The sequence below is a fragment of the Xenopus laevis genome, chromosome 1L (genome assembly GCF_017654675.1).
Source record: "Xenopus laevis strain J_2021 chromosome 1L, Xenopus_laevis_v10.1, whole genome shotgun sequence".
In the NCBI taxonomy this organism is placed as follows: domain Eukaryota; kingdom Metazoa; phylum Chordata; class Amphibia; order Anura; family Pipidae; genus Xenopus; species Xenopus laevis.
The window spans coordinates 42469858-42758215 of record NC_054371.1 but is presented as its reverse complement, the minus strand read 5'-3'; the positions used below and the strand labels follow the sequence as shown (position 1 = coordinate 42758215).

Here is a 288358-nt window from a genome sequence, read left to right as displayed (position 1 = left end):
ATACAGAAAATTACACAGTACTATTATATAGTCTTCACAGCTGTGCTAGCCTTGGCCCTAATCTATTGTTATGATAGAAGTAGCTCTGTAATTGTGGTGCCAAAGCTGCTTTAAAGAATGGTTGGTTGACTGACTTGATTAATATTACGCTGCTAATCTGGAAAGACATTGTATAAAAAGGATGTAATTTCAGTGTGATGTGTCTCGTACAAATGTAAGATGAAGTATCCTGCCATGACACTTTATGGTGACGCGAGACACCCTGATGCCAGCAGCGCCCAAGCATGATGACATGTTTGTATTTCCCTAACAACCAAAGCATCAATATGAAAAACATTTAATGAGCACGGAAATTCTACTTTCCGTTCCTGCCTGTAATCCATTCTGGTTAATGTACAATAAATGCCATGCCTCTCAATAGGTTGGCATCATCTGTGACCTTCACATACAGTTGCAAAGTCTAATAATATAATTGACATGAACTGTGTTGTGCTACAACATTCTGTATAACAGGCTGCACTTATTCATCTGAAAAAATAGAATAAGACAGAGAGGGGGTTAAAGGATAGTTTTTCCGAAAGGTTTGTTTTTGATTCTATTAGTTCACTTACACTTTAAAACAGCAAGGACAGCAGAAGAATAAAATAGACTTCACTGAAGAATCTGGCTCCCATGCCCCCTTCTTCATTGAAAAAAGCTATGCACCACATCAATAACATTGGCATCATCTAGGCATAGCTACCATACAAGGTGAACCAGAAAAAGTACCAGAAAAAAAAAGCAAGTAAATATGGGATATAAAACTGATGCTTCCATATCGCCGTGGCGCTTCAGTTGACAATTAACATTCTTTTATGCTTAGGGACAGGATACCTTATAAAACTAGTAAAAAAATATTTTGGCTGCCATGGCTAGTAAGAGTTTAAGAGACAGGTAATGGGAGCAGGAGCTAGATTTATCATGACTGATTAGCAGTTAGAAACTTATTGCTGATTGGTTGCTATGAGCAACTGCACTTGTGCTATTTAGAACCTATGTTTGTATATGTGCCTTCCTGCCTTTTATGTAGACAGGCAGCACTTAGCAACTGCAGCAACCTCAAAGGTGGTCACCCCTGTGTATGAGAATCTACCAATGGGTTGCCCGAGTGATATCTAAAAATCAGGCGAGTTTAAAAATACCTTTAGACAAGGACCCTAGCTGAGTTAATCTAACTGGGAACAGAGAAATGACTGAATCCTTTATAAAATCAGATGGAAACATAATTTTGATTATTATAAGCTCAGTAATGAAATTGTATTGTTGGCAAAAAAAACAAACCCTACACACTTACACACTTAGCCCTGCCCTACTCCTCGTTCCAGGTGCCGACAACACTTTTCATACGTATTATTTAAAGCAATAAATTAAACTCACACAACCCTACATCCCCAGCCATTATCTTTGAAATAGCACCAAAGGTGCACTTGTTCCTGCAGTAGAAGAGCTAAATTTGGGGCATTGCCAGGTGCAAATGTTTGTTGGCACCAGCCAAGGAAGGGTAGACGCTGGAATCTAATTCAAGGATTTCACTTCTGTAAGGCAGTTGATACAATTGTAGGAAAGTCTCTTAAAAGGCCAGTGGTATTGCTGGCTGTGTTACATTACCTACTATATAATATACAGGTACAATATATATCTTGGGCATATGCATCAGGCAATCTATATATATATTATATATATATATATATATATATATATATATATATATATATATATATATATATATATATATATATATATATATATATAAATATATAATATATATATATATCACTGCTGTACATAAGAAACATAGCTGTTGTGCTACATCATCCCTTGGGTTGCCACCTTTGCTGATGGCTAAACCCAAACATAGGAGGGCTTCCTATATATAAATCTTTTTTTCCCTATTGATAACATTGGGATCAACCATCATTTTTACAGGCCAGGCTGGTAAAATACCAGCCAGGTGGCATCCCTAGGCAGAGCAGATCACATCGGGGGTGAGGTAGTGATGTAAGAACAGGCATGATGACATCAGAGGTGGGCACAATAATGTTGGTGGAGTTATGACATCAGGGCAAGGTCATTGCATCACTTACTGTAGATGCAACTGGCTGGATTTCTATACAATGTTTTAAAGTGTTGATGGCCAGTCCAGGTGGTAACCCTATATTCTGCTTGATGATTAAGCCCAATCCTTTAATTACAGGTGTGTGATCTATCATACAGAAATCAGTTATCCAGAAAGCTCTGAAATATAGCAATGCTAATTTAGAAAAAAACAATCGTATTTTTAATCGATTTGCTTTTTTTTTGTATTTGTAATAATAAAGGTATGTTAGTATTTAAATGCTTTTCATGTACAGTATTGGCCAGATTATTGTTCGGGGTTTCATAAGGCAGAAAGTTCCGAGCCAAACAAAAACCGAAATGTTCAGGTGGCAACCCTAATTATCCCAGGGCAGGCAACTGTATTATTCTTAGCAGCCCCTGGAAGAGTTGAAAGATAACTGGTCTATTGAGTGAAGCAAACAAGACAGAACAGAAAGATAGTACAGTAGAAGGTCAGGCTTCTGGGGGTGAGTCCAGCAAGTGCCTTTTATACTGCCAAATAGGATACCAGATCAGGTGAAAAACCAGAATGGGGATCAGTTTTGAAGCAGCTAGTGATGTATTGGCAGTGCCCCAGTCTGGTAACCTTAACCTGACCCAATACCCATAGCAACTCAATGTGAGGGCGCCTATAGGGTGCGCGTATTAATCTTACCTGATAGTGGAGCTCCCCTGTCACAGGCAATTCACAGCGTTGTGCCCATGTTGCATCACTCCGCCGCACAGACTGGCATGTGCCCCCTCCATATCAGCAGCCTGTGCGAGGCGGAGAGACAAGGACTAGTTACTGAGGGGTCGGGCAGGGCACATTGACCAGGGATGTTGCTGCCGAGCCAGTGTGAGGGAGAAGCGCAGCTCCCAGAAGCATCATCTTGGGAGATGGAGCGAGACACGGGCTGCCGGGGAGGGGGCTGGGACTGATGCTCATGTGACCTCGCTTCTCTTTTCCTGCCTTGTGCTCATATGCCTGCGAGGCGCGTGTAAATGGGAGTCGATGGGACATTAACAGTCACCGAGCTGCTCCGACCCAGTTCTGTGGTGTCTCCTGCCCAAACCTTTTTACTCCGCCGCTGCTGCTGCTTCGCACAAATCCTGAGGGAAAAGGGAAAGGCCTGTGGGACTGGAGCTGCCACTATTATTACTGTCCCCTGTCTAATCCATTATCTCTGCCTCTCAGTCACCTCAGCTGCAAAATGTTAAGAGGGAAAACATGAGGGTTGCCAAGTCTAATTCTCAAAACCAGCCAAAGTCAGCTACAAAACCAACCCAAAACTAGCCAAGAGGCACAAAAGTAGCCCAAAAATAGCACAATATGTGCAGTGAAAAAATAAATGAATTTATATGGAAATATACCTTTTTCAAATTTTTCCATGAAGCAAAACAGGACAGATTCGCCCGTCACCAGGGCCGTAACTACAGAGGGGGGCCCAGCGCCGATTCTGGGGCTGCTACCGCCTGAGGCAGCAGCCCAGATGCCGCCCCCCTCCTCTCCCGCTCCGCGCTTAAAAATTAGCGTCGGAGCGGGTTTTAGGGGGCAGTATCGCTAGTGCATTGAGTGCAATAGCGCTCTATGCACTAGCGGAGCCGAATTTCCGGGTTAAAACCCGGAAGTTTGGCTCTTAAAGTTACGGCTTTTTGCCGCCCCTTGTAACTGGCCGCTCGCTGGTAAAACAGTTCCACCTGTAGATATTTTGGTGACCAGCAGATTTTTGCCCCAAAATTGTCTGAAATTGAGGAAAGTCACTGGAGAATGGGACACTGGGATACAGAGCACAAAATCCGGTAACCCCCGACTTCTGCACAAGTCAGTCCCGTTGCATGCTGGGTATTGTAGTCTTACATTAAACTTGGCAGTCTGCAAATTGTTAAAAAATGACATTACCCAACATGCACAGGGAGACGCGTGCTTGGCACATTAGGGCAAGAAAAATAAACATTAGGGAAAGAAGAACAAACTAACCAAAGGCCCAAAAAGTAGCCCAAATCTGTACCTTGGCTAGTTTGTACTTTCAAAACCCATCTGGGCTTTAAATTAGTAGCCCAATTCGGCTGGAAAACCGCCAACCTGGTAACTCTGATGAGCACCCACTGTGGGCTTTGCTTTATATTGGGAGCTACGACCAAGCTTCTAGAGCTTCACAGTGACTTTTGCATCATTTTCTTTGATTTAGAGTGAAAACATAGAAGAACAGACTTGGGGATTGAGGTCTAAATCACCTCAACATATAAAAGACATTTTGTTACCTGTTTAGTTTGGGAAACCATAGGTCTTCCCAGCACACAGAGAAAGCTTCCCCTTTAAATACAGTGTGACGGCCCGTAGATGGTTTGAAAAGCCAGTCTGTCTGTCAGGCCAGTGATATAATTGTAGTAATATATCTTATTTATGAGGTATGGTAGGATAAATTCAATGTTGTGTATAATTCTTCTAGAACACATAATAGATCTAGTGCCAGTTACATATATAATACCCCAAAACATGAAGGAAAATGGAGTGCCAATTCCGTGTAAAATATCCTAGACCACATGACTGGATAAAAAATTCCATTTATAATATCATTGTCCTGGGTGTTGGTTAGCTTAGCCTTGCAGGGGCATAGCTTTTCCAAGCAAGGCTTTATTCAAATCTGCCTGTGGACGGGAAAGAAAAATTTGCGGCCATGCGCACATCAATACAGTATGTTTCCTTCGATTGGTTAGGGTGAACAATCCTAACCAATATCGTTGCAGTATGTCGAGGCAGAAGAGAAGTCAAGAGGAGCCACGTCTCCCAATCCCTTGAAGGCACTTTCATTGGAAGTACTGCTCAGTATTGGACACTGATTGTGAAATCACTTTCGCATTTACATATATATTTGATTCAGTTATTCTAAGCTAACCTGACTGGCTTGTCTTTGTGTGTGGGGTCCCAACTCCCAAGCACTGCTCAGACCGGATGTCTTCTATCAACATGCAAAATGCTTTTGGGGCCAGTGACTTTCAGGAGTATGTGAAGAGGTTCATCAGCTGCCCATGAAGTGATTGGACCTTCTAGAAAGTGAATAGAATGCAAGTGTGCTGTCGTATCTGTGTAGTTTGTCTCTTGTGCTATATGCTTGCTTAAGGGCAGAGATACGCAAAGATTCGGGGAGATTTAGTCGCCCATCGATTTAATCGCCTCTTCTTCGGGTGACTAATTTCCCCGAACTACCTTCCCACCAGCTAGAATCTAAATCGCCGACAGGATGGCACTCGGAACGCTTCGTTTTCTGAAGTTGCCTCACGAGGAAACTTCGGGCGACTTCAGAAAACGAAGCGTTCGGAGTGCCATCCCGCCGACAATTTAGGTGCTAGTCGGCGGGAAGGCTTTTTGGGGAGATAGTCTCCCTGAATCTTTGTGTGTCTCTGCCCTTAAAGGGCATGTAAAGGCAAAAAAATAAAATCCAATTTTTACTTTCTTTAATGAAAAGAAACCTATCTCCATTATACTTTAATTAAAAATGTGTACGGTTTTTATAAGAAACCTGACTGTATGCAGTGAAATTCTCCCTTCATTTACTGCTGTGGATAGGAATTGTCAGATGGTCCCTAACTGCTGAGCAGGGAAACAATCATACTTATGAACAGCAGGGGGAGCCCCCGCCTTACTTCCCAGCATGCAGAACTCAAGCAGCTTTGTTTATGACGATCCCTAAGCAGCCCAGACCACACTGAGCATGTGCACAGTCTTAGTCTTGCAAAGATGTTTAACAAAGTTACAAGATGGTGACCCCCTGTAGCCAACTTTGAAAGCATAAATCATTTGTTTGATTAGGCTTGTGGTGCAGTAAGTTCATGTTTATATTTAGTATACAAAATACAGCATTTCTAGCCTTATTCTATTTTAGACTTTACATGCCATTTAAGGACAAGGAAAGGTGAAATCATAGGGCTGCCATAAATAATGCACCCCACAGTGATTATATTCACTTACCTGATACCCTGAAACTGCTTCCCCAGGGAGACCAGCCCAGGGCATCAGGTAAGTGAATATAACTAAATGTTGGCACCCCCAACCCAGTAATTTACATTACTGTTATTTACAGTTCCCTATATATTTCCTCTGCTGAAGCCTGTCCTATTTTTACTCTCACTGTGCTGGCTCACAGACACTTCCCAGCACAGCATCTCATCTGTCGATCTGCCTAATAAATACAGTGGGATCCTGTCTCCAAGGCTGCACAGCACCACCTTCTACGACTCAGCTAACATGCAACTCTTCTTTATGATAGGCATTGGGAATTATGCATATTGTATAAATGGTTCTCTATTTTATTGCATTCCTCTTACATGACAAATCCTCTATTGCAGCATGGGCTTCATTGGAGCTAAAATAGTAAATACAGGTATGGGACCTGTTATTTAGAAAGGACCTAGGTTTTTCCAGATAAGGATTTTTCCGTAATTTGGATCTCCATAACGTAATTCAAATAGTTACATTTCCTAAAAAAATTATTCAAATATTTATTAAACCTAATAGGATGGTCTTGCCACCAATAAGAATGAATATGATATCTTAGTTAGGCTCGAATACAAAGTACCATTTTATTATTAAAGAGGAAAATGAAATCATTTTTAATTATCTGATTATCATCTCTGGAGGATGGCCTTCCCACAATTCTGAGCTTTCTGGATAACAGGTTTCCGGCTAACGGATCCCATACCTGTACTGAGGTTCATTTTTCCACAGTTTCTTCTGAAAGTGAGCAGCTGACTGAAGAATCAGTCCATGACTGATTCAATGCAAATGAAAAAAATGTTGGTTCTGCATAAATAATGCAAAAGAATAATCGGTTAAAGTACAAAGATAATAGCATTGTAAGCAGAGAGCCAGAAGGAGATGAGGAGCAAATCAAAGACCAGCCATCTGCTCACATTGGCCAGGAGGAGAAATAAGCAATTCTTTGCGTAGAGAGAAACACGATACTAATAACTCGTATGTTAAGTCAAATTAATTGTTTTCATTTTTGTTGTGGTCCTTTAGTATAGTTTTGACGGGGAATGGGCTCTTAAATTGATATAGCAAACAAATATCTAATTAAGAGGTGCTGTACGAGTCTATTTTTTTTTTTTTAAATCAAATCCAGTAGAAATGAGTTTTTCATTGGTATTTACTTCCCAGTAAACAGGTCCCTCTGCTAAGCAGTAAATTAAGTTGTCTGTCTACAGATCCGTAGCTACTGCATTTGCACTAAGCAGCTGTTTCAAAATGCCATTTTTCTTTTGGTATTACCAGTGGGTAACTATGGCTAAATGCATGATGTTTTCATAAAGGCACCAGATAGGTGAGGAACAATTAAAGGGATTGTTCACCTTGGAGTAAACATTTAGTATGATGTAGAGAGTGATTTTCTGAGACAATTTGCAATTACTTTTCATTTTTTATTATTTGTGGTTTTTGAGTTATTTAGTTTTTTATTCAGAAGCTCTTTAGTTTGAAGTTTCAGCAATATGGTTGCTAGGGTCCACATTACCCTAGCAACCATGCATTGGTTTGAATAAGAGACGGGAATATGAATAGGAGAGGTCTGAATAGAATGATGAGTAAGAAAAAGTAGCAATAACAATAAATGTGTAGACTTGCAGAGCATTTGTTTTTGGATGGGGTCAGTGAACCCCAACTTGAAAGCTGGTAACATACAGAAAGAAAAAGGCAAATAATTCACAAACTATAAAAAAAGAACAAATGAAGACCATTTGAAAAGTTGCTTAGAATTGGACATTCTATATCGTACTAAAGGTTAATTTAAAGGTGAACCATCCCTTTAAAGGCATATACATGTCTTAAAGGAGAAGGAAAGCTACAGAGGCATTTTATTGGCAATAGATTAGCTGCAATAGTGCAACTTAGAATGCTATATTTATTCTGTAGAATGTTGTACCATACCTGAGTAAAAAGCTCTAAAAGCTCTCTATGTATTTAGGATAGCAGCTGCAGTATTAGCTTGGTGTGACATCACTTCCTGCTTGAGTCTCTCCCTGCTCAATTATAGCTCTGGGCTTATATTACAGCAGAGAAGGGGGGGAGAGGAGCAAACTGAGCATGCTCACGCCAAGGAGGTTTAAGCTGAAGGCAGGAAGTCTGATACAGAAGTCCATGTGTACACAAAAGAAGGAAAGAAATGCAGTGTTTCTTTTGACAGGGGACTCAGAAAAACACTACTTTGAGGGTTTACTGGTATATTTGTGTGGACCTTTCTGATAAGGCTTATTTACTTTTAACCTTTCCTTCTCCTTTAAGAATGTTTTGGCATATATAGATATTGAGGCAAGTGGATATCCAGAAACAATGCATCCAGGAACTACATAAGCTAGACTCACAAAGGGAAAAGTTTTGTCCGCCCATGGAGGCATATTTATTATGAGGTGAAAAAAAACAGTAGAATAATTTGCCAGGCATTGCCATGTTAGAAATGGAGTAATTTATTTAAAAAAAAATTTCTTTGAGCAATTGCTGCCGGAATTTACTTACAAAGGTCTGAAAATAACGGCGGCAAATCTGGCATTCACATGGCGTAAAATATCACACACCTTGATAAATTCGCCATTTATTTTACACAGCTTTTTACACAGTTTTTTCAGCAAATTTCATTTTACACAGCATAATAAATAGGCCCTATAATGTAAAGGGAGCTCTTGGTGCCAAATTAAAGCCTATGCACTTTATATAAAACTATACCCCCCCCAGAATGAATACTTAACCAAGTGATAGTTTATATCATGTTAAATGGACTATTGAAGAATCTTACCCAACTAGAATAAATAGATATATGTATATATAGATATATATATATATATATATATATATATATATATATATATATATATATATATATATATATATATATATATATATATATATATACTTGTACTTGTACTTCTTTTATCTTGAGACACCATTTTGTAATAACCTTTATGCTGCCGCAGAGATCACCTTACCAGAAATACTGCAGCTGTAACTGTAACAAAGAAGAAGTGCATATTAGCTCATGTGACCTGATATGCATGTTTTGTTTGGTTTGTTTGTGTGCACTGTGAGTCATACCATCCCAGGGGGCGGCCATTAGTACTTAAAATGACAATTTTGTATTTAGGATTACCCAATGGCACATACTGCTAGAAAAGGATAGTTTTAAAAAAAAAATGGTTTATTTCGACGGAGAAGGGTTTTTACATATGAGCTGTTTTATGCAATATATTTTATAGACACCTACATTGTTTGGGGGTTTAGTTTTCATTTAATTAAGGCACCCCAAACATTTATTTTACTGCATTTTTTTGCTAGTACTTTTTAATTCAATTTTACAGTGTGTCTAACTTTCCTTTTTGGTACCACACTGAAATATGACACAGTTCCAAGTCTTATGCGAACATACTTGTCATTTTGAACAAGGAAGCCTGGGTGAAGGGATTTGGTTTCAGCATGTATGCAATTGGAAATAAACCAGAAATATAATTTACTAGGAAAGCTTAAGTCGTATGGGAAAAAGTTTGTGCGAGACATTATTGTAATTAGCTGTTGTACTTTATTAGTGTTTCCTTTACATGGACAGCACATGCAATGTACATCTTTAGCACAAACTTGTTGAAAATATTTTCGTCCTATTTTTTTCAATTATAAACGCTAATGAATTATTATTTTTTACCTTTATCACCTCCCCACAACTCCACTATAATGAGCATTGTTTGTTTAAATATAGATAAGGAGCTCTGTGTAAACAAACCTTTATCTTTTCCCAGGGACAATTTATCCCAATGTGTGCTCAGGCATGTCTGTGACAAATTTTTCTTCGATGACAAAAAACATTTTGGTGATTCATGATGAATGCTCTCCAGTGTCAATCTTTGAGATAAAAAGGAGCTTATTGAACAAAGGGTTCTCAGTAAACTGGTTATTTAATAAACGACCTTCTTTTCCTCCCCCAGTTGCACTTAAGAAGAACCACAGGAAGTTGGACTGAGAAAAAGGTTTCAATTTCAGTGCTCGTCTTGTTCAGTGTACAAAATAACAGAAGCCATATTTCTTAATTAATGGGTAGGTGTTTTAAATTACTACATTTTGTAAGGTAATTTGGAATGAGAGAGGTAGTGTTTTTTACATTTTTCTATTTTCTGTATATGCACTGCTATTATGTGCTATAATTACTAAATGCCATTTGCAAATAACATTTCAAGTGGGCAGCTCTTAACCCAGTGCTTGTTCCAATACTGTTTTATTAGTTGCATTTAGTACTTCAAGATCAGGGGGTAAAAGCCATCATAGCTCAGAACATTTACAAATTGAACAATTGTTATATTTGGCCTCCATCCAGCAACAAAAATTCCTTCTCCGTTGTGAGAATGGCACAAATATCTGATGGTCCAGTAGAAGGTTCTGACTAATAGAATCCCCAGAGATGACACATTCATATGTTACTCATCACTCTGACATGACCTTCATCCCCAAGACTTGGAAACCAAAGATAAATGTTGTTTAATCAGTCCAAATGGAGAAGCATCCAAATATTTATTGTTCCATGACTGCATTTTGTCTAGACACAGATTACTGTTCAGTTTTCACTAAATGAAGATAGTGATCTCACTGGCTGGGAATAACACAATTTCAGTGGATGTAGTAGTTTTAACAACATTGTATAACTCATAACTGCTCTTCTTTGTCATAATAATGTCACCCCTAATATTTTAGGCAACAACATAAATATAAATAATCTAAATATAAATAATAATCTGGACTTTCATCTCCTTTGCATAATTACAGCCCACGGGTAGTGCACGACTGAAAGTGTAGCTTTAGAAATTTAGTTCCATGTAGCCAAGGTGCAACTTCCAGGCTCCTTACTCCAAGGCTTGAACTAGGGGGGGGGGGGGGCAGGAGAGGCCAGTGCCTAAGACACAATGGTGGGGGGAGGGCACTAGGTATTACATGCTTTAGCAATGTATATGGGCAAATGTTGAAACGTGCAGAATGAACTGTGAAAAATAGACCAAATATAGAGCAGAGATTCGGCAGGATTTTGAACCAAATCTGAATGTTAATTTCCCTAATCAAATTTGACCAAAATCAACAAACTTGCGACACAAGCTGTGAACACATATTTATTGCTGTCAGTTGTCCAGAGCTATAAAGAAGAACTAAAGTTTAATAAAGAAGTAGGCTTGAAATGCTGCACGTTATGTTGTGGGCTTCTGTACCAGCCCATGGCAGCTGCCTTGTAGCTCCCCATCTTCTTTTCTGCTGATTCACAACATTCCTTGTGTTGTTGTCACTTATCAGAGGTTAGACTTAAAATGAATATATAGAATTAATAACTGACTGCCTTCATGAAAATGAATAGCTGGCCTACATGGAAATAGACGTTGGAAGGAATAGTAACAAGACCTTGAAAGGGTCACCATTGCCCTTTAGCAAAGCCACAACATCATCACCTTGTAAAATTTTCTTACCCAGCCTTCCCTTTTCCCAGCTCTTCCAACCTCAATTCAGCTCCACTAATCCAACACATATTTTAAGAATGTCCTCAGCTGTGCTGCATTTCCATGTCTATATCTAGAGCACAGCAGATCAATAGAGCACGCTACAATATGCAAATAGAAATAACAAGATCTATAGGGAATATATAACACATCAGTATAGAACCAGAAAGCTGCTACATTGCACATGACATCTGACAAAGCATTACTGATGCTATCAGCCAAAAGAACTGAACATTGACAACATCTCAAATCACCAAACAGTAGCTTACAGTAATCAATATCAGTTGTCCTCTTGCGGGAAATAATTATAGATTTTCAAGTGTCTGGAAGATGCATTGTTACAACATTATAATATACTGTCTATGTTTTTTGGTGAACACAAATGTTTCTGTGCACCTAACTGTTAATTCAAGTCACTAGAAAGGTATTTAGGTAGATCTTTATTGTAAAAAGCAGACTTGAGTCACATAGATGCAATGAACCATTGAAGAAGCTTTTTTGTTGTAGCAGACATGAGACACATAGATGCAATCAACCAAGAAAGGATTTTTTTTTGTAGAAAACATAATACACATAGATACGATGAACCAAGTATATTGGTAATACTGGCCCTGGCCTTGGTTGGTATATATTACTAACTAGGTTTAGGGATCCAGTATTCAGTTCGGGATTTGGCCAGGATTCGGCCTTTTTCAGTAGGATTCGGCAGAATCCTTGTGCCTGGCGAACTGAAGCTTAATTTACAAATTAGGGGCGAGAAGGGAAATCACTTGACTTTTTGTAACAAAACAAGAAAATAAAAAAAATGTTTCCACTTTTTCCTTTCTGCCCCTAAATTGCATATGCAAATTATAATTTTGTTCGGTATTCAGCCAAATCTTTCAGGAAGGATTCGAGGATTCGGAACTCCTTGTTAGCTTCCCAAACTGGGCCAGCTTCATAAGTCTGTCCTGTCATTAGATGTTCATTAAGAGGAAGTTTCTCTTTCTCAACTTCCCTATATATGTTCTTTGGGCCTGAAAAGTTCTAGGAAAACTTAGGGGTTGTTGCCACTTGCTGGACAATCCAAACATTGCATTAACTATTTGCATTTCTGTATTTCATATCCTTACAGGATTAAAAGAGAAATAAATCTTAACTAAAGATGTAGCCTAGAAATGTTGTACATCATGTTTTGGGCTTCTATACCAGCCCAAAGCAACCACAGCTATTTAGCAGGGAAGATATGTGCCTCAAAAGATGCCCAGTAGCTCCTCATCTTCTTTTCTGCTGATTCACTGCACATGCTCTGTACGGCTGTCACTTACTGAGCTTAGGGACCGACTCAAAATATACAGTACACGTAGAATATAAATGTCAGTATATAAGGCTGATTAGTAATTAATACAGATAATTACTACAGAAACCAGTGCAACTAGCACTAGAATTTAATAATCAGACCTGTAGCATCAACTTGTATTACAGACCAACCTCATTTTCTGCTTGATAATTAGTGACAACCCCTACAATTAGCTTCTCAACAGCTGCTCAGAGCCCACTGAGCATGTGAGTGTTGCAGACACTTTCCAAGATGGTGACCCCCTGTGACAAGTTTGAAGTCCTGGATCATTGCTGCTGCTATTGAGAAGCTGAAACTTTAGGCTGGTGCATTAAGTTCATAATATAAAATATGGCATTTTTTCCCTTATTCATTTTTAGGATTTAGTTTTAAGTATGTGTGCTCAGCAGGACTGCAGTTAGAGAAGAGGAAGCTCCTAGCAATGGAAAAAGATTGGAACCTCCATATGAGTGGGTGGAAAATTACATAAATCTTGAGTGACTAAGCTGGAACCTTATACTTATTTTTAAACTAAAACGTCCATGATCATCACATATGGGAACCCAAGCAAACCAGAGATCTACTGAATGGGATATCAGGGACCAAGTGGTTTACTATGAAGAAGCTTTTTGACATCACATTGATCTAGTAATGACTGGGCACTGAATGATAGCTTGGCGCAAGCAACATAGTACAAAAGAGATCATTAATGCACATGTCATTGTAACCATATCACAGCATATTCATATATTACAACCAGGGATTATCAGGAAAGATCCACCTACCGCGGATTAATAAACATTTTTGTACATTTTTAAATATTGAGTAAATATTTCAAGAGGTCCCCATCATTTTTTGGTACAGTTGAATGAATTAGCTTTTGTCAAAACAAGGAACGTGTGCTGCCAGTTCTGCTGAACATTTTAATTAAAAAAAATCATTTTATTCACTAGAGGTAAAGAAAGTGTATTGCTAGTTTAAAAGAATTAAGGAATTTGTGATCTTGTTCCCAGTAAAATACATTGTCCTTGGCAACATTATAATATTTCCTTTATAAATTCATATCTCACATGGAATGTCTGGATTTAGCTCTCCAGACAGTAAATGACTCTTCCTTTTTTAATGTCTGTGGGCGATCTATCAAGATGAACAAATCACTAATCTGACAGAAAGCAGCAGCTTGATTCATCCGCCTTTGGGTGTTCTTTTAATAGAAATGTTGGATGCTATCTTTAGGTATCTTTAATATGCAGTGGAAGTAACAGCCCAAAGTCTGTGTGCATATATATATATATATATATGCATAATGTTATTGTGGGAAGGAAACAAAAGCCACAGGAACTTGTCTCTAAAATGATTTCTAGAGCCGAGACTAGTAGAGCGTGTTCCAGTGGAGCGGCTCACAGAGCAAATTGAGGAGCTCATATTAGTAAATTTAAATACATTAATCATTAAGGGGTATATTTATCAAAGAGTGAAGTTAATAGTGAAGTTCCGCCACTAGAGTGAAATTCCGCCACTTTCCATTCATTTCTATGGCATTTTTAAAGGCGTTTTTATCAAAGGGTGAACTTTCACTTTCACCCATTGATAAATATGCCTTTCAATATCCCATAGAAATGAATTGTGAGCTGCGGAATTTCACTCTAGTGGCGGAACTTCACTCTTTGATAAATTTACCCCATAATGTCAACAGCTGTATTTAAATCTAAACAAGTTCTCCTAACCTTTTCCAAAAGCTAAACTTGCAGGAGACAATTCTTTATAGATAGTGAATAATGCCCCCTCTACTGTAAAATATAAGGATATTATAAATCAGTGAGGAGTTCCTTGACCATCCAAAGACACAATGCTTTTTGTGTATGTCAAGGAACGCATAGACTACTTCTGATATCCTCATATTTTACAACAGGTGTACCTTATTTACCCATAGGACCCAGATTTAGGGGGCAATTTTTAAAAAGTCAAATTAAGATTTCTAACATTTTTCAAGCGGTTTGAATTTTATCCAGAAGTTTATGTGACTTTCCAATTTTTAAAAATGTATTTCTCTTTCAAGAGGTGTACCAGTTGCAATTTATTTTCATTACAAAATCGGGAAAGGGAATTAATTTCAGAAACTGAGACCACAAGCCTGATGATGATGTTGCTCCTACTACACATGCAGAAAAAAAATGAACGAATCACCTGAAAAAATACTTTATACTAAAAGAGTAAAACCACTCTACAAACTGTGATTCCTTTCCTCTCACTACTCCACTCCAAATGTGCTAAAGAGCCAATTTGATCTAATATAGAACGAATATGCTCTCACCAATACATTTAGTGTTTTTGCAGCTCTTTACTTATCAGGCAAGCTATCCTCTGGCACGCTGTACTGACTGGTATTTCATGGCTCTCTGTCTGCTAGAAAGGAAAAATGGCTCTAAAGCTTTAAGGCAGCAGAACATTGTGTTTTTCATCTGTAATATTTCTATTTAGAGGGCAGCAGTTTCATAACCACCGGTGCTTTCTTCAGCCAAGGTCTTTCTTTTGCCTTGCATTAGTGCAACTGCATTTTATGTGTCTAACCTAGTGGGCAAGAATTTTTGTATTAGCTTTTACTTATAATGCATTCACTAAACAAGAGGAAATAATAATATTTGCATATAGACGTGCATGCTTTACTGATGTCCAGCACAGGAACTAAAGAATGATTGACAGGCAAGCAATTACAGATGGCAAGAATTAACATTGACGTCTTTATTCATGGTACTGTGTCTTCCTGACAACAAATGCATATTGATGTCTTTGTTCTGTTTCAATGGAACTGCCTTTCTTATTGGGCAAAAGAGCAGTGTAATAATTATTGCTGGCATTCAAACATGATCTAATGCTGCTTGAGGATTTTCACATTGTAAGGCAATGTGGAGCTAAATTACTCAAGAAAGCTGGAAGTACTGCCAACTATATTAGGTATTTTCCTTGCCTAATGGCAGAAATGGTGCTACTAGTATTTGCAGTCATTTAAACTGAGAGCGTGATTCATTATATAGATCCTCCACTTTTCATCCCCATGGTAGATAATGTTCCTAGAAATTATTAGGTTGTTACCTCATCTGATCCCCATATTGCTGCAAACTAGCCAGTCAGTGGATTTAGTCTTTTCCCATCATAGACTCACATATTTTTCATAGTCAATACCCAAACTGTACCCCTAAGCAACAATGTTATGGAAAATACAGTTGTGGTTAAAGGTATTAAAGTCATTGATGCTATGTAATGTGTTTACTTCAATACTAAAGAAAAGGTTCATAGAGATATTGGAAAGGATTGTTTTCTAAGTTTACTGGCATGAATATAGAGGCATAAACTATGGGAGAGGGTGGCCTGGTAATGATGGTACCAATGGCTCCTTATGTATGTATGAAGGAAGACACAGGCCCAGATTTCTACTTTGGCAGCCCATAGGCCAGAGGGTCCTCATAACAACACAATCCCCCCTCGCGAGTGTGCATGCATAGGCAGGTTCCTGCTGGAGCACAGAGGATTAGGTGTGCATAAGATTTAAAGAGATGACCAGAAAAAATTAGAATGCACTGGGCAGCATGCTGTCCCTAAAATCTTGCTGCCCTAGGCCCAGACTTTTGTGGTCTTCCCACAAATCCAGGCCTGGGGAGACAGAATTTTATTTTGCTTCAGGCTTTGGCCAAATGAGATGTTCACCATTTGAGCTCATATTTCTTAAGAAGAGGATAGCTAGATAGATAGATAGATAGATAGATAGATCGATCGATCGATCGATAATAGATAGATAGATAGATAGATAGATCGATAGATAATACATAGATAGATAGATAGATAGATAGATAGATAGATAGATAGATAGATAGATAGATAATAGATAGATAGATAGATAGATAATAGATAGATAGATAGATGATTGATAGATGATAGATAGATAGATCGATCGATCGATCGATAGATAGATAGATTATAGATAGAGAGATAGATGATAGATAGATAGATAGATAGATAGATAGATAGAAAGATAGATTGATAATAGATAGATAGATAGATAGATAGATAGATAGATAGATAGAGGAACATTTGTTATAATAAAACATTAAAGTAAATTTAAAAAATCAAATCGTTATTATGAACACTTCCAGCTGATTAAAATTACGGTTTTGACATTTTTGAAGGATTCATCTGTAAAAAGTTATAGCAGATGACATATCTGATGGTGGGCCCTCGTGCTGGTGGACCCTGGGTCAATATCGTTTTTCTCCATTTATTAAAAACCCTGGCCTTTCTTCTTTTTTCAAGCGCCCCCCCCCAAATAGTATCTTTGCGTGGATTTTGAGCCCCCTTCTCCCCAGATTAGCATTAGACTGCATCTTTAAATACTTGGGTTTAATTATAAATACATTAGCTTCAAAAAAGAACAAGATGCTTATTTTCCTCTGTGTTCTAGAAGCTCGTTTTGCCACTATGGCAACAGTTAAAACAATCAGAGCACTCAGACTCGGATGCTGATGTGATAGGCACATTCTATCCTAAAGACTAACTAAAGGCAAGAAGACAAACATGAGCACATTTATATGCTTCTGCAAATGACTCGCCAGGAATGCCTTATCATAACAGAAATACAGGCTGTTGGGTTCCCCGCTGCATATTTCTCCATGTGAGCATTGTGAAGTTTGTCAGACAAGGGTTTCCCAAGTGGTTTTGCTGCAGGTTAATCATGTTGATATAGCTAACTGTTGCCATTCTGAGAACAGGAACAGGCAATCAGAATGTGCGCACTGTTCTTGTCTTTGATTGCGAGTTGAATGCGGAGAAGAAATAATTGAAATAGGAAATAATTGGAGCTGGTAACTGATTAGTTTCTTGCTTCTTATTGTTATGCGTCGTCAGACAGGATTCCAAAAGAAAGAAATCAACACAGGTAAAAAAAAAATGTTAACATTCTGCAGTATCTGAGCAGCTTCAATATAAACATATCTTACTGATTCCATATGTATTCACATAAGGAAGATAGCTTTCTGATATCATCATTATTGCGTAGGGCAAGTATATATGGTAAAACCATAACAAAGTTCCACTGACCAAAGGGTTATTAAAATGTTTCCCCTTCTTTATTGTGGACTCTCTCTCACCCTTAATCACCTAGCACTGCCTGCTTCAGACTGGCAAGTTGCAGGGCAGTGACAAGCCTCTTATTTATCCTAAGCACTTTCACCCTCCTCCATAGAATGAAGTCCAAAGAGACCAAATTTTGGGTTTCCCTCTTTTTATAGACTGGGCCCTGGGAATAACCATAAATCACCTGTTCCAATAGGGATGCCTCCCTCCCAAAGGGCATGTGAACACTAAGGTAAGAATCAAAGAAGGGGAATGGATTAACACTTAATCCCCCAACCCAAGCGTTGCTATGAAGATGAAAGTTACTGCTTACACCTGCTGGTATCATGCTCCATGGGTCCAAGTCCAATCATCCAAGTCTTCTGCCGATATCGGTCGGCTCTTTTTCCACCATACACGCAACGAATATCGGACGAAAATTAGTTTCGTACGATATTATCTGTGCGTCTATGGCCACCTTAACATGGCCAATGACAGTAAAATACGATTGAAATATTTTTCCTTTGTTTATTAAAGGGGTTATTCACCTTTAAAAGTGCCATTTTTATTTCGGTATTACCTGTGGGTAACTATGGCTAAATGCATGATGTTTTCATAAAGGCACCAGATAGGTGGGGAACAATTAAAGGGGTTCTTCCCCTTGGAGTTAATTTTTTGTATGATGTAGATAGTGATATTGTGAGACAATTTGCAATTGGTTTTCATTTTTTATTATTTGTGGTTTTTGAGTTATTCCACTTTTTATTCAGCAGCTCTCCAGATTGCAGTTTCAGCAGTCTGGTTGCTAGGGTCCAAATGACCCTAGCAACCATGCATTGATATGAATAAGAGACTGGAATATGAATAGAAGATGGGCTTAATAGAAACAAAAGTAATAAAAAGTAGCAAGGACAATACATTTGTAGCCTTACAGAGCATTTGTTTTTTAGATGGGTTCAGTGACCCCCATTTGAAAGCTGGAAAGTGTCAGAAGAGGAAGGCATATAACTAAAAAAAACTATAAAAATAAAAAAAATAATGAAGACTAATTGAAAGTTGCTTAGAATTAGCCATTCTATAACATACTAAAAGTTAACTTAAAAGTGAACCAACCACTTTTGGTACGTTATAGAATGGCCAACTCTAAGAAACTTTTCAATTGGTTGTCATTATTTATAGTTTTAAATTATTTGCCTTCTTCTTCTGACACTTTCCAGCTTTCAAATGGGGGACACTGACCCCATCTAAACAAACAAATGCTCTGTAAAGATACAAATATATTGTTTTTGTTACTTTTTATTACTTGTCTTTCTATTTAGGCCATCTCCTATACATATTCCAGTCTTTTATTCAAATAAATGCATGGTTGTTAGGAAAAGACTGTAGAAAGTGCAAACCGGAGAGCTGTTGAATAAAAAGCTAAATAACTCCAAAACCACAAATAATAAAAATGTAATTGCAAATTGTCTCAGAATATCACTCTCTACGTGATACTAAAAGTTTACTCAAAGATGAGAATCCCCTTTATAAAGGGGTACAACACTTTTAAGTTAACTTTTTTAGTATGTTCCAGAGTGACTTTTTCCTAGCAATGTTTCAATTGGTCTACATTTTTTAATTTTCTATAAATATTAAATAATTGTTATTTTTTATTAATTATCTTTGTTTTCAGGCCTCTCCTATTCATCTTCCAGTCTCTTATTCAAATAACTACCTGGTTGCTAGGGTAATTTGGACAATAGCAACTAGATAGCTGCTGATATTCTGGAGATCTACTGAAGAAAGAAACCTTAAAAAATCTTTAAAAAATCACAAATAAACAAAGACCAATTGCAAATTGTCTCAGAACATTACTCTCCACATCTTACTAAAAGTTTATTTTAACAACCCTGTTATAGATAACTTTTAGAAGCCTTGAAACTACCACATACTCTGCAACTGGTATTAAGTACTTGACCAATTATTACATGGTCGGGATCAGCATCAGCAATAGCCCTAGACATACCACTATTTTAATATTTATGGTAGGGATGCACCGAATCCAGGATTCGGTTCTGAATTCGGCCAGGATTCGGCCTTTTTCAGCAGGATTTGGATTCGGCCGAATCCTTCTGCCAAACCGAATATGAATCCTAATTGCATATGCCAATTAGGGGAGGGGAGGAAAATTCCGTGATTTTTTGTCAGAAAACAAGGCAGTAAAAAATGTTTTCCCCTTCCCACCCCTAATTTACATATGCAAATTAGGGTTGGGATTCGGACGAATCTTTTGTGAAGAATTCGGGGGTTCGACCGAATCCAAAATAGTGGATTTGGTGCATCCCTAATTTATGGGCTCCTATTTGTCAAGGCCAGAACCATAAGATTAATGATGATCACATGGCACCAATATATAAAGAGGGAACAAGCTCACAGTCAGTAAACTATTGACTTTAAACCTTACTTTTTGTACCAGGGCCAATTCTTTATTGATATTTAAAGAGAATTCAGAAATATCATGATAGACAATATATTGAATACTGGGAAGCATTATGTAGACTCCTTTTGTGCTAGCAGTCTTCACTGCTCGTTCTTACTGCAAGTGTCTGCATGTTTTGAAAAAATACTGAAACTATTACTTGGAACTCACCATTAATAAGAAGAATTGCATTTTTTGTAAAAGGGATTACACAAATTTTCCATCTGCCATTTCACTCATGAATGGCTCTTCACAATCTATTAGCGTGATGTTTGCCTTACGGCACCACAAGGCAAGCACATTTGCAGTCCACATATTCTGCTGTTATCACTCTTTCTTCTGCCTATGTATCATTGTTTATTCCTTTGTATGCTCATTTGCTGTAATTCATATATATTTTATCTAGAATATATATATTTTTCAAGGAGATGGTAAAGATGATATATAGAGCCATATTTTTCAAACATCACACTGGAACAGGAGGTAGGAAGGACTGTATAACATGTAGAGCAACTATACAAAAGTGCATTAAACTAGTTTTTATGCAATAATTTTTAATGAATGAGGTTTTTTATAACTGCAAGGAAATTTGCACAAACGCAACTGTGCTTTTGGATGTAAATGACACCTATATGAAATTAGTCACACCTGCACGCAATACACATGAGACACCTACACACAATAGAATAAGTGGATACCTCAGAATTAAAGCTCAACAAAGAAGTATTTTAGATATGTTGCACCATATGATTTTGGCTTCTACACAGAGCAGTAAAGATGCATTCCTGTAAAGATGCCCCCACATTCTGCACATTGAGAATACGTGCCCTGAGCTACTATCTGTTACCTATAGTGTAGGGACTTGAGCAGCCTGGAGCACTCTGAGCAAATCCATTGACACTGGAACAAATATGGCCTAACAATATTAGTAGATGGGGAACTGCTCTGTGTTATGTTTTGGGCAGCCAAGGATGAGTAGAGTATATCAGTGCTTTATTAGCAAAGTCATGCAGGCATTACACAACAGTAAGCTTTCACTTTTAAGCTGACTGGAAGTATGCACAGTAACTCATGTAGACAGTGACACCTGCAGGCCATTTGTATAAACACCACACTCTGGACATTTTTGAAGACATATAACCTTATTGTTCTATGACTATTAAACTACTGGGGTCAGGTCTGAACTAGGATTCAAAAAAGGCTCTGACATTTCAATTACACAAAAGCCCAAGCAGCCCCCCACCAGCCCAATAAAAAGTAACTGTCTATGTCATCTTACGGCGTACCTTCTAGCATTTGTCAGAATCCACAGATTGCCAGTCTGCCAGAGTGGGGTGTTACATTATATAAAATACAGAATGTGTAGTCATAACCTTTTGTGGGCTTTAGTTGTAGTTTAAAATAACTAGGGAAACAAAATAATATTACCAGTTGGTAAACTGGAGACCTCCTGTAGAGGTATGTGTCATGACGTAAATGTTGCTCCAGATGAGACTTGTAATTCTCAGGGGGTGAGCCCTCACAACGGTGTGGAGGCAGGGTGTAATACACTGTGATCGGTGTTATTAATAAAGAACAATAATGAACTGATTTATTAAGAACTGATCCACATGTGAGAATAGAGCAACGATCAGAGAATATTCATTGAGCAGTCAGTACATACTCGCAAATGAAGGTCAATCCCTCTTGACAGAAGGGTGCATGTAGGGCCGCCATCAGGGGGGCACAGGGGGTACAAGTGTTCCGGGCCTGAAGGGGGGCCCGACAGTGCTGCACTTTTCAAAAGAGCGGGCCCCCCTTGTGCACTATGCACTATGAATGGGGAATGCATTTATCGTTCCCTTACATACATATGGTTACATTTACAATAATTTAGCCCTCAGACCTTTTGTAAGGTCAGGAGAAGTGTCAACTGGAGCCCAGGTCCTTAAATTTAACGGAAAGCAACACTCTCCAAAACTACAGCTAAATGCCCAATTTTGAGTCACTGGAAAAAACACAACACATAACAAATGATCAGATGTTTCTACCCCATGTTAACATCCAGATCTTCTGTATCACAAATCATTTGGCACATTGAGTCCTACTTTACATAAACCAATATCCAATTAGCTGAAAGTTGTGTCAGTTATTCCTCTAAAAGGAATATGATTGATGTTTCAGGTGATTTATTTCTACAGTGTTAATTTATCATCCATAACAGACGGAGGCAGGGGGGGTTGCATACCTTAAATTAGCAGCGAATTAATTGCATTTCACACTCAGCTTTTAGCTTTCATAGAAGCTATTGCAGTATTTTACTTTAATGAAAATGACTGTATATCAAGTACTTTCTGGTCTAAAATCAAGGTTGGATTAATTTGTTTGAAAATACAGGTACAGGATCTGTTATCCAGAATGCTAGTGAGCTGGAGTTTTCCAGATAAGTGGTCTTTCCGTAATTTTGATCTCTATCTTTTAAACATTAATTAAACCCAACAGGCTTGGGTTTTGTCTCCAATAAGTATTAATTATATCTTAGTTTGGATCAAATACAATGTAATGTTATATTATAAAATTATAATTATTTGATTAAAATGGAGTCTGTGGGAGATGGCCTTCCTGTAATTTGGATCTTTCTGGATAACAGGTTTCTAGATAACAGATCCCATATCTGTATTGCATTGTGCTGCATATAATAACCACTGTCTTCCAAAATAGATTGTGTTCTATCTATTGCTCATTGGTCCATTCAAAGTAAATTCCAGGCTTCCTGGATTTGTTTTGGGGGTTTATTCAGGGTAATTACATACATTCTCATCTACGGCTCCAGTTTTATGGTTTTGTTTCTTTATGTTTTTTATGCTTTCCCAAATTTTGCTTTTCGGGTTTATTCGGGGTAATTACATACATTCTCATCTACGGCTTCAGTTTTATGGTTTTGTTTCTTCATGTTTTTTATGCTTTCCCAAATTTTGCTTTTCTTTTCCACAGTCCCTTGGAAGACGTAAAAGAGGGGTTCTACTGTAACTTGCTCATTCATACATCAATGTGCCCAGGAGTTAAACATGAATAGCTAAAAAAAACAGACACTTTGTTTCTGCCTGTTGTTTCACATACTGAGCAATTAATTTGGCTTATGGGTCAGATTAGTAGAGGACAAGTGATCCATTGAAAGCATAGCAGTATGGAGCTCTGGAGGAAAGTACTCTGAGCAAGGATATTATTTAGGAGGTAGCATGCCAACCCCAGATGAAAAGTTAGTGATTTTAGAGTGTGTCTGAGAAATTGTGACATCCCCATGATTTTCATGACTTTCCTTTTTGCTTAGTGATTACCAAGCAGCACACCACCACAGTGGGTAAATCACCTTATCGGGCTTGTGCTTTATTTAGAATACACTGGGACAGTTCTGTACCATTTCCCACATGGCTCTGTGTGCCATAGAACATGGAATAGTTACAGATCCCCAGTGCAAGCTACTGAAATGCAAAAATAGAAACTAATAACTGATAAAAAGTGTGCATGAGCACTGTGTTTAGGGTGCCTGAAGTAAAAGATGGCAGTTATGTGAATGATTACATCGTCATTGTAAAGCAATTCATAATATGTCAACTGTAAATGCTAAAATTAATAAATAAGCAGTTTTTTTGCTTTTCATTTTTTAGTTTGTTACATTTTTTAACCACTAGATGGCACAGAAATACCAGCAGAGGAAAAGTTAGCAATTTAAGAAATTGTGACATGAGCACACTTTCTGCACCACTAGATGGCACAGATATACTAGCCCATTTATTGAAACCAAAGCATGCTCACTCTAAGGGAGCCTATTTTTATCAAAACTGTAAAATTTAGTCTTCTACTTAAAATAGCTCCAATGTGTTGCATTTTGTTATTCTTTATGAATAGTCATATTTTTGTAATGTTAGGGTTTCTATATGTCTTCCCCTTTTCAACTGCTTGCCGCAGAGTGCTTACAGTTTGTCTTGGAATGCTAAAATGCTCAGCTTGTCACTGTTTTTGCCACAGTATTTGTTGTTTGTTGCCAATTGTTATCAGAAACAAGCAGGTCCTTTTACTTCGCTTGCAATTCCCCCATGTACACAGTGGTGTCTGCGTTCTTTCACCCCCATGAAATCATGCATTATTTAGAGGAGCAATTTAGGAGCAATACCAGCGGGCACTGGGTGAAAAGTTGATTACAGCTAAGACTGCAGCAAGACCCTGGACAAAAGTATTTATTTAATGAGCACTAAGTGTTGGGGGATTATTTTGCTTCCCTTAAGCTGGCCATAGACGCAAAGATCCAATCGCACGGATCCTCAATTCGTACAAAATTCGGATCGTATGTGGAGAGTCCCTACATTTTTCGTCCTACGGAGATCAGTTGTTTGGTCAATTGGCAAGATTTCTGTCGGCTGCCGATAATTTCTCTGCATGTATTGCTGAACAGAAGATTTTCAGTGGGAGACTGTCACCAGCTTTCTGGACATAACTTTCGTACGATTGCTGTCAGGGGCAGAACATCGGCTGATCTGTTCTTTTACTACTTTATTTGATCTGAGTGGTTAGTGGCAGGCCGGCGATGGGAAAGTCCGATCGTTCGAGGATTCGAATGATCAGATATTTGCATCTATGGCCAACTTTACACTTGCTTTCAAGGTTATTGTAAATGGTCCCACTAGACCAATGATCCCCAACCAGAGGCTCATGAGCAACATGTTGCTCACCAACAGTGACTTCAAAACAGGTGGTTATTTTTTAATTATTGGCTTGGAGGCACATTTTGGTTGCATACAAACCAGGTGTACTGCCAAACAGAGCCTCCTGTAGGCTGCCAGTCCACACAGGGGCTGCCAAATAGCCAATCACAGCTCTTATTTGGTATTACTATGGACTTTTTTTAATGTTTGTGTTGCGCCCCAACTCTTTTAACATTACATTACATATGGGTAAAAAAGGTTGGGGACCCCCACACTAGACGAGTCTATAGTGTCTATAGCTGTGATCCCCAACCAGTAGCTCGTGAGCAACATGTTGCTCTCAACCCCTTGGATGTTGCTCCCTGTGGGCTCAAAGCAGATGCTTATTTTTGAATTTGAGGCTTGGAGACAAGTTTTGGTTGCATAAAAACCAGATGTACTGCCAAACAGAGCCTCAATGTAGGTTGACAATCCACATAGGGGCTAGTAAATAGCCAATCACAACCCTAATTTGGCACCCCAGAAACATTTTTCATGCTAGTGTTGCTCCCCAACTCCTTTTACTTCTGAATGATGCTCACAGGTTCTAAAAGTTGGGGATATAGCGTGAGTTAATGTGGCCATGCATGGTTATACTATGGTTTGGCCCAGACATCAGGGCTCCTCGGGAAGCAGTTTCACATGGGGCACATCTCCCTTCAGATCTATTTCACACATCAGTAGGACAAACAGATCGGTGCAATTTAGCCCCCTTCATGTATGATGATTACTTTTTTTGGTGGGAGTTCATCATTTAATTTATAGGGGTTTACTACTTCATAAGTTAAATAGTGAACCCCCACCAAAAAAGTATATAGTATAAATAGTTATGAGTTATAGTTAGAATTATGAATAATTAAAGGAGAAAGAAAGTTGTGTTGCACTTGGGGGTGCAAAATGTGAGGCACCCCCAATTGATTGTATTTACTTACCTGAAACCTTGGGCCAGTGCTCCTATCAGCAGAAAACTGCACTGGCCCGGGTTTCTTCCAGTGAGCACCACGGAGTGATCCTCATCCAGCTTCTTTCTTCAAATTTCCTGGGGCAGACGCATGCGCAATAGAATGAAGTCAACTTTTTTTTTTTAGTTAAAGTTTGGCTTGTCGCTCTACTGCGCATGCGCAGCCATGCGAAGAAAGAGGAAGACGGAAGAGGATTGCTCCGTTTTCTGCTGATAGGAGCACCAGCCTGGGGTTTCAGGTAAGTAAATACAATCACATGGGGGTGCATAACATTTGGGCTCAGCGGGAAGATAATTGGGCTCTGCGTACAAAGCTTTTTTCATAAACATGCAATATATTGTGGCTACTTATCAGTCCCACAGGGCCCCCTATAGTTCATGGGCTCCCCAGCAATTGCAGGGTGGTTTGTTTCCTCTAAAGCTATAGTTGCTTTTCACTAAAATTATTTGAGTTGCCATCTTAGTATACAATGAGCATACAAATTTACATGGCTGCTCTAAAATGACCACCCTGTATTCATATGTTGTGTCTTAAGACCCCCTAAGTGAAAGGACCCATGAAATCATATATTTTTGGAAAGTATACATTCTGCCAAATCACCAATGGGTACATATTTCTTTCTACTTAAAAGTTATTTTAGTATTTTTTATGAAATACAAAATGTGCCATTCTGCACAGTTTGTAACATGATTTCCTACATTGTGCAATATTATTTTAAATGTAGATTTTTTCATTATATGCAAATTCGCTTAAGCTTACTTTGCCCAATATTAGTTGATAAGTTGATGGACAGGCAAGCCACTATGACCATTGCATGCCCCTTTATAAAACACTTTACTATTCTTCTACTGTATTATTAAGACTGGACAGCTTTAAATCAAACCTGAAACATATTTAGCCATTCCTGACAATCTGCTGATTGGTGTATCTCACATAATGTTCTCCAATCAAAAAGCATCGGTAACAGAGAACTGACTGCTAGTATTACATGCATTATGACCATGTCATGCCAAACATTGCTTGGGCAAAGCAAAAATTATTTGAGTGCCACACCAGAAGTGTGCTGTGTAACAGTCTGTGTAAAATGCAGCCACCAGATTAATTGTGCATCAAAATCACAGATAAGATCTTTAATAATTAGACAAAAAAACTTTCAAATTTTTTTTTTATGAGAAAATATTAAATTATGGAAAAAAATAAAGCATACTGTAAATACTCAGGTATTGATTTTAGAACTGGTTCCTTTGCTAAATGTACCTGAATTCATTCTTTATTTCCTTATTTTTATGAACTGTTTTTGAGGTTTAAGGGGTCCAGCAGAAAATATACAAACAGGCATTAATTTGATTATAAACCCAAAGAATGGGATCTATTTGGTCATTCGTTTAGATATATATATTTATTAAAGGTGACTGTAATAACAATATCTACAAGAGATGTGCTCTTAAGTTATGAGTTACAGTTTGTATTCATTCCATGTATTTGTTGTCAGCAGAGAGATTACTTAAGGATTCTGACTTTACATAATAAGAAAACTGTGAAATGCTCAGAAAAAATGGTATAAAAGCAATTTCTATAAGCACATGCATTTTATGTAACAATATGTTACATAAAATTGCTCTCTGAATACCAACCGCAGTATATTATGTAAACCTGTAGGAATATAATATATGAATATTGCTATAGACAGTAACAATTTATTGGACCTTTGGGGGGCTATTGCGGGCTCTATGTACTTGAAATTTAAAAACTACAAATCTGTTGGGACAGAAGCTGCATTTAATGAATATAAACACTGTAATAAATGTTGTAAATCAGCAATCCGGAAGGCAAAAAAAAGAAAATGAAGAGTGCATTGCAGCGGAGGCTAAGACTAACCCCAAGAAGTTTTTTAAATATATTAATAGTAAAAAGATGCAGGTTGAGAGTGTTGCTCCATTAAATAATGGTACCAGTATGGTTGTAGCAGATACAGAAAAGGCAAATGTGCTAAATCAGTTCTTTTCTTCAGTGTATACAATAGAGGAGTCTGAATTCCCAGGCTTACTTCATAGCTGCACTAATGACTCAGCTCAATCTAGTCAGTGGCTGACTCAGGATATGATCCATAAAGCTTTAATAAAAATTAATGTAAACAAGGCTCCAGGGCCTGTTGGCATACACCCTGAGTTCTAAGAGAGCTTAGTTCAGTTTTAAGCAAGCCCCTATTTCTGATTTTCTCAGATTCACTTTTATCTGGTATGGTACCTATGGATTGAAGAAAAGCTGATGTCATTCAAATATTTAAAAAGGGATTACGATCTCAGCCTGGCAATTATAGGCCAGTAAGTTTGACATTCGTGGTGGGAAAATTATTTGAAGGCTTGTTAAGGGATCTCATTTAACATGTTTTCCTAGTGAATTGCTTTATGAGCAGCAATCAGCATGGCTTTATAAAGGATATACACAAGGGGGGTTGTGGGAGCACCCATATTGCTAAGTAAAAATATATAGAAGTATAAGGGAAGTGCTACTGGCATATCCAAATGGGTCAGTGCACATTCCCTGGGCCCCTGTCTAAGTAATTCAGTAGAAATGCAAATGCATGTGTTAACAAAGACAGGGGTTTTTAGTTGCAAAGTTATGATCATAAAGTTGAAAAGCCACCATACCACGTCAAGGTAAACCCCATATGGCGGTCCCTAACTTGTTTACCTCCCAGTCATAGTATTGAGGATCCTGTGTCTCTCTGCATAATAGCATTAGTAAAGTAAAAAGTAAAAGTCTGCTGAACCTTGGTTTCTGGAGGGCTAAATCCTCCCCCGCTGCTGAATTGCAGCTTTTAAGAGAGAGTGATTGCCCAAACCAACGCCCATTTTTGACAAAAATGTATAAATATGGTGCAGTTAAAAGCATAGGGCCACTATTAATTAATAGGGGTGGGTATGGGGGGTGCTACAAGCCACAAGAAGCTTAGCCAAAGCTACAGGCTGTAAAAGCAAATACACAAGGGGGGTTGTGGGAGCACCCGTATTGCTAAGTAAAAATATATAGAAGTATAAGGGAAGTGCTACTGGCATATCCAAATGGGTCAGTGCACATTCCCTGGGCCCCTGTCTAAGTAATTCAGTAGAAATGCAAATGCATGTGTTAACAAAGACAGGGGTTTTTAGTTGCAAAGTTATGATCATAAAGTTGAAAAGCCACCATACCACGTCAAGGTAAACCCCATATGGCGGTCCCTAACTTGTTTACCTACCAGTCATAGTATTGAGGATCCTGTGTCTCTCTGCATAATAGCATTAGTAAAGTAAAAAGTAAAAGTCTGCTGAACCTTGGTTTCTGGAGGGCTAAATCCTCCCCCGCTGCTGAATTGCAGCTTTTAAGAGAGAGTGATTGCCCAAACCAACGCCCATTTTTGACAAAAATGTATAAATATGGTGCAGTTAAAAGCATAGGGCCACTATTAATTAATAGGGGTGGGTATGGGGGGTGCTACAAGCCACAAGAAGCTTAGCCAAAGCTACAGGCTGTAAAAGCAAATACACAAGGGGGGTTGTGGGAGCACCCGCAGTGTCGGACTGGCCCACCAGGATACCTGGAAAAGTCCTGGTGGGCCAAGGTGTCAGTGGGCCCTTATGCTGCTAGACATGTGGCCTATTTAATGGCCATTCCCTATTTCTATGAGAACAAAGTGGCTAAAGAGATGGAATAATAGATTATAGTCCTATAGTATGTAAAGAAAAGAGACTAGGAGAATAGAGGTTGAGTGAGGAGAGGAATAATAATACTACTAAGAGTGGGCCCCTGTTCTAAGATTAATTGGTGGGCCCCTGGTGTCCCAGTCCGACACTGAGCACCCGTATTGCTAAGTAAAAATATATAGAAGTATAAGGGAAGTGCTACTGGCATATCCAAATGGGTCAGTGCACATTCCCTGGGCCCCTGTCTAAGTAATTCAGTAGAAATGCAAATGCATGTGTTAACAAAGACAGGGGTTTTTAGCTGCAAAGTTATGATCATAAAGTTGAAAAGCCACCATACCACGTCAAGGTAAACCCCATATGGCGGTCCCTAACTTGTTTACCTCCCAGTCATAGTATTGAGGATCCTGTGTCTCTCTGCATAATAGCATTAGTAAAGTAAAAAGTAAAAGTCTGCTGAACCTTGGTTTCTGGAGGGCTAAATCCTCCCCCGCTGCTGAATTGCAGCTTTTAAGAGAGAGTGATTGCCCAAACCAACGCCCATTTTTGACAAAAATGTATAAATATGGTGCAGTTAAAAGCATAGGGCCACTATTAATTAATAGGGGTGGGTATGGGGGGGTGCTACAAGCCACAAGAAGCTTAGCCAAAGCTACAGGCTGTAAAAGCAAATACACAAGGGGGGTTGTGGTGGCTTTTCAACTTTATGATCATAACTTTGCAACTAAAAACCCCTGTCTTTGTTAACACATGCATTTGCATATCTACTGAATTACTTAGACAGGGGCCCAGGGAATGTGCACTGACCCATTTGGATATGCCAGTAGCACTTCCCTTATACTTATATATATTTTTACTTAGCAATGCGGGTGCTCCCACAACCCCCCTTGTGTATTTGCTTTTACAGCCTGTAGCTTTGGCTAAGCTTCTTGTGGCTTGTAGCACCCCCCATACCCACCCCTATTAATTAATAGTGGCCCTATGCTTTTAACTGCACCATATTTATACATTTTTGTCAAAAATGGGCGTTGGTTTGGGCAATCTCTCTCTCTTAAAAGCTGCAATTCAGCAGCGGGGGAGGATTTAGCCCTCCAGAAACCAAGGTTCAGCAGACTTTTACTTTTTACTTTACTATTGCTATTATGCAGAGAGACACAGGATCCTCAATACTATGACTGGTAGGTAAACAAGTTAGGGACCGCCATATGGGGTTTACCTTGACGTAAAAGGTATGGTGGCTTTTCAACTTTATGATCATAACTTTGCAACTAAAAACCCCTGTCTTTGTTAACACATGCATTTGCATATCTACTGAATTACTTAGACAGGGGCCCAGGGAATGTGCACTGACCCATTTGGATATGCCAGTAGCACTTCCCTTATACTTATATATATTTTTACTTAGCAATGCGGGTGCTCCCACAACCCCCCTTGTGTATTTGCTTTATAAAGGATAGGTCATGTCAGACAAATCTGATTGCATTGCTTTTTATGATGAGGTAAGTAAGATGCTGGACAGTGGGCGGGTAGTAGATGTGATCTATTTTGATTTTGCCAAAGCATTTGATACTGTGCCTCACAAAGGACTGCTTTCTAAACTAAGCTCTGTTGGGCTTAATTAAGCCTTTGCACATGGATAGGAAACTGGCTACAGGATCGGGTACAGAGGGTGATGTTAATGGTACATTCTCTACTTGGAGTAAGGTTCTTAGTGGGTTCCCTCAGTGCTCGTATTGGGTCCACTTTTATTTAACTTGTTCATTAATGACTTAGGGGAGGGTGTAATGTATCAGTGTTTGCAGATGACACAAAACTATCCAGCCCAATAAATTCCATCCAGGATGTGGCATCCTTGCAACACGATCTTGACAAACTGGCAATCTGGGCAGCTAAGTGGCAAATGAGATTCAATGTTGATAAATGTAAAGTCATGCACCTGAGATGTAAAAATATCCAAGCCACTTATACCCTTAATGGGACTGCACTAGGCAAATCCATTATGGAAAAGGACCTTGGAGTCCTTGTAGATGATAAACTTTGCTGTAGCAAGCAATGCCAGTCGGCAGCATCAAGGGCAAATAAGGTCTTGAGCTGTATTAAAAGGGGCATAGATTCACGGGAGGAGGGGGTCATTCTTCCACTTTATAGAGCACTGGTAAGGCCCCATTTTAAATATGTCGTACAGTTTTGGTCCCCATCACTCAAACAGGACATTATTGAATTAGAGAGGGTACAGAGAAGGGCAACTAAGCTGCTAAAAGGTATGGAAAATCTTAGCTATTTGGAAAGACTGGCCAAATTGGGGATGTTCACGCTGGAGAAGAGGGTGATATGATAACTATGTATAAATATATAATAATCTCTCTAATGCTTTATTTACCAGTAGGTATTTCCATTTGACACGGTCACCCATTTTGATTAGAAGAAAAGAGGTTCCGCCTAAATATTCGGAAGGGTTGTGAGGATGTGGAATTCTCTCCCTGAACCAGTTGTACAGGCTGATACATTAGATAGCTTTAAGAGGTTGGATTGCTATTTAGCAAGTGAGGGAATACAGGGTTATGGGAGATAGCTCATAGTACAAGCTGATCCAGGGACTAGTCTGATTGCCATTTTGGAGTCAGGAAGGAATTTTTTCCCCCTCTGAGGCAAATTGGAGAGGCTTCAGATGGGTTTTTTTTGCATTCCTCTCGATCAACTGGCAGTTAAAAAAAGTAAAAAGGTTGAACTTGATGGATGTGTTTCTTTTTCAACTTACTACGAACTTACTATGTATTACAGTCAACTACGTACTATTTATAAATGCCAGGGCTTATTTTGACTCCCAGTCCAGACCTGCTAGAAAAATCAGAGACCAGCCACCCACTTCAGGACCCAAAATTCCAATTTTATTAATCAGAATGTGTCTTTTCTATTGCAGAGACCGTGCAATATATCGCGCTCTTTGCACTAGTGATGCGGCCTCCCCTCAACAACTTTGTAAGTTGTACATGGTAACAATTGTTAGCTCTCATTTACTTCATTCAACTTCAATTCAAAAGACTTCTGGCTTCAATCAATCCTTTAATTGGGTAATGCCTTTAATCCATTTTAGCTGCTAAAATTGTTCTGCAGATTCTCAGCTGTCAAGAGCAACAATGTAAGAGAGAGAACAAATACAGCACAAGGGAAAAAATATATTTGGGCTAGTAAGTGACTTATCAAAGAATGATTAAACCAGAAATATTGCTTTAATGTTTAATTGCTTTAAGAAGTGTAAGTTCTCTGTGTAGGGGCCCTAATGAATGCCATAGGCATCTGTACATGTTCTACTGAAAAACAGTGTACCTTTGATGAGTTTGTTCACAAGAATATTAATGGGAGAAGCCATTTATAAATGTGCTACAGAATTGATTCTCAGCCTGCATATACGTGGAGACTGAGAATCTGCTGCTCTGCTGGCATCCACTGACTTTGTGTGTTTGCACCCAGAGGCATTGTTTTGGCCTGGGTGCATACAGCAAAGAGCAGATTTTGGCTTGAAAATGCATACTCAAAAGCTGCAACAGGAGGTCAAAAATCCCTTTCAAGTAGGCAGCAAGCAGCAGGTCCGGACTGAGAATTAAAATAGGCCCTGGCATTTCAGGTACACAGAGGCCAAATTAGCCCACATAAAGGCCCAAACAGCTCTCACTAGCCCACTAAATACTGACTTTCTATGGGACCTTATAGCAGCCCCTCTGGCATTTGCCAGAACCCACAGATTGCCAGTCCGGGCCTGGCAAGCAGCAGTTTTAAGACGATACATGTAGTTAGTGGCTTCTAAAATCACAGGATCCTCTCGTGAATCCTCTAACTCCAGTCTGAGAATAGCGCCAACTGTTTCAACAATAAATTGAAAGCTCTGCACCAGCAATGTATTGAGAGTGCATTGCTATCCCCACCAAAAAAAATCTCAGTGGGGCCTAGCACACATCGCTGCCCCTGTGCACGAGGAAACTTCGGGCGACTTTGGAAAACGAAGTGCCGCATGTGCTTTAGCGCAGGTGACTTTTATTATAGCGGATGGGAAGACACGCGAAGGCAGTTTGGGGAGATTGTCGCCCAGAAGAAGAGGCGATTAGTCACCAGGCGACTAAATCTCCTAGAATCTGCTCATGTGGACTAACCCTAATACTATAGAGCAGTGATCCCCCACCAGTGGCTCGCGAGCATCATGTTCCTCATCAACCCTTTGAATGCTGCTCCCAGTGGCCTCAAAGCAGGTGCTTATTTTTGAATTCCAGGCTTGGGCAGGTTTTATAACTAGGTGTACTGCCAAACGGAGACACCACTGCCAAACGGAGACACCACTGCTCTGCAAATGCTTGTATGGGAAAACAATCTGAAAGATGAAATAAGAAAGGATAAATACAAACTGTCTCCTTTTGTAGCAAAATGGTATCCAGTTATCTTTTACAAACCTCAGCCTTAAATTGGTCATCACGATCAAAATCCATGAGGAAACCAGATGATCTGCTCAGTGTGCCATTACCTTTAAACTGGTCATACAAACCCATCAAATCTCATTACCATGATGTGTATGCTGGACCATAGATTCAGACCAATATCAATGTACTGTGGAGGTTAGTAGGTTTGGGGATTAAGCAAGTTTATAAATGTAATCTACTAATGCCCCATGTTGGCCAGTTCATGGTACATTGGAAGATAAGGAAGTGAAAATAAACTGCAGCTCCTTTTGAGCAACAAATCACTCCACAATCGGAACAATGAGAAAGTGGCGATACAATGTTTTATATAGGAAAATATGGAGAAATTGCCAGAAAGCAGAACCTTATGCTGCAAACAGTTTAAGTGTGCCACTATAAAAAAAACATGGAATAAACAGCAGAAATCTGAAACGTATGCTGCAAAAAATGTAAGTGTGCCACTATAGGAAAATATGGAAAAAAAACTCCAGGATGCAGAAATTTATGTTCCAATTTATTAAGTGTGCCACTAGATTTGACTACTGGAAATTTGTGAATCTATGTATAAAGGCAATCACACATTGGGCAATTCTAATGGACCAATAATCATATTATTATTTTACCCAAATTATACATATTAGCTCTAAAAATCTCTATAAGGCTACAAATGTATTGTTATTGTTACTTTTTATTACTGATACTTCCATTCAGGCCCTCTCCTATTCATATTCTAGTCCCTTATTCAAATCAATGCATGGTTGCTAGGGTAATTTGAACCCTAGTTACCAGATTGCTTAAAATGCAAATTAAAGAGCTGCCGAATAAAAGGCTAAATAACTCAAAAACCTTCAATAATAAAAAAATGAAAACCAAATGCAAATAGTCTCAGAATATAACTCTCTACATCATACTAAAAGTTATCTCAACCCCTTTAAGTATAAAACCACAAAAAACTCTGATACAAAACTTCTCCATCTAAAAACTGGAAAGGTCATGTAGATGTCAATGGATCTGTCTATTTCTATGGATTTTTAGATTTTCTTGGGGAGGGGGTTGTAATCGCACAAAATATTCATACAGAAATGAGAATTTGAAAGTTTTCATATTTTTATTCAGGTTTGTTCCATGTTTTTATTAGCTTATGCTTTTTATACTTAGATATTTTAATAAAAAATTATATATTCGTGCTTTTTTCAAATGTGGGATTAGTTGTGGTTGAAAAAACATTTAAGGGTGGTGGCACATGCTTAGATTAGGGGAGATTAGCCACCAGTGATTTATCTCCCCGATATGCCTAAAATTTGAGCAACAAATCACTTAGGGCCTCTTTATCAAAATTTTTTTGGGGTGGTGGCACATGCAGCAATTCAGGGAGATAAGTTGACTAGCGACAAATCTCCTCTTTTCAGGTGACTAATCTCCCTGAAATCCCTTCCCGCCAGCTAGAATGTGAATTACCGGTGGGATGGCACTCGGATCACTTCATTTTCTGAAGTTGCCACACAAGGAAACTTCGGGCGACATCGGAAAGCAGAATCGGTCCGAGTGCCATCCCACCGGCCATTTACTTTCTAGCTGGCGGGAAGGCATTTCAGGGAGATTAGTTGCCCGAAGAAAAGATTTTCCGCTGGGCGACTAATCTCCCTGAATCCCTACGTGTGCCACCGCCCTAAAAATGCGCAAATTTTGATAAAGAGGCCCCAAGTGATTGGTTGCTCAAATGATTTCAAATTCAGTGGGCAGCAGAGCAAACACTCAGAATCACTCCCCATGTATTTTTTTCTGGGGGGGGTCACCTTCAGTCACGAATCAGACAATCACCAGAATACACAGTACTCAGCATTGTGATAATCATCTGACCCACAAGTACAAGTGATTCTCATAGAATGTAAGTGGAGGGTGACTGAGGGTTTTTATCACTGCCCTCTGAACTGGAAATCTTGGGAGGCGGTTGTAGAGGTACCAGAAAAGGAATAACAATGCTTGCCAAAGCCTCACATAACAACTCCTTTCACAGTATCACAACCTACGACCTCCTCCCTCCCACTGTTATGAAACTTGCTCAGCAGTGCGTTTTGTAACCTTCCACAGCCGCCCCAACCAATGAGAAGTGTTCCCTGTGCTCATGTGACCTACTCGACTCGCGCAGCGGCTGAGTTTATGTAACAGGGAGAGGGGTAGACGGCTGTCCTTGTTGGAATGCTGGCTTTGTAGTATAGAGATTTGAGGTTCGGGGGTGGCTGCTCCAGGACCATGTCATCCCCCGCTGTGCGAGATGGGATACCGTGGCTCAGGGAACTGCTGGACTCTCAGTCGCCGTCCAACCCGCGGCCCAGGCAGCTCGGAGCGTTGTTGGAGTACCTAGTGCAGAAGTACAGCTCCTGGGCAGCGGAGGGTGCCTCCAGTAATGATGAGGAATGCGGCTTCTCTCTGAGTTGTCCGGGCTGCGGAGGGATACTCAGGGAGCCAGTGAGCACTGAGTGCGGTCACACTTACTGCCGCTGCTGCTTGAGGGGAGAGCCCAGAAGCCGATGCCGGCTGTGCCGGGAGGATATGGGCCGAGCTCCACGTAGGACCTGTGTGTTGCTTCAGCAGCTGGCGGACAAATTCCCACACCTGCTGGCGGCTAAAAGTGACCGGGATGAGGGGATGTGTCAGCTGTTGGGAGCCGGGGAGTACGCGGAGGCTCTGCGCACAGTCAACAGCTTTATGGAGACAGGTAAGTCATTGGGCGAGGCTTTTCACTAATACAGACATGGGGCCTGCGATTGACGGACTGACTGACTGACAGGTGCCTCACAATCACACTAACCCATTCACTGCCAGCGCTCCTCTAAAGCTTTGCTCAGTCTACTCTTGTCATTCCCACAACCTTGGCCCAGACTAAAGTCCAGTTAGGAGAGAATTAGGGGAAGTGCCCCGTTTGACGATATGGGGAGAGGGGCTGAACATTTGCTGTGTTATATACTGTTGGGACACTGACAAATGGTACATCTTAAAGGAGGAGAAACAAACCCAAAAGTTAAAAACCCTACCCCCCTACCCTACATAGACCCTCCCCCCAGCCTAACTGTTACCCCTGGCAAATGCCCCTAACGTTTTACTTACCCCTCCGTGCAGATTCAGGCATTGGAGTTCACATGCGCCATCTTCAGCCGATTCGGTAATCTTCGGAATGAGACGGACTCTTCGGCAATTGTCGTCAGTTTCGGCGCATCCGCAATTGTCGTGAGACTGAAAATTGCTCCAATTGCGCATGCGCCGGCGCACTGGTCTCATTCCAAAAGATTTCCCAAGAGAACAAGATGGCTGCCGTGAACTCCGCTGAACAGAATCTGCACGGAGGGGTAAGTAAAAACTTAGGGGCATTTGCCCGGGGTAACACTTAGGCTGGGGGAGGAGGGAGGGGGTCTATGTAAGGTAGGGGTTTTTTAACTTTTGGTTTTGCTTCACCTTTAAAGGAGTAAGTAATTTCACTGGCACACAGGTCTTAGTTACAAGCAGGGACAACCCTTGCTGTATTTTATTTGTGTGATGCAACGTTTCGGGGTGATCCCCTTTGTCACGCACCGGGCAATATACGATTTGGAGAGCCGGGGTGTGCAAACTGGTAACTATACCTGTTTCTATCACCTTTAAAGGAGACATTTTGTGTAAAAAATAAGAACGTACCAGTGCATTATACTCATTTAGATATAGAAGAATTGTGCTTAAAAAAGTAGTGTTTCTGGCTGATTTATTGAATATTTCTGCAAAAACCCTAATAATCCCTCCCTTCTCTTCCATTTCCTGCTCCCTGAATTCCCAGGCTGTGCAGGGGAGCCGGCGGCTCTCAGCTCACTGCACTGTAGAACAGGAACCAATCAGCAGCTAGCAGGAACTGAAGCCTGTCTGTGCTTGTGTGACTGCAGGGCTGTGATTGGCTGTCCCCTACTGTGTTTCTGGCAGGGACCGTTAGGACACACACACCCCTCATTTGAAACTGAGACCAGTGAACATCTATAGGGAGCGCTAATAAAGGGGCTATTTTTAAGGATAATGTTAATTTTTAGCACAATGTAAAAGCAACACCATATATTACGTATAACTGCCTACAAAATTAGGGTTTTTTAATTTATCCTATATGCCTCCTTTAAAGGAGGTGGCTTGACCTGAAAACTCTGGAACCACTGGTCTCATGCAGTTTAGACAATGAATTTAAGGATCCGCGTCCCCAGAGATTGGGAACCGCTGCTGTATATTTTCTGTCAGCTGAGGCTGCCGGTAGCCGCGGGAGTTGTAGTTGAACAATAGTATATGTTCAGAGGTATACTGGGATTGGTGGCTTAATAATATCTGGCCCTCAGTTGACTATAATTGGTGTAGTACTTGCTGAAAAAAACCCCATATTAAATAATGAATAAAAATGGAACCCTTCACTCAAGATTCACTTTATCTGCAGCTGGGCCCAATACCTTCCATAATAGTGGAAGTGACATCAGAGAGGGAGAATACATGTATCCTTATCAAAGTTCATTGATTTCGCTACAGGGTTGCATTTCCCAACTTATCTCTATATATAAGTCAATAAGTCTGCACTCTAGGGTTGCAGCAGGTCCGTACAAAGATGTTTCCTATTTTGCCCACGCAGAAAACTAGTAGAACAGTTGCAATATCCTATAAATATGAAATTATTTAAGCATGAGATCAGAGTGGACTTCAGTGCAGAAGGTTAGGAATTTTTACTCTTGAATGAAAGCCTAAGGTCTATTGACACACAGGGATTGCTGCGGATCTGTCGAGGGAAATTGCAGTATTCAGAACAAGTAGAATTGCCTGTGATCACTTTCTGTTCTTATCAGAAAGAAGCTGGGGGATTATGGTTACACACGTCAGTGATGCAGGAATTGTGAGGGTTGAGAAGGGATTTTACAACCTGAGCCTGAGCTGCCCTGTCAAGTGTCATCAGAGAGGGGCAGGCTCTGGGCAGTACTTTCCTCACTGATGTAATAAGGGATTTGGGGGGGCTCTGTGCTGTATTGTGTTTAACTGGCACCCGAGTATGCATACCAATGTTTCAGCCCAAACCCAACTGACCTGGGACAAGTCCACGTGCCACAAGTACAAGAGAACAGTTGTTTCTGACCGGCTACCTTTTTCCTATTGGCAATTATTGGATGCTTTGGTCATTATCCATGCTTGATTCTTTGGCCCTGAGATAACATTAGACCCCAGAACAACGATCCCCCAACCAGTGGCTCGCGAGCAACATGTTGCTGGCCGACCCATTTTAAGTTGCTCCCAGGGACCTTTAAAGGGGTTGTTTGCCTTCCAAACATTTTTTTTTCAGTTCATTTGTTTTCAGATTGTTCCCCAGAAATAAAGACTTTTTTTCAATTAGTTTCCATTATTTATTTTTTTACTGTTTTTCCAAAATCTAAGTTTAAAGTTGAATGTTCCTGTCTCTGGTGTTTGAGTCTGGCAGCTCAGTAATTCAGGAGCAGACTTTAAACCAAGGGGGTCCCAAAAGGTAGATCGGGATCTACAAGTAGAGACCTTTAGATGGTGATCAGTAGATCTCAAGACACTGCCAAAAACAGCTTGTCTAAATCACCCTCCTGTTTCATGCTTTTCATTCAGATATTTATGTTAAGATTACATAAGAAATTTTTTATTAAATATAGCAATATAAATTCTCTCATAAATCAATATAATATTCAAGTAATATTTTCCTTGGTACAGAATGCTAACTGCTTTTATGGATGTAGATCATAATGGGACAACATCACTAAAAGTAGACCCCACATTAGTAAAGGATAGGCACTATTGCTCTTAACTGTTACAATTTTGCAACATTGAGTTGATACATTTCTCAGCAGCATCTCTGGAGTATTAACAACTATTGTATCAGTTTCTAACAACTGCCTGTAATGAAACCCAGGGATTCTGCTCAGCAGGGACAAAGATAAGAAATGTATCAACTAAATGTATCAATTTAGAACAGTTTACAGTGTCGGCGACCTCCACTCACAGAGCTGCTTTAGAAGGTGAAAAATGACACTTTGCACTTCAATATTAGAAAAACTGTGACACATAGAAAGTAATTGGAAAAAGTCGTTGTGTCTGTTGATCTATCTGAAACCAACTAGTTGTTTGAAGGTGAACAACCCCTTTAAAGCACATTTACATAGTGAAGGATTAGAAGGAAAAAAACTTAAAATTTCGAAGTTTTTTTTTGGCTACTTCGACCATCGAATTGGCTACTTCAACTACGACTTCGAATCAAACGATTCGAACTGAAAATCGTTAGACCATTCGAAAGTCGAAGTACTGTCTCTTTAAAAATAACTTCGACCACCTACTTCGCCACCTAAAACCTACCGAGCACCAATGTTAGCCTATGGGGAAGGTTAATTAACCCTCGATATTCGATCCATAGTAAATGTGCCCCTAGGGGTGGGAAATGAAGAAGTAGGAAATTTTTTTTATTTTTTATTTCCTTGTTTAGTAAGGAAAAGTCACGTGATTTCCTTTCTCGGCCCTAATTTACATATGCAAATTAGGATTCAGTTCGGCCAGGCTCAAAGATTCAGCCAGATCCTGCTGATAAAGGCCGAATCCTGAACCGAATCCTGGTTTCAGTGCATCCCTGTTAAAGACCATGTACTTTACCAAACAGAACCTCTTGCATGCTGCCAATCCACAGGGTGCTGTTAAATAGCCAATCACAGTCATTCTTTAGCACTTCTTGTCAGCTGCCAAACTCTTTTTACTTTTCAATATGGCTCACTGGTAAAAAAAAAAAATGTTTAGGGACCCCCGCCCTAAAACAAGGCTCCTGAGAAATGTTGCTTTGCTTGAAATACATGAAATGCTTGATACAACATGCAAGTTAACAGGGATCTTTATTTTTAGCAACAGCAGCACTAGAATTTGCTAACGAATGCACTTTAGGAACACCCATATTGCAGCACATAAAAACACTACTGATGTTGCATTTACATGAATGTATCGTCCGTCATATACACTTGTTGCTTTGTATCCACGGGCATCTGATTAAAATCTTCTGTTGCAAAATACACTGATTTTCCTTCTATTATCTCCCATTGTCAGTAGGTGACCATAGTTGTATTTAGAATGTTGGCAGTCCTGTTTCCGACAGGCTAAATGAACAGGGTTTGTAAGATTTTAGTAGAATTGTATTTGTTTATACTACAGTCTTATTTAAAGGGGACCTGTCACTCAAACAAATTATTCAAAATCCTATCATATTAGTCAAGTAAAATGAACTCTAATTACACAATATAAATTATTTGAATCTTGTTTCCATCAGTCTGCGAATTCATAATTATAACAAGCAGGCAGAAGCCATTTTGTGGACACTGTTATTAAGACAAGTTTTGCATCATCTCCGAATCTTGTTTGTGCACCAGAATGGGGGACCCAATGTCCATCCCCATGCCCTGGCTACACAATTAAACGGTGAAGAGAATGGGGGAATGTGTGGAGAGCAGTGACATCTAGGAAGTGCTGAATGGAAAGTGAAAGTAATTGCCTGCCCTGTTATTATGCCTAACGCATAGAGAAGGGGCAGACAATATTTGATTGACAGCTGAGATGTTTAAATGAGCTTACAACAGCTATGAATGCTTTAATAAAAAATAGAAATTGGATTTCATGTTTAATGTAATTATACATATTTTTGTGTCTGGGTGCACAGGTCCACTTTAATCAAAGGGCTAAGCCCCTTTCTCCCTCAGAGCAGCAGTTCTGTCTTGCTTTACGGCTGAGACTTCGTAACAGAGAATACATAGCACAATGGTTTACTTGTTGCAGGAGTCCTACACAGACTTTTCATTATTGATATAAGGAAGCTCAACAAGGCAAAGGAATCCATTTACTCAGTTCTCAAATCTGTGTGATACTGGAATTATTTAGTAATCTCTGTTTATTATTATTCAGAAATGTATAAAAATAATATAGAAACATTTCATATGGGATGTTTGTTGCATGTTTTAACGACTCTATAGCTTAAAACAGGGATCTGCAGAATGTAGCTGTTGCTGAACTATTTAAAGGGGTTGTTTTAGTATGAGGTAGAAAGAGATATTCTGAGACAATTTGCAATTTGTGGTTTTTGAGTTATTTAGCTTTTTATGCAACAGCTCTCCAGTTTGCAATTTCAGCAATCTGGTTTGAATGAGAGACTGCAATATGAAAGGGAGAGAGGTCTGAATAGAATGATGAGTAATAAAAAAAAAAATAGCAATAACAATACATTTGTAGCCTTACAGAGCATTTGTTTTTAGGTGGGGTCAATGACCCCCATTTGAAAGCTTGAAAGAGTCATAAAAAGAAGGCAAATAATTCAGACACTATACAAAATATAATCATGAAGATCAATTGAAAAGTTGCTTTGAATTAACCATTATATAACATACTAAAAGTTAACTGAACCGAAAATTTTAAACACCTAGCATGGGGTGTTCCATAAAGCTTCACACATTTTTATTATTTTTTATTTTGAATGACGATTAAGGCCTTAGTCTGTAAAGCCTCTTCAGGGGTGCTAATTTTTTAGGAACCCCCAGTGTATCTGTCACCCCAGGCTGGAGCTCCTCTTCTTTAAAACCTGCCTCAGTGTGGGGTAGCTGTCTGCAAGGCACCCTTCCTAAAAAACACACAAGAATGCCCCACAGCACTGAACCTGTATTACTAGGAGGCTTACGTGCTTTCAATAGTTATTCTCCTATACAGCCTTTCCCTTTAAACAAAATTTGTGTTACACAAGTGAGTATTACAGATAGGAGCAACACAACCATTGGGAGAAAAAGGGCTTGTAGTCCAAGATGGTTGCCCAGTGCCTGACGTGTATGCAGGCTGGATTGTTCTCATGCCGGAAAGAATCCCCATTTAAGTCACATGAGTCCTGGTTATGAAACCTTGCATTTCTGATGTCATCTCTTATACAACGGCAGCTTAAAGGGGAGTGGAAGGGAGGAGGCTTTCAGAGCACTTCAGGTCATTTACTGTGTGCAGAGAGCTACAGCTTTAGAACCCTGTTCCACATATTCACATGGTAGGATACATTCAAAGGGCAAAGCTGTGGCTCTGTTTAACTACATTGTAACATCCATAAATATTTGTACATTGGAGGTACAGCACAGTTGTTTGTACGATGGCACACACTAGGGGGCCGATTCACTAACTTCGTGTGAAGGATTCGAAGTAAAAAAACTTCGAATTTCAAAGTTTTTTTTGGGCTACTTCGACCTTCGACTACAACTTCGAATCGAAGGATTGAACTAAAAATCGTTCGACTATTCGACCATTCGATAGTGGAAGTACTGTCTCTTTAAAAAAAACTTCGACCCCCTAGTTCGCCATCTAAAAGCTACCGAAGTCAATGTTAGCCTATGGGGAAGGTCCCCATAGGCTTGCCTAACTTTTTTTGATCGAAGGATATTCCTTCGATCGTTGGATTAAAATCCTTCGAATCGTTCGATTCGAAGGATTTAATCGTTCGATCGAAGGAATAATCCTTCGATCGTATGATCGCACTATTTGCGCTAAATCCTTCGACTTTGATATTCGAAGTCGAAGGATTTCAATTCCCAGTTGAATATCGAGGGTTAATTAACCCTCGATTTTCGACCCTTAGTGAATCAGCCCCTAGGTATATGTGCACAAATCTCGAAAAATTCAAGTTTTTTTCACTAGAGGTAAAAAAAAAAAATCAAGATTTATTTTATCCCGATGCTGCAAGAAGCACTTTTTATTTTCTGTTTCCAGCTGTTTCAAAGATTTTAGTCTGCTCTATACGGTTATACAGCTCATTCCTTATGGCTCACCGCACAGCTTTACAATACAAAGGGGAAAGTGAAAGCAATATGCAGAGAGAACACAACTGCCAGCAGCTTTGATAGAGAGGGCAGTTTTGGACAATTTACGAGGTGGTCTTCTGTTTTGCCTTAAATCTGTGTTGCAGATTAGACATGTAAGTGTTGCATTTAGACATCACTGGAAAAATATCTTGGGTGGAGTTAATATAAAAGTCATACAGCTTAAATCAAGTATAATAAATTGTTGCAACCGATTGTAGCTGTTGTAACCAGAAAATGCTGCCTTCTCATTGGCTACCATAGCTGGTAAACGTTTTCAATTCTAACGCAACTGTTTTAGGTTACCTTTATTTGTAACTATTTCATTTTCCTCTTACAGATCCAGATGATTTGATGCTACATGTTTACAGAGCCGACTCGTATGCTGGCATATGTGAATTTGGGAAAGCTCACGAGGATCTGGACTTTGTCCTTTCTATGCAAAACAACTGGCCAGAGGTGATTATAGACAGTTTCTAGAAACCTTTATAATTAACATGCTGCTGTAGATATTCATGCTCCTCGAGTATCTGGTGTAAACATGTCTAACCCCTTGGCTTCTGCCTATGTTTAGATTTAGAAAGAAGGGGGTGCAAACAGGACAAACATTACTATTATTTTTATTGCAAACTTCAACCGTAAAGGTTCCTAATGCTTACTTACAACCTTCCTCATTAAAGGAAAAAGAAAGTCAAATAATCATTGTATGAGTAGGCACCCCCCCAGTGAATACTTCAGACCCTGGTTCCTGTGCTCCTCTTTACTAAAAAAAAACAAACTCTATACTAGTGAATGTTGCACCACTATCTTGCCTCCCACAGTTACTGTGCACAAGCACAGTAGAGTAAAAGCCAAACTGTTTTGTTTTTGTTTATCGTATTAATGTTTACTTCCTAGGTGTATTATAAGAAAGCCAAAATACTTCAGGACAGCGGACATATGTATGAATCGCTGACTTTTTATCTTAAAACCCTGGCTCTAGATGAAACGTACGAACCAGCTAGATCTGAGGTTGAAAAGGTAAGAGTGTGTTCCATAACTTTTTTTAAAAAGCATGAGTTTTATTGCGTATTGTTAGGCTTCTTCTATTTACATGCAGCCTGGAATAGCATTTTCCATTATTGACAGCTGCTTGTTTTTTCCTATTCACGTGAAGCCTTTCCACATATCAGTAGTACTCAGCAGTGCATTTTTCAGGTTATTGATCTGGTTTTACTTTCCCCCTAATGACTGTTTGCTTTAATAATTCATGTTGTGCTGTGCTCCATGCATCTTCATTCTCTTTGGATTCCTAGACTTTGCCAGGGACAGAGTGGAATTAGGAGCTATGGAACCCTTGTACCTAGTCTAAGGGGCACATTTACTTAGCTCGAGTGAATGAATAGAATAAAAAATACTTAGAATTTCGAACGTTTTTTTTGGCTACTTCGACCATCGAATTGGCTACTTCGACCTTCGACTACGACTTCCAATCGAACAATTCGAACTAAAAATCGTTCGACTATTCGACCATTCGATAGTCGAAGTACTGTCTCTTTAAAAAAAACTTCGACCCCCTACTTCGCCAACTAAAACCTACTGAGCATCAATGTTAGCCTATGGGGAAGGTCCCCATAGGCTTTCCTAGGTTTTTTTGATCGAAGGAAAATAGATCATACAAATGAAGGAAATGCAGTAAATCCTTCGACTTCAATATTACTTTGACTTTCGATTTTACTTCGGTCGAATATTGAGGGTTAATTAACCCCTCGATATTCGACCCTAAGTATATAATATGATCCTTAATAAACCCATGCTTACTTTATCAGTATATATTAATACTTCTTAGCTTTGAGGTTTCTTGTTTCATTTGTTTTTAATTACAAATCTGACCTGCTCCACAGATTCTCTGTGACTTCCTGTCTCCTGCTCAAGACTCAGTAGAAGGTATCCTGAAGGATTTGGAAAGAACATCCTTACCAAACAGTCAACTGAAGCCTTTTGTGCTGGGCGCTGATAAAGAAGATGTTGATTATGGTTTACCAAGTTTGGATGAGGTAATTATAAAGTTAATAACACGTACATAGCCAGTGTGTATTTTTGCACCAATATCCGCTATGTATGTCTGCACAGAGACCTGTCAATGCACATAAAGGAAGAAGCAAAGGGGAGCTGATAGAGAAGATGCCATTGTTTTAATTAGTGTTACAGCATAAAGCTGGTGTTCTGCCTTGACCAGCCTAATGCTCATTAAAGGGATTCTGTCATGATTTTTATGGTGTCCATTTTATTCATAAATTACACTGTTTACACTGCAAATAATTCACTCTACCATATCAAATTTCATTCCTGACCCAACAAGTGTATTTTTTTAGTTGTACTATTGGTGTGTAAGGCGCCATCTCAGGTCATTTTGCCTGGTCATGTGCTTTCAGAAAGAGCAAGCATTTTAGGATGGAACTGCTTTCTGGCAGGCTGTTGTTTCTCCTACTCAATGTAACTGTATGTGTCGCAGTGGGGCCTGGCTTTTACTATTGAGTGTTGTTCTTAGATCTACCAGGGAGCTGTTATCTTGTGTTACAGAGCAGTTATCTGGTTACCTTCCCATTGTTTTGTTGTTAGGCTGCTGGGGGGGGCAGAGGGAGGCGATATCACTCCAACTTGCAGTACAGCAGTAAAGAGTGACTGAAGTTTATCAGAGCACAAGTCACATGACTGGGGGCTCCAAGGAAACTTGACAATATGTCTAGCCCCATGTCAGATTTCAAAATTAAATATAAAAAAAATCTGTTTGCTCTTTTGAGAAATGGATTTCAGAGCAGAATTATGCTGGAGCAGCACTATTAACTGATGCGTTTTGAATTTCTTTTTTTTTTGGTCCCATGACCGTATCTTGGTTCCTTTAGCACCACACTCTGTCCTAGGTAAGCACACATGCATAGAACTTATATGCGCCATACATGTGCCTCACCCCAGGAAATGGCAAATTATGACCACCCTGGAGAACATGGAAAAGGGAAGTACTGGTTACAATGTACAATGCATAATAATGTAATGGAAAGACTTATTCTAATTGGGAGCGTTATAACTGTTTCACTTAAGAGACTGTGTTACACTCGAGTCCAAAGCTGTAGAAGATAACCAATAACTGGTATTTATTCACAGCATGAAGAGGTGCCAGAAACTGTAAAGGATTTTAGCAGAAGCAGCATCCGCAGAACATCTTCTGCACATACGATTCACTCCGAGCCTCACGCTGCAGATGAACGCTTAAAAAGGGTGACCTCTGAACCTCTACTAAGGAGCCAGGAAACAGGAGTGCTACTGAAAAGGAAATTCTCCCGTTCTGAGCAAGATGCAAGTGGATGTGAGGATGTGAGGAAAAAGCACATAAAGCAGGGAGGTATGTTAACTTACTCTGCAATAAATGAAAAATATTTATTGACAAGAAAAAGCTTTCACTAAATTTGCTATGGTTGTAGGACTTGGAATGTACCACAGTCTTTAATCAGCCAGTTTTGAGAATATCTAGGACCGCTGTGCTCTTCATTATCAGTATGAGTCAGGAGGGCAGGGATCGACAAATTTACATTTTTGTGCCAATCATTCCTTATCATCCTTGTTTTTGGCTAAATTCTGTAGGTTTTATAATCTTTGCTATATTTTCTTTGTATGTCTTTCTAGAATCCTCACAACTAGAACTCGATGGAAAATCTATTTCAGATGGCCTTGTTGATGTGGTTGACCTTGAATGTTCCCTATGTATGAGGTTAGTAACATGTTAATAACATTTAATAGAAAGCAAATCAAGCAAAATTAAGTGTTCAGCCAAGGTTCAAATATGTTTTCATCCCAAAACCTCATCCTAAGAGACCTTCAAGCTGGGCTTTCAGGGGTATCTAGGAGAGCAAATAGTAATTCTCCCCACATCTCAACCTAACTGGCATTCAGGCATGGCCCTTCTGCTATTGCACCAACCCAACAGTTTAGGAAGCCCTGCTAGAGTATATTGCTCTCCTTAACTGAATTCTGTCATGCAGGCAAATGTCTCTCCACGCAGTCTCTCAAATCTTCAGTTTATAAAGCACTAAATTCCTGTTAAAACTCTCTCTCTTTCTGTGCTTCCTTCTTTAACATTTAGAACGATCGATCAGTCTGAGCGGTAAATCTACAGCCTGCATGCAAAGTAATATTCTATACTAAACCTAGTCAACAAGTTATGCTTAACTTTGCTGTTTGTATTTTTCAGACTGTTCTATGAACCAGTGACCACACCATGTGGGCATACATTTTGCAAGAAGTGCTTAGAACGATGTTTAGATCATACTCCACATTGTCCCTTATGCAAAGAGAGCTTAACCGAGGTGAGTTCTAACAATTCTAAATCCCGATTTATGTTTATACACCTGCTGGTTTTACAGTCATGAGTTTGGTCTTATTTTGTTTTGTTTTTTTAGTTCTTGGCAAAAAGAAGCTACAACGTGACTCACCTCTTGGAATATCTGATTAAAACGCATCTCCCCGAAGAGCTCGCGGAAAGGAAGAGGTTTCATGAAGAGGAAACTGCTGAGTTCTCAAAGTAATTACACTGCCGTGTAAAGTCTTTGTGTTAGTAGCAGCATGTGTTTAGTGATGTCGTCAGTGTTAATGGGTGCTTAGTGATGTCACTTGTTCTATATGAACTTGTGTATTATAAAAATAAAAGTGTACCTGAACTCTGAATACTTTATATAATCTTATGAAAACCTTGGTGACTTCTATAGATTATAGTTAAAGTTTATTCCTTATAGCAATGGAAGTGTTTGTATCTATCAGAAAGACTTTTTTTGATTTGTCATATATTACCTTCTCTAACAACTGTCTTTATTTTTCAGCTTAACAAAGAATGTGCCAATTTTTGTCTGTACAATGGCTTACCCTACTGTGCCTTGTCCTCTTCACGTGTTTGAGCCTCGGTATCGATTGATGATCCGAAGATGTATGGAAACTGGTACAAAACAATTTGGGATGTGCATAAGTGACCCAGAAAAAAGGTAATCACATAGAAATAGGATTTCAGTGTTTTTATGATAGAAGAGCTTTGGAGAAGCCGCACACCACACAGACCCAAAGATTCTTATCCTTGTGCCCAGCGATAGAGGAATCTGCCACCTCACAACAAGGGTAAGAAGAATTTCACTGGCACACAGGAGTTGCGATAGCAGGGCAAGCCCTTGCAATTTTATCATGCAATTGTGCAACGTTTTGGGGACACGCCCCTTTGTCAAGCATGACAAAGGGGCGTGTCACAGAAACATTGCACAATTGCATAATAAAATTGCAAGGGCTTGCCCTGCTATAGCAACTCCTGTGTGCCAGTGAAATTCTTCTTACCAGTGTTTGGGATCAGTTATCCAGAAACCCATTATCCAGAAAGCTCCGTATTATGGAAAGGCCATCTCCCGTAGACTCTATTTTATCCAAATTTTTTAAAATGATCTCTTTCTCTGTAATAATAAAACAGTGTCTTGTACTTGATCCAATCTAAGATATAATTAATCCTTATTGGAAGCAAAACCAGCCTATTGGGGTTATTTAACGTTTAAAAGGCTTCCTAGTGGATAGAAGGTATGTAGATCCAAAATACGGAAAGATACATTATCCGGAAAACCCCAGGTCCCGAGCATTCTGAATAACCGGTCTCATACCTGTACAGACAAAAAATAGTTTTTGCAATTTTGTGTTTCGATTGCTTTATTAAAACTGAATAATTGTGGAAACAATTAAAATGATCTGCATATATAGAGTTTACAAGTATTGTATAGAGAACGTTCCTAGTCTAATCATTGACAGAGTTGCTGTTATCATAGCTTAAATGAAGGTTTAACTGCAGATAACACACACCCCAACTGCTTGATTTTTTTTGGCTGTCCTGATCTATTTTATAGCTATATTAACACACTTTCTCCAGTGCAGAAATATTGTTTGTTCTTTCCTTTCAGTTTTGCAGACTATGGTTGTATGTTGCAAATAAGAAATGTTCACTTCCTGCCTGATGGTCGTTCTGTGGTGGATACAGTCGGTGGAAAGCGATTTCGGGTCTTGAATAGGGGAATGAGAGATGGTTATAGTACTGCAGACATTGAGTACTTGTCAGATATTCCGGTATGTATAGGGCAGATTTAATTCCATAGCTGCAATGTAATTTAGCATAGAGCCTCCATTCACTATGTCGGTAAATGAGATAGTCCTTTATTATAGAGCAGGGGTGTCCAAAAGGTACAGTTTAGCCCATAAATCTTTGGACAGAGACAACTTTTTGCTAATTTTGGTTCTGTACATTACCACAAGGAATTTTAAATAAAACAACTCAGATAAAGTTGAACTGCAAACTTTCAGCTTTAACTCAGTGGGTTGAACAAAAAAGCCTTTTTTTAACACGATCACTTAATTTCAGGGGCTCACAAGTAATTGGACAATTGAATCCAAGGATATTTCATGGGCAGGTGTGGGCAATTCGTTCTATCATTGTTAATGAAGCAGATAAAAGTCCTGGAGTTGATATGAGTTGGTGATCAGTAGATCTCAAGACACTGTCAACAAACGGCTTGTCTAAATCACCCTCCTGTTTCTATTTTTATGTTAAGGTTACATTAGAAATATATGTCTAAATATAACAATATACATTTTCTCATAAATCATTATTTAAGCAATATTTTCCATGGAACAGAATGCTAACAATGCTTTTAAGGATATAGATCATAAAGGGACAACACTACTAAAAGTAGACCTTGCATTAGTAAGTATGGGCACTTCTGTTATAGAGTGTTTTTTTTCAGGGATGTCGGCATACATAGACACCTTAGGGAATTTTGTTTCTACTAGGGATGCACCGAATCCAGGATTCGGCCAGGATTCTGCCTTTTTCAACAGAAAATTAGGGGCTGCGAGGGAAATTACGTGACTTTTTGTCACAAAACAAGGAAGTAAAAAATGTTTTCCCCTTACCACCCCTAATTTGCATATGCAAATTAAGGTTCGGATTAGGTTTGGTATTCAGTGGAATCTTTCGCAAAGGATTCGAGGGTTCGCTGAATCCAAAAAAGTGGATTTGGTGCATCCCTAGTTTCTACTGACCATTACTTTACAAGTGAGCTTACCTAGACAACTGCACACATAGCTGTTACTTGTACAGTGTAATGAATCTCTTTGGATGTCCTAATTCTGCATTTTGTGGAGTTGAATGAGATTAGGATCACATTAAAGTAGCAACTATGTATTTAGGTGCTTTATTACATATCTAAATATGGGATCTCTGTCTTCCTAAGGTTCATCAGGAAGAATTTCAGCAACTCAAGGAGCTCCATGATGCTGTGCACGCACAAGCCTGCCGCTGGTTTCAGAATTTGCGCACCAGGTTCCGCAGTCAGATATTGCATCACTTTGGAGCAATGCCAGAAACAGAGCAGAATATACAGGTAACGTTCAGCCTGACATGGTCTGTGAAAGTTATTTGTGGTACAAGATTAGTGGTTCATTGTGTCTGAAATAAACAGCGAGGTCATGTTTTTTTTTTTTTATTTGTGGCATTCGTTTATGTAATGGCACCAACAGTCAGTTGCAACAATGTGAATTGTTTGTTATACCTGTTTTGGGATTCAGTTAATACCTACAATCTGTGCAAGACAATTATACATACTTAAAGGGGAACTATCGCGAAAATGAAAATTTAATATGAGCTTGAGCATACTGAAATAAGAAACGTTCTAAATACAATCATTTGGAGCTGTTTCTGAAATAATCAAGTTCATCTTCACTATTCCTCTCTCATCATCTGTTTCTCTTCATTCTGTCTTCGTTCAGGAGTTGGGTATCGATATTCATTGGCAGTTAGATCTAATATATCTTATAGGGGGGCTCCTTTTGCCTAGAAGATGTATTAGAGCTCACTCTATTAAAATCAGCAGACATCATGTCTCTCTACATGCAGGATTTGTGCAAAAGGCAATTCTTTTTTTAAATTTGGTTTGTACTGGAATCAGTTATTTGAGTGAGCTCTAATTCATCTGCTAGGAAAGGGAGCCCCCCTATAAGATATATTGGATCTTCCTGTCAATGATTATCTGACACTACTGAATGAAGACAGAATGAGGAGAACAGATGCTGAGAAAGGAATAGTGAACATATAACTTGATTCTTTCAGAAATGGCACAACATTTTTAATTATATTTAGAAAGTTTCTTATTTCAGTATGATGAAGCGTATTTTAAATTTTCATTTTCGCGATAGTTCCTTTTTAAACATATGGTAAAGGGTTGACTGACATAGAATTCCATAACACAGATATCTGTGAACTGCAACTTTTGTCTGTCCCATATCCTGTATGACCTGTGTTTCACTTTCATTTGTAGGCAGCTCCAAATGGACCAGCTTGGTGCTGGTGGCTTCTTGCAGTTTTACCTGTAGATCCCAGGTATCAGCTGTCAGTACTATCGATGATGTCACTAAAAGATCGCCTGTTGAAAATGCAGCACATCCTCACCTGCTTTTCTAGAGAGCAGCCCAAATGACTAGCCGTCTGGAGCGCCCTTAAAACGTATCCAGCCCTGACTGTGATCACAGCTGTGCTTTTCGCTCTCTTTGCTCATTTAATCTTGGTTTAAATTCCATTCCTATTGGATTTATGTATCTCATAAGTAACAGAATGTTTAATGCAGACTTATTGGATGGCTTGTGTGTTACAGTAAACACATTGCACATGTAGAAAATTGTTTTTTTTTTTGTTTTTTTTATAGTAAATTTGATTTCTTTTGAATTTAAAGCTTCCAAGGTGTATACCGTTTGGCTGCATTTGTAGATGCTAAATCACTTCCACAAAGGTATACATTTTTCCATGAGGAAGTTCAAGCAAATTAATAATTTATTAATAGTGCTGTGCTTTATTTTTAATGTAGTGACTGAAACGATTACTTTCTGCTCTAAAAGCTATGTCCACACATTGTGGGGTCGATTTGACCGTTACGTGTTAAATTTATGTGCCTTTGGAGAACAGAGATGGCAGACGCCTGTGTGCTATTGGCTATAGATCTTGGCAGATTCAAATTTGGCAGCCTCAGTATAGCGAAAGTAATCTGCCGAGGACTTGCAGATTTAAAACTGGCAATTTAAGCCATTTAATTTGAACACCTGACAACTACTGACCTCAGACTTTTGAACCTTTGCATGCATATACCAATAAGCAGTTTCCTCTAGAGGTGTGGGTGCATATTCTAGTGTCTATATCTGTGATTTGAATTGAAGTTCCCCATGATTCAAGGGGGTATGTTTATCAAAAAGTGAAGTTAGACATCACCACAGTCCTCTAGAGTGAAATTCCGCCACTCTCCATTCATTTCTGTGAGATTTTTAAAAGAGTATTTATCATTGGGTGAAAGTAAAAGTTCATCCTTTGATAAATACACCTTTCAGAATCCCATAGAAATGAATGGGGAGTGGCAGAATCTCACTCTAGAGGACCGTGGTGATGTCTAACTTCACTTTTTGATAAATATACCCCAAGGCTCCCTTCCTACATTCTGACTGCCCTTTTAAACTTTTAGTGAGCCCTACTTTGTATCCAATTAGTCCGTTCTGAGGCTACTTGGATATCTTATTTTTTTTAAACCAGATATCAGTGAGTATCAGGTCTTGACTGAGAATCAAAATAGGCCCTGGCATTTCAGGTATACAGAGGCCCAATCAGCTCCCCACAGAGGTCCAAACAGCCCCCACCAGCCCACTAAATAGTGACTTTCTATGGCACCTTATAGCAGCCCCTATGGCATTTGCCAGAACTCATAGATTTCGAGGCCTGATGAGTATTATAATATATAACTCTGTTGTAGGGTATCATAGGGTGATCCGTCCATATTAAATTACCTACTGCGTTTCTTTTTCATCAAGAAAAGTGTAATTAGTATGACTCGACTGTAGAATAAGGGGGTCACGGCCAGTTCATTTTTTAGAAGAGGAGCCTTGGTCTTTAGTAATGATTGTAGTTGCTTTATAATTTGGCCGCCCTCCAGAGAATTCCGGTTTCTTCTCCTTTTAAAAATGCATTTGAAAAAAGCATTTGATTCTTTATATTAGGGATGCACTGAATCCACTATTTTGGATTAGGCTGAACCCCCGAATCCTCCGTGAAAGATTCGGCCTAATACTGAACTGAATCCTAATTTGCATATGCATTTTTACTTCCTTGTTTTGTGACAAAAATCACAAGATTTCCCTCCCCCCACCCCTAATTTGCATATTCAAATTCAGATTAGGTTCGGCCAGGCAGAAGGATTCGGCCGAATCGGAATCCTGGCCAAATCCGGAACCAAATCCTGGATTCGGTGCATCCCTAATTTATATTAATACTTACCTCCTTTGCCCACAATGCAGTGAGCACAGGATCATTTTAGGTTTAATTGTGTGTTCCCCAAATGCCTGAATGTTAAACAGTGGGAAGGATTTGTGTTACCCACCTATAAGCCTGAGATGCCCATAATCATATAATAATAAAAAGTGCTTGTGCTGGGAATCCTTTCACTGATATCATAGAGCCAATCTTTTTATGACCCTGTTTGTGTATAATAAAATGTATTTGCTAGATTTGACTGCACACAAATTGCTGTAAGCCTTTATCCATTGCCGTGTGAGAAGAAAGCATTGCAGCGGGCAAGTTGAAAAAAAAAAAAAAAAAGACAACTCAATATCCCGATCCTCTGAATGCTACTGTGAAACATTTTATATGTAACCTGTACATAACGATGTAAATCTTGTAAAATGCAAAAGTAATTTAAGTCATGCACTAAAGGTTTTATATTTTATTTTATACAAGTAAACTATTAAAGGAAAAAAAATGCAATGGTGTGGAAAGCCTGTTGCGGGGGGGGGGGGCAACATGCGGAGTCTTGTTAGTGAAATTAAAGGAGAAGGAAAGGCTAAAATTAAGTAAGCTTTATCAGAAAGGTCTATATAAATACACCAGTAAACCCTCAAAGTAATGCTGCTCTGAGTCCTCTGTCAAAAAAACAAAACAAAGCTTTCCTATTGTGTAAACATGGGCTTCTGTATCAGACCGCTTAAACCTCCATGGCTAGGGCTTGAGCATGCTCAGTTTGCTCCTCCTCCCCTCCCTGCTGTAATCTGAGCCCAGAGCTATGCATGAGCAGGGAGAGACTCGGGCAGGAAATTGTCACACCAAGCTAAAATGGCAGCTGCTATCCTAAACAAACGGAGAGCTTCTATAGCTGTTTACTCGGGTATGGTAAAGTATTCTGCAGAATAAATATAGTGTTATAGATTGCACTATTGTGGCTAATCTATTTTCAATAAACTGTTTTGGTAGCTTTCTTTCTCCTTTAAGTATATATTATGTAAGGGTGAAAGGTGCATTTCAAGAAAAACAGACATCACCGACCCTAACCTGCACCCGCATCATCTCACTCTCTACAATACTTGTGTGTGTGCCTCTGCTTTTAAGACAGGGATCCTTCATGAGTCGAATAATAACGAAAATACATCTGTGGTGTTAGGGTCTCCAAAGAGTATAAAGGGAATTCTCCACACGGGAAGTGGCCCTGGTGCACCACCCTGAGCCCTCAGCACGGGGGACGGACAAACCGACGAAACCAATATGGAGCAGGCACTCAATAAGGCAGTCCACAGCCTGGAAATAATAAACAATTGAGTGCCTGCTCCATATTGGTTTCGTCGATCCTTCATGAGTGTACTAACATGGCACCCCAACCATAACCCCCCGCAATGGTAGGCCAAATCTCAAGCCAATCCATATATGCAAGAAAAATGGGTTATCTCCAGGTACCACCCTAGCCTCTTCGTCCAACCAGTGTAACTAATGTGCCATGAAGAAAAAACCGAGTCTATATCTGTGGTAACCGGTACAGACTCCATTTTTTCTTCTTGGCACAAATTTCAACCCAAACACGCCCATGGGTCACCGTGGGTTTTGGATCAAGCTGCAACATAATTAAAATTTACTTATACCTGCTGTGAATAACATAAAATGGCAGTGTAAGAATACAGCTATGGGACAAATACCAAATGAATTACTCTGAGGCCTCTTCTAAGCACTTTTGAAATTTACATATATTTATTTTATAATTCACAAAAGCCACGAATATCTTGTAAATGATATCCTTATAAACGGTGAGTTCTGATGTCATCAGTTATAAATGGTGAGTTCTGATGTCCGTTCTCTCACATGACTCACTGAAACTTTTGTATTATAATAAATAAAGTACCCCCTGTTGCAAAATATGAGGATATTATCATGTTACCTCGGAGTTCCATGACCTGTATAAAAACACTCGGCCACGACCATTATATGGTCATGAAACTCCTCAGTAAGTTATAATATCCTTATAATTTACAAGAGGGGGTACTTTATTCACTATATATTCTAGTGTTCAGGATATCTGTTTTTACTCTGCTAATATGAGATTGAAACTGTGATACCTGCCAGTCACTTTGACCCACCGGCTACAGTGGAATGAAAATGAATTTCCTTATAACAAGGAACGATGCTGCCGTGCTTAGTACAAAGCAGAGTAACCTCACAAGACAAAGGAAATTCATTTCTCAGCTTGCTGTAGCCACTTGGCCAAAATGAACAGCAGGTGGCAATGCTTGACGGATTTGTGGCTTTTCATTTCCTTTAAATCTAAAACCTGTTGTGACACTTACAAGCAGCAAAACTATTTACCTAATTTCCCCTAGGTCTCTCCTGGTGATAGTTGCCCGGTGCTGGCTGGAGGGGTCGGCGCCTCTCCCAGAAATATCAGCAAAGAAGATTAGCCAAACAACACAGGCTGGTGTAGCGGGGATCTCCCCTGCACGTTTATTTCGTCAAGTGATGTAACGTTTCGGGGGCGTGCCCCTTCATCAGACATGTGGTGACACTTACAAGGTCACTCTACCCACTGCCTCTGATCCCCTGCAAATATGCTATGGTACAGCTAACTAGCCAGGCTCTGGTACAGCTAACTAGCCAGGCTGGTAAACAGAGTCAAAGAATGTAGCTGTACAAGCAACTTTTAACAGCTATGGGTGAAGCAGAAACCCTCAAGCTGTAGCAGCCTTTAGATATATCAAAACACTCTCAGCACACACTGCTTCACCCCAAGAAATCTAGAACTAAACTCCTATAACACAGACAGTGATTCCCTGGCCTGGGACACTAAGCAGTCCGACTTCAGTTTGTATCTGTTGTGGTTTTTGAATGAGAAATGTTATGCTAATGTGCAGTTTGGAATTGAAGCGGTTTCTCACGTCACCCACCTGGTTTTAATAGCAGACTAGGGATAAATAAAAGGGGGGGGGGTGGAGTCTCAAAATAGTGGAAGCCATGGTTTTTGTTTTATTTCCAGGCCATCACCCCAGAGCAACCACAAAGCACTGTAAATGTCAGGTTGAAGGCAGGTACAAAAGCAAAATATTCATAAATCACAATAAAAACTCAAATAATCTACAGTAGAGCACGATATTCTGAAAGGTATTTTAGTGCCTTTAAAATACCTTTTCATATAGTCTCCCCAGCTGTTGTCGAACTACAACTCGCAGCATTCCCAGGCAGCCAGACTACAGCTGAACATTATGGGTTGGACAGATGAGAAGGTTTCCAGACTGGTATTTAGCCACACAATGTAAGGTTCCCTGACCTGGGTGCAGGGCCGCTATCACTGGGGCACAGGGGGTGCGAGTGTCCCGGGCCAGAAGGGGGGCCTGGCAGTGCTGAACTCTTAAAAGAGCTGGGCCTCCCTTGACAGTGCCAAAGCCTCCTTCCGAAGTCCTGAATGCGTAACTGCTGAAAAGCCGAAGTCCCGAAGCGGCGAAAAGACCTGAAGTCAAGAAAACAGATGAAATTGAAGTCCTGAAAAGACCCAAAGTCACGAAAACAGTTGAACACCCATGTGTGTGTGGTTTTTTTTAACCAATGTATTATTTTAATACTGTATAGGCCCCTGCCACCAATGTTTTATTAAAAAAAATATTCTCTGTGTGTATTTCTGCGTGTGTTGGTGTGTAGGTCAGTGTTTCTGCATACCTCCCAACTGTCCCTTTTTCGGAGGGACATTCCCTCTTTTGACAGCTCAACCCGCAGTCCCTCGTTTGTACTGGAAAGTCCCTCTTTTCTCTGCACTGGACAGCCAGAAAAAGAAACAAAGTTTCTCACTTAATTGGCTTTTAGCAGAGAGCCCAGAACACCTAACAGGTGCAAATAAGATACTTTGTAACAATTTTGAGACACAAAAACACAGTTTATATAAGGAGAAATATTTTCAAACTTTCATAACCTGCCAAATTTTGTAAAATGAACATGGTAATTAGGGAGTGTGGCCACAGAAAGGGGTGTGGTCAAAAAATTGCTGCGCTACATGCGTACAAATATTTTTTGTCTCTCTTTTTACTTCCAAAATGTTGGGAGGTATGTTTCTGTTGTCTGTCTGTGTGTGTAGTATTACAAAATTCAGTGTATATATCGCTGTGGTGATCAATCTGGAGACCTTGGTGCAAAGCTCAGTTCCAGTGATGCATGCAATGGATAAAAGCAGATGGCACACCCTCTGGTAATGCTGCTAAATATTTGCGATTTATGGAGATCTCCACGTTACGTTTCGGAGGTACAACCTCCTTTCTCAAGTGCTCTCCACTTAAAAAAGGAGTTTGTACCTCCGAAACGATACATGTCAAATATTTAGCAGGATTACCAGAGGGTGTGCCATGTGCGTGTGTGTGTGTACATCCGGATACCCGAACATGTGCTTCCAGCTTGTAATTCCATCTCTGAACACTGGGCGGCGCCTCGGTGTAGAAGTGACGAGCCATATTAAACTGATACCCACACAGAGGATTTCGTTTATGGGTACCTCGCAGCCCTTGCTCCGTCACCTCCTTTCCATAACATTACCGCCTTCTTTGTGTTCCGTAACCCGGTTCCTTCCCCCCACTCCCCTCTCCCTCCAGCCCAGGGAGGAGCCTGACACTTTACCATTTAAATCTCTCCGCAGCCCCCCCCTCCTCCTCAGGAAGTGGTAGATCTCTGGGCCCCACGTGTTAGTCCCTGTGGCCGCTTGTGATGGAGTTTGAGGAGCTGGGGATACGCGAGGAGTGCGGGGTGTTCGGCTGTATAGCGGCGGGGAGATGGCCGACCCAGTTAGACGTGCCTCATGTCATCACCCTGGGGCTGGTTGGACTGCAGCACAGGTAAGTCATATAACACTCAATGAATGGGCAGCTGGCATGTGCAAGAGCTGCTGGACTGCAGGAGGATGCTGGGATATGTAGTCCGGTGGTAGCCAGCATGAATGCAGATGGACATAAGAGCAGGAGGCAGTAGAATTGTTGGTGGATTATAAATGTACATGTGCTGCCTGATGTACCTACAAATTGTTTGTCCATGATCTGAGCTTCTCCAAATGTGGTCCCGGCCTGGCAGACATCAGCTGCAGGTTTGGAGCCGTATTGTATACGATCCCTGATGTACCTAATTAGTGATGTACCTAATTATTGAGGTAAGGGGCTGCCAGGCACTGGGCAGGTGCAGTTACTCTTGCCATTGTGGCATCTGCTGCAGAAGTTTTATTCTAGTTCTTACCATATGAGGAGAAGGGGGACCATGATTTATTGGCACATGATGCCTGGCAGATACTGTTTGTAGCTCTGACTCCTTTGCTAATGTATACAAACAGTGGCTTAACTACATATTACTGCACCCCACAGCAAATTATTTTTCAGGCGCCCCAAAATATTTAGAGGTTGACGTTCTTTATTGAAATTGTATATGAATTAGGGCCTCATGGGGTCCCTATACCTCCTGGGCCCCCTGCAGCTGCAGGGTCTGATTCCTCTGTAGTTACACCCCTGTATACAAAGTAGTAAAAGTTGTGCGTGTGCTTAAACCACCTTGTAAGAACTTGTCAAGTGTGTGCAGAGCAGTCTGGAACCCTTGCCAGAGCTTACATAGACATACAGGATAAGTACTGATGCATCACCTCTTGGTTGCAAAGCAGTCCTGGTTGTCTGACCTCATAAATTAATTGTTTCACTTTTGCAGCCAATAGGTGCTGCAGCTGTATTTTTTTCAGTTTGATAATGTATAGGGATGGCTCTGTGTTCCTTTGACAAGGGATCCCTACTAGTTCCGGGAATGGCTGGCAAGAATGTTGGTAAGTGGAGCTGAGCAGAAGTTGCCACAGGTTGAATATCCATTACTGAGTACTGGCCTGAAATGCCCCCACACTGTATGTCTTCAACCAGCCCCCGCTCTGTCCTACTCAAGTTGCAAGTGGAACAATAACCCGTGTTCCTTATTGGTCACATGTGGCCTTAAAACCCCTAATTCAGTTGTTACCCAGCCTGACTAGCCACTTACTATCTACTTCTTCCTCCTCCTGGCTAGTGTGTGTAATATTGTGTGCATTTTTATTTTCCATTACTAACCATACACCTAGAGAGGGTACTGATATTTTATCCAAATATGTCTCTACTGAACCGCACAGGTTGGGAAGCTTTCTCTACATGCTGTCTCAGCTGATTTCATTGGAAGCATAAGCACTAGGAGAGCTATGGCATTTGCAGCAGCCAACTCATTGTAACTTCTTGGCACATTTATTTGCAAGTAAAGTCGTTAGTACTGAAAGGGTTAAAATCTTTACATCCGTAGATTCATCTTGACCGTGTCCAGTTAATTACAGTGTGGCACCATAAATCATCTGGCTATGTTTAGGAACAAGAGCTGACACATAAGGTGGCCTTGAGGTTAGGGAATGTGCCTGGGCAAGCAGTTCTGTGTCATTGGGCCCTTCCCTGGGCAAATACTTTGCAGTGGTGGCCTTAGTGGACATTGTAGGTCTTAATCTTGTAATGGCCAAATACAACCCTCTTGTGCCAGGCTGTGACCCAACTGCCTTTTTACAACTGCCAAGACCAAAATATTTTAATACAGTGAGTCCTCAAGTTCCATACACCCGACTTCAGGCCTGGACTGGGAGTCAAAATAGGCCCTGCCATTCCAAGTACACAGAGGCCCAAAGAGCCCCCTACCAGCCCACTATATGGTAACTTTCTATGGAACCATAGAGCAGCCCCTCTGGTATTTGCCAGAACCCACAGATTGCCAGTCCGGGCCTGCCCGACTTACATACAACTCACACTTGCATACAGAGGCTATTACAGTAATGTACTGTGGTTTGCTTGGCCTTTATTAGCATTTAGCTTCAATAAACCACCTGCCCCAATCCCCTCTGGTGTGTGTTGTCTACTGCAGAGCACAGAAAGGTACAAATAAATATTCACAGAAAAGTAAAAATAAATACTATGTTAAGACAAACGGCTGTCTAAGTTGCAGTTAATAAGTAAATATATATGTTTCAACTTAAAGGGGAACTATCACAAAAATGGAAATTTAACAAAAGCTTCCTCATACAAAAGTAAGAAACTTTCTAAAGACAATCAATTAAAAATTCTGCATTGTTTCTGAAATAATCAAGTTTATAATCACTATTCCTCTCTCAGCATCTGTTTTTCTTCATTCTGTCTTCATGCAGCAGTTGGGTGTCCGATGTATGATCCAATATATCTTATAGGGAGAGGCTTCCTTTCCTAGCAGATTGCGCACTAACAAAATAACTGCCTTTTGCACAAATTCTGCAAGTAGAAAGAGCTAGTGAGCTCTAATACATATAGTAGCCAAAATGAGCCCCCCTATAATATATATTCATCTGACACCCAACTCCTGAATGAAGACCGAATGAAGAGTAACAGATGCTGAGAGAGGAATAGTGAAGATAAACTTGATTCTATTGTTAGCGAGCAAACTATCATTGTAGTTACTGTGTCCCTAGAGCTAAAGCAGCCCTGTTACCCTTTGGGGGGTGGTAGTTTGTATTCCATTGTGTAACTTATTCTTGCTTACTGCACACTGGCTCTCTGCATAGGTGTCGCTGATTGCAGTGTAGATTGCTACACTCTGCTGTGCCAACATCACTTGTTTCACCACATTGTGCTGAACATTGCACCCGCTACTCAGTCTAGGCCTCTGCCATGTCTGATTTAGTCTGGCCTGAAGCCACTGCTACACAAATTCAGGATCAGGCAATGGGGGAAGCATTGTATAAACAACAGAATAATATAATGTCAATGAGAGGCGTTGGACCTCTATCCCAAAGGCTGATCTAGTGGAATTCTTTATGGACAATGTTGGGTATCTGTGAATAATGCGTCTGGTAGTGGGATTTAATCTGGTATTTTCTGTTACAGGGGACAAGAGAGTGCTGGCATTGTAACAAGTGATGGGAGCTCGGTGCCGACTTATAGAATGCACAAGGTACAGATATTATGTTTGCTCCTTTTGGTATCTGTGTGGTTAGTTTTCCATTCCTGTTCTAAGACTTCCCTAAGAAATCCTATGTATGTGGCTACAGTGCTGCGAAAGTTACATCTGATAACCTCATGTGCCCAAGGTCTTCAAAATGTCTCTCCTGCTTCAAGGGGCTCTCCACCCAAAAACCGTTATTGCATATGTGCTTACTTAAGTTCCCATTATGGGGCATCATAACCTGTGTCACACATGCCCAGCAATGTTTTCAGAATGTTGTCTGGATAAATAAAATGACTTATGTCTGCCCCCTGCAGACAGGACCACAGAGTGCTTTGCCCCATGGATCTTGTGGCAGAGGTATCATTCTTGGGGTGGGAGAGGGGTCTCAGAATTGAATTTACCTTAACAGGTAAAATGTAACTAGTGCAAAGTTTGTGTTTATTGTTAAAATCCACAGAAACCAGGCAACCATGATGCACACTGTTGCTATGATTTTCTGCCCCTGCAGCAAACTTTGCACCTATTGCATGACCCTGATAGTGTGTGTTGTGTGTCAATAGAAATAGGGGTTAGGGAATTTGTTTATCTCCAACATTGGGACAATACTGTGTCCTTTCTATGTCAGGAGTAGGGGGAGCAGCACTGATCAACAAGGGTTGCAGTCACTGTTGACTGTAGGAAATCTATTGCACTTCATGCGGAAAAGAAAAAATGTCCAGAACGGGGAATCCAGTAGCAACAGCTGGCTTGCCTCCGTCTAAATCAAGTTCTCTATAAATACAGGGAATGACCTACCCCCTTATTGTAACATATAAAGATATTAGAAATCACAAAGTAGTTCCGTGAGCATATGAAAGTCATGATTTAGTGTGTCAAGTGAAATAAATGGTGTCTAAGCACCAATTATAATTAATGTCATTGCTTATTACTATTTATAAAGATTGAGTTCATAGGAGGTTCATGAATATATAGAGTCCCTGGCCTGGAGCAAAGGTGCAAGTGTGAAATAACTGGACTGATCTCACATAATGCAGTTTTGTCATGGACTGGTTGTTGAGTAAATGTGACATTATAAATGGGGTGATACAAAGACTGAGCACTATATTAGGCTCTCTAAACTGCACCAGCTCGGGCAAAATATGTACACTAAAACAAATGCTTAGTGGTTTGAAGACATGGGAAAACAGTCAAGGGCTCTTCCAATAAACTGCACCAAATAGTCTTGATTGTGTAGTTTTGAGGAATTGTGTAGCAACCAATGAAATTGTACGGTCTAATAATCTCCCTTTCTGGTGCCCATCCTTATAAAAGGCCTTTATGGAGAGGAAATGTAAACCCTTGTAAACAAAGTAAAATAAAATTGCTCAGTTTATCACATAATTCATTTTGTGAGAAAAGAAACAGCTTGCAATGTTGGTCTGCTTAGATCTGACCAGATAAATATCAGATGACTCTATTCTGCTCACCGAGTCTCCAACTTAATTTCTAAGCAGAGCAACAATGCTTTTCTCACAAAATCAATTTTCAGCCGATTGGAGCTAATCGACCAATATGAACAGCAGAAGGCATTGTTGTTTGTAAATGTCAAAAGTGCTCAGAAGATTTTACATTTGTTTTGTGGCTTTTATTTCCTTTAATGATACATGGCTTTCAGTTTTTGATCTAAGCTGTGAATTGTGCAAACTGGTGTTGTGCAAGAGCATCATTTCTTAATTTTGATTTTAGGGCATGGGCCTGGTGAACCATGTGTTCAGCGAAGACAGTCTGAAGAAACTGCACGTGAGTAATCTTGGCATTGGCCACACCAGATATTCCACCAGTGGGAATTCTGCCTTAGAAAACTGCCAGCCCTTTGTGGTCGAGACGTTACATGGAAAGATTGCTGTGGCGCATAATGGGGAGCTTGTCAATGCTGCTCAGCTCAAGCGAAAGGTAAATACCACCATCTACTGCAACCCTTAAAAATGATAAGGGTTATATTTTGTATAGCTTTTCAACATGTTCCACAGCTCTTTTATATAGATTCTACATCATACACATCAGTCACTGTTCCAATGAAGTTTACAATCCAAGATCCAAACTCCAGAAACATCCATGCTGTATGTTTCTGGAGTTTGAAAGGAAACTGAAATACCCAGAGGGAACCATATGCAGGAACAGAGAGCATTGCATTTATGTAATAAATTACTTGTCACAGCAAATCAGTACATTTAATGGTCACCTGTTGAAAAAGCAACCTTCTTACTGGATGCTATGTGTTATTGCACCTGGGCAAACGGCTGACCTTTTATTACATATAGAAGATAGATTCTTTGCAAATAATGCCCTGGTCAGGACCACAGTGCAGCGAGGCAGCAATACTAGGCAGTAGTGATGTGCGGGTCGAGTTTTTTCCAACCCGCACCCACCCGATATCGGACGTCCCACCCGAGCCCGACTTCCGGGTTCTTTTCATAGACCCGTGCCGATCCGCCCCACCGATGACATCACAAAAGGGGTGGGGCGAGGAGGCGTGTGGCTATAAATCCGGAAGTCAGAAGCCGGCAGTGAGCCGCCGGCCAGTTAATACTCAAAATGAAAAACATACCCTGTGTGTCAGTGGAGGCTAATATTTATTGTGCAGATTTGAAGCAACACAGGTAAGTGGTTCATTTCAGTTATTGGATTCAGCCAATAAAATGGTGCTCAGTGGACCTGAATCCAGACCCTCTTGTTTTGATATCTTAAAGCACTAAAGGCGGTACAAAATACAATTTAAGATGATGCAAATATTTTTATTGATTCTGTGGATTCAAATCCTCTGGGTTTGATATATCCCTATTTGTGTTTTTTTTTTGTTTATTTCCTATTAAAGCCTCTCCTTAGATATCTTGAGCTGTTATTCATACAATTGTCTGGTTGTTGGGGTTTGTGCCTTTTAGTAGCAAGGTAAAATGCTGAACTGGAATAACTCCGACTGCCATACTAAACTGTCATTTTTAGGTTAAATTTCACTTTAAGGATTTTTTTATTTTCCTCTCTGAAAGGGTTCCAATGTTCAGTTTGATCTACAGACCTTGAAACTCCAGCAAACAGTGTTCTAGGCTATAACCTTCATGAGTTAATCACAGTGTGATGTTTGATAAAAGCCAGTGAGAATATAAATATTTTGTAATTAAATAAATTGTGCTTTGGATTAATCGGCAGTGACCGCACATTCTGAGCAAAATCACAGGCTTTGGTGCTCATCACAGCCAAGTCTGAATCAGCGAGTGATTCTTTCCCAGCAGAAATGTTGTTTGAAGGGGAGAATAAAAAAAGTAACCTTTGTCATTTTGTATTGTATCAACTCTGCTTGTTGTCTATGGAGACTTTATGGCCTCTAAGGGTATGTTGCAACTATTTACCAAACAACAATAAAAGCATTCCTATACTTTACCATTTATAACCGCCGTTTCTTACTTTGTCAGAAGTTTCTGTGATGTATGTTCTGTGATTGTAATTATATTCTAATTTAGCTTTTACATCTCTGCTACAAGCTTGGAACCCTTTTTCCTCTGAAATAGCAACTGCAGAGGGGGATTCTTTTATGTTGGGGTGCAAAATTCTCTGTATAAACAGTTCATATATTTTCTTTCCTGCCCAAATGCTTGTGGGCTTTTTAAAGGGATGGCTCCCCTTTCAGTTAACTTTTAGTATGTTCGAGAGTGGCTAATTCTAACCAACATTTCAATGGCCTTCACTTTTTTTCTTTTTTTATATAGTTTTTAAATTTATTTGCTGCCGTCTAACTCATTTCACATGGGGGGGGGTCACTGACCCCTCCTAAAATACAAATGCTCTTTAATGTATTGTTATTGCTACTTTCTATTACTCCTCTTTCTATTCAGGCCCTCTCCTATTCATATTCTAGGCTCTTCAATTCATTTACATTTAAATCGAGGCATTGCTAGAGTCCAGATTGCCCTAGAAACCAGATTGCTGAAATTGGGAGAGCTGCTGAACAAAAAACAGAAAAATCATAAAAAATGAAGACCAAAAGTACATAGCCTCAGAGTATCGCTCTCTACATCATACTAAAAGTTAATTTATGGGTGAACAACCCCTTTAATTCAAGCAAATGTAGCAGATTCGAGACCTAGGCAGAACATGTGTGAAATCGGACTGTAGGTGGTGGTACATATGCAGAAGCATAAGAGCTGAGAACTACAGTTCAGTTGTAACATTGTAATAAAGGAGTGAACCTTTATCAATAATAATACTTGTATTAATTAAAATAAATATATTAATACAAATATACAGGATCAATGGTTAAACCTTTTGATATATTGCTTGTGAGCAATAAGTAAAGGTTGAATTTAAAAACGTTTACTTAACTTCATATGATGGTAATTACAAGAATAGCAAGTTGTGCATCAAATCAGCACAAATCGGGGAGCCCAACAACCTGGTTCATCACCCTCAGGTTCCCGATAATCAAACGATGATCCAAATCCTTGCACCCACTCATGGGTCCGAGGCGAAGCTCCCATTCAAAAGTAAAAGGTGTCCTTTATACTAATCGGCTACAGAGATCTTTAACCCCAAATGCTGACCTAAGCAACATTGTTAGCTTATTGTCCTGAAAGATCAGCAAGACTCAGTTTGTTACTTAATCTGAGTCTTGTCTGGCTGCTGTCTGTTTATTTATGCTTAAAGATATCTGCTGGGTAACCATACCTGTGTTTACTATGGCATGTTTACCCAGCAATATATGAGGAAAAAAGAACACCATACTTCTTATCTTTACAATAGCTCTCTTAAATGTGCTGAATTTACTTCACTGACTAAAGCTAAACAAGTCTCGGATCAGAAATATATGTTGTAAATCATTAAATTAGAAAATACCCACTACACTACAAACATTTACTATAAACATATATACTTTATAACGGTCTTACTTAATGGGAAATTTTTTGTAATAATCCGGGTACCCTTTTCTATTCTCTAGTCTCTCTTCATCTGCTGTGTCTGTCGGGAGTTGGTTATTTGATTGAATACATTATCTAGGCAAGGGGATTGCACACCAGTCTGAGCAAACATTTAATTAGAATCTGACTCCAATTCCCTACATGTAGAGAGACATATTGCGGAGAAATGGATAGTGAACCTTAACAATCATTTCAGATTCGGTACAGAACTGATATTTACAATGTTCGTAGTCCTAATGATATAAAGTTAATTTTTTGCTCTAGTTCACCTTTAAGGGTTCCATAAGGAGGAGAATGGTGGCCTGGCATAAGGAATTGAACATGAAAATTAGATGGTAAATATCTAGACCACTAGAATGTATAGCTACCTTCATCCAATGATTTTCCACATTTTTTTAACACAAACCCCTATTCTGCAGGTTGGTGTGCAACACAGTATTTCATTGAGGTAGTCAGGTCTGTAATAAAGGCAAAGTAGCATAAGAGTTTGGTACATTGTTTCAGTGCCAGCATACGTCCCTGATACAGACTGACGGGACGTATGCAAGATTATGAGTCATGTAGGGGGAGGACTTGATTACTGACATAGATTAAACCTTTCTGTAGTGTCTGTACTGTTATGAAATGTAAGAATATATTAAAAATAATTGGGTCATTTCCTGTAATGAGTTTGGGGCTGCACGGAGAGCTCTACCTAACATTTCTATAATGCTGTTTTTAGTAGGGTTCACTTAACCATCACTTAGTCTCAGGACATGAATATTTTAAGTTCTTTTAACATTAACACTTTTGTTCTTTTGAATACAGTAGAGCTAATGCTGTAGATTGAGATAGAGGCAAGAAACCACATCTCTGTAAAGTAAAATGGAAACTGCCTGTCACTGCTGCTATAGGGCAGTTCCCCACCTTGAGCAAGTGGAAACCACCAATCCCAGCAGTGACAGGCAGTTTTCCTTTATACTCTATGGAGAGAGGGATTTATACACAAGCGGTAATATATTGAAGGAGAAGATGCAACGTCTGTCCTTGGCTTGGATCTGAATGGGAAAAGTGCAGTGTTTCTGAGGTAATCACGCGAGCATTTGTATTTTAGCTGTAATCATTTTTGGAAACATTTGAGTTAGGTCTAGGAAAAATCCGTATTGTGATTACAGAGCCTCCTTGATATGTTTCTAATACATTCTTTTTTAAAGAGAACTCTTAGAGATATTGCCATTGGTGCTGTGATTTTTTTATTATTATTATTATTATTATTATAATCTGCCGTTGCCTGAGAAATGTCATAGATCAGTGGTTTGGGGATGACATTTCTTTTCATCGTGCTGCCCCAAACCCAACTCGGACCTGACCTATATATATTTAAACAGTGGATATATCTGTATCTGCTATTGACAGAGAAGGATAAGCAGGCTCTGTTTTCAATAGCGGTTACATAGAACTCTTGGGAAAGTTGCTTAGAATTTAAATTTGTTTGAAGGAGACCCATAGTGTGATCTGCTGTATCCCTGTCTCTTGTGCTTCCACTTCTATAATGGAAATATTAAGAGATTAATATAAAAGGATATTCCTATTACAAGTATATGAGATCCGTTATCCAGAAGCCAGTTAATCAGAAAACTTCGAATTACAGGAAGGCTGACTCCATTTTATCCTAATAAAACATTTTTTTTTAATGATTTACTTTTTTCTTTGTAGTCCTAAAACAGTAGATTGTACTTTATCCCAACTAAGATATAATTAATCCTTATTGAAAGCAAAACCAGCCAATTGGATTTATTTAATGTTTACATGATTTTCTAATAGACTTAAGGTCTGAAGATCCAAATTATGGAAAGTTTCCTTATCCGGAAAACCGTTCCCATACCTGTGTAGGACTTCTTCTCTTCCTAATATGGTCTCCACTTTTACAGTTCTTCCCACCAGCAAGTGTAAAGCTGGCCATAGACACAATGATTTTCGGACAGTGCGTGGTGTTGTGACACTTTCCATGGCAATCGGCCATTTAGTTAATCGGACAGGTTAAGAATTTTGATATCGTCTACTGGTAATATCTCTGCTTGTATTGCCTATCTGACAATATCAGTGGGTGATTGTCGGAGAGAGGGATTTATACACAAGCGGTAATATATTTGTCGGACATATCTTTTGTACACGAGGAAACTTCGCGCGACTTTGGAAAACGAATCACCGCGTGTGCTTGGCACCGCCGATTTTTCATTTTAGCCAGCGCAAGAGTGAGGGAAGGCGTTCGGGGAGATTGGCCACCCAAAGACGAGGCAATTAGTCGCCAGGCAACTAAATCTCCCTGAAAAGCCCAGTGTGACCTTTACCCTAAATGCATAATTGTAACAGAGTCTGCACCTGAATTACTTGGCTGCCAGACTCAAACACCAGAGACACCAACATTCAACTTTAAACTTAGATTTTTGAAAAAATAATGGAAAGTAATTGAAATAAGTCTATTTCTGGGGAACAATCTGAAAACTGAAAAAAGTGTTTGGCAGGTGAACATCCCCTTTAATGGCCCGAGCATTGTGTGATTTGTTCTCTTTACTACTTTTTGTACATCTGAATGGTTAGTGGTAGGTCGGGAGATTGCAACGTCTGATCATTTCTCAGACATAAGGATTTATCTGCACGTCTATGGGCAGCTATAGTGACTGGGATGAGGCATCTATTTTTTTTCTTAAGAATCCCTACACCACCTCCTCAAGGGGGCAAGAGCGAGCGTGCTAAGGGTTTGCTGGAGGTGTGGCTAAGAAATGAATAGGCAAACATCGGGGGACCATCAATATAACCGTGAATATGTGCATAGCCTTTAGGGCAAAGACACGCTGCTATTTCGGGAGATTAGTCGCCCAGCGACAAATCGATTCTTCTTCAGGCAACTAGTCTCCCCGAACTGCCTTCCTGGCAGCTACACTGAAAATCACCTCCGGGATGGCACTCGGCACGCTTCGTTTTCTGAAGTTGCCTCACGGGGAAACTATGGGCGACTTCGGAAAGCCGAAGCAATCAGAGTGCCATCCCGCCAGTGATTTAGATTCTGATTGGCAGGAAGGCTTTTCGGGGAGATGGGTGACTAATCTCCCTAAATAGCAGCGTGTGTGTCTGCCCCTAGAGCACGTAAAATTGTGAAGCAAGTCCATTCCTTTGTTCTGGCCGGTGTGTGGTGGGTGGGCTCAGTAATGTACAGTATATACAAAGCACATAAGCTTTCAGACACATGGTAGGATACCTGTTGCTGTAGCAGCGCTTCTGTTTTAAGATCTCTAAACATAATCATGTGCTTCTCTTACAGGTCATGCGGCACGGCGTGGGCCTCTCCACCAGTTCAGACAGTGAGCTCATCACACAGCTTCTGGCCTTCACTCCTCCAATGGAAGAAGATCACACTGCCAACTGGATAGCACGGTACTGCTTACATTTTTATTCTCTACAAACCAAGATCATACCCAGTAGTGTTGTATGTATATAAACAAAACTCTATAACACAGTTGTTTGTATATAAGCATCTTTACTTGTGCATTATTCTAGTATTATCATTTTATATGTAAAGGATATCTAAACCTTAAAAATAAATGTAAATGTACTCTGGGCGCTTTTCTAAGTGCTTCTTTCTTTCTCTTTCGTTCTTTCTCTTTTTCGTGCTTTTTCTTTCTTTCTTTCTTCCTTTCTTTTTCTCTTTCTTTTTTCTTTCCTTCCTTCTGAGCTGTATAACTTGGCACTGCCCATACGTTGATTTAGTGCATGGACCTATTGCTCTGAGAGGTTACACTTAGAGGCCCGATTCTATTCACCTTCTACTTTAATTTTCACCACTACCTGGTTGCTATCATAAATTGGACTCTAGCAACCAGATGGCTATTGTAATTCCAAACACTGGCACTAAATAATTAAAAAAAAAAAAAATTAATTGAAGAAAAAAATTAAACACCAAATGCAGATTTTAATGGTAAATCATCTCTTTACTGACTGTAACAAGTAATAACAATTTGTAAATATTTCAAGTGACCATAATACTTAAAACTACGGACCTTCTGGTTTCAGCATAAGAAACTTAATGAACGAGACCCCAACATCTTACTCCCTGCTTGTCATGCATAACGACGTTGTATACGCCATACGGGATCCTTATGGGAACCGGCCTCTCTGCATCGGGCGTCTCATCCCTGTCAATAATGAAGGCAAAGGTAAGTGTGCCATGAGGCAGATTTATCAAAGGTCCTCTGCTTGATCTCAAATACAAATTTATGCTTTTTTTTTTTTTTTTTTTTTTTAACAAAAGCATTTTGTTCATATTTTACTTCCATTTCTGTATCCCTGTCTCTTGTGCTTCCGAGGCAGAGCTATTTTATCTATAGAGTGCACAAATTCTCTAGGGGTAAGAAGGCATTAGAGGCAGACAGGGAAGTGGTATTATACTTGTGGTTATTAAGATGCTTTTCATTATTGGGCAAAGTATTCCAAAATTCCACCCAGTAACATTCCCTTATAGACTTGGACGGAACCTGTGACATTGGGCAGCAAACTAAGCAAAAACAAAGTGGAAGAAGGGGTAGAGTGTATATATAGATCTTTATACTGCTCTATTCCTACCCACTGCTTTCTTTTTCCCTCTATACTTGCCATTCCCTTGAATAATGTTCTTTCACAGCATCTTGTTTTCATTGAAACAATCCATGTTGTCTATTTTTGTTATTTTAGTTTCTCCCCCATCCAATTCCCATAATATAATCTAATCACATAAACATGACCAGCAGTTCTGTTCTCTCCAGCAATGACCAGGTTCCATTTAGGGCTGTGTGCCAGTTACTAATCTCCGTTCTGGGGCTTTGTTTGTTTAATAATGGAGTGTTATGGCTGGGCATAGCCTTTTGGCACGGCCAACCCCACTGTGTCTGGGTGATTTCATTTTGTTTTTCCAAACTTGTATCCCATTAAAGGACCAGTAAGAAGTAAAAAATAAAGGGCTGATAATGAGTGGCTTTGAAAAATGATTTTGTTCAGCTAACTGATGTGAAGCTATTAAAGCTGGATTAAAATAGCAGAGACAGCCTAAAGTGACCGGGCCCTATTGTAGGGCTTGTGGAGATATTTTCAGAGATGATCCTGTGAAATGTCATGTCATGGAGTTTCACCAAGGATGCTGCACTCAAGCTTGCCCATGGGGCTTGCAGCTTCCCAATTAAGTGCAGAGACACGCTCAGCTTCGGGGAGATTTAGTCGTCCGGCGATAAATCGCCTCTTCTTCAGAGCGACTAATCTCCCCGAACTGCCTTCCGCCGGCTAGAATCTAAATCACCGGAGGGATGGCACTCGGAGCGCTTTGTTTTCCAAAGTCACCCTCATGAGGCAACTTCGGAAAACGAAGTGCACCGGTTGCCATCCCAACGGCGATTCTAGCCGGCGGGAGGCAATTCGGGGAGATTAGTCGCCCGAAGAAAAGGAGATTTGTCACTGGACTACTCTCCCTGAATCTGAGCATGTGTCTCTGCCCTAAGGCTGATGTACCTCTGGGCTGGTAGTGATTCATGGATAAAATGGGAAGCTTCTGCATAGGTTCTCTCTAGCATCTACCTGATCTGAGAGCCCGGTTGAGACTTTTGGGGTTAGATTCTGTACTTACTACTGCACATTAATTGATTTGCATGGTGGCTCATTTTCTTTTGTCTGGATAAACTGTGGGACCTTTACAATGTAGATGAGCTTATCTCATTATGCTCACAAGAGGGGCTATTACTACCCGAGTTTTACTAGAATTATCCTTCCTTTATAAAGTGCTGACATATTTGGTTTAACATGCATTGAGAATCCTTGTTTGTCTTTTGTTTTAGGAAAGCGCTTGGCAGAGACTGAGGGCTGGGTGGTGTCCTCCGAATCCTGCAGCTTTTTATCTATTGGTGCTGAGTAAGTGATTTATTTAGATTTCTGACCAAGACAAGTACTGGCCAAAATAGAATATCCCTGTGCCTTGTGTTGCTTACAACCATATAAATAATTACAGTATGGAATTCCACAATACCCATACTATGTAGATGGGGTAAGCACCCAATTTACTTGCAATATCTGTCTTATTGTGTCTGAGGAATTAGCGTTGTGCTCCTGTTGCAGGATGAATTACTTGTGTAATCTGCAGTGCTAGTCCGTTTTTGCACTTGATTGTGTTTATATGGAGAATAGAATTGTCCCTTCCAATGTACAGGAAAAACTTCAGGCCTCTGATCTGTGTGCAAATTTATAACCAATGCATATGCAGAGATGGAGCAGTCGTAACTCTTGACTACAGCTATTTTAAAAAGCTAGGAGTGAGCTGAGGTTGCCAACTGATTGTTTCAATAAAAGCAGCACATCCTCTTTTAGCCCCTAATGGAGTTCTCTTGCATTTGGAATCTGTTCTGTTAAATGGACAGTTTCCATCAGCCTACATATGCAAAAATGGATGACCAGGTCATTGGCCTCAATATAGAATTAACCGGATTGGTGCATGCAGTGGCCATGTTACGGTTTTGCAAAAAATCAAATGGCTGGATCTGATGGTGTGCAGCTAACTTTTAAGCACCTTCAGTGGTTAAACCTAATTCTAAGCAGCCCCGTGAAGTCTTTGGGGCCACTCGGCATCAACATCTGGATTTAGACAACAATAATAATAATAATAATGCATAGAAGAGCAAATAGATTTGGCTTAGATCCTCCCAATCTGTCCGCAGGAAAGCAAAAGTGAAGTAATAGAATTGTATAGTGCTGATGTAGAGAGGGAAACGTAGAGCAGTGGAATAGGTAATAAGGGTATGAGATCAGTTATCCAGAAACCTGTTAGCCTTTCCATAATTCTGAATTTTCTGGATGTCTCCCGTAGACTCTATTTTATCCAAATTTTTAAAAATGATTTCCTTTTTCTCTGTAATAATAAAACAGCAGCTTGTACTTGATCCCAACTAAGACATAATTAATCCTTATTGGAAGCAGAACTAGTCTATTAGGTTTATTTAATGTTTATATGATTATCCAAATTACAGAAAGATCCCATTATCTGGAAAACCCCAGGTCCCAAGCATTCTGGATAACTGGTCCCATACCTGTACTGAACATTTTAAATCCTTGAGGCTTGTTTCCACCCAGACATATGCCGGAGCTGTGTTCATAATGGCATGTATATATTTTTGCAGGTATTATCGGGAAGTCCTACCAGGAGAAATAGTAAAGATTTCACGGGATGGAGTTCAGACGCTGGATATTGTGCCGAGAACGAATGGAGACCCATCTGCCTTTTGCATCTTTGAATATGTTTATTTTGCCCGACCTGATTCAATATTTGAAGGTCAGTCAGTATATAACAGAATCTTCACATTATCTCTGCATGAGGCATTGGGATTACTGATGTTCCTTTTTTTTTTTCCTGAGCTGTTTTATACCCATGCTTAGTTTCTCTATGATACTGCAATTTAATCCTATGCATGCCAGATTGTTGTTGATCATGCTGCACCATGGGGCTCATTTATAAACATTGGGCAAAATTACCCCTGGGCAGCAACCCATGGCAACCAATCAAATGTTTGCAAAAAAAAACCCTCATTGGTTATGTGTTACTGGCCATATGCAAATTTTACCAGTGTTTATAAATGATCACAAATATTTAATATGTCGTTTGATCTGGCCACATGGGCAAATTCGGGGAGATTAGATGCCAGGCCACAAATCTCCCCGATCTGCCTTCCTCCTAAAATAAAAATCACCGGGGGCATGCACTAGGAGCACTTCGTTTTCTGAAGTCGCTCGAAGTTTCCTCGTGAAGCAATTACGGGCGACTTCGGAAAACGAAGCCCTCGGAGTGCCTGCCCCCAGGCGATTTTCATTTTAGGTGAAAGGCAGATCTTGGAGATTAGTCGCAGTGAAGAAGGAGATTTGTCACCTGGCGACTAATCTGCCCGTGTGGCCAGACCCTAAATGTGTAAACTTCAAGACAGATGAAAGAGAGCACTATGGTTCTGTTGTGCTGAGGCTGTAGATTTAGTGGTGGGTGGCATTAAAAATGGTAAAACAGGTTTGGTTAACCAGCAGCGGGTGGCAGTTCTTGTTTTAGACACCAATCAGTGAGCCTGTCCCCTTATTGATTCCACAGGGCAGATGGTTTACTCGGTGAGACGGAGATGTGGGCAGCAGCTGGCTATAGAAGCTCCAGTAGAAGCCGATCTGGTCAGCACTGTGCCAGAATCTGCAACCCCCGCAGCGTTAGGCTACGCAGAGAAGGTATCTCACTCTGTTGGTACATGTCGTTTTGGGAAGGCTCTTCATGCCTATGATCTTGCTCCTTTGAAACTTTCCATGCAATGGATAAATGGTCTTTATTGGTTCTCTTTGCAGTGTGGTCTTCAGTATGTGGAAGTATTGTGTAAGAATCGCTACGTAGGGCGAACGTTTATTCAGCCCAACATGAGGTTACGGCAGCTGGGAGTGGCCAAGAAATTCGGAGTCCTTTCGGATAACTTTGTTGGCAAACGAGTGGTTCTGATTGATGATTCTATTGTAAGAGGCAATACTATCTCCCCTATCATAAAGCTGCTCAGGGACTCCGGAGCCAAAGAGGTGAGTCGTCCTTTCATTTTACATGTCGCTTTTGGCAGAAATATTGTTTCATGTTCACCAGCCCCCACCAGGTGCCATCTCCTTATGGTCCAGCCAAAATCCTCCAAGGGGCACAAACATTCAACGTTCAACTCATGGATAACAGATATTCAGTTTAAAGGGGTGGTTCACCTTTTAAGTTATCTTTAATGTTATAGAACAGTCAATTCTAAGCATCTTTTCAATTTGTCTTCATAATTTTTTTTTTTTTTTTTTTTCATTATTTGCCTTCTTCTGACTTTTATCTAAAAAAAACACATGCTCTGCATTGTTATTGCTAATTACTTTTTATTTTTAATCTTCTGTTCAGGCCCTCTCCTATTCAAATCAGTGGATGGTTGCTAGGCTAATTTGGACCCTAGCAACTGGATTGCTGGAAATGCAAACTGGAGAGCTGCTGATTAAAAACACAAATTTAAAACAATTGCAGATCGTCTCAATGTTAATTTAATGGTCAACAACCCCTTAAAAATGAAAACAAATTGCATATAGTCTCAGAATCTCACTCTCTACATCAGTGATCCCTAACCAGTAGCTCATGAGCAACATGCTCCAACCCAGTAGCCTGCAAGCAGGTGTCTAGTTTGGAATTCCTGGCTTGGAGGCAAGTTTTGGTTACATAAAAACAGGTGTACTGCTACATAGAGCCTCTTGTAGGCTGCCATTCTATATAGCCAATCACAGCCTTTATTTGGCACCCCAGGAACTTTTTGCATGCCTGTGTTGCTCCCCAACTTTTTTTTTTTTTTTTTTTTTTTTAATGTGGCTCACGGGTAAAAAAGTTTGTGGACCCCTGCTCTACATCATACTGAAAGTTAATTTAAAGGTCAACAACACCTTTAATTGCTTATAGTGTAAGGCCATAGGTGAGGAAAATAATTTAAAATTTTGTTTTTTTTCAGGTCCACATAAGAGTAGCATCACCACCTATAAAATACCCTTGTTATATGGGAATAAACATTCCTACGAAAGAGGAGCTGATCGCAAACAAACCCGAGTTCAACGACTTGGCTGGTTATATTGGTAAGCAAATGTTCAGTTATCAATATATGGGGCGATGGCTTCAGTATTCTGATTCCTGTGCTGTTTTGCACATTCACATTTGTCTAAACGATCTTATTATATTGCTCAAGGTGCGGACAGTGTTGTTTACCTCTCTGTGGAGGGACTTACGTCGGCAGTGCGGGAGGGTATCAAGGCCTTCAAGGACGAGCAGAATGGAATAAATGGCAAAACAAGGTCATCGTCTCAGGGTCACTGCACGGCCTGTTTGACTGGAGAATATCCAGTGAAGTTGGAGTGGTGAGGCCCATTCTTTTAGCCTCGATAGGTCACAGATTCACTGTTGGACCTTTGATGGACAGCTGCTACCCAAACTGCAACTCGACCTCGTACGAATGTCTTTCGTGTTTTCCTATGCCCCTCTGGACGGCAGCTTTTTCTGATTTGGATGGTTAAGGACGACTTGTTTACAAATGAGACGTGTATATTATGTACTAGCGTTTTTTTTGTTTTTCTCTATCGCGCTTTATTTTGTGCCAGAGCAACTTTGTGTAAATGGTCAATTGTATTTCTTAACTACGTGTAAGTGGCAGATAAGTAAACGGCATTTTTTTTTTTTTTTTAACAAATGGTTGGTACAAGAAATAGTACAGGGTGGTCTGATAACCACAAAAATGAACTTTATCAAGATTGACTTGCTCTATATTAAAGGCAAAGCAAGCCATCTTTCCAGATCAAGGTTTAGATTCTCTTTAGCTGCCTAATGTAGAAGGTAACACATTCTGCATCACAGTACAATAAATGGGTACGGATCACATACAAACACCACGGGTATAAGAAAAAAACAAGTGTTACATTTATTCTAGTTAATCAAAATGAGGGAAACAATTGTTATTTTAAGCAGCAGGTCTGATTACTGAGTCAGATTAACATTCCCTGTTTAAAGGAACAGTTAAAGGGATACTGTCATGGGGGAAAAAAATTTTTTCAAAATGAATCAGTTAATAGTGCTGCTCCAGCAGAATTCTGCACTGAAATCCATTTCTCAAAAGAGCAAACAGATTTTTTTATATTCAATTTTGAAATCTGACATGGGGCTAGACATATTGTCAATTTCCCAGCTGCCCCCAGTCATGTGACTTGTGCTCTGATAAACTTCAATCACTCTTTACTGCAAGTTGTAGTGATATCACCCCCTCCCTTTCCCCCCAGCAGCCAAACAAAAGAACAATGGGAAGGTAACCAGATAGCAGCTCCCTAACACAAGATAACAGCTGCCTGGCAGATCTAAGAACAACACTCAATAGTAAAATCCCATGTCCCACTGAGACACATTCAGTTACATTGAGAAGGTAAAACAGCAGCCTGCCAGAAAGCATTTCTCTCTTAAAGTGCAGGCACAAGTCACATGACCAGGGGCAGCTGGGAAACTGACAAAATGTCTAGCCCCATGTCAGATTTCAAAATTGAATATAAAAAAAATTGTTTGCTCTTTTGAGAAATGGATTTCAGTGCAGAATTCTGCTGGAGCAGCACTATTAACTGATTCATTTTGAAAAAAGTTTTTTTCCTATGACAGTATCCCTTTCAGTATAAAAATAAAAACTGGGTAAATAGATAGGCTGTGCAAAATAAAACATGTTTCTAACATAGTTAGTTAGCCAAAAATGTAATGTATAAAGGCTGGAGTGCCTGGATGTCTAACATAACAGCCAGAACACTACTTCCTGCTTGTCAGCTCTTTAACTCTGAGTTAGTCAGTTACTTGAAGGGGGGGGGTGCGTGAGACATAACAGTTAGTGCAATTGATCCACAGCATTCAGCTCAGATTCAAACACAACATATGATCCATGTGACCCCCTTCAAGTCAAATATTACCCAAAGCCACCCATAAAGAGTAATGTGGTGGACTGATCACTCAGTACAAGTTGAACTGGAATCTAACTGCACACAAATCGACAAGACTAAAAGGGGTAGTTGCTTTTGTTATAAAAGGCAGATTCTAAGTTTTAATTGGTCTTAAATGATTTGCCTTCTTCTGACTCTTCCAAATGAATGTCACTGACCCCAGCAGCCAAAAACGGATGCTCTATGAAGCTACAATTTAATTGTTACTTTTTTTTTTAGGTCCTCCTTAAATATTCCAGTCCCTCATTTAAACTACCTGGTTGCTAAGGTAATAAGGACCCTAGCAACCAAATAAGTGCTGAAATTCTAAACTGGAGAACTGCTTAACAAAAAGCTAAATTAAAAAAAAATATATAGTCTCAGAATATCACTCTACATAACTTAGTTTAAAGGAGAAGGAAAGGTAAAAATAAACTTCAGCTCTAAGTGTTGCCAATGAACAGAACATATCTTTAACAGCAAACATTCCCTCATTAGTTTCTTCCCCAATATAAGGGCTGCAATCTATTTAAAAAGAAAGTTTAAACGTATGTAAAATCATACCCAGTTTGCAGTCCGAAAATCACTCAGAATAGGGCACACGCATGCACAATAGTTATCAGCAGTGCCCTGCACATGCGCACTAGAATCTGTTCTCTGGTAGAGATGATGTTGCGGTCATGTGATGGAGCCGTACGTCATCACTGACCTCTCTGCCCCCGCCTCATTCGTTCTACCTCCAATCAGGATCCTGCTTCTTAGGACACTCAGTGAATCTTTGAAGCTCCTGCGCTCGCTCTGGTTTTAATTTACAGCTTGTCAGCGAGCGAGCGCAGGAGCTGAGGAGCTAAGCTGTAATTCAAAGATAAAAAGCAATCCAGCTAACGGGTATGTCTGACTGAGGTCTGCAGTGATTAATTATAAAAAAAAAATTAAAAGACGCAAACTTTTATTGTTAACTGTAAAGCTCTGGGCGCATGCGCAGGGCGTAAGTGATGCACCATTTTGAAAATGGCGGCGCCAAACTTTACACCACGGCAAAACTTCAAGACACTGGTGCCCAAAACTATTATAAAATGACAGTTTTCATTGCGGCGTTTCAGGAGGGGGCCTGATGATGCTCAAAATGGAGTAGGTTATATTTTTTTAATGGTAATAGATGACATATCTGTGAGCAATACATGCACTGGGTGCTACCCAAGATTTTATACCTGCTATAAACCCACGTGAATATCTCTCCCTCTGCTGAGGGAGAGACCTAACACTGCGTCCAAGGTAATTCCCTTTTTAAGCATTACAACACAAGGAACCACCAATTGCTAGGAATGGCGAGAGCTTTGGACTCCTTCAGTCTAACTCTTATTGAGCAGTATGCAGTCACAATTGTTTTGCAAGACTTTAAAAGAAATTCATTCATTATGCCTATTTAAGTACATTGGGACTGAAGGCTTTATTTCTGCTGCTGTTACTGCTCCATACGGCCATGAGCAGGTCACAGCTTAGCCCACCTGGTGCATAATAAGCAGAGTATCCAGAACACCCTGGAATAGATTTAGCAGAATAAGAAAACTGATCCCCTTTAACAGTCAGCAGATGCAGTGTAAGGGAAGCAAGTATTGTTACGTCCCAGCACTGAAAGCCATTCCTATAGCAAATAATAAAGTGGGGTGATAGACAACACTAGGTGAAGTGGTGAGATTGGGAGTAGAGTCCTGCAGCAGGTTGGGTATCCGTGGGTTGCCACCTGGCCGGTAAAAATGATGGTTGATCCCAATGTTATTAATAGGAAAAAAATATAAAGGAAGGCCAGTATTTTTTTTTCCACAAAAGGTGGCAACCATAGCTGCAATAAAAGAAGGCACCCTGTGGAATTAGGGGAGGATTTTCAGGTGTGGGTCTATCCACGGGTTGGGTTGAGGGTCTCATCTAAATTTCTTATCTTATGTAATAGTCTATTTTACTCCTTTTAAAGTTTTACAAAACTTGTTTCTGTCCCTGCCCACTTTTGATGACGACACTTCCAGTTTGCAGCACCATCACTTCCTGTTTGATTGTGGTCGGCGGGTTGTGGATAAGATAGTTGCGGGGTTGGGTAGCGAATCAAAGTGGGTAAATATGAGGGGGTCAGGGTCTTAGAAATTGGTTCCGCACAGGACTCTAACCAGGAGTTCAGCGATACTCTGGCACCTCTGGATAGTTCTAGCTATCTGTATGACATACTGTGCAGTTACATCAGGCAATAGCCTTTTTACAGGTTGATAAGCAAGGAAAGTAAAAAAGAAACCAGAAATTGTGAAAGAGAACCGAGTGCTTTATTGGAATGTTAAATGAGAGATCAGATGCTGCACTCCCTCAGCTTCATGTCCGCTTGCTTGAGAGATATCCAGGTGTTCAGGGTGCAGGAGCGGAGCTTGCACCACACTAGGTGGTTGTTTAAGCCAAAGATTTGAGCAGCAAACTGAGCTGCAGCTTCTGGTGAGAGAACGGTGGAACATCCAAGCCCTGAACACAAAATTTGGACATTTTAGTATAAATACAACAAAACATTTTATCTAAGGCAAACCGAGAAGGGATACTTCAGACTATGGGGTATATTTATCAAAGAATGAAGTTAGAGATCGCCACAGTCCTCTAAAATGAAATTCCGCGACTCTCCATTTCTATGGGATTTTTTAAGAGAGTATTTCTCAATGGGTGAAAGTTCATCCTTTGATAAATACGCCTTTCAAAATCCCATAGAAATGAATGAAGAGTGGTGGAATTTCACTGTGGCGATCTCTAACTTCACTCTGATATATATACCCCAATGTGTTAATTTATCAATTAATTTTTCAAATAGGCTAAACCCCAAAATCTTTTGCGAATTATTAGGCCGAATACCGAACCGAATCCTAATTTGCATATGCAAATTAGGAGGGGAATTATATTTATTTCCTTGCTTTTTGACCAAAAGTCAGGCGATTTCCCTCCCGCCTCTAATTTGCATATGCAAATTAGGGTTCGGCTGGGGAGAAGGATTTGGCCGATTCCTGGATTCGGTGCATCCCTAATTCCAAATATGAAAGATGTATTACCACTGGGCATTCGGAGGGACGACCACACATCCTGTGCACCCCAATCTGCAGTGAGAGGGGGGCAGTTGATCACGGGATAAGCAGTGTTTCCAGACATGACCGGTCCCAAACCGTTGCTTCTGCCAGCCACTGCTATGAAGACTGTAGGAATGCCATCACCTATCATAAAGAAAAACAAATGGTGGATGATCAGTTATTAAAAAGTAACAGCATCAGAGAAAGTAGATAAAACTTGGCATTTCTGAGAATATAATCAGCTCTTGATCCAGAACGGCACCATTCATTGTTATGAAGTATACTGGTTAACATATAATTACATTTCTCAGTACAACGTAAAACGGAGTTACACTATTCCCTGCCACAAGATTTATATAAACAATTCCCACAACATCACTATTTGATGAACCATATCAGTAGTTTCCCAAAGAAATGTTAAGCATCAACAATATGAACATGAAATATTATAAAAGACGCACCATCGTACTCAGACTTGATACGCAGGGTTTCATCCGGGCCTTTGTGTGCAGAAGTCACTCTCAGCTCACAGGGAATGCCATAGTTTGCACAGGATTTCTTTATCTTTTCGCAGTGTGCCAGGTCAGAAATGGATCCCATCAGCACCACCACCCTACCTTGGCTGTTTGACTTCAGCAGGAGCTGGGGAGGAAAAGTTAAAAAAAAAACTGTTACTTTGCTGGATCAAATGATTACGGTTGCTGAACAAAGTCAGTAGGTTTAGTTATAATGACATTCATATCAGAGCCAAGTACAGGTATGGGACCTGTTATCCAGAATGTTCAGGACCTGGAGTTTCTGGATAACAGATCTTTCTGTAATTTGGATCTTCATACCTTAAGGGCTCTTACATGCGGGCATTGTTTGTGCGGTCCCCTGCGTTGCGCTTTCTTCAGCCGCAGTGGAGCGCAGGAGTAGACGCACTGAATTACTGTCAATGGAGCTGTACTCACACAGATGTATATATGCGCCAAACCCGGGTAAAATGCAACATGCTGCATCCCAGCCTGCGTTTGGCACTTACATGCGTCTGCGTGAGTACAGCCCCATTGACAGTAATTCAGTGCGTCTACTCCTGCGTTCCCCTGCGGCTGAACGGAAGAAAGTGCAACGTAGGGGAGCGCAGGTAAAAACGCTCGCCTGTAAGAGCCCTTAAGGTGGCCATACACAGGCAGATAAAGCTGCCAATATCAGTCGTTTAGACCAATTTGACAGCTTATCTGCCTGTGTATGGGGGCTTCCAACAGGTCTTCCCGATCGAAATCTGCCCACAATATCTATTGGGAAGGTTTGATTTTTACTCCACCGCCCCGTCGGAGCCCCTTAGCGTATCGAAATCCGATCGTTCAACCACACAGCCGAACATTCGGATTACCCCCGATATAGCCATGCCGTTAGTGGCATATCAGGGAAAGATCCGCTCGTTTGGCAATGTCGCCAAACGAGCGGATCTTTGAGTCTATGGCCAGCTTTAGTCTACTAGAAAATCATGTAAACATGAAATAAACCCAATAGGCTGGTTTTGCTTCCTATAAGGATTAATTATATCTTGGTTTAGATCAAGTACCAGCTACTGTTTTATTATTACTGAGAAAAAGAAAATCATTTTTAAAAATTTCGATTATTTGGATAAAATCGAGTCTGAAAGACAGCCTTTCTGTAATCCGGAGCTTTCTAGATAACAGATCCCATACCTATAACACTGAATCTGTGCCGTTAACATTGGCCTGTGTTGGGTGTGCACGATCTTACTCATACTCAGCTGACAGGCAGCAGCAGCTTTAGTTCCAGCTTGGTGGGCAAAGAATGTCTAATTAGAATTTGGTCACAAATGATTAGGCTGAAGGCACACAGGCTTTTTCTCTGCTGCCAGAAGCAATATTCAAACTAGTCCTGCTGCTTTCCACTTAATGTAACATTTGATTGCCTGCAAATCAACAGAACTGCCAGTTCTCAGGTCAGATACATCCAGCAAAACCTTTTCAGGTCAGCTGGTGCGGTTAGGCAGTTTGTAGAGGTTCCCAAGCTGTGATGCTAGCACCAAGATGTAATATATCGCAACCAAGTAATAGGCTAAGGGACAGATCATTTTTTAGAGTATTAACCTAGAATATTGGCTGCCTTTTACTGACAATGTATATTTAAAAACAGCAGTTCACTTAAAGGAGAAGGAAAGCTAACAAAGCAATTTATTGCCATTAGATTAGCCACAATAGTGCAAGCTACAACACTTTTATATTTTTTTTTTTTTTTTTTTTTTTAAGGGCTGTGGTTGTCTTGGGCTGGTACAGAAGCCCAAAACATAATGTACAACATTTCTAGCCTACTTAGTTAAGCTTTATTTCTGTAGTAACAATATAACTGTTAAGCTTCTGACAAAATAGATTTTAAAATCTATCTATGTAGAATTTACTATGCAATTCTTGAGAAAATGTAAGAGTTGCCCCTAACACTATTTCCTAATTTCAACTCTGTGCAGCGGAGATCCGTGTTGGTTTGGCAGAGCAAATAGATTTCACATATATAGAGCCTGACTGAGAGGGAACAAGATGTTCTGTGTGCTGGAGCTGTGACACAGAGAGCACATGACTCAGTTGGCAATTACTCAAGCACAGGCCGCGTCTGATTTGATGCACAAGCAGAAAACTTGCAGATCTCCTAGATTATTGTAGTTTTACATTCAGTTAGAAAGTGCCGTTTAGCCACAGGATGCACATTATTATTTATCATATTAAATATTATATCATATTACAAAATTATAATTCTTTATATCTTACCTCTACTCTGTCTGCCACCCACTCAAAGTTTCTCTTCACCATCTGCAGAGCTTCAGGTGTCACCTCCTTTAGTTCCCGATATGTCTGTGGGAAAGATAGTCAAACCCCGTCATTGGGTGGTTATAAAACGAAAAAGCCTCACCAGTCTAAAAATATGTTGTGTTATTCTGGTTTAAAAAGGCTGTATACCACTTTTACAACAGGAGTGCAATGAATGAGGCTTTTGCCAAACATTTTTACCTATTGTGTTATTTCTTGAGCTAATCAGAGCAAATTAAGTAACTCCATGTTTGGTCCTTGCGAGGTAAGATCATTTAATTACCAATATAAAACTCCCTTTCTTTCACCCCTTTCTTACCCCTTTGTTGTTACTGTTTTGTTAGCAGGAGTCCATTATGCACAGGAATGATCTGTGCTCTGCAAATTCTCTACATCACAAGGACCAAACATGGTGTAGCTTTTAAAGGGTACCTGTCACCCAAAGAAATTATTCCTCCACCAGAGTTTTATTATAGTTTTTTTAATTATTTGCCTTCTTCTGACTCTTTTCACCTTTCAAATGGGGGTCACTGACCCTCACCTAAAAAAAACACAACAAAAAACCAAAAACAAAAGCTCTGCAAGGCTACACGTTTATTTTTATTGCTACTTTTTATTATTCATATTTGTTTTCAGGCCCTCTCCTTTTCACATTTCATTCACGTATTTAAATCAATGCATGGTTGCTAGGGTAATTTGGACCCTAGCAATCAGATAGCTGAAATTCCAAACTGGAGAGCAGCTGAATAAATAACCAAAAACAACAAATAATAAAAAATGAAAACCAATTGCTATCGGTGTCAGAATATCATTCTCTATAACATACAAAAGTCAATTTAAAGGTGTATAACCCCTTTAAGGTATGGAGATCCAAATTACAGAAAGATCCACTATCTCAAAAAACAAGGAACTACTTATTGCAACACTGGGCAACTTTGCCATGGGCAGTAACCCATGGCAAACAATCAGATTGTAGCATTCATTGTTCTACTTGCAGCTGCCTTCAAAAAGCTACTTACTGATTGGTTGTTGATTGTTATTATACTTTTATTACAGACACTGATAAATTCCATGGCTGTATTAAGGTGGTGGCAGACGGGGAGATTAGTTGCCCAGCTACAAATCTTCACTACTGCGGGCAACTAATCTCCCAAAAATGCCTTCCCCTCACAAGGAAACTTCGGGTGACTTTGGAAATACAAGCGATTTGTATTCTTGCCGGCAGGAAGGCATTTTGGGGAAATTAGTCGCCCGCAGAAGTGAATATGTCGCTGGGCAACTAATCACCCTGTCTGCCACCCCCCTAATGGAGCTTTATTGAAAATGGGTTTCTAGATAATAGATCCCATACGTACACCCGTAATGTCACAATCATATTTATCATAACAGACTTCTGCAATAACATGGGTTATTTAAAACACACAGAGAAATAACCAGAGACTTACTTGCTTATCTTTCTGTTGAGATTTGTCCCCAGCCGGCCACAGGCGCCAAGAGTCATTATCAATAACATCAGCGAGGACAATCTCCTTCTTTGTAACATCCACACCAAACTCAATCTGATGCAAAAACATAACATGTCAGACAAAGCCTTAATAAAGCTGCGAGACATTAGCAGTCAGGAGGAGTCTCCCTGTAGAAGTAAATTGCACTCTGTACACAGCAGCCAGTTCAGTATATCTGTACCTTCATGTCTACTAGTGTGCACTCCTGAGTCATCCAAGCCTTCTCTAGAATCTCAAAGATGGCCGCTGTGGAGTGAGTCATGATATCCACCTCAGCCTGACCAATCACAAGCCCTGCACAGCTGAGTTTTGCCGAGATCAGTTGTTCCTCAGACCACTGAGGATCATGGTTGGCATCATCCTTTAAAAAAAAAAAAAAAAAAAAGAAGTGGATTTCTTTCGATAAGTGCATAGAAAATTTAATGCAGACATTAATTCCACACAGTAACGTTGGCATCTTATTACACAGGGATTCTTTACCTTAAAAAAGGTCTCGACTTTAGGGGGGAGGAATTTGTAGCCTTCCTTAACACCAGGATTTCTCTTCAAGAATGAGCCCGTGGCGATTCTGCGGCACACCCACTCAATGGGAATCATCTCGCAGTGAGTAGCAATGAAAGCCGCGTCGCTGCACTTCCGCACAAACGCCGTTTTGATCCCTATGTGGTTCAACAGACACAAACAGATCGAATGGATAACTCGAAGAATCACAAGCAGTGACATACACTAAGGCATAGGCTGATGGTTGTTGACTATTAAAGAGGTGGTTTCTACTTTAAGAAAACTTTTAGTATGTTCTAGAATGGTAAGCAACTTTTCAATTGGCCTTTAACTGACCCAAGCTGCACAGGCTTTCTTATGTTACTGTTCTCAATGCTACGGGCAGGCAGTTGTTACTGGGATGAAATTTGAAGATGTTAAAGCAGACATTCAGTGTAAAAAATAAGAATGTACCAGCGCATTATACTCATTTAGATATAGAAGAATTGTGCTTAAAAAAGTAGCATTTCAGTCTGATTATTGAATATTTCTGCAAAAACCCCAATAATCCCTCCCTTCTCTTCCACTTCCTGCTCCCTGAATTTCCAGGCTTTGCCGGCTGCTCTCAGCTCACTGCAATGTAGGACAGGAACCAATCAGCAGCTAGCAGGACCTGATAGGGAACTGAAGCCTGTCTGTGCTTGTGTGACTGCAGGACTGTGATTGGCTGTCCAATTCCTACTGTGCTCTAGCAGGGACACGCCCATCCCTCATTTGAAACAGACTAGTGAATATCTATAGGCAGCTATAATAAACCGGGGTATTTTTAAAGAGAATATTAATTTTTAGCACCTTGTAAAAGCAACACTATATATAACTTATAATTGCATACAAAATTAGGGTTTTTTCACTTATCGTATATGTCTCCTTTAAGCTGCTCACGGAGGGGCTCAATAGCAGAGTATTCAACCAATCATACCAACAATGAGTCACATATCAAACAATATGAGATTTAAATGGGCGGTTTAACCTTTATGGTAACTTTTATTATGTTATAGAATTCTAAGCAACTTTTCAATTGGCCTTCATTTTTTATAGTTTTTGAATTACTTTTCTTCTTCTGACTCTTTCCAGCTTTCAAATGGGGATCACTGACCCCATTTAAATACAAATGCTCTGCAAGGCTACAAATGTATGTTATTGCTACTTTTTTTACTTGTCTTTCTATTCAGAGCCTCTCCTTTTCATATTCCAGTCTTATTCAAATTGTTGCATGGTTGCTAGAGTATGTTGGACCCCAGCAACCAGACTGCTGAAATTGCAAACTGGAGAGCTACTTAAAAAGCGAAATAACTCAAAAACCACCAATAATAAAATGTGAAAACCAAGTGCCTCAGAATATCATGCTCTACGTCACACTAAAAGTTAATTTAAAGGTGAACAACCCCTTTAAGTATGAACCCAATCCAGGATTTCGTCTGGAATTTCGTCAAGGATTCAGCCTTTTTCAACATGATTCAGCCGAATCTAAGTTCCTGGACAAAGCGTATCCTTTTTAGGGATGCACTGAATCAAGGATTCAGTCTTTTTCAGCATGATTTGGCCGAATCCCAATATGCATATGCAAATTGGGGTCGTGGAGGGAAATCCCGTGACTTTTTGTCACAAAACAAGGAAGTTAAAAAAAAAAAAAACATTTCTTTTTAACCCTTCTTTGCTCCAATTTGCATATGCAAATAGGCATTTCATTTTGTACAATCCTTCATGAAAGATCCTAAAATAGTGAATGATAGTTCCCTTCATCTGAAGCCTTGTGTGTGCTCCAATTGCAGGATTTACTGGATAGCTATTTGTATTTAATATTTGAGGCACAGACAATTAACATTACTGAAGGTAACGAACTATAAAAAAAGGAATAATTTTACTCAGGCAGTAACCTGTGTCAACCAGTTAGCAGTTATACCTTTTTGGGATGTTTATACAGTGGATAATGTACCCCCTACTGTAACATATAAGGATATTATAAGTCCCCAAGGATTCCATGACCATATATACAGGTCATAGAACTCAGAGACACTCACCAGCCTCCTGCAGCAGTTTGAAGACGCAGCTAGTAGTCTTGTTGGAAATAGAGGCTTTCCCTTCCATGTGATCTTTCCGTACTGCATCGCCGGCAGTAATCAGGTCTTTGGACTTCATCAGTACGCAGCCAGGGTGCTCGGGCAGTTCGTACACTTCTTTCGTTTTCCCTTCATTTAATTTCTTGCCCAGCTTCAGTTCTTTAAAGGCAAAGAAATTACAGTAAATGAATATCAATGGCTATATCTCAAAAGAACTAGCACCTGCCCTAGCCATGGCATCCAACATGGCAGCTCCTGCCAGTATAAGAAATGTATCAACTCTTACAGTAAATGAATATCAATGGCTATATCTCAAAAGAACTAGCACCTGCCCTAGCCATGGCATCCAACATGGCAGCTCCTGCCAGTATAAGAAATGTATCAACTCTTTAAGGGGTTAGGTAATAAAAGGCACTCAGTTTGCCTAGGAGCAGTAACCCATAGCAACCAACAAGTAGATTTTACTGGTCACCTGTTTAAAAGCAAACTTCTGATTGGTTGCTAGGGGTTACTGCACCTGGGTTAAACAAATTCCCCATGCTCCAATAGGCTGTGAATTAAAGCAAAGGGATTTAAAGGGGAAGGAAACCTAGTCGGCGCACACCCCCCACCCGTTTGTTGCCCACCCTCCCAGGAGCTGCAATCCAACTCGCCTAATTGTAATTCTTATTGTACTTTTAAAAAAAGTTCCAAAACCTTAGGCCAGGGGTGTCTAAACTTTTTGCAACGAGGGCCAGATATATGGTGTTGCTTTTACATGGTGCTAAAAATGAATATTATCTTTATTGGAGCTCCCTAAAGATGTTCACTGGTCCCTGTCTGTGTTTCAAATGAGGGTGGATGTGCCCCTGCCAGAAGCACATTAGGAGGGGGACAGCCAATCACAGCCCTGCAGTCACACAAGCACAGACAGGCTTCAGTTCCCTATCAGGTCCTGCTAGCTGTTGATTGGTTCCTGTTCTACACTGCAGTGAGCCGAGTGCCGCCGGCTCACCTGCACAGCCTGGGAATTTAGGGAGCAGGAAGTGGAAGAGAAGGGAGGGATTATTAGGGTTTTTGCAGAAATATTTTAGTAAATCAGCCTGAAACACTACTTTTTTAAAGCACAATTCTTCTATAGCTAAAGGAGTATAACGCACTGGTACATTCTTATTTTTTACACTAAGGGGCATATTTATCAAGGGTCAAATTTTGAATTGAAAAAGACCAACCAAAATTGAATCAAAGTTTTCAACCGAATTCTAATCGTACGAATCGAAGGAATAGCGCATTCGATCGAGTTTTTCCCGAAATTGGATTTTTCAAAGTCCACCAATTGACTCCAAATACGTTCTAGGAGGTCCCCCATAGGCTAAAACAGCAATTCGGCAGCTTTTAGATGGTGAATGGTCAAATTTTTAAAGAGACAGCACATGATCATTTTCGAATTTGGACTATTCCCTGCCTAGTCGAAGTACACAAAAAAATAGCTCGAAATTTGATTTTTTTTATATTTCTTTTGAAAATTCACATTCCTCGACCTTTGATAAATCTCCCCCTAAATGTCTCCTTTAAAGCAGTTCATTCAGATGCAGACTGTAGTGATTTCTGTGCAGCTATGCATATAAATAAACAGCACCACATGGGAAAACAAGTTTCAGGGACACCAGACTGCTCTAACACGTGGGATATGATGACACACAAATGACAAGTTCTGGGGCACCGGCGTTTATGAATTAATAGAGTAGAGTGGGCGCAGCCAGCACAAAGCACTGATTTCTGGTTACTGAGCTCGCACAAATACTTCCACCGTCCGACTGGAACAATCGGTACAAATGTATAGAGTGACCCTAAAACGTTAGCTATATTCCTAATTGCAGCCCCATCCTATTGCCAAACTGCACTCACACTGCCAGACCCATGCCTGACCCACTGGCACCACGTGTTCAGCCTCCTCGGCCCGCCCATCATGGCCCACTCCGTAGGGGAGTACGGTAATCCGGATACTCACCTGCGTAAGACTCCATTTCAGCGATGCAACCGGGACCCTAAGGGAAAATACAGAAATAGAAATGAGGCGGAGTTAAACCAGAGGACGATACCATATACACAAACAGACAGAACTACATAGGAGACTGAAGCCCCCCTTTCAGAACACCGGGTCGGGATGCCCGGCAACACCACGTGGTTCCCTATCTAATTCTCTCAGCCTGAAGTACCTACGGCGAGGAATTCCCTGAGCACAACGAGGGAGATCTAGAGAGATGAACACTGGCGCTCAGAGAGATGCCAAAGAGGAAGAGCTTAGCGGACACGCCTACATCGGGGCACCAATCACTGCGCTCCTTACGCAAGACTCATTTACATACCGCTATAGGAAACGCTGCAACACAGGTGGGCCGAGGCGGAAAGAAGGAGCCAGCCCCAGCAGCTGCCCCAGTCCGACACATTTTAGCTCCAGTCCAGACGGCAGACGAGCTGCTGCTGAGCGCACAAAGGACAGCTTATTAAAGGGGCCGCTCAGCTTTAAAATAACTTGTAGTGTGACGTAGAGAGAGTGATATTCTGAGACAATTTGCACTTTTCTTTTTTATTATTTGTGGTTTTGAAGTTATTTAGCTTTTTATTCAGCAGCTCTCCAGTTTGCAATTTCAGTAGTCTGGTTGCTAGGGTCCAAATTACCCTAGCAACCATGCATTGATATGAATATGAGACTGGAATATAAATAGAAGTATAGAAACATAAAGAACTAGAAAAAAAATCAGCAATAACAATACATTTGTAGCCTAAGGGTAGAGGCACATAATGCTATTTGGGGGACAGACAAATTGTCTCTTCTTTTGGCGACTTATCTCCCCGCAAAGCCTTCCCACTGGCTAAAATCGCAGATGCGATGGCACTTGGAGCGCTTCGTTTTACAACGAATTTCCTCGTGAGTCATTGCGGGGACATTAGTCGCTTGAAGAAGAGGCGATTTGTCCCCCAAATAATATTGTGAGCCTCTACACTTATAGGGCCTTTGGTTTGTAGATGGGGTCAGTGACTCCCCCATTTGAAAAGCTGGAAAGAGTCAGAAAGAAAAAATATAAAAGTTTATAATCAGGGTCGGACTGGGGGGGGGCCCACCGGGACTGCTGTCCAAGGCCCCCCTCTGGCCCCCCGCCCCCTACTGTGACGCGCTGGTTCAGCTTGAATTCTTCATGGAGCCGCTGGGCAGACATGCGCAACGGCGTTCCTTTGCGCGCATGGAGAGGGGGTCTTGCCCATGAGGGGCCGTGTCCACCGGGTTTTTCCCTGTGTCCCGCCGGGCCAGTCCGACACTGGCTGTAATATACTAAAAGTAAGGTGAACCACCCCCTTTAAGTGTTATAACTGTTTTATTCATTAAAAGGGTTATTCACCTTTGAGATAACTTTTAGTATGATGCAGAGAGTGATATTCTGTGATAATTTGCAACTGGTGTTCATTATTTATTTTTTATGGTTTTTGAGTTATTTAGCTTTTTTATTCAGCAGCTCCTCAATTTGCATCTAAACCAATCTGGTAACTAGGGTCCAAATTAGCTTAGCAACCATGCATTGATTTTAATAAGAGACTGGATTATAAAAGGGCTGAATAGAAGGATCAGTAATGAAAAGTAACAATAACAATACATTTGTAGCCTTACAGAGCATTTGTTTTGTAGAAGGGAGCAGGTCCGGACCAGTGTCGGACTGGGACACCAGGGGCCCACCAAAAAACCTTAGACCAGGGGCCCACTAGAAGTTTTTAGACCAGGGGCCCACCCTCAGAACTATTTTCTTCCTCTCCTCACTCGACCTCTATTCTCCTAGTCTCTTTTCTTTACTTACTATAATCTATTATTCCACCTATTTAGCCCCTTTGTTCTTATAGAAATAGGGAATGGCCATGAAATAGGCCAAAAGTTAAGCAGTATGAGGGCCCACTGACACCTTGGCCCACCGGGACTTTTCCTGGTATCCCTGTGGGCCAGTCCGACACTGGTCTGGACTGAGAATTAAAATAGGCCCTGGCATTTCAGGTACACAGAGGCCCAAGCAGCCCCCACCAGCCCACTAAATACTGACTTTCTATGGCACCTTATAGCAGCCCCTCTGGCATTTGCCAGAACCCACAGATTGCCAGTCCGGGCCTGCCCGACTTACATACATACAACTCACACTTGCATACAGAGGCTATTACAGTAATGTACAGAGGCTATTACAGTAATGTACTGTGGTTTGCTTGGCCTTTATTAGCATTTAGCTTCAATAAACCACCTGCCCCAATCCCCTCTGGTGTGTGTTGTCTACTGCAGAGCACAGAAAGGTACAAATAAATATTCACAGAAAAGTAAAAATAAATACTATGTTAAGACAAACGGCTGTCTAAGTTGCAGTTAATAAGTAAATATATATGTTTCAACTTAAAGGGGAACTATCACAAATGGAAATTTAATGAGAGTCAGTGACACTCATTTGAAAGCTGCAAAGAGTCAGAAGAAAAAGGCAAATAACCATAAAACTATAAAAAATAAAAACCAATTGAAAAGTTGCTTAGAATTGGCCGTTCTATAACATAATAAAAGTTACCTTAAAGGTGAACCACCCCTTTAAGTATATTTAGCATCGTGTGTATTTTTTGGGATTGTTTGTCGGGAGACTTTTTGTTTAGTAAAGTAGTACGTGTGTTATAATAAGCCATAGGTGTGGGTGTTTATTTCCTTGACGTTTTAATGCAATTTCTGAACTTAATAGTGCCTTTAGCGCTACATATATAAAATGAAGACCAACTGAAAAGTTGCTAAAAATAGGACATTCTATAACATACTGAAAAATATTTCGAAGGTAAACTATCCCTTTTACAACAATAAGCTTTTTTAGATTGGAACATGTAAAACTGCTTTATGCAGCTCTCCTCCCCTCAAAATTGTGCTGGTATGCCTCATATATATCACCTACTGCAGTTCTAAAATAGAGCCGTATGTATGTCCACGTGTTGATTTTGCATTTGTCTTGTTAGTGTGAGCAGACTGGGCACTGGGAAATTCCTACTATATGAAACACTGACTGGTGGATTTCCTTTTCTATACTTTATTCCAGAGGTTCCCACACAGATTGCTAGCTGGCATCTCTTTTCAGTTTCAGCCATGATGAAATCCAAGCTAGGGTTGCCACCTTCTGTCCTGTGGAACTCCGAGCAGGGGGCTGAGCCGCAACATAATGGCGATGGGTCCGTGCTTTGCCGGGCCAGGCTGCCTAGGGCGCCTGCCCGCGTTGGCCCGGCACTGCCCAGACAGCCCTTCAAAAAACAGTGTCAAAAGTGGAGAGGTAGCAACCCTAATCCAATCACTTTTAACTGAAAAAACTATTTTTTTTTTTTTTGCTTTGTTGGCAGGAGTTTCAAATCAGTATTTGCTTCAGAGATCCCAGATGCTGGTATTTGCTAGAACTGTCAGGGGGTTATTTTCTTTATTTTGATTTTTTCTGGTCGAGGTTTTTTGGGCAAAAACTCGAATTTTTAGATGTTTCTTATACCCAGAAGCTGCTAAAAGTCAGAATCTGAAAATCCACCATCTCAAGCCAGTCGAGGTCATGTATAAGTCAATGTCCCTTTTACAATTTGAAGATATCTTGATCTGCATTGGGTTTTGTCCGATAATGTAAAAAATTTGGGGTTTTCAGCGATAACCAGAAAAAATGTAGCAATTCAGGCTCTAAGTCCAAAAAATTGTACGATTTGGGTTTCTGTTTGATTTTATCGAATTTTATGCTGACCTGCTGTAGGTGTGTCTGCTAGCTCTTCCTCTTTGGCATCTCTCCTGGGCACTAGTGTGTATCTCTCTAGATCTCTCACACAGCAGATTTTGGCCCCGTGTGGCCCTAGCCTTAGGCAGAACTATTTCTAGATGCACCAATGGCAATGCTCAGGTTAGTAAACAATGTCCACTCTTTCTTGATGTCCAAACCCTAGTATCACAGCAGGAACCTGTTGTACTGTTTGTTCTTATCTAGAGACACATTAATTATGTGGGAAAACAAAGAAGGATATTCAACAGAGCTACAGATTTCCATTAAATATAAACATTTTTGTTATTTTATGTAGAATAAAAATGTACAAATCCAAGGACGACACAGCTACATGTCTTTTTGTTAGAAACAGTATAGTGGCTTAAATACACAGATCATTCTTACCTGGGAACTGAAATACTGAAGCCCTGGCTGAGAACTCTTCAGATCTTCCTCCCAAATGCCAACGCTCCTTTGGCCACCCCCAGGATTTGGCAGATGCCTTGTTGGCAGATGTTTATCGGCCCTTACAGTAAACTCAGAAGCAAATACATCAGATTTGTTTTTCCACTTGGGTCCAGAAATATAAACTTTATCTGGAACTGGAGATTCTGTATAGGGCAGAGGGACACAATATTTAGCTGTACAGGGCTTTCTACTGTCTCTTTAACAATGTGGCACTTAATCTCTGTATATCTGTACTTATTTATTATAATGTAGTCCTTGTGTGTACACTATAAAGTTGTACAGCGCTGCATATCGTAGTAGTGCTATAGAAATATAGTTAGACTTGCATTCTTCATTTTTAGGCAGCAGGTGTGTTTCCTACAAATATATTTTCTTTAGTGGAACATTACAGTTTCATTTTTAAAAACATTTGAAGCTAGGATCCCGGATAGAAATATAAAACCTTACCACTGTCAACGTTTGGGTATGGGTGCTCATGCCCCAGACTTCAGCAAAGGGGAGTCAAATAAGAAAATTGTAATTTAAGGCAAACATTAATCTGGAACATCCCAAAGTAGAATCCAGGAGCCCGAAGTTTGAAAAGTACAAAAAAGTTTTTATTTTACATTATGTATAAAAGAGACACTTAATCATAGACTACACTTAAGCCTAGGATTAAAGGAGAACTAAACCCTCCATTGTGATAAGTCCCTATTGGCCCCCCTCCGCTGCCCCCCCACACAGTCTTACCCCTGAATTCTTTCCCCTCTTGAAATAGTGACTGCACGTGCAGAGTGAGCACAGCGGAGCTCACAGGCGCCATCTTGTTCTCTTTGGTAATCTTCATGAAGTGAGCAGCGTATTGGCACATGTGCAGTTGGAGCAATCTACTGGTTTGCTACAACTGCGCATGCGATGAAAGAGACGGAAATTGCCGAAGGGGAGAAAGAAGACACGAAGGCATGATTATCGAAGAGAAGGGGAAAGAATTCAGGGGTAAGACTGTGCAGTGGGGACTTATCACAATGGGGGGGTTTAGTTCTCCTTTAAGTGTCTCTTGATGACATGAAAGGCTTTTATATACACAATAACACAGCACAGCTAAAAGCATCTGCACATTGTGACACACTGACACATGTATCTTCTTTGATAAAACTGTCAATTCATTAAAAACTTTCCTGACTCGGTGTTCTCCCCAGACAAAAAAAATGCTGGAGCCAAGCAGGTAAACCATTGTGACTATCAGGAAAGTTTTGATAAATGGGGAAATCATCAAACTGCTGGGAATCCTCAGTTGGTTATTTGATAAATCTGCCCTTTGATTAGTGGTTTTGTTCCCTCACTCCTTTTGTAAAAATGGGGGTATGAGGAGGTATACCCGTCTGATTTATTTCTGATGTATTCTACACTGAACATAATTTACCAACATCATCTGTTTATTCAAGGCTGGGACAGAAAGGCATTCCATATAATTGAAAACCCCACCTGTTAGAAAGGCTTTTCTCTTCTTTCCTGAGGTGGCAATTTTGTAATCAATGGCAAGCATCATGTGGTCTTCTTTATCTGACAAAGAAATTATTTTTCAGAAACTGATTCAGAAAAAAATCATGAAAATTGTACAAAAATTCAAATCAAAAAATTTTCCGCCCAAAACGACAAAGGGGCCCATTTACTTAGCTCGAGTGAAGGAATAGAGGCAAAAAACTTCGAATTTCAAATAGTTTTTTTGGCTACTTTAACCATCGAATGGGCTTCTTCGACCTTCGACTTTGATTCAAGCGATTCAAACTAAAAATCGTTCGACTATTCGATAGTCGAAGTACTACCTCTTTAAAAAATACTTCAACCCCCTAGTTCGCCTCCTAAAACCTACTGAGGCCAATGTTAGCCTATGGGGAAGGTCCCCATAGGCTTCCTAACAATTTTCTGATCGAAGGATAATCCTTCGATCGATGGATTAAATTGTTCGATTGAACGATTATTCCTTCGATCGTTCGATCGTAGGAATAACGCTAAATCCTTCGACTTTAATATTCGAAGTCGAAGGATTTCAATTCGGTAGTCAAATATCGAGGGTTAATTAACCCTCGATATTCGACCATAAGTAAATTTGCCCCAAAATGTTTGTACTATTTCACAAAACCCAGCACAGATTAGGATATCTTCGGGACTTCTCCCATTGACTTATATACAAGCTTGGCATGTCTGAGATGCCAGATATTCGGATTGTGACTTTTTCCATCCTCGGGTTATAATAAATCCCTAAAAATTTTAGTTTTTTTTTCTATATATATATATTTATTTAATCACATGTAAAATACAATTGAAAAGAAAATTATGTATATATATATATATATATATATATATATATATATATATATATATATATATATATATATATATATATGTATATATATATATATATATATATATATAATTTTCTTTTCAATTGTATTTTACATGTGATTAAATTACAGGAGTTAGAGTGGTAATGGACTACAGTAATTTATCCTCATGTTTTAAACAGTTAATGAAAATCACATTTTAAACAACAAAATATATATGTTGAATATATGACATACAATAACATGATATATTTATATAAACGTGCAGCAAAAGACAACACTAAGATACAGTCAAATAATAGTTTGCCCTGCAATTACCTACAAGGAATGGACCTTACAGAACCCTCTGCTGTGTACAAATGGTATTGCAAAAGGTGTCTCACCCCTGCCTAGCCTTTACACTAAGGGACTGATTTACTAAAACCCAAATGTAGCTATTTTTTTTCTTCTGAAAACAAAGTCACCCTAACTCTCTTTCATGAATTGAACCCATTTATCAATAATTTTTCTTGAAAAAGTCATTGATGGTCAATTCATATCATGCGATTGACGCACCAAAAACTCTGTTTTATCGAATTTTCACTGTGAAAACTTTACTTTTTTGGATTATCAGACGAATACCCTAAATTTTTCAGATTATCCAGTGCAGATCACGATGTCAAGAAACAACTTCAGCAACATCTGCTATTGACTTCTACACGACCTCGACAGGTTTGAGATGGAGTATTTTCTGATTCAGATTTTTAGCAGCTTTGTGATATGTTTAATCTCTAATAATTTGAGGTATTTTTCCACTAAAAAAATTGAGTTTCAGTTTTCCCCCTAAAAAGGTTTAATAAATGGGCCCCATAGACCATATTTTCTGTTACAGTAGAACCCCCATTTTACATCCCCTGATTTTAAATTTTCCCACATTTTACATTGTTGTAAAATATATTATGCATAATACATTTCCCAGATTTTACATTTTCCTGGATTTTACACCATTTTCTTCTGGTCCCCTGAAAAATGTAAAATGGAGGTTCTACTATTTCAAACACTGCTCTGCATCTGGGAGTAATCCTGTTTTGTCATGATATTAAAAGCTCTGCTTAAAATAATATGCCATTTACCTAGCCAAATATTTGTATTGTGAGCTCTGTTCTTGTAAAAGTGGATCAAAGCCAAAAAAGGAACTGAGTACTGAGCAATTTAGAGACCATTTTAGACTACTAATACCATGTTTTCAGCTTTACAGCCCTCTGAAGATCAGAGTAGAAACAACCAAGTCTAAAGCCCACTTAACCCTAACCTAGCTTTATCCTGACTAAAGTCAAGAATTATGAAATGTTTTTCACTTACCAGTCCTATTTACAGTCAGGTCCATAAATATTTGGAAAGACAATTTTTTTTCTAATTTTGGTTCTGTACATTACCACAATGAATTTTACAACTCAGATGCAGTTGAACTGCAGACTTTCAGCTTTAATTCAGTGGGTTGAACAAAAAGATTGCATAAAAATGTGAGGAACTAAAGCCTTTTTTTAACACAATCACTTCATTTCAGGGGCTCAAATGTAACTGGACAAATTAAAAAACTGAAAATAAAATGTTGATTTCTAATACTTGGTTGAAAACCCTTTGCTGGCAATGACAGCCTGAAGTCTTGAACTCATGGACATCACCAGATTCTGGGTTTCCTCCTTTTTAATGCTCTGCCAGGTCTTTACTGCAGCGGCTTTCAGTTGCTGTTTGTTTGTGGGCATTTCTGTCCGAAGTTTAGTCTTCAACAAGTGAAATGAGCTCAATTGGGTTCAGATCAGGTGACTGACTTGGCCATTCAAGAATATTCCACTTCTTTGCTTTAATAAACTCCTGGGTTGCTTTAGCTGTATGTTTTGGGTCATAATGAAATTGCCTCCCAATCAATTTGACTGCATTTAGCTGGATTTGAGCAGACAGTGTCTCTGAACACCTCACAATCCATGCGGCTGCTTCTGTCCAGTGTCACATGATGGATAAACACTAGTGTCCCAGTGCCACTGGCAGCCATGCACACCCAAGCCACCACACTGCCTCCGCCATGTTTTATAGAGATGTGGTATGCTTTGGATCATGAGCTGTTCCACGCCTTCTCCATACTTTTTTTCTTGCCATCATTCTGGTAGAGGTTGATCTTGGTTTCATCTGTCCAAAGAATGTTTTTCCAGAACTGTGCTGGCTCTTTTAGATGTTTTTTTAGCAAAGTCCAATCCAGCCTTTCTATTCTTGATGCTAATGAGTGGCTTGTACCTTGCAGTGCACTCTCTGTATTTACTTTCATGCAGTCTTCTCTTTATGGTAGACTTGGATATTGTTACACCTACCTTTTATCTGCTTCATTAATAATGACATAACAAAGGAATTGCCCACACCTGCCCATGAAATAGCCTTTGAGTCAATTGTCCAATTACTTTTGAGCCCCTGAAATTAAGTGATTGTTTTAAAAAAAGGATTCATTTTTATGCAATCTTTTTGTTCAACCCACTGAATTAAAACTGAAAGTTTGCAGTTCAACTGCATTTGAGTTGTTTCATTTAAAATTCATTGTGGTAATGTACAGAACCAAAATTAGAAAAAAAATTTGTCTGTCCAAATATTTATGGACCTAACTGTATTTCAGTCTTCGCTGCTTGAATCCCACCTACTTCTGAGATGGTAGTTAGAAAGTTATATAATGAGCACTAGATAGAAAACATTTCTTTCAGGTGTAAATTTAAAATATGTAGATATATAAATTCCTATAAACTGCTGTCTAAGGGGCCCATTTACTAACAATCCAACTTCGTTTTTTCCACAAAAGTCTAAAAATTTCGCTTTTTTTAAAAAAAAAAAGTTCTAAAAATGTAAGAATTATGAAGTGTAAAAACCACTTATATAAAACTTTGCCAAGTTAAAGTTGCAGAGGTCCTATAGAAGATAATTTGAGCTGATTTGATGCTATTGGACCATTTTAAATTAATTCTGACTTTTAGAAGTTTTTGGATTTTTTTGAGGTTTTAGAGGTATTCTAGTTCATGGTTCAGGCGTTTTTCCTTTTTTTATTCTGATCTTTTAATAAATGTCATGCCATTCATAGTTATAGAGAAAGTGAGTTTAATTGTGGTTTCAAAAACCTCTAAAACCACTAAAACCCGACCTTTGATAAATAGGCCCCCACGTGTTTGAATGAAGACAAGGTAGAGCATACAAGGCTGCATTTATCATCCTGTTTACTACACACTACAGTATATACATTACAGAATAACTGAGATTCCTTCCCAGGACACAAAGGAAGAAGAGATCTGTTCATGTGAGTTTGTATTATCATGTTAGGACACACACATACAGTACATTAGTAATTTATAGACTAATTTTAAATGAATGATGTTTTTGCCTTACCTGTAATTGTAACTTCCTGTTTTATGTTGGCATCATCCTCTTTGCTTTCTTTAGGTAATTCAATGTCATCATCTAGTAAAGCACAAGCAAAAGTAAAAATACTTATATTTCATCACCTGGCTCCATTCTTTATCACATTTTGTATGCTTTAACAAGGCATTAAGGGGCACAAAAAACTTCTGTTTGGGGTCCCACACCTCCCAACAAATTTAAAAAATGGAATGCGGAACAAAATGTTTTTTGACCATTCCCATTTTATGGCCACACCCTCTAAGTAATACGTCCATTTTACAAAAATTTGGCAGGTTATTAAAGTTTGAACACATTTCTGGGAGTTTTAGTGCAATGTTTTATATGTTATAACAGTTCTGCTAATGAAAGTGAATTGCCCTTTAAACTACCAGTCACAATTCTCACAAGAGAACTGCTTATCTTAAATTGTTACAAAACTATTAAAGTGCAGCTGCTAAGTGTTCTGGGCTCTCTAATTAAAGAGAAACTTTGTATCTTTTTCAAACTGTTCATTGCAGGAGACCAAACAGAAAGTTGGAAAATTTTAGTAAGAATCCCGGGACTGTGGGCTGAGCTGTCAAAATCGGGACTGTGCCGCAGAAAACGGGACAATTGGGAGGTATGGGGTCCAAATGAAAAACTGACACAAGGTGCAAAGCCCAGTGTCAGTGGTTGCAGGCCGGTCCTGCCATTACTACTTGCTATAAGGTAGGCAGTAAGTACAGGGCCCTGTTGCAACCATCACTCTCTAACTATGGGGCAAATTCACTAAGCGCCGAAGCGCCGAACGCTAGCGTTAATTCGCTAGCGTTTGGCATTTTCGTTACTGCGCAAATTCACTAATGAATGCTGGCGTAGTTTCGCTAGTGTTACTTCGCACCCTTACGCCAGGCGAATTTTCGCTAGCGACGTAACTACGCAAATTCACTAACTTGCGCAGTGTACTGAACGCTACCTTTTACGCTAGACTTCCTTCGCCACCTCAGACCTGGCGAAGCGCAATAGAGTAGATAGGGATTGTTTAAAAAAAAGTCCCAAAAAACGCTGGCGTGTTTTCTACATTATGGGTGATAGGCTGAAAAAGATCGAAAAAATTTTTGGGGCTCCCCTCCTTCCCCCCTACATTTCCCGACTCATGGCAACTTACCTAGACAGTGGGCACATGTGTAGGGCAAATTAAATTTTTATTTGATGATTTGAAGGTTTTCTTGGCATTTGTAGTGCTGATACGTATTCCTCCACTGAAATTTGAATTTTGCGCCGTATGCAAATTAGCCGTCGCTAGCGTAACTTCGCTTTACATAGCGAATCAACGCTAGCGCAACTTCGCAACCTTATGCTACCCCTGTGAGCAACTTCGGATTTTAGTGAATTTGCTGAGCACTGGCGAAACTATGCCTGGCGAAGTGCGGCGAAGTGCGGCGAAGTTGCACCTGGCGCAACTTCGCATCTTAGTGAATTTGCCCCTGTGTGTCTGAATGTCACACAGTTGAGGGGGCCTACGAGGAGGGGAGGGGAGGGGAATGCCTACGTTCCTAATCCCACCCATCATGAATAGTGATGGGTGAATCTCTCCAAAAGTCAATGAAGTCAATGGGCGTCAAAATAATTTTTATACGCACAACTATTTTGGCCAAATGCATTAAAGTCAATGGGCGTCCGAATAATTTTGAAATTCTTTTTTGTCGCTGCAGATTTTTAACCTGTCCATAATTTGAAAGATGCTTTCACCTAACTACAGTTTTCTGATCTCTCCACAATTGTTACATGGGATTTAGAACTAAACTACAAAGCTGGCCACTTCAGGTATGTTTTTAGGGGTGCTTTGGGTCATTGTCCAGCTGGAAGACCCATGACCTGTATCAGAGTATAATACCTGCTAATAATCTTTGTGACTAAATCATTTTACAGTGAAATAAATAAGAGAGGTCATAATAATTATAACAATAAAACAGACTAAAACATGGTTTTAGTTCTTGATGAATGAATTACCAAGTTCTGGGTGTAGGATGGGCACATTACCTGCAAGAGGCTCATGGTTAGCGCATTCATTCAACATAAGTGAAGTCTGCTGGTCACCAGTTTCTGACTGAATTGATGGCTCTGAACATTTGCTTTGTAGGATATTATGCAGTTCATGAAAGAATTTTGTAGTCTTTCTCTTGAATCCAGAGTCCATGGCTTTCTTTGCCACAATGTAGTCATGCTTTAGATTTTTGTACTTGGTTCTGCACTGTCTCCAGCCTCGGTCTATACCCTGTTTCTGAAGAAGACTTGCTATGTGCTCAAATATTTGCCTGTTCCTCACCACACCTTCCAGCTGCTTGCGGATGCTTTCTTCAGACCAAATAGTTATCAACGCTTGGGTTTCCTCAGTTGTCCAGTGCTTGCCCACTTCATTACCTGCTGGTGTCCTTTGTAGCTCTACTGCAGCATAGGAAATATTTATGTGTTAGAACAAGTATGTCTTTTTTTAAGACAAAGATCAGGTCATGTCATTCAAAGTCTATAGCATATGTATATATTCAGCCATGTGAATACAGATAATATAACACACATTGTGATAAATGCTCTTATTCCTTTATTCTTGTACAAATATAATTAGCTTGTAGTTATCTGGAAGCAGTTTGTATGTTCCCACCATGCTTCCCCTCAGTGGTGCATCTGGGCCTGCTGCAGCAGATCTGCTGCCATCTCCCTCCTTAAAGGAGAAGGAAAGGTTAAAATTAAGTAACCCTTATCAGAAAGGTCCATCTAAATATACCAGTAAACCCCCAAAGTAATGCTGCTCTGAGTCCCCTGTCAAAAGAAACAGCACATTTCTTTCCTTCTATTGTGTACTCATGGGCTTCTGTATCAGACTTCCTGTTTTCAGCTTAAACCTCATTGCCCTGGGCGTGAGCATGCTCAGTTTGCTCCTATAACCCCACCCCCTCCCTTCTCTACTGTAATCTGAGCCCAGAGCAGGGAGAGACTCAGGCAGGAAGTGATGTCACACCATGTTAATACTGCAGCTCCTATCCTAAACAAACAGAGAGTTTCTAGAGCTTTTTACTCAGGTATGGTAAAACATTCTACAGAATAAATATAGCATTCTAGCTTGCACTATTGCAGCTAATCTATTGGCAATAAAATGACTCTGTAGCTTTCCTTCTCCTTTAAGGTGGCCATACATGGAGAGATCCCCTCGTTTGGCAATGTCGCCAAACGAGCGGATCTCCCTCCGATATGCCCACCTTGAGGTGGGCAATATCGGGCTGATCCGATCGTGGACCCTAGGGCCCAACGATCGGATCCTAGCGAACGCGAACGGGCGGTCAGATCACGGGACCGCATCAACGAACAGATGCGGCAGCGATCTGACGGGATTTTTAGTCCCATCCGATCGAGAAGGCCAGATCTCGATCGGGGAAGCCCGTCGGGGGCCCCCATACACGGGCCAATAAGCTGCCGACTCGGTCTGTCGGCAGCTTTTATCGGCCCGTGTATGGCTACCTTTACTCCTTGGGGTAGATTTATCAAAGAGTGAGGTTAGAGATCTCCACAGTGCGCAGAATGAAATACCACCTCTCTCCATTCATTTCTATGGGATTTTTAAAGGCATATTTATCAAAGTGTGATAGTGAAAAGTTCACCATTTGATAAATACGCCTTCAAAAATCATATAGAAAGAGAGAGGCGGTATTTCACTCTGCGGACTGTGAAGATCTCTAACTTCACTCTTTGATATATCTACCTCCTTCTATTTTATTACACCCCTGAGTCATAGGGCACAGACCTAATGCCAATGCCCAAAATATCAGGGCTCAAAAGCAAATTTCTTCCAACAGTTGCTGGGGATTCCTCTCAGTTCAGGAATTCTGTTGCCAAATTGTTGATTTCTCAACATCAAAAAATGAAAGTGCTTTAAAGTATTAAAAGTATAATGCAGTGTTGCCCTGCACTGGTAAAGTTGGTGTGTTTGCTTCAGAAACACTACTATTGTTTATATAAATAAGCTGCTGTGTAGCAATGGGGGCAGCCATTCAAAGAAGAAAAGGCTCAGGTTATACAGCAGATAGCAGATAAGCTCTGTACAACATAAATTATAATGGTGTTATCTGTTATCCACTATTTAACCTCTGCCATATAGACTTTTTTCAGTTTCCACCACTGCTACTCAACAGCTTGTTTATATGAACTATAGTAGTGTTTCTGAAGCAAACAGATCAGTTTTACCAGTGCAGGGCAACAGTACATGATATTTTCTTTACTTTAATTTTTTTTTACTTTTAATTTTTTGGTGTTACTGTTACTTTAACAAAGAAGTAGGCTACAAATGCAAGGCCACCACAGCCCTTTAGCAGAAAAGATCCATGCCTCCACAATACCAGCAGTAATTCCCCATCTTGTTTTTAACTTATTCTTAGCACATGCTCTGGGCTGCTGTCAGTTACCAGAGCTTAGGTACTGATTAACTATATACTGCATATATATAGCGTATATATATTTATACATAGAAAACAAATACAAGAGGTCCTCGCCAGTATATCTATCTATCTCTCTCTCTATCTCTCTATCTATCTATATAACATATATAAAAGTAATTTGTTGAAATTCTCGTTACATGGCAGTTTAAAAACCAGCCTGATTTGCATCAGAAATTAATAATCAGCCCTGTAGCATCAGCTTTTATGGCAAGGCAAACCTCATTTTCTATTTGATGATTTGCAACAACCCATAACCATAGCTAATCAACAGCTGCTCAAAGCACACTGAACATGTGTGTGTCACTGACACTCCTAATAAAATCCAAAATAGTGACCCCCTGGGTTAATCCAAAGGTCTGGCTCATTACTTTTATAGAGATGCTGAGACAATAGGCTTTTGCATTGAATTCAGTATATTAAATATAGCATTTCTATTCATATTTGTTTTTAGGATTTAATTCTCTTTTAATGATGTCCTGTTGCATACTGATGTAAAGGACATCTAAGGGGTTGGTGTTGGTCTATATCTGTGCCACGGTGTCTCATATTTCAGCAGCCCTGTCACATTCAGCAATTGGGTCACGATTGCCTGAACCAAGAATAAAGACTTTTTGGATGGGTGTTGAGGCTGCATTATCTTTTCCAAGTGACAACTGAGCACAGTACCTAAGTCATGTTTCTGGGCAGACATGTGCCATTCTTCTGCGTCCACTTTAAGGTCCTCTTCATGATGTAACATTTTAGTGATAACATCTAGCAAGTAAAATAAAAAGCAGTATTTAGTGATACCTGGAATGAAGAAGCTACATTACTGAGAACTGACTGGTGAGCATATCATTAAAGCAAATTTAAAAGAATCAAGGCTATTAAGCATGTTTTAACACAAAAATCACCCCGAGCTAGAAAAGCTTATCCATAAATATTGAAAAAGTATCATCTGAGGTTTCTGATCTCTTTCCTGAGCAGGGCAACATCAGAACAGTTTTCTCTTTTCATTCTGAATGTAAATGGAAAAAGTGCTTAGTAGAGCAATTTTTTTTCCAGTTACTGATATCTGATGGACATTGAACAGGGGTATGATAGATTGCATAATAATATTTAGTGGAGCAGAATTTAAGTTTTTTTGCCTTTGAAAACAGTGGAATGTGCAAAGAGATGAAATGATCATTGTTACCTGCTGAGCCAATCTGTGAAGTAGAATGGGCACATGGAGCTTGTTTCAGGTTACTATGTAGAGCTTTTTTAAGACCAAAAGGTTTGCTGGACAAGATAGAATCCAGCTCACAGAAGTATTTCATACGTTTACTGTCATTGCCACATTCTTGAGCTTTCTTTACCACAACATATTCATGTTTGAGGTTTTTATACTTTGTCCTACATTGCCTCCAGTCTCGGTCTATGCCTGCTTCCTTGAGCAGCTTGGCAATGTGTTCAAATATCTTCTGGTTCCTCACGGTGCCTTTCAGTTGCCGGCAGATGTTCCTATCTGACCAGATATTTATCAAGGCATTGATCTCTCTGGATGTCCAGTGTTTGCCTCCTTCATTAGACACTGGTGGAATTATTAGTGGATCCTCTTTAATGTGGTTAGGACTCTGTTTAACAAATAGTTCTGTAAAGGAGATGAAGATAAAAAAAGGTACCAGAGAGGCTATATAAATCAAAAGCTACAGTTGGATCTGGCGTTACAAATTTACATTACTAGAAGTTTGTAATTCTCAGTCTTCTCTGCCCAGTTACACCCCCAGCCAACCAATGTACTCCTTCGATTAACACCAATCTCCACTAGGGTTGCCACCTTTTAGTTCTGGGCCTATCCGCCGGTGGCATGGAAAGTGGGGTTAGTCCATCCAGGGGCGGAGTTTTGGGGGGCGGGGTTGTGGCGTTTCGGAGGCAGAGTCACGAAGTTTCGATACCGGTTTGGCCAGGAAAGGACTGCATCAATTGGATTAGGTGAGTAGGGGAGCTGAGAAGAGGTGTATATGAGGCGGAACAGGGGCAGATTTGAGGCAGGCCAGGGATGGAATAGAAATACACTGGCACTCAAGGCAAGTGAAATGCAGGGTTACCCCTTGCTATATATTTTTAGGCCAGGCCAGGGTTGGAACAATAGGGATTACAAATTTACCAGCTAATACATTGACGGTAAATTTGTAATACCGGCCTCGGTCTTGGCTGGTATTTTACCGGCAAAAAACTAGAGGCCATTACATTTCTCAGTGCATTAACTTATCTAAACTAATCTGAAGAACAGTATTACATTGCAAAATACATATTTTATTTCTTACATTTCAAAATGTTTTTTTTCTGCCTACACCTTAAATTAAATTCTCGTATTCATTTCCAATAAGAATAGTTTGTTCAAATGCCAGTCATTTCATAGCAGCCTGTACATTCCTGTTTCACCACTCGTGGCACTCACATTAAATCACTTTGTGCCTAACCCGTATTGTTTGTGCCCCCAGTCGAAGGGTAGTTCATTGCTTATAGGCAAAACAAGATCTTTTACCTTTCGTCCCTGCTGAATCCAGATGCTTCATATGTTCCAAACTGTCAAGGTCGTTCTCATCCTTTACTATTACCTCAGATCCCAGGATTGAATCCAGCTCATTATAAAAACGCATTTTAGCATCATCTTCAATGGCGTGGCCACATTTTATTGCCCTGTATTCATATTTGAGATTTTTGTACTTTGCACGGCATTGCTTCCAGTCCCGGCTCACACCTAACTGCTGCATTCTCTTAGCTATGTACAAAAACAGACCTTTATTTCTCAAGGTCCCATGAAGTTGCTTTCTAATGTTTTTCTCTGACCAAATGCTTATCAGAGCACGGACCTCATCCTCAGTCCAGTATCTCCCTGCTCCTCTCTCCATGGTGAAAGTGACCTGGAAACGATTCACTATTCCTGAGCACACGGTTCAGTTTCCAGGGAAACCAGTCGGCTGGCGTTCAGTGAACGTGTGGAGACAAAAATCATTTGGTTAACTGACTCAAGCTGCCTTTTGCATAGAAATATCACCACAGCTGAAAAAGCAGGTTCTGCAGAAGCTTCCAAATAAAGCAGCTCCCGGGGGTCACATGATCAGTCAGTGCTGTGCTTCTGTGAGAGAAAATGGCTTCTTTCCACACAACACAGTTAACAGATAATATCCCTGACACTGGCAGAAGTGCTTTATTTCCTAATGACAACAAGCAAACCCACTTTTAGGACAGTAGAGGCTGGGATGTTATGCATTCAGATTGAAATATTGCAGTAGTAAGTACATTTTCTAATAACATTAAAATTACAGCAAAACCCCCATTTTACGTTTTTCAGGGGACCAGGAAAAAATTATGTGATATCCGGGAAAATTTTAAATCAGGGAAATGTGTTAAAGTAACTTTTTATTCAAGTACTGAAAGGATATAATCACAGGAGTCTGTTTTACTTTGAGATACAATATTTACTGTGTTAATAACAAGGGTTAAGCATTGCAGTGTTAATGTTACACTATGGGGGCATGTGCAAGTCTCTCTGTCAGTCACATACACCACCTAAAGCAAGAAGTGATTGGTGCAGGACTGGATAAGGGGCAGACTCATTGGAATTGACCATTTACAGGCAGAACCATCACAAAATATACACCTGGTTAGTATTTTAAACCTCTATTTCACAAATAATAACATTCATAGATGAAAAAAAGCAGTTTTTGGGAACATCAGAACACAAGTTTGATGTTAAATCCGGGAAAACATTACTTAAAGGAAAATTATACCCCCAAACAATGTAGGTCTGTATAAAAAGATATTGCATAAAACAGCTCATATGTAAAACCCTGCTTCATGTAAATAAACCATTTTCATAATAATATACCTTTCTAGTAGTATGTGCCATTGGGTAATAATACAGACATACCAACAAACTATACTTGCTAGGTCACAAGAGCCAATTAACAGACAGAGTTTTGTCTCATGCTTCAACACTTCTTCTTGTTACATTTAGAGCTGCAGTATTTCTGGTCAGGTGATCTCTGAGGCAGCACACAGACCATCACAAAATGGCAACTTAAGGCAAGAGATGTAAAAGGGCAAGATTTACTTAAACATATAGACCAGTTTGGTAAGATTCTTGGAAGGCGCAAAGTTTCACTCGCAGTCCATTTCACTCGCAGACTCACTCGCCGAGCTCGCATGCTCTCGTCGGGCTCTGCTTCATGCTGCTGCAGGCGAAGAGGAGGACTGCGAGTAAAACTTTGCGCCTTCCATCCCCACATTTCGCGATCGGGGGTCTCCGCAGCTTCCTGCATTCAGTAGTAGGGTCTCAGAGTGTAGACAGGAGCGTGTGAGCTCGGTCCCGGGTCACACCATGCAAAGTGCAGGATCAAGAGCAAAGAGAGCGGGACGCCTGCAGAGCCGACCTTTCCCTCAGTGTGAGCACTCCTCCGTGGTGTTAGGGGACACAGCGCAGAAGGAAGGCAAAGCTGGGGGACAAGCCAAATGTGCCGCTTCTCCTCTCACTAACTGGGTGTCCTCCCCTGGGAGCAAACGGTGCGCCTGGCTCTCCGGATCATGGCTATTCAAACAGCAATGAGTGCGGGGCCCTAGAAGACTCGCCGTTCCATTTTGCCCTTCAGCTTGTCACCCCCACACTGGCAGCACTGCGGTGGCTAGCTGGCACGCAGGCATCTCTTGCAGAACGTGTGCCCACACAGGAGGGTGACAGGGTCCAGCTGCAGCAGCAAGAGCCGGCACATGGGGAACGAGAAGACTTCAGTACGCGTCGCTGAATGAGGGGCAGCTGAGCACTGTGGAGGAGCAGTGCGAGTCTCTCTACTTTTCTCTGATGCACCGTGCAATGCTCCCCACTAGCACCCTCAGCTCCTCGGGACGAAGCTGGCTCAGCATGGCTGCTCTTGTCTAAGAGTGCAGGCATCTGTCACCCCGCCAGCTAGTGCCAATGCGTCCCCTTTGCACAGCTGCTCTTCCAGCTCAGAGCCGTAAATCTCAGCTGTCAGTTCAAAATTACCCACCCTGTAAGTGTCCTCTGCCACCCCCAGCATCTCCGAGAAATGTCCTGGGGGGGGCACTGGCAAAGGCTCTGTCTGGTCTGGGGTATGCTGCTGCACGGGTTCCACAAGAGCTGCTTGATTATTGCTTGCGTCTTGCCTGTCCCGAGCCGCAGCAAGCATGACAAAGAGCTGCATGAGGCTCTGGAGCCGCGGGTTGCCGACAGTATGTATGACTTTCTGTGGCTTTTCACCTGGGACAAAAGCGTATCTCTTCTAATTGGGCTAAAATAACCGTCACCCTAAAGAATTTTTCCAAATTCACTCTCCAACCCACCGTTGGAGAAGATAAATTTATTTGTTCCAGAGCCCGCTGACACTATAAACAATCATCCAGATATGGAACTCCCATAATACCTTCCAAACGTAGCACTGCACCTATGGACACCCTGGCAAAAACTCTAAAGACAAATTGAACATGTTTTGAATTGGGCATATTTGAGCGCCTGACCAATTGGGGCAGTTATAATGAAAACCATATTGTGATCTGAAAACATCTTAAGGCTTGAGATCAAATAGTTATAAAACGGTTTCCAAATTTCGAATCAGTGACTGATTTTGAAACTATGAAAGCAATTATGCAATAGGTTCTTTTTAACCCTTAATGTGAAGGCACCTCTTCTATGACTCATAGGAATTCCAAAATAGCATTTTCCAAAAAAATAAAAAAAACACTGGACGTTTTACTCCTGAGACTTTAAAGAAAGCCAGAACTTGGTAGACAAAATAATTCTAATCCTTTTCTAAAGTGCCTATTTCTGTTCATTACTAAAGTATGACAAGCTTTCTCTAACTCCCAGTCTAGCACCATACCTCAGGGTTTATAGGATTGAGACCTTCCCTAGGAATAGTTTAATCACTGCTTGATTGTAACCTAAAGCTCAGGGTTTATTTGGCCTTTCTTCCCTTTGTCTGGACCGAGATGGAGATCTACTGTGAAAAACCAAGTTCTTCTATCTTGGCTTTTGGCAGTTTATTTTGTAGAGCATTCTTTCCACAATCCTTGAACAGTTTCTCTATTAGACCATCTACTTGCTTACCAAATGGATGTCCTGGTTTTAATTCTATGTAACAGATATGTAAAATCAGAGGCCCATGACTTTAGCCAGTTAGCTCTTCTGGCTGTAATAGATAGACCCATGATTATAGATGGTAATCCAAATATCAGTTTAATGATATCTCTAAAGAGATTTTAGTTGGCCCTCTCTGGGCCTTTTACCCTCTCTGTAGTCAGCTCCAGTTGCAACAGTCACAGTCTCAATCCCTTTAAAGTTAGGCTGAGGTGACAACTGCTTTGTGCTGCACTGCTCGTTCTAAGCAGGCACTTCTCAAAGCTGCTTCCATTTTTCCAAAAAAAAAAAAAAAAGCACTGCCACATACACCTTTGTAGGTTCTTCACATGGTTTAAGTAACTGATCAGATGTTTATCAAGTGCAAAGTAAAAGCTTCAGAATTCTGTTCTCATAAAGTCCCACTATTTGAGAAGACATTTCCACCACAATTTTAATGCACTAATTCAAAGCCTCGTCATATTCAGATGGGGACAAACCTAAGAAATCTATCTCCATTATACTTTAAAAAATGTGTACCGTTTTTATAATAAACCTGACTGCAGTGAAATTCCCCCTTCGGTTTACTTGCTCTGACAGCTTCAGATAGGAAACTTCAGACAGTCCCTAACTGCTCTGCAGGGTAATGCTCATACTTTCAAACAGCAGGGGGGAGCCCCCCACATTACTTCCCTGACCTCGAGCAGCTTTGTTTCCCTATAAAGCAGCCTGGCGACTGTGTAGAGATTTGTATCCACAGAACCAGTGCAGTCTGCATATTCTGATTATTCATCAGTCTTGCTGTATCGGCTTCTATGGCAGATATTATTTGACTTGTGCCATTTTGATAATTTATGATGATCCCTAAGCTTAACCTCCCAACTGAAGCCCAGACCACATTGAGCATGTGCATGGTCTTGCAAAGAAGTTTAACAAAGTTACAAGATGATGACCCCCTGCGGCCAACTTTGAAAACATAAATCATTTGTTTTATTAGGCTTCTGGTGCAGTTAATTCATGTTAATGTTTAGTATACAAAGTACAACATTTCTAGCATTATTCTATTTTAGACTTTAGTTCCCCTTTAAGGACCTTCTTTAGATTTTTCAGTTGTCATTCTAACCCTGAACTGTCCATCGCTTATGGAAAATAGCTTTAAGAATTCTCCTTGCCAAATTGCTCATCGAAGGGATTAAGTATTATGCAGAATACTAATGGCACCTCTTAACACAAATTTATCCATCCCACTAGGAAAGGAAGAAACAGCAGAGGATAAGGGTTTTAAGAGAAAGGTGTTGATTCATTGGCTTTAGGTCCTAGGAAGTACCCAGCTGGCTGGAATGAGAGACAGCTTTTTAATGGGACAGTATATTCCCCTTTTCAAAATTAGTTCAATGAATAGGGCCTTTACTAAACATACCTTTTGCCTATTGCTTTAATTAAGGAATATATTTTTTCTGCACTAAACAGGGCAAAATCTACTTCCTGATTCTTACAAGCACAACCAAAATAAATCATCACTGAGAAGCCTCTGTATAAACAAACCCTCAGCTGTGACCTTTTACCCTTTGAGATAAGTAGCAGCTCATTAAACAGAGGGCTTCTCAGTAGGGATGGGCGAATTTGACCCGTTTCGTTTTGGCCAAAATTTGCCGCCGGCGAAATGACGCCGACGCCCATTAAAGTCTATGGGCGTCAAAAAAATTGTGTCACGCGGCAACATTTTTTTGACGCGCGTCTTTTTATTTTGATGCACAACAGCATACAAGTCTATGGGCGTCATTTTTTCGGCGAAACAAGACGAAAAAATTCGCCCATCCCTACTTCTCAGTGGACTGGTGATTTGTTTTGATTTTTTTTTTTTTGCTTGTACAAACAGGAAGTAGAATGTGCCTTTACATTAAATTTTAAGATATCACCCTGTCTAATGTAAGATGTAACAAAAAAAATACACATTTCATTATAAACAAAAGGCAAAAAGTATGTTTAACACAAGCCCTGGACATCTTGAAGAAGGAAGTATGTGTCACCTTTAAAGAACAAGGAAAGTTAAACTAAAGAAGTAGCTAAAAATGTTGTACATTACGTTTTTGGGTTCTGTACCAGCCCAAGGCAACCACAGCCATTTAGCAGTAAAGATCTGTGTCTTTGAAGATGCCCCAGTAGCTCCCTATCTTCTTTTCTGCTGATTCACTGCACATGCTCTGGGCGGCTGTCATTTACTGAGCTTAGGGACCCACTCACAATATACAGTACACATAGAATAGAAATGTCACAATATAAGGCTGATTAGTAATTAATACAGATAATTACTACATGGCAACACAGAAACCAGTGCAATTAGCATCAGAATTTAATAATCAGCCCTGTAGCATCAGTTTATATTACAGACAAACCTAATTTTCTGCTTGATAATTAGCGACGACCCCTAAGATTAGCTTCTCAACAGCTGCTCAGAGCCCACTGAGCATGTGAGTGTCGCAGACAAGATGGTGACCCCCTGTGACAAGTTTGAAGTCCTGGATCATTGCTGCTATTGACAAGCTGAAACTTTAGGCTGGTGCAATAAGTTCACTATATAAAATATGGCATTTTTAGCCCTATTAATTTTTAGGGTTTAGTTCTCCTTTAAAAGTTAACTTTTAGTATGTTATCGAAGTCAAAAACCATAAAGAATAATCACTCTTTACATCATATTAAAAGTTAACTCAAAGGTGAACATCCCCTTTAAGGTTCATTGTCTAGCATACAGTATTTTAGACAAGATGTAGAAGAAGAAAAAAATTCCTTGAAGAACTGCAGTTTGTCCCTATATGTTTATATTGTCATGATAAATGAAAGTAACACTTGTTTTGCAAAGCTGAACGTTTATTGAGGTAGACATTGGATGCAACCAAATTAGTGAATAAAGGGGTGCTTTATTCTATGCCTGTTATGGGTTTACTGGAAATGTTTAAACTGTTTATAAGCAAGAAAATTGGACTGCTATTCTTTGTAAGGTGAATATATTTTCCCTTTGAAGATGTAAGCTCCAGTGAGTTAGAAGATATTACAAAGTGGATTTTCTTAGCTTCACATCTGCCTGCTTGAGAGAAATCCATGAGTTCAGAGTGCAGGCTCGTAGCTTGGACCATACCATGTGACTGTTTATTCCAAAAATGCGAGCGGCAAACTGAGCTGCTGCTTCTGGTGACAACACAGTGGAACATCCAAGGCCTGGAAACAAAAACACGTTGACATACCCCAACCAGGATTCATCTTTCTACTATCTAGGCTTACCCCTAATTAGTGCCATTTATCTAGAAGTTACATGAATACTTCATTCCTAGAATGTTCTTTATTTTATAGGTACAGAAGCCATGCTAACAGTGTTAGAACAGCTGAAACACATTCTATTATTATTACATGGATCTGTTTGGGCACCGCCTAGTATTGCGTGTCACTGACAATAAGGGATTTTGCATATTTTGCATTTTAATCATAGCTCCTTGATGTAGTGATCAGAATTGTAGCCAACTGCTTAGGGCAGGGGCACACGGGCAGATTCGGGGAGATTTAGCCGGCTGGCTACTAATAGCCTCTTCTTCGGGGCGATAATCTCCGGAACTGCCTTCCCCCTGCTATAATGGAAAAACTCCAGCGCAATGGCTTCGATTTCCGAAGTCGCCCGAAGTTTCCGCATTTCGCATTCTACCAGGCGGAAGCCGTTCGGGGAGATTAGTCGCCCCAAATAAGAAATTAGTCGCCGGGCGAATCTCCCCGAATCTCCAGGTGTGCTCTTACCCCAAGGATTGCTCCATATGCTCTGAGACTAATCTCTAATGTAAATCAGGAATATCAAGAGAAATGTATATTTGTGTTGTCTCACACTGATTGCTACTGTTTATCTATGAACTCACAGTGAGGCTACATGGAGATATATTTGCCTTTAATTTTCAGGGGAAGGAGCAGTAACCCAAATGAACCAATAAGATGTTTGCTTTTAAATAGGTGACCAGTAAATGCTACCTGCTGATTGGTTGCTAAAAGTTACTGCACCTGAACTAACTTAATGCCTTTTATTACATAACCCCATATGTTTCTTACCACTTGGCATCCTGAGAGAAGACCAGATATCCTTAGTGCTCCAATCTGCACTATGAGGGGGGCAGCTGATAACAGGATGAGCAGAATTTGCGGCCACTATAGCCCCCAAGCCATTGCTTCCACCAGCCGCTGCTATGAAAACAGTTGGAATATAATCTCCTAGAAGTGAAGGCAAAAAAACAGTGTCATCAGTGAGTGAAGTTGCAAAATGAACACTATACTACGGGGGTTATTTATCAAAGTCCGAATTTATCTCTGCTACAAACTCCGTTCAAATCCGCTCTGGTTTTTTTTTATGCTTCTTTATTATTACATTCTCCAAAAAATTTGCTTTGCAGGAAAAAAAAAAATCAGATTTTCGCAAAATTTTTGTATTTTTCCAACCGATTTTCACAATTTTTTCTGACTTTTCACCTGAAAACTTTTCAAAAAAATCATTGGGACTTCTCCCATTAAATTATATGCAACTGATGCCGGATTTTCAGATTCTGACTTTTCCATCCTCGGAGTTTAATAAATTCAGAAAAATTTGTGATTTATTAAAAGTCCGATTTTAATTATTTGTTTTGCATTCAGAGTTTAGTAAATAACCCCCTTAGACATAGGGGTTTTTGTTTGGTGAGTTTTCCATTGCTTAAAGTCGTTTGCTCTCTATTATTATGGTTTTCAGTTATTTGCACCTCAATCTAATGGCAACCAGGAAAGGTGCATATAAAACATCACTGCCATCAGGAGGAAAATTGTAAAGAATTTTGACACAAATGCAGGAAGTGAGTTTTAAAAAGCATTCCTTTCCTAAATATCTCCACATAAACTACCCAATTGGCATAGTGGGGCTGCCATTATACTTTTACTCTACATTTTCCAATAACAGTGGAGAATCCTAATGCAGAATGTCATTTTGAAAGGCTATATTCAGCAACAAGAGGGATAATAACCAACTTCTTATAACTATTTAGCTGCACCCTCTCAAAAATAATCAGAAATTGAATGTGTTCCTTGCATTTTATTTTTTATAATGTTGGAGACCAATGGCATACAACGTGTACAGGGGCCAAATATACAGAATACCAAATGATACATGCATAAAAAATCCCTTGGTTATAACTGAGAGCATCTAATGAATGGACTGCCACACTCAGATTTTGCACCTTCATATTCTGCTAAAATATCCAGAGTCTCCTGTGGGCCTGTATGGGCCGAGGCCACCCTCAGCTCACATTTCATTCCATACTTGGTACATGACTTCTTGATTTCCTCACAGTGTGCAAGATCTGAAGTTGATTCCATTAACAAGACAACTCTGCTTTGTCCCCCTAAGCACTGCAGCAGAGGAAGATAAGGGAGAGGTTTGCTTTATTGCATCATTAAAGAACAGTAATAAAAGTCAAAGGATACACAGAGATGCACATACATATGTTAAAGTGGAATGGCAGAGGCTGCCTTTACTTGGTGCAGACAAAGTGACTGTTCTGTATGTGTGGGCTCAGGAAATTGTGCCCCCATTTGGCCCTATTAAAGACAGCTTTGTGTACAGTAACATAGTAAGTTAGGTTGAAAAAAGACACACGTCCATCAAGTTCAACCTTTTTTTAACCTGCCTTTTAGTTGATACAGAGGAAGGCAAAAAAAAAAAAAACATTTGAAGCCTCTCCAATTTTCTTAGAGGGGGAAAAAAATCCGGACTAGTCCCTGGATCAGCTTGTACTATGCGCTACTGTATTCCCTCACTTCATAAAAAGCCATCCAACCCCTTCTTAAAGCTATCTAATGTATCAGCCTGTACAAAAGATTCAGGGAGAGAATTCCACATCTTCACAGCTCTCACTGTAAATAACCCCTTCCGCATATTTAGGCGGAACCTCTTTTCTTCTAATCGGAATGGGTGACCTTGTGTCAGCTGGAACGACCTACTGGTAAATAAAGGATTAGAGATTATTATATGATCTTTCTAATGCTTTAGTTAACAGTAGGTCTTTCTCTTCCCAGCGTGAACATCCCCAATTTGGCCAGTCTTTCCTCATAGCTAAGATTTTTCATACCTTACCAGCTTAGTTGCCCTTCTCTGTACCCTCTCTAATACAATAATGTCCTGTTTGAGTGATGGAGACCAAAACTGTACGGCATATTCTAGATGGGGCCTTACAAGTGCTCTATACAGTGGAAGAATGACCCCCTCCTCCCGTGACTCTATGCCCCTTTTAATACAGCTCAAGACCTTATTTGCCCCTTGATGCTGCTGACTGGCATTGCTTGCTACAGCCAAGTTTATCATCTACAAGGACTCGAGGGTCCTTTTCCATAATGGATTTGCCTAGTGCAGTCCCATTAAGGGTATAAGTGGCTTGGATATTTTTACATCTCAGGTGCATGACTTTACATTTATCAACATTGAATCTCGTTTGACACTTAGCTGCCCAGATTGCCAGTTTGTCAATTTCCTGTTGCAAGGATGCCACATCCTGGATGGAATTAATTGGACTGGATAGTTTTGTGTCATCTGCAAACACTCATTAATGAACGAGTTAAATAAAAGTGGACCCAATACTGAGCCCACTATAATTAATCATTGTTTGAAGAAAAACAACCCTATTGAGTTTAATTAATGTTTATATAATATTCTATCTGATTTATGGTATAGAGATCCAAATGACGAAAAAATATCCTTATCCACAAGCCCCAGGCTAACTGGTCCCATACCAATAGAACCTTTGACATTTGCTGACAAAACTCGCGGAATCTCCCCCAGAGAGGGGAAATGCTGCTACTGCGCCTCTTTCTGCTGAGTGAAAGGTTTATATATACAGTGGTGTGAAAAACTATTTGCCCCCTTCCTGATTTCTTATTCTTTTGCATGTTTGTCACACAAAATATTTCTGATCATCAAACACATTTAATTATTAGTCAAAGATAACACAAGTAAACACAAAATGCAGTTTTTAATGCAGTTTTTAAATGAGGGTTTTTATTATTTAGGGAGAAAAGAAATCCAAACTTGTGTGAAAAAGTAATTGCCCCTGTTTATATAATATATATCTGGAACGGTCTAAATCCTAAGACGGACGAATGGCTAGTGTCAGAGGGTTGATATTTGTCACCCCCGCCCTCTATGACGCCATAACGCTATAGGGCCCAAGGCAGGATGGACTATAAGGGCTAATGGTCTACTGTGGACAATGGTCACTCATATAGCTTATACTAGGCCATACAAACAAAAGATCATCACTCTGTTACTTAAATTCCAGAGTGTCAGCATAACGCCAGCCTGTCTGGTGGGGCCCCTTTTTGCAGAAGTGCTGCTCAAATTACTGGAAATACCACAATGGCCTTGGTTAGCCAATAGCTGATTGCGAGGTTGTGGACCGTTGGAGCTAGGCACAGTATGTTACAACATTCTTTTGATAACATGTAAGACTAAGTAAATCATTTAGACATTAATTGTACAAGGAGGAGTCAGACTATGTATGGTATTTCCGTGAACTCCTTGTCACAATTACTGTAAATGCCTTCTGAAAGCTATATAACGCCTGGACCAAGAGGTGTGTCTTTGGTAAGTCCTCGGCTGACATTCTGTGTGTTACTCCAACAGCTTACCCAGACAAAACTGTTATGTTGTATTATGTATGAATAAATTGCCTGACTATTACTAAAGGTTTTCCTTTACTGAGTTTTGTCTTACACGAGGTCAAAATGGTACTACTAAAAATACCATCACCCCCTGAACCTAATAACTGGTTGGGCCACCCTTAGCAGCAATAACTGCAATCAAGCTTTTGCGATAACTTTCAACGAGTCTTTTACAGCGCTCTGGAGGAATTTTGGCCCACTCATCTTTGCAGAATTGTTGTAATTCAGCTTTATTTGAGGGTTTTCTAGCATGAACCGCCTTTTTAAGGTCATGCCACAACATCTCAATAGGATTCAGGTCAGGACTTTGACTAGGCCACTCCAAAGTCTTCATTTTGTTTTTCTTCAGCCATTCAGAGGTGGATTTGCTGGTGTGTTTTGGGTCATTGTCCTGCTGCAGCACCCAAGATCGCTTCAGCTTGAGTTGACGAACAGATGGCCGGACATTCTCCTTCAGGATTTTTTGGTAGACAGTAGAATTCATGGTTCCATCTATCACAGCAAGTCTTCCAGGTCCTGAAGCAGCAAAACAACCCCAGACCATCACACTACCACCACCATATTTTACTGTTGGTATGATGTTCTTTTTCTGAAATGCTGTGTTACTTTTACGCCAAATGTAACGGGACGCGCACCTTCCAAAAAGTTCAACTTTTGTCTCGTCGGTCCACAAGGTATTTTCCCAAAAGTCTTGGCAATCATTGAGATGTTTTTTAGCAAAATTGAGACGAGCCTTAATGTTCTTTTTGCTTAAAAGTGGTTTGCGCCTTGGAAATCTGCCATGCAGGCCGTTTTTGCCCAGTCTCTTTCTTATGGTGGAGTCGTGAACACTGACCTTAATTGAGGCAAGTGAGGCCTACAGTTCTTTAGATGTTGTCCTGGGGTCTTTTGTGGCCTCTTGGATGAGTTGTCTCTGTGCTCTTGGGGTCATTTTGGTCGGCCGGCCACTCCTGGGAAGGTTCACCACTGTTCCATGTTTTTGCAATTTGTGGATAATGGCTCTCACTGTGGTTCGCTGGAGTCCCAAAGCTTTAGCAATGGCTTTTTAACCTTTGAAATTGAACTCAGGTGTTATAAACCACAGTTAAGTTATTTTTTAACAAGGGGGGCAATCACTTTTTCACACAGGCCCATGTAGATTTGGAGTTTTTTTTCTCCTTTAATAACGTAAACCTTCATTTAAATACTGCATTTTTTGTTCAATTATGTTATCTTTGACAAATAGTTAACGGTTTTTGATGAGCAGAAACATTTAAGTGTGACAAACATGCAAAAGAATAAGAAATCAGGAAGTGGGCAAATAGTTTTTCACACCACTGTATCTCAAATGCTGGGCCATGTGTTTTTGAGAGATCTGCACTAGTGATGAGTGAAGTTTTTCACCAGATATAGATTTGTCCCAAATTTTGCCCTCTGCTAATTTTTTTTGTAAAACCACCACAAAATTCTACAGTGAAAAAAAGTTGCCATACAAAAAATGCCTGTGTATTTTCGGAAATATTGAATGACTTTGGCAAGTATATCACTAGCAATAAACTTACCGGATTATTGTTCAACTGACTCTTGTTTCCTAGTGGCCAGAGAGCCTGAGAGCCACATTTGATATCAGTAAGTAGAATTTCTTTTTTGGTCACATCAACACCAAACTTAATCTAAATTATAAACAGAAAATGGGAGAAAAAAAATAATCGTAAACCTTTCTGTAACTATTATTATTATTATTATTAACATGTATTTATATAGCGCCAACATATTGCGTAGCACTGTAAAGTAAATGTGATTATACAACTACATCACATGAATTACATATATAGAATATATGGAGTAACAAACATCACAATCAATACAGGTACAACTACATACAGAAATATCCTAGAGTGGCACAGCCATCGCAGTGTTTTCATCTGTGTCACCTGTAGAACTTGGGTGGTGGAAAGGAAACTCATATATGAGGAAAAAGAATTCAGAAGGAGGTGGCAGCAACTTTACTGCCAAATACAACAGCATTGCTGTCACGCTCAGAAAGCAAGTTAAGAGAATGGAGGACAGTGCAACATACTCAGTTAAGGGTAATGACAGACAAGATGTTTGTCGCCAATGCGTTTCCTCCAATGTGGGCAACAAATTACCTTCTTACTGGGATAAGTTTCATCACCAGTGGTAAAACATATGTATCACATACCCAAGGCAACTTCAGACTAATATGCAATTCATACAGTGAAACCTTGATTTTAAATACACAGATTTTAAGTTTTCCCCTATTTTGCATTTTTAAATTTGTGGTCCCACCAATTTATAATGAATTTAAATTAGGGGTGCACCGAATCCAATATTTTGGATTCAGCCGAACCCCCAAATCCTTTTGAAAGATTCAGTCGAATACCGGACCAAATCCAAATTTGCATATGCAAATTAGGGGTGGGAAGGGGAAAAATTGTTTACTTCCTTGTTTTATGACAAAAAGTTGCACGTTTTCCCTCCACATTCCCTAATTTGCATATGCAAATTTGAATTCGGATTTGGTTTGCCGGGCAGAAGGATTCGGTCTAATCTAAATCCTGCTGAAAAAGGCCGAATCCTGTATTCGGTGCATCCCTAATTTCAATGGGTGCATTTTCCTGATTTTAAGTAATGTTTCCCTGGATTTTACATCAAAATTTTTTCCTGATTTACCAAAAAACTGCTTTTTTTTCCCTCTATGAATGTTGTGAAATAAAGGTTTAAAATACTAACCAGATGTATATTTTGCCATAGTTCTTCCTGTAAATGATCAATTCCAATTAGTCTGCCCCTTATACAGTTCTGCACCAATCACTTATTGCTTTAGGTTGCGTATGTGACTGACAGAGAGACTTGCACATGCCCCCCATAGTGTAACATTATCGCTGTCAAGCTTAACCCTTGTTATTAACACAGTCAATAGTGTATCTCAAAGTAAAAGTCTCCTTTGCTTATATCCTTTCAGTACTTGAAAAAAAAAAATTACTTTAACACATTTCCCAGATTTTACATAATTTTTTCCTGGTAAAAAAAAAAAAAAAAAGTAAAATGGAGGTTCTACTGTAAGCTGATGACCAAATGTCCAATCTTTCATCATCATGTAAGTATTAGTAAAAAATATCTATTCGGTGTGCAATCCCTTCTCCAGGTGTGCTCCCAGCATCCCAGTCAGATATCGAAAATTGTACCCACTGCTGCTTTCTGAGCTATATTTACCCTCATGTCCACCAAAGTGCAGTCCTGAGCCCGCCAAGCTTTTTCTATAATTTCGAATATGGCTATTGTTGAGCGAGTCATTACATCCACCTCCATCTTTCCAATCAGAAGTCCTGCACAGATAAGCTTTACTGCCATCAACTGTTCCTTCGACAACTGGTGATTGCTAGTATCATCAACCTTTAGACAAAAAAAGATACAAGCAATAAATCAGTCTGCACCCATAAACACAACTGCACCTGCAATTACTCCTCACTTACACTCATCTCCTTGCTTTGGATGGATTCACCAAAAGACAAGTAGGGATACATAAAGAGCTGAACACACAAACAAACAAGTTATCACTGATTTTTTTTCTTTACCTTATACATCTCCACTTTTGGTTGAGAAAATCTGTAGCCTTCATCCGTTTCTGTGTTCCTCCCAGTGGGGATCTTCCGGCAGAACCATTCTATTGGAATCATCTCGCACTGGGTAGCAATAAAAGCAGCTTCACTGCACCTCTTAACAAATGCTGTTTTTATGCCTGAGGATTTGAAATTTAGGAGAAACCAATGACACTCAAAAAAATGGCTAATCTTAGAGTGGTAAAGTTGGAGTCAGAAACCAAAATCCCAAATAAAACCACAGAGAAAGCCCCTGTGCTGTTGCTATGTTGTATAGTTTGTCTGTTGCCTTGCAGTGTTTTAAGTGCCCTGACTTCAACTGACACAAAAAACCTGAAGAGGAAATACAGCTTCCACAGATGATGATGTAGACAAGATCATTTTAAGAATTATTTGTTTTTTGAATTTTTTTCATGATTTCACATTGGACAGAGACAGAATTGCAAATACAGGTATGGGATATGTTATCCAGAATGTTCGGGACCTGGTGCTTTCCGGATAACGGATCTTTCCGTAATTTGGATCTTCATATCTTAAGGCTACTAGAAAATCATATAAACATTAAATAAACCCAATAGGCTGATTTTTACCTCCAATAAGGATTAATTATATATTAGTTTGGATCAAGTACAAGCTACTGTTTTATTATTACAGAGAAAAAGGAAATACTTTTTTAAAATTTGGATTATTTGCTCAAAATGGAGTCTATGGGAGATGACCTTTCCGTAATTTGAAGCTTTCTGGGTAACGGGTTTCCGAATAACGTGTCCCATACCTGTACCTTGAAAACGATATTTTCCTGTGCCCCCTGATACAATGTATGACTTTGGTAAACAAACAGAACTTGGATGTATTAGATCCAGGTTTAATGAAGAAAAAGTTTTTTGTGCTGCAGGGTTTATTTATTCCAAAGCCCATCCTGTATTCAGCTACATTACTGTCTTTACCTGGAAAGCTATTACCTGTCTGTCACTGATCCCATACAATATACTAACTGCCATAAGCTATTCAAGATGTTTGCTAATTAGAGTACAAATATGGCATCTATTATCCAAGATGCTCTGAACCTGGGGGTTTTCCAGATAAGGGATCATTCTGTAAATTGGATCTTCATGCCACATGTCTGCTAAAAAATATGTAAACATTAAATAAACCCAATAGGATTGTTTGGACATCAATTTAGATTCATGCAGCTTAGATACAAACATGTACAAGGTACTGTTTTAATATTACAGAGAAAAATAAAACTATAAAATGTTCGATTCAATTGTTTTAAAAGAGCCTTCTGGTTTCCGGATACGAAAGCACCTACCTGTACTATGAACGTCTAACTTTTGATAACAGGAACACTTCTGATGTTGTTCAAAGGTCCAGTAATACCCCACTTTAAAATTTAAGGAGAATTGAAATACTTTGGCATCAGCCTTTGTTGCTCACTATAAATACTTACCAGCCTCCTGTAGGAGAATGAATACACGGCTGGTAGCTTTGTTGGATACAGATGCTTTTGTATCTTTATGACCATCCCAGGCTGTATACTGTGCATTTATATGATCCTTCGACTGGATCAGAACACAGCCAGGCTGTTCAGATAATTCATAAACCTCGGTAGCTTCATCTTCCCTTAACTTCTTACCAAGCTTAAGTTCTGAAGAAAGAGTAAATGTCTATTAGATACATTATTTGGACTTAGTTCCCCTTTAATGTATGCAATGACATATATTGCTTCAGTCCTAAGTGCCAATTAACAACTGGACATGCAATACATGTAGCATGCTCATAGGCATTATTTATCAAAAAGGAAATCTCCCCCATTCTCACATTCAACCTGCCAGTAAAATCCCTCTATCTGCCCCACAGCTCCAGTTTTATCATCGACGAATCATAGGCCTATGATTAAGTGTTTGGAACATGAAACGCGTCAGGCTGTTTGACACAATAAAACTTTTTGACATTTGAACATTTGCCTGGTGGAAGTTTTGCCTTCTTGAGTGCCTGCTCCATATTGGTTCATCGGTTTGTCCGCCCCCCCTGTGCTGAGGGCTCAGGGCGGTGCACCTGGGCCACTTCCTTGATGTGGTGAGTAACCATTATACTAACAAGAGACCCTACAACACAGAAGCTTTTTTCCAGTTTTATCATCATCAATTCACCAGTGAAAAGCTTGTGTCACTTAGGGTCAGTCCACACGAGCCGATTCGGTGAGATTAGCCGCCCCAGCGACAAATCGCCTCTTCTTCGGGTCGACAATCGCCCACAACTGCCTTCCCCCGCTGGCTAAAATGAAAAATCGCCCGCGGCAATGCACATGCGGTGCTTCATTTTCCTCACGCGGAAACTTCGGGCGACTTCAGAAAACGAAGCGCAGTGTGTGCATTGCCGCAGGCAATTTTCATTTTACCCGATGGAGGGTGGGGGGAAGGCAGTCCGGGGAGATTGTCATCCTGAAATAGAGGAGATTTGTTGCTGGAGAGACTAATCTCCCAAACTCTGTTTTTGTGGACTGACCCTTAGAGCACACTGGGAAAACATACTCAGTTTATCCTGGCATAATGGATTAAAAAAATAATACAATATCTGTGAAACATTCCGAAGCACCAAAAAAAAAAAAAAGTACAGAACCAACCTGTAACATGTTCTCTTTCATCAGGACAATGCTGCACCTAAAAGTAATCAGACCCCGAGAAAATCCCATTATAATGCAAAATATGCAGAGTTTTTATCAAAGCAGGGACTATTTCAGTTGTGAGATGCTAAAAAGCTTATAGGAATGTTATAATATTGAGTTCTGGATTCTGAATGCATTCTTATTGCTATACAGGTATGGGACCGGTTATCCAGTATTCTTGGGAACAGGGGTTTTCCAGATAACGGATCTTTCTGTAAATTGGATCTTCATAGCTTTCTAGAAATCATGTAAACATTAAATAAACCCAATAGGCTGGTTTTGTCCCCAATAAGGATTAATTATATCTTAGTTTGGATCAAGCACAATGTAATGTTTTATTATTATAGAGAAAAAGGAACCCATTTTTAAAAATTTTGATTACTTGGATAAAATGGAGTCTATGGGAGACAACCATTGCATAATTTGGAGCATTCTAGATAACGGGTTTCCGGATAATGGATCTCATACCCGTCTTGAGAGTATAACAGTATTGGGAGTGACTGTTCACCAGTGTAATAATAAAACTGTATTTAACTCGATAGTAAAGGGATAGTCTGATAAATTATAGACCACAAATAAGGAGGTTTAATTTAATAAAAATTATCGCTTGCTGATAGCACAATACTATGTACCAACAGATGCTCTGCACCGAGTGTTGCAACTTTCAATCGCCTTAAAGGCAACCATACATAGGCAGATTTTAGCTGCCAGTTTGGCTCCTTAAATTGGTCCCTGTATGGGGCATTCAGACAGGCCTACCTGACAGATATCTGGCAGAACAGTGGCCAGATTTCAATCGGACAGGTTTCTAGTAGAATTAAGTCATAGGCAACTGGATATTTAGAGTTTTTCTTAAAAACGTTTCACCAGTCGTCCGAGTGGCTTCTTCAGTTCAACTGAAGTGGTTGGGAATTCACCGGCATTTAAACCCTTGAGGGTAGTAAAGTCACAGATATCCAATAACAATGGTTCCATTGAACTTCAGTAAGGTGTTGGCTGAAAATTTTACAAGAAAAATTGTATATGTGCAGTTGCCTTTGACTTAATTCTACTAGATACTGTATATCATGACCTGGAAAATGAGAATCTTCACAGAAAATTGAACAGGTTTAAAAACCTTATTGGCATGACGAGTGCCATGGCTTGTTGAAGCGGTACTTGCTCAACAGCTGTATGTACGTCATTGTGATTCTGATAGTTTGGCCCTCAAGTTGGGCATATTGAGAAAAGATCCAATCGTTTGGCAACCTCTTCAAATGAATGGATCTTTCGATGAATGGCCAGTTCTATCAAGCAAATGTCCGTATAGGTCGATACTGAAATGACAGCAGGAAGCAAACCTCCCGGCTAACTTTTCTCTTGATTATAGGGCAAATTTAGTAAGCAGCAAAAATTTGCCAGCGTAAATTCGCTAGAACAACGCAAATTTACTAAAATGCGAACTTGCATCCAGGGCGCCAAACGCTGCTGAATTTTCGCTAGTGTTACTTCGGCAAGCAAAGCGAAGTTGCACTAGCGTTGGGTAATTTGCATACGGAGGGAAATGAAAGTACAAAGCACGTATATGTTGCAGCAAATACATTATACAAGCCCAGGGAACGTTAATAAAATAGAATTGTTATATTGCCCTACAAATGTGCCCAGTGTATAATTTATGTGCCATATGGTAGGAAGTGTAGGGGGAAGCCCGGGTACCCAGTTCAGTAAAATCAGCATCTTAGTGGAGTTATGTCCATTCGCCAGAGCGAAAATTCGCTTGGCGATAAGAGTGCGAATGAGCGCTAGTGTATGTCTCTTTCGCTAGCGAATTTTTACCTGCGCCCGTTAGTAAATCGGCGAAGTTCCAAAATGACGTCACGCTGGCGAATTTTCACCTGCGTCACTAAGCCCTTTAGTCAATTTGTCCCTATGTCTGTGCAGAACAGACTTTGCCAAAACACAAAACTTATGTACAAACTTGCAAAAAATAGTGGGAGCACTTACCAGGTACTAAGGATTCACTTGTGCATGTCACAAAACCGAAGATCCCAACGGTTGCTTCCAATTAGTTAAATGAATCTGTAGGTGCAGCACCAAGGAATCCAGAAAGTAGAAAGATTAAAAATATAAACCTTTATTCCAGCATTTTAAAATGATAGTAGAAAAAAGCATGCTCCTGAGGAAGTGGCAAGAGCCATGAAACGCGTTGAGTGAACAGCCCAATATGCAGTGTGGAGCATGCTTTTTTCTACTATCATTTTAAAATGCTGGAATAAAGGTTTATATTTTTAATCTTTCTACTTTCAGGATTCCTTGGTGCTGCACCTACAGATTCATTTAACACAAAACTTATGTAGATATATGCATATAAATCAGATTTTATATGATACTACATGAACAAATAATTAGGGCAGTATAGGACTAGACCTGATTCTGTTGCATTTACTAATCTGTGCAATATTTATGATCTGCTAATTTGTGGCAAATATGCAATTTTTGATACTGAATATTTCCATCTTGTAGTTTGATGCACTTACCAGAGTTTTATAAAGAGGAATGTGTAAATCCTGAAAGGTACAGCCTTGTGGGTTTCGAGAAGCCACCTGCTGGTTATAATCTCTTTCATGTGTTGCATCAGAGAAGCAATCTCTTTGTTTCTCCAGGCTACCTAATAAGGAAAGGTTGCATTTGAGGTCAGTATTAGCTTTGTCACATATAATAAAAATGGCTAATGAATACAAAAAAAAAAATCCTATTATGTCAGTCAAACCCAAGCCCCAGAGATATACGGAAGAATTTGAATTGTTTCCATCTACTTGTTGCTTTTGACTTTCGATTTTAACTATGAGAAATAAAAAAAGAGTAATCCTGCATTCTTTGCAAAGACTTTATCATGAAACATTCGGACATAAGTAGCACTGTAATTTGTTGTCAAATATTCCATATGTACAGGTATGGAACCTGTTACCCAGAACGCTCTGGGTTCTCCGGATAAGGGGTCGTTCTATAATTTGGATCTACATTCATTAAATCTACTAAAAAAAATGTTTTTTATTTTTTTTTTTTGTTCAGATAGAGTTCATTGAGAATACACAAAATACATTTACCTGTATAAAGGCACAGTTTTGAATGAATCACACGATGGGATAATAAGTCATATCCAAATGTATCCTTACATACATTATATTCCATAGTTATTAAGTGGGGTTACCTAGCAGCCCATAGTGACCAGGTCAGGGTTTGTCCCCTTCTACAGGCTATTATTTTCTTTGTAGTGTACAACACATTCATTTGTTTAACCCATTGTGTAGCTAACAGAGCCTCTGTAGTTTTCTAATTTAGGGTAATAAGCCTCCTTGCCTGAAACAACTTTGATAAGAAAAGGAGCTGTTGCAAGACTGTTTTTTGGATGTCCTAGTGTTAGCAGGCAAACCTTGAGATGTTCGAAGTAGTAGTTTTGTATTGGAAGCTCTACTTCCACTCCCAAATATGTGAGCTTGGGAGAAATAGTCATTGGGCAGTCTAAGATCTTCCATGTCTCCATGAGGGTCAACCAGTAATAGGATTCATTTAGTTGGGCTTATTTTTTAGACCTGACACCTGCCCAAACTTAGTCGTCAGGCATTGCAGAATCTGCAGACAAGGGCCTCTATCTCCTAGGCAGATTAGCGTGTCATTGACATACAGCTGAATTTTATTAGTGCTTTTAAAGAACAAGGAAAGTCTAAAATAGAATAAGGCTAGAAATGCTGTATGTTGTATACTAAATATAAACATGAACTTACTGCACCACAAGCCTAATCAAACAAATGATTTATGCTTTCAAAGTTGGCTACAGGGGGTCACCATCTTTGTTAAACATCTTTGCAAGACTAAGACTGTGCACATGCTCAGTGTGGTCTGGGCTGCTTAGGGATCGTCATAAACAAAGCTGCTTGAGTTACGCATGGCTGGGAAGTAAGGCGGGGGCTCCCCCTGCTGTTCATAAATATGATTGTTTCCCTGCTCAGCAGTTAGGGACCATCTGACAATTCCTATCCACAGCAGTAAATGAAGGGAGAATTTCACTGCATACAGTCAGGTTTCTTATAAAAACAGTACACATTTTAATTAAAGTATATTGGAGATAGGTTTCTTTTTCATTAAAGAAAGTAAAAATGGGATTTTATTTTTTTTTTGCTTTTCCTTGTTCTTTAAGCATACACCAACCTTGTATATAATGGAATTGCCTTACAAATGGCTCAATAGCTATTGAAAATAGGAGGGAAACAGTGGGCAATCCTGCCTTGTGGGGACTGCATATAACAATTTTACCAACTTTATAAACCCTCTCCCAAAGGTTTTCCACAAATACAGCCACTTAACAGTATCATATGTTTTTGCAGTACCTAGTGCCGCTATTGCCCCTGAGCCTATGTTTACATGGGGAATTGTAAGGTTGAGATATAAACGCCTGATGTTCAGGGCTGTGGTTTTTGTTAGCATAAAGCCCAGTTGATCATCTGTCACTATGTATGGGATGACCTTTTTTAATCTCGTGACAAGTATCAGCTGTCAAAAGTGAGATAGGACGGTATAATTTTGGGTATGTGGTGTCCTTCCCTGCTTCAGATATTGAGGCTATTGCTGCTTCACACATGGATGGTGGTAGTCACTCACTTATCAGGGCCACATTGTATACCGCTAGGAGCTGCAGGCCAAAGATTTATGGGGTCCTTTATTAAGGATTGAGTTGTGTTTTCCACGCAAATTCGAGTTTATTGTTTTGGGCAAAAATCACATTTCCGGGTAAAAAAAGATTCAAGATTTATTATACACTACCCTGGAAATAGCTCAAATCCAAAAATACACCATCTTAAACCTGTCAAGGTCATGTAGGAGACAATTCTATTTTTTTCCTGCCAAAAACGTGATCAACTCGAGTAGTTGTTGTTGAGTTGTTAACCCTGAACTCACTGCTTGTTCCCCGTACTCTAGCACATTAAGCATGGAGAACAGATGCTTGCGCTATGCCTTCTCTAAGTTAATGTGCCAGCTTTTCTTGTGCAGTTTCCATTTGCCTAAATTTATCGGGCTTGGATGCATTGCCAATTCATCCTCTAGCAGAGTAACTTTATTCTCTAGGTGGTCTGGTCTCTCTGCGATTATTTTTTAAAGCCATTCATCTCAGAATTGAGAAGGCCATGTACATAGGCTTTCAAAGCTGTGTAATATAATCTACTACCCCCTTCATTTACTTTATTGGACTCTGCTATATCCTCGTCTAGCTGCTGCTGGTTGTCTAGGATACTTAACCAGCAGGGGTGTAGGGACCACCTGGTCTTACTTTGGGACGAGGATAGGTTTATCTGTAGCTTTAGGGGTGCATAGTCTAATATTCCTCTTGGAAGGTATTTAATGCCTGCTAGCATTATCAAGATTTTACAATTTGGCAAAGCCATATCTAATCTAAAGAGTACCATATGAGATGGTGACAAGCGGGAATACTGCCTAAGGTCTGGGTGCTTCATATAGTCCTCCAGTTGCCATTAGTTGGCCCAAATTAGTGGGAGCATCTATGTACTGCTTAGGATAGCTCAGGATCCTGTCCAGCAATGCATCAAGTATAGTGTTGAAGTCTTCCATTACTATCACCAATGCATGCAGGTACAACGAGACAAAGCGTTATAGCTGTGCTATAAACTTGTATGCATGCAAAAACAAATATCTGCCTTTAGGATCCAACTTCAGAGTTTCCAGTCTAAAGGAGGTTGTTCTATATACCAAAATGGTAACTCCGGATGGGTGGGTGGAGTACGTGGCATGATATCCCTAGCCTACCCATGGCCTTTTGAGCACCAGTAGTCTGCTCCATTGCATTTATTGTTTTGTTTTCTGCCTTTGTGGCAGGCAGGTGGTGAACACAATCACAAAAACACTAATAGGCAGGCAAGCAGGTAAGGGAATGCCCAAGGTTCAGCACAGAGGTGGTTAATACCGCATTAAGTCCAATGTACAGGCAACAGGTCAGGACAGGCAGCATATAGGCCAAGGTCAATACTAGGAAAAAAGGATCAGACACAAGAACTCATGGAAAGCATAAGGGCCTACAACCAGCAAAGTTGACAATAATAAAGTTGCAAAGTCCAACGGTGTCAGTGGGCCTTTTAAGTAATTTTCGCACCACTCGGCTTTGAACGTTGATGTCGCTACCTGCAGTATACCTGGTGTCTAATGGAGCCACTGCTCGCAACACGAATGTGATTCAATAGCTGTGTATTTGATTTAGTGTGTACACATAACAAGGGCAGAAGTAGTTAAAAAAAGGCTAAGAAATGCAATAATGCTCCAACATGTAGATATTTACCAACTGTTACATATTTACAAAATAAAAATGTACCTGGTGGTGTACTAATCCTGGAAACATCAGTGTCACTGCTTGCATCAGTAATGTATGGTTTGTTTTGGAAAAACATATTCTGAAATTATATAATTGAAAAAAATTCTCTAAATCCTTAGAAAATATTACAGTGTATTATGTAGTCAAATTTGAGTGGCAATTACAACGCTAATCCCAAACCAATGAAAGTAACAGAACAACATAATCAGAAGCAAGCAATACTCCCACACACAAAAAATATCCCAGTGGAGGAAATGCTAGCCTTAATAAGCACTATTGGGGAGAGTACAAAATAGCAATGGACCCCTCTACTGCCAAGTACCCTGGCCTGGTGCATTTTTTTTTTTATAGAAGAGGTGCTTAAAGACATTAAACATATAAGCCTAGAATTCGGTATTCAGTTGCTCATAGCTCAATTAACACCTCGTTGTTTGAGGCAGGGTATAAGGTTGTGATGTGGTGGTACAGTACTTGGTTCCCACTAGACTACACAAAATAAGTAACCACTATGATTCCTTATGTTTTAGGGGCTGTAGAGGTGAGGTCTTACCACAGTTGGTGGCAATGTCCCAAGTTCAACGATTCTGGACTAGAGTCTACGAAATGGTATTCCCCGTAACCAAAATAAATTTGACAAAGTCACTGGAGCAAGCCCTTCTAGTGCTTAGAATCCCAAATATCAATGGACACTCAAGGAAACTTATTACCCAAATATTTACAGCAGCTAAGCTAACCATTGCCAAATCTTGGAAAACACCACTTTTACCTGTTCAACAACTAAAAAACAAAATAAATTGGATTTTAGTTCATGAGAAATTGACCAGTATTTTAACAAGTCGATAGGGAACAGGAGGATTAGATGTATGATCGGGGATAAAGGGAATTTAGCTGAGGGAATGGATAAAACCCTAATACAAATTGCTAGGTAATTTGCTATCTAGAGGCCAGCTATCAATATGGGCCTTACTGATAAGATGTTAGACATATGTAAAAAAACGCTATTGAAGGGAACCCTAAAAACCGGCATAGAGCTGAAGGGGGCACCCTTTCAGTTTTTGGCATTACTTTTGCCTAGTTGTTGTTTCTGTTAATATACATTTGCTCTTGATTCTAAAGGTCCAACAGGGGACCTCAGCTTTAAAGCAAAATACACAGATCTAAATTTATGTAACCCTAGTCTAAATCTACTGTGAAATTACGTGAGCTTATGGGTTTGGCCTGAATTATATTTTTCCCCTTTACCTCCCTCCCTACCCCTTCTTCCTTTATCCCCCCCAAGGACAAGACATGGGCTACAATGTTAGTTGCTATTATTTTACAGTTTATTAACATCATTTTGTACAACATTATGTGAAACCTTATCTATGTTTTGTATTTGAACATTTTCAATAAAAGTATTTAAAAAAAAATATATATATATATATATATATATATATATATATATATATATATATATAAAAAATATCTTATAAAAATAAAAAATTTTTATTGTGGGCACAGAAACTAGTGGGCACAACAAAAAACTTAGTTTCTATGCCCACAATAAAAAAGTTTTTTATATTTATAAGACCTGTGAGTGCTACCTCTATGTACTTCTGTCTACCAATTTGCAAGGACTGCACTATTAATAACACATTAGTTGCTGGCATTTCCTGAATTCTTAATCCCTACTGAGCATGCTAATTTGAAGCTTTGCCGTCAAATTAATGACACTGTAACAAGTCATTACTTGTGGTCAACTATTTGACAATGAGCTTTGTGAAGATGAACTGACCCTTTAAGAACTGCAGATGGCTTGTCTTGAATTAACAGTAACAAGGTGTTTAGAATGTTCATTTGTATACTGCCATTATAAAATGCTCTGAACTTACCTTTGCAGGTGATGCAAGAGAGTGTTGTGTTTTTATGTATAATGAACCTTGTGCTGCTAGGCTTATAATTGCAATGCCACTCCATTTAAAGCCAGCTGACACATTAGGCTTAATTAATTTACGATTTCCTGGTAAACACTGCAAAGACATAATATATAAAAATTATACTAGGCCAGACAAAAATGTAGAATAGGAAGTTTTTTTTAGGGTATGCCCATCCGTGTATGTGATACACAGTACCTTACAAAATTTAAAAAAGAAACTAAAGACACATTCTACATCCTGATACCAAACAGCAAATTCAAACAAACCAGCAGTCCACTGAGAAACCTTCCCTATTATAAAATTGTCTTCATCGTTATTTTTTATATATACAGAATTTTTCTCTGTGAACCTCCTATTTGTTTCACTTTGTTCTTTAGGATCAAATGTTGCTTTATTTTCAATCTAAAATGTTGCCCTGTTTAGAGCAAGAAAAAATAGGGGGTTATTTATCAAAGGTCAAGTTTGTGAAGATTGAATAAACTCACAACTCAAATGTTTGCTAAAAAATCTAAAAAATGTATTATAACAAAATCCAAATGTAAAAAAAAACTCAACTGAGTGCAATTGGGGGGGAACCCAAATGCTCAAACTGATCAAGTTATCAGTGAAAAAATCTAGCACAGACCACCGAAAAAAACCTGAAAATCACGAAGGCTAAAAACATCTTCAAATGGTTCAAGGGATCTCTCCTTTTTTACTGAAACTACCCTCAAAAAACTTGAATTTTACAGAAAAAACACAACTTGACCTTTGATAAATATCCCCCATAGTGTCTAATTAAAAGAATAAATGACAAAAATTATGCTTAGCACAAATAATATTCACTGAACCAGTTTTAAAAGAGAGGGGTTATATTGTCCCTTTAAGTGCCATCTTTTACAAAAAGCCTTTATATTTATTTGGGGGGGGGGCACCTGTAAGACCTCGAGTTCCTGCTCATAATGGCAAAAAGAGGCTTACCTGTAAAAAAGAAAAGGTGAAGTCTTGGTCCTTGCACTTAAAACACTTTCGGAATAGGGAGGTTACTTCAGTCTTGAAGTTCTCAAAGGTCCAAGAAGACTGTATCAGTATCTTGCCAATTAGGCCCTGCATGGCTAGCTGTTCTCTTTCCGTCCCTCGTGGAACCCTGTAAGTGCAGTTTTCCTCTGGATACTCGGCAGGCAAACAAATTATATCTTTGGAAACTTTTCTAAATTTCCCGGAGGATGAGCGGCAGCGTTTGGCAGTGCGACTTGCCAAAATGTTATTCCTCTTAAACTTCGCTTGAAGCTGAAGAAACTGAAGTAAATTGAGACATTACATAGAAATGAAACAGTCACAAATAAGAAAAAGAACAAATGATTGAGGCAGAATTCTACAGTGTGCTTGAGCGGGAATAATTTAGACACGCAATGCAATGAGGTGGATTTAAAATGAGCCTGTGTAGACAGTTGGAGACAGAAACAACTGAATATAAGACTATTGCTAAACCAACTTGCGAAGAATAGTTGTGAAGTTCTGGCTGGTTAGCCTGCAGCTGCTCTCCGCTGACATCCTGATAACTGCCCTGCTGATTGTTAAACCTTGCCATTGGAGTTCCTTGTAGCTTTCCTATGGCAGTTAGGTCAGGAGTGTTATCAGAAGTGCGTGTCCTTGTAATCTCCGCTCGCTTTAATTTACCAGGAACTTGAGACTCTGCGAGAAAGACAAAGAATATGACAAGACTTTGTGCTAACCATTATTATTATGTACCCAAAAGCATGTGATCTGTAATCAACTTGCAATTTCTTGTTTACACTATGTCAGAGTCAGAACCAGTAGTGCAGAAAATATAGATCGATAGTTAAATAGATAGTAGAGATGAACTTAATCCAGGATTCGGTTCGGGATTTGGCCGAATCCTTGTGCCTGGCAGAACCGAATCCAAGTCCTCATTTGCATATGTAAATTAGGGGTGGGAGGGGAATCATGTGATTTTTCATCACAAAACAAGGAAGTAAAAAAATGTTTCCACTTTTTCCTTTCCTGCCCCCAATTTATATATGCAAATTAGGATTCTGATTCAGTTTGGTATTCGTCCGAATCTTTCACAAAGGATTCAGAGATTTGGCCGAATCTCAAATTGTGGATTCGATGCATCCCTTATAGATAGATACTGCTTTCAATACCAATACATTTACAACTAACTATAAAAACCACTGCAAAAATTTACATGGCATATAATGGAAAGTTGCTTAGAAACTGCAAAATAGAATAGAATATACAAAAATCAAGGAATTTAATTTATAAAACCGTTTAACAAGATAGATGTTTGTATCCTTAAACATTCCTTCTGTATTGTCTTATGTGTGGGATCTGTCATAAATCTTATGTAATATGATGTAACAGGACCCATGCAATATTATTAAAATCAGTGCCTCCTGCTAAAAAAAAAATTGAAGTCTGTTTCCCCGCTAGAGAAACTACAAGTCACAAGATGCATAAATGGCTGTGTGAGGTTTAAAAATAAATTAACAGTGGGTGATAAAAGGGGTGAAGGAGGTGCAAGGATTTACAGCAGGGTCAATGTACTTTACGTTGTGTCCTATCCTATAATCACCACAAATCGCTGTACATGTATGGGACCTGTTATGCAGAATGCTCGGGACTTGGGGTTTTCCAGATACGGGATCTTTATTTAATTTGGTTATTCATACCTTAAATCTACAAGAAAATCGTGTAAACCCAATAGGCTGGATTTGCTTCCAATAAGGATTAATTATATCTTAGTTTGGATCAAGTACAAGGTACTGTTTTATTATTACAGAGAAAAAGGAAACCATTTTTAAAAATTTGGATTATTTGATTATAATGGAGTCTATGGGAGACAGTCTATCTGTAATTCGGAGCATTATGGATAACAGGTTTCCAGATAACGGATCCAATACCTGTATACAGCATTCTACTTTTCAATTGTCAATCACACTTAGGGGCAGATTTATTAAGGGTTGAATTTCGAAGTAATGGGAGTTTTTTTGAACCCCCATAACTTTGCAATTTGAATAATAAAAGACTAGCCAAAATTTATTTAAAAAAATTAAAGTTTTTTTTTTGTGGGTGAATAGGCTCTATTCGATCGTTCGAATCGTTGTAAGATCAAAATCGATTCGTAGTATTTTAAAAAAAAAAACTTGTTTCAAAGTCCACCAATTGACTCCAAATAGGTTCTAGGAGGTCCCCCATAGGCTAAAACAGCAATTCGGCAGGTTTTAAATGGCGAATGGTCGAAGTTTTAAAGAGTCAGTGCATGATAAATTTTGATATTTGATTTTTTTTCAAATTTGAATCGAATATAGACTATTCCCTAGTTTAAGTACACAAAAATAGCTTGAAATATTTAACTTCGAATTTTTACTTAAACCCTTGATAAATCTGCCTCTTAAATTACATAATGGTCATGAAGTGGAGGAACACTTCCAGTAGCCAAAAACTGGTTTTGACACACTATTTTTACAAAGGTATCCTCTGGACAAAGTTTATTTAAAAATGGTGCATTATAAGTCAACCAGTACCCACCATATTCAGAAGATTTTCTCTTGATTCTTAAAGGCAGTGTTTGATCTTCCATATTCATTTCTTTTGCTGCCAAATGACCAAGCCTAAGGATTACTAGAACATATTTACATGTGCAAACTATATATAAATGATTTGTTTCTTGGAGCTTCATATATCATATATTTGTGTCATTTGCTCCAAGAACAAACAATTGTGTCAGTTTAGCAAAACTAGTCAATCACTCAAATGGCCCAAATACAAAAACATGGTTTTAAAGGACAAGGAAAGGGTTAACCACTTGGGGTCTGCAATTTAGTTAGGCACCCTCAAGTTGATACACTTGATAACCTCATACCCTGGGTCTGCACTATTCTACAATGTAAAATGCACCTGGTTACAGAACTTTAATGTTGTGCTCTGTGCTTCTACCACTTAAGTCTGAGATTAGCAATTATATTCACATAGTGGTGCCTAATAAATTATCGATTATATTGATTAATCCTTTCATTGACATGTAATGCAGCAAATATGGTAAAAGTTACTGTCTGCAGTCTGCTTCTCTTTTTGATCAGCAGTAAAAGTATTTCCTAAAAGCCAGTGGTTCCCAAATTGTAATGCCAGTCCTCTGAAGTAAGATTTGTCCCAGGGACAGACACTGCTTTAGGTCCTCTCTCCCTAAAAAATTATCTGCTGCTACTTTCTTGCCAGGCTACAAAACTAGGGGGTTACATATCAAAGGTTGAGTTGATTTTTTACAAGGAAAATTTGAGTTTTAGTGGGTATTTTTCAGTGAAAACTCGAATTTTTGGGTTAAAAAAAAAAAAAAAAAAAAACTAGTACCCCTAGGTGTAGGTAGATGCATTGTCTTTCCTTTCCTCTTTTCCTGCCCACCTTCTGCCAGAGCTCTTAATCTATTTTCCTTCTGCAGGAGAAAGACTATTTCCAATTTGTCAAGTTGGAAGACAGCTCCATCGCCTTTCTGATGCAGAAGCAAAATAATCTAACAACGATGTGGAAAAGTTGTTGGTAAAAGCAGCCCATTTTAAAATACTAATACTAAAAGTTAACTTAAAGACAAACTATCCTTAAAAGATGATATTGCACATAAGACTAGAAAGGAGAACAGGAAGGAAGGGGGACTGTAGGGAAAAAAGGAAATGAAGAGAGCATAAAAAAACACAGTAAGTAGATAGAAGTGGGCAGGTAGTGGGCAAGTAGGAATAAGCAGAATAGGAAAAAAACTAAAAGAACTAAAGAACTGTGTGGCAGAGAAGGGGAGAGTGGATAGTGAAATATTGATGTTGAGGAGCAAGGAAAGCAGAAGAAATGGGAGTATGGAAAGTGCATCAGATAGGCTATACATATGAGTTGATACATGGAAAAGCAACACCAAAAAGAGTAGAGAAAGACCTGAGACAATGTGAACAAAAAAAAAAAATAAGGAGAGAAAGAAGAATGTAGTATAATAAAGCATGTACCATAAAGTAGGAGTAGAAGGATTTATGTACTGACTCCACAGCCCTAATAAAAAGTAAGTAACATTTTTTAGATACCCTGACCCTGGGTGGGCATGGTTGGAATGGTAGTGGTCAGAAGGTTCATTGCCTGATGGTAAAAAAACAGCTGGGTGCCACAGCACATACCTCCATCTCTGAATTTCAATTTCAAAATCTGGTATCCCTTACCCTAGAAGTGCCTACGACCTGGGTCGAGCATAGGACCTGGGTCGAGAAAGGATATTTGCTTCTCACACATACTCCTCAGAACTCAGATTTAAGATTAGTTACAATGGTATTTGCTAAACAAGGTATAATACCATCAGTGTTATCATATATTTATAATCCTGAACTAAAAGTTTAAAAACCAAGGCTATGAACCAATCCAAAACAGATTCTCTCAGAGGTGTATGCAAAAGGGTTCCAAAAAATCAAGCCCCTGTATGTGTTCTGCAAGCATTTCACGTTGCTTTTACCTGCATTTCCCTGCAGACTGCTGTAACATTCTGGGGACTGCTCTGAATAGTTTCCTCTAGAGAACTTCCTCGTGCTGGTTTTGCTGCCTCCAGCATTTAATACACTTAACAGCCTTTGCATTAAATTCTCAACTTCATCATAAGAGTTTTCTTGGGACAGGTGTAGATTTCTATGGTTCTTGAGAAGAGAATATTCACATTTAAGGTTTTTATACTTTGTCCGACATTGTTTCCAGTCTTTGTTAATGCCGAATTCCATCATCCTTTGGGAGATCAATTCAAACAGTTCCTTGTTCTGGAAGGGCCCCTCCAGTTGCTGGCAGATCCTCTCATCTAGGCACACGTGCAGTAGAGAAACAACTTCATGATCACTCCAGTTCTCTGTTCCACCCTCATCTACAGTAACTATTCTGTAGTTACAGTCAGTTTTATCAAGCAGCTCTGGATCATCCTCTAGAAATATCATGTAAAATTCATAAAAGTACACATTAAGATGATTAGTTTAATAGTTATTGTTGATTCATGACTACCATATTACTTGTAATATCTCTTATCTGTGGCAACATTACAGTGCAAGCAAGGAAAAACAACGTACCAACATTCCAAGCCAGTTGCAATGAGGAACAAGTCCCTTGTGTTTATTGTGTCAAGATTAAACAATACAGTATCTAGTAGAATTAAGTCTAAGGCAACTGGACATTTAGGGGAAGATTTAGTAAGGTTCGAATTGTAAATTCGAATTTTCGAGTTGGATTTTTGGTCAAAACTCACAAATTTGAGTTGGGAGTAATGCAAATTCTAATTCGAGATTTTTCATACCTTGACCCTGGGAACAACTCGATTTTGACTATTCACCACCTAAAACATGCTGAGTTCACGTAGAAATCAATGGCAGAGGTCCAGTGACCCATTTGAAGATGTTAAAGGGTTTGTTCGCCTTTAAATTAACTTTGAGTATGATGTAAAGCAGCGGTCCCCAACCAGTGGCTCGTGAGCAACATGTTGTTCTCTGACCCCTTGGATGTTGCTCCCAGTGGCCTCAAAGCAGGTGCTTATTTTTGAATAAAAACCATTTGTACTGCCAAACAGATCCTCTTGTAGGCTGCCAGTCCACATAGGGGCTACCAAATAGCCAATCACAGCACTTATTTGGCATCCCTGGGAACTTGTTTCATGCCTGTGTTGCTCCCTAACTCTTTTTACATTTCAGTGTGGCTCACGAGTAAAAAAGGTTGGGGATCCCTGATGTAGAGAGTGATATTCTGAGACAATTTGCAATTGGTTTTCATTTTTTATTATTTGCGTTATTTAGCTTTTTATTCAGCAGCTCGGTTTGTAATTTCAGCCATCTGGTTGCTAGGACTCAAATTACCCTAGCAACCATGCATTAATATGAATAAGAGACTGGAATATGAATAGGAGAGGCCTGGAATAGAAAAGATGAGTAATAAAAAGTAATAATAACAATAAATCTGTAGCCTTATAGAACTTTTGTTTTTTAGATGGGGTCAGTGACCCCAATTGAAAACTGGAAAGTGTCAGAAGAAGAAGGCAAATAATTCAAAAACTATTAAAAAGAAAAAACGAAGGCCAATGGAAAAGTTACTTACAATTAGCCATTCTATAACATACTAAAGGTTTACTTAAAGGTGAACCACCCTTTAATGGCCTTCCTGACATTCCAGATTTTCTTGGAGAAAAACTTGATTTGGGGTTAGTTGAATTCAATTTGATTCAAGTTTTCGAGTTTTAGATGTTCGAGTTTTTTATTAAATAAGATACTATTTGAGTTTCGAGGTCATTCGAAGTAAAAAAAACCCCAGAGTTTCACCACTCATCCAATTGGCTTCTTTGGTTGAACTGAATAAAATTACTGAACTCAGCAATTTGATAGGTTACTTTTGTGTGAAGCACACCCCAGCCATGTTGTTCCAGGCTCCCAGATATTCTATGCACCGCTCTGGGCGGCTATATACACATAACAAAGCATTTTCAAATAGCTACGTATTGCACATGAGCTCAGCTAAAATAAGTGAGAGGATAAATGGAAGCCTGAAACAAGATGCCAACAGCATGTTCAACAAAAATACCTATGGACACAGCAACAGCCCCTGATAGATTAGAGTAATGGTGGGGGGGTGCATAACAAATTGTTTTCATGGTCCATGTATAGAGCACCTTAAAATACATTTTTAGTATGTTATAGACAATGGTATTTTATAGCTTATATCTTGGTCTTAATTATTTACATTTAGAATTGAAATGGATATTTGGTTGTAATTAACAATACAGCAGTTCAGAAGTCAGAAACAAAAATGAATTAGTAGAGGACCAGAACAGAACTAAAGCCTCACAGTCAAGTTGAAACTACCCTTTTTTTTTTTTAACAGTCGAGCCAACTCCCATCCACGAATTTAACTAATTTTATCAATAATTCTAAATCGGATGGGAAAGTAGTGTGTCAATTCAAATCATACGATTAATGATCCAAAAACTCGACTCGGAGGAAAACCAGAGCGGATCCCAATGTCATTAAACAACTTCAGGGACATCTGAAATTGACTTCCACATGACCGTCAGCAGGTTTGAGATGGAGTATTTTCAGATTCAGATTTTTAGCAACTTTGGGTTATAATAAATTAGGGATGCACCGAATCCAGTATTTTGGATTCGGCCGAGCCTCCGAATCCTTCGCGAAAGATTCGGCAGAATACCGAACCAAATCCTACTTTGCATATGCAAATTAGGGGTGGGAAGGGGAAAACCTTTTTTACTTCCTTGTTTTGTGACAAAAAGTCACACAATTTCCCTCCCCGTCCCTAATTTGCATATGCGAATTAGGATTCGGTTCGGGCAGAAGGATTCGGCCGAATCCGAATCCTGCAGAAAAAGGCCGAATCATGAACCGAATCCTGGATTCAGTGCATCCCTATAATAAATCGCTAAAAATTTTAGTTTTTATTTTTCCATGAAAAATTCGAGTTTTCCCCCTTTAAAAACTCAACTAGAACAATTTGAGGTTTAATAAATGGGTCCCTTAATGTTCATTAAAAGCCTCTACTTTAATTAATTTACATACAGTTTCATTTATTGTATCTAACAAATATAAATGTAGTATATGTTAAGTTTTTACCTGATTTTATCATCATGTCTGCTCCATGTGAATAATGTTGCTCGTCAGACGTGGTGCTTGAAGAAGCAGCCCCTATGAACGAAGTTTGTGATACATTAGTAAAATACACGTCAGGAGGGTTTTTTTTTTTTTTTTTTAAGAGCCACCATATCTTTTTCCCTCAAAAGTATTTGCTTATTATTAAATGCTCATGCCATTGCTGGATTTATTCATGATAGAATATGCCCATATATGTGGAAAATACACAGTTCCTTCTGACCTTTTGCACAAATACACCATTGCTTGAACGAATGCTAAATGAATGAATGAATACAGGGTGACAAACAGCACAGTAGTCCATGCAACATCTCTATGTACAGCATTTCATATTTAGTGTGAACATACCTCCATCAGAAGGCTCTTCTTTAACAGTTGCCATTGCTGTATTTATTTCAGCACACACCTCCTGGGAACCTTTTTTTTATAGGAAAAAATATATATAAAAGGATATCAGTGCCAAAACACCAAAATATACATGTGCCCAAATATTGATATTATTGCTGAAGACGTAATTTTAAAAAAAGGACAATATTTTTATTGTTCAGTATAAAAATAAAAACTGGGTAAATGGATAGGCTGTGCAAAATAAAAAATGTCTCTAATATAGTTAGTTAGCCAAAAATGTAATGTATTAAGGCTCGAGTAACTGGATGTGTAACATTACAGAACAGAACACTACTTCCTGCTTTTCAGCTCTCTTGGTTACCCTGGTTACCAGGCAGTAACCAATCAATGACTTGAGGGAGGGCCACGTGGGTCATAACTGTTGCTTTTGAATCTGCGCTGAATGCTGAAGATCAATTGCAAACTCACTGAACAGTTATGTCCCATGTACCCCCCTTCAAGTCACTGACTAACTCAGAGTTAGAGAGCTGAAAAGCAGGAAGTTGTGTTCTGTTCTGTTCTGCATCCAGTCACTCCAGCCTTTATACATTACATTTTTGGCTAACTAATAATATTATTTTGCACAGCCTATCTATTTACCCAGTTTTTTTTACACTGAACTGTTCCTTTAAAGGAGAATTCAACCTGTGGGGAAAAAAACCCGTACCCCCCACCCATCAGGCTAACAACCCCCCCCACCCCCCCGGGGGAAATGCCCCATACTCCATACTTACCCCTCAGCGCAGATTCTTCCAGCGAAGTTGCACGCATCTTCCGCATCCTCTGTAAGATGACTGGGAGATCGGTATTTTTGCGCATGCGCAGTTGGAGCAGCTTTCCGGTATGCGTCAACTGCGCATGCTGGAATTCCACAGAAATTGGCGATCTCTCAGTCAGCTTACCGAGGAGCCGGAAGATGGATGCGTGGAACTTCTCTGGAAGAATCTTCGCGAGCACATTCATAGAGGCTACCAAACATCAGACAATACATTTACGACAACAAAACAAAGGTACAGGTATGGGATCTATTATCTGGAAACCCATTATCCAGAAAGCTCCAATTACAGGGAGGCCGTCTCCCATAGACTCTATTATAATCAAATAATACAATTTTTTAAAGGAGATATATAGGATAAATGAAAAAACCCTAATTTTGTAGGCAATTATAAGTAATATATGATGTTGCTTTTACATGGTGCTAAAATTAATATTATCCTTAAAAATAGCTCCTTTATTAGAGCTCCCTAGAGATGTGCACTGGTCCCTGTTCATGTTTCAAATGAGGGGTGGGCGTGTCCTAACATTCCCTGCCAGAAGCACAGTAGGAAGGGGACAGCCAATCATAACCCTGCAGTCACACAAGCACAGACAGGCTTCAGTTCCCTATCAGGTCCTGCTAGCTGCTGATTGGTTCCTGTCCTACAGTGCAGTGAGCTGAGTACAGGCGGCTCCCCTGCACAGCCTGGGAATTCAGGGAGCAGGAAGTGGAAGAGAAGGGAGGTATTATTAGGGTTTTTGTAGAAATATTCAATAATTCAGCCTGAAACACTACTTTTTTTATATCTAAATGAGTATAACGCACTGGTATGTTCTTATTTTGTACACAAAATGTCTCCTTTAAAATTATTTCCTTTTTCTCTATAATAATAAAACAGTAGCTTATACTTGATCCAAACTAAGATATAATTAATCCTTATTAGAAGCAGAACCGGCCAATTGGGTTTATTTAATGTTTACATGATTTTCTAGTAGACTTAAAGCATGAAGATGCAAATTACAGAAACATCTGTTATCCGGAAAACCACGGGCTCGAGCATTCTGTATAACAGGTCCCATAGCTGTACAAAAAGATGCCTCCCTTCATGTGCTGCCAAAGACTGTGGGGCTCATTTCCAAAGGTGCAGTAACCAATAGGAACCAGTTTGGCATTTGCTTTTATTATTCCACCTGTGAGAGACTTATTATAGTTTGATCCTGATTGGTTAGGCTGCTAGCTGTGTACATTGTAGCTAAAATTGCCTTTTTGAGTCTCTCTTGCTATCCAGGCACCAGGCAGAGGGTCGGTTTCTGACTCCCAAACATGCTCTGAGTGATGCTGAACCCACCCATTTACTATAAGCAGAACTATGAGCTCTCTGACATGAACAAGTCATATATTAATAACCTGGTGCGCCGCCTCCTGTTTCTTCAGCCATGAACATTTAGCGAGGTCCAAATGCGCATACTTCACTTTCCCTGTATCTCTGTACTGAAAGCTACACAGGTCAACAACGCGCAGGCCCAACTCCATCAATAGGTCCCTTGCGACGCGCAAGCGCCTTCCCAACAATGTGTCATCAGTCCCCGCCCAGCTCTGTCCCTCGTGTTTGCGTCATCAGTCCCCGCCCAGCTCCGTCCCTCATGTTTACGTCATCAGTCCCCGCCCAGCTCTGTCCCTCATGTGTCCGTCATGCGTGCTCGCCCTTAGTTGTGCGTCATCACTGCCCGCCCAGCTCCTTCCCTCAGGGCGCGTCATCAGTGCTCGCCCAGTCCTGTCCCTCAGATTTGCGTTGTGTCGTAGAAGCCCCCTAATAAATGCAAATACAATAGCGCACACGATTCCAAGTATAATAGGCAGTATTATGGTGTTGATATTAGGACTAATACGCTTGTTGGAGCCATGAGTGCGGCTCCAGGAAGCGGAAGTAAAGGCTTAGCGTCTTCAGGCTCCACGAGGGACCGTGTTAGTAAACAGCCCAAATGGGAGGTCCTCCGGGTTGGAATCACCGCGCTGTGTTATGAGAACATCTGACTACGGAGCCCTCTCACCCAGTTCTCTTCCTGCTGGGGGAACATCGCGTTGCTGGGATGGATTTGAGCTTTAGCACGGCTTGCTGTCCGCCATCCCTTACAGTGGAATGCACTGAGCTGCCCCTTACTCACAGGCACAGCAGCTCCTGTAAGGAAACTGGAAAGGTATAAATACTGGAAAGCACGTGTCACAGACATGTTGTTTTGTTAAAGTGAACCTTTACCTTGAGTAGTGGGTTGTTCACCTTCCAAACACTTTTTTCAGTTGTTTTCAGATTGTTCCCCAGAAATAAAGACTTTTTTTCAATTACCTTCCATTATTTATTTTTTTACTGTTTTTCCGAGATCTTAAGTTTAAAGTTGAATGTTGGCGTCTCTGGTGTTTGAGTCTGGCAGCTCAGTAATTCAGGTGCAGACTCTAAACTGTTACAATTTTGCAACATTGAGTTGATCCATTTCTCAGCAGCTTCTCTGGAGTATTAGTAACTATTGTAACAATTCTAACAGCTGCCTGTAATGAAACCCAGAGATTCTGCTCAACAGAGACAAAGAATAAATGTATCAACTGAATGTATCAATTTTAGAGCAGTTTACAGGGTCGGCGACCCCCCTCCGAGAGCTGCTTTAGAAGGTGAAAAAAGACACTTTACACTTCAATATTAGAAAACCAGTAACACATTGAAAGTAATTGGGAAAAGTCCTTATTTCTGGTGGTCGATCGGAAAACAGCCAGTTGTTTGAAGGTGAACATCCCCTTTAAATCGAAATAATGATGACGTATTTGGAAAGCTGCATGTAGCAGCCATGTCGCTTGGTGTGGTAAAGCTGTTCTCTGCAGGCTCCTTCAGACCATCCTTAGTGGCTCATAAAAGATGGTCATTGTTTACCTCTATGTATAAGTGAGACCTTTTCATAAATAAGGTGCATTAGCATTGGTCCCTTATGTTCATTTACACATTGCAAGTTGTGTTATTGATTGAGATACTTTAATTATTCTTAAAAGGTAACTGTCTGAAACCAAGCAGTGGTGTAGGCTTTAGTTATTTTTATGTTTCTTTCACTGAACATTATTCTTTTCTGTCCATAACAATAGGTTCCTAATTTCCCAATGTCATCTACTCTCCAAGAAATGGTCTCACACGCTGCCAGCAAGCATGGCCGCAGAAATGCTGTGTGTTTCCACTCCTTCCAGGAAGCTCCAGTATTCTACACTTACAGCAAGATGATGCAGCTGGCAGAAGAGCTTGCTCTCTTTTTGAAATCTCACTGTTGCTATATGGAAACCTGCAAAATTGGTCTCTATTGTAATCCAGTAATAAACCTACCATCTTATATTATTGGGTAACGCATCTAAAATGCATTATTTGTTTTATATTTTTGCAGGCATTATGGTGCACTGATAAAATCCAGTTTGTTGTAGTTATGCACAGGTCTGGGAAAAGTTTGTTCTCTGCCCATTAGTCATTGCAATAACAGGAGCTTTACTGATTATTGTTCTGAATTCATATGTTTGGGATAGATGTAAGAGCTAAAGTCAGAGAGGACAGACCCATATGTAAGGACCTAAAAAATGTCCCTGGCAGTCAGGAAAGTGTTGATAAATTGGTGAAGTTTTGGACTGATCGAAATCTTCCAGAATCACCCAGTTCAGTATTTGATAAGTCTGCTCAGTGTTCTCAGGCACTGTAATGGTTAATTGTGTCTTAATTTGAATTTGTCTAGAGCAGTGATTCTCAGCAGCTATTGATGGGTTACTATATCAGCAGACTTTCATATTCTTTCTCTCGGGTATGCTATTTTTGATATTTGGGCACATTTTTTATAGACATATTTGCAAACCAATTACCTTTCTTCTTGTCCTTTTATAGAATTCTTCAGGTCCCTGCAGCTTATTTTCCTATAGATCCAAGTAATCCATCAGATATAAGCACCAAGTTAATGGAAAAGAGTAATGTTGAATACATGCTTGTACATAAGGACATAGTGGAGGTGAGTGTAACATAATTATAGAGATATCTAATGGCAGTAAAATATCTCTCTCTCTCTCTCTCTCTCTCTCTCTCTCTCTCTCTCTCTCTCTCTCTCTCTCTCTCTCTCTCTCTCGGCTAACCAATCAACATTAACTTTGCACTCCTGCATGTTAGACAAAGACTAATTGGTTCATTTTGTTAACTGCATTGGTACAGTAATCTGTCCCAATAAGATGTTTTCAAATGCATTTTTTCAAAATAAGGGGATCTTTTTTTTTTTTTTTTTATATAAATTCAATGCATATGGAATGTAGTGTTTGTACTACTTCATTTAACTCAATAACCCATCTTCTATCCCTTACTTTGCAGAACTTCAAGCTGCAGTTTCCAGGCTGCTTGGAACTGGATTCTACAAGCATACATCATCTTGACGTGAATCTCTTTGAGGTTAAAAGAATTGAAAAATCAGTTGTCTTACCAGCGAGAGTTGATTTAAGTGAGAATACAAGTAGGCTTGATCTGCTCAGACAGCAGAATGTTACAACTGAAGAGAAGCACAAAGAGAACTTGATGTATGAAGAGCACATGGATATTCGAGAGAAGCATTGCTTAGCTTATATACTACACACCTCTGGAACAACAGGGGCTCCCAAAATAGTCAGTGTACCTCATCGGTGCATAGTGCCAAACATACACCACCTTCGGTAAGAAATTGCAAGCCTATCCCCTTTCCACTTACTTTTAAGCAAATACAGTACTAGGTTACAATATTTACTAGATTTGGCATAAAATTAGGTTTCCATTACTGAGATAATAAATAAATTAACAAAATGCAGCTTCCCTTAAAGTCTCAGATGTGACTGCACATCTCGGAGTCCCATTATCTGTCGATTTAGTAATGACTTGCCGTTTACAGTATATTTAAAAACCAAAAACTATTTGTGGAAGTCCAGCTTTCTGTTTTCAGATTGAATATGTATGATTTAGGTTAAAAAAAACCTGATATAAATTGAGCTCATTGTTAAGGTTTTTATTTCCCCTAAGATATGAGTAGGCATTTACTATAAAAGTATGAAGTGTACAGTACAACTTTTTGTTTTAAACATTCCAGTGTAATTGTGCCCACTTCAATCAGGCATGAATTTTCAAACAAACCATACCAGTAAATAAAGTGCATTTTGTGAGGTAATAGCCCTATAGACCCTTATACAGGGTTAATCTGTCTGTAAATTCTTCTTTAATTGTCTTATCATTTTCCAACAGATCCATCTTTGAGATATCACCCAATGATCTCCTATTTTTGGCTTCTCCTCTGACATTTGATCCCTCAGTTATTGAGCTATTTCTTGCATTATCCAGTGGAGCTTGTCTTCTGATAGTGCCAAACCCCATTAAAATGATGCCACATAAATTGTGTGACATTCTTTTCCATCAGCATAGAGTGACAGTGTTACAGGTAATGTTGGCAGGCCTAAATTAAACATCATGTATTCTTTAGATGACTGTTCTCATATGCTGAAATTCTGTTGACTAGAAAAGATAAGGATTTTGGCAAAACATATTCTCTAATTATTCCTGGTTATGTTTAGGTTACACCCACTTTCTTGAGAAGATTTGGGTCACATTCCATCCGATCATCTGTGTTGTCTAAGGGAACATCTCTCAGGGTGCTTGCACTTGGTGGTGAGCCTTTTCAAGCTCTCTCTGTCATCAGAAGCTGGAAAGAACCAGGGAACAGGACACGCCTTATTAATCTCTATGGCATAACAGAAGTTTCAAGCTGGGCAACTTATTTTGAGATCACAGAGCAAATGATTAGCCATCAAACTAGGTAAGCTCCTGATGTTATTTTTTTTGAATGGGCAGTACCTTACCTAAACGTACCTAAACTTTTGATTGTAATCTTACCTTTGAGACGCAGGCTTACTTACATTAAATCAAAGGTGTACACAAAAAAATTCTGTATTCACAAATAAAACTAAAATATATATATCACATCATCTCATTAAAGGGATACTGTCATGGGAAAAAAACATTTTTCAAAATGAATCAGTTAATAGTGCTGCTCCAGCAGAATTCTGCACTGAAATCCATTTCTCAAAAGAGCAAACAGATTTTTTTATATTCAATTTTGAAATCTGACATGGGGCTGGACATATTGTCAATTTCCCAGCTGCCCCCAGTCATGTGACTTGTGCTCTGATAAACTTCAACCACTCGTTACTGCTGTACTGCAAGTTGGAGTGATATCACCCCCTCCCTTCCCCCACCCCCAGCAGCCAAACAAAAGAACAATGGGAAGGTAACCAGATAACAGCTCCCTAACACAAGATAACAGCTGCCTGGTAGATCTAAGAACAACAATCGAAAGTAAAAACCCATGTCCCACTGAGACACATTCAGTTACATTGAGAAGGAAAAACAGCAGCCTGCCAGAAAGCATTTCTCTCCTAAAGTGCAGGTACAAGTCACATAACCAGGGGCAGCTGGGAAATTGACAATATGTCTAGCCCCATTTCAGATTTCAAAGTTGAATATAAAAAAATCTGTTTGCTCTTTTGAGAAATGGATTTCAGTGCAGAATTCTGCTGGAGTAGCTCTATTAACTGATGCGTTTTGAAAAAAACATGTTTTCCGATGACAGGATCCCTTTAAATTTATAATCTGAAATATGTGCAGTGAGTATTTCCAAGCAACTATGAAACTTGTTTCACTTGGTCTAATTTCATTTAATTCATCCACTCCTTTCTTTGCATCAAGACATTCAAAGGAGCCTCTGCTGTGGCCCATGTATATGCACACCATGACTGTAACAAGCAGTCATTTAATGATACACCCGTTTGCAGAATAACAGCAGGGGACACGTGTCTTTGTAAACTGGGGACATGTGCAGCAGTGTTAGTGGTAGAATGGTAGTCCAGATATACTTTCTTACATTTTTTAATGACACCTTGTGTGTGTTAACGAATGAAACGATGGCCCCTAATATCTCTGGGGTGATCACTATTTTACAAAATATACAGGTATTTATGAATATGCCATGGGGTTTATATTATGTTTGTTCAAGACCATAATTTTATAGTCACAGATTATGTAATAAAATCCAATATTTAATATTCTAATGCAAAACCTAAAGAAACATCCCTATAATGCATTCATAAAGACCTGTACCGTGCAGCTGTAATATGCATCTACTCCTAACCAGATCGTGTGCCCTATCTGTATTTCTGAGTTTTGATTGAAATCAAATCTGCATTTTCACTTCTCCATTTGTATGGATCTTTTTATTAAAGTGATACTGACACTAAAAAAATTACTTTTAATAATATGAATGTACATTAAAAGTTACTTATAGGTCATGTTGATTGTTTTTGGCTGAGAGGTTTGTTTATCTAAGTAAGTTAGTTGAAGTTCCTAACCCTGAATGTTTTGCCAACCTGACTGTCCAATCTCAGCCTGTCAGTTAGAGATTGTAATGCTAATGGACTCCTGCTGCACAAATATGGCAGCCCCTCATAGAGGAGCATGGGGCATCAGACAGTTAATGTAAAAGCCTTTTGCATATTCTTTATGGCAAAGTTATACCGTAAGTAGCTTTCAAAGGCAATATTATTATAGATGTAAAAAAGAGTTTAATTTCTGGTGTCCGTATCTCTTTAAACTTTGACATTCAATGCAGTTGATTTCCTTGCTTAGATATGATGTTAAAGGGACACGAGTCCTCTTTTATGAATTATTTTTCTAATTGCATTTTAGGGATTGCTCAGTGTCTATAATATTGTTAGTGATTGTGTGCCTTTAACTGACAACCTTGTATCCGTGTTTCACAAGTATGGAGTTATACTAAACACAACTTGATGGCATTTTGTATATATTTTATGTATTTCATATAAATGTGCTAAGTTTTTTTTTCTTGCTTGTACCTAGAGAAGAGTCATGTGTTCCACTTGGTGTTCCACTTCAAGGGACGATAGTTGAAGTTCAGCGGGAAAAAGGCTGTAAAATAGAAGAAGGGCAAGTACTTATAGGTCTGGCAGTTTTCTATACATGTTTTGTTTGTGCTTTACTATACAGGACTGGCAGTAAGTTAGGACACAATAGGCATACCTGGCTACCCACCACAAGAATCTCCTGTGCTTTGTGTGATTTTGCTTTGAGGTTATTGTTTATATAACTGCCAATGGGGAATCTTGCATTCAGTTATATGTCAACATCCTCATTCTCAAGCTCTTCCCTCCCATATATGTAGGTAGGATAAGTCCTTGAAGCATTTTGTATTGTCATGTTCTTTCTTTAGTTTTTAAACATTTAAAGCATTTTCCCCCTACAGCTATGTTAAAAACAAATGCTTCAAATCTATCCGTTTCCTAGGCCATGCTGATCCATTATAGATAAAGAATCTCCATCCTTTGTTTTCCCGTCTTTTTCTGTACTGCAGCTACCAGCATTCCCTCTGGACTTCAGGTGCTGTGCGTTATAATTCAGCAGCAGACAGAGGCAGCAGATTGAATGTTGTAAATTGTTGATCGTGAAATCCATTCTGCGCTATATAAATAATCTGTTTTGTATTCATATCCACAGGGGGTAGAGAACGTATATGTTTCCTAGATGACGAATTCATTTTGCCTTATGGAACCATGAGAAAAACAGGTGACTGGGTTACATTAAAGGACGGGGAAATGTATTTCTTGGGACGGAAAGATAATCAAATCAAACGCAATGGAAAACGGCTGAATATTGAATATGTGCAGCAGGTAATACACAGATTTTTTTTATTGGTTACTTTTACTATTTTAACGAGAGGACCACTTTTCAGTTTACAAAATGTCACCAATTTAAAAATTAAATGTAGTTTATGTGATTTGATGTTTATATAGGCCGTACATAAATATGTTAAGTTCGAATAGTGATACTCATTTGTCCATTCAGAATAAATCCATTACTACATAAGACCTGACATTAGGCAGGGGGATCTGTTGTGGGGGCAGTGTCTGAGGTTGTGAGGTTTTGCAATTCACATGTTAAGCTACTGTGCGACATTGTAGTGAAAAATGGCAGTTGTAGATTTAAATATTCTGTCAATATCATGGCAGTTTTTCATTTGGAAACAAGTCAGCGGCTGGCAAGATTTGGTCTTGCCGGTTTATGTCCTGCAGAACCCTCCCCAATAGGAGATGAAGTATTTCTTTAGGAATAGGATGACAGAGGACTTTATTTAGCAGGTAGACTACGTCATTCCAAAGTGGTTGCTTGACAGTCCCAGAAGGTACTGTATTTCCCTAATGTACCTTGGCTTCCACAGTTACTCCAAGTGGGGAATGGGCAAGGAACAGTTTATAAATGTCTGGCTGAGGTGTGATGTCAAAACATTAACATTTTTTAAATGTGTTCCTTTTGTAGTACATGGGTTGTTATTCTCTTGGCATCTGAACAGATTAGATCACACTACAGTGATAGGTTGCTTCATCATTTTGTCTGTAAATGTGTGCCTTGTTTGAGTGACATCTGGGGAATTGATTGATGAGTAGCGTATATATTTTACGGATGCACCGAATCCACTATTTTCAAGGATGCACCGAATCCACTACTTCGAGAGTGTATCCGAATCCTAATTTGCATATGCAAATTAGGGGTGGGAAGTGGAAAACATTTTTTACTTCCTTGTTTTGTGACAAATTCACGCAATTTCCCTCCCAACCCTAATTTGCATATGCAAATTAGGATTCAGTTCGGCTGGGCAGAAGGATTCAGCCGAATACAAATCCTGCTGAAAAAGGCCGAATCCTGTGCCTAATCCTAGATTCGGTGCATCCCTAATATATTTTAGATATGAATCTTTTTGGGGATAGTCCCTTAGTAGCCATGCTTTCAAAGGGGGTAGAGGAGATTGATTTTGCTGCTGCGATTTACGTTAGTAGGAAGTGCCATAGTTGAAGATATTCAAAATACTGAAGCTGTACATGTGGTGTTTTTTGCCTGGATAGTTGTGAAGGGAAAAATGCAATGCATTTGCTGATAGTCTATCAAGTCCCCAGCTGTGTAGATTGTAGTCCACCTTGTACAGAGGCAGGGCTGAGTCCACACATGAAAGTATGGTTATTAAGATAGACTGTAATGAGTGGCCATTGGGAGATTAGACCGTGTTTGCATTTACGTTTATTCCACCTTTGGAGCGTAAAGCAGGTGGAGGGTAGCAAAGTGAGGGGTATCTTTGCTGCAGTAGACCAGATCAGAGAATTTACATGAGTAACTTTAGATGACATTTTCAATCGATCCCCAGATAGTTATTGCTGCCCAGTTCAACCAGGCCAAGATTTGTCTCAGTAATATTTCTGGAGCACTGGTACTCACGGGCCCCCCTGTCTAAGTGGTGGGATCCACACATTGTTAGTACAGACATCTAAGCACAATCACACTGACTAATAAACATTTTACATTTCATTCTGTAAGTGGGTGATCCAGCCCATTGTGTTTCAATATATGTCTGTAAATACGTTTGTGATTCACTCTTTACTTGCAGTCAGCAGAAAGCCTGGCCCATGTGGAAGCCTGCACAGCTCTGTGGTTCCAGGCCAAACAGTTGATCTTGTTTGTGATCCCAAATGGTCCTTTAGAAAAGAAGTTCCTCTGGAAAGAGCTGCAGTCACATCTGCTAAGCTATGCGGTACCTGATGATCTGGTTCTGGTAGAAACTTTACCTCTAACAAAGCATGGTAAGCAATAACCCAAGGTAAAAAGCCAGAAATGCCTAAAAATAAAATATTAAGCAGTAAAAGAGGTTTCTTTACAATATGTCATAAATCCCCTCTTGCAATAAGTGAATTTGCCATTTGTGGTATAAAGCCTTTGTACTTATTCTGTCTTGCTAATGGCTTATTTACATCAAGACATTGCTCTGTTTCTAGTCATGTCCGTGATCTTTTATACTGTTAGGCATGTACTACAATTGGGACCTGAAAATGTATTCTACTCTTCTAAACTGAATGTTTGTCTGTTTTTGCCACAAGGTAAAATGGACGTATCCAGGTTAAATGATATGTACCGTGAATATTTAAATGTAAGGAAATCAAGCTGTTCTCTACCCGATTCTGAGGATTTATGGAACAGTCTGCAGTGTTTATGGAAGGTAATGTGTAAATCTAAAAACCTTACTATTACCTAAAGTATGCTGTAAAAAACCTAGCTGTTAGCAGTAAGAATTTAAAAGTTTAGATCAATCTAGTTCTCATCAATCCTCTTAAATATGTTGTTCACCTTCGAAAAATGTTTTCAGTTGAGCTGTTTTCAGATTAACTATAAACAAAGACTTTTTTCAGTTGCTTTCCATCTTTTATTTTTTACTGCTTTCCCAAAATGTAACTTTAATGTCTCTGGTGTCTCAGTCTGGCAGCTCATTTAAACAGGAAAATCTGAACTGTTACAATTTGCTACACTTAATTCTTATAATTAGTTGGTACATTTCTCAGCAGCATCTCTGGAGTATTAGCAACTACTGTATCAATTCTAACAGCTGCCTGTAATGAAACTCGGAGATTTAGAAACTCAGCAGAGACAAAGATAACAAATTATCAACTGAGGGAAATTCGACCATCGAATTAAAATACTTCGAATTCACATTTTTTTTCATCGAATTTGGCTATTCTGCCAATTCTTATGATTAAATCATTCGAATCGAACAATTCGAACGATTTTACCGTACGATCAGACGATTTTTACTTTGACTTCAAAAACGTAGAAAAATGCTGTAGAAGGTCCCCATAGGCTAACATAGCGCTTCGGCGGGTTTAATTTGGTGAAGTATTGAAGTCAAAGTTTTTTTAAAGAGACAGTACTTAGAATATTGAATGGTCGAATATTCAAACTATTTTTACTTCGAAACGAATTCGAAGTAAATTCAAAGTATTAGTATCCTATTCGATGGTCGAAGTATCCAAAAATTACTTCGAATTTCGAATTGTTTTACTTCGAAAATTCCCTCTAATTCACTTCGACCCTTGATAAATCTGCCCCTAAGTGTATCGATTTAAAGCCGGTAAAGAGTCGTGACCCCCTCCCCCCCCCAGAGCTGCTTTAGGTGAAAAATGGTGAAGGTGAAAAATGAAACTTTACACTTCAATATTATAAAAACGGTCACAAATAGAAAATAGAAAGTAATTGGAAAAAGTATTTATTGCTGGTGAAGAATCTGAAACCAACTGAACTGCAAAAATTGTTTGAAGGTGAACAACCCCTTTAAAGGGGAAAGTGCAGTGCTGCGACACATACTGGGGCTCATTTATTAAAGCAGCGCAGCGCATAAGTGGACGCAAAAGGTTGTCTGCGCCATCACAAGCGTGATCGCTAATATATTTGCGTGATATTGCGCATAACACAGAGCTTTTGCGATGGTTTTGTTTATGCGCATTGCGCAAAAGATTGGGCATTTATGTCGCAAACGATGCCGTGGTTGTTAGGGGCGTGGCTGTGGGCGTGGCTACAATGCGCTTGCACTGCGGCCGTCGCAGATTTGCGTCTGTATATGTGCAAAACTGCACCCGGGCAACAGCACCACAATTTTTACGCCTGCCTCTTCGTGGCGTAATAGTAACGCTCTTCAAAATGCGCATTCCTGCCCAGCTGCGCTAGTATATTCAAGATGAACAACCCTTGTAAAGTGCATATTAACCACGCCTTCCACCCAACATGTTTATATTGACCAAGGTTCCTTTAAGGGTATCAGGTAGGCTAAACACCTTTGCAACCAAACAAATATTAGCACAGAAACAAATGCAGATGCGTCTAAGTGAACGCAATATGCGCAATATGTGACGCAACTAATTAAAGCAGCGCATTCATACATGAGCACAACTAATCCTTACCTTTGCGGTATCTTCCTGTGCGCACAATTTATTATAAGCACTGCGACAGCTGATACGCAGTTTCACACGTCGCACCTGTCTTGTGTCTACATTAGCGCACAAATCGCACTGTTAAGGTATCGTGCGCTACATTATTAAATACTCGCATGCGCTGGGCAAATGTCTGGCCACTGCGCTCTTTTTAGCGCTGCGCTGCGTTAATAAATGAGCCCCACTGTGTTACCAGTGAGGACACATGTTGAGGAAGCAAGTATTTACAATCAGATGGAGCAATCAGAGGCCCAAAAACAGAAGGGGAATTGGGCCGTTGCACTGGATACATTTTGGGCTTGTGAAATGGAATTGGGCAAGTTCCTGAACCAGAAGTCACTGTGTGACCAGTTATGGGCAACTTTAGGATCAATCTACTTATACTTTTTACTTTGATGAAATAAATTAATATAGAGTACATGGGTCAGAACACATTTACAGGGCTTCACAGAAATATCATACTGACACTATGTTACTTGCTTTCCCTGTCATTTTGTAGGCCATCCTAGACTTGTCTGAAGATTCTCCTGCAGTTCCTGAGGATTCTGTATTTCTGCTTAGTGGTGGGGATTCCCTTAAAGCCATACGCTTTCAGCAAGAAGTAGACAATCTTGTTGGCAGACCTGTAACAGGTTTAGTTGAGGTCATCCTGAACGACAACTTCCTTGATATTTACAGACACATTTCTAAATCAGTACAATTAACTGAAGAACATGGAAATACTGACCTCAACCAGAGTACAGCGGATAATCTGAGAAATATACATGATGGAGAGAAAAGGAGGCAACATTCGGGCAAAAGGAAAGATCAAGCAATAATGGAACTGGAAGGAAATAGGAGCTTTTTCATTTCTCTCAGCAAAGGAAGCCGTTTATTTGTTTATGAGCCTTTGTCTTCTGATATCATGGCTCAGCAGAGCAAGTTATTCACTGGACTAAACCACAAACTGTCCAACCTTTTTGAAATACATTGTATGAACTGTGACAGCAAAAGATTAAAGAAATCTCAATGCAGATGCTGCAGTCAGTGTTCTCCAAGTTCTGGAGTAGCATCTAGTCAAACTGGAGGTCTTCTATACAGCTCTCTGTGTCTGCAGGAAAGATGGACATCTGACACTGGGAAATGTGTTGATGCTTCACCTCTTCTTGTGATATCAGCCAGCAAAGACTCACCAGTGATTTACATTGGGTCTCATTCTCACAGAATGCAAGCTCTTGATCTACAGAATGGGCAAGTGATCTGGGAAAGAGTCCTGGGAGATCGTATTGAATCTTCTGCTGGAGTGTCTAAGTGTGGCAGATTTGTTCTCGTTGGTATGTATTTAGAAAGGGAACTCCTTTGTACCATATTCAGCAAAACCTTTTATCTTGCTGACCTGTAGTTTTGCCTGGTAGCGCTTTGGGGGGCAGTTGATGAATATGTATAAACTATGGCTTCACTGAACATAATAGACTAGGTGGGTAAGCAAAACAGGAGAAGGCTCCACTGTGAGGAGCAAAATGTGTCCAGCTTGTCCTGTAGTGTATGTTTTTAATAAAATGCAGGTGCAAGGTTACTAAACTCTCTATGATAGAAGAAAAAACACTCATTATACATTTGGATCTCAATAGTATCCGGTACCCATCAAGGCTATTGCCCATTCCACAATACCTAGTGGTAGATAGGGAAGGTGGGTGGGAATTAAGCAAACTGGGTGCAAATGGGACATAGTTTGTTCAGTTAGCCTAGCGCATGATTATGCAGTTTGCTTTTTCTTTTTGTGACGCTTAATTTTTGTTAGCATAATTAACAGATACAGAGTCATTTTTTAAGCATTGTACTACAGTGTCAGTCACCACCACACCACTCACCTGCTGACACATGCATTAGACCCAGGGAAATTAGTTTTAATAAATGTTGTTTTTAATAGAAATAAAAGTTATATTTTAACTTTCTGTCTGCATTAATTGATGGGGAGGTGGACTTTTTCCTATCCCTCTGAAGTGGGGTTTCTCTCTGTCCTACAAACACTTTTCCATTGAGACTTAAACTTTGTTTAGGGAAAAGATAAAAGATGGCTAACCAAAGCCAGACTTCTGCTTTAAAGTAGACATATTTACACATACAGGATAGATGTAAGGTAGTACATTGAGTCAATTTTTTTACTGGACTTTTAATCCTTATATTGTTGGGCACAGAAACAAAGAAGCTATGGATCATGACAGTGAGGTCCTTGACACATAAGTGTAGGCAGTTTGCACACCCTTAGCTCCTACTGATGCAGTGTTACTGTCAGTTTAACCTTTCTACTGTAGCTTAGCAACATATCGATAAAGTGGATCCCATTCCTGCAAGCTTGCTGTGAAGAAACCCAATTAATTCCTGATTTATTGGTCATTTGGCAGGCTGCTATGACGGTTCACTTTATGCCTTGTGTAACCACAGCGGGGAAACGCACTGGATTTTTACAACTGAGAATGCAGTAAAGAGCTCTTCTGCCACCGACTCGATCAGTGGGCTTGTATATATTGGCTCCCATGATGGTCACATATATGCTTTGGATATTGAAGTAAGTTCTTTTGGAATTTTACCTATAGTTGGATAATGTTTACATTTCCTTCTGTGAATGTTACTTCTACTCACCCCCTCCATCCAGTTCACTTATCTATTACATAAGTGCTGACAGGGAGGCAAGAACTCCACAGAGGTCATATTCCTCATTGTACGGAAAGGGAGAGTGGCGCTAAATAATTAATTTACCTACCACAGCAGGATTTCAAGGTAATGAGTGGATATTACAAAAGTGCTCTGTAAGCATTGCTATCAATGTGTGGTTGTGTATATATTATGAATGCATAAACTATTTCTCACTGTAAAGTTACAATCTGCTTCACTTATAAACAGGCCAAGTGATCAGTGTGGGGCTACTTTCTTCATTGTGCAGCAGGCCCCCCAACTGTTGCATTATGATATGCAACAGTGACTGAACTTCATACAGTACATTGTCAGGCTAAGGCTTGAAACATGACAACATTTTGGGAATGCCATGTACTGTACATGGAGTCATACAGGAATAATGATCTTATTTTTTCAAGAGTGTTTGGCTAATGGCCCTTCTATTGCCTTTCACAGCTAAGCTTTATTTTCCATTAAAATTAGAGTATAATTGATACCTACAGTGCCTACAATTGATTTGCTACTGTTTTATTCTAACAGAGAAAGCAGTGTATCTGGAAGTCTCACTGTGGAGGGGGTGCTGTGTTCTCTTCCCCTTGTGTAAGCACCAAACCATATCACTTATATGTTGCTACCCTTGGAGGATTAGTAATAGCTCTCCATCCGGTAAGTCTCTGCGTTCAAATAGAAACGTATCCACTAGATGAATGTGTCCTTTAAATAATTGTATATGATTATATAAATTGATATAACATACATGGTGCTCCATGTTAATACATTTTGCTGGAACCTCCTTCTAGGGTGCCCTCCAAGGTAGTGGACCCAGCCAACAAATAAAATGGGATCCCAATGAAAAAAATGGTCATTTTCACACAGCCACATCCCTATTCTTAATGAAACTATTCCCATGATCCACTCTATCCATTCACCCACAATCCCCACCCCTTTTGTTACCCACCTTTCTATATCAGGTATCCCATTCAACTACAGGAACCCTGATCTCCATATCCCCTGTACCTCCCTGATGGCCACCATGCATATATGCAAATGAACTCAAAAGGCATATGACCTTTATTAGTATGTTCTTACAAACATTTCTTGGCAAAGTCATTTCACATTTGTTTTGATCTCACAGCCTACAGGGCGCACTATATGGACATATGCATGTGGGAAGCCTGTATTCTCATCACTTCAGTGCAGCCATGACCATCTTTTTGTCGGATGTGTGGATGAAAACTACTACTGTCTCAGCCATGCAGGAGAAATGGTGAGAGAGCAAGACTTTGGTTAACTTGTTTTATTAAGACATGTCTGTAACTCAGGGGGTCTCTGTGGTTACACTGTAGATTGTGCTTGGAAGCCAGAAATATTGGTTCACTATAAGTGTTTTAAAAAGGAGAAGGAAAGGTAAAAACTTAGTAAGGTTTAATATAAAGGTCTATGTAAATACAAACACTAACACCTACTCTGCCACTGTTCTAAGTCCTCTGTAAAAAGAAATCACAATTCTTTACTGCTATTGATTACACATGGGCTCTGGCATCAGACTCAGATCAGATCAAACCCCAGGGCTTGGGCTCGGAGCATGCTCCGTATCCTCCTCTTTCCCTCCCCCCCCCTTCCTTGCTGTAATCTGAGCAAAGAGCTAGGAGCCAGCAAGAGACACAAGGCAAGAAGAGAGGGAAGTGACATCACACCAAACTAATATGGTAACTGTTATCTTAACCATACAGAGAGAACTTCTATGGCTGTTAACCCTGGTATGGTAAAGCATTTAAATAGAGTTCTGTTTTGCAATATTGTGGCTAATCTATTGGGAATAAACTGCTTCAGTAGCTTTCCTTCTCCTTTAAGGTAACATTACTTCTAACGTTAACATTGTGTTCTGTTAGTTGGAGATATTTAAGGTATAGCCTTCCTGCAGCTCTTGGATACCAACCCCTGCCTTTAAGTGTCCCTATGGCTGTAAAAACAACAATTGGCACTCCCGTATGACCATTCCATGGTTGGGATGTCTACAGCCAAGAATTACTAAATGAATGGGAAATACAGTTAATCGTATAATTCTCTCATCTCTAATTAAAGGAGTTGGTATCAGGAGCTGTATTTTAGCATCAGTGAAAAAAAACTCACTTTCTCCTTTGTGTTTCTGCAGGTTTGGCATCTTAGAACTGACGGACCGATTTTTTCCTCTCCATGTCTCTCTGATTTCTCTGGCTGCAGTGTATTTGGGTCACATGATGGCTACATCTATTGCTGCAGTTCTGAGGGGCTTCTACTTTGGAAACACAAAACAAGTTCAAAAGTGTATGCCACTCCATTTGTGTTCCCTAACCCATGCATAGAGGCCAGTGAGCTGGTGGCTGCAGCTTCTACAGACGGAGACTTGTACATACTGGATGTCCAGAGTGGAAGCTTGATGGCCCAGTACAGACTGTCAGGGCAGATATTCTCTTCCCCTGTGGTATGGGAAAGCACTCTCATTGTTGGCTGTAGAAATAACTATGTGTATTGCTTAGATCTATCCTGCAAAAATGCCATCAAATAAAAATTAATTTTCATTGTTTGCATTTTATATATTAACATATATATTCGGGCTAATCCTCAGTCACCTGAAATCCATGTCCATCAGGGTCTAAATGTAGATATGCAGTAAAGGTATGGGATCCACTATCCTGAAACCCGTTATCCAGAAAGCTCCAAATTACAGAAAGGCCGTCTCCCATAGACTCCATTATAATCAAATAATCTACATTTTTAAAAATTATTTCCTTTTTCTCTGTAATAATAAAACAATACCTTGTTCTTGATCCCAACTAAGATGTCATTAATCCTTATTTGACGCAAAACCTGCCTATTGAGTTTATTTATTGATTACATGATTTTCTAGTAGACCTAAGGTATGAAGATCTAAATTAAGGAAACATTCGTTATCTGGAGAATCCCAGGTCCCGAGCATTCTGGATAACAGGTCCCATACCTGTATGTGCAAGCTGGATGCTGATGTAGGTGTATTATATAGTGCTATTATAGTGCACAGCTCTGTTCTTTCTTGCAACACAGTTTTTTATACAGACAAGGGGTTGCATGCTCATTACAGTGCAAGTGATGTACAGTAAATAGATGTCTTGCAGAGACATGATTCTGCAACCATTCCCCACCTCTCTCGTCCTAAAAGAATAGTTTTTACTAAAACCGATTAGATTGCACACTTCTACAAATATTATATTATATATCTTATTATATAAGAAAAAAACTCATTAAAGGGGTGGTTCACCTTTACGTTAACTTTTAGTATGTTATAGAATGGCCAATTCTAAGCAACTGCTCTTCATTTCTTTCTTTATTAGTTTTTTTTTTTAATAATTTGCCTTTTTCTACTGACACTTTCCAGCTTACAAATGGGGGTCACTGACCCCATCTAAAAAACAAATGCTCTGTATGGCTACAAATGTATTGTTATTGCTACTTTTTATTACTCGTCTTTCTATTCAGACCTCTCCTATTCATATTCCAGTCTCTTATATAAATCAATGCATGGTTGCTAGTGTAATTTGGACCTTAGCAATCGGATTGTTGAAATGTCAAACTGGAGAGCTGCTGAATAAAAAGCAAAATAGTAAAAAATGAAAACCAACTGGAAATGGTTTCAGAATATCATCCTTTACATCATACTAAAAGTTAACTCAAAGGTGAACAAACAATCCCTTAACGTGGAAGATGGGCAGCAGGGAAAACTGTCGATGCACCCTGCAAAAAGGACCTGGGGATAACACTGTTGGACTTTTTTGTTTTTATGTTATTAAAGCCATATACATCTACAGAAATGGAAATTCATACTATTATTAAAAAAGCAGCGACAAATGTGTACATATAATATTTTGGTGATAATTTCCCTAATGTGAAAATGCCATGCATGTCCTTATTTCCTTTCACTGTTAACATCAGTGGTGTAACTAGTGTCACTTGGGCCCCCCTATTTGGACTTGCGTCCCCCCACCCACTGCATGTGAAAAATCCCCTTAAAGGGCATGTAAAGGCAAAAAAAGAAAATCCAATATTTACTTTCTTTAATGAAAAAGAAACCTATCTCCAATATACTTTAATTAAAAAATGTGTACCGTTTTTATAAGAAACCTGACTGTATGCAGTGAAATTCTCCCTTCATTTACTGCTGTGGATAGGAATTGTCAGACAGTCCCTAACTGCTGAGCAGGGAAACAATCATACTTATGAACAGCAGGGGGACCCCCCGCCTTACTTCCCAGCCATGCAGAACTCAAGCAGCTTTGTTTATGTTGATCCCTAAACAGCCCAGACCACACTGAGCATGTGCACAGTCTTAGTCTTGCAAAGATATTTAACAAAGTTACAAGATGGTGACCCCCTGTAGCCAACTTTGAAAGCATAAATTATTTGTTTGATTAGGCTTGTGGTGCAGTAAGTTCATGTTTATATTTAGTATACAAAATATAGCATTTCTAGCCTTATTCTATTTTAGACTTTACATGCCCTTTAAAGGGGAAGTCCAAAATTTGATAAAGAGGCCCACATAACACAGAAATCCCTAATCAACCATCGCAGTTACATGTTTCTTCAAAAAGTATAAATAAATGCCTTTTTCTATGCTGAAATCCAGCTGTTTTAAGAGTTCTTCTCTTTCTGCATCATTTGAAATCCTGGCAGGGAAGGAGGGACTAAAACACTGATGTTACAAATTGTAACAACTTATCCTCAGCTTACAGACAACTTGCAGGAACTACATAACCCACAATGCATTGCACTGTGATGTTCCTTTCCTTATTGAAATCACATGTGCAGGGAATTGTGGGGTTTGGAGTATGCAGGCTAGGGACAGATGGCTGCTGATAAAAAGTAACAGTAGTCAGCCAGCTCAGCAAAGTAGTCATGAAAAGTCTGCATATTTTTTATTGATGTATATTGCAAAGATGCTTGAAATTGTTTACTTTTCAAAAAAGTTATGTTTGTGTGGAGTTCACCTTTGAGCTCCATGGTCGTGCCGGCTCCCAAGATGGGTGCGACCCAGGTGTGATTGCACCCCTGATACTTACGCCACTAGTTAACATTAAGACATGAGAACAGACACACACACAAAACATTCCACACAAGATTTTAAAAGTATATCCTTTTTTTTTTTTTTATTCAACTGAAGACATTTTTTTTAGTAATGGACCGTTACATAACAGTCAGACAAAACCAAGAAAATTTACACGGTTAAGAATTTATCTTCTGTATAGTCTTTAAACGTTTTTTTTCTTCTCAAAACATCTGCAGCACAAAAAAATAAATCCGATGAAACAAAACAAACTTTTTCCCCGTTGTTAACAGGTGATACGGAAATGAATATACAACAATTTTTAAATATTTACTTAGTAATAATTTAGTTAGGACTAATAACATTACAAATAAGAAACAATTATATTTGAAAAATTAAGAAAATGTTTTAAAAAGTACAGTAAACAAAAAAGAACCACAGCTTTACAGGTTTATATATTTTTTTCTTTAGACTGCTATACTAATAGTTTTATTGTTCCTTCTATGTTTCCACGACTTAGGAAAATAAAGGATATTTTACTGTTGGATCGTGGACCCCAAGCTGTCAGCGTCTACTGGGAGTTGTAGTTAAACAACAGCATAAAAAAAACAAACACAGTTTGTAGTTTATTTGGGTAAATCAAAGCTAAAGTTGGAAAGGGTCCCAGGTGCTACAAGGAAGGCTATTGCTCCAATTTGATGGTAAAGCAGGATTGTCCAACCTTTGCAATTTAACTATAGCTTTATGGCCACAGGTTGGGCATCCCTGGTGCATATACTTCATATTCTGAAAAGCTGATACACCAGATTAATTTTTATAGTGTTATTTATTTGTGTTCATGGCTGCTTGTGGCCAGGGAATAGGCCTACTCCTCCTAAAACTAAAACAGTCACAGGATAGGACACAATTTGAACCCTATTCAGCATATATTCCTCTCTTTGTGGATTTAATCACATATTCTTCTTGAGCCGAGCACACTGCAGTGGGCCGGGCATACAAAGCATAATGGATTGCTTACAATCTAACAAGTGATCTCATTTATTTAAAGGAAAACTATACCCCTCAATGTAGGTCTCTATAAAAAGATATTGCATAAAACAGCTCTTATGTAAAACCCTGTTTCATGTAAATAAATCATTTTCATAATAATATACTTTCTAAGTAGTATGTGCCATCGGGAAATCATAAAAAGAAAATTGCCATTTTAAAAAATAAGGGCCGCCCCCTGGGATTGTATGATTGTGCAAACCAAGCCGGAAGAGGATCGCTCTATGATGCTCGCTGGTATAACCCCGGGCTGGTGCAGTTTTCTGCTGATAGAAGCACCGACTCGGGGTTTCAGGTAAGTGAATACAATCACTTGGGGGTGCCTAACATTTGGAACCCCCAAGTGCACAAAGCCGTTCCTTCTCCTTTAAAGTGTAAGAAATTAAAATTGTATCTCTGATAACATGGTAATGGAGTCCACCCCGGGGCTTAGCTCAAATGACAAATGTCCACCTCCCCTCACTCATGCAAACCTTCCTTACCCACCCACCTGACTTCTGGGGCAGGACACTGGGCAGGGGTCCACCAGGATTTCTCCCTGGATCCAGTCTGACCCTGTACCATACAGAATGAGCTTCCCTCCCTGTAGTTTCAAGAAGGTGGGACTTTTCCTGTTGCACAGCCTGTTATCTGTGCTTAGCAATGACTGACAGGTGCACCCCCCAATCAACCCACAGCCTGTCCAACAGAAATAGCCCCACCCTTCCAGACACACTACAGAGGAGAAAGCATATGCGACAAAGATAATTGTCAGGGACGTTTATAAGAAAATAATCAGATGCTGCCATATGTGATATTATCGGAAAAGACATATAACTTTTTTGTTTATTTATTTTTTTAATTTATTTAAGTTTCAGCTGCTTAGTACATCTCCCAGAGGGCTTATTTGATATTGAAATGGTTATACTGGATGTTAGACACAAGTATCATTTGCATGGTGCATACTGTATCATCTCTTGGATAAAGAATATAATATTGGGCATTGTTCTGTGGGGAAGCGTGTGTTAAATAAGGCATTGTTATAGAAATGGAATTGCTTTGTTACTGTATTTCCCTACTTTCCACAGGCACTGGCTCTCTGTTCCAAGAAACAGTTCACGCCAGTTTTACCAGTGCAGAGCAACACTACATTATATTTTAATTACTTGGGAAAGCTTTCACTGGAAGATCTACATGTTTGATGAAATTGCAAAATAATCTTTGACCTATTTGGCCACCCAGGTGATTTAATCCCTGGGCAAAAGACTGGAACAGATCTGTGGGAGGAGACCCAATTAGCAACCTCTTTCTGTCCTCATCCAATGGGATTTTCAAAGTGATCCCCAGCCAGCCTAAGACTGGCCAATAAGCAGCCAACTTGATCTAGAGTGGTCATTTCAGCAGCAAGTATCAGCCGTTTGAATATTTTGGGCTGGGTAAAGCTATTCAATTACTTAGCACAGAAAAACACACAAAGAGACAAAAGCCTGGACTTGTCTATAATGCTACTGTGCCTGATTTAAAAATATACATTTGTAAAAATTACACTAAGCTATAAAATATTTAAAGGCACAAACAAAATATCCTAGAAGCATAATCACTATCTAGCAATATACATATACAGTATCACTACGGATCATTGGAGCTCTAAACTGAACAACAGTTTGACTGAAGGACTAAATGACTTGTGCTCTTGAGTTTGTTCCTCAGCCAACATTTTGGCTGAAACTGTACTATGTTTTTCCAGCAATTTGGCTAATGCCAGTCTTGCCAGACGTGAAACAGCCAGACTGCTGGCTCCTCTGCATTGACAGGCACTGAGTCAGCCTGAGTGCAGACACACGGGGATGAGAATATTCATTTTTACATTGGAATCTGCCCCGTGTGTCTGCATCCAGGCAAGGGCTGTGCAGACAGAGAAGCTAACGGAGGGGAGCTGTTGTGACTCCTGTCATTAGTCATAAATAAATCTAATTTGCTTTTGTACATCTCAATGTTGGACTGTGTTACACTAAAGTGCTTTATTTCTAGTGCACTTTATCAAAACAAGGTCCGAAGCCAGTTACAGGCCATAAACCCCTATATATAACTCATTATTGTGCAGTTTATAATAATCCATTACCTGGAGCAGATATCCAGTGTTTAGTAAATATTTACATCATATGTGTACAGTTAGGATTGGCCCTTAGTGGGGTTCACAAACAAAAACTTTGCATGAAAATAGATTTTTAACTCATTGCATATGTGACTTCTGTCTGCCAGAAGGTCAGGCTTCTTCCTATGCACTGCCTGTGGGATGTGCTCAGTATTCCCTCTGGGCTTTTTAAGTGGATCATAGGCAGTGCACCAAAATAGTTTTTCTAGGAAAAAAATGTGCCCGAAAATGCTAAGTACAATGGCGGTACTTGATCCCTTTTCTATACATGCAGAAATTGTTCTTTTTGAATCATAATTTTTATCCTGTTTTTTTTTTTTAATCTTTACTCTTCCCTAATGTCAGTCTTCATACACCTCTGTTCCATTGCTCAGCTACTGGCCTTCTGTTGACTAAGGACTATTTCACTTCTGGGCACTGGAATTGCTGATACCAAAAGCAGTGACCCAAATATCCCTGACTTGCCACAGGTAACACATCAGTTGTTATTAGCCATTCAATTTCATCTTTAAATAGATTTTTACTACAGTTATGTTATAGGTAAACCTATATGGTGGGGCTGGTGTTTTTTTTTATGGTAGAGGAGGAAAAAAAGCGACTGAATTTATTCACAGGCTGGTGCCTAACAAATTAGCACCCTCTCAGTGAGCTTGCCTTTACTTGTCCTTTCATTGTGAAAAATCTAGTTATTACCTGAACTCATCAAAATAAACCCAGCACAATTTGCATATGCAAATTAGGGACGGGGAGGGAAATCGCATGACTTTTTGTCACAAAACAAAGAAGTAAAAAATGTTTCCCCTTCCTACCCCTAATTTGCAAATTAGGATTCAGTATTGGCCAAATCTTCGTGAATCCAAAATAGTGGATTAGGTGCATCCCTAAAAATCATATTTTAGCATTTAGCTACCTTCATGCATAAATCCCTTGGTTATAAGAAAATATTGTATTTTTCCTTGTTTTAAATGCTAACGCCAATTGTAAAGTAGGTTGAGGAACTCATTCATAAAATGTTGGGGGGGGAATAACAGAAATAAATAAAGCAAGATTAATTATTATCAATTATTTTTTAACAGATTCATGAAATCTTCTGGATTTTCATTAATTTGTTACTATTTATTAGGTATTTATATTAATACACTTCCACACAAGGAGTAGACAGTATCTAGTGTTCCAGGACTGCAATGCTGTGCAATGTGGAATGATAGGAGATGTGGGCACCATTTTCTTCTAGGTAGGCCACTGCACCCCAGCATATACTGAAGGGGTCAGCCAATCAGATCTTCATCTTATACTCATCTCAAAATGATAGTTCTAAAGCCCCATACATGCACCCACATCCAGCAATAGCCAACCAATTCAGACTCAAACAGGCAAATCACATTTGTACTCCTCATCAGCTTGAAGATGGGGTACACTATATCTGGAATGATTTGATCAGGGACATGTTTAAGGGTAAAGCCATGTACCCCTAACATAACAGATGCCCCTGGGGAGGGGCAAGATTAGTGATGTGCAGGTTGACCTGAAACTTGTGGTCACCAACTGGTTGACCTCCAGTTGGGCAAGTTTGGGTTGAAATTTGGCCAACCACTGTGGGTAAAGGTTTGGGTGCGGATCAGACTGGTAGAACACTCCTCCACTGCTCCCAAAGAGCAGAACCAGAGGCACACACAGAAGTAGTGTACAGAGAGGGAAGACACATGTTTAGGATGGGTGCAGGTCCTACAATGGCAACATGATGTTTCTATATCTGTATCAGAATGACTTTTCCTTCCTTGTGCCCCACAGCTGCTTATAAGCCAATCAAGGCTGGGCGTGATCGCATGGAGGAGTATGAAATCACTTTAATTACATTTCCTTTGCTTCAAAAATGATGGAATTAACACAACAATAGTTAGAAATAGTTATAATAAAATCAACTAGGTCCAACCATAAAATATTAAGAATGTATCCTTCAAGTATTGTCCTAGCACTTTTTAGTATCAGATCCATTAGGTGGGTTGAATGTGTCCTGATCGCCTTTTGCATCTGATCTATACGAATAATATTAGGGTCACAGTTCATTTACAAGGAAGGCAAATTAGAAAGGCTATAACTATAACACCTCTAAATTCCCTATAGGAACTATGTCTAGTAGTGTTGCACATCAATATAATACGAGCAGGACATTCATGTGGCTTCAGTAGCGGCACATATAGTACCAGAGTGTGCAAAATATTACACCAAGAAGTGTACAATGTGTATTGGTCTTGATCAGGGATGGTCAACACCACAACTTTCCTTTACTTGTTACACTACAACTCCCAAATTTTCCATCGGCAGCAGACGGACGCTGGAAGTTGTGAGTTTGGAGGGTTGAAGGTTGAACATGACTGCTCCAGATAATATCATATGCAGGTTGCCAAATATGTCAATTATTACAGCCCTATTTTATCCCCAAGAAGTATCATGACTGTGTAAGAAGACAGTACAGGAGGACATTGCTACTGTTCCAATACAGAGTATCACATTTCACCAATATAACAATTAGGCACAAATGCGCTTGATTATTTCTGTATAGCCCGGGAACAGACCACTTATTATTACTGTATTTGCCATAACATCCATACAGTAGACCACAGACACAGCTTAGGGACACCTTATTGGCTTCTATTTAGCCAGGACAAGATATTTACTTAATAATCTGTGGACAGTCACTCCAGGCTTTTGATTTCCGTTTGGCTAAGGCAAGCCAAGCGGGCTCCGAGGACACCGGAGAAGCATCTGGTGTAGAAAATCGCTTCGGTATATCCTTTGCCAGAGGAGGAACTTGAACTCCATCTGTGATTTCCACTGTGAGAAATAAAGGGAAGATGTTGTTACTTAGTGGGCCAGATACGGTAGTAGCTACAAAACACATTTGCTTTTATAGGGGTGAACCTTTACGTTCATTTTGAGTATGTTAATTCTAAGCAACTTTTCAATTGGCCTTCATTTATAGTTTTTTAATTATTTGCTTTCTTTCTGATTTTTTCCAGCTTTCAAATGGGGTTCAATGACCCCATCTAAAAAACAAATTCTCTGTATTGTCATTTGCTCCGTCACTGAGTGAAAATTGTATACAAGAGTTATACATATTTTTCCAAACCGTAAGCTCTACAGAACAGGGTTAGTGCCTCTTAAAAACACCAATTAATCTTTGTTATTGTAAATATTTCTTTTTCCCTTGTGCATATTTATTTTGATTTAATTGCAATGTTTGTCCCCCTGTATTGTAAATATATAGCTAGCTGTGTACATACTAGTGCTATAGATATACATGGATATATTTATAGCATATGCATTGATCAGAGGGCTGTCTAGACTGGGGGAGAGTGAAAGGATTGAGTGGATGCAGATTCACAGCTCATGGACACAGAGAGACATATCCAACATGGCGTGGAGGCCTATTTATTAAAGTTTGAATTTTAGTGGTTTTAGAGGTTTTTGAAACCACAAACAAATTCATTTCCACAAATGTCTTTAATTTATGAAAAGATCAGAACTGAAAAAGCACGAAAGGAAAAAGTTGCAGAAAAGTTGCGAAAACTGCATCTTTTTTCACTTGTCACTAATGATGGGCAAATCTGTCCTATTTTGCTTTGCCGAAAAATTTGTGAAACGCATTGAAGTCAGTGGATGTCAAAATAATTTTGACACGTGTCAATTTTGACAGAGTGACAATTTTGACAGAGTGACAATTTTCATACACACAACTATTTTGTCCAAATGCACTAAAGTCAATGGGCGTCCGAATAATTGATTAATAATTTTTTTCTCGCTGGATTTTTTGCCAGCAAATTTTTGCTCAGTTCCTTGTTTATTAATGACCTGGAGGTGGGCATTGAAAGTACTGTTTCTATTTTTGCAGATGATACTAAATTGTGCAGAACTATAGGTTCCATGCAGGATGCTGCCACTTTGCAGAGGGATTTGTGTAAGTTGGAAAACTGGGCAGCAAACTGGAAAATGAGGTTCAATGTTGATAAATGCAAGGTTATGCACTTTGGCAAAAATAATATAAATGCAAGTTATACACTAAATGGCAGTGTCTCAGGAGTTTCCTTAAAGGAGAAGGAAAGGTACCGATGCAGTCAATAGATTAGCCACAATAGTGCAAGCTATATCACTATTTATTCTGTTGAATGTTTACCATACCTGAGTAAACAGCTCTAGAAGCTCTCTGTTTGTTTAGGATAGCAGCTGCCATATTAACTTGGTGTGACATCACATCCGGCCTGAGTTTCTCTGCTCAGTCATAGCTCTGGGCTCAGATTACAGCAGGGAGGGGAGGAGGGAGGGGGAGAAGCAAACTGAGCATGCTCAAGCCCTAGCCCTGGAGGTTTAAGTTGAAAACAGGAAGTCTGATACAGAAGCCCATGTGTACACAATAGAACAAAAGAAATGCAGTGTTTGTTTGAGGGTTTACTGGTGTATTTATATAGACCTTTCTAATAAAGCTTACTTAATTTTAGCCTTTCCTTTTCCTTTAAATGAGAAGGATCATGGAGTTTTTGTAGATAACAAGTTGTCTAATTCTGGGCAGTGTCATTCTGTGGCTACTAAAGCAAATAAAGTTCTGTCTTGCATAAAAGAAGGGCATTAACTCAAGGGATAAAAACATAATTATGCCTCTTTATAGGTCCCTGGTGAGGCCTCATCTGGAGTATGCAGTGCAGTTTTGGACTCCAGTCCTTAAGAGGGATATAAATGAGCTGGAGAGAGTGCAGAGATGTGCAACTAAATTGGTTAGAGGGACGGAAGACTTAAATTATGAGGGTAGACTGTCAAGGTTGGGGTTGTTTTCTCTGGAAAAAAGGCGCTTGCGAGGGGACATGATTACACTTCACAAGTACATTAGAGGACATTATAGACATATAGCAAGGGACCTTTTTACCCATAAAGTGGATCACCGTACCAGAGGCCACCCCTTTAGACTAGAAGAAAAGAACTTTCATTTGAAGCAACGTAGGTGGTTCTTCACAGTCAGGACAGTGAGGTTGTGGAATGCACTGCCGGGTGATGTTGTGATGGCTGATTCAGTTAATGCCTTTAAGAATGGCTTGGATGATTTCTTGGACGACATAATATCAATGGCTGTTGTGATACTAAACTCTATAGTTAATATAGATATGGGTATATAGAATTTATGTGAAAGTAGGGGTGTGTGTATGGATGCTGGGTTTTCATTTGGAGGGTTTGAACTTGATGGACTTTGACTTTTTTCAACCCGATTTAACTATGAAAGAAAGAGCTTCCAATTGTAACAGGGACATCTGCCAATGACATCTGCATGATTTCGACTGGTTTTAGCTGGAGTATTTTCGGATTTGGAATTGTGACAGTTTTGTTGCATAATAAATCCTGGAAAAGTCGCATTTTCAATACAAAACTATTTTATAAAGCAGTAGCTCCTTGTCTTCTCAGGTTTGTAACCAGCCATCAACAATGACACTTTGCTCTATGTATTAGCTTCATTAAAAAAATGAGTGAGTGGTAGTATCTATCTCACAAGCACAAGACATAGGATGTAGACCTACAGAATGACATCTACAAAAAATTCTCATTCCAAATATAACTGGCACAAAACATACAATTTTAGCATAAACAGTATATGTATACAAGCATGAACTGGTAAAAATGAACAGAAAACCAAGGCTAAGCCAGCCACAGAAATAACCCCGTGCAGTTGTTTAATACACCATTAGATACATGTTCCCTGACCTCACCTGTGACAGATGTGGGAAGCGTGTTTGATTTTTGAAGTTGCTCTCTGCGCTGCAGACGGGTCACTACTGTTTCACATTTCTTCTCTTCTTGGGCCACTGGCTTTTGCAGGGAACCACACCTGGTTCTGTATTCTCCTGTTACGACGCTCTCACTGGCCTTTTTGAGATATAATTCAGAATAAGGAGGTTTCGCTTATATGTCAAAGTCAAAAGTAAGTCATCGGTATTAATACCAATGCTACTATACATACAACAAGCTCTATTTTCATATGTCTATTGCAGAAAAGGATGTACAGGTATGGGACCTGTTATCCAAAATGCTCAGGTCCTGGGGTTTTCCAAATAATGGAACTTTCCATGATTTGGATCTTCATACCTTAAGTCTACTAGAAAATCACGTAAACATTAAATAACCCCAATAGCCTGGTATTGCTCCCAATAAGGATTAATTATATCTTAGTTTGGATCAAGTAAAAGATACTGTTTTATTATTAAACAGAAAAAGGAAATCATTTGTAAAAATTTGGATTATTTGGATAAAATGGAGTCTATGGGAGACAGCCTTTCCAAATTTTGGAGCTTTCTGAATAGCAGATTTCCAGACAACGCATCTCATACCTGTACTGAAAATATACCCTTATTATAAATAGTTTGAATAGTATAATTTGGTATGGCATGACCTGAGCCAGTGATAATGTCTCTGTGTGTCTTTCATATTGTTTATTACTTAGTATAAATACTATTACCTGGAATATTTAGGACCTGAGTTTTCCACATAATAAAATGGAATATTAGGTGAATTTTGATTATATCAGCAGGTCTCAGATCCAAAAAAAGTAACGCTGGAGTGGCTTAAACATACGGTAAGCCCTGTGGCACTATTTGTCCAGGAATAAGTTGGCCTATTATTCTGGACAGTTGTGCTCCATGTTGTTCAGTGTGCAAAGCTGGTAAATACTAACGCCAAAATAATATTTCATTTTGTTTTTCTAAATAAACATAAAAAAACAAAATGTACAGAGGCAGATCATTTCTACCTGATCTCGTGAAATGATGGCTTTGGGAATGACAGCTTAACATAATCGCAGCTAAAGCCCACATGGGTGTAAAATATAGAGATGTGCTTTAAAGGGGCGGGCAACCTTAACATTTACTGAATATTTTCATTAGCCTGCTTACATTTTCTTTATTGATCTTTTCTGACTGTTTGGTTTCCCTGGCTTGTTTTCTATCTTCCCTGTAAGTGTGCTGTTCCCGAAATCCCTTCTGCTTCTGTAGAGCTAACGTTATCCAGAGAGGCTGCTCTGTCTCTGGTTTTTCCATCAGTCTGGTACCATCAAGGGAATGACGACTCTGAAGAGCTGGCCTTTCTGAAAGGACACAATGCACACAAAGATCATTAATGTCAGTCACCATGGGCAGTGGAGTGATAGTTAAGGGTAATTTAGACAGATACAGAAGGAAATGATATGATTTATGTAAAAAAATAAATTTACCTTTGCTGATTTGCTCTGGCCTTTTCTCAGACTTCTCTCTCCAGGGAATATGGATCGATGGAAAATAGCACTTTTTGTCTTTTGATTCTGGCTCCTCATTTTTACCTGGACTTGAAGATGGCAGTGCCACACTCCCTTTCATGGATTCTCCCAGCATCGCTTTATCTGGGTCACTTTTTTCCAGCTTCTGTGCAGACAGGTCAACCAGATTACTTCTATCAAGTTTAGAAAGCAGGGAGGGTGTTGAAGTTGGACTGGATGGCTTAGGAGCTAGGCATGGTTTCTCAACAGAGAGTGATTTAGGCACAGTTCTACCTTTGTTAGGTGAAGGGATGTACGAACTGGAGGATGATATTAAAGGGGGCGACACTGAATGGAGATCTGTTAGACTGCTTGAGGTATCCATGGAGATGGACGCAAGATTATCTTTCTTTATTTTTGTGGGTGATGCTGACAGTTCTTTTCTAGATGTATTGGAAGGTTCTGTTTCATCTGCTGCATTGAATGACGCTGGCACGCCATCAAAACTATCACCCGCACTATACCTCTTTTTTCTCTTTTGGTCATTCAGAGGATCAGAATGAAATCTTAATGAGTAATTTGTTCTTCTCAACTTGATTCCAAATGGAGACGTTTTCTCCTCCCCGTTTTGTACAGTCTTATCATTTTTCTGTGTTCCATTGCTCACTTGCATGTCAAGCCCAGTTTGTGGCTCAACCTGCCCTCGACGGGGAGAATGAGGAGGATGGGGAACAAGAAAGGATGGAAGATCTTTTGAAAATATAAAGCCTTCTGTGCTATTATTACTTGTCACCTGCTTTCTCAGTTTACTAGGGATTGTTTCTCGCGAACTGTTGACTTCAAGGGATTTGTCCTGAGTGGCATTGTTAGTCAACACTGGCTTTGTTGCTGCTACAGTTTCTGTACTTGTTTGAGTTGTCATCGTCTCAAGCTGTTGGGACGTTACACTTTCAGCAAATTTCTGCCAAGCTGGAGTTATGGAGAATTTAGCACTGGCGGACAATGTTTTCCTTAAATTGCTATGGAGCTCACCATTGCCTTTCCCGGTCCAGTCATCTCTCTGTAATTGTGAATTTCTTTGTGCTTTCTCAAGCATACTGATATTTTCCGATTTACTTAGGATTTTCGATCGGATGGACGTCCATTCATTCAAGACTGATTGTGCGTCTAAGGATTCTGACGTGTACTTTGTTCTGCTTGTCATTGTTGTGGGGTCTTGCCTTCCTTTTTCACTCTTGGCTGTTTGGTCTTCTAAATGTTTTTTCTCATCTGTGAGACCCAGCAATGACTTACATGCAGAATCCTTAATTTGATCAAGGTTCACTGCCGTGCCACAGAGCTGTGCACCAGTAACTAAAATAGCTGTGTGTGGAACACAGAGGGACGACGGAAGGGAATGAGTGGTTATATTAGGTTTATTTTCCTTTGACCCATGTGAATCAGGAGAAACAGTTGGTTCTTTGGAAGGTGTAACAGGAGATAAGTTAACTCTCTGAAACAAAATTTGCTTTTCCCCTGCCGATACTTTGAATGTGAATGGTCTTTGCCGCTGGTCAAGTTCCTTCCATCGTTGCTCTTCACTATTTCTCCCTTCTACCTGGTCTTCAGTTGGTGTTTGCTGCTTGTTCTTTTGGATCTCGTCATCTTGACTTGTTTCCACAATCATCTTTTCCTTTTCAGCAGCTTCTTTGTCTTTCAGCTTTGTATCTGAAGCTAAAAAACACACCTCCGGTTTTGTTTCAGTATCTTTTTTCTTTTGCTGATTCTGCTTCTCTAAAAGTTTTAGTTCTTGCCGTTTTTGCTCCTCTATTTTAATTTGTTCTTCTCGCCTTCGCCTCTCTTCTTCTTGACGCTGCTCCTCTGCCTTCTGGATTGCTTTCTGTTCTTCTCTTTCACGCAATTTTAACTCTTCTTGCCTTCTGTGTTCCTCTAGTTCTTGGAGAATTTGTTCAGCACGTCGCCTTCTTTCTTCTTCGAGTCGCTGTTGCTCTTTGATTTCAAGCTCCCTTTTTAATTGTCTCTTTCTCTCCTCTTCCTCTTCCTGCCGTTGTTTTTCCAACTCCAGATCTTTTTCTACTTTATCTAAAAATCTATTTTCAGCTCTGTGTTTCGGGCTGATTAGTTCCTGATATTTCTCCAGTTTTTTCTCTTCCACATTCTCCTTACCCAGTTTCTTTATATCCTTCCCGTCTTCACTTTTAATTAATGTGTGAACCTTCTCATAGGATTGCACCTCAGTCTTTTTCCACTGTGACTGATCTGATTTATGTAAATTCTGACTTGATATTTCTGTGGAATTATACATGGTTTTGTCAAGAGAGTTTCTTATGGGAGCACTTTCATTTTCAAACGCTGTGTCTTCTATACTCGGATATTCCTACAAAATGTATAAAATAATCATTGCTTGATATCAGTGGCTTATGAAACCATAACATATAGTGCATACATTATATTCATACATAAGACTACAGACGGATAAGATCTGGAACAATAAATAATAAAATAAGATCTGTATGAGATTCATAGTAAAATACAGAAGTGACATAAAACTAGAGAACGCATCTTTTAGCTATCCAACTAAATGAATACTAATATAAACTCCTTGCTAGTATTTCACTACTTAAAGGAAAACGATACCCCAAACAATGTAGGTCTCTTTAAAACTATTTCACATAAAACAGCTCATGTGTAAAACCCTGCTTCATGTAAATAAACCATTTTCTTAAAAATATACTTTTTAAGTAGTATGTGCCATTGGGTAATCCCAAATAGAAAATTGCCGTTTTAAAAACTAGGGGCACATTTACTAAGCTTGAGTGAAGGATTAGAATAAAAACATACTTCGAATTTCAAAGTATTTTTTTGGCGACTTCCACCATCTAATTGGTTACTTCGACCTTCGACTACGACTTCGACTTCTAATCGAACGATTCGAACTAAAAATCATTTGACTATTCGACCATTCGATAGTCGAATAAAAAAAAACTTCGACCACCTACTTCGCCACCTAAAACCTACCGAGCACCAATGTTAGCCTATGGGGAAGGTCCCCATTGGCTTTCCTAGCAATTTCTGATCGAAGGAAAATCGTTCGATCGATGGATTAAAATCCTTCGAATCGTTCGATTCTAAGGATTTAATCGTTCGATCAAACGATTTTTCCTTCGATCGTTCGATCGAACGAATTGCGGTAAATCCTTCGACTTCGATATTCGAAGGATTTAACTTTGATGGTTGAATATCGAGGGTTAATTAACCCTCGATATTCGACCCATAGTAAATGTGCCCCCTAATGTCCGCCCCCCTGGGAGCATACGATTCACGGTGCACACAAACCTCGGGGACACATGCATGTTAGGTCACACGAGCCAATCAATGGACAAAGTTCTGTCTCTTGCTCCCACATTTTTTCCTGTTCCTTTTAGGGCTGTAGTATTTCTGGTCAGGTGATCTCTGAGGCAGCACACAGACCATCAAGAAATTGTTTAAAAGGCAAACATTTATTGATATAAATATTCTAGTTTGGTAATATTCTTCAATAAGGTACTTAATATGATAAAAAATACAGTTCCTTTAATCCAAAAATGCCTAAATCAGAGGCCCTCCAGCTGGTGTTAAACTACAGAGTTTTTGGGACCCATGTTTCATATCCCTAAACATAACCTAAACAAACTTTCAGTTTTGCTTTTATTTTTGTCCTACTGTATTTAAAAATGATTTGGTGGCAACTATACAGGCACAGCACATATACAAGTCTAAGCAATGAATGCGCAAAGCCATTACCTCGGACATTCCTCTGTGCTTCTTTGACACCCTCTGGTTCTTTGGCTTGACAGAAAGCTTATGCTTAGCAAAAGTATTATCCAGACGATCGACAGACCGAGGAACAGCATCCAGATTTATAGACTCAATTGTGCCAGTCGATGCCAGGGGCCTCTTGGACCGTGATGGCTTTATTGGAGTCGCCTGAAGGCAAGCCAATAACAGTTATATGAGTATAAAAGCAGCATTGCAGTTACAATCAAAACAATATTTTACAGGTATGGAAACTGTTATCCACAATTGTCTGGATAAGGGGTTTTTAATTAATTTGGATCACCATACTGTAAAGGGGACCCATCACCCAAAAACATATTCAAAATCCTATTTTATAACATTAGTCAAGCTAATTGAAATTACATTTCACAATATAAATTATTTGAATCTTGTTTCCTTCAGTCTGGGAAAACATAATTATAGCAAGCAGCCAGCAGCCATTTTGTGGACACTGTTATTAAGGCAAGCCTTGCATCATCTCAGAGCCTTTTTTGTTTACCAGAATGGGGGCCTGATGTCCATCCCCGTGCCCTGGCTACACCAGTGATCCCCAACCAGTAGCTCGCAAGCAACATGTTGCTCATCAATCCCTTGGATGTTGCACCCAGTGGCCCCAAAGCAGGTGCTTATTTTTGAATTCCTGTCTTGGAGGCAAGTTTTGGTTGTATAAAAACCAAGACTCCTGCAAAATAGAGCCTCCTGTAGGCTGCCAGTCCACATAGGGGCTACCAATAGCCAATCACAGCCCTTATTTGGCTCGCCAGGAGGGTTTTGCATGCCTGTTTTGCTCCCCAACTGTTTTTATGTTTGAATTTGGCTCACGGTTAACAAAGGTTAGAGATTTCATGTTTAATTTGAAAAGGACTTTTATTATCCAGATTTCTGTGTCTGGGTGGCAGGTCCACTTTAAGTCTAGTAAAAAAAAATAACTGATACATTAAAGCCGTGGTTCACATTTAAGTTAACCTTTAGTATGTTATAGAATGGCTAATTCTAAGCAACTTTTCAATTGGTCTTTTTTATTTATAGTTTTTTCATTATTTTCCAGTTATCCAATTAATTTCCAGCTTTCAAATGGAAGTCACTGACCCCATCTAAAAAACAAATGCTCTGTAAGGCTAAAAATGTATTATGATTGCTACTTTTTATTGCTCATATTTCTATTTAGGCCTCTCCTATTGATATTCCAGTCTCTTATTCATATCAGTGCATGGTTGGTAGGGTAACTTGTTTCCTAGCAACCAGTTTCCTGATATTGGAAATTATAGAACTGCTGAATAAAAAAGATAACGCAAAAACCAGAATTAATAATGAAAACCAATTGCAAATTGTCTAAGAATATCACTCTCTACAATACATCATACTAAAAGTTAACTTGAAGGCAGACAACCTCTTTAAATAAACCCAATAGAATTGCTTTGCATTCTAATAAGGATTAATTCATTAATATATGTAGTTAAGATCAAGTACAAGCTACTGTTTTATTATTACCGAGAAAAAGGAAATCATTTTTAAAAATTACAATTATTAGCTTCAAATGGGAGTCTATGAAAGATGGACTTCCTTGAGGGAACACCTGCCAGACTGATTCACAGTGTTCTGATATTGTCTATGTTAAAGGGATACTGTCATGGGAAAAAATGTAATTAGTGCTACTCCAGCAGAATTCTGCACTGAAATCCATTTCTCAAAAGAGCAAACAGATTTTTTTATATTCAATTTTGAAATCGGACATGGGGCTAGACATTTTGTCAATTTCCCAGCTGCCCCAAGTCATGTGACTTGTGCTCTGATAAACTTCAATCACTCTTTACTGCTGTACTGCAAGTTAGAGGGATATCACCCCCTCCCTTTTTCCCCCCAGCAGCCAAACAAAAGAACAATGGGAAGGTAACCAGATAGCAGCTCCCTAACACAAGATAACAGCTGCCTGGTAGATCTAAGAACAACACTCAATAGTAAAAACCCATGTCCCACTGAGACACATTCAGTTACATTGAGAAGGAAAAACAGCAGCTTGCCAGAAAGCATTTCTCTCCTAAAGTGCAGGCACAAGTCACATGACCAGGGGCAGCTGGAAAATTGACAAAATGTCTAGCCCCATGTCAGATTTCAAAATTGAATATTAAAAAATCTGTTTGCTCTTTTGAGAAATGGATTTCAGTGCAGAATTCTGCTGGAGTAGCACTATTAACTGATGCATTTTGAAAAAAAACATGTTTTCCGATGACAGGATCCCTTTAAGGAAATGTCTTGTTGATGTACATCTGCTCCATGAAGGGCTGCATCCCAATAAAGCACATTTGAGGAGTGTAAAACATTATTTTGGCAATACTTCAGCTCTAATATAAACAAATATATCTTACCTTCTCCTCTGCTTTATGTTCTAGTTCAATAATGGTCATGGAGCTGAAAGAACCGGGTGATCCTGTGAGCTATTTAAAAAAAATTAAACAGAAAAGAAAAACGTCAAAATATTGTGCTTATTAGGAGAATCGGTTATCTTGTTATACATGATTCACACACAGTTTCAGTGTCGGACTGGGACAGCAGGGGCCCACCCAAAAACCTTTCACTAGGGGCCCACCAAGTAATCTTAGAATAGGGGCCCACTCTCAGTAATATTATAATTCCTCTCCTCACTCAACCTCTATTCTCCTAGTCTGTTTTCTTTACATACTATAATCTATCATTCCATCTATTTAGCCTCTTTGTTCTTATAGAAATAGGGAATGGCTATGAAATAGGCCAAATGTTTAGCAGCATGAGGGCCCACTGACATCTCCACTTTTCCTGATATCCCAGTGGGCCAGTCCGACACCTCACAGTTTATTTGGAAAGCAAAGTCCAGATGCAATGGGGCAGTAGGACGACATGCTGACATGAAACACCAACCTAGTAGTCACTGTAGATGTATGAATCACAAACAATTTTTGTTTGTGACTTTATTTTGTGTTTTGTTTCCCAGGTATGGGATCCATTATGTGGAAACCCGTTATCCCGAAAGCCCTGAATTACAGACAGACTGTCTCCCACAGACTCCATTTTATCCAAATGTTTTAGTTTTTCCTCTGTAGTAATAAAGCAGTTTTCTACTTGATCCCAAATAAGATATAATTAATCCTTATTGGCAAAACCAGCCTATTGGGTTTAGTTTTCTAGTAGACTTAAGGTATCCAAGGTTCCAGAAAACCCCAGATCCCGAGCATTCTGGCTAACAGGTCCCATACCTGTACAAGAAAGCATTTTTAGTTGGATATTGACACAAATGAAAATGTGTCCATGTCATCCCAGGACCAACAGCAATGAATGTCCCTGGAACACACAGGATGCTGGTAGTATACATGAAATTAACACTGCATTGAAAGAGTTCTGGTCTCAATCATTATACGTGAAATTGACACTACAATGTTTATGGATTTGCTGATTAATGACAACCCGAATAAGCTCCGCTCAGCTCCTCATGGCTCAATGCCCTGTGTTTAGAGCAGGTGGTAGGGACAGGACCCCATTGCACACAGCACCTCTCTATTATAATGAACCCCTATAACAATGAGGGTCTCATCTGCAGAAGTCTGAACCCCACTGTGCTTTGTGATTCTGTGATTTTACTTGTCCTGGTGAGCAGTGATGATGAAGCTGCATACTCACAGATGTACCAACATACAGGAGGAGGCCAACCAAATCAGAAATGACACCTCGAGTGTATGGGTGTGTATGGGTGCAAGCAGTGTCAGACTGGGACACCAGGAAAAAACCTGGTGGGCACTGGCCTTTATGGGCCCCTCTTCTACAGCCGGCTCCCATGCCCAGACTCGATAGCAGAAAATTAAGAAGGTGGCCAGGAGGGGAACACGGAGGGGTGGTATGTGGGGAAGGGGCTAGCTTGGATGAAGGCCCTTCAGTTTGCACAGAGGGCCCTTAAAGGAGAAGGAAAGCTACCAAAGCAGTTTATTACCAATAGATTAGCCACAATAGTGCAAGCTATACCACTATATTTATTCTGTAGAATGCTTTGCCATACCCGAGTAGATAGCTCTAGAAGCTCTCTCTGTTTGTTTTTGATAGCAGCTGCCATATTAGCTTGGTGTGACATCACTTCCTGCCTGAAGGGGGGGGAAATGGAGGGGGAGATGGAGTCCTGGCCCTGGAGGTTTAAGCTGAAGGCAGGAAGTCTGATACAGAAGTCCATGAGTATACAATAGAAGGAAACAAATGCTGTGTTTAGTTTGACAGAGGAGCATTACTTTGAGGGGTTACAGGTGTAATTATATAGGCCTTTCTGATAAAGCTTACTTAGTAACTTTTCCTTCTCCTTTAAAGTTGTAGTCCCATTGGGCCCTGGATTCTCCAGTCCAACCGTGGGTGCAAGTATAAAATCATCACTGTCACAGGGATCTTTTACTTTCAGGCTTGTACAGCAGCACTGAGACAATTTAAAAAAAAACCTTTTGGGGTTATGGTGTCCTTCAAGTAAACTAACAAAGCCCTGTTTGCAGACAATGTGTATTTTTCCTCCTAGTAGTTAATCTGAAGGGCTTTCAGGGGCAGCATTTTACTGTACAGTAACCAGCTCCAGGAGAGTGAGGGATATTTTTACACTGATCTAATAAAACCTCCAAAATATCAGCTGTGGCAGCATGAGATCTGCAGGCCATCCCTGGCTTATGACTGTTAAGGCCTGTTCCTTGGCTAAGGTCCTTTAATTCGGTGCCCTACAGAAAGTGTTTCCATAGATACGGTGCCCACACATTCTCAGGAGCTGAACACATTTGACTGAAAGGTTTCTGAGGCAGCTGGAAATGGAAATACTTATTATTAAACTGGCTCATAAACAGAGGCAGTACCAGGAGGTTAGCAATTAGGAAACCCCCAACTTTAGGGGAAAACCCATCAGCTATAGTTAAAAGATAAGTAAACCTTTAAAACAAAAAATGTGAAATGGAGGAGAGTGCTATTCTAACCACTTTTGTCATTTCTATTTAGATTCTAAGCCATTTAGGGAAATATGTGCTGTTAATACGCTAATCAGTTTCTAACCATGATCCAGTCGAGGCGTTTGTAAGAAGAAAGAAAGAGAGAGGTTTCTGATGTTTTTCCTAACCAGAGGAACAGCAGAGCAGTCCTTATAAAGCAGGGATCCCCAACCTTTAGAACTCGTGAGCAACATTCAGAAGTAAAAGGAGTTGGGGAACAACACTAGCATGAAAACTGTTCCTGGGTGCCAAATAAGTGCCTGTGATTGGCCATTTAGTAGCCCCTATGTGGATTGTCAACCTACATTGAGGCTCTGTTTAGCAGTACACCTGGTTTTTATGCAACCAAAACTTTCCTCCAAGCCTGGAATTCAAAAATAAGCACCTGCTTTGAGGCCACTAGGAGCAACATCCAAGGGGTTGGAGAGCAACATGTTACTCACGAGCTACTGGTTGGGGATCACTGTTATAAAGGAACAGTAACACCAAAAAATAAAGTGCTTTTAAAGTAATTAAAATACAATGCACTGTTTCCCTACACTGGTAAAACGGCTTCCTTCAGAAACACTACTAAAGTTTAAATAAACAAGGTGCTGTGTAGCCATGGGCTCAGGTTACATAGCAGATAACAGATGCATTCTGCAGAATACCATTGTTTTCTATTACAGAGCTTATCTGTTATCTGCTAAGAAACCTGTGCCTTTTCTACTTTTTTCAACTTAAATGGCTGCCCCCATGGCTACACAGCATCTTGTTTATATAAACTATAGTAGTCTTTTTAAAGCAAACACATCATTTTTACCAATGCAGGACAACACTAAATTATATTTTAATTACTTTAAATTGTGTTTTTTTTGGTGTTAATGTTCCTTTAATGAAATATTGAATGTAAATAAACATATAAATAGCACTCTCTTTAAACTACAACTCCCAGCACTTCTGACAGCCTTCAGCTGTAGCTGCATTCCAACAACATGCTCTTAAAGAACAAGTACCACCAAAAAAATGGAAGTGTTTTAGAGTAAATAAAATATAATGTACAGTGTCCCTGTACTGGTAAAACCGGGGAGCTTGCTTCAGAAAGACTACTATAGTTTATATAAATAAGCTGCTGTGTAGCCATAAGTGCAGCCAATCAAGAATAGGCACAGGTTACATAGACGATAAGCTCTATAGAATACAATGGTGAATCTTTTGTGGTGGATTCAGCATACCTCCCAACTGTCCCTTTTTCGGAGGGACAGTCCCTCTTTTGACAGCTCAACCCGCAGTCCCTCGTTTGTACTGGAAAGTCCCTATTTTCTATGCACTGAACAGCCAGAAAAAGAAACAAAGTTTCTCACTTAATTGGCTTTTAGCAGAAAGCACAGAACAGCTAACAGGTGCAAATAAGATACTTTGTAACAATTTTGAGACAAACAGTTTAGATAAGGAGAAATATTTTCAAACTTTCATAACCTGCCAAATTTTGTAAAATGAACATGGTAATTAGGAGGTGTGGCCACAGAAAGGGGCGTGGTCAAAACATTTTGCTGTTCTACGTGTGAAAAACATTTTTGTCCCTCTTTTTACTTCTAAAATGTTGGGAGGTATGGATTCAGTATTTGGACAAAACCAGGAAAAAAATGTATTTGATGCATCACTATTATTTATGTAGTGCTGAAAAAAAGTTGCAGTGCATTACAGAAACTACACATCATTTAAATTAGCCCCTGGTTCCTAGTTACAATCTAGCAAATGTACATCCGCTGTGGCCCAGTGGTGTAACTACTGTCCAGGGAGGGTGCCAAATTATACACAATGGTTTATGTCAGTGCAAGGATCACCCCTGGAATACCCTAAAGAAGGGCTTTACATTACATAGTACATTTCCTTTTTTAATTATTTAAAAGTTTACCACGGTAGCAGACTTTTGTTGCACTTCTTTGTCCTGTTCATCTCCGATCTCCATGGGGCTGATGTGAGAGCTGTTCATTTCTCCTGTGCTTGTTCCCAAACCTTGCATTCTCTTTCGCGATATACTGTCTGGATTCACGCCAAAACGGATATTTCCCGATAACTGTTGCTAATATCAGACACAAAAATGTATATTACATATATGTATATACATAATATAGGAAATATTAGATATGTTTTACTGTATATTGGAAAGTTGTTCAGCATTACCTTTACTTTCATGACAATCTAATAGCAATCTAGTTAACGGGGGCTGTTCACATCTAAGTAAACATTTAGAATGTTATAAGATAACCAATTCTATGCAACCTTTCAATTGGTCTTCTTTATTTTTTTTGAACATTTTTTATATTTCCAACTATTTGGCTTCTTCTGACTTCTTCAGCTCTCAAAAGGGGGGCAATGACCTCATCTAACACAAATGCTCTGTAAGGCTACAAATTTAGTGTTATTGAGATTTTTTATTACTTATATTGCTTTTCCAGTCTCTTATGCAAAGAAATGCATGGTTGCTAGGGTAATTGTATCCCTAGCAACCAGGTTTCTGAAACTGCAAACTGGAGAACTGCTGAATAAAAAGCGAAATAACTCAAAAACCACAAATAATGGAAATTTAACTAATTACACGTTGTCTCAGAACATCATACTAAAAGTTAACTCAAAGGTGAACAACCCTTTTAAGGCAGTTAAAATGAAGATTATATTAATACCGTCTAACAGGGGTGTACTGGGGGTGATAGCATTTGGTACATCATGCATACGAGGCTTCCTGAGACTGTGATACAATAACATGGTTCCCACAGAAACAGAGCAGGCATATCTTCTATTAACAAAGTCTTGTGCCAGAGCAAATATAGATCAACTGCCAAGTTCTAGCTTCTCATGACTGTCAGTTGTGAATGGGTTAAGGCTTAATAACTGCCATTCTCTTGCATTCTGATAACCCCTATTTGCAGATAATGTTTCCCCTTGAAGTCAGTGTGAAGGACATCTACACTGAGCACAGTGATCAAATAAAACCCCTGTAGAGGTTTTATATGTTGTTGTTCTGTATACCCTGCCCCTCATCAGCACCTCTGGCTATAGGCCTGAAACACGAGGACCTCTGTTCCCCCAATGAATGACACTCCCCTCCCTAAAACTTCAAAGCTTTCCCACTCCCTTACACAGGTGTCTAAGTAACAAGCTGTAGGTGAATTAACTAAAAGGAATAGGGCAGGAAAATCTTGCTGACATAGAGAATGGCCAGCAAAGGAAAATCACTGTAAGTATGGTTTCATTTTCCTTTTTATCCTGGTCATCTCCATGTCAGCTACGTATGGGTTAGAGACAGTCTGGGGTCTTCTGACCCCAAACAGAAGACAATCCCCTTCCAAAAACTTCAAAGCCTTCCCACTCCTACACACAGATGTCTACGTAAGGGCTCTTACACACGGACGGTTTTTCCTGCGATTCCCTGCGTTGCACTTTCTTCCGTTCAGCCGGAGGGGAGCGCAGGAGTAAAGCACTCAATTATTGTGAAGGGGGCTGTACTCACACAGACGCATGTAAGGGCCAAACGCAGGTGGGATGCAGCATGTTGCATTTCACCTGCGTTCAGCACATAAATGCGTCTGTGTGAGTACAGCCCCCTTCACAATAATTGAGTGCGTTTACTCCTGCGCTGCAGGGGAGCGCAGGAAAAACCGCCCGTGTGTTAGAGGCCTAACAAGCTGCCAGGTGAATTAACTAAAAGGAATAGGGCAGAAAAAACTTGCTGACATAGAGAATGGCCAGGAAAGGTTTGATTTTCCTTTTTACCCTGGCCATCTCCATGTCAGCTACGTGTGGGATGTACCCAAGCAAACCCATTGGGAGGGTACTATAAGTAAATGCTATCAAGGATTGCTGAAAACTTAAAACACCTGTATAAGAGAGTGGGAAGGCTTTAAAGTTTTTGGAAGGGGAGTGTCTTCTGTCTGGGGTAAAAGGGGAGGAGCTAACCCATTCGTAGCTGACCTGATATATGCTATAAATGTTTTAGGTTTTATCCATACTAAATTTGCATATCCCACTATTCACTCTAAGTACATTGCTCCTGGCATAATTTTATAGTGATTTAGGATCTGTGGGCGGGATTTACTTTAACACTGGCAATCCTATGTAGACGTAGCTGTATGCCGTCTATACATATACCATAAGTACAAATAGTGCAGGATTGCACACCTGCCCCCAGGCCCTGGATAGAATGTTCTTCAAATGATAATGTGGTGAACTGTAAGTTCTACTGTAACTTAAACTGCTTGTGTTCAAACCAGGATTCTCTTTTTTCCTTTTTATGTTTAAACTGCAAAATTAATGAAGGCAACAAGAATTTTAACGCTGCCTGTATGCACTGGTTGTTATAGAGCATAGCTGGATATTGTCTCCAATTAAAGGGACTGTTAAATGAAGCTTTTTTTATGATGTAGACATTGACATTCTTAGGGGCCCATTTACTTAGTTCGAGTGAAGGAATAGAATAAAAAAAACTTTGAATTTCAAATGTTTTTTTTGGCTACTTCGACCATCGAATTGGCTACTTCGACCTTCGACTACGACTTCGACTTCGAATGGAACGATTCGAACTAAAAATCGTTTGACTATTTGACCATTCGATAGTCGAAGTACTGTCTCTTTAAAAAAAAACTTCGACCCACTAGTTTGCCACCTAAAACCTACCGAAGTCAATGTTAGCCTATGGGGAAGGTCCCCATAGGCTTTGGAACAATTTATAGGTCTAAGAAAAATCGTTCGATCAATGGATTAAAATCCTTCGAATCGAACGATTTGAAGGATTTAATCGTTTGATCGAACGATTTTTCATTCGACCGTTCGATCAAACTATTTGCGGTAAACCGATTTGCGGTAAATCCTTCGACTTCGATATTCGAAGTCGAAGGATTTCAATTCAGCAGTCGAATATCGATGGTTAATTAACCCTCGATATTCAACCATAAGTAAATTTGCCCCCTAGACAATATCCAATTGGTTCTTTGTTTTTTTTTTTTTTTTTTTGTGGTTTTTCAGTTATTTAGCTCAGTTTTCAGCAGCTCTTCAGTATGGTATTTTTCCATCTATCTGGTTGCTAGGGTCTTATTTACCCTATTAACCAGACAGCAGTTTGAATGAAAAAAATTGAATATGAATAGTAGGGGGACTGAATAGGAGTTAAGTAACAAAATGTATCAACAGCAATAAAATTGAAGCCTTACAGAGCAATAGGTGCTGGGGTCAGTGACCCCCATTTGAAAGCGGGAATGAATCAGAAGATAAATCATTCAAAAACTAAATAAATAATGAAGACCGGTTGCTAGACATAGGACATTCTATAACATACTAAAAGTTAACTTAAAGGTGAACTAACCCCTCTGCACACGCATGTGGAACACTGGAGTTTTCTGGACTCTGCCCAATAAATACATCTTCTCCTGATTGTGGCAATATAATAAGAGCTTTCTGATAGTTTAATTGCATTTACATCTGTTTATCAACACATGTTCCCCTGTCTGGACTATGATCAGCATTTTACAGTCCCAAATACCAAGTGCAGTAGTAAACACTCTATCAAGATGGACGGGGACAGATTTCAGAGGTCTGTATGTACATTGCTCTTATATAACAACCTGGAAGTCCAACAAAATTGTTTTCTATAGACAAGGACTAGTTTATGCTAATGCACAGAGGGAATTTCCATGAGGCCTGGGAAGATGATACATACTGTAGATAAATGTACATAATGTGAACAAGGTTGTTATATATTTCCAATACACATATATACCCTTCCAGCCGTGGTTAAACTGAAACTGTCAGTACCTGAGAGGGGATGTAGTAAAACCACGGCTTGATGGGTATAGGTTGGGCGTCTCATATTTTTCTAATATTTTACCCCACACTTTGTAGAAGGTAAGTCTATAAACACTTTCCAGCAATTGTTGCCCCTTTTTGTTGGGACAGTCCTGAATGAATGCCCTGTAAGCATTAAGAATAAGGCACTATTTCTATATTTATTTGCCAAGAAAATCATCGTCCCCTGGTTTTGGTGGAGGTGGGAAGTTGGGGGCAGATATTTTGCTGAGGCTAGATAATTTCTAGTTATGGCAATGAAAATAACAGATTTAAATGGGCTTTAGGTGTGTTTTTCTCACCACTTACCCGGAGAGCCTTTACATTTCCAACAAGGTACTCTTGGGATATTGCCTGAATACTGTGCTCCTCTTCTCCTTGCTCTGCTGGCATGAAAATGCTATCATGGGAAAAACACCTTGTTCCCATACTATGGCTGAGGAACCTGCAATGGAAATGGGAAAGCATTATAATACCTGCCAGATGATCATACCTTAGTCCTGCCTCTAGTTCTGGTCATATGTTAATGATGACCTGTTTCCATTATGAGCATGGCATTTCTTCAAAATAAAATAGTAATGTACAACACTATATCCTATACAGTAGGACTAATATTAACAACATTTCTGACTCATGAAATCCGCATTTGCAAATATAGGATGCACCAAATGTCAGAAATAGCTGAGGATTCGTCCAAATCCAAAACTTTTTGGCATATCAGATTAAGCCAAATTTAAAAGCCTGGCTGAACCGGCCCCTTAAAATGAAGCGACGTTAGATCATGTTATTATGTAAATTGCCTATTTTGCCCAATGAATTATGCTAATGTGCATATTCAAATTAGGCTAGAATTCAGTGTGGAATTTGTCCAGATCTTTTGTGGAAGATTCTGTATTTGGTGTACCCTGTAATATAGTCACCAGAGCCGGAAGTAACCCAGTATACAGCTGTACATATAGCTAATGCATATCAGGGGAATCTGTTTATTCACCTTAAAATTAACGTAAAGCATAATGTAGACAATTTGCACTTTATATTTTATTTATTTTGGTTTTTAAACAGTCCCTCCTCCCCAGCCACTAACGCTGCACCTCCCGGCCCTCACTGTGTACTGCTATTTTAAATTTATGAGAGAGACTGGGGAGAGGTACTGTGATGTTGCAGACCCTGTGATCTGGGACCCCTGTTGTCTGGTCCACCACCCACGACCACAAGGTCTGCTGTATAGGTAGTTATACCACTGGTTGCTTCTGCAGATAGCATTTGAACAGCTGGAGCTCTGGAGAGAAAGAAGCAGAATTGGAACACAAATATTTTAAACACCATACATTAAGGGGAAGATTTATCAAGGGTTGAATAGTAAATTTGAATTTTCTATGTCAAAATTCACACCTTCAAATTTGAATCCCCCTATTTGAATACAAATTTGAATGTAAGATTTAATCGCGCCTCGACTATGGAAACAATACTAATTCGAATATTCGCCACCTAAAACCTGCCGAGTTCATGTAGAAGTCAATGGCAGGGGTCCGTTGAGTCATTTGGAGATGTTAATAGTCTTCCTGACATTCTAGTTTTTTTTTTCAGGAGAAATACGAATCGAATATGATTCTAATTTTCAGGTCGAAACCGTTGGATCAAGTATTAGACATTCAAATTTTTTCTTAAATAACCTCCCAGTTGAATTGTGAGTATATTCAAATTAAGAAAAATCACATGAATTTGAAATTCAGCCTTTGATAAATGGGCCTCTAAAAAAATCTAAACCAATTGAAAAGTTACTAAGATGGGACCTTCTCTTACAGTACCTTTCTTACTGAATAGGCCCTTATGGCTTTCACCTTCTTTGACCTACTGTGTGGCTCTCGACAATCCCATTTAGGGTCATGGTTTTTTCCATATAATTCCAGATGTCTTGCAGCTCAATATTATTTGATATTGTAGCTTTATGGGAAACTCATCTGGGTTTGAAATATCCACAAATCTTTGCAACATTTACAATTGTTAAAAAGTAAAGAGGAATTGAGGTGGCTATCAGATTATTTTATTTGAACCTTAAAGTAGATATTTGTTATTATCAGGTTCCATATCCAAATATGATTGGAAAGGTCCAATAATCTCTGCCACTTCGACATCTTCTAAAAACAATTTCTCCATGACTCTTCTTTAACTGACACTTGAAGATTCCTTTATCTGGATAAACAAGTTTATATTTTTTAATTCAGTGACCAATGACTTGTATCGATTACATTGACATATCTCGTGCAGTCCTTCCTAATAATAATACGAAGACTAGCATTGATCCAGTTTTATGGTCTGATCCTGCTACTGTTCAGGTATCTTAGTATATTCCTGATAAGCTTGCTGGCAGGCATTCTTGGCCTTTAAATGAAGATGCTATTGAGAACTATTGGGTTGATAATCCGACTTTCTATGAATAGGATTTGGGCAGTTCATAAAGCTATTATCTGAGTTACTTTCATTAGTATAGCTTCTCTTAAAAAGGAAAGAACACCTTAAAGTGGACCCGTCACCGAAACAAATTATTCAAAATCTTATTTTATCACATTAGTCAAGCAAAATGAACTTTAATTACACTATATAAATTATTTGAATCTTGTTTCCATCAGTCTGGGAAGTCATAATTATAACAAGCAGGCAGGAGCCATTTTGTGGACACTGTTATTAAGATAAGCCTTGTATCGTCTCAGAATCTTGTTTGTGCACCAGAATGGGGGACCTGATGTCCATTCCCATGCCCTGGTTACACAATTAAATGGTTAAGAGAACTGAGGGAATGTGGGGAGAGCTGTGACGTAGGAAGTGCTGAATGGAAAGTGAAAGTAATTGTCTGCCCCGCCTCTATGCCTAGGCATAGAGGCGGGGCAGACAATATTTGATTGACAGCTGAGATTTTTAAATGAGTTTACAACAGCTATGAATGCTTTAATAAAAAATAGAAATTGGATTTCATGTTTAATTTGAAAAGGACTTTTATTATACAGATTTTTGTGTCTGGGTGATGGGTCGACTTTAAACAAGAATTTGCATTAGAAAAAGATATTTATGATTTCGAACAGCTACAAAACACACTCCCAGTGCAAGTACTTTTGGATGATATTGTAGAGACTCGAAAACTAAAATCTTTTTTTTATAAAAAAACCAGATGAATCCCTTTGGTGTACTCAATATAAATATTTTCACCTTAAACCTATCGGGTTTTCTAGCCAGAAAACTCTGACAAAATGGAGGGGTTCACCCTTTGATGGAAAGTTGATTAAAACCCCTACTGACATTGGGCCCAATTTTAAAAGTTCTGAACAAGTTTATATTCCTCGTAGTACTTTTAGTACTTTAGTGTAAATCCTGTTGATAAGGATGGTTTTTTTAGATAGTAAATCATTTATATTGAACCCTTATTTCTCCCATTAGTGTTGAGGAAATAGAGCTAGCTATTCACCAGTTGAAAAAGAATTCTAGCCCAGGGTCAGGCAGTTTTACTCCTGCCATGACCTCCTACTACCCCATGTACAAGTTTTATTTAATAAAATACTCCATGGCCATGTTCCTCTGCACGAGCTGATGGGCGAATTTGTCCCGTTTCGTCCAAAAATTTGAGAATTTCCCGCAAAATTTGCAAAACGGCGGAAAATTAGTGAAAAATCATGAAATTCAAAGGTTTTTACTAAAAAATCATGAAATTTGAAGGATGTCACTCAAAAATCGAGACATTTGAACGTTTTCACGAAAAAATCGTGAAAACCGGAAATTAACGCCGGCAAATTTTCACCGGCGAATTTTCACAGGGTATTTGCTAATTTATTAGCTGGCACCGAATCACTGGAATTCGCCGCAAATTCGTGCCAGGTGAATTTATTCACCCATCACAAGTTACTTGCTAATACCAAAGAAGGATTAAACTATAGTTCTTGTAAATACTTGACAATTGTCCAAGATCTTGGCAGGCAATTGACAGATTCATTAATATCATAGAAGATGGTAACATTTTAAGATAACTCTCAGTGATTATTGGATTACAGTGGAGGACACAGGTCCATGATGTTCCTATCAGCGCAGATACACGCAGGAACAGATCCCCAGCCCTGTGTGCCATTAAACTTAAACTAGTAAACATGTTTTGGATCTTCCCACCAACACATCTTCTTGTCTCTAGTTTCTGGGTAGTCTTGCAGATGACTTATTTAACTGTACATAAACCATTGAAACCCACTTTACCATCTGCCTTTTTATCACTACCTTATTCTAGACCAATTCAACAAGGAAAACTCACTGCAGCACATTGGGTAATTTGGATAATAGCATTGCATTAATTGGCTCTATAAGGCTTAACCATATACAGTCAATTCATTTTTATTAGCTCTCTTAGATGACAATCTTGAAGATCATAGCAATATTTGGTCTCCCTGGATATATTCTGTATTGTAAAATCCTCTTGCATGCATTTTTTACTGTAGCCCACTAATATTTCCAATTAATGTGCCCAATTTTTATCAGCCCGGACCACTGCTTTGCATCTATGTAACCTAGTTTCTTTTTCTTTTGTTCCTTTTTTGGTTTTCTTTTTGTCTAATATTCATGTTATATACTGAAAAGATTTGATTGCAAGTTGCAACACTTATTTTTGATCTATGCTAGGGACATTGCTTTATGTGGGCAATTGCTTGCTATCTTAAAGGGCAAATCAACCCAAAAATAAAAATTTGCCTAATAAAGAAAAACCTAATTCTAAGTAACTTTCCAATATACACTTATTCAAAACTGTGCTTTTAAAGTTATTTGTAAAAGCAATTGCTATTGAAAGCAGCATTTTCTTAACTCCTGCTTGTTACTTTTTTTAATGTTGCAAAAGTCTTAGTTCCCCAGCAAAGACAGGTCTGTTAATCAGCTGCCTTGTCTTACATTGTATCAACAGTCTAAACCATCAGGACAGAGAAATGACCAGACAAACACTTCTTTCAATAGCAATACATATACAAATAACTTAAAAACCATAGACAATTTGTAATGAATTTATAATGGAAAGTTGCTTAGACTTAGGGATGCACCGAATCCACTATTTTGGATTCGGCCGAACCCCCGAATCCTTTGTGAAAGATTCGGCTTTATACCGAACCGAATCCGAACCCTAATTTGCATATGCAAATTAGGGGTGGAGAAGGGAACATTTTTTTACTTCCTTGTTTTGTGACAAAAAGTCACGCAATTTCCCTCCCCCAACCCTAATTTGCATATGCAAATTAGGATCCGGATTCTGAATCCGAATCCTGCTGAAAAAGGCCGAATCCTGGCCGAATCCTGAACCAAATCCTGGATTCGGTGCATCCCTACTTAGAATTATGTTTTCTTTTATTAGACAAAATTATCGTTTGGGTTGACATTAAGATTGCTAAGAACAGGACATTCTGTGACAAGGTGCACTACTCTTTGTCAAGAATAGCCAAAATTCTTTGCTGCAAAAGAGGGTTTTGGTTAGAGCACACTGGGGAGCCCTTAAAAGAAGTTAAGGTGCAATTTGATGTCAGAACCTTTGCCAACATGTTGCTACAAACAGTAAAGGAAATGTAAGAAATGGCATTAACAGAAAAAACTTGGAAATGAGAACAAAATTGGAGTACAAGGTTGAGAAAATGATTGTACCCATTGTCGAAGTAAGAAAATAAGTGTTAAAATTTGCAATCTGTTGGCCCACATTTATTCTCTTTTGTCCCACCAAAATTGTGTTTTGTATGGTGTCCTTATTCTGCATTTGCTGCACAGCTGTCTGCATGGAAGTTACGAGCAAAAAAAAAAGAGGAACTGCTGACAAAAACTGGACTTGGTAACTCACGTGTGGATATTCCTTTATCTGTAATAGCAGCCGTTTCAATCATAATATTAGCATCCATGACATGAATCTCGTGCCCTTCCAGCTGCTGAGTCACAAAAGCCATAATCAATTGGGATTCCATTTGCTTCATACCAGAGATGCGCAGTTAATAAACAGCACAAGAGATTAGTGTGGCCAGCTGGTTGGGCTCAGATACTGCACAGAAATACATTGATTACAAAGTATGTATGAGTGCTTTCATCTGTCTTGAAGAGGAAAAAATTCCCAATGAAAGGTAAAAAAACTGCAGCCTGGAAATGCATTACTGTGGGTGGGAACACTAGAGGTTAGAAGTAAACTGAGCTTTTTGTGCAAATACTAGTTCTACACCCTCAGTGGCTTTAGTAGACTTGACCTGCTGCAGAACAGAAAGAAAACATGATGCCTAAAATACCTGTAGGCTACTTGCACGTAGAAAATGTGTTACAATGGACTCCTTGCATCAGTGATTCTCAAATTGTGGGGTGACCCACTATAAGGTCCCAGAGTCTTGGCTGGGGGAGCCAAGGGTAAAGGTCAATTATTAATTTGTCAATTAAAATGACAAAGGTCAATTTAGGACATTTTTGCTATTAGTTGCTACTGTAACTGCTCCTAGAAGCTGAGGTTAAAGGAATTGTTCAGTGTAAAAATAAAAACTGGGTACTTTGCTGTGCAAAGTAAAAAAAATGTTTCTAATATAGTTAGTTAGCCAAAAATGTTATGTATAAAGGCTGGAGTGACTGGATATGTAACATAATAGACAGAACACTACTTCCTGCTTTGCAGCTCTCTTGGTTTCCACTGATTGGTTCCAGGCAGTAACCAATCAGAGACTTGAGGGGGGCCACATGGGTCATATCTGTTGCTTTTGAATCTGAGCTGAATGCTTAGGATCAATTGCAAACTCCCTGAACAGATATGTCCCATGTGGCCCCCCTTCAAGACACTAACTAACTCAGAGTTAGAGAGCTGAAAAGCAGGAAGTAGTGTTCTGTTCTGTTACACATCCAGTCACTCCAGTCTTTATACATTACATTTTTGGCTAAATAACTATATTAGAAACATTTTTTATTTTGCACAGCCTATCAGCCAGTTTTTATTTTTATACTGAACTGTTCCTTTAAAGGTTTTGGGGGGTGATTTAGGGGAGATTTTTTATTTGTTGTCCTAAACATTACCGAATGGCTGAAACATTGAGATATATATATATATTTATGCATATATCTGCAACCTTGTTATTAACTAAGAAAGAAAAGCCTGAGAACTGTTTGCTTTTCGCTTCTGTTTTTTGCTGCTGCTGACCTTGGCCTACTTACTGGCCACAACCTTTTCTGTTGGTGACCAAACCCTCTGTATAGATATTTTTTTAGGTGTCCCATGTTGTTGGAGGTTTTGCAGAAGATTGCTACTCATACCGGTAAGGCTTTCAGTGACAGCTACCTGAAGAAAACCATACAGGTAGGTTTCTAGTTCTCTAACCACTAGAACAACTTAATGCTGATGGTATTCTTTTAAAAGGAATGTCTTTTTACGACTCAAACCAGCACAGCATCTGCATTTTATACAAAGATAGTGGATACAGTTCACATTATTGGTCGCTTGACTTCATGTCTTATTGTCTTTATGCTTCTTCCTATTCCTAAACTACCGTTTTTCCACACAGGGACAGTTATAATAAATACATCATTATGCCAAACATCATCTGCACAGCGGAAAGCCAATCACCTGTAAACAGAATTCTGAGCCAGTTCGAAATTAAAATATGATTTGTAATGCAATGTACCAAAAGTGGAAATTTTCTAGTGGCTTAAGGCTCCCAAACACGCTACATAACAGTTTGGCAAACACAAAATTCCAGATGTTGTTGAACCTCAACTCCTAAAATCCTAAAAAGTTGTCAGGAGATGGGGCAGTGGGAACTATTAGGAGTTCATCTGGAGAGCTGCACCTTCCATTCGGAACCAGGCACTGCTACGTCTATTGACACAAGGGAACCCTGGAGCTACTGCCACTTCCTGACCAGTTACCTGCATGTTGCCGGCCCCTGACCTTTTGGTGAAATGTAAAAATATTATTTTCTTACGGAAATCTAAAATTCAATAACCGATGGGATGACTTATATTGTGCTAGATATCGTGGGCCACCATTTGTACATCATTTTCAGATCTGGTCTGGCTTTTTTAATTTTCAAATCAATATTTCTTTTATTTTTCAAATTTCAAATAGAAATAATAAGGTGAGAAAGAAATGAAGAGAAGGTGGTTAAGGGCAATTGTCTACTGTGTTACTTATAAATGATTTCTTTACTCTGCCCGTATTTGCACGTCTTTCTTCAAATCAGTACGGCCTTGACTCAGTCAAACGCAATTAATTTCATCTCACAAAGGTCAGGGTAAACGCGTAGAGTCCACAGCTTAGAATAACCTGTTCTACTTATATTACCCAGAGTAAACATTTCTGCAACCCTCGCCTCTCTATCTCAGCAAGAATTGCACAGATCACAGAATACCGTATATGGCAAACACTGCAGCGCCCTGAGTCACCCAAATCGACAAGTGAGAATAAAACAGAACGTGATTAGGTGCTGCACATTGTTCTACTCTATATATTTAACTACATGTGTCCTTTTGATCATTTCTGTGATCATGCCACAAAAATAAACTAGAGGGAACTTTATTGCAGAATCATACATAAATATCCGTAAATATCAGAGGGAGTAATATTAATAGATTGCTATGGGGATTCTTCCCGTGCCACAGGGGTTAAAGAAGCATTTACATAGAGGGTGTGCACCATAATAGAATATCGTAGGCCAGACTGGGTAACTTAGCACCAGCAAACAAACAAAAATAACTCCTTATTGTGGTGATAATATCTGTCTGATCTTCTGAGCTGTGTGTCTAACATTATCTTGAGGTAGTGTGGGAATTATATTCACACAGAGCCGTGCAAAAACTTTCATCCCCTTGACCTGTTCTTCCATTTTTCAGCAACAAATCCTACGCTGAAATGTTGTTCTCTGTAATATTTTTATTTCACCAAGCAAAAACTGAAAATTAAGAACTGCATTTAAAAAATGAGATATGCTGTTTGCACTAGTATTAAATCCACAGATCATTTTGCTCATTATAACCAGAAAATAGAATTCCACTAAATAATATACATTTGTCCTTATTGTGGTTATTATGGCGGCCTACAAGGTATGGTACCCAAGTCATTAGATAGGGTGAGCTACAAACATATAATAAAGGAAGGATTGTATCAGATCAGACAGCCTTCTAAAGTGTGAGATCAAAAACTAGATTCTCAGCTGGGATGAATGTGGAAATAAATGATGTCTGAGAAAGGTTTAAGCAGAGAACATTAATGTTGCCTTGCAGACCTGCTCCTCTGGGACTCCAGCTTGATATGCCATAAAGAACTGAAAGTCCTATTTTAGCGTCTATTCAGCACAGTTTGAAATTGCTTTCTCAATAGCGTTTACTGTTTGCTGATTGATAGTGGAAATTGGTGCAGTTTAACCTTTTCTATTACCAGACAAGGCAATAACGGAGCTATTGGATATTCTCCTGGATTCCTATTGTGCTGCAAATACATTGATTGAGAGGTTCCTGATCATGTATAACATTTTGGTCTCTAGAGAGGATCTAGAAATTAGACTGATGATACATTCTCGGAATTTTAATCTGATGAGGTCAAAATGACAGGCCTATATAGGGCACTGTTTGTAAGACAATTTTATCTGATGGAAAAGCAATGAAAGGTTCTGCGCTGAGCTTTGTACATTTCACTCTCCTGGAGGATTCAATTGCTCTAAGACTATCAACATAAAATATACCACTACCAGGTCATTTGCCCACTGGACTTTGCTTAAAGGGGTGGTTTACCTTTAAATTATCTTTTAGTATGTAATAGAATGGCCAATTCTAAGCAACTTTTTCATGTTTATTTTTTATAGCTTTTTTTTAAATGATTTGCCTTTTTCTTCCAGCTTTTAAATGGGGGTAAGGCTACACATTTATTGTCATTGCTACTTTTTATTACTCATCTTTGTATTAAGACCCAGGGCTGGAACTAGGGGTAGGCAGAAGAGGCAGCTGCCTAGGTCACAATAATAGGGGGGCGCTTGGCAGCTCCCTCTAATACTATCCTCTGGCTGCCCCTAGTCCTAGTCTTACTTTTCCCCTCTCTTGTCGTTCTCCCTCCCCTCTCCTCTGTTGGTGTCCCCTCCCTCCGTCACCCCTCCCTCACGTCTGTTTCTTCACTCTCCGTCTCTCGCGTATGCCGGGGGCAGGGCTTGTCACCCGGGGGCGGGGCTTGCAGGCCGGTTGCCTAGGGTGCCTGGCCCACCTGGCACGGCCCTGTTCAGACCCATTCCTAGTCATATTCCAGGGTAATTTAGACGCCAGCAACCAGATTGCTGAAATTACAAAACTGGGGATCTGTTTAATAAAACTCTAAATAATTCAAAAGCCACAAATAATAAAAAAATGAAAACCAATAGCAAATGGTCTCAGAATATCACGCTCTACATCATATTAAAAGTTAACTCAAAGGTGAACAACCCCTTTAAGGCTGATGTGGTAGAAGCTAGAAGAATTAATGTCTTTATATGGTTGTCAGAATCTGTTAGAGGACCATTTTGGATGGTGGATATTTTAGTTAAAGGGACAAAAGAGGCTTTAGGCAAAACACATGTTCAGCATAAGCCATATTCATTGAACTAAGGTTGAATAAGGGGTATACTGCTTCTTTTCCAAGCCTTAAAAGTCTATGGGCAATGATGTTTAATCTGGCCTAAACAGGGAAGCCTGGTTTGTATAGAAAGGGAATTCTCCATCAACATTTTTCAGAGCAGTAGAGGGTACCAAAATATTTTGGCTTTTTCTCTCATGATCTTTCTCAGGGTACTTAGATCTGATGAAATATATTTCAGAGACCTGGACTTTAATTCTGCAGAAAGGCATTTGTGTCTGTTACTTGCAGACATGGGAGACATGAATCAAAAAGTGTGCTTTAAGATGGCAAGGCCTTTACAATGAGCCTCAGAATATGTGATGTGAAGCGGCTACAGCATTGTGTCTGTCCTTGTGATTTAGAGATAGAAGAACGTCTTCTGGCCTTATCTCTTTAATGATTGTCTGGACGATTTCCATCATGAATGACTTATCTCTAGAAAAAACGTTTACAGGTTTTTTTCAATTAAAGACCTGATGACGGAGACATTTACTTTACTGATTAAAATTTTCGGGTACTTAGACAACTGTTGACCATATGATATTATAGTACTTTTTTCTCCAAAATGTGGAATTTCTGAAAATTAAATAATTTTGTTTTCTTGAACTCTAGATAGCAACCCTGAACTATAGCGTCCATTAACCTGTGATCCTTTATTTATTTCCCCCAAACATTTAAAAATTGTCCTGTGTACTGAAAGAAATTGGACAGTTTTTGGCTTTAAAAGCCCTGCTATGTAAAAATCTTTTGGGGACTCTAATGCATCTGTGTGGGCAATGCATTTTACATTTAGGGCACTGGTGGACTAATATGAGCTATGCAATAGGCATAAGGGCACACTAATGTATATTGTATTGTACAATTGTATACTGTAACGATGCGCCGGGTGATATCAAGTGGCTGACGCTTATGTTATGTACCTTTGTGGAAATATTTATTAATAGGACAATATAGGCTAGAGGTATTCAAGTCTGGTATGTACCAGCCCTTGTTCACGTTCATCTCTTCCAACCAAGTTAGAGATGCATAATATATTGTAGTGACAGTCCTCCTATCATTGCTTTCCAAGAATGCTAATAACAATTACCATTAACCCATTTTTTCCTGGTTATACCCCCCCCCCACCAAAATACCCCACTGCTTTAGGGACATCTCAATACTTTGAGAACCTGTGCTGTAAGCTATGCATTGTACCGCTGGTACCAACTCATCTCTCTGGTTATGCATTCTACCTTTAGGGACCCTGACTTAATGGGGCTAATGTGGACTTGATTCGCCTCTAGGAAAATAATATATATTTAGCTACCAAACCAAAATTTGATAAAGAGGCCCACATAACACAGAAACCCCTAATATATGCATCACAGTTACCTGTTTCTTCAAAATGTATCAACAAATGCCATTTTCTATGCTGAAATCCAGCTGTTTAACAGTTCTTCTCTTTCTGCATCATTTGAAATCCTGGCAGGAGGGACTTAAACACTGATGTTACAAATTGTAACAACTTCTCCACAGTTTACAGACAGCATGCAGGAACTACATAACCCACAATGCATTGCATTATGATGTTCTGTTCCTTATTGAAATCACATGTGCAGGGAATTGTGGGGTTTGGAGGATGCAGTCTAAGGACAGCTGGCTGTTGATACAAAGTAACAGTATTCAGCCAGCTCAGCAAAGTAGTCAGAGAGATCAGCAGGAGAGCAGGGGGCTAGGCTTAGGGAACTGTTCCAAACCATTAAAAATCATGAAAAGTCTGCATATTTTTAATTCATGTATATTGCAAAGTTGCATGAAGTAATGTTTACTTAAGTTATGTTTGTATGGAGTTCCTCTGTAGGTCACTTTGATACTATGATAATATATTCTCTTCCCAAACCTCCCAGTATCTATCAGTCTCTTCAAGGAATGAACAGCTCTATGGGAGCTACTAAGCACAGGAAATAAAAGCAAGCTAATATCATACACTGTATTTCTATCTATCTATCTATCTATCTATCTATCTATCTATCTATCTATCTATCTATCTATCTATCTATCTATCTATCTATCTATCTATCTATCTATCTACTCTACTCTACTCTACTCTACTCTACTCTATCATCTATCTATCTATCTATCTATCTATCTATCTATCTATCTATCTATCTATCTATCTATCTATCTATCTATCTATCTATCTATCTATCTATCTACTCTACTCTACTCTATCATCTATCTATCTATCTATCTATCTATCTATCTATCTATCTATGACATATTTATAGTTTTGAAGCAGGTTGTCCCAATGTTCTGTTACACTGGAAGGACTTAAACAGCTAAACAGTATTTTTATTGCGGAGGGAACACTTTCAATCTGTAAAATAGATACAGGTAATGGTATTGCTTTCTGGCTCTGGTTACAGGACCAGTCCAGAAATATTTAGATTCTAAAACCTGAAACTGTAGTTTATGTTCCAAAAAACTTAGACATTCTCATTCCAAGACATAAAGTACAGAATATGCAACGGTCTGTTGTACTTAATGAATGGTTTCATGCCCTGTTACTGTATAACTATACAACCATGTCACATGTCAATCAGTTACTAAGGGACAGGTATTTATGAATAGGGTCTATAGACACATTTCTGTGCACTAGACACATAAGGCAAAAGTGAACATTATTCATTTACAGTAACAGGGCTAGAGGTAGAGAATAGAAGGGCTCTTGTCCAGGGCAAATACCCTCTGAGCGTTACCCTAAAATCAGCCCTGTACAATTTTTGAATTTCTAAGCCAAGGTAAGCGATATGCTATAAATGTATGTATAAATGTATAGATGCAAACATGACAAGATTAGAAATTCTATGAAAAAATCAACCATTTAAATACAAAGTAAACTTTACTAGTGTATATATTACCTGCAGTGATAGTAGCCATACTAAAGCTCAGCATAGCTTTCCTACAACCAACCTAAACTCCACATAAATATTGAATTCCACCCGGGGGTACAGCACACAGAAACACAATCAGGAATGAGAAATCAGTGGCCTGAGAGAAGATGTGCTAATTAATCATCTACTGTCACTCTTGGACAAAAAACGCACAATTTGTAACTCAAAGGGTGATTACAAAGTCGTGATTAAAAGAAAAATCCAATTTGTTCTGAAAATCAAGAAAATGCAATTATGGAAATATCCTAGTCTTGTTCCCATGACAACATAAGTAATTGTTTAACTAGCAGCATGCACCGGAGGTATACAGGTCTATGTATCGGGAAGGTAAAAAACATTCCAATAGACAATTCTGCACAGAAAGACTCTGTACTTTCAGTTCCTGAAACCAGATTTGAACCGTACAGAGCCGTTAAATGTGTAGCTTGTTATATTTGCATATGTAGAACTGCAGCCAACAGCACTGACCCTGTCAGCAAGGAGTTTGTTTTGTAAATACAGAGTGGGCCAAGCCAAAGTCCAGTATCCTGGAGCTGCTAATGTTACATTGATGAATGCTGGTTAGTGCCCAAAACATCTTTACAGGGGCTCTATAAAGCTGATCTGTATGGTCCCTGAACTACAGGTGGATGAAGCATGGGAGAACTTGAGGAATGGGACAGAGGAACCTGGGAAAAATGCAGAAAATAGATTAATTGTGGTTTATCAGCTGAGCACACACAATGATATAGTCATCAGACAATAGATTTTCCAGTCTTGCCAATCAATATAATTTTGATACCATCCAGGCATTGATTGGTATCAGACATTAAACAGATATCCCAGTGTCCGGGGTATGACTAAGAAGTTAAAATAGTAAGGAGTTCACGGGCCATTGTAGCAGGTTGAGCGAATGGCACTGGGGGTATGATTAATGTCAGAACCCGTAACAGTTCCTAAGTTGTGCAGAGATAACAACCCTAAAGTCAATGAGGGGCAGGAAGATTGGTTACAAAGTTACACAGGGACACACTTTTGTGCCCTTAGTGCTCTTATGTTTGCATCCAGAGAATTAGTAAATGAACCCTATGGAACATAGCTAAACATCCCCAAGATTTTTTCTGTTGCTACAAGAAAACTTTATGTATGGCATGTTGGGAGATATGTACAGTATATCATGAAAAACATAGTGTCACAGCTATGAATACAGAGCTACCTATGTTCAGCAGCGTTCCCCCTCCTGCCATCTAGTCATCCCACAACATGGGCACCATTTAGAACCACCAAGTTAGGAAGTACTGGTGGACTCAGGCTGCATCAAGGCTCTATATACATGGGAACAGGACAGGGCTGTCTTGCACCCATCAACACTTCACTCTGCACCTCATGCTGGAACTTTTAGCTGGTGTGAGGTGTGGAGTGTAGCCAGACCTCTGATGGAAGTGCTCCCTGTGTTCTTGTACTTCTGTCCAGGGTCATAGCAAATGATCCCTATTATGTTTTCATGCAAGCCAATATTAAATGTATAAATACATATATGACCTCTTTAATTATCAATCACACACTCATAAATAATCTTTGCACTGCCCCTGACTTCATTCTCTCCTCCTTACCTCTTCCTTCTCCCATATCCAGGACTTTACAAGTGCTGCACCCCTTCTCTGGAATTCCCTTCCCTGAGTCTTCACACATTTCTAGAGCATTCAGACATTCAAATTTCACTTACAATATTCAATCCCATACTCTCAGCCCTTCACCACTTTTGCCAGCCTCTCCCACACACACTAACTACTGGTTTACTGGTTGTCACTACAAGTGTACTGATCATATCCACATAAACAGGAATGCAACAGAGTCACCAACATTTTATGACTTTCCCCCTTCTCTCTAAATTGTAAGCTCTTCCAAGCAGGACCTCACCCCTATGCTCTCCTAGCATTTGGAGGAATGAAGCCAGTTTAGGGCTGACATGGGGTTAGGCGGGGCCCCCCTTCCCCCCAGGTGTAGCCTAGTCTCTCACTCCCCAGCTCCCAGGTAAGAACAATGGAGGGGGCTAACAGTGGAGGAGAAAAGAGGGACAGGCTAGGGGAGGAGGCAAGGGGAGGAGTGCTGGTTTGGAAGGGTTTTTAAGGGGATGTAAAGTAAAATAATTCAGACTTACATGTGTTTTATGTTATGACTCTCCCCCTTCTCTCTAAATCGTAAGCTCTTACAAGCAGGACCTCACTCCTATTGTCTCCTAGCATTCTGCAATTGCAACGTCTGTCTGCCACATTGAGCTTCTAATTGCGATGATCAGTAACTTCTCATTCCCTATGATACAAGGCATCATCAAGGTTGTGTAGTGGCACCATGCTCCATCCAATGATACAGTCTCATCAGAATTGCTGTTGCCATATTGAAACTGTAGCATATTTCAGCCACATGCAGCTGTTACCATTGTGTTTGCATTTTGCAGCCAGTTGAAAAACAAATGCACTGTTCTGGATTGTTTGAAATATTTAAGCCCATCGGAAATAAAAGTATTTGTAACCTGACTGATGCAATTCATTCGAATGACATAGGCCAAGCCAATCTTCTGGCCTTCACTTTGTGTGTAGTTACATGGAGTGGATTTCATCTGCCCCACTCGGCTAATGCAGTTATTACAATTGCAATGTAGCAAATCAGTCCCCATAGACTAATGTTGAATGGGAACACAGCTTAGAAATGGCAGATCCCTCTTTTGAAACTGACAGACAAAGGGTTCAAAATAGTCCAAAAGAAGAAAGGAATGCAGAACGTTGGGGATGTGAACCTGCAGCAAACATTTTGCCATATATTTCTAATTTTACACAATGTGTAATCAAAGAAAAGTATAAAATTAAGAATTGTAATAATAATAATAATAAATAGTCTTTCTTCAATCCTAGCTACGTCTTTAATTTGTAATAGTTCCCCTTTAACATCAGACTGAGAAATGATTTTGGTCATGTGACCATTTTATTACACCAGACTGTTGTTATTGGTTAGATGAGCGTGGCAGATCCTAACCACTATGTAGACACATACCTATTCCATTTGATGGTACATACATTTATTGAGCAGGTTATTAGTGCCCCAATCGTCCTTTAACCATCCGAAATAAAGAGCCACCCAGAGAACTGCTGCATTTCTTTATCATTGGTGGCTTTCTTAAAACCACCAAAGATAAATCTAAACTTGATTTTCTTTTCCTAAAACAGTTTAATGGAATAATTTTCAAAACTAAATAGAAATAAAGTTAAAAAAAAAAAACTTTAGTAATATAACTGTGCCTAGTGTGATGAGCAACTCTGACCTGTTTCGCTTTGCCGAAAATTCTCAAAAAAAAGTCAATGTGCTTTTTACTTACAACATTTTCAAACCGCACGTTTTTTTTTACTATACATTAACGTTTATGGGTGTATTTTTCAAGGTGAACCAGGCAAAATATTTTTACTCATCCCCACTACAGCCTTCATATTGTTCAGGACATTATTATAACGACTAGAACAATCTGCTTACCACGGCAATGGGTAAAAGGAGCAAATGGCCAGTGCTAGGGGCCCACCATAAGATCTTCCATTACTTGCTGTAACTTTTGACTCAAGAGCTCACCGTAACTATTTTTACATTCCTAAAGAATATTTTTTAAATAAAATTTTTATCTGCTCCCATTGCTATTGGAACCGGGCACTTCATGCACCTGAACCTTAAATCTACGCCAGCAAACTATGTATTTGTTTCCTGCCTTATTTTACTCAAGTTCTTCTGCTTCAAGATCTTTGCCTTAAAGTAGAATGGCTGCCTTTTGACCGTGTGGGGCAGAATAAATTTATTCAAAATTATCTACTTACCAAAATTTTTGTACCCCCTTCAGAATGCTCCTGTGGTAATAACAACCAAGTTTTTTTAAAAAACTGAATGGTGAAATGAGATCTTTGGTCTAACAAAGCCCCTAGAATAGGATGGACGACACTCATGGCCCCATACCAGAGTGGAGGGTTAGCTATACCCAGCATGAAATTTTATTATCTAGCAGGGCAACTAACCTTTATACATAATTGGTTCAATCCCGAACCAGACAACCCTCTTACGGCGCTACATGGGTATATAATGGGTTTCCTTGAGGCGCTAAGAAATGCACCCTATAGAACTAAGAAAGATATGCCTACTATAGCAGAAGTGATCAGTTCCCTTATAAGAGCATGGGATATGGTGCGGAAACAAAGAGCAAATACAGAACCAACTCCTTCTCCACACATACCCTTTTGGAAGAATTCAAATCTACAGCATTTAATGGGACTCCCAGACATGCAATATTGGCCGCTATTAGGAGTTAAAGAACTTTCCGACCTATTTATTGATGGCTGCTTCCCCCAATTTGAAACACATAAATAGCGAATAGGAAACCGAAATGTGCAGTTTTATCGGTATTTGCAATTGTGCCATGCCTTCAAGGCACAATTTGGCTTGCTTAAAATTGAATTAGGGATGCCTCAGTGGGAGGAACGGTTATGGATTCCAAACAAAGAGAAACTTTTGTCCCAACTATACAAGGCAATAATAGAGGCAAAGCCCTCCCCCTTCGACAGGGCCAAACGTATGTGGAATGTTATGATCCCAACATTAAATGATGACCAATGGGAGGAAGCAACCGACCATTTTTACGAATTCGTTATAGCCACAAGGGATCGGTTCATACAATTTCAAGTCTGTCATCAAATTTACATCACCCCGATTAGGCTCAAATATATGGGAAAACTGCCTAATGCAGAATGTCCTAGATGTCAAGAGGTCAATGCTGGGTTTGCTCACATGGTGTGGGAATGTTCTCACATTGGAAAGTACTGGTCGGAAATCTTGCAGTATATGGAAGAGCAACTAGCTCTACCTAGGGTTAAGACACAGGAGGTATGTCTACTAGGCTTAGTGGACGAACTGATCCCACAATCTCACCAGAGAAACTTAATGAGAACACTACTTTTCTATGCAAAAAACTAATAGCCATAAAATGGATGAGCCCAGAAGGTCAGAGACTGACAGAGTGTTTAGCCCTGGTGAACAAGATAATTCTGGTTCCTCAGAAGTTTTATAAAATTTGGGAACAATGGATAAATGCTAACCCAACAGTAAACCTTTCAGAGATGCCGCCTCCAAGGTTAGCTGTTCAATAAAGGTGAAGCTTTAATAGACATGCAATGTAGCATAATTGTTATTGTTCGTGGTAATGTATGCATAATAATCTCCTGAAAGTGACTTAATGGACTGCAATGTCTTTACGTCTTTTTTTGTCCTTTATGATTTATTGTTGTTTATGTCCATGTCTAGTGTACATATCAGTTAATAAATAAATATCTTTAAAAAAAAAAAGTAGAATGGCTGCCTACATATAACAAAAATATTTTTTTCCCTCTGACTGATGATAGACTGTGTTCATTGTTCACCCCTGAAATCGGAATGAAACATCATTTATGTTTTTTTTAAGACAGGCTGTTGGAGTGAGTTTTTATAACCAATATGCATTTCTGTCTTTATTCTGTACTTTGAAAACTTTAAATAAGAGCGTTGTCCTCTACTTCCCAGAAGTAAATAATTTGGTTTCACCAGAAGATAAAAGTAAGAAATGGTGAATGGACTAGCCAATCTGGTTCCAGGCTTCAGAAAAAAATTAAATACAGTGACAATGCTGTTAGGCAGAAGCAGATGGCATTGTTTTGCAGGAGTCTTCAGTTCTGAGATCTATACAATGAACATCCTGCCAGGCAGTAGTCATGTAAGTTAAATGTATTTCAGGTATTCTCTCTAATCTAAACCTTTTAAAAGGAGAACTAAAGCTTAACTAAAGAAGGATAGAAATGTTTTATATAATTTTTGGGCTTCTGTATCAGCCCAAGGCAACCACAGCCCTTTAGCAGGGAAGATCGGTGTCTCCAAAGATGCCCCAGTAGCTCCCCATCTTCTTTTCTGCTGATTCACTGCACATGCTCTGTGCTGCTGTCACTTACTGAGCTTAGGGACCCACTCACAATAACTATTCGCAAAGCGAAAAGTTATGCCTTTGCACAAACATATTTTGATTTGCACAAATTTAATCTAGCTTTTGCAAACCCGGAAACTATTTAGCGACCACTTCCGAGTGGAATACCGTTTGTGAATTTTATAGTTTGCGCCAATGCGCAGTCAATGTAATAAAACTTCTTACTGAAAAAGTCGTTATGTTTGCTGCAAAAGATTAGGACACCTTCAAGCACTTCTTAAGAGTATGCAATTAAAATTCACAATGCAATAACAGTTTAAGGAACAATATTACATTGCGAGATGTGTATTTTTATTCTTATTGGTGCGAATTGTTTTTCTCTTTATGACTTTAATTACATTCCCCCCATAGAATATAAATATAAGGTTGATTAGTAATTAATGCAGATAATTATTACACGGCAGCACAGAAATCAGTGCAACTAGCATCAGAATTCAATAATCAGCCCTGTAGCATCAGCTTATATTACAGGCCAACCTTATTTTCTGCTTGATAATTTACGACGACCCCTAAGCTTAGCTTCTCAACAGCTGCTCAGAGCTCACTGAGCATACAAATGATTTTCCAAGATGGTGACCCCCCTTGACAAGTTTGAAGTCCTGGATCATTGCTGCTTTTGAGATACTGAAACTTTAGGCTGGTGCAATAAGTTCAGTATATAAAATATGGCATTTTTAGCCATATTCATTTTTAGGGTTTAGTTCTCCTTTAAAGAATTAATAAAGGCAGATTCATTTCTGCCCGATAACATGGAGAAGCGTGATACAGAATATATGTAAATTACGCAAAAGACAGGGGATCCTATAGAAAAACAAGGTCCTACCTTAGATCATCACAGGATTCTTCATCAGAGGAGAAGGCTGTATTAACACAGACATTCCCAATAGAGCGGCTGGCCTTTAGCTTGCCTTCCTTAAAGGGCAACGCTGAATTTTTCTTTTTCTTCTTTCCAAAGATCTTTTTGAAAGGCTGAAACTTGCCTGGCCTTTTCTTTTCTGCAGAACGGAAGAGAGTGAAAACTCAGGCTGTTATCTGCCTTGCATGCGCTAATATATTGTTCTACAATCACAGTTAGTTATAAGGCAGGACAAAGTCAAAGTGTGATTTTAAGTATATGCAAACAAGACTCAGGAGTGAATGTCTTGCCATGTTGCTAAAGCAGAACTAATGTACGTAAGCAGGAAATCATGCAGTTAAATACACAGGCATTTCCAAACCACACAGTAATTAGTAATTCAGCTGTACCATTCTGAAGCTTTTAGTATCTTTGTAGTAGCTTTTTAGTATCGCTCTCAGGGATGATAAAAAGAAGTCATTTAAGGGCCATTATGACCCTACTTAATTATCGTTTGTATTTATCTAACCAAACATTTTAAGGGAATTAAAAGACTCTCAAAGATAATGTAAATATGCATTAAATGCCCTTGTGCACGTTTGCTATTTTAATCTTTTTAAATAGCTGATTTATGGTTGAATCGCTATACAGAAGGGTTTTTCGGTCAGAAGCCTTCTTGCATGGGATGCCCTCCATCCGTCCCCTGTCCTGTGCTGATTCTAATGAGACAGAGCAATGTCCCCCAGTTCAGCACAGTGCTCTGACAAATTCTACATCATACTCACACTGTAAAAGCATTGGTTTCCCAGTCACTTTTAATTTGTCTATTATACATTTATTTTCACGTTCTCTTGGATTTGTTGTCATTGCTTCTATGATTGTACTACAGATATGGGATCCATTATCCGTTATCCATATCCATAAACCCGTTATCCATTATCCATAAAGCTGTTATCCGGAAAGCTCCGAATTACAGAAAGGCCATCTCCCATGGACTCCATTTAATCCAAAATTCTAAAAATTATTTCCTTTTTCTCTCTAATAATAAAACAGTACCTTGTGCTTGATCCTAACTAAGATATGATTATAATCCTTTTTGGGAGCAAAAGCAGCCTATTGGGTCTGTTTTAAGTTTTAAAGATGTTCTAGTAGACAGACTTAAAGTATGCAGATCCAGGTCCATGCTTACAGTTTCAGGGGCCATTAGCTTTCAGCTCCCATATTCTAACCAAGCAGTTCTCAAACTGTGAGGCTGGCTCCCCTGGGGGAACTTAGAGCAATGACAAAGTGGGATCAGCCTGAAGTTTGGGTTATAAATGGCCATTTGATCTCCTGATATACCAGAAAGTCTAGTTTGAAGGTCAGTTGGGGGGAGATTTGGGGTAAATGTGTTGTCCTAAATATCCTTAGCTTATGTAATGGGTACAATAGGGGTATATCTGTTCATTCCCAACATGAAAGTCCAACCTTTTGTCAGGGCCCCCGCCGTGTCTTTTGCACATTTGCACCATACATAATGTTTTCTGAATTACCGCAGGCTTCTATGCTAAAAAATGGAGAACATTTGGGTGCCCCATAAATATGGCAGCACATTATACATGAGGGGAGAGCGGTGGGTTGCATGTAACTTGCTTAGATTACTTTCACAGACGCAATGGGGAAAAAGAAGAAGGAACATTAACCTCTTAATACAGTATAAACAAACAGAAAGCACTTTAAAAGCAGCTCTGTCTATGGTGCCAGCTAATGCCAAGGACAATGGTCTCTCACACCACACACCACTCTCTCTCTCTCTCTCTCTCTCTCTCTCTCTCTCTCTCTGTATTGGTGCTTAGAATTCCTCAGTGCCCTTCTGTGTTAGTGTATGCTCTGCTGCTATATTGCACAACTGATCACTGTTATTTTTTTATTCCAGGGCGGTTCTTCAATTGCCATGTACAGTAATTGCTATTTATACATATCATTTCATTGAAACCAGAGGAAAGTAATATGGAAGCATAATACAGTGCGGTACTAGGAGATAATTGAGAATGGGCCCCAGGCAATGCAGGAAGGCTGGATGCAACTTGTGATCCTAGAGCTGGAGAATAAACATCTCTCATACGAGTACAAAAATCTTTAACTATTATTACACAATGAAACACAGAACTGGGCCAAGTAGTATTTGCACCTGAAGCAATACTATGTAGCCTGCCCCACCCCGTGTGCTCTGTCACCCTCACTGTGCCGATGCCGCCACCACCACCATCACAACTCTCTGCCAGACACTCACTTGCACCCCAGGCAGGGGCATCTTCTACCTACCCCATCTTCCCACCCTGATGTAACAATAGGTATTTTCCTCATATATTTTTGGCCAAGGATTCTTTTTTGAGAGTAGACAAATTCCCTGTGTGTCCCACCCTAATACTGTCCCTGAGAACAAGGAAAATACACACATGGAATATCAGCGGAATGCAGTTTGCTGGTCAGATCTGCGCAATATGTTCTTCTTGCTTTTCAGTTTGGCACTGCAAGAACCATAAAAATTCCACAGGCTCATTGCCAGAGCTACACTCAGCAGAAATACAATTAATTAATTACCTAAGCGTATACATCAATGCATTTTGGCAAGTGGTTTGTGTTATGACTAATATTTACGTGACAGAAATGGTGTAACCCATGTATGCTATCCATAAACAGTATTGTTATGTTTTGGGTAGCCGAGGATGAGTAGAGTATAACAGTGCTTTATTAGCAGGTTCTCATGCAGCCATTACACAACAGTAACTTTCACTTTTTAATCTAAAAGGAAGTATGCACAGTATAAGTATGAGCACAGTGACATCTACAGGCCATTTGCATAAACACCACAAGCATGACATGCACTAGTTCTATAGGTGGAGTAACTGTCATACAGCAGACCCCGTGAAAGAGCAACACAGTGAAACCCCGCCTGGGGTTTGGCTGCACTCCTACACAACTAACATTGGATTGGAAATCAGTACACAGCACTGGAGGGTGCAAAGCAGCCCTGTCCTCTGTAGAGGGCTCCATTGTGGCCTGCACCTGTCTGAATGAAGTGCAAGTTAGGGGATGGGTAGGGGGTAGGTGGCAGGAGGGTGTTACACCTATATGCCACCTCCTGCCTGCCACTCGTGAATACACTGCTGCTGAACAGAGGCAGTGCTGTATTCATGTGGCATATTTAGGTCTCTGCCCTAAATTTTGGAGCTTAGAGACCTGCACCAATTTTTCTAAATAGCAAATGTCCCCCTATTGGTTATCTGATGGTCCCAGGACTGCAGGGAAACTTGTAAGTACCAGGAAGTTGTTTCACACAAATGTTATCTCAGACAAAGTAATAATGCAATGATTGTGCTTTGTAGTACAGTTCTTTGTAAATTGCTGAATAAATAAATTGGCAGCCTCTATCACTTTCATTTATATTACCGGCGGTGTTTTTTATAAGGGAGAAATAAATAGGAAACGTAGGAGTCAGCGTATGTGGCCACAGTTCAAAACCTGTGCTCCCCCCAATGAATACAGTGATGCATGAGTTCTGCAGCACTGTATTCATGAGGGGACCTGTTAGGTCATATGGACAGGGTGCAGACTTGACCCAATACATCATGTTAGAATATTAGTTTTGGGGTGCAGAGTGCAGCCTAAAGAGCTTTTTCAATGAGCTCTATGGTAGTAAATTTTGTGCCTCTTAGTGCTTTTGTACTTGCGTTTGTGCATTCATAAATGATCTATTACAGCTTCTGGGCTGTTGGAATCCTTCCCTGCTATGAATCCTAGGATGAATGTTTATATTGTCTGCAGCTAATCAGAATATAAAGATTTCTCCTACAATTCTGACATCATTACAGTTATTGTTTAACTAGCTTGCCTTGTCTGGGATATGTGACGACCTGAACCCAGAAACACTGGAGAATATGACGCCACCTGCGCTATCAAAGATAAGTTACAAAACGGGTTCCCTTCAGCATTATAAGCAACAAAACAAGGCTAAGGTCCAGTAACCCTGCTACTAAAAAGGGAATAATGAGGTATAGAAAGGTCTACATTTACTAGATCATTTGTCTCCTGGTTAAAGTCCAGGCAACAAGGCAATATGATCCGAGTACTTATCCTTTCATATATAAGTGTAAACTCTTATTAAATACATTTAAAGAAAATATTATAGGCATACTAATATTACCCTGCTCGTTAAGCCCATTTTATCTTTATCAAAGTTAATTGGGGTGTTTTTTTTTTTAAGCCAGTTGTTTCTGTAATAAAACAACCGGGACAATTCTGAATCTGCTGGAACACTTTCCAGTTGGCATATTTCATCCGACTATAAAACACCAGTGACCCCCTTCCACGGTGGATGTAAAGGCATAAATGCTTTTCAGCTTGAAATTGCTCTGGTGAGCATTCTTGGACAAACACTGCCAATGACAGCACACATTTCCCATTTAAGTCAATGGGGCTGCAGGTGACTGGTACTTTTCATTCCGCTGAAATATGATGGCTGAATAGCACTGCATGTGTCATTGAGAGTCTGAGAAATGTCAGCGGCATAACATATGTTTCTTTGGTGAAGTGTCACTGAACTGTGAACTATAGACATGAGGGTGCAATGATATACAATGGATAAAAGCAAAGAGTCAGATAAAGAAGAAAAAAGCTGGACAAACAGTAAGAAACATAAGGTAAATACAGACCTAAACTCAACTCAATGGTTTCGAAGACAATGAGTCTGTGTATGGAGCAGGTGGCAAGAGTAGCAACCAAGCTCAGAAAGAGAGTTGAAGGAGAGAAAACAAACACCAGCACTGCTTTTTCAATTTAAAGGGGACATTGACCACAAAATTGAGTACAGGTATGGGACCGGTATACGGAAACCCCAGAAAGCTCCTAATTAAAGAAAGGGCGTCTCCCATCGACTCAATTGTATCAGAATAATCAACAATTTTAAAAATGATTTCCTTTTTTGTTGCAATTTAGTATTTATTTAATGTTGATGATTTTTTAGTAGACTTATGGAATGAAGATCCAAATTAAGGAAAGATCCATTATCTGGAAAACCCCAGGTCCCGAGCATTCTGGATAACAGGTCCCATACCTGTATTCAGTCGATCTAGACGAGACAGTGATATTCTGAGACAATTTGTGAGGAGCATACATTTATGTATTTGAATTATCTGCTGCTTAGTTTTGACTCCCTCCATCATGAAATGTAAAATGTTATCTGGGAACCAGTCTTCTCTTTGACAGCTTTTTATAACACCTTCTTTTTATTGTTCCCCATCTGTATTTATCAAATAAAAATACTGCATGTTGAATGTATATTGTAACACAATTCCATAAAGGTATTACTGTTTAATCTTCCCTACCCTGGCATAGTCTTGCATATTGGCTTGCTAAATAGCCCTTTTCATACCTAGGAATATATCTGGAATATGGATGGGTATAATGAGCTATAGTTGGGTGGAACATGGAATGGCTGGAATTATCCCAACTTCCCAATGTGGAGTGTTGGAAGATATGATTGTTTTATATATGAATATTTGGTATCATGCACACTTCATCCTCAATGTTCTGCTGCCTGTTGAAAATAATAATAACAGCCCTATTCCTTCATAATAATTCAATGGAAGCAAATGTCATCCAACTTCTATTTCTCTTTAATTAGTGTTCCATAGTAGCAACGAGTCTTCCAGTTTGATTGTGGTTCCACAAATGGCAGGCGACATCTAGATCATACAGTAGAAACATGACTACTTATTGTGGTGTTTACACAAATGGCCTGTAGATGTCACTGTGCTGCATACTGTGCATACTTCCTGGACAGCTTAAAAGTAAAAGTGAAAGTAAAAGTTACTGTTGTGTAATGCCTGCATGAGCCTGCTAATAAAGCACTGTTATACTCTACTCATCCTCGGCTACCCAAAACATAACACTTATTTCTCTTTATTATTTCAGAGGGTGGCACACTACAGATGATATTTCTCTTCAGGCACAGAGTGGGTCCTTCAGGCCATGGGTTCTAGCACCCGACACCTTTGCAAGCGCCCCCCCCTCCCTGCGCACATATGTGCAGGAGCGCTGGGGATTACCCAGGGTCCCCAGTGCTCCTTACATTGCGGCTGGGCGGCATACCACCCTAAAATCTTGACACCTTAGGCCTCACCACATATCCAGCCGGGCCTGTTTCTCTTAAATATTGTCGATTTAAACCGTGGGTTTCATCTTCCCCATTCTGTTTGATTGGATTAAATTATAACTTCTAAAAAAGAAGAAGAAAGAAAATGCTAATGGATATTCTTGATGCTAGTCTTTGAATAATAGAATGGAGATGCAATGACACATATGGATAATGATGGACTATAAATGGAAACTACCAATTAAATAAAATACTTTTACAGATTTGCAAAAAAAAAAAAAAAAAAGAAAAAGAAAGATGTTAAACTATATAACAAGCTTTGTCTTTGGTAAAAATTGTTGTTAATCAAACATCTCATCATCATCTTTAAAGAAACATCTCAAGGGCAGGGGCAAGAGCAAGAACTTTTTGCAAGTAGAATGTACAAGCACTGCCCCAGAAGGAACATAAATGACTTGAACATCCGGATTTACAAAGGTAGTTCCGGCAGATGCTGCAAATACAGCATATAAATTAGTGATGCACACGTTGATAAACTGTTGAAATGCACCCGTCCGTACCCCTAAACTGCCTTCTCCCTAAACAAAGCATCCATGGATGAGAAGCTATTTAATGGAATGAACTTAAAAAAAGATACTCAAGTTGCCAGAAAAACATAGATTAACATATTTTCAATTACCTTTCCGTGCAGGACTTAATTCTAAGGGTAAGGGCACACCTGGAGATTCCGGGAGATTTAGTCGCCCGGCGACTAATCGCCTCTTCTTTCAGGCGACTAATCTCCCTGAACTGCTTCCCTGTGTCTTCTGTCTGCTTCAATGAAAAACCTCCTGCGCCAATGCACTCGCGGCGCTTCGATTTCTGAATTCGTCTGAAGTTTCCTCACGAGTAAACTTTGGGCGACTTTAGAAAACGAAGTGCCACGAATGCATTGGCGCAGGCATTTTTCATTATTTTTCATTTAACCATTCTCTACAACTACTAATACTAAAGATTAAGTTAAAGGGATTCTGTCATGATTTTTACAGTTTACTTTTTATTTCTAAGTAACACTGTTTACATAATAATTCACTCTACCATTTAAATTTGTATTCTTTAACAAACAAATGTATTTTTTTAGCTGTAATATTGGTGTGGAGGCAGCTATCTCAGTACATTGTGCCTGATCCTGAGCTTTAAGGGTAGGGACACACTGGGCGATTTGGGGAGATTTAGTCGCCTGGCGACTAATCGCCGCGACTTTCCACGACCAATCTTCCCCGAATGCCTCCCCTCACTCTGCGCCTGGATAAAATGAAAAATCGCCTGCGCTAATCACACGCGGCGATTTGTTTTCCGAAGTCGCCCGAAGTTTCCTCGTGAGGCAACTTCGGGCGATTTCGGAAAACGAATCGCCGTGTGTGATTAGCGCCGGCGACTTTTCATTTTATCCAGGCGCAGAGTGAGGCGAGGCATTCGGGGAGAAAAGTCGCTGCGATTAGTCGCCAGGCGACTAAATCTCCCCAAATCGCCCAGTGTGTCCCTACCCTAAGAAGGAGCCAGCACTGCTCTGAGACAGCTATTGTTTCTCCACTTCTCATTGTATTATACAACAACCCCAGGTCGTATTTGCATTGCTAAAAATGCCCCCTATATTTGAATGTGGCACATGGGTAAAAAAAGGTTGGGGACCCCTGTACCTTATAGGGTGATTCCCATTGAAAGAGATTCAGTCGCAAGAAAACATGACTTTTTCAAAATGCATCAGTTAATAGCGCTGCTACAGCACAATTATGCACTGAAATAAGTTTTTTGAAAGAACAAACATATTTTCTTATGTTTAGTTTTGAAATTGCCATGGGGCTAGACATATTGTCAGTTTCCCAGGTGCCCTCAAGTCATGTGACTTTTGCTCTGAGAAACTTCAGTCACTTCAGTTACTTCTACAATGCACGTTGGAGTTATATCACCCCCTCCCTTCCCTCCCCAGCAGCCCATTAGCCGCCTATCAACAGAACAATGGTCAGCTAACCAGAAAGCAGCTATCTGACACCCCTGCTGAGGAGTAGAGATGTCGCGAACTGTTCGCCGGCGAACTTGTTCGCGCGAACATCGGGTGTTCACGCTCGCCGGAAGTTCGCGAACGTCGCGCGACGTTCGCCATTTTGGGTTCGCCATTGTTGGCGCTTTTTTTTGCCCTCTCACCCCAGACCAGCAGGTACATGGCAGCCAATCAGGAAGCTCTCCCCTGGACCACTCCCCTTCCCTATAAAAACCGAAGCCCTGCAGCGTTTTTTCACTCTGCCTGTGTGTGCTGAAGAGATAGTGTAGGGAGAGAGCTGCTGCCTGTTAGTGATTTCAGGGACAGTTGAAAGTTTGCTGGCTAGTAATCGTTTTGATACTGCTCTGTTATTGGAGGGACAGAAGTCTGCAGGGGTTTGAGGGACATTTAAGCTTAGGTAGCTTTGCTGGCTAGTAATCTACCTTCTACTGCAGTGCTCTGTATGTAGCTGCAGTGGGCAGCTGTCCTGCTTCTGATCTCATCTGCTGACTGCTGCAATAACAGTAGTCCTTGTAAGGACTGCTTTTATTTATTTTTTTGTTGTTTTACTACTACTACTACTACTACTATAAGAGCCCAGTGCTATTAGTCTAGCAGTGTTGGGGAGTGGGACTGGTGTGCTAATCTGCTGCTCCTAGTAGTTCAGCAGCACCAACTTTAATTTTTTTTTTTTAATATTCATTTTTTTTTTATTTTACTTTTTTTTATTTTACTACCGCTGTAGTAGTGTATAAGTTGACCTTTTAGGCATTATTTGCCCTGTAGGCATTATTTGCACACTGTTTTCTTCAACCCGCCATCTAGCTGTGTGACCTTGTTCACATTCTGTCTAAATATCCATAATATTACCGTCTCCAGAAAAAACACCGGAGTGACTTTTTTCAAGCAGCCATAATATATTTTACGTAATCCGTATCCACCGCTGTAGTAGTGTATACGTTGACCTTGTAGGCATTATTTGCACACTGTTTTCTTCAACCCGCCATCTAGCTGTGTGACCTTGTTCACATTCTGTCTAAATATCCATAATATTACCGTCTCCAGAAAAAACACCGGAGTGACTTTTTTCAAGCAGCCATAATATATTTTACGTAATCCGTATCCACCGCTGTAGTAGTGTATACGTTGACCTTGTAGGCATTATTTGCACACTGTTTTCTTCAACCCGCCATCTAGCTGTGTGACCTTGTTCACATTCTGTCTAAATATCCATAATATTACCGTCTCCAGAAAAAACACCGGAGTGACTTTTTTCAAGCAGCCATAATATATTTTACGTAATCCGTATCCACCGCTGTAGTAGTGTATACGTTGACCTTGTAGGCATTGTTTGCCCAGTTTTTTTGGCCGCAGCCACTGAAGCACAGAGGCCAGAAAAAATATGCCATATAAATGCTGAAAATAGTCATTTTTTGCCATACGTTGACTCAACGTATATGGCAAAAAATTACTATTTTCAGCATTTATATGGCATATTTTTTCTGGCAACTGTGCTTCAGTGGCTGCGACCAAAAAAACTGGGCAAACAATGCCTACAAGGTCAACGTATGGCAAAAAATGACTATTTTCAGCATTTATATGGCATATTTTTTCTGGCAACTGTGCTTCAGTGGCTGCAACCAAAAAAACTGGGCAAACAATATCTACAAGGTCAACGTATGGCGAAAAATTACTATTTTCAGCATTTATATGGCATATTTTTTATGGCAACTGTGCTTCAGTGGCTGCGTCCAAAAAAACTGGGCAAACAATGCCTACAAGGTCAACGTATGGCAGTTGTTTAAAGAGAACAGTAGATTACTAGCCAGCAAAGCTACCTAAGCTAAAATGTCCCTCAAATCCCTGCAGACTTCTGTCCCTCCAATACAGAGCAGTATCAAGCAGATTACTAGCCAGCAAACTTACTATCATCTGTCCCTGAAATCACTAACAGCTCTCCCCCTACACTATCTCTTCCAAGCACACACAGGCAGATTTTTCAGATACATTTTTGCCCTTGATCCCCCTCTGGCATGCCACTGTCCAGGTCGTTGCACCCTTTAAACAACTTTAAAATCATTTTTCTGGCCAGAAATGTCTTTTCTAGATGTTAAAGTTCGCCTTCCCATTGAAGTCTATGGGGTTCGCGAACCGTTCGCGAACCGCTCGCATTTTTGCGCAAGTTCGCGAATATGTTCGCGAACTTTTTTTCCGACGTTCGCTACATCCCTACTGAGGAGTCACATGTAATATGTGTCTAGTTATGTTTTACCTAACCAGGTCTATGGTAACCTATTTGGATAACTGTGATATTAAGGTACCCCACCCCCATACAACTTGCTCTGCTAGGTTTAGAAAATGACAAATTTGTCAGTTAATATTTAAATAATAAAATAAAAGATTTAATTTGCAGTATCTTTGAGAAATTATGTTTTTTTTTCTTTAAATGTCAGTCCCAGCATTAAATAATTAATTACAAAAAGCTTTACATTTCTATAAAATTTGATTGAGTGTGAAAATGTATTGTGTAAAATGTGATTGACTGAGTGATAAAACAGTGATGGAGACATTTATATGTGGATTTAATACATATAGGAATGGTCTCTGACATACTGAATACTTGTTTGGTTTAGGTGTGACAATAGTACCTTTGTTCTATTCACCGAGCAGAGTTATAACTATAGTGAATGTTATAACCTTCATGACCTTTGTTAACTTTGACAGATATACTTTTATCTGCGTCATTTAAATTGTACTGTTCTGACTATTTTCAAAATAGAAAACTGTCTGCAGTCAGAAGTAGTTCATCTAACGTTTATACACAAAAAGCGGAGTTCCATCCTAATTTTTATGGAGGCTTCAGCGACATGTAGTAATTATTTGTATTAAGTACTAATCATCCTTATATAATGACTTTTCTATCTTGTATATTCAGTATATTGTGCGTCGTTGACTAAGCTCAGTAAGTGACAGCAGCACAGAGCATGTGCAGTGAATCAGCAGAAAAGAAGATGGGGAGCTACTGGGGCATCTTTGGAGACACAGATCTTTACTGCTAAAGGGCTGTGGTTGTTTCAGCTGGTACAGAAGCCCAAAACATAATGTCCAACATTTTTAGCTACTTCTTTAGTTAAGCTTTAGTTCTCCTTTAAGACCAGGAACCCACTGCTTCAGGGCTTGCGGGGACATTAATTATGCCACTGATTCACATGCCTCATGCTACACACATAACTCTGCCCCATATATTTCGAATCACTCTTTATAGTCCATTAATTTAATAGCACAGATTCAGCCTAATAATTTAGAGCCATATATCCAAATTTGCAGACAGCCTGTTTCACCTTTGTTAGGTCTCAAGATATTGGAACATGGCTTCTGAAGGGTAGGATGAGAAGGGCTAAATAGAGATCCCTCTATCCAGTGCAAGGATAATCCTTCCCAATTCTGACCTACGGGGAGATTTGTCACCTACAATATGTGCTTCCGAAATTGCCTGGAGCTGCCTCACAAGGAAAATTCAGGAGACTTAGGAAAAGGATTTGACAACCATGTTTGTGCAGATTTCAATGCGGGTGACAAATCTCCGTTTGCCATTAACCTAAAGCTCACAAGACAAAAATGTTAGTTGGAAGGGACTTCTGGTGTGTACTAACCAACTCCCTGCAAGAAATGAATATCTACAAATGTAATTTTTAGTTTTTTCTTATAAATACAGATATACTCAAAAGAATTAAGCAAGTGTATTGACTGGATTGTATTGACTGGCAAGCTATAGCTTTCTGTACTGTTCTGCAGCAACTCTATTAATCCACACTTCTGTAACAATTTGTTATGTGAATCATTTTTTAATTTACTTTATATGTGATTATTTTGTTGCAAGTCAATTCACTGCCATAGCCCATTAATATAGTTGTACCAGCCATGTGGAAGTACAGCATTAGCTTTGGCAGACCCAAATGTCAGACAGGCTGATGGATTTTCAGTCAACCATTAATAATTTGACCCCGATGGTTAATGAGCTCAAATGTCAGAGCAGAGTTTTAACTTTGTCCGTTGGTGAGCTTTGCATGCAATTACGATCTGTTTAATAGCCTCTGTGGCACTGTCATTGTAGCTTTATTGCTTATGTCATTTGCCCTTTTCTATTGTTATGAAATATAGATATTGCATTTTCTTCTCTCCTGCTCTCCATTAGAGCTTCTTTGTCAGACTAATACAAAATTAGTCTATTTATTTGTTTTATTTGTTTTATTCATTCAAAGCAGTTGTTTACTCTTGTATTGTGTCCTAAAACATTAGAATAAAATTGGTATAGTTGCACTGGTATGAAGAGTTGCAGGAATAGACCTGGAAATGTGCCATAGAGATACTGTAAATGTATACGGTAATGCCTGGTCGGAGGTGGATTACTATTTTCAGGCAAATTCCCAAAGTACACTTGCAGACCCTGGCACGGCTTGCGATCACGTATAGGGTAAGATAGAATGTTTACAGAATTAATTGTTTCCTTTTTGTATCTATTTTGTTAGTTGTAACTAGTAACTTATTGTTATTATTCTAAGGGGCAGATTTATCAAGGGTCAAAGTAAATTCGAGGGAATTTTCGAAGTTAAAAAATTCGAAATTCAAAGTAATTTTTTGAATACTTCAACCATCAAAATAGTAAAAATCGTTCGACTATTCGACCATTCGATAATCAAAGTACTGTCTCTTTAAAAAAACTTTGACTTCAATACTTCGCCAACTTAAACCTGCCGAAGTGCTATGTTAGCCTATGGGGACCTTCCAGAGGAATTTTCGAAGTTTTTTATATTCAAAGCGTTCCCGTACGATTCGAAGTACGATCGTACAGTCGTACTATGATCGGAATACGAACGTACGATGAATGAAATCCTCCGACTTCAAATGTCGGAGGATTCTATTTGATGGTCGAATTTCAGAGCATTTTCGAAATTCGACCCTTGATAAATCTGCCCCTTAGCGTTACTTTTTTGCTACTGTTTTAACAGTGTGATTTCTTCTGGACTTAATTTTACCTGTGTCCATTGTCTGACATTCTATGGATTTATGTCAATATCTAATGCCTCTGTTATCTTGCACTTTTTGGGCCTTGTAGTTCTACACTTCCAAAGAAAAGCTTTTTTCCAACAATTTTTTCTATTTTTTCTATTTTTATATGTCTGTTTTTTCCACAAAATACGGACTATGGATTATGGACTCTATATTAGAATTATTACATTTTTGGACTTTAGATATGGACTTTTATTGGCCTTTGCATGTTACTAAACCTAAACCCTGTTACACACCTGTTCTCACTCCCACTTAATTTGTTATGTTAATTTGTGAATCTTTAAATTGTTACGTGCACTAGTACCCTGTATGCTTGACGAAGGGCTTTACGTTGCATACAGCAATAAAACTTTAGCAAGGGCTCACCCTGTAAGCATTTATCTGTGTGCCTGTGAGTTTCATTTATATTATTTTCAGGGAAAGGTCTGTTGTCAACCTATTGGAATATAAATATATAGATACAAAAATACCCAGTGCTTGATCTGTCTTTCTGACTGGGTCTCTTATAGATATTGATCCAGCAGAATGGGAAATCCTAACAGTACAGAATTGTATTGGGTAATGGTAGAAGTCCATATCTACATGGAATCTGCATGCTATCCAATTAATTGCCCAAGGGCCCATTGTCCATATAGTCCCAGTTTGCCAAATAAAGGGAATTGAGTAATAAGCAGGGAGGATTTTCTAGCTACACAGAGGGGCATGTTTATATATGAAAAACGTAATCATTGAAGTAGGCAGTCTCTATGATACAGACCAATAATTTCCTACATCAGAGACCAAGAGAGATTACTCTTCCCCTGCACAAATTAAGCACGATTATTCTGTGCCGCTGTACAGATTGTACCTTTCAAAAAATACAATGAAACCTTTCCTAAATATACTTTTATCTCTGTTGCTCACCCTATAAGAACAGGATAAAAATGTAAAAATTTGCATATGACAATAAAGAGAAAATGATCTCCTAAAATATTTATTTCTGTCTCCTGTTGAGAAGATTATGTCTGATGCTCCCTATTGTATCTGCTTAATCTGTGCTGTGAAACACTCATCGGAGCTGTAAAAGCAAACAGAGAAATGAAACAAGAAGTGCGCGCTACAAGAACAATTATAGCAAACAAATTGTCATGGTGATCCAGTATTTAAGAGGCATGGCACTGGCAATATAGTGACCCATATTTAATTTTCACCCTAATACATTTTGACCAGTGTCAGTGCAACAGAAAATCCTCATACTTCTGTTGGCATTCGCACTGGTGCTATAGACATTGTCTAACTCAGGGCAAGGCCAGACATGGCGTTTTTGCTGCGTTTTTACATTGCGTTTTTAAAAAAAGAACAGCCAGGCATTGCGGATAAGACAGTTGTGGGTCCGGGTCGGGTAACGGATCAAAGTGGGTAATATGCATTGGTTTGGGTCGCGGGCTGCGGGTTGCGGGTCGGGTCTTATAAAGCTAGTGTGTGTATGTACACTTAGAAATGTGACTCACATTATATTGGGATGGGGGTACCACTACTGCAAAAGTATTGATCTAACCCAGTGATCCCCAACCAGTAGCTCCTGAGCAACATGTTGCTCTCCAACCGCTTGGATGTTGCTCTCAGTGTCCTCAAAGCAGGAGCTTATTTTTGAATTCCAGGCTTGGAAGAAATTTTTAATTGCATACAAACTAAGTATGGTGCCAAGTAGAGTCTCCTGTAGGCTGCCAATCCATATAGGGGCTACCAAATAGCCAATCACAGTTTGTATTTAGCACTCCAAGCGACTTTTTCATGCTTGTGTTGCTCCCCAACTCTTTTTACATATGAATGTGGCTCACGGGTGAAAAAGGTTGGGGACCCCTGATCTAACCCAATAATAATGGTGTTAGCATAAGTCAGAGAAGGTTTTTGCCTTTGGCTTTCAGCATTGCAGGGGCCCTTAGGCAGAAGGTTGTAGATGAAAGCGCAAAGAATATATTGCACTGTGTGCCAGCTATTGGATATATTGTTTATATACAGTATTAATTGCTTTCTTGCATTCGGCACTGTTAACAATTGCCCCTTGAGTATTGCTTATTGATTAATTATTTTCTATGGCTGGTCCTATAGTTACATGCAATAAATCTGGGGCTGGACCTTCTCAACCAACAGGCAATGATCAGTCTGTAGAAAATATGGACACTGCCTCCAGAATGTTAACATCTTTTATCAACAAACTTTTATCATTATCAAGATACAACAAAAAATAATGAACAAAACAGAAACATGGTACAAAACAATATTAGACCAGGAAGCTTCTCTCAAGGTTTCATTATCACACTACATAACTAATTTACATAGAAGAAGACAAAGATTTCATTATCTGAGTTGTTAACTTTTGTTGCTTTTGATAAAGTCTTTCCAAAGTTTATAAAATTATTTTTCTACCATGTATTTCTGGAGTTTATATTAGAAGAGCTGCCTGTGTTCAGGTGAATTTAATATATATTGATATATATTAATATATATATTGTATCTGAACTGAGTAACATATCACTGTAGATAATGCTTATAATCTATGTACTTATGTTATGTGTACTCTGAACTTTATTATGTTTAATTTATATTTATATATATATATATATATATATATATATATATATATATATATATATATTTAATTCATTATAGTGACCAGTAAAAAAAACCTCAATAATATACAATATATAGTGAATAAAGTACCCCCTTTTGTAAAATATAAGGATATTATAAGTTACTGAGAAGTTTCATGACCATATAAAAACACGAGGCCGAAGGCTGAGTGTTTTTATAAAAGGACATGGAACTCTGAGGTAACTTCTAATATCCTCATATTTTGCAACTGAGGGTACCAGTCCTAAGCTCAATTTTATCTGATTCATTAAGAATTCTATTGCTTCATTATACATTTTACAAAGGGACTACGTTTTACCTGCAACTTACTTGCTGCTTTCAAAGTAAAACTCCCAAACTTGGCTGCCCTTTTATTAGACACCAGTGGGATCACCTGACTATAGTTGGAGGGGGTGGGAGCTACAACATGGAGCTGGTCACTGCTCCTGTAGAACTATAACAAACAAGGGAAAGTTGTGCTCACCACTAATTTTTAAAACCATTAGGCGGGGGTGCAATGAGGCTGTGACCACAAAATACATATAGACAAATACAAGAGTTATATTTATATAACATTTTTACTGGTCACTATTATAAAATATATATAATAAATATCAATAAAATATAATTAAGACTATCGCATTACTAGTGGACAAATGACCATGACATTTTTGAAAAATTAGTTTTTACTATGTGGCATGTACAAGTAAGGGATTTATTATTCGGAAACACTTTTTCCAAAAAGCTTTGAATTACAAAAAGCTCATCTCCCATAGACTCTATTTTATAAAATAATTACATTTTTTTTTAATTTTCTCTTTTCTCTGTAATAATATCATATTACATTGAACTTGATCACAACTAAGATATAAGTAATCCTTATTACAATCTTACTGGGTTTAATTAATCAATGTTTACATTTTTAGTAGACTTCAAGTAGGGAGATCCAAATAACAGAAAAGACCTGAAAAAGATCCAGAAAACCCCAGGTCACAAGAAGAAAAAAGAATGTATATATATGTGGCATAAAATGGAATGTATGTATATAATTAACATACTTCATGACTTCATGAAGTAGAGAAATCTAGATAAATCTTTATCAGTGTCATAAAAAGCAAATCGATACTTACAGTACAGTGTATAGCATAATAAGCTTGAAATTAGTTATTTGCATTAATTGGTTCAGTGCAGTCAAAGGGCAATGAAAGACAGAGATCCCAGTAGAGGAATAAAAATACAGTTTGCTATTCCCTCTCCTGTGCTGAAAAAGGTCTCAGGTATCATGAATATACTCTCCTCTCATTTTCTGGAACCCTGAGTTCTCAAAAATGTGAAATGAGGGAGGCCAGAGGACCATAATGCACAGGGAAATTTCCAAATTTATGTGGGAAATGAATTTTAGATGATGGTAGTTTACAGGTATTGGATCTTTTATTGAGAATGCTCAGGGTCTGGCGTTTCTGGATAACAGATATTTCCATAACTTGGCTCTGGAGACCTTAGGTCTACTAGAAAATCATTTAGACTTTAAATAAACCCAATAGGCTGGGTTTGCTTCCGATAAGGATTAATTATATATTAGTTGGGATCAAGGTACTGTTTTATTATTACAAAGAAAAAGGAAATATCTTACAAAAATCTGGATTATTTGGACAAAATCGAGTCTACGGGAGATGGCCTTGCCTGAAAATAACATTTTGTAGATGGATTTCCAGATAATGGATCCCATACAATTCTATATGATCACCAAACAAATGGATTAACCAGTATGACTGAGCTGGTCTGTGCACGATTCAACTGGAAATTGGGTCCTTTGGATGAAAATAAACCATGGAATAAAACCCATGGACTTTTTCTGCTTGTTTATAGTCAACATTAGGGGAAGATTTATCAAAATGTGAGTTTAGAGCTTAATAAATAAAAATTCACATTCACCGTTTTCACAGTTCTATTCATTCCTATGGGATTTTTGATAAATATGGTTCTAAAAATCCCATAGGAATGAACAGAACATGGGTGAGTTTCTATTTATTAAAGGTTAGGCACCCCCAAGTGATCACATTTACTTACCTGACACCTCAGGCCGGTGCTCCTATCAGCAGAAAACCGCACTGGCCCCGGATTCTTCCAGCGAGCACCACGGAGCGACCCTCTTCTGGCTTCTTCTGGCTTCTTCTAACAGACGCATGCGCAATAAAACGAAATAGCTGTCTTTTTCGTTAAAGTTCGGCTTTTTGCTCTACTGCGCACTCGCAGCCGTGAGGAGAATGAAGAAGCCGGAAGAGGATTGCTCCATAGTGCTCGCTGGAAGAACCTTAGATCGGCTATCATGTTTGACCCTCTGAAATTCTTTAGCCAATAACACAACGCAATCTGCCAGTTGAGCCCATAATGATTAGATTGCTCCCTGGATCAAATGTTACAAGACCCCAAGTAGTTTCAAACCCTTCTTTTAATTACGGCCACGAGGTACTTATATGGTATATTAGCACTTGGTTATTCTTTAATCTCCATTTATACTTGTCCCACATTTCAATTTTTGCTAAAATACAGTGAAACCTGAAATTGGATTTGTCAGATTGCCCTGTTAAATATTCACACTCAGTGCTACGCCTTGCAGAACAAAAAGAGGAAAAATTGGTTTCATTAACATCTCTATCATGCAGCAGATCTGAAGGCTAATGGAGAAGTCAGCGCTGTCCTGCTGGAGATCTTCATTTTAATTGGGAAAGGCAGTGTTAATAGAGAAGAGAAAGAAATCAGTTCACCGCACACCTCCAAACGCCATGAAATTATTCAGCTCATTTGAATAATTCATGTTTATGAACCGCTATTGAAATCACAGCGCACGCCACGACGAGATGAGACAGAATCCATTTTCCCTAATAAATCATAACTGGATAGCAATCGTCAATCCATAAAATGCCATTAAACATTTCCTACAGTGTAATGGCGAAGCTCACACATCTCAGATTTGAAGACGACTGGCCCTGAAGAAAAACATACATTTTCCTATTCTTATTGGCTGATAATTTTTTCAGATTTGAGCCTCTATTTGCTGTAGCAGGATGAAACACAAGACTTTAAAAAAAAAAAAATTAAAAAAAACTCCACCTTTGCACAGTTCTGCTTCAGTTACTCCATGAATTTGAATATGGGCAGGGGAGTTTAAGGCTGCCCCCCTCTCCCCCCTGGATCTTAACCAGTGTCGGACTGGGACACCAGGGGCCCACCCAAAAACCTTAGACCAGGGGCCCACTATAAAACCTTAGACCATGGGCCCACTCTCTCAGTACTAATATTATTCATCTCCTCAATCAACCTCAGTGCCGTAACTAGAGGGGGGCGGGCCCTGGTGCGTGACGCGCAGCCGGGCCCCGTCCCCCCTCTGTACACGATGGATTTCACTGGCGAGCAGGCTGCCGGGGGGCCCTGCGGGGTGCGGGCCTGGTCCACTCGCACCCCCTGCTCCCCCGGTAGTTACGCCACTGATCAACCGTTATTCTTCTAGTCTGTTTTCTTTACATACAGTAATCAATTTTTCCATCTATTTAGCCTGTTTGTTCTAATAGAAATAGGGAATGGCCATGAAATAGGCAAAAAGTTTAGCAGCACAAGGGCCCACTGACAGCTGGGCCCACCGGGAGTTTTCCTGGTATCCCTGTGGGCCAGTCCGACACTGATCTTGCCTTTCCTGCGCTTGAAGGAGGCTGCATCACTAGTGCGGAGAGCACTCTCTCTCTTTTCAGTCAATTCGGTTTAAAGACCTTGCCTCCTCGGCACTGCACCAATGTGCATAGGGGGTCATTTAGAAACACTGGGCAACTTTTTACTAGGGAAGTAACCAGTGGCAACCAATCAGATTTTGTCTTTTGTGTTCTACCTGCAGCATGCTGAAAAAAAGCTAATTGTGTGTTACTGCCCTGGTGCAAATTTATAAACGAGCCCCCATGATATATTAGACAGATATATTTCATTAGACTGTAAAAAAAAAAAGGATGATGAACAGCAACATAGTCAAGCAATGTAGCAAGCTGGCATGTAAAATAATGCACAGAAATATCAAAAACAAATCAAGACATGGCAAGTAGGCACAGTGAAGCAATGGTTAGGGTCCCAGGTTCAGTTTTAACATGGGCACTGCCAGGACTTTGTACGTTCTCCCTGTACTTGCACTGGTTTCCACAAGGTACTTTTTTCCATACCCCAAAATCATACAGGTAGGATCCTGATTAAATTGACCATAGTGTGTGCGTGTGAATGTGATCACTCCACCGGGGCAGAGACTGGTATGAACTATGATCTTTGTCAGCAGACTATGTCAGCACTATATAAAAAAGAAAAATTATAAGTAAGAGCATAAAACAGATATGAATGACAATGTGATTAGTAAGGGTGGTACAAGAAAGCAGATAAAGGCTGTCTGGACTCATGCAAGAAACATGCTCATGGATTGGCTTGAGTGGTGCTGACATCCAGTCATAGCCAAAGGGCACAACATCATATTGCGAAAATGCACATTTTTGTTGTTCTAACATATCATTTTTTTTTACATTTACAACTTTTATCACCCCCCCCCCCTCCCAATAGAGAGGGGGAGACTAGAGAGGCATGTTTCTTGTTTCTTCTGTCTCAGGGCTGTTTTGTCTGTCTGCTGGTAAACCCTATCTATAAGATTAGTTGCTCTTTACAGCACTAAATGATTTCTTTAGAGCGGATTCAGACAAAAGATTAGAATATACAAGATAGACAGTTCAACTGTGAGAATTAGAATAGGAGAAAATGGTCATAATAAAGGCGTTAGAATGAAAATGAAATGTGATAGAATGGTGGAGTATAGGGAATAGATTACTGTGAGTGTGTTAGATAGAATGGTAAGACAGCTTGGGATAGAAGGGTAAGAACCTGTGTTGAGATGTGTGGGACACAAAATATGGAATGCGTATGATAGTATGAGTGAGACACAATGAAAAGAATGGCTGTGATGGAATGATGAGAACTGGAGGGCATACTGCAAAAAACAGGCAAGATAGAGTGGTAATTATAAGAAAGACCGAATGATTAAAAACTGTGAGATACATGACAGTTGACTATAGACAGCCATATGAAGGGCAAGGACATGTCTGTGTACAAAGGCTATTGTGCTTCATTATCTCTGTCTGTTTATAATGCTGATATAAGAACTGATGTCATCTTGGTGATGTCACCTGAATAGATATGCAATGGTGGGACCCCACCTCTGATCTTCACCCTACTGGCTGGAATCACGAGGAGACATAGCACAGGCATTACTGGATTTATTATTATTTTTATTGATGGAATTCCACTCAATTGGCAGTAAGGGTATACAGTTCTAGGAAGGGGGTTCAGTTATTGTATTATTAATTCCCACCACTTAAACAGGTTTTGAGGGTTCAGTGCTTTAATCTAACCAAACTGGGTGATTCTATGGAGTCTTTTAAAACCACCTTAATTATGTTTCTACACTGCACAAGTGGAGTACTAATGCAAATCAGTAAAACTCTTTTGAGTACCAGTACTGTAAATATCAGCCAAAATGATGTGACCAGAATTTATAGCAGACGCTCAGTAACAATAAGTACTTATTTGCCCCACTCTACCAAAGAGGGGCAGGTTTCCAAGAAAAAAATGTAAGGCAACAAATCAAAACTCTTCATTAAAAATGTGCTATATATATCCCCTCAAGTACAGTTTAAAACATAATTGCTGAGGCTTTATAGAAAAGTTATTAAAGTAAAAGTTAGAAAGAGAAATATACTATGTAAGCAGTGTTTATGTTGCTTTTATTTTCCCTTAGGTACAGTTACCAAACAGCAGCTTTTGTTTTCCCATAACATCTCTGCATATCCGCATTTCCAAATAACAAAAGGGGGCCATCATATTGTACCCCACAGGACACACGTTCTCCATAAACTGCAAGTGAAAGCACACCTTAGTACACTTGTGGCTGGAATGATAGCTCATTGTGCCAGCTTCTGCTGAGATATTGAACTTGGGTATACGGTACACTGTAAATTCCAATATAAAGAGGAGAGACAAAAGAAAAACCTTAAGGGTCAGGCCACACGGGCAGATTCGGGGAGATTACGTCATCTGGCGACTAATTGCCTCTTCTTCGGGGCGACAATCTCCCTTTCGCCGGCTAAAATCGCCTGCGGCAATGCACTCACGGCGCTTTGATTTCTGAAGCTGCCGAAGTTTCCTTTTGAGGAAACTTGGGGTGACTTCGGAAAACGAAGCATTGTGTGTGCCTTCCCCCAGGCTATTTTCATTTTAGCCAGCGGAAGACAGGGTGAAGGCAGTTCGGGGAGATTGTCGTCCCGAAGAAGAGGTGATTAGTCGCCAGGCGACAAAATCTCCCCAAATCTGCTTGTGTGGCCAGACCCTTATAGGAAGGCTATACAGATTAGAGAGGTAATGTTATAAAAGGTGCAGTACACTTAAAAAAATAATTTTCAAAAAAGAAATATGGTTGGTTGGACTTATAGAAACTTTAAAAAAATTATTTCACAAATCTTATGATCTAAAGGAGAAAAGTATAGCAGCCTTTATGACTTAATCTCAGAAAGAGGGGAACATGTTGTACTGCACATATGGATTCATCTACCCTATGTGAATCTATTAGCGACTATAATAAAATATTTTTTTTTTCTAAAAAGTGGGCTAACATTATAGACTGATAAGTTTGGTTTATAGCAAACCTATAATAACAAACTGATAATAAGAAAGTGTGACTCACAACAAGAATGCACAATGTGTAAATAATGTCATCTTTTAGGTAAAACAAGTAAATTGTATTTACTGGTTTGCAGTTAATTCATGTATCCAGCCACAAAACATACAGTAAGATGCCACTGGCTGGCTCAGGAAGAAGAAAGTGGTTATTGACATTAGGAATATACGTATATAAGGTGAATATGGAGCTAAGAGCAGATAAAATACACCCACAGACTATAGCCAGACCATTTCTTTAATCAGCACAGATTTAGGGTGGTGGCACACGTAGCGTTCCAGCGACAAACCTCCCCTACTTTGCTATGCATTTTTATTGCCTTCTCTCCTACAATGTCATGGAATTAACGTCCCCCAAACTAAACACAGGGGCAGGTAAAAATATAGAATATTTCTTTTTTCTCCATTAAAACAACATAAAAGTTTGTCACAGTACTTCTCCCGAAATTCTGAACAATTTTTCTCCAGAATCCAAAAAAAGATCTAGCTCTTTTATCACATTACTTCCCCATCTTTTTTCCTAAATTCTATCAATTGACCAGGGCGAAAAGCCCTAAGAAAAATAAAGGAATTTTCTGTACTTTGATAAATCTTGCCCTTAGTATTGCAAAATAACTGGAGGCCAGCCTTGTAAATATCCATATGAAAGAAACTGGCGTCATTTGAAACATACAGGCAACACTAAAAACATACATTTCTATGTCACCAACTTACAACACTGTGTTTAATTAATTATTGGTCATTTTCAGGCTCATTTACAAACACTGGGCAATTCATCACTTTGGTAGTAACCCAGAGCAACCAATAAATGATAAACTTTGCAGTGGCAGGATAATGGAAACGGACTGAATTGGAGGCCATAAGTTGCTGCACTAGTGCAAATTTAGACACTGTTAGTAAATGAGAAAGAGTATATGAGAAAGGCTATTTATTTAAAATGCTCTATATACAGATTTGGTCCTTTAAATGGATTCTGTCTCTTTAGTCCAATCCAAAACTCAAATTGCACACTGCTGTTTACCTGGGCTCTTAGTACTGAGCAATTCAGTCTGAGCATCTTGCACTGTTTCTCTTTCATCTGCCATGTTGTTCATTAGGATTGCTGCAATAAAAATGTAACACAGCATGCACACGTAATAAGAATAATGTAAAACAAGCCACACTGTATAAAACACAACAATCTGAAGTGACTGACCTGATGCATATTATACAGTAACTATTTATAACGTATTATACTTATATGTGGATTGGATTTGTTATGGTGGGTCAGAGACCTTCTGTTGGTTCATGTAGTGCCAACACATTTCCTTGCAGTCATGAGAGTAACCTGCACCCGACAGAGGTGCTAAACGCGCCCTGTAAGCAATTTTACCCTGCAGCTTCAGGTATTACCCTTCTTTGTAGTGTAACAAAGGGCAGGATCACCCAAGGCATGTTGCATTTGACTTTGAAATGGGTTCTCATAGATGGAGGACATTTCTGTAACTGTATAAATATTAAATGATTTAATTATACCCCAAGACTTTGTTACTTAGAGGAGAACGAAACCCAACATCATAGAGGGGTGACAACTTGTTAGGCACTCACCACCATAATTACTGTAATGATCAATGATTCACCAATCAATGACAAAGGTCCTGCTCTTATCTGTATAGCCTCTTTGTTTCCATAGAGAAACAGGGAATTATCATGAAATAGGCCAAATAGTTAGAAGCAGGAGGGTCTGCCGACACCTGGGTCTACTGGGAGTTTTCCTGGTATCCAATGGGCCTGTCTGATACTGAGAATAAGGCCCTGCATATCCCAGAATATCATCAGCATGGATGGAGGTCTTTTCCAGAAAGTTGAATGATTTGCAAAATAAATGACATACCTGTATATAAATGTTGCAAACACTAGGCTTCCTTTTGTAACTCTAAACAGACTTGTAATTCAATATTTATGTTATCTTTGTTTCTCTCACAAAGCAGCAATTACGCCTGCCCTGATGTATGGCTAAACTTCTAGCTATCTTTTTCGTCAGAGTATTCTGACCACAGTGTTCACCTAAAAAAAACCTTTATTCACATCACTACAAGCTTCTCAGCCTTCAACTGCATTCATAAGAGCCACTGAGATTATAAGGGCTCTTACACACGGGCGGTTTTACCTGCGCTTCCCTGCATTGCACTTTCTTCCGTTCAGCCACAGGGGAGCGCAGAAGTAAACGCACTCAATTATTGTAGAGGGGGCTGTACTCACACAGACGCATGTAAGTGCCAAACGCAGGTGGGACGCAGCATGTTGCATTTCACCTGCGTTCGGCGCATACATGAAACTGCCAGTGTGTAAGAGCCCTAAAGCTGAGCACAACAAAAGAAACAACACCACTGCAGTTTTATTTGGTGAAAACCGAATGTGTTTAGCAACAGAAAATTGCCCAACCCTAATAAGGCACAACAGAAATATGGAGAACATTGATTTTAGATTATTCATAACGTGATTCTCAGTAACACCCTGGTGCATACCCTCCTCACCTAGTCTTCCAAGAGTCCAGTCATCCGCTCCCTATGATTTGCACCTGAACATGATTTAATCCCAGCCACTGAAAAGCAACAGAGATGCACCTGACATCTTTCGAACGCAGGAAAAAAGCAGCATGTTGCGTCTCAACCTGCGTTCGGCGCCTACACGTGCCTGTGTGAGTGCAGCCCCATTGAAAAAAAACTAATGCGTCTATTCCTGCGCTCCCCTGCGGCTGAACGCAGAAAAACGGTACACAGGGGAGCGCAGCTTCAACCGCTCGTCAGTAAGAGCCCTTAGGTGGTCAGATTTTACATGGCTAGGGGTGGGCATGAACGAGACACACCTGAGATAAGTTATGCAAATATAAGTTGGCCGCTGTGCAAGAGTGATACTGTGGCCTGGAAGAGTGGTACTGTGACCCACTAACATGCCCAGCTATGCATTAAAGATGTTGTTCAACTATAATTAACTTTTAGTATGATGTAGAGAGTGATATTCTGAGACAATATGCATTATTATTTGAGTTTTTGAGTTATTTTTTGGGTTTTTGAGTTATTTAGCATTTTATTCAGCAGCTCTCCAGTTTGCAATTTCAGCAATCTTGTTGCTAGGGTCCTAATTACCCTAGAAACCATGCATTGATTTGAATAAGAGACTGGAATGTGATTAGGAGATGATCTGAATCCACATTTTTCTGATGTTTTAAATAAAAAAAAAGTCAGAACAAACTAGAATCCACGATTTGAATTGGTTCAGGTAAAAATCCAATAAAATTGAGCAAAAACCAAAACCGGAGTTTTTTCCGAACCACTCAATTTTTTCGACTTTTTCCGGAAAAAGTCAGAATTTTTGAGATTTTTGCCTGATTTTAAGGCTAATTGCAGTGCAGGCCACAGAAAATTCAAAACAGGATATGGACCTCTGCCATTAAATTATACACAACTTTGTCAGAGAGATTTTGGATTCTGGCTTTTTGCTGCATTAATCTCAAAATATTTGAGTTAAAAAAAAAAGAAAAGAAGAAGAGTTTACTAAATAACCCCTTGAATGTTTAGCCTTAGGGCTCTTACTCACTGGCGTTTTGACCTGCGCTCCCCTGCGTTCCGTTTTTTGGCGTTCAGCCGCAGGGGAGCGCAGGAATAGACGCAAGTCATTATTTCAAATGGGGCTGTACTCACTCAGGCGCGTGTAGGCGGCGAACGCAGGTTCAGACGCAACATGCTGCATTTTTCCTGCGTTCGGCGCCTACACGCGCCTGAGTGAGTACAGCCCCATTTGAAATAATGACTTGCGTCTATTCCTGCGCTCCCCTGCGGCTGAACGCCAAAAAACGGAACGCAGGGGAGCGCAGGTCAAAACACCAGTGAGTAAGAGCCCTTAGAGAACATTTGTTTTTTTAATTGGGATCAGTGACCCCCACCCCCCATCAAGCTGCAAAGAGTCAGAAGAATTCAAATAATTCAAAAACTATAAAAAAGAAAAAAAGAAGGCCAATTGAAAAGTTGCTTAGAATTACCAATTCTATAACATACTAACGTTAACTTAAAGGTGAAATATTTGTAACTATCTTGCTTTATTATACCCAGAATTCCACATTTTGCCTACCTATAACTACTGTGCTGAACGTTCCCTGCATGGAAATCACACATATTTGCAACCCTTAAGACAGCTCTGAAACACACAAATAAGAGAACTGACTCTTCAAAATGAAGTCTCTTTTTGTTATAGACTACAGGTGACTACAATTACCAATTTCATATCCATGCAATACAGTTCCTTACAGGGCTTTATATTTCTCATGCCACTGCTCCCTTCTAAAGTTTACCCATATTAATTAGGTACATTCCAGAGCAGACAAAGGTGGCCAGACACAAATGCTCATATTACTGTTATTCAGAGGTGGCTTTTTAGACATTTCACTGGACCAGCAAATGGAAATTTAACAACAATGGGCTACTTAAAAAAATGAAAGCTCTATTGTTGAAACACATTGTAATACGCACAAAGCAAAGGCGCACTCGTATTACCAAATTTATTTCTCAACTTGTGATGATGCAAATTGGAAATAAATAACCACCATTACGACTCCACGGCAGTAATCTAATGACTAAAACAAGGATACTTTTATTTTTGCAATGTTATGCACCAAGTTTAATTACATTGCTGAGAAATCATCACTGATAATAAGGACTACAAAAGTCTAATTTGATTGAAATCCACTCTCTGATCTATTTATTTTCCCTATCAGTTCTAAAAACAATGTTCTTGAATTTTAGCCATTACTGAAATATCAGATTTCTCGATACGGGTAACATGTGGCATGGTACAGTCCCAAACACTGCAGGTCTGTATCCATTCCCACTTGGATACGCACATCAACAAATCATCAACAAATCATCAACAAATCATTGGTTGAAATAAATGTAGGTCCATCAGACAGTCCTTACTGTTTGCATAATGAGCAAGCCGTTGTAGCAGCCACTCCAATAGTAGCTCGTCCTCAGTGAAACACAACTGCAGATTAAGATATACAGGTATGGGATCCGTTATCCTCAAATCTGTGATCCAGAAAGCTCTGAATTATGCAAAGCTGTCTCCCATAGACTCCATTTTATCCAAATAATATATAATATTTTCTCTGTAATAATAAAGCAGTAGCTTGTACTTGATCCAAACTAAGAAATAATTAATCCTTATTGGGAGCAAAGCCAGCCTACTTGGTTTCTAGTATACTCAATGTATAAAGACACAAATTACGAAAAAGATCTGTTATCTGGAAAACCCCAGGTCCGGGGCATTCTGGATAACAGGTCCAAACCTGTACAACCAAAAAGAACATCGCATTTTTTTGTATATTGTTTTATTACACCCCTTATTCTTATCTTTGTACAGCTGAGTAAACCAACACAGATTGAACAGATATCATCTATTGCCTTTATTGGCATCTATATAATATAATCTATATAATATATGTAGTGCACTTCATTAAGGCTATAAAATATATATGTATAGGAAGCCATGTGTAATATATGCTTAAGGCCCTGAATATAATACAAATAAAAAAAAAATTGCAGTTTCACACATAATGATATTTATTCAGTGCATAAAAATCAATATAAACAATTTATACCACACCAAACGACAGTTTTCTTAGTGCTCTATGATCCCTAATCTGCTTGTCTCTAATGTGTTTCACACAATTGAGTGCTTCATCAGAGGCTTTTTTGATGAAGAGTCCAATGGCACTAATGGATTAGTCATGGATAAAATAATTATTATACGAATCATCAGGCCAAAAAAATATAAGATTCACCATTTATGAACACACAAATGGTAAAACCTAAGCACATGCATGCCTAATTCCTCAAATATAAATAATTGCTAGTTACTTTTCAATGGTTTCCAAATTCCCTTTTGGGAGCATTAGTAGACTCACCAGCCTAGAGACCAGTCAAAGTTTATTCCGTTACAGTAAATACTCACCTGCGAATACAGTCCTATAATGCGGTCGCACGTCAGCAGAAATATAACTGTGTCTGGTATGTAAGTGAGGTATCGCTGGTGCCGTTACATAGTTGGAAGCAGTGCTGAAAAAACTTCCATGGGCAAGACCACATCATAAACCTTTAATGAGAGAAACATAAAAAGTAGTAAATGATACTTACTGTATGTTTATATCGGCTTTATATACCGAACCAGAAAAGCAGAATATAAATAGCAGTCAAATGGAGGATAGAAAGCACAGAGCATGGGGTCAGCAGTAGCCGGGCATGGACATTTTTATTTTGCTTTTCTACTGGTGAATTGTGCCTCTGGTGTATTAATAACTCTTACTTCTAATGCAAAATAAAGAAACCTGTGTCCAGATGGCACCTAGACTGGCATATCTTGGTCTAGGGTGTGGGGCAAGTCATGCACGTGTGAGAAACAGGATCTAAGCAAGTATCAGCCTTATAGGAACCCAATCAGTGTCAGACTGGGAGGCTAGGGGCCCACCAGAAAACCTTAGACCGTGGGCCGATATTTTCCAAACTATTATTCCAACTATCCTCACTCAACCTCTTTTATATCTACTTACTATATTCTTCCATTATTACACATTTCCCCCCATAAAGAAATAGGGAATGACCATGAAATAGGCCAAATGTTTAGAAGCAAAAGGGCCCACTGACACCTGGGCCCACCGGAGTTTTACTGGTATCCCGGTGGGCCTGTCCGACCCTGAACCCAATACATATATGTTGGTGCTGGGGCTGTTGTGTATCTTGCTAGCTTGAAGGATACACTGTCAGGGGTGTAACTACAGAGGAATCAGACACTGTGGCTGCAGGGGGCCCAGGAGTTATAGGGGCCCTATGAGGCCCTAATTCATGTACAGTTCAATAAACATTGGTAAAACAGGTCAACCTTTAGACATTTTGAGGGCCTGAAAAATAATTTGCTGTGGGGCCCAGTAATATGTAGTTATGCTACTTATACCTGTGTTTGCAGTTAGTTAGTACACACACATACACACACACACACACACACACACACACACATATACACACAATATATACAGAATACTTTATATTACAAGCTTAGAAACGGTAACACTAGTGTCTCCTACATTCCTTGTCTGATGAAGCCGTTATTACTAGCTTTGCATATTCAGGTTTCAGGATTGTTGCTGATGTAAGTTAAAGGCAAGAGGACATGTGTTCCCTTTTCCCTTATTACTGCCTTATTACTGCCTTATTACTGCCATGCTGATTTATGAGACATATCCTAGGACTTTATGATCAACAGGTTTCACACAAGGGTAATCCTGGGGATCTGCAGGAGGTTATTTGTCTTCCGACCGCTTCCTTGGTTTTTTCTTACACCTGAGCTGTGTGTGGGTATTGTGTCTTATTATCAAAAGTCATCCACACACAGCTACAGAGAGCAACACAACAGGATAATTACAGTGGCAGCCTGCAAACAACAATAACCTTATATATTCTAAATGCTATAGGTTTGTACAACAAAATGGCTAATCTGTCCTGAAGAGACACCAAAATCAATGCTTCTCTGTGACAAAACGTATAGAGAATTAATACAAGTTGCTAGAGCAGTGGCTGACTTTTTCACTTCAAGCCCCCGTTGGAAGTTAAACCTTTGGTGCAAGTAACCCTTTGCTCATAATAAGGTCAGTGTCGGACTGGCCCACTGGGATACCAGGAAAATTCCCGGTGGGCCCAGGGGTTAGTAGGCCTCTTGCTTCTAACCATTTGGCCTATTATATGGTCATTTTCTATTTCTTTATGATATCAAAGAGGCTTAATAATGGAAGAATATAGTATAGTATGTAGAGAAAAGATACTAGGAGAATAAAGAGGTTGAGTAAGGAGAGGAGGTATAGTAGTTTGGAAAGTGGGCCCTAAGCATAAGGTTTTCTGGTGGACCCCTGGCTTCCCAGTCCGACACTGAATAAGGTTACAGATATGTATAAACACTTTGCTGCATCAGCTATTTAGCAACATTTCCTACAATATCTGGAACAGCAAGTAAGTGCTCACTCCTAAATCCTGGTCTATTTCACCTTCATGCTGAGCTTCCAAAAGTTTCTAGGTGAGCAAATAGGCAGAATCCACCACTGCTTATTCTGGTGCTGGAGGGGGCAGACCACAGTTTGGAAGGGGTACCCCAACTGCAATCCGGATCAAATGAGACTGCAGAAAGGATCATTGCAACAAATGTAAACATTCTAATAAACTTTTTTTTTTTTAAATAGTATTTTTAATGATTTTGAAAGATTTAACATAGGATTGTTATACATGGCAGCATAGGTTAATATAACTGAATCAGCAGGGTGAAAGTGTTGCTTTTCTTGAGCTACACATATAGATTGGCAAAAGTCTGAACTGTAGGTGAAAAAAAACCAAGAAAAAAAAAACGCTTGATGTCTTGTCTGCTGTTCTGTCTCCAAGAGGTTTGCCAAATCCGGTTGGCTTTCACTTTTATAGTGTGAATCGAGATGTGGAGTCATCTGTTCTTCTGTGAAATGCACATTGAAACGGAAGGGAGGAAAACAGGAATAGAGGGAAAGGAGAGAGTGAAGATGAGAGGATAAGAGTAGGGATAGTATGGGGAAGGGGGCGAGGTATTGTAAACTTTTAAATATTTAATTGTTCAAGTAACATAAAACAGACTGAACCCTTTGGTGACCACACTGAGAAAATCCTTCCCAGGTTGCTGCACTTCTAGGGGCAGAATGGCTATTAGAACAAATCTGCTGTGCAGCCTGAATAAGCAATTATTATTATTAAGCTTACATTTATTATTATTATTATTATTTTGAGTATTATATGAGTATTATATTTGTCATTAAATAATGAAGTGCCAACATATTCCGCAGTGCTGCACCTATACGATAAATAGTTTTATATGTTGAACATACAGAATTACATACAAAGCTACCAATAACCGATACAAGATGTACAGAGGGCCCTGCCTAAAAGAGCTTTCAATCTAAAAGAAGAAGGGGTTGAGGCACAAGGTGTGGGATGGTATTTAAGATAAGAAAGCAATGCAACACATAATCCTCCTACAGTGCAAAAGCAATAACTAAAGACTGAGTGAATTACATTCCCCTTTTAGTAGCTACAACCCCAATTACACTGCAGTTATAACAATGGGACTTATTCGTTTTAAAATAGCTACTTCTTTTATTCGGGAAAATTGTCTCGAGGAAGCCTCCGAATGACTGGACTCATTGATTAAGAAACAGAAATAGAATAATTACTTCCGGCACTCAGTTATTGCCTTTTATAAATAGTGAAAAAATAACAAAGTACAGTACAGCACTGTCTATAGAGCAAGATAGTGAAGCATGCAAGGAAAGTTATACTGGTATGGGATCAGTTATCTGGAAATCCGTTATCCATAAAGCTCCAAATTATGGAAAGTTTGTCTCCCGTAGACTCCATTTTATCAAAATGATACATTTTCTCAAAAAGTATTTCCTTTTTCTCTGTAATAATAAAACGGTACATAGTAAAGGTATGGGATCCGTTATCCTGAAACCTGTTATCTAGAAAGCTCCAAATTACAGAAAAGCTGTCTCTCATATCCAAATAATTCAGATTTTTAAAAATGATCTCCTTTTTCTCTGTAATAAGAAAACATCACCTTGTACTTGATCCAAACTAAGATATAACCTTTATTGGAAGTAAATCCAGCCTATTGGGTATATTTAATGTTAACATGACTTTCTAGTAGACTTAAGGTATGAAGATCCAAATTACAGAAAGACCCATTATCTGGAGAGTACGAGGTCCCAAGCATTCTGAATAACAGGTCCAATACCCGTACTTGATCCACACTAACATATTATTAATCTTTATTGGAGACAAAACAAACCTATTGGGTTTATTTAATGTTTAAATGATTTTATAGAAGATTTAAAGGAGAACTAAAGCCTAACTAAAGAAGTAGCTAGAAACATTGTGCATCATGTTTTGTCCTTCTGTACCAGCCCAAGGCAACCACAGCAGTAAAGATCTGTGTCTCCAAAGATGCCCCAGTAGCTCCCCATCTTCTTTTCTGCTGATTCACTGCACATGCTCTGTGCTACTGTCACTTACTGATCTTAGGGACCCACTCACAATATACAGTAAGTAACAGATAATTACTACATGGCAGCACAGAAACCAGCACAACTAGCATCAAAATGTAATAATCATTCCTGTACCATCAGCTTATATTACAGACAAACCCGCTATTGAGATTTTAAGGTATGAAGATCCAAACTACAGAAAGAGCTGTTATCCTGAAAACTACAGGTTCTGAGCATTCTGGATAACAGGTCCCATACCTGTACCATCAAGGAACATAAAGTAATTTTTAAAAAAAAGGCTGTGGCAATCCAGGAATGCAATTGGTACAATGGTACAGGTTTCTGAGACACAGTAAGGAAGACGATGCACAGTAATACCACATTGGTGTTCAGGTTATATAGGCAATAAAGGGCCAGATTCAATTCAGTGAGGAAAAGTTATCTCATGGTTTATCAAGTGAAAAGTCATGGACGAAAAAAACTTTTCTCCAAATTCAGTTCCAGTTTTTTCCCATTGATGTCAATAGAGTTTTCATAGGATAAAGTGCACAGTACACAGTATCAGTCAGCAGCCAATGAACATTAAATAGGTCAAGCTCTACCTGCACTACCACTTATGTCTTGACCAACAATTATAAATCTGCAAGGAACACATTTTACCTTTGCTGTTAAAATAGCTAATTTACTATATGGTGTAAAATATTACTGCAAATTACTATGTTTATTACTTCAATCTTAAAGCAGTGGAGTAACTACAATACAGCAGACCCCTCGGTTGCGGGGGGGCCCGGGGGACAGAGGGGCCCGGACCAAGGGGTCTGCTGAACTGAAATTCCTTGCACACTGTGTGCGGCCACCAAGATTGCTGCTTGCCACAAGTAATTTAGCGGCTGGGCGGATCTGATTCTTTCCGAAGGGACAGGAGAGCTCAATGTGCGAGCGCTGAAGTAGGTCACTCTTTTGAATTATCCAAACTCAATTTGAGTTTTAATTCGAATTTGAATTTCGAGATGGAGAGGTCCAGGGATCATTTGGTGATGCAGCCTTCCCGACATTGAAGTTTTTTGGAGATAAAAAATTGAATCAAGTTTTTTTAATTCGATTCAAATTTTTCTAATTCAAATCAAATTCCAGGTCGATTCAATTCATCTGAGCTGAGAAAATTGCATTTTTTAAATAAATTTTAATTGGTCGAATTTCAAGTTTATGGGAGTTTTTAAGAACTCACATGAATTTGAAATTCAACCCTTGATATATGTGCCTCTAATATTCCACCCACTGTTGGGCAGCCATAAGGGATTAATAACTGTTTTGATTTATACCTGAAAAGGTGAGTGTCGTCATACTGTTTTGTGTCAAAAAAGGTTACCTGCTATAAAATATATTTATAGAATAATACACTGGTAACTGGATCCAACGCCTGATTATCAGCGAGCCAAAGAAATGTGCTTGTAAGTGCTCGGGAATGATATTCTACAGCGGTAACACGAGCTTCTGCAAGCTGCCAAACAGGCAGAAATGGAAAGCTGAAACCAAAAACTAACAAGGAGTGATCCCATAAACACAAAATAATTGGGTTACATAACCATAATACATATTTTGTACATTGATATGGATATTGTATTACCAGCCCCTAACTTGAAGAATTATATATTCTGTTGTTCTCAGAAATGTAGAGACATATTGATATGTTGTTTAATAGGAGATTGGACCCTGAAGTTCAGTTGATTCTTCAAGTCTGAAATAATAGAAGTGGACCCCCAAACAATGTGTGTGAAGGATGCAGATCTGCAATGATCCCTTTCCAGGCTGTAAGGGCTTAATTTGGGTTGCTAGGCATCCCCTCATTAGTAGTGATGGGTCACTTTGCTGAAAAATTGGCAAATTTCCTGCGGAATTCATGAAAAACGTGGTGAAAAATGTGCGAAACACCAAAAATGTCACCCATGTCAATTTTGGTCGCACGTTCGAAAAGTCACTCGCGGTGGCATTAAAGTCAATGGGTGTCCGAATAGTGTTGACGCGCAATGATTTTGACCCAAGCAACTTTTCAGATATTTTTTGATGCCGGTGAATTTTTGCGGGAGTTTTGCGAATGTATTCGCCGGTGGCGAAACGCGGAAATGCTCACTGCTAAATGCTACATGGTATCAGTACACGTTGCACAACCTACAGTATGTCACGTGTCACATTTTCATTTAAACCTTGTAGCGGTTTGGTTTCGCTTTCTTATTTATGACTTTCTTAAAGAATATTATGGCTTGAGTCTGATCCTCCAGTTGAAGCCCAGTCCTGATTTAGGGTATAATAAAAAGACTGACATGGCAGTAGAAGCTTAGGCTGATGGTAGAAGTGTTTTTGTGGTCACTCGACTGCTTTACATTCTTAAATTAATTAATTAATATGATGTAGAGAGTGATTTTCTGAGACAATTTGCAATTGGTTTTCATTTCTGGTTATTTGTGGTTTTTGAGTTATTTCGCTTTTTATTCAGCAGCTCTCCAGTTTGCATTTTGAGCAATCTGGTTGCTAGGGTCCAAATTTCCCCAGCAACCATCCGTTGATTTGTAATAAGAGACTGGCATATGAATAGGAGAGGCCTGAATAGAAAGATGAGTAAGAAAAAGTAGCAATAACTCTAAAGTTTTAGTCTTAAAGAGCATTTTTTTGTAAGAATGATCCCTATTTTAAAACTGCAAAGAATCAGAAGGCGGCAAATAATTAAAAAACTATAAAAAATAAATATTTAAGACCAATTGAAAAATTGCTTAGAATTGACCATTCTGTAACCGACTGAAAATCAACTTAAAGGTGAACCATCCCTTTAACGGCTGCTACTGGAACGGCACATTGTGCCATGAAAAATTGTTTAATCTGTTTACTAAGTGCTATCAAGTAATGGAAACGTTCCCTATTTGTCTCTGAAGTCATTTGATATAAAAGCATTTTTGTGTGTAAAGGCCTTGAAACGCATTAACCTGGAATAGTTTCAAGTACTAGGACTATAAGTGGGATATCACTAACTCAATGACATCAGCTAACAAAACGGTCAGTAAACACCAGCAGGCAACACTATATAAACAGAGACATCATCTGCCCAGGTGACGGCATTAATGTGAAAGTACTACACCTCCCAATACACACGGGGGAAATAAAAATAGAGTGAAGAGTAAACACCACCTGCATCAATCTCTGAATCAGCATGTCGGCTCCTAAATACCGAAACCCAAGCTTTCGTCAGTGACATAAAGGCCTCCATGACTGATCTAACACCCGCTGGCAGCATTAAAGGGATACTGTTGTGGGAAAAGACATTTTTTTCAAATTGAATCGGTTAATAGTGCTGCTCCAGCAGAATTTTGTGCTGAAATTTAGATTTTTTTTATATTCAATTTTGAAATCTGACATGGGGCTAGACATATTGTCAATTTCCCAGCTGCCCCAAGCCATGTGACTTGGGGCAGGGGGGAATTCAGCATGAAAAGCTACGTGCACATAGCATTACAGAAAATAGAGCACAATAAATGCATATTCTTTCCATTGAACATTTCCCTTTCATTGAAGTGAAATTTGTCTTCATACAACACAATGTAACTTAAAGTGTTAAAATGTCCCTCAGTGGTAAATTTTTTAGGCATGTTATATTGTAATCTATAAGCAATTAGCGGAAAATCATATAATTTAATCATATAGGGATCACAGACCACAATGTAAGTGATTTGGTAGTGACAGATTCTATTATTCTTTTGGAGGACTAAATGGACTGGCGAGGAGACATGCGTGATTTCTGCATGAACATACTAACTCGCTAACCATTACTAAACCATACGATAAAGAACCACGCGGAGACCAAAGTCTTCCTTTTGATGGGTGAGGGTCGGCCACAGCTTTATTGAACATGTTTATTATTCCAGTAAACCAAACTTCCCATTATATAACCATCAAAGCCACTGCTGCATCGGCGGGCATGAAGGTCAAGCCAATACAGCATATAACAAATGCCAAGGACACACTTTTAAACTCACAAGCAGTGACAAAACAACTGTACCCAAATGCTGAAACATAACAATGGAATTTACTTTTTTTTTTGATATATATAAAACAGCGCAGTATCGGACTGGGACACCAGGGGCCCACCCAAAAACCTTAGATCAGGGGCCCACTCTCAGTACAATTATTATTCTTCTCCTCACTTAACCTCTATTCTCCTAGTCTCTATTCTTTACATACTATAATCTATTATTCCATCTATTTAGCCTCTTTGTTCTTAAAGAAATAGGAAATGGCCTTGAAATAGGCCAAATCTTTAGCAGCACAAGGGCCCCCTGACACCTGGGCCCACCGGGCTCCAGGATCCAGAGGGAAGAGGAAGAAGGTGAGGCATTGCATTTTTTTTTATAACAGCCTCCCCCATCTGTTCCCATTCAGGACTACCAACCCCAGAAATCCATTCCCCATTTGGCCAGCCCTCCTCCCAGTCCCTGGCACCTTCACTAGCCCCTTTAGTGCCCTCCAAGATTAACATTATCACCTTGTGCCTCAACCTATTCTCCTTTTAGACTGTAAGCTCTTTTGGGCAGGGCCATCTTCACCTTTTGCATGTTACTTGTTGCTATGTTTGTAAGTCTGTATGTTTTTTGTATAAACCTATTTATTGTACAGTAATAATAAAAATAATGATTTGGATAACAGGTACGATACCTGTACTGGCACCACTGAAAATTAATGTGTTCAATTGTTCAATCAGTTGAACATGTTCTGTAAAATGGACACATAAATCTGTTTTCATAAATGTATTAACTGTTTTCTGACACAGAGGAAAGTGTCGTTAAACAGGAATTGCTATTGAAATACTGGGGAAGCTTGATAAAGGGCTGTAAAAGCTCGAAACGTCGCTTAGCTTGAGGCACGAATAAAGCAACAATTTTTTCACCATAATCGGAGTGCTGCTGAAGTATTTTCTTGTATTGAAATACTGGGAATCCTTCAGGATTCCCTTGTTTGATCACTAATAATCTCTTATAGCCTACTCTATAGGTATAAAAAGATACCATAAAAAGACACCAACATTGGTATTCCACTCAGGCCCACATTTGTGGAAAGGCCACCAAGGCCTGGGCCTAGGGCAGCAGGATCCCACACTGGTTCAAAAACACTGGGGATGGGCTGGAGATCCACCAATCCTCATTTCTCCAGTCCAGATGATGAAAATTTGCATGAATAAAGGAGAGGGGACAGCGGCGACAAACGGCAGTGGGCCTAGGGGCGCCCACTACGTAAATTCCACTATAGTAAGTACAATTCTGCGTGAAAATGTCAGAAGATGTGTTCACCCTCTATAGCACCGATGAGCAAAGTTTTACTTTCCATGGGCTGGTTGCCATATCACATGTCCAGGGACTAGATTATATTAAAATGATGATTCCATATAAAGTAGGAAGTCTATCAAGCCATTGGGCATTTTGAGGGCCACAACTGGGCCACAGACCTCCAGCTGAACAGCCCTGATACAGAATTCCAGGCTTGGAGGCAAGTTTTGGTTGCATAAATAACAGGTGCGCTACCAAACAGAGCCTCCTGTAGTCTGTCAGTCCACATAGGGGCTACCAATCGAATCCCATATTTGGCATCCACGGGAACTTTTTTCATGCTTGTGTTGCTCCCTAGCACTTTTTACATTTAAATATGTCTCACCCCTGTGGGGACCCCTGCAGCCCTGGGACCTGCCATACACCAAAAAGGATATCATTAAAGCGTTTTTAGTTAATATTTTTAATAAATGCAGGGTTGATAATAAAGCTGGGTTGTATGATGATAATCAGCTAGGGAAAATTAGGAATATGGAGAAAATGAAAGAGGCAGACAAATGGAGTATCTGTGATGTAAATGTAAAGGTTAAAATACATAAGGACAAGTTGCTGAATAAATACTGTGCTAATATAAAACCACTTCTATTAAGGGGCCTTTCACACATTTATCACGTTAGAGCATTTCTCCCACTAATCCCCGGCAAATAGTAAAACTGTTACTCGCTTGAGGCTGAAGAAATGCACTTGGCTATTGCATCCCAAAACTCCCAACTAATCCTGAGCGGCTCATAACTTCAAAGCGTACTTGAGTACTTGAAATCTGTATTCCAATAATTATACTATTAATAAGTAATTTAATGTATGGGCCTCCTATAGATTATTGGAGCCTTTAAAAGAGGAGATTTAAGTGTTATTTCTTCATTAACAAGATTGTTTGCCAGGCAGGGATACGGGTTTGTGGCAAAACTGTCTACTGTAATTATAGTGAGACCGGTGAATGAATTTACCAAGCAGTCTGTCTTGTACAAAAAAGAAAAATATTTATTCTTCAATTAGCAGAATGTTTGGAACTTGTATTACAAAAAGACTTTGGCCTTCAGCAGGTAACAATCACTTACATTGTAAGGGGGTATTTAACTGATTTATTAGTGTCCCTAACTGTTATAAACACATCAACCCTACACCATTATCTATCCATAGGTGCTGATACATGTGCACAATCCTGGTCAAATCATGTGAATTTTGGTGCCATTGCTCTTGGCTATATAATAACATCTGTAGCTGTAGAGATTGCATGGTTATAGACAGTGCTTAAATTTGACTAAAAAAAGGGAAGGGATGATTAAATAAGCCCTTCCCACAATGATAACCCCGCCCATTGTTATAATAATCTTCACTCACTAACACTTTCTTAAAGCAAACCCATTTTGCTACTGCCTGCTAATGAACAGTAGAAGAGCCTGTAGGGTCCCCAAAATGTAAATTATGTATATGACTTTTCTTGGCTGCCAATTCAGCTTCTGCAACACAGCAGCCTGCCTATGTCATATGTGTTGCAACACAGCACAATCCCAGCATATTCTATATCATCCCAGATTATATAATATATATATCATTATAATACACAAAAGCCATGAATATCTTGTAAATGTTATCCTAACGGTGAGTTCTGATGTCATTTCTGTCACATGACAGAATAAATAAAGTACACCCTGTTGTAACCTTGGAGTTCCATGACTTGTATAAAAACACTCGGCATTCGGCCTCGTGTTTTTATATGGTCATGAAACTCCTTGGTAACTTATAATATCCTTATAATTTACAAGAGGGGGTTCTTTATTCACTATATCTCGCCATTCCTCAATCTGCTATAGTTCTCTACCTCCATTTTTTCTTTTGTTTCCCCTATTTTCTTTGTCTCTCCTGTTCTTTATAAAAACGTATCTAATGACTCCACGTTCTTCATCTATATAACAGTAGCCAGTAGCTTCTTCCATGAACATAACCTATGCTAACCTAGTCAATTGCAGAGTAGGCTACCATGTGTCTTGTCTTGGCTAAAATCAAAAGGAACCAACGGAGTAATATTGTCTGTACTATGTCATCACTCCAGGTAATTTACAGCAAGATGAACTTTGCAATAACAGTTACTGAAGGGTAAGAAATCCCAGCTGGGAGTTAAATAGCATTGTATGTTTTTATGATCTCATAAAAGAATGTATGAACATCTATAGACTAGAATTAGGCTAATGATTCCTTCTAGCTGTAAGATAATCCCCAGTGTTCACTACATGGAGCACTCAGACTCGTTCTATACACTCAGACTCGTTCTATACATTATGTTATCATGGCAATTATCAGTTATAGCCCTTCACTGTCTCAAAGGGCACACAGACCTGGATAACCTTTATGATCTGACATATGAGTGTTGGTCTATTGCTAAAGAGGCAAGTGAAGCCATTTATGTCCAAGCCATTTTATTAAAAACACATCATTCAAGTAAGATAAGAGGGTTTATTAATCACGTGGAGGAGGTGCAAAGTGCACAATGCAGGTGAAAGGCACAATGTTTTTGCCCAAAAAACACCTGGTCCCTGTGACAGTTTCTGCTCTCAGAACATATATATCTTTGAATGTCATCAAAACATGTCCCTGTGTTGCTTATATGTTTTACAACCACTTTTCCTTGTGAAACATGTGAACTATTATTAATATTCTATGCAGGCGTCACAGGGTTAATCACCATTTTAATCAAATAATTAGAATGTTTTAAAAAGTATTTCCTTTTTCTCTGTAATAATAAAACAGTAGCTTGTACTTGATCCTAACTAAGATATAATTATTTATCAAAAACTAAGTTTAATTAATGCTTTAATTACTTTTTTTAGTAGAATTTAAGTATGGAACTCCAAATTACAGAAAGACCCCATGAAAAGATTCTAGATAACAGGTCCCATACCTGTACCTATTTTTAGCTAGTTACTTACAAATAGATAATAGTTTCACTGTATAACACACCCCTGAAAGTTGTATCAATTGCATTCAGTTTAATAGTGCCTATTCCTCCTGACAGTAATGGACAAATATGGCTACTCCTTTTGAAACATTTGTTAGTCAGCCAGAATTCATGGGTGCCTAAACCTCTGTGTGTCTGGCTCATCTGCCCGTATGTAAAATACATCAAGTCTGTGGGCGCTGACCTTTCCATCACGTTACAGACTTATCCTTCTGCTCTAAATAACACAGAGCACTTAATAAGGGCAACGTTTAACTATGTAGGTGACACAGATCTCCAGCTGTAGTGTGCCAAAACGAATAAAGGGGATGAACAGTGAGGTCATGGTCTGAATGAATAAAGGTATATAGGTATCAACTAGCAGTTAAGCAGGTTATATATAGATTTAAAAGGTTGAACGTGATGGACTTTTTTTCCAACCTAACTTACTATGTACAGTATATAATAAATAAATATATATATATAGCCTACGGGGGTTATTTTCCGATCGGGAATTTATTAAACCCAGAGGATGTAAAAGTCTGAATCAGAAAACCTGGCATCCAAGACCTGTCGAGGTTGCATATAAGTCAATGGGAGAAGTCTTGATGATATTTTGATTTGCACTGGGTTTCGCAATACTCAAAAGTTTTGGGAGTTTTCGGGCAAAAATTGGAGTTTTCAGGTGAAAAAATCGTGAAAATCGGATTAAAAAAATGTGAAAACCAGATTTTTTTCAGCAAAGCAAATTTTTGGGAAAATGTAATAATAAATAAGCGTAAAAAAACCAAAGCGGATTTGATCAGAGTTTGTAGCAGAAAATATAAAAAATTTGTACTTTGATTAATAACCCCCTTAGGGTAAGGGCACAACTGGCGATTAGGGGACTTTTAGTTGCCTGGCAACTAATCGCCTCGTCTTTGTGGTGACTAATATCTCCGAACGCCTTCCCTCTGTTTTGCGCCGGCTATAATGAAAAAAATTCAGCGAGGTGCGGCGCTTCGTATTCCGAAGTCGACCGAAGTTTCTTCGTGAGGCACAAGACAGAGGGAAGGCGTTTGGGGAGATTAGTCACCGCAAAGACGAGGCGATTAGTCGTCAGGCGTCTAAATCCCCCCCGAATCGCCAGGTGTGCCCTAACCCTTAATGTATGAAGATCCAAATCACAGAAAGATCCTTTATCTGGAAAGCCACAGAGTATTCTAGATAACAGGTTCTATACCTGTATAATGTTGGGAGTGATTGGTCCCAGATAAGGAAGTTACTGCAGATACTGTATAGTAAAGTTCGCTGAACAATGGACAGCGGTGCACCGAAATGGAAGCTGACCCTCTCCGACCCCCTCACCGACCCCTCTGGACCCCCCCAGTCCTTGCAAAAAAAAATTCTCTTATTTGGTCCTTGGGCCAAAAAATGTTGGGGACCCCTGCTGTATAGCAATGTAGATTCTATGAACCAGCTATCATGCACAGTAGATACTATATATAAATATATATAAATAAAATACACACTTGCAAAACAATATGGTGAGCTTGAATTTACTCAAATTTTGCATTGCATAGTGAAAGAAAATATAAACCTCATCAACTTACATATATACATTCCTAAAAATGAATGTATATTGGATGTAAAACTAAATGCTGTTCAAGTTATTTGTAAATGCAATCACTATTGCAAACTGTATTTTTCTGTCACTTTCTATCTTGAGTTCTGCTAGTTCTCACCTTTAAAACAACGTAGCAGCAGTCGGCTAATTAATAGACCTGTGAAGGAGCATGCCAGGCATTGAGGAGAATGCGTTGGAGGAGAGGTGACTGCAATTTACTCTCGAATCATCAAACGAATACTGCTTTCAAATGAGTTCAAATTTACAAATAACTTTACATTTATTTACATATTTAAATGAACGTATAATGGATTTTTGCTGATAATTATCTTCTCTTTCATTATGCAAAAAAGAATTTGGGTAGAGAAATAGATTCCAGGCATATTCATACAAGTATACAACCATGCCGAATTTGCTTATGTATAAAAGCCCAGCCCCCACCCCAGAAATGTGCAGAGTAGTGAGAATGACATGAAATCATTAGGCCAACAGCATGCTATCTATGGATGTAAATTATCATTAGATTGGTAGCTATTAACCATTTGGGATCATTTTTTTCCCGTCAACTCATTTGTATTGATTTGTAGTTCTGTCTGTTGCTTCTGAATACAAAAAAAACCTCACCCACTGATACTTCCATGTTCAAGTAGAATAATACTTATTACAGGGGGCATCTATGCAGGCACGTCTGTATAGGTATAGGATCCATTATGCAAAAACCCATAATCCAGAAAGCTCCGAATTACGGAAAGGCTGTTTCCCATAGACTCAATTTTATCCAAATAATCTACATTTTAAATAATGATTACTTTTTCTCTGTAATAATAAAACACTAACTTTTACTTGATCCAAACTAAGATATAATTAATCCTTATTGGAAGCAAAACCAGCCTATTGGGTTTATTTAATGTTTACATGATTTTCTAGTAGACTTTAGGTATGAAGTTCCAAATCACGGAAAGATCATTTATCCGGAAAACTCCAGGTCCCAAGCATTCTGGATAACAGGTCCCATACCTGTATGTCTGCACACACACAGAGCCATCTGCCAACCATGAAAAGATTTCAGGAGTGTCTTGGTCATGTCTAGTTATAACCCTATTGAATGCAGTTGAAAGTCACTTAGTTGACATGTCTACTGCTATGAAATTTTGCACTGTGCTGCATTTGTCACTGGGCCATAGGGGTCATTCATTAAGTGCAGGGCAAATTGAAAAATTAAAAAAGGAGGCTCAATTTACAAAATTGTTTGCCCTTTGCACTCTGTCTTGCAACTACCTCCTTCCCTAGAGCAGGCAGAAAGGATGGGTGCTGTGCATTTGTTGGTGCTGCAAAAGTTCACACTTAGTGCTCTTGCACTTGCTTGGATCTCTGTGAATGACCCCTTGCTAGCTTCTAGTTAAAAATAATAGGCAACAAGGAAGACTAGGCAGAAAGAAAAGCCAAGCTTATAATAGAAGCTGAGTCAGTAACACCTCGGTAGCAACTACTATCAAACAAACAAGACAAAAAATACACATTAAACAAAGTGATTTAATCAGCACTAAAAATTGTACGTTCTGCTTGGGATGCAACAATGTAAATGAGTCTTAGGGTAAGGCCAGACGAGGAGATTCGGGGAGATTTTGTCGCCTGGCGACTTATCGCCACGTCTTTTGCGCGACTATCTCCCCGAACTGCCTCAGCGTTTTTTCCCCATAGGCTACAGCGCAAAATCGCCTGCGCTAATGCACATGCGGCGATGCGTTTTCAATAGTCGCCCAAAGTTGCCTCACTGGAAAAAACGCTGAGGCAGTTTGGGGAGATAGTCGCGCAAAAGACGTGGCGATAAGTCGCCAGGCGACAAAACCTCCCCGAATCTCCTCTTCTGGCCTTATCCTTATAGTAAAGCAGGTGAGCAAATGTAATTCAGCCAGACAGTCAAACTAACCTGGTGTGATCCAACTGGGCTCAATCTTGCTTATTCCCAAAGCAAAGCGGTTTGTCCCCTTCCCTTTATAATAACTTATTGTACTGTATGTAATGAAATATATGCTCTCGGGAGAGTGAGATTCGCCCTGTAAAGCATCTGTAACAAATGGAGCCTGCTGATCATAAATAGAATGGATTATAAGTAACTAAGGCTTTGTGGGAAAGAAGCTTGTTTAGCATATGGTTTATTCTTGCCAGATAATTCAGCCATTTCTGCTTACATGTTCTAAAGTGGCTATAATCCTTATTGTAGCAGCCAATCTCTATGAGCAGCAGAAAAAGGCATTCCGAATATGTGTTCCCATGCTATTTTGGGTGGGTCACCGTAATACCTCCAATACAAGATTTTCCCCTACAAAAAAAAATAGCAATCAAAGTAAGGGGAGCAATTCAGTTTTTAGGTAGAAACTAAATTTGCATTCCCTGCATATAAATGGTATGAACACAGCAGGTAAATGTTCCACCATATTTGCCAGATATTTGGCCAGACCCATATGTCTCGGAGGATCCAGTGCAAGGCAGATAGATGCATGCTGGGGGACGTATATTAGCTTGCTGTGGCTACGTAGTTACATTTGTAAAGATGCAGCTGTATATTTAGTGACGGCATTATCATTTCACCATAAAACATATGAAAGCACGAAAACAACTACTGTAAAGATGATTTTATAGATAAATAATTTAAACATAAGTCTAAATGGAGGACACAGGTTTCTGCTAATGGAAGTCTCTCATCAATAAACATGAAATTCCTAGGTCAGAACTTTTTGTGCCCTTAGGGAAGGTCATCTTGGAACAGTGAAAAGATTCCAGTGGCGGTTCTCTAAAGTAAGAATGAGAAATAGAACTAAAGGGGTCATTTACACCTGCCCCTGCTGCAAGAAAAAAAAACACTAACGTGTAGATTAAGGAAGAGTTTGTCTACAGAAATGTAGAAAAGAACAGGGCACAACGTCTATCTCTCTAGTTTAAGATTACCAATCCAGAAAGCTCCGAATTACAGAACAGCAGTCTCCCATAGCCTCCATTTTATACAAATAATCCAAAATGTTAAAATTGTTTTCTTTTTTTCTGTAATAATAAAACAGTACCTTGTATTTGATTCAAACTAAGACATAATTATTCCTTATTAGAAGTAAAACCAGCCTACTGGATTTATTTGATGTTTACATGATTTGTAGTAGATTTAAGGTATTAAGATCCAAATTACGGAAAGATCTGTTATCCGGAAAGCCCCAGGTCCCGAGCATTCTGGATAACAAGTCCTATACCTGTATATATAGTTCAGGGGCTGACACAGTAATTGGCAACATTGTTTTTATTTCTATTAAAATTTGGTGCATAGATGAACCGTGAATTGCATGTTATTATGTTCCTTTTCCATTTTTCTTTTTCTTGCCTGTGTTACTACATATTTTCGTTCCTGTAGGAGTCAGCGATTATGTATAGCCTTTAGGTACCTCTGAACTTATATAGTGTTTGATGTTGCAAAACTGTTGTGTGTTCCTAATAGCAAAACCCTGAGGGCAGCATATAATTTGCATCAGTCGCTCAATACCTTGCGAGCTCTGTTCGCCTATTTCTCCAATTGCCATAAATTGCAATCTTGGTTGTTCCATAAAAACATCAATTTCCCTGTCAGTTATAAAAGCTGTGCCACAGGTTTCAGATATCAGAAAGTTGCTGGGATATTTGTCAAACATGAAAATAAATAGGAAACAAGAGTCTGCCATAGGGGGAGTCAATATGTGAATGATGTTACTTCAAATACATTTTTCAAAAAATACCACCCACCAAAAGACTAACATTTATTTTACTATGATTAAACAGAAGCGTTAATATTTATCAGCTGTCAACCTTTTCTCTCTGCTTTGCACATATTAAAAAGTAAAGATCATTAGTAATGATGCGGCTAAAAATCAGTCGTTTGATAAAGACAACAATGGTCTAAGTATAGTAATAGAGTGCAACACAAGAGACAAGAATGGAGGAAAGGGGCAAATCGCTACATGCTTTAACGTGTTCTCAAGAGTACATTCCACCAATTCAGCCAGGTTCTGCGCCGTTAATGACCTTAGTTAGTCTTCTATGAGAGGGCTGTCCAAATGGAGAGATGGTTGTGGCTCTCCAAGAGAATTGTATGCTACCCAGCATGGCCAACATCTCCATAAACCTCTATGTGTGACATAATTCTATAACAACCTTCCACCCAAATGGGTGAAATAATGAATAATCAGCACACAGAAATAGACAGCAATGTATGGGAACTTATGCATTTTGGTGGGTATTTTGGTTTATTGTGCAAATGTAATTGAAAAACAACACATTCCTATGTTTTCATATTAATAATGGCAGCTACATGAAAATGTTCTTCAAACATTCCTATGCTGCAAACATTGAATCTTTCAGTCTCATCTGGCAGTCATATACTGTAGCTACAGAGCAATAAGGAATACAATTTAAGGGAGTTGCATTACTCGGCCATCCATGACAGCTTCTAATTGGATTCAGCCAGCCCTTCCTCTCCCTCAAATCTAAGGCAACACTCAGCTTCCCTGGATCTTTTGCTAGAAGCTTTTTTAATGATCAATCCAAGGGGTCTACCAACAATCTGTAAGACACTTGCATATTCACAACTGCCAAGATACCCATTATGGTGCCCACCATTCTTTCCGAAATTTTAGCCATATTGATTCAGCCGCAGTTACTGAATATACAGTTAGGCCCATAAATATTTGGATAGAGACAACTTTTTTCTAATTTTGGTTCTGTATATTACCACTATGAATTTTAAATGAAACAACTCAGATGCAGTTGAACTGCAGACTTTCAGCTTTAATTCAGTGGGTTGAACAAAAAGATTGCATATAATGTGAGGAACTAAATCCTTTTTAACACAATAGCTTAATTTCAGGGGTTCACAAGTAATTGGACAAATTAAAAAACTGAAAATAAAATGTTCATGTCTAATACTTGGTTGAAAACCCTTTGCTGGCAATAACAGCCTGAAGTCTTGAACTCATGGACATCACCAGATTCTGGGTTTCCTCCTTCTTAATGCTCTGCCAGGTCTTTACTGCAGTGGCTTTCAGTTGCTGTTTGTTTGTGGGCCTTTCTGTCCCAAGTTTAGTCTTCAACAAGTGAAATGCAGCTCAATTGAGTTCAGATCAGGTGACTGACTTGGCCATTCAAGAATATTCCACTTCTTTGCTTTAATAAACTCCTGGGTTGCTTTGACTGTATGTTTTGGGTCATTATGAAATACCTCCCAATCAATGTGACTGCATTTAGCTGGATTTGAGCAGACAATGTCTCTGAACACCTCAGAATTCATTCGGCTGCTTCTGTCCTGTGTCACATCATGGATAAACACTAGTGTCCCAGTGCCACTGGCAGCCATGCACACCCAAGCCATCACACTGCCTCCACCATGTTTTATAGAGATGTGGTATGCTTTGGATCATGAGCTGTTCCACACCTTCTCCATACTTTTTTCTTGCCATCATTCTGGTAGAGGTTCATCTTGGTTTCATCTGTCCAAAGAATGTTTTTCCAGAACTGTGCTGGCTCTTTTAGATGTTTTTTTTTTTTAGCAAAGTCCAACGTAACCTTTCTGTTCTTGATGCTTATGAGTGGCTTGTACCTTGCAGTGCACCCTTTGTATTTACTTTCATGCAGTCTTCTCTTTATGGTAGACTTGGATATCGATACACCTACCTCCTGGAGAGTGTTGTTTACTTGTTTGGCTGTTGTGAAGGGGTTTCTCTTCACCAAGGAATTTATTCTGCGATCATCCACCACTGTTGTTTCTCAGGATGTACCACACTGTAGATTTTGCCACTCCTAATATTGTAGCAATTTCTCAGATGTTTTTTTTCTGTTTTTGCAGCTTAAGGTTGGCTTGTTTCACCTGCACGGAGAGCTCCTTTGACGTGTTGTTTGTTCACAACAGTTCCACATACAAGCACCCCCCTCATATCAACTCCAGGGCTTTTATCTGCTTCATTGATATTGACATAACAAAGGAATTGCCCACACCTGCCCATGAAATAGCCTTTGAGTCAGTGTCCAATTACTTTTGAGCCCCTGAAATGAAGTGATTGTGTCAAAAAAAAGGCTTTAGTTCCTCACATTTTTATGCAATCTTTTTGTTCAACCCACTGAATTAACTCTTAAAGTCTGCAGTTGTGCATCTGAGTTGTTTCATTTAAAATTCATAGTGGTAATGTCCAGAACCAAAATTAGAAAAAAGTTGTCTCTGTCCAAAGATTTATGGGCCTGACTATATACTATATACCCTCTTTCCAGCTCTATGGAACTGCTGCCCACATGCATTGTTTCTGAGGGTCACCATAAAGTTAAGCAGCAGGATAGACAATATAATGTTGCTTTGAAAGAGGACTATTTGCAGGTTATATAAACTCCCTAAATTTCATAAAATTTGGGCACCATGAAAGAGATACTAAGGTTCTACCTTTAAAGATCGCTCTTGAAGAATAATAACTGTCCCACTTGCTTCCTGCCCCCCTCGATATGGTACAAAGAGGCTTGAGAAGCTTTAACCTTCATCACTCTCACCAGGTTTCTTTTCCAAGTTGTTTTTTGGTATCCCTTTACCATAAGAAATGTTTGCACTGTAACACAAAGATACAGAAGCCCAAATGTATTTTTAGCTCCGTAATCTGTTTTGCACAGGCAAGCTCAGTGTTTGTGCAGTTACATCATGAAGCAAAAGGGAGTTGATCAGCTATTTCTCTGCCTGCTTTCTTTATAGTGTTCCTCTGACGAAGACTCCCCCAAGTAGTGGGGGTTGAAACACGTTGGGCTTTTCTCATGTACATAATCTTTTTTGTACCTTAATTATTTTGAGTGCCCTGCTGTTTCCATATTATTCTGTGTTTTTACAGATGAGGAGAAACAGACACACGTGGCATTAGCCTTAATTAACATGTACTGGTCTTATATAGATCTATGTTGGACTAATAAACCTCTTTTTCTTTTTTTGACACTTTTTGTCTGTTGTTGTTCAAATCCTGCGAGTGCCATCATTTTTGCACATTAGATCTATGTCATTATATGAGTTTTGACATACAGGGTACAAACATATTGTATTCATTGTGTTATTGTTGTGTTTCTACCGGTATATCCTGTGTTTCTTAGTGTAACACTTTGGAACACAAATCTGTGCAAAGCATCATTTAGTATTTAGTTTAGCATGAGAGAAAGTACAAAGTGAAACTGTACATGAAACATGAGTAGATGCCATTGTACATTTATCTTATTGTTCCTTAGAGAAAGGCCGGTAACATCTAACTTCCCAACTGTTAAGCAGCTAGAACACCCTGCATCCAGGCCTGGACTGGCAATCTGTGGGTTCTGCCAAATGCCAGAGGGGCTGCTATAAGGTCCCATAGAAAGTCAGTATTTAGTGGGTTGGTGGGGGCAGATTGGGCCTCTATGTGGGCTGATTGGGCCTCTGTGTACCTGAAATGCCAGGGCCTATTTTAATTCTCAGTCCGGATCTGCCTGCATCACCCAACCCTCTTCCAAAAAATAATGATCTGCCACCATTGTGACATTTTTTTTGTTGCTACTTATCAAGCCAACTGGGTCTTTGGGGCTCTGCATAGGCATAGGCTTGCTGCATGCTAATAAGTAGTCCCAGGGAGGTGTACTGGAAGATATTTAGGGCCACTGCACATCATTCCTGATTTCGGGCAAGCATTAAACATAAGGTTCAATGTGACACTCACAGGGAGTTACAAAGTATTTTCTTTTTGTGATCAATGGTTCAAAGGGATACTGTCATGGGAATAAATGTTTTTTTTCAAACGCATCAGTTAATAGTGCAGCTCCAGCAGAATTGTGCACTGAGATCCTTTTCTCAAAAGAGCAAACAGATATTTATATTTAATTTTGAAATCTGACATGGGGCTAGACATATTGTCAGTTTCCCAGCTGCCCCGAGTCATGTGACTTGTGCTCTGATAAATTTAATTCACTCTTTACTGCTGTACTACAAGTAACAGAACAATGGGAAGGTAACCAGATAGCAGCTCCCTAACACAAGATAATAGCTCCCTGGTAGATCTAAGAACAACACTCAATAGTAAAATCCAGGTCCCACTGCGACACATTCAGTTACATTGAGTAGGAGAAACAACAGCCTGCCAGAAAGCAGTTCCATAGTGTAGCACTGGCTCTTTCTGAAAGGACATGACCAGGCAAAATGACCTGAGATGGCACCTACACACCATTATATTTACAACTAAAAAAAAATACACTTGCTGGTTCAGGAATTAAGTTTTATATTGTAGAGTGGATTATTTGCAGTGTAAACAGTGTAATTTAGAAATAAAAACGACATCATAAAAATCATGACAGAATCCCTCTAAACAATTGATAGATAAACCAAAGACCACCACTGCAAGTTCTGGAATCTTCATTGTAATTATTAACTAGCACCCATTCCTTTTCACTTCCTGCAGTTCTGATTGGTTGCCCTAAATAAACGGAACAATAGAATTTGACCACATTCACATATGGCAACTCATACAGTATCCATGTGTGCAGTCCTCTGGGCAATAGGTTGTATAGGCATGCGCCTCACGTGAGTAAAGCAAAATATCAGATAGCAAAAATATCAGATATTAGATCCCAAAAACCAGGCAACCTCTAGCTATTTGCCCCATGAATCAATAGGGTGGACAAGATGTCTGTCAGCCAGTGAACCATTGCCTTCAGAGCATTTTAACATTTGGAAGATATTTGGAGGCAGGGGAGGCAATCATTCATTTCTAGATTATGTTTTTTATTACAGTCAGTAGAGAAATTTTACCTTGACCATGTAATATTCTTTGTTCATGTTGTGAAAAAAAAACACAAACTGTTTTTTGAATATAGCCTTTGTATATTAATATGCCAGCTCACCATTTAATCACATCCACCTAATGCCAAGCAAAAGAGAACACCTGTAATTTAAATGGTGCAATATTCCATCTGCCAAAAACAACAAACTAAATCTCAAGTCTGTTGATCTTTTGAAGCCTAATCCAACTTGAATAGGGTACTGAGCAACCTGCTAGGCGATCCAGATTGTGTGTTAGCTTAAATAATGCGCACCAGTCTGCCAGTCTAAAGGCTCCGTCATGACTCCTGTGTGAGTTCCAGGTGGCTGTGGGCAAGGCAATTAATTCACTGTGCCACCAAATTTAGATAGCAAGCTCTACAGGGAAGCAAATGTCAGCACTCTCTGCTGCTCTTAATGAATGGGTCCTTTGTAAATGCCCAATTAACCAAGACTAGGTTAACTGAGACTGATTTGCATACTATGCTAAATTATGCACCTAATTCTCCAGAAATGAAAATGTATTATTTATTTTACCTATTTGGCATCCAAATCTGACTTTGATCATAGCACGCTGGCAGTTGCATGTGTAAAATGAGATATTTAAAGATAGCAAGAATTTTTAATGAACATGAAGTTAATTGAGCTGCTCATTCTAAAATAAAGTAAACACGGCAGCTTCTAGATAAAAAGCTTTTCTCTGTCTTTTGTTTGTCACCCTGATACCTTTATGTTTTCAATTTACAGAACCGGAGATACCAACGTGGCTGATGGGAGTTGTAACCTCAAGGTCAAACTCATATGCTTCAAGGTCATTCAAGGACAAGACACCTTTATTTATTATTATAAATTAAGAGTATTCTATGCAGCAGTTATATTCCTACATACTGTAAGTCACATATGTACAACTATGGAGCTTCCATGCATCTTCAGTGCCTGTACTAGAATAACAAACACCTAATAAAGACAGCTTTTAAATGTCTATGAGGTCAAAGCTTAACATGCTCCTATAATCATACAAAAGCAACAGCAGCAGAATTATGATGGAGTTTTAGTAAACACTCATAAGTGGGATCATGAAAAATGATAAACGGTGCAAGGCATGTGATGAGGGATGCCATTTACAAAGCAAGGGAAAATGTATATAAAGGAAGTTATAAAGAGATAGAACTGCATAACAATGTATAAAGCAGGTCAATTGTGAAAATGTGGTCACCAGCAGTAAAAACACAGCCTCATTCAGCCATGTTATATTTATCATGGGGTGTTGGGAGCTATAGTTTAACAACATTACATGATACCTCAAGCTAGGAGAATTGCCTTACTTAACTTAGTGTTGACCTCACAGTCATTGTGAAACCAAGAAGGAGGCTGAGGTAGCTAGTGAGCTGCTTTATAATGATTATATTAGCTAGTGGGCTAATTATGTGGAACTCTCTCTCACAGAATGTGATGCAGAGAGGAGGTAAAATGCTGCTGGGAATTATGGATCCATTAAAGGAGAAGGAAAGCTACGGAGGCATTTTATTGCCAATAGATTAGCTACAATAGTGCAAGCTATAACACTATATTTATTCTGTAGAATGCTTTACCATACCTTAGTAAAAAGCTCTAGAAGCTCTCTGTTTGTTTAGGATAGCAGCTGCCATATTAGCTTGATGTGACATCACTTCCTGCCTGAGTCTCTCCCAGCTCACTTATAGCTCTGGGCTCAGATTACAGAAGGGAGGTGGGGAGCAAATTGAGCATGCTCACGCCCGGGGCAAGGAGGTTTAAGCTGAAGGCAGGAAGTCTGATACAGAAGCCCATGTGTACACAATAGAAGGAAATAAATGCAGTGTTTTTTTGACAGAGGACTCAGAGCAGCATTACTTTGAGGGGTTCCTTCTCCTTTAATAGGATTCAGGGGGTAACATACAGTGATCTGACTGCTACGTTTGGATACATGATGAGATTCTGTTATCACAACAATTGGCAGAACCAGATGTAACCTGTATACACAGGCCCGGATTTCGGACTTGGGCAACCGGAAGCCGACGGCTCCTAGTGGCCAGCGGCCTCGCAAGAGCACCCCATGCACTGGAGCACTGGAGATTACATCTATAAGAGTTTGAGTCCCCAGTGCTTTACAACCTAAGGAGCACTGGGGACACGTACTCCTTTGCACATAATCATCATCACTCCAGTGTATGGGCAATGTATGGGTGTGCCACCCCTAAGATCTTGGCGCCCTGGTCTGGGTCTTTGTGGCATCGCCAGAAATCCGCGCCTGTGTAAACACTGTCCAATATGTTACTGGACAATATTATACAATATAACTTGCTATATAGTAAGTATGACTATACTTACTATATTTTATATATATATATATATATATATATATATATATATATATTTTTTTTTTTTTTCAGTTTCGTTTTTTTCCCTGAGGAAGATCACTATGATGTGATTGAAGGACTTTCTTTTGTTTTTCTATTAAAATCAGTTACTCTAACTGAGCCTGTTGAGTGTGGTATTTTTTCGCTATTCTGTACACATTTTACCTGCACCCAGGCACGCTGTGTGTTTTTGTTTGGTGAGTGCTCCTCCATGTTATATATATATATATATATATATATATATATATATATATATATATATATATATATATATATATATATATATATATATACATACACACACACACACACACAGTATATATAATGCCATACAAATGAGCATAAGAGGACAACACAGCCACTATTTTATGCTCTGCAACCCTAACTAAAGTCAGTCAACTTAACGGACTGCCTATGCCAAAATACCTATATATCTATAATCTGACTTGCACCATACAATGGTTTGAGGTACCCTATTTTACTTATAGTTCAATTAATTTTCAACATGGAACAGCAATTTGCAGTTGGTCTTGATATTTTGACATTACGCACAGGATATAATGATATATTCAATAATGATCAATAAATAAACAGGTATACTTTATTCTTATCCAACTTTCCCCTTCATAGTTCTGTGGTTGCCTGGTTGTCAGGCAGTGATGTAGAAATGGAAACAGAATAAGGGACCTGAATAGATAGACATGCAATAAAAGCTAAGAATCAAAAAATAATACTGTAGTCGCACTAGGTCTGTTTTGCCAGGGTGAAACCAGACAGCATTTAAACAGCAGGCAGGAGTAAGCATTGCAGAATAGTAAGGGGTGAATATAAAAACCATTAAAAAAAACTGTGTGTATTCAATTTGGATCAAGACAGTCCATAAAATACTAAAAGCCACTTTAAATGAGAAATACCCCCCCCCCTTCTTTTTGACATGAGCTTTTTAGTTGGGCACATAAACAGTATCTGAACTGCTAGACATATATATATTTACACTTACATAGCTGATTCCATAGATTAAAAAGAAAACAAACATTTCATATATTGTACTCTGTGAAGTGATGGATTCTGGTACTTGAAGTCCCTCTGCATGGATTTTCTGGAAACAGAGGGACTTCAAGTCCCAGAATCCATCACTACACAACAAAACAAGATGAGGGAGGGGTTGCATTACACAGGCAACCTAAGGGAAGTTGAGAAATGGGTTGTCAGAGTATCATGGCTTCCTTCCCATCTGTGGAATTAGAATAAACAAAATATACATGTATATTTAGTTTAAATAGTGTTTATGCACCTTTTCTGACATAAGCCCAGATAAATGAGCTCATGCCAAAAACTGGGGGCAAAGATGAGCTTTCCCTTTAAACAGCCGAAGCTTCCAGTAGGGGGATGATGGGACTTCTAGATATGCAAAACCTGTAACACAGAGCTTCCCTATTTGGGATAAAAGATAAAGTAATGGGTTTAAGTTAATGATCTGATGCTGCCGTCCTTCTGTTTCCATAAACCCACTGTGGCATGGAAGTGGGACAAATGCCATTCCAGCAGTTTGTGGTTTAGTTAACATCATCTTAACACAAATGGATTTCCACGAGGAACAACTTATTAACCAGTTAAAACAGCTAAGCTCGACAGATCCTGTTCATTGGGTTTAGAGGGAACAAATATTTAGCTGACTTAATACACTGAAATAAACAGACAATTAACAGCAGAATACTAAGCAGAGGCCATGCACAGCACTTACCCATCCTATCCGTATCCGTCCACCCCTCCTGCCTTCCCTCTGGCAGATCAGATTCTGCACCATTATTGAGGAGGCATTAAATTTTCACAAAGCATGGAGGCAGCTACTTCAGTTTCCATTAACTCTTTAGAGAGAGCATCCTCGAATGTCTCACTTTCCAAGGGACAGAAAAACTTAGGTGTGAGGAACGCCTGTGCCCTCGCCTGCAGGTAGTCTGCGGGGAATCCTACTCATGGGAAGAAAAGGATCGATCTGTATATGTCATGCACCTAACACTGTTATTTTGTTTACTGCTCCCCTCCCTCATCAGACAAAATGAAAATGTTGAATTGTCTACCCACCCCTTATTAATACAACTGCAGCCCTCCAGCTAGTCAGATTTCATTGTCATCTCAGCTGTATATAAACATACACAGTGGGAAAAAATTGCAATTGTAAAACTACAACCCCCAGTGTCCCCAATGGCTGGTTGTTGAAAATTTTTGCTTAATGCTCACAGATGATTTTTACCAAAGAGCGCACACATTAAACCAGGAGTGTCCATATTTTACTAATGCGGAGTCTACTTTAAGTGATGTTGCCCCATTATGATCTACATCCATAATATCACTGTTAGCATTCTGTTCCATGGAAAATATTACTTAAATACTGATTAATGGGAAAATGTATATTGATATATTTAACAAACAACTATTTCTTATATGACCTTATAATACCATAATAAATATCTGAATGAAAAGAATGAAACAGGAGGCTGATGTAAGGTGGCCATACACGGGCCGATAAAAGCTGCCGACAGACCGAGTCGGCAGCTTATTGGCCCGTGTATGGGGCCCCCCGATGGGCTTCCCTGATTGAGATCTGGCTGAAAGTAGGACAGATCTCGATCGGATGGGACCAAAAATCCCGTTGGATCGCGGCCGCATCTGTTCGTCCCGCGATCCGACCGCCCGTTCCCGTTCCCGTTCATTAGGATCTGATAGTTGGGCCCTAGGGCCCACGATCGGATCAGCCCGATATTGCCCACCTCAAGGTGGGCATATCGGAGAGAGATCTGCTCGTTTGGCGACATCGCCAAATGAGAGGATCTCTCCGTGTATGGCCACCTTTAGACAAGCTGTTGGTTGACAGTGTCTTGAGATCTACTGATCACCAACTTAAAGGGATACTGTCATGGGAAAATTTTTTTTTTTAAAAATGACTCAGTTAATAGTGCTGCTCCAGCAGAATTCTGCACTGAAATCCATTTCTCAAAAGAGCAAACAGATTTTTTTATATTCAATTTTGAAATCTGACATGGGGCTAGACATTTTGTCAATTTCCCAGCTGCCCCATGTCATGTGACTTGTGCTCTGATAAACTTCAATCACTCTTTACTGCTGTAATGCAAGTTGGAGTGATTATCACCCCCTCCCTTTTCCCCCCAGCAGCCAAACAAAAGAACAATGGGAAGGTAACCAGATAACAGCTCCCTAACACAAGATAACAGCTGCCTGGTAGGTCTAAGGACAACACTCAATCGTAAAAACCCATGTCCCACTGAGACTCCTTCAGTTACATTGAGAAGGAGAAACAGCAGCCTGCCAAAAAGCATTACTCTCCTGAAGTGCAGGCACAAGTCACATGACATGGGGCAGCTGGGAAATTGACAAAATGTCTAGCCCCGTGTCAGATTTCAAAATTGAATATAAAAAAATCTGTTTGCTCTTTTGAGAAATGGATTTCAGTGCAGAATTCTGCTGGAGCAGCACTATTAACTGATTCATTTTGAAAAAAATGTTTTTTCCCATGACAGTATCCCTTTAAGGTCTACTGGTAGATCCTGATCTACATTTTGGGCCCCCCTGCATTAAACACACACAGAAATACATATTAAATGAAATAAACACAGACACACACACATACACATTCCTAGGAAAATAATGCACCCTTGCTTTGTCCATGGGGAGAATTTAATCCTAACCCTAGATGAAGTAGCAAGATATGACACAAAAGAATACACAGACTGCACACAAGATATAGGGTCATGGACACACAAACATGTATACCTTTTGTATTGTAGGGAAACACAATTGATAGTAAATATGACAATAATGTGTGTAGGTACCAAGGATGTCGGTAGGCAGAACACTGACTGACTGACTGACTGACTGACTGACTGAATCTGCAGCCCCTTCCTGATCTCCTGGCCAGAGACAGCCCCAGCTGCTTCCACTACAATAAAGAGCCAAGAGGAATCGGTGTCTGTTAGAGCTGCAAGCCAGCAACATCGGTATCAATTGCCAGCTGATGCATTTAACCCATTCAAGGTCACATATGCAACACTAGGGTCCTGATATGTGCATTTTGTGCCTTAGCCAAGCTGCTTTTGTTAATGAGTTTGAAGCCACAGAGATGAATATCTGCCTGGGGATAGATGGCTGGATACAAAGCAAAGCCTACCTGATCCAGACGAGCTGAGAACAGGGATCCTTATTATATTCCTCTGTATGTCCCACAGTTTTAACTGCCTGCCGGTCAGACAGCCTCCATCTCTCTCTCTACAGCCGGTGCCACAGCATGGCAATGTAAGGGCAGTCACATGCTCCTGCACAGCAGCACAGCCATCCAGCCGGCAGTACCATGTAACAGCAGCACCCGCTCACCGATGCACAGCTCATCCGCTTTCCATGTCTATAAGATGTAACATCACAGACACACAGTTATCCCCTTTGTTTTGAAAAAAAAAAAACACATGTTTGACAGAAAATATGGCAGCAGACAAAAAAGCAGGGTATGACAAGAGTGTGTGTGTACTAGAGATGCCGGGAGGCAGTGCACAGACTGATGCTTCCCATCACTAGGAATTTGCCTGATCTCACGGCCAGTGTCAGCCCCAGCTGCTTCCACTACAACAGACAGTAGCTGCTGCACTTAACCCATTGAAGGTCACAGATGTATGACTAGGGTGCATTTATATGACTAGGGTGTCATTTTGTGCTTAGCCCAGAGTCTGTAGCCACAGAGCTGAATAGCTGCCATGAGATAGATGGCTGGAAACAAAGCAAAGCCTACCTGATGCAGAAGAGCTGAGTGCTGGAATGCTGCTTGCTATATTCCTCTTTGTCCTGCAGTTGTAGCTTCCTGCTTATCCCTCACAAGCCTGCCAGTCAGACCGTCTCAATTGCTCAGTCTCGATTGCTCAGTCTCTATTGCTCTCTCTACAGCCACTGACACCCCATGGCAATATAAGGGCAGTCACACGCACCTGCCCAACAGCCAACAGTACTAATAGTAAGAGCCGGTCACCAATAAACAGTTCCTCCAAACCTACAGCTGCACAGAAAGGAGGCACCCCTGCCCAGGGCTTTTGTTCTAGGGGAGGTTGTCACCTTGCAAAAGCTAGAAGTTAGGTGGCAGCCTCCCCGTATAGTGTTCATTTTAAGAAGATCCTGTTTCTATCAGCAGGACTGACTGACTTGGCTTCAATTTTATCAGAGCTTCCCAACATAACCCCCTTATACCATCTTTTTCGAGATTTTATTCAGGAAGTTTAAATTAGATACAAACAATAAATGATTTGAAACCATCAAGACACAGTAGTATAATCTCTTTCTTTTATATATATATATATATATATATATATATATATATATATATATATATATATATATATATATATATATATATATATATATAATTTTGGTCACTTTATTAAACGAGATATTAAATATCATTTTTTAAATTTTCAACTACTAAACAGGTGAAAACACAGAGTATATTTCCATATTTTCATGCTCGTTCATTAAAAATACAATTTCAGCCCTTCAGTATATTACAAAAACAAATAAACAGCCTTGGGGGGGAGGTTTTGGTAGGGGGGTTGACATTATATCTGTGCTCTTTCTTTTTTTAAAAAAAATATGCGTTTTTATGTATTTTCAAAACATGCATTACCTTTTCTGGACGTAACATATGTCCCCTTGAAGATTCGTAATAATTATTAATATTACATTATATTGCAGCACCCATAGCTGTGCCCTCCTTCTGCTGGTAATAAGAATCCTCAAATTTAAAAAAATTCAATTTCAGTGTCAATTCCAGTAAGTTGCATATAAACATAATTGGTGGGCATTAAGGCAGTTTGTGATATTCTACAAAATTCCTCTCAATATGATGGCCCACCAATTATGTTTATATGCAACTTACTGGAATTGACACTGAAATTGAATTTTTTTAAATTTGAGGATTCTTATTACCAGCAGAAGGAGGGCACAGCTATGGGTGCTGCAATGGCTCCGGCCTATGCCAATTGCTTTATGTCCATATACGAGAACCTACATATCATGCCAAAATATACAAGTAACCTTATTGCCTATTACCGCTATATTGACGACATCTTTATAATATGGCATGGTGATGAAACCTCGTTGATGAATATGGTATACGCACTAAATTCACTGCCAACCCCTGTAAAACTTACTTTGAACAAAGGGGGCGATAAAGTCCAATTCTTGGATGTGGAAGTCTTTAAATGTGGCCTCACATTGGGTTATAAATTATACCGTAAGCCCACAGATCGAAACACGATCCTCCACTATAATAGCTTCCACCCTGTAAATTCTAAAAACAGCGTTCCGTATTCAAAATTTTTACGAACTTTGCGTAACAATTCAGATACAGATATCTGCGATACCCAATTGAAAGAGACTTATGATAGATTTCAGGCACGTGGATATAAGCACGATGTGTTGGATCAGGCCCTATTACGGGCTAAGAATAATGTACATAATTTCACCAAAAAGAACACAAAACTAGACAGATTTGTGATTACTTCGCAATATACCACGGCCTCCAAACAAATACGGAACATAATAGACCGAAACTGGCAAATTTTGGGCAGTGATAAAGTGCTACCAAAAATACTAAACCAAAAACCATTATGGGGATATAGCAGAGGAAGAAATCTGCGGGAAATTTTAATGCCTTCTGACCCTCAACGCTGCTATGAAAAGAAGCCCCTTCTTGTTGCCCCCCTAAAAAATGGTTGCTATAAATGTTCAGGCTGTACCACGTGCCGTAATATGATTATTGGTTCTGAATTTCAGCATCCACATTCAGGCAAAAATATCTCTATTAAACATCGTATTACATGTACCAGTACCCATGTTGTCTACATGATAAAATGTCCTTGCGGCCTTATGTATGTGGGTAAAACACAGAATACTCTGAGGGAGAGAATGGCCAACCATCGCTCGGCCTTACGGGCTGCTTTCGAAACTGGCAGAAGCGATATTGCCCTCTATAAACATTTTCTTGAAAAGGGTCATGGCCCTCCCACCTTTCGCTTCATGGGCATTGATACTGTAACTAAACCTAGAAGAGGAGGAGATTGGAATAATTTATTGTTACAAAGAGAGACTTTCTGGATACAGACTCTGAATACTGTTTCCCCAAGGGGCCTTAACGAATATTGTTCTTTTGTATCATTCTTAAATAGCCGTTAAAGGAGTATTTTAAATGTTTGATACATATTTATGGTTTTACTATGTTCCTTGGTATGTAACTCATGGCTTTTTAAATGTGTATCTTTTCACTTTTTAGGTTCTTACTTGGGACAAACAAGCATGCTGGGAAGGCTATGCCTGATCTGTTGGACTTTTTTCACTTGGTGGCTGGGTGAGTCTGTCTATTTAAAGCTCATTGTTTGTAATGTTCAGTATCTTGACAAAGGCCCCAGTGAGGGTCGAAACGTCGATCTATGTAAAGAATAAATAATTACTTTTTTGCAAGACCCTGTTGTGCAACAGCCTTTATTCGAATTATATATATATATATATATATATATATATATATATATATATTTATATATTTATATATTTTTTTTCTTTAAACATGAAAAAAAATTAGCATTTACAAAGGATTAGTATGGTGAAGTATTCACAGAAAAAAACTCAGAGTTTAACTGGTTAGATTTGATTTAGAAGCCAAAAGTTTATTGATGCAGTGACTCTTGTGACCGTTCCAGTCCTTGAGTATAGTGATTCATTTCTAGTACTAGTGTATTACCCCTCAAGGTAACCATGTTGTGTTTTGAAAGGTGTGGGTAGTCAGTCTAAGCTCTTTCTTACAGAGGGATATTTTGCATGTGCTCAGGACCAAACTGGACTGTTACTCCTACCAACAAACCCTCCTTTCTGTCAAAGGCACCTTCTCCAGAAGGAAGCCAGATAGATGCAAAGATTGCAATATTTGGGAGGGTTGATTAGTGGTCAATCAGATCTTATCAATACAAGTAGACCTAGGTTTCCAGAAAATTCTAGATGAATCAGTTCAGCAACTGCATCTTCTAGGGCTCATCCTCAACACATCTGATCGATCTCTTCAGATATGGAGATACAGTCCAGTAATCCATTACTTTTACTTAAGAAAGTTAGTCTCATAATTACAAACCCTGTAATAAAATGTTATGAGATCACATCTTTTACTGCTCTCTTTTGGAGGCTGCTAAACCCATTAGCTGTTGCTATGGTAGGTGCCAATCCCCACCTAGAACAACTGTCCCTGTCACCTAGCTGGTAGGCACCCTAAAGGAATGTATAAGGAGAGAGACAAAGCATGCTACACGGTTGGCACCATAAATACAGAACCGATGTTAAGCACCCTGTTCTCGGCTCTTGCTTCCGCCTTTAACAGCCGCCTTTCACCTCTGGAGGAGCCCTCGGCTAATCGGATGCCACCAGGTCTTATTAAGAGAGGTGCAAAGCGAAGGGTTCTGAACAAGCAAAGGGGCACAACGGTAAAGCAGAAGTCTTTTGGGCAGAAGGTCATAGTACAAGGTGTAGACAGAAAGTGAAGTCAGATCAGGCCGGATCGGGGCAGGCAGAGTACAAGCAGAGTCAAACAGGCAAGGGTCATCCCAGGAGATCAATCAGACGGAATACGGAACAGAGGAGTCAGGCAGGGTCAGGATTTCAGAAGTCAGGAACGTCAGAAGCAGGCAGTGGTCACAACAGGTAGTCAAATCACAGAATAACAGAAGCTATATTAGCACAGAAGCACCAGGAACTCACAAGGAGATTACCTATAACAGGCAAAGAACACAGCACTGAAGCGCCTTTAAATCCTGTTTGAATTTTGCGTCATTCGCGCTGACGTCACACACCAGCGTCACTGCGCCTTTAAGAAGGGACGTGCACGTTTCGCACACCCATAGGAACCGTCACTGAAGCAGATGAATGACGTGGCAAGCTTCCCCGCCGACCCCCACTAGGGTAAGTTATTACAGCATGCAGTGATGAAATTCTGCCTAGAGACCATTATCCTTACACAGCAGAACTGGGAGCCATGCACAGCACAGCAATATTTTTATAGCAGGATTCCACAGACAGATGACAGATGGACCAAGATAGATCAAGAGTGAAATTCACAAAGTGCACCCTCTTGCTCGTGACCCATGATCGTCACCCTTGACTGTCCTTATCAGGCCCTCTAGCAATCAATGGATTTGCTACTACAGGTATGGGACCTAGTTTCCAGAATGCTTGGGACCTGGGGTTTTCCAGAAAATGGATCTTTCCGTAATTTGGATCTTCATACCTTAAGTCTACTAGAAAATCACGTAACAATTCAATAAATCCAATAGGCTGGTTTTGCTTCCAATAATGATTAATTATACACTATATTAGTTAGGATCAAGTACAAGGTACTGTTTTATTATTACAGCGAAAAGGAAAATCTTTTTTAAAAATTTGTATTATTTCATTATAATGGAGTCTATTCGGAGCTTTCTGGATAACGGGTTTCCGGATAATGGATCCCATACCTGTACTATAGTTACACCATTGTATATTTACTCACTCACTTCACCTGTGCAGCAGTAGATGCCTTATGTGTTTTATGCATGCAAGAACTGAACCACAGAGATCCCTGACAATATAAGGTTTCCTGATCTGCATCTCTATCTACCTCTTCTTTAATAAGCAAGTCTGCTATACAGGGAATATCCCTACATAAATGGTGGCAAAATCATTTGTGCTTTCAGTTACTTTAGAACCATGATATTTACTATTAATATATAAACATACAGTGCCCCCATAATATGTGAGATACAAACCTATGAAGCCTTAGTTTACAAACTGAGGTAGTTCCTTCCACATGTACAGGAAGGCTACCCCAAAACCTTAGATTATTTCCTGATTAACACAATTGGCAAAATGTAAATTTGGTGCAGCTCCTATTCATTGCACCAGGATCGGACTGGGGGGACCGGGGCCCACCGGGACTGCTGCCACCCGTCCCCCCACCGTGACGCGTCGGCTCAGAAAGGAAGCCGATCGGTGCGCATGCACAACAGCGTTGCTTGGCGCGCATGCGGCGCTGCACATCTGACCCGACGGGGGTCCATGAGGGTCGGGGCCCACCGGGTATTTTCCCGGTGTCCCGCCGGGCCAGTCCGAAACTGCATTGCACTCATGTTGAAAAACAGGCTATTTGCACTGGGTGGGTTCACATGGAAACATTCTACCACCACCTTATATTTTGACTACATTTTGCACTTTTTTTTTTTATTGCTAATGTTTTTTTTACCTATTATTTATTTGTATTCATCAAATCAAAGATGAAGATCTAAAATATACAAGACAATGTATTTATTCTGACATTGCAGGGATACAGCGATAACACACGTGTACAGAATTTGTACCTTTGCACTATTTGTCACATGTTTGGGTTATTTCAGATGCCATTTGTTTAACTGCATTGTACAGGGATGGGATCCGTTATCCGAAAACCAGTTATCCAGAAAGCTCTGAATTATGGAAAGGCCGTCTCACATAGACTGCATTTTATCCACATAATCCAAATTTGAAAAAATGATTTCCTTTTTCTCTGTAGTAATACAACATTGCCTTGTACTTGATTCAAGCTAAATCTTTAGTGGAGGCAAAACAAGCCTATTGCGTTTATTTAATGTTTACTAGTATACTGAAGGTATGAAGATCTAAATTACTGAAAGATCTATTATCTGGAAAACCCCAGGTCCCAAGCATTCTGGATAACAGGTCCCATACCTGTACGGCCAAAATTTTGGATTTCCCTTAATTAATTTCTAGGGTTCTGACCTGCCCAGTTTTGAACTAGATGGTCGAGACTTTCAAAGGACTGTCCACAATTGCACTGTGAAATTTCCTTACAAACCAGCATCTGAACTCACACATCTTTACACCACTAATTGTTCAAGGTGTCTCCAACCAGAAACCACTGCAGGTCCATGTGTAACTGTGTCTGCCCTGTAGTTACTGTTGAGCTGTGCCCCTGCACTGCTGCAATGGTATCTTCCAGCATGAACCCAAGGTGATGATGTCACCCAAGTGGCCAACTGTCTTTTGATGGGACTATTGGTGAGAGAGGAGTGTTGGTGAGAGACCTGCGAGTTTTTTTTGCTTTCAAAGTGAATACTGAGTGTGGAATTTTTTTGAGTGTGGAGATTTTTGTAACTGAGCCCTCTAGGAGTGGGAGAGAAGGAGACAGAGGAGCATTAAGAAGAAAGGAGGATCATCACCAAGAGAAGATGGAGAAGAGACAATGAGGTAAAGGGACATCCCTATTGGGAAATGCTGTTTAACTGTCACTTGCCCTTGTTGTGTTGCCTCTATTTGCTTTTTGGGGATTTTTACATTTATTGTTTGTTGTCTTGCTGAGATGTGGATTCGTTTGGTTGCTATTTTGTATGTGGAACCAAATGTTATTATCTAGCAGGGATCTCCCTCATCTTTTGGGCATAAATATATCCATGTTACCTGCACATGTAACAGTATGTAGGAAATAATAGTTTGCATGATATAGTAAATGGGATCTTTTTTTACCATTAACTTGTCTATGGAATTGTAATATGTTTTATATCATTTTATATCATTTGTTAAAGATATAGATTGGGGGGTTCATTTATCCATATGTTTTATTATATCAGATTATTTATGAACATAGGTTTTACATTGTTCAAGCTTAGTTGACACAATAACAACCCATCAGTAATTATTTTTGATTAGTCTGCTATAAGATGAAAGCGAAAACATTATTGGCTGCTATTGGCTACTATGCTTGTGTAATTTTGAAGTGGTCATAAGATGAATGAAAAGATGAATGTACTGATCTGATTGATTGCTATTGGCAAGTAGGCTTATGCAATTCAACAATCATATTAGTTTATAATGATCCCTTCTTCTGTGTTAGTGGTGGATCTCAATAAACTCATAATATTCTGCTAAATTGGCCTATGTCCCTGAAGAAGGGACTTGCTAAAAGAGCATCCAGTGCTTTCATATTGTTTTTCAGGGATAGTGGGCCAAAGTTGAGTTTACTGCTCTAACAGGAGTATTGTGGTTTTGGTTTTTTTTTTACTTTCTAGGCTTTCTGTACATGGGCAGTATATATATATATATATTTCATTGCAAACAGGATTTATGTTCCATAATAGGAAGAAAAAAATATTAATTGCTTCATATACATTTGGTTATGATTATGAAAGGCAGATGCTCATATATGTGACTTTAATTAGCCCACTGGATGTCCACAACTACGACTTCCATTCCATTCTTGGGCAAGGAGGATACGGCAAAGTGAGTGACTGGTTTTCCAAGATAAATACTTTATTATTATTATTATTATTATTATTATTTATAGGGAATAATATACTCTTTGTTTTTATAGAGATATTCTGCAACTTACATGTTTAAATGCTGTTTTATGTCATGTTCATTTTCTTTGAATGATTTTAAATGCTATTTGTTTTAATACAGTGTATATTTCTACTTCTCCCAGAGTTCCATTATTTGTACTGAAGTACAGTCAGTGTTCTAATCCTTCAACCTAATAAGTGTATCAGTATTACTGATTGGTAGTGTTCCTGCAAGAAAATATTTAATACTCATTTCTCAATGAATTTCTCAGGTTATGTTGGGTACAATTGCTTACTCGAAAGTGGCCATGAAGGTGATAAAGAAGACTCCTGAGTGCAATTACAACAGCATCAGGATAGAGGCCAGTGTGCTCACGATGCTTCATGATAACCCATTCCTGTGCCAAGGTTATGCGGCTTTTCAAACTCAGGTACAAATATTGGCAGGACCGCCATCAGAAATCACAGGGCCCCATACGACAACATTTCCTGGGCCCCCTGGGCTGCACCCACCGCAAACCCCACCTACAGGTCCGCCCACCCCACAGTAAAAAAACAAAAAAAATATTGGTGGCTAGGGTTCCCACATGTTAATAAAAAATAAAAAGATATTGGTGGTCTGGGGCCCCCATAAAAAAAACATTTGTGGCCAGGGCATCCCCATTAAAAAATATTGGTGGCTAGGACCCCACATGAGAAAAAAAAAATTGGTGGCCAGGACCCCCCCACATTATAAGAAAATTGGTGGCCAGGGCCCCTTAAACGTCCATGCCTTCCCGAAGTCAGCAGCTCTCAGGAAGATGGGGGGCCCGGCTAATCAAGTAAGTGTGGCATGGCCGAGGCCCCCCTTACCCTCGGGGGCCCCCTACAACTCTCCCCCCTTGTTGGCTGCCCTGAATATTGGTCAATATTGACATTTATTCAGATTTGCACCATTTTTACCAGTGTTTTAATCTGTTTCCATTTGTCTGTATAACCAGCATCATGCTTTCCTGGTGATGGACTACCTCAGTGGAGGAAGCCTTGCCCGTCACCTGGATTACTACTGGAGCCTGGAGCCAGACACATCTCTATATTATAGAGATCTCAAGCCTGACAACATCCTGCTGGACCAAAACGGCCATTTTAAAATATGTGACTTTGGCCTGGCAGTTCTTAATGTGTTTGGTGACAAGACCATCGGCGGCAGGGCAGGGACACTGGGGTACATGGCTCCAGAGGTGAGCAGAGCAATTCCAGTACATTTATAGCATTTATTCAGTAACAGCAATGTGTGTATAAGAATGTATCCAAATCAATGATCTAAACCCAGCTTATCAAATGTACAAACATATTGGTATCAATCGTTTGGTCATTTGTAATTAATATTTAGTAGATGTTTAAAAATATATATTGGGATTTATACAGGACATGGGTCCCAGAAATAAAATCATGTGATCAGTAGGAAAGTCAGAATATTATAGGGGGAGTTCACTTACAGCTTTTTTGAAGTTTGGTATCCACTTTGTTTTAAAGGTCCTGCAAAAGAAGAGATACAATGCTGCATTGGACTGGTTTTCATTCGGAATTATTATCTGTCAAATGGCTTCTGGGGACTCCCCCTTTTATGAAGGCAACAACAAGGAGAAAGTCATCAGCTCTACTATCAATGATGAGCCCAGGATTCCTCGTTGGCTGAATGAAAATCTGAAGGATCTTCTGAGAAAGGTGAGCAGTGGAATTATGTGTGCGTGTAGCCCAACAGTACCTCAATAATTCCCCATCTCCATTTCTGGCAAATCCAGTGAGTTAACAGACATACTACTATATTAATATACAATTTTGTGTTTTGGTTTTTTATTCCTTCAGCTCCTAGAGAAAGATCCAAACCATGGGAATATAAAACAACACCCATTCTTTGCTTCTATCAACTGGGTGGAGCTGGAAAGGAAAAACTTACCACCCCCTTTCCAGCCAAGAGCAGTAAGTACATGATTGCTGAATACTAATTAAATAAAAATATAGCCCTGGATTAATATCATTACACACCCACATGTTGGCATATTACATATTATCCTGGCTAAAAGCTTTTTTTCTCTTTTTTCCTGCAGCCTCCAATGAAGCATTTCATGCCAACTGAAGGGAATCCTCTATCATTCCTGTTGTAGGACCTTACACCATGTATATATAGTTATTAAACATTTTTATTAACATTTTCCTTCCTACAGGTAAGTATAGTTCTTAACTATTAGTTATAGTTACAGTTAATTGTTTGAAGTGAATGGTGTGTGAGTGAATGTGAGATATGAAAGGTCAAGGGTGTAACAAGAGGGCAAGGGGGTATAATATTCATCTGCTTTGCCTTCATACACATGTCTGTTGAACCCATACCCTGATATTAATGCTTATAGTCAATATTCATCCATGCAGGAAGGGTTTTCCCCCCATTATATGGTTATTTTTTTTTTTTTTTACCTTCCTGCAGATGAACTATAAGTTAATTAAGAATGAATTGAGCAAAGGGTAAACTTCATAGACATGAGTAAGCCTCACTATTTCCTTATGATATTATTTATTGACTGTTACTATATTATTAGGCCCCTGAGGAATGTTACACCCGGAGTGAATGGTCAGTAACAGGGTTGAAGCCTTGACGTGGCGTTACTGCTCACATGTGTAAACATGTGCTAATTCAACCAATTGTGCGACAGTGTGTGTGGTATTTTTACATTGTCAGAACTGCAGTATCTTTGTTCAGAGCAGAATTTATTTAGGTACAAAAGGGGTTTAACTTGTGACATTGTGAATTTCCTGACCAATTTTATGGTTTGTGTTTGGAGTTTTAATATAGAAACATGAATATTTTGCAAACCAAAATGGTGTGTTGGGGGGGGGGGGGAGGTTGCAATAAATAAGCGATATGGCATAGAAGATGTTTCAGACAACCAAGTTGTAAAAGGCTGGAAAAAGTGTTGTAAACCCAAATGCAACATTTTGCATTAATAAATCATATATTATTCTAAGCAATTTCCCAAAAGAAATAAATTACAAATGTTTTATGATTTTAATGTTGTCAGCACAATTGATATTGAAAGCAGCATCTATTTGTCCTTTACTACCTCTGCACTGCTGGTTCTTACTACATGCACAGTAAAACAATGCTGCAATATCCTGTTCAACTCCAACCAAGACACAATACCCATAATGCCTTGCATGTTCTATGATTAACAGACCTGTAAAGGAGGAGAATAGCAGGCACACGCAAGGCATGGTGGGGAATACAGTCTTCACTGGAAGAGAGTTGATTATAGCAAAATTCATAGATGAAATCTAAAAAAACTATGAAGAAATATACTTCATCAAGACTTGACTTGAGCAGTCGCCAACACTGTACTATTGGCACCCAGCATAAAGAATACAGCAGCAAGTCATAACTTTGAAGTGCTAAAAATTATATAGAAATTATATATTATAGGATATAAAAATTATATAGAAAGCCAAACTTAATTTTTTTAGGGTGACAAATGAGCTTTTATGAAAAGAAAGGAGTCTTTTAGCCAAGCCACATTCTACGTTGAAGCAAGTGGAATAAGAGAAATTCAGGATGAGGGAGATGAACAGGAAATCCGGTGAGCTGAAGAACTGGAAACAGGACAAATGTGTAGGATAACATGAATGATGATGATTAAAGGTGCTGGAATATGAGAACTGCAGGAGAATAAGAGTTCTTGGAAGAACCATGAAAAAAGGTCACACGAAAAATAAAGTATTATTTACTACTCTTTGCTTCTAGTTATTTTTAATATTTGCCAGCCGGCAGCAATTTCCGTCCAGAGTCTCATCATATCTACACGACTGCTCCAGGCACAGAATTCACAGAACATATGAGAATATTAAATATTGCTTCCCAAGTACAGACTCATTACTAAGCACAAGAAGCATTTGCTTTGCATAATCATAATAAGCAGCTCTGTGTCATCATTACAAGTGGCTCAATTGAACCTCAAGGCAGAATTACCATTCTTTCCATACTTCCATACTTTATTTCTCATTATCGTAATAAAGTCCTCTCTTTACCTTTACAGATAATCTTTATAGATAACATTTTAACATTTACTTCTGAACTGCACTTCTCTCCTTTATTATCCAACAAACAAAACATTGTAATCTCTGTTATAACAGCCAGTGGGATATTCTTTTTGCAGGACTGCGATCAGGAATCATGGGGTCCCATTTTACAAAGTTAGGAGGGTCTGCTTCACAGGGAGCCCAAATTATTAACCCATTGATAACCTGGGCCCTAACAAGTAGAATGTGGGCTCAATGAGAAAAATGGCCAGTCCATGCATCTACTACACCACTGATCTGCTCACCCACAATACTCCCAAGCCCTGCACACTCTTCAACCCACAAGTCACACTTTTAAGTTGGTGCCTGACTGCAGTACCCCTTTACCCTCTGATGGCAGCCCAGCCTATTTTTGCTGCACAACTGTAGTTGTAGTGCCTTAATCAGTTGCTACAAAAAGGTTGATTGCGGCATTATCTTAAAGGAGAAGGAAAGGTTAAAACTAAGTAAAGGTCCCCATACATGGATAGATCCGCTCGTTTGGCGATGTCGCCAAACGAGCGGATCTCCCTCCGATATGTCCACCTTGAGGTGGGCAATATCGGGCAGATCCGATCGTGGGCCCTAGGGCCCAACGATCGGATCCTAGCATTCTCAAACTGGCGGGCGGATCGCGGGACCGCATCAACGAACAGATGCGGCCGCGATCCGACGGGATTTTTAAACCCATCCGATCGAGATCTGGCCGACTTTCGGCCAGATCTTGATCGGGGAAGCCCGTCGGGGGCCCCCATACACAGGCCAATAAGCTGCCGACACAGTCTGACGGCAGCTTTTATCGGCCCGTGTATGGCCACCTTAAGCCTTATCAGAAAGGTCCACCTAAATATACCAGTAAACCCTCAAAGTAATGCTGCTTCTGAGTCCTCTGTCAAAAGAAACACAGCATTTCTTTCCTTCTATTGTGTACACATGGGCTTCTGTATCAGACTTCCTGCCTTCAGCTTAAACTTCCTTCCCCCAGTGTGAGCATGCTCAGTTTGCTCCTCTTCCCCTCCCCTCCCCCTCCCCTCCCTGCTGTAATCTGAGACCAGAGCTATAAATGAGCAGGAAGAGACTCAGACAGGAAGTGATGTCACACCAAGCTAATACTGCAGCTGCTATCCTAATCAAACAGAGAGCTTCTAGAGCTTTTTACTCAGGTATGGTAAAACATTATACAGAATAAATATAGCATTCTAGCTTGCACTATTGCAGCTAATCTATTGGCAATAAAATGCCTCTGTAACTTTCCTTCTCCTTGAAGATAAAAGGAGTCAGATAGACAGGAAACAGGTAAAGGGGAGACAGTGAAAGCACTTTAATGAGCATTAACACCAAAATATGAAAGTATTAATTAAAATATAATGTACTGTTGCCCTGCACTGGTAGAACAGGTGTGTTTGATTCAGAAACACTACTATAGTGTAAATAAATAAGCTGCTGTGTAGCCACTGGGGCAGCCATTCAATCTGAAAAAAGGAGAAAAGGCACAGATCACACAGCAGATATGCTCTTTAGAATACAATTGGTTTAGTTCTTACACAGGAATATAAACAGGGATGAAATGCCATTCCTGGCTCTCTGCAGGACTATATAATACAGGGGTCCCCAACCTTTTTTACCCGTGAGCCACATTCAAATGTAAAAAGAGTTAGGGAGCAACACAAGCATGAAGAAAGGTCCTGGGGTGCCAAATAAGGGCTGTGATTGGCCTTTTGGTTAGCCCCTATGTGGACTGGCAGCCTATAGGAGGCTCTATTTGGCAGTATACTTAGTTTTTATGCAATTAAAACTTGCTTCCAAGACTGGAATTCAAAAACAAGCACCTGCTTTGAGAGCAACATCCAAGGGGTTGGTGAGCAACTTGTTGCTCACTAGCTACTGGTTGGGGATCACTGATATAATGAATATAAAATAGGTTTTGTTGCTAGAAAGATTCTAATTACAAAATTTTAATTATTCACTTCTTGTTACTGGTCCTTCAAAGTTTGATCATATGCTGTACAGAAAGAGACCATAAATGAATAAAGTATGTCTGGCTAAGGATGCCCACGTTCTAGACACAAATAAAAAGAATTGCATTATCATTAATTGGACTATTTATACGTGGGTTCGACTCTGAGGAGGTAAATAACTTCCTGCCTCCAAAATATTTACATGAGCATCCCAAACAATGACACATTGAATTAAATGTGTAAGATTTCAACTAACCCTTAATAATGCAGTTTTGTGATATTCTTGCTGGTCACATAACTTGAAATGTTACAGCCATTGGTCGCTATGTTAGGCTTTTATGAGAGCAAATAAGGCACAATAGTGAATATAGGCTGTGGAAAAGGAGTTTATCCATTATTTAGCATGCTAATGACCATCCCACTGCTCATGCTGAAATGGTCCAGTATTCTCACATATGGAATGTGGGTGTTAAGAATGTTTTTTTAGGAACACTGACGAAAAGGCATCGATTTTTCTCTTCTCATTAATCATGCGTATAAATGACAAAGTGCATTAACAACAGTGCCAAACTGGTGATAAAGAGATGCTCTTTTTTAAGCAGCAGGTTATAATCCTCCACAAAATATTAAGCCGAACAAACAGAATCCACATTCTAAGATCTTATAGATCTGATCAAATGATACTGTGAAATAAAATCTGTATCCTCTGTCCTTCTGTTGTTGTTTCAAGTCACATGACAGTGAAGGTCTGCTTTTGGTTTTGCTGAATAAAAAGGATTTGGGTGAATCCAAATATTGCAAATGGTTCAGCGATTCAGTGGAATCAGGATACTGATTTGATTTAACCCCCCCATAATAAAACCTAAAAAAAAAATTGAAACACACACAAACAGAGAAATTAGTCTGCAGCAGGGCCGGAACTAGGGGTCGGCAGAAGAGGCACGTGTCTAGGGAGCAAAGGCAGAGGGTGCCAGGCACGTGCCTCTTCTGATGCCTTCCTCTAGTTCGGACCCATGTGTCCTTAAGGGTAAGGCCACACTGGGCGTTTTGGGGAGATTTGGTCGCCTGGCGACTAATCGCCTCGTCTTTGCGGCTACCAATCTCCCCAAACGACTTCCCTGACTCTGCGCCGGCTAAAATGAAAAAATGCGCTAATCACATGCGGCAATTCGTTTTCCGAAGTTGCCTGAAACGAATCGCTGCGTGTGATTAGCGCTGTGTTTTTTTCATTTTAGCCGGCGCAGAGTCAGCGAAGGCGTTTGGGGAGATTGTTTGCCGCAAAGACGAGGCGATTAGTCGCCAGGCGACCAAATCTCCCCAAAACGCCCAGTGTGGAACAGTTCAGTGTAAAAATAAAAACTAGGTAAATAGATAGGCTGTGCAAAAGTTAGTTAGCCAAAAATATAATGTATAAAGGCTTGAGTAACTGGATGTGCAACATAACAGAACATGACTTCCTGCTTTCCAGCTCTCTAACTCTGAGTTAGTCAGCTACTTTAAGGGGGGGCCATATGGGACATAACTATTCAGTGAGTTTGTAATTGATTCTCAGCATTCAGCTCAGATTCAAAAGCAACAATTATGTCCCATGTGGACCCCCCCTCAAGTCACTGATTGGTTACTGCCAGGCCATTTCCCACAGAATGCATTTAATCCAAATTTTTTAAAAATGATTTATTTTTTCTCTGCAATAATAAAACAACAGAATGTACTTGATTCCAACTAGATATAATTAATCCTTATTGGAAGCAAAACCAGCCTATTGGGTTTATTTAATGTTTACATGATTTTCTAGTTGGTATGAAAATCCAAATTACAGAAAGATTCATTATCCGGAAAGCTACAGATCCTGAGCATAAGGTCCCTTACCTGTATTTTAATTTATAGGCTCTGGTTGCTTTCTTGAAAAACCCTGCCTGGCAAAGCACATTGCTGAATAGTGACTTTTCTCAGAGCGAGGTTGCCATTACTCATTCATCTACATCAGTGATCCCCAACCAGTAGCTCGTGAGCAACATGTTGCCCTCCAACCCCTTGGATGTTGCTCTCAGGGTCCTCAAAGCAGGTGGTTATTTTTGAATTCCAAGCGTGAAAGCAAGTTTTAATTGGATAAAAAATAAGTATAGTGCCAAGTAGAGCCTCCTGTAGGCTGCCAGTCCACATAGTGGCTACCGAATAGCCAATCACCTTATTTGGCACCCCCAGGGACTTTTTCATGTTTGTGTTGCTCCCCAACTATTTTTATATTTGAATGTGGCTTACGGGTAAAAAAGGTTGGGGACCCTTGATCTATACTATATGCACGTCTATGAACTCATACTTCCACACGATAATGAAGTGCTCAACCCCTGTGTTCCGTCTCGTCAGACCAGGTGCTTAGTGGTCAATTACCCTCTCTGCCATGGGTTGAAATCATATATTCAGTCCATATGACCATAGCACACTGACAAACAGGTTTCTGTTGCGTTTCAAGTGTTTTATTGGCTCATTACAGTAGAAAAAAGTATGAACTCATACTTGACTGTTTTGCTGCATCTGCTCTATCAATATGACCAACTGACTAATCGCACCAAACACATTAGATCTGGTTATACCTATTTGTTGTATTTTGAACTTAGTCGTTTTTCAGTATGCAGATGTACGATTTATAGAAATTTAAACCATCCAAACAAATGTAAACTTGCTCTTTTCCAAGTGCTTTTGCAAATGACATTTTGTTTCTAGGTTTGAAGATAGAAGTCATTTTCAACCTGCTAATATATTGAATGTGAAACAATTGCGCCACCTGCTGTTCATTTTCTGACTTCAGCAAAGAAACACCTTTTGATGCTGCTCTGCTTAAAGATAACTTTGAGATAACTTTTATTATGACGTAGAGTGATAATCTGAGACAATTCTCAATTGGTTTTCTTTTTTTTATTATTTGTGGTTTTTGACTTATTTAGCTTTTAATTCAGCAGCTCTTCAATTTGCATTGCATTAATAGATTAATTAAGCTATCTGGTTGCTAGGGTCCAAATTACCCAAGCAACCATGCACTGTTTGAATAAGGGCCTGGAATATGAATAGGAGAGGCCTGAATAGTAGGATAAGTAATACAAAGTAACAATAACAATACATTTGTAGCCTTACAGAGAATTTGTTTTTTAAGGGGTCAGTGATGCCCCATTTTAAAGCTGCAAAGAGTCAGACGAAAAAAGCAATTAACTATAAAAAAATAAATAATGAAAACCAATTGAAAAGTTGCTTAGAACTGGCCGTTCTATAACATATTAAAAGTTACCTTAACGGTGAACCACCCCTTTAAAGGGGTTAACTTAAATATGTTGTAGGCTGGCTAATTCTAAGCAGCTTTTCAATTGGCCTTCATTTCTTTTCTTTTTTATAGTTTTTGAATTATTTGCCATCTTCTTCTTCTGACTCTTTCCAGCTTTCAAATGGGGGTCACGAAAACCATCTAAAAAACAAATGCTTTACAAGGCTATAAATATATTGTTATTGCTACTTTTATTACTCATATATCTATTCAGACTTTCTCCTATTCATATCAGTGCATGGTTACTAGGCTAATTTGAACCCTAGCAACCAGATTGCTGAAATTTCAAACTGAAGAGCTGCTGAATAAAAAGCGAAATAACACAAAACCCACAAATAATAAAAAATTAAACCCAAATTAAAACCAATTGCAAATTGTCTCAGAATATCACTCTCTACATCATACTAAAAGTTAATTTAAAGATGAAGAACCCCTTTAACCATTCTTCTGGCCAATTTAAACAGAGCAACTATGCAACATCAGACCCCCAAAGGAAGAAAAGGGCCAGGTCAAGACCCGTGCAGCCCCCTGCACCCTCCCTACTGCCTGCACTCATTGCAAGTAAGTTTGGCGTGGAACAGGGGCCTGGGAATGTTGTAGAATGCCGCTGTTTCTCCCTGTAAATAATATATTTCTTGAAACATTCTTTCTTGACTAAAGTAACAAAGACTTCTGTTGTTTCTAAGAACATAAACATCAATATGTAATTTATAAATGATGTCAATGAATTCTTCACAGCACAGTGTGGGCGGAACAGCGAGAGTGTCCCTCCTGGGTTATACTCTTATAATAAACTCCTTGTTTTCTCTCTGAGTCAATTGGAAGACAGAGGAGAAGATGTAGCTTTACTTTAGCTTACTGCAGGTTTCAATAGAAGCAAATGTTAAAATGAAAAAAGCTATTCATTCCATACATGTAAACTCTCAAAACAAACAAGGTGCTCAAAGTACAATTTTCATCGCACTTTTTTTTTTTCTACTTTTTATGACATTAGCAGTTTTTAAACAATGAATATAATGAATCAGAAACAACAGCACCACCTGGTCAGGTCAGAAGACTGGTTCCAATTTTCTGTTTAAATCTTGGGATGTTGTTCTTAGAACATGAACAAAATAATAATTTCATCATTCTCTGGTCATCAAAAGACATTCTAGTTATTTATATTTACATTGGAAATGAGATCCCTCCCTCCCTAGTTATATTATCACTTCATATCAATACTGTAATAGCTGGGTCAGCACAGACTTCTCTAGGAAGATATATAATAAACAAAAGACTGGAGAGTAGTGATGGGCAAATGAATTTGCGTTTTGACCAGCTTCAAAAAAATTTGGACGGGCGTCAGAAAAGTCACTTGCGTCAAAACCGTCGCGCTGCAACATTATTCGGACGCCCATTGACTTTAACGCCGGAGTCAAGATTGACACAGGCGTCAATTTTCAAGTTACACTAATTTTTTGCGGTTTTGCGAATCTCACCCATCACTACTAGAGAGCCTTTTCTAGTCTTGGTGTAGTTTATTAGAGTACTGTATGTTTGGATCACACGGGTCCTTCCTCGGGTGCATTCAGGACACGTGTTGTAGAGTCCTGCACGGAACCAATTTCTAAGACCTGGGCCGGACCCGCATATTTTCCCACTTTGATCCGCTACCCAACCCGTTTAAAAGGAGTAAAATTTAGACAATATAACATAAGAAATTTAGATGAGACCCGCTACCCGCACCTAAAAATCCTCCCCTCATTCCGCAGGGTGCCCACATTTTTTTCTGGTAACCTGCGGGTACCTGACTCGCTACAGGACTCGAACGTGTGGTCTGAAACATGCAGTGCTCTAATAAACTACACCAAGACTTGAAAAGGCTCTCCAGTCGCTTGTTTATTATATGTTACTGATTTGGAGGTGGCTACTGTATCAACTGTTGCAGAGCCTAATGAAACAATTGTAACAAGCTGTGGATAAAGCTGCAAAATTTGGAGCTACAAGTAATAATAAAATACAAAGCACAGTAAAGTTAAGGAATGTTAGTTGTAGTGGTGCTTACGTCTTATTTCAGCAAAGCGATACTTCTCTTGCAACAAATACAATTGCCAATAGCAACGGCTATGCCAGGGATAAGACCAACTACAATTCCGATGAAAGACTTTGCTTCCCATTTAATTAAATGAGACATGGTAGGTTTCACCTTTCTTTCTTCTGGATTTATTTTAATCAAATACCAGTGAAAGAGCATTTAGAATTGAACTGATTTAACCAGATAGACCACATTCCTCTGGGATGATACAGGGATATTACATCGACCAATTACAGATTTAAAGGGATACTGTCATTCGGGAATATTTTTTCAAAATGAATTAGTTGCTGCTCCAGCCGAATTCTGCACTGAAATCCGTTTCTCAAAAGAGCAAACAGATTTTTTTTATATTCAATTTTGAAATCTGACATGGGGCTAAACATATTGTCAATTTCCCAGCTGCCCCAAGTCATGTGACTTGTGCTCTGATAAACTTCAATCACTCTTTACTGCTGTACTGCAAGTTGGAGTGATATCCCCCCTCCCTTTTCCCCCCCAGCAGCCAAACAAAAGAACAATGGGAAGGTAACCAGATAGCAGCTCCCTAACACAAGATAACAGCTGCCTGGTAGATCTAAGAACAACACTCAATAGTAAAAACCCATGTCCCACTGAGACACATTCAGTTACATTGAGAAGGAAAAACAGCAGCCTGCCAGAAAGCATTTCTCTCCTGAAGTGCAGGCACAAGTCACATGACCAGGGGCAGCTGGGAAATTGACAAAATGTCTAGCCCCATGTCAGATTTCAAAATTGAATATAAAAAAAATCTGTTTGCTCTTTTGAGAAATGGATTTCAGTGCAGAATTCTGCTGGAGTAGCACTATTAACTGATTCATTTTGAAAAAAACATGTTTTCCGATGACAGGATCCCTTTAAGGAGCAATAGATTGCAGTGTAATTCATGGCAATACACAAGGCTTTGGATGGGATGTATGAGGGCTGGCTTGCTTGTTACCCTGACAACTGGCCCACAATTTCTTAATCCACCAAAATTAAAAGCCTTAATCCTGGGCATCCACAGAAAAAGTTCAATAAAATGGGGGGGGGGGGGTAAAGTCATAAATTTATTTTGGTAGATGAAATGTGGCCATACACTTTAAAGGGGAACT

The 288358-nt window shown here is 39.4% G+C and overlaps 7 protein-coding genes across 15 annotated transcripts in view; 3 read left to right on the top strand and 4 right to left on the bottom strand.

The window, feature by feature from the left end:
- The window catches only part of kiaa1456l.L (kiaa1456 like L homeolog), a 15019-nt gene extending 11609 nt beyond the window's left edge, over positions 1-3410 (bottom strand). Inside the window, exon 1 of the mRNA XM_018230138.2 lies at positions 2792-3410. The gene's annotated coding sequence lies outside the window, so the exon portion shown is untranslated. The remainder of the gene's footprint in view (positions 1-2791) is intronic.
- Positions 3411-36435: 33025 nt separating this feature from the next.
- On the top strand, positions 36436-53218 carry LOC108698546 (LON peptidase N-terminal domain and RING finger protein 1). Its single transcript, XM_018230126.2, has 12 exons — positions 36436-37043; positions 44525-44643; positions 45082-45204; positions 46068-46220; positions 47329-47566; positions 47848-47932; positions 48413-48527; positions 48621-48742; positions 49038-49196; positions 50145-50307; positions 51471-51620; positions 52554-53218. Exons 1-12 carry the CDS (start codon positions 36578-36580, stop codon positions 52710-52712), a joined length of 2052 nt encoding a protein of 683 aa, XP_018085615.1. The 5' UTR covers positions 36436-36577; the 3' UTR covers positions 52713-53218.
- Positions 53219-59221: 6003 nt separating this feature from the next.
- Positions 59222-77710, top strand: ppat.L (phosphoribosyl pyrophosphate amidotransferase L homeolog; the record flags this gene model as incomplete). The annotated part of the gene is given in 11 exon segments (NM_001090022.1): positions 59222-59394; positions 62449-62515; positions 64235-64441; positions 70760-70872; positions 71509-71651; positions 73296-73368; positions 74628-74779; positions 75581-75708; positions 75823-76044; positions 76986-77106; positions 77217-77710. Coding segments are annotated over 11 exon segments (1527 nt in total). The 5' UTR covers positions 59222-59266.
- A 3552-nt stretch (positions 77711-81262) lies between these two features.
- Positions 81263-108420, bottom strand: paics.1.L (phosphoribosylaminoimidazole carboxylase; phosphoribosylaminoimidazolesuccinocarboxamide synthase L homeolog). 4 transcript variants are annotated; one of them, XM_041562014.1, is made up of 16 exons: positions 107932-108420; positions 106597-107034; positions 106089-106175; positions 102976-103380; positions 100942-101013; positions 96683-96760; positions 95156-95361; positions 90973-91009; positions 88944-89141; positions 86863-87041; positions 86564-86743; positions 86323-86436; positions 84839-84922; positions 82523-82703; positions 82047-82205; positions 81263-81474 (listed from the first exon to the last, which is right to left on the bottom strand). In XM_041562014.1, the coding sequence occupies exons 1-16, from the start codon at positions 108296-108298 to the stop codon at positions 81308-81310; spliced, it is 2952 nt and encodes a 983-aa protein (XP_041417948.1). In that variant the 5' UTR covers positions 108299-108420; the 3' UTR covers positions 81263-81307.
- Positions 108421-114369: 5949 nt separating this feature from the next.
- Positions 114370-145185, bottom strand: paics.2.L (phosphoribosylaminoimidazole carboxylase, phosphoribosylaminoimidazole succinocarboxamide synthetase, gene 2 L homeolog). Of its 3 annotated transcripts, XM_018230090.2 has the most exons (18): positions 144982-145185; positions 142779-142847; positions 142395-142466; positions 139262-139714; positions 137311-137376; positions 135251-135450; positions 134737-135054; positions 133732-133869; positions 131861-131939; positions 128019-128149; positions 125461-125497; positions 124285-124482; positions 122811-122974; positions 122449-122628; positions 120774-120884; positions 116757-116928; positions 115606-115764; positions 114370-114735 (listed from the first exon to the last, which is right to left on the bottom strand). In XM_018230090.2, the coding sequence occupies exons 1-18, from the start codon at positions 145016-145018 to the stop codon at positions 114569-114571; spliced, it is 2751 nt and encodes a 916-aa protein (XP_018085579.1). In that variant the 5' UTR covers positions 145019-145185; the 3' UTR covers positions 114370-114568. The 3 variants fall into 3 exon arrangements, with proteins under 3 accessions (XP_018085579.1, XP_018085590.1, XP_041444955.1); XM_018230101.2 differs by lacking the exon at positions 124285-124482; XM_041589021.1 differs by lacking the exons at positions 142395-142466; positions 142779-142847; positions 144982-145185 and having other exon boundaries at positions 137311-137393; positions 139262-139438.
- A 114-nt stretch (positions 145186-145299) lies between these two features.
- On the top strand, positions 145300-161684 carry aasdh.L (aminoadipate-semialdehyde dehydrogenase L homeolog). Its single transcript, XM_018230077.2, has 15 exons — positions 145300-145772; positions 146701-146948; positions 147476-147596; positions 147947-148281; positions 148841-149033; positions 149167-149408; positions 151505-151605; positions 152159-152331; positions 154098-154290; positions 154585-154703; positions 156965-157778; positions 158850-159013; positions 159661-159786; positions 160256-160387; positions 161276-161684. Exons 1-15 carry the CDS (start codon positions 145665-145667, stop codon positions 161666-161668), a joined length of 3462 nt encoding a protein of 1153 aa, XP_018085566.1. The 5' UTR covers positions 145300-145664; the 3' UTR covers positions 161669-161684.
- Positions 161685-169793: 8109 nt separating this feature from the next.
- Positions 169794-268433, bottom strand: cracd.L (capping protein inhibiting regulator of actin dynamics L homeolog). Of its 4 annotated transcripts, none has more exons than XM_041589006.1 (12): positions 268210-268433; positions 267598-267828; positions 238210-238350; positions 209618-209789; positions 189546-189681; positions 185314-185475; positions 180807-180875; positions 178408-178590; positions 174604-177001; positions 174287-174477; positions 173108-173264; positions 169794-170192 (listed from the first exon to the last, which is right to left on the bottom strand). In XM_041589006.1, the coding sequence occupies exons 5-12, from the start codon at positions 189663-189665 to the stop codon at positions 170032-170034; spliced, it is 3441 nt and encodes a 1146-aa protein (XP_041444940.1). In that variant the 5' UTR covers positions 189666-189681; positions 209618-209789; positions 238210-238350; positions 267598-267828; positions 268210-268433; the 3' UTR covers positions 169794-170031. The 4 variants fall into 4 exon arrangements, with proteins under 4 accessions (XP_041444940.1, XP_041444926.1, XP_041444932.1 ...); XM_041588992.1 differs by having other exon boundaries at positions 185314-185481; positions 268210-268432; XM_041588998.1 differs by lacking the exon at positions 268210-268433 and having other exon boundaries at positions 185314-185481; positions 267598-267975.
- Positions 268434-288358: the final 19925 nt, after the last annotated feature.

Coding starts and splice junctions, on each gene's coding strand:
- paics.2.L (XM_018230090.2), bottom strand. CDS start 145,018: ATGTTCATGGCTGAAGAAACAGGAGGCGGCGCACCAG. Junction 131,940..133,731: donor CTCTTGCATCACCTGCAAAG/GTAAGTTCAGAG, acceptor ATATAATTTCAG/AATATGTTTTTCCAAAACAA. Junction 124,483..125,460: donor TGAAAGAGAACATGTTACAG/GTTGGTTCTGTA, acceptor CTCTTTCTTCAG/AACTTAAGCTTGGTAAGAAG.
- cracd.L (XM_041588992.1), bottom strand. CDS start 189,665: ATGGGAACAAGGTGTTTTTCCCATGATAGCATTTTCATGCCAGCAGAG. Junction 180,876..185,313: donor AACAAAAGTCTGCTACCGTG/GTAAACTTTTAA, acceptor TTTTTTAAATAG/CTCACAGGATCACCCGGTTC. Junction 178,591..180,806: donor AACATAAAGCAGAGGAGAAG/GTAAGATATATT, acceptor GCTTGCCTTCAG/GCGACTCCAATAAAGCCATC.
- aasdh.L (XM_018230077.2), top strand. CDS start 145,665: ATGGATTTGAGCTTTAGCACGGCTTGCTGTCCGCCATCCCTTACAGTG. Junction 159,014..159,660: donor TATATGCTTTGGATATTGAA/GTAAGTTCTTTT, acceptor TTATTCTAACAG/AGAAAGCAGTGTATCTGGAA. Junction 159,787..160,255: donor TAGTAATAGCTCTCCATCCG/GTAAGTCTCTGC, acceptor TTGATCTCACAG/CCTACAGGGCGCACTATATG.
- LOC108698546 (XM_018230126.2), top strand. CDS start 36,578: ATGTCATCCCCCGCTGTGCGAGATGGGATACCGTGGCTCAGGGAACTG. Junction 49,197..50,144: donor ATAAGTGACCCAGAAAAAAG/GTAATCACATAG, acceptor CTTTCCTTTCAG/TTTTGCAGACTATGGTTGTA. Junction 51,621..52,553: donor AAACAGAGCAGAATATACAG/GTAACGTTCAGC, acceptor TTTCATTTGTAG/GCAGCTCCAAATGGACCAGC.
- paics.1.L (XM_041562014.1), bottom strand. CDS start 108,298: ATGGAGAGAGGAGCAGGGAGATACTGGACTGAGGATGAGGTCCGTGCT. Junction 96,761..100,941: donor ACAGGAAGTTACAATTACAG/GTAAGGCAAAAA, acceptor TTTCTTTGTCAG/ATAAAGAAGACCACATGATG. Junction 84,923..86,322: donor CTCAACAGAAAGATAAGCAA/GTAAGTCTCTGG, acceptor TCTTTCCCACAG/ACATATCGGGAACTAAAGGA.